Here is a 288,358-nt window from a genome sequence, read left to right on the forward strand (position 1 = left end):
ATCACTGGGGTTACAAGCATGTGCTACTGTGCCCAGCCAGAGTTTCTTTTCTTCTTGTTTTTAATGAATTGCTGTAAAATATGTATAGCCATCTACTTGTTTTTTTTGAGAGAGAGAATTTTTTAATGTTTAGTTTTTTAGTTTTTGGCAGACACAACATCTTTGTCTGTATGTGGTGCTGAGGATCGAACCTGGGCCGCAAGTATGCCAGGCAAGTGCGATACCGCTTGAGCCACATCCCCAGCCCCAGCCAGAGTTTCTTTAAAACAAAACAAAACAAAAAAATGTTTTCTGATTTGCTGCTTCTATGGAGAGGGGCATCGATTTCTCAAAGGGGCTAGGAGATCATGCCAGGTGGACAAGCAGTACAGTTCATAGCAGAAAGAAAGAATTTTTATAGTACGGTGTGTGGGAGACAGGGGCCTTTCCATGCAGGTATTCAGATGGCTGTTATTGGGACCACAATTAAAGAAGGACATTAAAAAAATAAAAGGATAGAAAAGATTACTGTTAATAGATTAAATGCTTTTGTACCTGGTATTTGGCTCAGACTGTTTTATTGAATTCTCACAATACCCTTTTGAGGCAGGCTATCCTGCTTCCATTTTAGAGATGAGTCCATTAAGGCTCAGAGAGATTAGGAAGGCACTTAAGGTCACACAGCTTGTGAATGGTGGAGTTAGAATACCCCAATCCTATTCCATTCCAGATCTTTCTGGTTCCAAAACTTCCTACTCACAAATAAGTGCATCAGAAGTATGTGTTCATGGCCCCCGAGGAACTTTGGAGGAAACAGGCCAACAGACCTGCAAAAGAGAGTCAGGAGAGACCTTCATACAGGGAGCTCTGGGGCACTAGGAGACCCCTGCCCCACAGTCAGCAGTGCCTAGGAGAAGGCTCCTTCCTGGCTGAGAAGCTGGGTGAAGTAAATATTTTCATAACCTTGCATTTCCACCTCTGAGTTACCTAATTCTTGTGGGCACATCTGATAGATGGAGGGAAAGGAGTCGAGGGAGAAGGTAGAAGCAATGGTTGGAAAAAAATGAATTAATTAAGGCAGTTAATGAATTTAGCTGTGAGTGGACGGGCAGAGTTACTGACCTGACTCTTACTGGGCATGGGGACCTGGTGGGTTCCAGTCCCCAGTCTGCTGTATGTGGTCTCAGGGTGGTATTCGTCCGTGACCATGTCACCTGTGAAATGATGGGGTTCTGATCAGATCCCGGGTCCCTCCCTGCGCATCTTCAGTGCGACTGACAAATGAGCAGAGATCACTGCTACAGTCCCCTCATGGGACTGACTGTTCACCGTGGCTTTATTTCCAAGGGTCAAACATTGGGTGTGGGGGTGGGGAAGCTGGACTCTTCGTTTTTTTAAAAAATTGTTATTTATTTATTTATTTATTTTAGTAAAAATGATTATAAATTGCCTGTGGCTGGGACTTGGAACAGGGAGTGACTGCAAATGGGCAGGAGGGATCTTTTTGGGGGTGATGGAAATGTTCTAAAATTGGATGATGGTGATGATTGTATAAGTCTGTAAATTTATAAAAACCATCGGATGCTATGTAAATTATGCCTCAATAAGGCAGTTAGAAAGAATTATAAATACTGGGAAAAAAAAATATACACCCAATCATGGCAGTTGCCTCACAGATAACTCACTGTGTGGAAGGTATTCTCGGGAAGCGGTGATGAACGAGCTCCGCTCTGCCTTTTACGGAGCTAGTAAATGAGCCTGGGGAGGAGAGGGCTGTGAATACAAATGACTCCGGCACATGGAAGCAGGTGGTGAAGAAGGCAGAGCCAGAATCAGGAGGAGGGGATTTAGGAGAGTTTGATGAGATCCTAATGAGGATGGGAACCAAGGCTGAACCTGTGAGAGGTTGGGCCCCGCTGTCTGTGCAGTGGACTGAGAGCCAGGAAGGGAGGGGTGGGGCAGGTCCTGGGGAGGGGGGAGTGCCTATCTCTCTTTAAAAAAATTTTTTTTGGTACCTGGGATTAAACACAGGGGTGCTTAACCAGGGAGCCACATCTTCAGCCCTTTTTTATTTTTTGAGAGAGGGTCTCGCTAAGTTGCTCAGGGCCTCACTAAGTTGTTGAAGCTGGCTTTGACCTTGCAATTCTCCTGTCTCAGCCTCCTGAGCTGCTGGGATTACAGCTGGCAGGATCTATGTCTGGGTGCCTAGTGATCATCTGGTCCAGAACAGCCCCAAAGTGACCGTGGGGAGGGGAGGCTGATTGCTCTCATGGTGTTGAGAAGGCTGAAAATGGCCCTGGTTAGGCTCTCTCGTTGAGGCTCCCAGAGGGGTGTTATAGTTTTTAGTGTGTAGCCAAGACCTACTGCTGTTATAGTTAGTGTGTAGTCAGGGTCAGAAACACTCTGATTAAGATATGTACTCAAGGTCAAAAACATTTGTTTGTGAGCACGCACCCACCTATGTAACCTGTTGGCAATGTGCCTTCTTTGTTTGGCCTGCATGTAAACAAGGGACTATGGGAAAGACCTGGGGTGGGGGGGTTGGTAAATGGGGCTAAACAGAACTGACTGAGGCAAAAAATGAAACTGGCCGGGGGCTGCAGCTGAAGCTGGAGGCTGTTGCCACCTCTAAATAAAGCATGTCTCCTACCCTGTGTCTTGCATCTTCTTCCACCTGCTGGGATCCTGAATTTGTTTCCTGGGTCTGAGCCCCTACCCAACACACATGGCTCTTTGGCCACATGGTTATAGGGACCGTGTGCAAGACTGGGCTTCGTGACTGGGGAAGATGGCGTCACTGGTTAGTAAGTGGCCAAACCAGGATTTGGATTCCAGAGTTTGGCTCTCAAGCTCAGTCCCCTGTGACCTGATTTACTGAAAAGGCTTAGACTGAGTGAGGCACCCAAGGTCACACAGCAGAGAGTGGTGAGGCTGTGATTCAGATCCAGTTCTGCCAAGGCGGAGGCTAATACCTCAAGCCTCACCTTTCCCGTGAGGATGGGGTGAGATCAGCTGGTCCTGCTTTCTTTCACCCTCCAGGACTCTGAGTGCCCCAGTAAGAGCTGAGGGAGGGATGGAGGGCTGGCCATTCTTTCAGCGGAGGTCATGGGGTTTGGAATGGACAAGCAATCTCTTCTCAACCTGACTTTCTATAATGAGGAGAATTGAAGCTAAATTCTAAATTCCCCTTTTGGGGTGCTTGTCACTCATGCTGGCAGGAAATGGTCTGAAGAGACACCTGCTCAGCATCTAAAACGGCAGGCCAAGGAGAGAGCACTTTGCTGTGTTCACCCAAGGAAGGAGAGGGCAAAGCTTTTCACTCACCTCCTTCACCCTCTGCCTTTCTCTCTTATAATTGGAGAGTTCTCATTCGCTCACTTAGTGGGATAACAGGTACCGAATGTACCCTAGAACCAGTGTCCCCTCATGGCCCAGTGACCAAATTTATCCCCGTTGGTGTGGGTCCTGAGCCAGGTGTAGATTCCATGAGAGACTGACTCTCTCAAGGGATCTTGGGAGATAAGTCAGGGACAGAAAGGGGAGGAAGGAAGGCGACACTATATGTCCTGGGCATTCCTACTTCATCAGGAGGAAACTTGGGTGGAGAGAAGGGGATCTACTCCCTTAGTGAGGTGCTGGGATTTGGCTTACTTTCTTCTGCCTCCTTCTGTGCTCCTCTTCTGCCCTAATGCCTTCCAGTCCCAGGACAGCAGTGTCTGTGGGCTCCACCTGGTGTAGGTGTAATTCCCATGACTCTAACCTCTACCCTGGACTCTGCCTGTATTCCCACAGCTACTCTGCTTCCAGAGTCTTTTCTTGCAGTGCCTCATTCTCTGAACACAGCCTTTTCAATGTGCCCTTTAGCTGAACTCTGCGGGAGAAAAGGCACATGCTTGGAGATTGGCCACAGTCTAGCCTCAGGGGGGGGATTTGGTGCCATCCAGCAGCCATTTGAGCTGGTCCTCTGATTGATTCCCCTTCATGACTGTCCAGTTCTTTGTCACTTTCTTCAAGCCCTTTGCTCCATCAGTGTCTCCTCCATCACCTACTTTATTGAGCGAATTGCATTGGGTTGCCCCATGTACCCGTCACATAGGTTTATATTATAGTTACCCCTTATACACAGGGAATGCATTCCAAGAGCCCCAGTGGATGCCTGAAACTGCAGCAGTACTGAACCCTGGATATATGTTTTTTTTTTTCCTCCATGCATACATGTATACCTAAAACACTTATAACAGTATACTGTAATAATAGTTTGCCCTTTGTTATTGCCTATTATTAAGTAAAATAAAGGTTACTTGAACATGAGTAGTGCTATACTGAGACAGTCAATTCGATAACTGCTTAGTTACTAATGGGAAGGTAGCATATACAACATGGATACACTGGACAAGGGATGATTCACATCTCAGGTGGGACACAGCAGGATGGGACAAGATATTATTGTGCTACCCAGAAGGGTGCACAATTAAAAACTTATGAATAATTCCTGGAATTTTCCATTTAATATTTCCAGACTAGGCTGACTCCAGGGAACTGAAACCATGGAAGGTGAAGCCATGGGTAAGGGGTACTAGTATAATGATTTATTTACATATTTCCCCAACTCAACTCTTATAATTGGAGAGTTCTCTTGGGTCTGTCTCTTATTCCTCTTTTTCTTCCTAATGCCTGACCCAGCACCTATAACTGCCTAGTGCTTAACTGCCTAGTGTTTTGGGGTGAATAAGAACAGGTTAGAGTGGACAAAGCAAGGGACACAGGCCTGTTAAAGGCTAGTGGCAGAGGCCAGCTCAAAGAGACAACCTGACACTTGTTCCTGTGAGCTGGGAGGAGCTCCAGAAGGTCTCCTGGGATCCTCATGCTTCTCAGCTGCCATTAAAATAAGGAAGATCTGTAACTGCTCTCTGCATTCTAAAATCCTACATTGGAAAATGAAATGCAAAATCTGAGGCCTTTTGATCTTTTACAGTGGGGTTTCCATGGTGACAGTGGCCAAGGCCTGCATGGGGGCAGCTGTGCCTCACAGGGCCAGGCCCAAGTCCCACCTGTATGTGTTTAAGAACACCCCTTTTTCTTCATTCCCACTGGGCCGGTGGACACAGGTTTCCAAGTCTCTTCTCTCCCACTCATTAAACAGCAGAGGAAGCCATTAATTTCCCTGTAGAGAGCTTGGGAGAGGGGGATGAAGGACCGGGCTGCACCTACACACTCTAGGCTTCTTGGTTCACCCTCAAATGCCACCACCCAATGTCACCTGACCTGGTTGGAGTAGGGATTTTTTTTCAGCCTCTTTCTTCTGGGAGGGGGCTTCTCTGGAAGTGGCAGTTTTTGCTAGTTTCTTACCTCTATCCTACCCTTCTGGGATTCACCTGGGCTTGGCCAAGAACCAGCTCTTCTGGGTCTCAATTTTCTCACTTGAACAATCAGAGGGGCACACTTATTAAGAAGTTGTTCTTGGGCTGGGAACGTGGCTCAAGCGGTGGCGCGCTCGCCTGGCATGCGTGTGGCCTGGGTTCGATCCTCAGCACCACATACCAACAAAGATGTTGTTTCCGCCAAAAACTAAAAAATAAATATTAAAAAATTCTCTCTCTCTCCCTCCCTCTCTCTCTCTTTTAAAAAAAAAAAAGAAGTTGTTCTAAATATATTGTGTTTCTGGGTGTACCAGCTTCCATCCCTTCACCCCACACCCCCTCTCCCTCTCTCCACCCACGTCATATCCTCCATCACATCCCCTCTCCCCACTCCCTCCTGTCTCAACTCCCTTCCCACCCATTTCCTGTGCACACCTGACTCCTGGGCACAGACCCACCTTTACCCACTGGCCTTCTGGACTTTTCTGGAGAGGCTCCTGGGAGTCTCCTCACCTTTCTGTGGGGCCTCTGAGCTCTGCCCAGGCCATCCTTGAAGATGGAGGGAAAGGAAGTGAACAGATGAGGCTATTATGAAGCACAAGTCTCTGTGACTGTCCCCAAAGTGCCCCCGACCCCAAGTCAATCATGACTTTCTCTTGCCTAGGGGGACGTGCATAACAGGGCCTTTCTCCATAATTTCCTATCACAACCTGGCCTGCCTGAGGTCCCTTGTGTCCCTTGCCTTGGTCATTAACTGCACAGAGGCGGGTGCAGGGGGAGCTTTGTGGCCCGAGCCTTTCAGCTCCTGCCTAGTGTGAGAGCTATGAGGACCAAATGAGGTCATGTTAACAGTCGCCTGCTCAGGGCCAAGAAATGGAGCCCCGCCTCTGTAGATGAAAGCTCCTACTTTGTATTCCAAAGTTGAAAGCTCTGGTGGAACAGCAGGGGAAGAGCTACCTCCCCAAGTCCTGATGTCACCCTGCCCTCTCAGCTGGGCAAGCAAAGGGCCAGGAAGCTGTGAGGCCATTTTGGGTGGAGACTCATGGAGAGGTGACAGGCCATGGGGACGAGAGCAAAAGCAGGTGCCACCTAGGTCACCTTGAGCAGGTGGTTCTCTTTCTCTGTGTGACTTCTGACCATTTGACTTTCTTCATCTGTTCAAAAGAAGATAACACCCGGTTCATACAATTGTCTAGATGTCGACAGCAAGAGGACAATGAGAAAAACACCTAGAGTAACAGCTGTGTCTGAGGCCAAGCATTTAAGCTTATTCTCAGAGGAGGAAGATGTCAGAGGAGGACACTCCCATCATTCAGCGGTTCCTGCCTTCTCAGAAGACCCCCAGCCTGTGTGGAGACCCCCTTGGGACCTTGAGTGAGGGCCCAGGCAGCCACTGACTCAGCCATTCATGGTCTAGTCCTTCTGTTTATATCTTATCATATTCAGAAATCTTGGCTGCTCTTGTCTTTCCAACTGTTATCCCATTCTATAGCTGAGGAAACTGAGACACAGAGAAGTCAGTAGTTTCCCCAAAGTTGTACAGTTGGTAATTGGCAGAGCTGGGATTTGAATCAAAGCAGTCCAGTTCCAGAATTGACGCTCTTAACCACTAACAGTATTTTGCCTCTACAGGTTGAGTATCTCTTATCCAAATGTTTAGGATAAAAAGTGTTTCAAGTTTCAGATTTTTAAAAATAATTTTGGGATACTTCCATATGTGCAATGAGATATCTTGGGGAGGGGGCCCAAGTCCTAATAAGGAAATCCATTTATGTTTTGTCTGCACCTTAGAAGGTATGGCCTAAGGGGAAGGTGGAACCAGGCTGCTGAGAGAGAGACTCAGGAGAGAAAAGTAAGAAAGGGTAAGGTCGGGTGATTTTATATGATTCATTTATTACACTTGCATTTTCATCTGTCACCTGAGATCAGGGGTGGAGTTTTACTTTTGTGTCATGTTGGTGCTCAAAAAATTTGGGATTTGGGAACATTTCAGATTTTGGATTAGGGATACTCAACTTGTATTAAAAAAAACATCTAAGGGATGGTATCTCCTTTGTTTCTGTTTCCTCCTGTTTCTTTCTTTCTTTCTTTCTTTCTTTCTTTCTTTCTTTCTTTCTTTCTTTCTTTCTTTCTTTCTTTCTTTCTTTCTTTCTTCTTCTTCTTCTTCTTCTTCTTCTTCCTTCTTCTTCCTTCTTCTTCCTTCTTCTTCCTTCTTCTTCCTTCTTCTTCCTTCTTCTTCCTTCTTCTTCCTTCTTCTTCCTTCTTCTTCCTTCTTCTTCCTTCTTCTTCCTTCTTCTTCCTTCTTCTTCCTTCTTCTCCTTCTTCTCCTTCTTCTTCTTCTTCTTCTTCTTCTTCTTCTTCTTCTTCTCCTCCTCCTCCTTCTTTTTGGTGCTGGGGATGGAATGGGGGCCCCCATGAACCCTACCCCTGAGCGCCGCCCCTGCCCGAACAGGGATTTCCCTCTCTCACCTTTCTCTCCTGAGTCTGTCTCTCTCAGCAGTCTGGCTCCACCTTCCCCTCCTTAAGACTCTGTGGTTTGGTGGACGAGGCAAGGCTTTCCAGACTTAGCTCTCTGGAAGGATATTCAGGGTCCACTAACTGTGGCTTTACTCAGCTCTCATCCTCTCCATGCAGATGACATCTTGTTTTCATCTCCTACCTTTGTATAAAGTAGTATGTTGGGAAAATGCCCAAAGCCTTTCTGGAATATTCTGTTCTGCTTTCCCATCCCAAATGCATCTGGTTCTTTTCTGCTTGTAGTTTATAGCAGGAGGTTTTCTCTGGGGGACTATATCCTGGGAAACCCTGCCTGCTCCAGCCCACAGAGCCACCTCCTGCTGACCACCAAGCCTCGGGGCAGGCCCTTCTCAGCCCCAGTGTATCATTACTCAATTCTTTTTTCCTCTTTCCATACTTTAGAGTCATTATAGGCTAAACTCTTCTCATTCATATTCTTCTTCTTTTTTTTCCTTTGTTTTGTAAACACCATGGCACATATTTCCTCTGGACAGAGTGCTTCTTTCTTCTTTAACTCTTGCTTGATTTGTTTTTTATATGTTAGTTGTCAAAATAATGAATTTGTTCATTAGCATCCTCAGTTGATAGCCTGTTAGTTTCTTTTTCTTAAAAGTATCATGATCCAGAGTAATGGATTTAAATATATTTGGCCTGTTTCAATCTATTGCCATTACTGTACTTACTGATACATTGTCACACCTCTGGCCAGGGGAAGCCTCTTCCCCTGGACTCCTGAGTTCTTTTGATCTGACCTTGGTTTCTCCCATTGCTTCTTCAGTATCTGGGGTGACAAGTTGCTTCAGGCAAGTCACATGCCAAGGCATCATTCTCAGGGGTCTCTTATGCCAGGATGGTGGGAAAGTGTCTAACTGAGGTTTTAAAGAGTTCTTTACAACATCCACAACAGAGAGAAGGGTTAGGAAGGTAGGAGGTAAATCTCTTCTGAATTTCCAGGTTATTTAGGGACTCCTTTGGATTTGGGGAAGGGATATGGCTGTGCGGTGAAGGACCAACCCAGAATGGAGTGGGGAGGAGTTTCCCCAAGAAAGATGAAGTGTTAGGGTTTTGGAAGGTGGCAGAGAGCAAGCCACATTCCCCTTTGGAACCTGGGAGCTGGCAGACTCTGCTGGGTGGCCGTGGTTGCAGGAGGCCTCTCTTAGGTAGCCGTGGACTTGACTCCTTCAGGGAAAATCCCTGTTCCCAGGCTTAGCCAGGCAGAAACAAAGCTGCCATAGACCACACAGCCCAGACAATGGGCATCCTAGAAACCACCCCTTGATGGAAGCCTAGAGACTTCCTGGTTTCCTACAAGTTCTGCTTTTTAATCTTGTACAGGCTTTGGGGATGGGGCTGAACTTGACAGCAACTTGGAGAATGGCAGATTGCATTTAGTTTAAGAAAAGTCAGTTCTCACATCTGTGCGCAGTTGTCTGTGGCTAGGTCCTTACTTTTGAGGAACACTCTCTGACTTGGGACTTTTATTCCCTTGGCCTAACTCTCTAGGGAACAGGAGGCTGTCCTTTCTCCGGATGTGAACAATAAGAAGGGAGAACCTTTCCCTTTAAAGCCCTTATAAACTCCCCCCCACCACTGTAATCCCAGTGACTCTGGAGGTTGAGGCAGGAGGACCACAAATTCAAGGCCAGGCTGGGCAACTTGGTGAGACCCTGTCTCAAAATAAATATTAAAGCCCTTCTAAATGCCAGTGGTGATGATTTCCCTCTGTGCCTTCTTGTCCCCAGAACTCTAGTCTCATTCTGGTTTCTCTTTCTAGCCCTGCACACCAACCCTCCTCTGGGAAACACTTTATGGAGCTCTGTATACTTGGAACCACGTATAAATGGAGGAATATCTTACCTCTGGGTCTTGGTGCATGTAGGTACATCAGGTAAGATTAGGTTCAGCTGTCTTTTTTATTTAAAACAACAATAAAACAAATAAGTGGTTAAATATGACGTTTATCTTTTGGCAGGTAAAAGAAGCCAGAGGGGGCCTCTTCAGGGTCAGTATAGTAGCTCCACAGTTATCAAGACACAGGCTCCTTTTAAATACAGCTCCATCATTTTTAGTAGTGGCTTCCATCCTCAAGTTTGCTTTATGGTACAAAATGGCTACTAGCACTCCTGTTGAGAGCCACAGCCAAAGGGGCCCCAGCAAACTTCCAGCTGCTGGCTGATGATCCAGCTGCCAGCAAACTTCCAGTTGCCGGCTGATGATTGGCTCACAGTGGCCCCAGCAACATCTAGCTGATTGGCTCCTCTGCGGTGATGTTCATTGGGCTGTTTCCCTGCCCTTCAGACTGCCAGCTGATGATTGGCTCACAGCGGCCCCAGCAACATCTAGCTGATTGGCTCCTCCACGGAGCTGCTCATTGGGTGACTTCTTTGGCTCTGCCCACGCAACCCAGCCAATCGGCCTCAGGAGCAGGAGGATTGTGGGAGGTTGAGAGGCTGGTGTGGGGGAGAAAGGCTTGTGGAAGCTGGTGGTGGCAGTTGGGCTCTGAGGGTTTTTCCCTGGAGCTGTTTTGTTTGGCGTTTGTAGTTCTAAAAATAAAGTTAGTTTCTTTTTGACAAGTGGCTCCTGATTTGTGCCAAGCCAGACTTCGGCATTTGGTGGCTCGCACGGGGAGCAACTGAGGGTAAGTAAACTGCTCGCCCCTGAGGGCAGGGCGAGAGGATGGGTAGCCATTTTAAGTGTCCTCTTTTGTTTTGCTTTGTTTTTGTTTTAACTTTCCTGTCCCTGGAGATGAGTAAGAGGGAAGAAAAACCACTCACATCTGAGGAAAAACTATTTGCGTCTGAGGAACAGATAGGGAGAAAGGACGGATGCATATGTCAGGAGGATAGAAAGGCTGTTATAATGATTTTGTGTGGTTCCCTTTTTATTGGATTCTGTCTCGGTTTGGTTTGGTGTTATCTTGCTGGGTTGTATTATAGTAGAAATACGGGATCAGCAATTAGTAAAAAACAAACCGAAAGACTGTTAAGTAAATTGTTAGAGGAAGGAGGCTTCCCAGTAAAATCAAGAGTAGTCAGGGCATACGTTGATATAATACAAAAATATAGCCCATGGCTTTTTAAGGAGGAGCTGTTAGATATATCACAATGGAACCATCATGGTGAAGATTTAAAAAGAATAGAAAAGAACAACCCAGGGACTCTGCCAGTTGGCACATTGCCATTGTGGACGAACGTATCTGGTTTGCTTAGTCCAAAGCCTTCAGTTCAGACAGAGGTAGAGGAAGAAGAAGACATATTGATTCAAGTAGAAGAGGAAGTCTCTCAAGTTAGTCAGAAAGAGGAAAAGATTCAAGTAAAAGAGAAGGTCTTTCGAGATAGTGAGACAGAGGAAGGAAGTTTAGAGCAGAAAAATCTATCAGGGGAAAAGTTAAAACAGGAGACTGCTAATAAGACCTTTTTATTAGAGAGCGTAAGTGTCCAACCAACAGCACCACCTCTACAGGAGACTGCTACTAACAGCATTCTATCACCAGAGGGCGTAAGTGTTCAACCAACAGCGCCACCTCTACTGGAGACTGCTACTAACAGCACTCTATCACCAGAGGGCGTAAGTGTTCAACCAACAGCGCCACCTCTACTGGAGACTGCTACTAACAGCACTCTATCACCAGAGGGCGTAAGTGTCCAATCAACAGCACCACCTCCATATGCTAAGAGACTCCCAACCCCCGCAGTTGATAGTTGGGATCCTGAGACAGGATCTCAAGTATGCCCTGTATTTGAGGTAGGAGGGCAGCGAACTTACCAGGGTTTAAATTTCAAATCAGTGAAGGAGCTAAAAGAGGCTGTAACAACCTATGGTCCTCAAGCACCCTTCACTGTAAGCTTGGTCGAATCCATTACCAACTTAAGCATGACGCCAGCAGATTGGGCTAGTTTGTGTAAAGCTGTGCTAAATGGAGGACAATACCTGTTATGGAAGGTTGCCAATGAGGAATTTTGCAAGGAGACGGCTAGTCGAAATGCAGCAGCTGGTTATCCTCAGAGAAATCTAGATATGTTGTTAGGAAAGGGACCTTATGAGGATCGGCAGCAACAAAATGCATATGATCCTGGTGTATATTTACAAATTGCTGTAGATGCAGTTAGGGCATGGAAGACTTTACAAGAACCTGGAGGTTTACAAGGTCAATTATCTAAGATAATACAAGGAGCTAATGAACCTTACGCTGAATTTGTAGATAGGCTTATTCAAACAGCTACCAGAGTTTTTGGGAATACAGAAAAAGCAATGCCATTTATAAAACAACTGGCTTATGACCAAGCGAATCGTTGGTGTAGAGATATCATTAGACCATGGAAACAGGAAGATTTAAACACATATGTTAAATTATGTAGAGACATTAATGAACAAGGGCAAATTGTGGCAGATGCAGTAAAACAGGCTTTAGATGCCAGAGACATTAATGAACAAGGGCAAATTGTGGCAGCTGCAGTAAAACAGGTTTTAGATGCCAGAGACATTAATGAACAAGGGCAAATTGTGGCAGCTGCAGTAAAACAGGCTTTAGATGCCAGGCCAAGAACATGCTACAATTGTCAACAAACAGGACATTTTAAAAGGAATTGCCCCATAGGAGGAGGGTTTAACAAAACTGGGTATCAAACAAGTAGAATACCGGGTATTTGCCCACGATGCCGTAGAGGGAGACATTGGGCTAATGAATGCCATTCTCAAACCACCATAGAGGGTACTCCATTATATTGGGCTAATGAATACCGTCCTCAAACCACCATAGAGGGTACTCCATTATCAAAAAACGAACAAGGACAAGGTGTTTATCCACAATATCGTGGACAAAGGCATCGGGCTCCGTTGCCAAAAAATGGACAGGGGGCCCCAATGCTCCGGGGCCCCAAACCACAAATATACGGAGCACTGGAGGAACCCAGCAACCCCAGCAACCCCATCAGGGTAGTGCCCAGCACATCAGATCCCTCATCAGACAAACCAGAGGGAGCGCAGGGTTGGACATCTGCGCCTCCACCAAATCAGTACTAACTCCAGAGATGGGAGTTCAAATCATTCCCACAGGGGTAAAAGGACCTCTTCCCAAAGGAACAGTAGGCTTATTATTGGGACGCAGCTCTTCTACTCTAAAAGGACTTTTGATAAGTCCTGGGGTAATTGATTCCAATTATGAAGGTGAAATAAAAATTATAGCCAGTTCTCCAAAGGGTATATCAGTAATTTCACCAGGAGATAGAATAGCACAGTTACTAATAATACCAAGCCTACATGATAAATTTTCCAGTCATGTTGTAGAAAGAGGTTCCAAGGGATTAGGCTCCACAGGTGTAGATTGGGCTATGCTTTCTTTAAATTTAGATTCTCGCCCCATGCTAAAACTAAATATTCAAGGACATGAATTTAATGGGCTACTGGATACAGGTGCAGACCTTAGCATCATCTCTCGTCAAGAATGGCCAAAACATTGGCCATTACAACAAGCCACTCAATCGCTTCGAGGCCTAGGAGTGGCGACTAATCCCGATAGAAGTGCAATGCTATTAGATTGGAAGGATCCTGAAGGATGTGAAGGAACTATACAGCCATATGTATTGGATCATCTTCCCGTAAATTTATGGGGACGAGATGTCCTAGATCAATTAGGTTTGACATTAACAAATAATATCAATCAAAATGCACCCACTATTATGGCTAGACAAGGTTTTAGGAAAGGAAAAAGATTAGAAAAACAAGAACAAGGTATAGCAGCACCAGTACAAATAGATCAAGGAACAGACAGACATGGGTTGGATTTTCACAAAGGGCCACTGAGACAATAAAAATTACATGGAAATCAGAAAGACCAGTATGGGTTCCTCAGTGGCCCTTGACTAAAGAAAAGACACAAGTAGCCCATGATCTGGTCAAACAACAATTAGCGGAAGGACATATACAACCTTCTGTATCTCCCCATAATACTCCCATTTTTGTCATCAAAAAGAAATCTGGTAAATGGAGATTACTGCAAGATTTAAGAGCCATTAACAATGAAATGGTCATTATGGGACCTGCTCAATCGGGGATTCCTCAATTGTCTGCTTTGCCAAAAACTTGGTATGTTTTAGTTATAGATATTAAAGATTGTTTTTTTTCAATTCCAATTCATCCTGAGGATAGTCCACGTTTTGCATTTACTATCCCTGCACTAAATCATGAAGGTCCTGATCAGAGATATGAATGGAAAGTACTCCCTCAAGGGATGGCTAACAGCCCAACTATGTGTCAAATTTATGTTAACAAAGTTATCCAGCCACTTAGAAATCAAAATCCTGAACTACAAATATTTCATTATATGGATGATGTATTATTAGCACACAAAGCTAAAAACACATTGCTAGAATGTTATGCCACACTTACAAACTTATTAAAAAATTATAATCTAGAGATAGCAATAGATAAAGTACAATTAAATTTTCCAATTAATTATTTAGGAGTTCTATTATCCTCAACCATGGTCCGTCCACCAAAAATTCAAATACGAGTAGATCAACTCAAATCACTTAATGACTTTCAAAAGTTATTAGGAGACATAAATTGGATAAGGCCTTATCTAGGTATTCCAACAGGGACCTTTATTTGATATCCTAAAAGGTCCATCAGATCCAAATTCACCCCGAATGTTAACGCCTGAAGCAAGAAAGGCATTAAAAATCATTGAAACATATATGGAAAATATGCATTTGGATAGAATTGATATAAGTTTGCCTTTATTATTTATTGTACTACCAACAAAAAATATTCCTACAGGAGTATTTTGGCAAGAAGGTCCATTATTATGGATACATTTATCTTATTCTCCTAACACTATTCTTACTAGATATCCTGAGGCTGTAGGACAATTAATACTCAAAGGAATAAAAACAGCAAAGGCAGTGTTTGGAATTTCTCCCCATAAAATTATTACTCCATATACTATGAATCAAATTGATGAATTAGCTAGTGAGTTAAATACTTGGGCAATAATAATGTGCAAATCTAATGTTTCATTTGATAACCACTTACCATCTAATCCTTTATTGTCTTTTTGGTCATTGCATCCTGTAATTTTTCCAAAAATGACAAGAAAAACACCTATCATGAATGCTCCAAATATATTCACTGATGGGTCAAATAATGGTACAGCAGCAATAGTTACACCTGATCAAACTTTTACATTTTTAGTACCCAAACAATCAGCTCAAAAGGTAGAGCTTAATGCAGTATTACAAACTTTTGTGATGTTTAAAGATTCTGTATTTAATTTATTTTCTGATAGTCAGTATATAGTTAATGCTATAGTATCCCTTGAAGATGCTGGTAGGATTTCCCCTTCTTCTACTGTTTTCTCTTTGTTTTCCACTATACAAAGTTTAATCTGGGACAGAAAAGATCCATTCTTTATAGGACATATCAGGGCACATACAGGATTACCTGGAGCCCTTAGTTTGGGCAATGATTTAGCAGATAAAACTACACGTGACATACATATTTTCTCTACACTAGAAGAAGCTATAAATTCTCATGAAAGATTCCATGTCAATGCTAATACTTTACAAAAGCGTTTTAAAATAACTAAGGAACAAGCTAGACAAATAATAAAACAATGTCAAAATTGTGTGACCTTTTTACCACAAGTTAATCTTGGAGTCAATCCTAGAGGATTGATGCCTAACCATATTTGGCAGATGGACGTCACACACTTGCCAGAATTTGGAAAATTAAAATATTTGCATGTTACAGTTGATACTTCTTCTGGATTTTTGATGGGCTCCCTTCATGCCGGCGAAAAAACTAAAGATGTTATAGCTCATTGCTTACAAAATTTTGCCACTGTGGGCATTCCAAAACAGTTAAAAACAGATAATGCCCCTGGTTATACGTCTACTTCTTTTAAACAATTTTGCTCATCATTTGGCATTACTCATATAACAGGAATCCCATACAATCCACAGGGACAAGGCATAGTTGAAAGAGCTCATCAAACTATTAAAATGTACTTATTAAAGCAAAAAGATGGAATTGGGAAGGGGTATATATTCCCCAAAGATAAACTTAAAATAACCCTTTTTACTCTAAACTTTTTAAATTTGGATTCATCAGGACTTAGTGCTGCAGAAAGGCATATGTGTCCAAAAAATGTACATAAGCCCAAGGTACTTTGGAAAGATATTCTAACAGGTCAATGGAAAGGTCCTGACCCAGTAATTGTCTGGAATCGGGGGTCTGTTTGTGTGTTTCCACAGGAAGAACAGCAGCCGATTTGGATTCCAGAGAGATTAACCAAGGTTCTGACCCAGAACAGCAGCCGATTTGGATTTCAGAGAGATTAACCAAGGTTCTGACCCAGTGATTGTCTGGAGTCGGGGGCCTGTTTGTGTGTTTCCACAGGGAGAACAGCAGCTGATTTGGATTCCGGAGAGATTAACTAAAATCCTGACCCAGTGATTATCTGGAGTCGGGGGTCTGTTTTTGTGTTTCCACAGAGAGAACAGCAGCCGATTTGGATTCCAGAGAGATTAACTAAAGCGATTTCTACAGACCAAAAAGAAGATGATTTAGCTCAAATCCATAATAGCTGATATCCAAAACTCCAATTTGGCTATCCTTACATCTGCGACAGAACCAGGATGCTTTTTTCAATATCTATTTTATTATTGCCCTTTCCCATATCATGAAGTTCTATTTTATTTTTTTTGAGCTCATACAGACCTAGGTTAATGTTTTGCTGATCAGTTCTATTTTTTTTTTGACTATAGAGTTTTTAAACATTGCAATAGAGATTTTACCTGTAAAAAGTTATAAGGCCTTTACTATTATGTTATGTGTTGTATGTATTATATTATGTGTGCACACTTGTGTTTTGTGTTATATGTTTGAATGTACATATGTCCAATGTACGTATTTCCATATATCATATATGATGAGCGCTCATGAAAAGATGGATTCAAATATTTTTTTTTATTCACGTGATTTAAATGGTTTAATTTAAATTGGGTAAATAACTGTTAAGAATTGTCTTAATATGTAAACAAAAAAGGAGGTTAACAGATCTGTTTGTTTACTCTCACCTTTCGTTTTCATTATATTTAATAATTCTCTTCACTATAATGTAAATTGTTAAGAAAATTGTTTTCTTTTAGTGCCTTCTGGAATGTTACCTAATTTTTTCTTTAGCCATTATTGCCAGAATTTCTATCTTCATCCCAGTGCCGATGAAGATAATATAAATTGTTAAGAAAATTGTTTTCTTTTAGTGTCTTCTGGAATGTTACCTAATTTTTTCTTTAGTCATTATTGCCAGAATTCCTATCTTCATCCCTGTGCCGGTGAAGACAAAGATAAAACTAATCTACAGTTTCTGCAATAGCCATCACTGAACTGCTTACAGAACTTGCACTGAACTGCTTACAAAACTATGTGTCACTTGTATGCATTGTGAACTATCTGTTGGTGCAGCGACTTGTGGTAGTGTTGGGGTATTTTTGCTGATGATATCATCGGTGGTACAATTTTCCCAAAAGGAGCCGTCAATTGACTTGGTATATCTTCCTCCCTTCTGCTTGTCATGATCATTCAGCTAAAATTTGGGGGTCAACAGAGGTGAGGCAAAGAACCTCACCCCCCCCCCACTGAGACCTCTCCACAGGTGTGGCTGTATACTGGACCGGTAGTCAATTACGGGTAAGATCCAATTACAATGGTACCAACCTAAGACAGGAGGCTGACGCCCTGAGGTCAGCTCATCCGAAGACGGGTAAGGACCATATGTATTGGACAACCTAAGGCAGGCACGGTCCATAAGCCACATGCTTGTTGTTTAAACAGAGAGGGGGAGATGTTGAGAGCCACAGCCAAAGGGGCCCCAGCAAACTTCCAGCTGCCGGCTGATGATCCAGCTGCCAGCAAACTTCCAGTTGCCGGCTGATGATTGGCTCACAGTGGCCCCAGCAACATCTAGCTGATTGGCTCCTCTGCGGTGATGTTCATTGGGCTGTTTCCCTGCCCTTCAGACTGCCAGCTGATGATTGGCTCACAGCGGCCCCAGCAACATCTAGCTGATTGGCTCCTCCACGGAGCTGCTCATTGGGTGACTTCTTTGGCTCTGCCCACGCAACCCAGCCAATCGGCCTCAGGAGCAGGAGGATTGTGGGAGGTTGAGAGGCTGGTGTGGGGGAGAAAGGCTTGTGGAAGCCGGTGGTGGCAGTTGGGCTCTGAGGGTTTTTCCCTGGAGCTGTTTTGTTTGGCGTTTGTAGTTCTAAAAATAAAGTTAGTTTCTTTTTGACAAGTGGCTCCTGATTTGTGCCAAGCCAGACTTCGGCACACTCCAGCCACCAAGCCCATGTTCCAGGTGGGAAGATGGAAGAACTAGGCTATATCTTCTAGTTGAGTTAGAACTCCTTATAAGAAACCCTAAAAACTTATATTTATTTCCCATTATTCATTCTTAGCTCCAAGGAAGTCTGGGAAATATAGTCTTAGAAATATTCACCAGGTGACAAGTTGTTCTAATTATAAGGAAGAAGAGATGGAAGGATGGATACTGGGCAGGAGCTAGTAATCTGTGCAATCAATGCCCTTTCTGTTTGTTGAAGTTGCTCTCTATTGACCCTTTAACTGTTGGCTAAGGTGTGTCTTCTTTAAGCATACAGACCTCTTCTAGGTGTTTCCCCCTGATTTTCTCATTACCATGCCACATTGCACCTGCTGGTTCACTTGTCAGTCCCCCCCACGTGAACTGTGAGCTCCAGGAAGACAAGAATTGTAGGAGCTCAATAAATGCTTATGTTGCAGGGGGCTGGAGTGGCCTTCACTCCAGAGCATTTCACACAAATCTCCCTGTTCAGGATGCTGTTATAGCCTCCCAGTTGATCTTGCAGCTTCCCCCCTCGAGTACCACAAACATGTACTCACATCTGTTTTTTTGAAAGAGAAATGGCCTCCAACATCACTCTGATCCCAAAACCAGACAAAGACACTTCAAAGAAAGAAAACTACAGACCAATATCTCTAATGAACTGGGATGTAAAAATTCTCAATAAAATTCTGGCGAATCGAATACAAAAACATATCAGAAAACTTGTGCACCATGATCAAGTAGGATTCATCCCTGGGATGCAAGGCTGGTTCAATATACGGAAATCAATAAATGCTATTCACCACATCAATAGGCTTAAAGACAAGAACCATATGATCATCTCGATAGATGCAGAAAAAGCATTTGACAAAGTACAGCATCCCTTTATGTTCAAAACACTAGAAAAACTAGGGATAACAGGAACTTACCTCAACATTGTAAAAGCTATATATGCTAAACCTCAGGCTAGCATTATCCTAAACGGAGAAAAACTGAAGGCATTCCCTCTAAAATCTGGAACAAGACAGGGATGCCCTCTATCACCACTTCTATTCAATTTGGTTCTCAAAGTACTAGCCAGAGCAATTAGACAGACAAAAGAAATTAAAGGCATAAAAATAGGAAAAGAAGAAATTAAATTATCGCTATTTGCGGATGACATGATAATATACTTAACAGACCCAAAAGGATCTACAAAGAAGCTGCTAGAGTTAATAAATGAATTCAGCAAAGTGGTAGGATATAAAATCAACACGCATAAATCAAAGGCATTCCTGTATATAAGCAACAAAACCTCTGAAATGGAAATAATGAAAACCACTCCATTCACAATATCCTCAAAGAAAATAAGATACTTGGGAATCAACCTAATAAAAGAGTGAAAGATTTATACAATGAAAACTACAGAACCCTAAAGAGAGAGATAGAAGAAGATCTCAGAAGATGGAAAAATGTACTCTGTTAATGGATAGGCAGAACTAACATCATCAAAATGGCGATATTACCCAAAGTTCTCTACAGGTTTAATGCGATGCCAATCAGAATCCCAAAGGCATTTCTTGTAGAACTAGATAAAGCAATCATGAAATTCATATGGAAAAACAAAAGACCCAGAATAGCAAAAGCAATTCTAAGCAGGAAGTGTGAATCTGGAGGTATAGCGATACCAGAGCTCAAACTGTACTACAAAGCAATAGTAACAAAAACAGCATGGTACTGGTACCAAAACAGGCAGGTGGACCAATGGTACAGAATAGAGGACACAGAGACTAATCCACAAAGTTACAACTATCTTATATTTGATAAAGGGGCTAAAAACATGCAATGGAGGAAGGATAGCATCTTCAACAAATGGTGTTGGGAAAATTGGAAATCCATATGCAACAAAATGAAATTGAATCCCTTTCTTTCGCCAGCCACAAAAGTTAACTCAAAATGGATCAAGGAGCTAGATATCAAAACAGAGACACTGCGTCTGATAGAAGGAAAAGTTGGCTATGATCTACATATTGTGGGGTCGGGCTCCAAATTCCTTAATAGAACGCCCATAGCCCAAGAGTTAATAACAAGAATAAACAAATGGGACCTACTTAAACTAAAAAGTTTTTTCTCAGCAAGAGAAACAGTAAAAGAGGTAAATAGAGAGCCTACATCCTGGGAACAAATTTTTACCCCTCACACCTCAGATAGAGCCCTAATATCCAGAATGTACAAAGAACTCAAAAAATTAAACAATAAGATAACAAATAAGATAATCCAATCAACAAATGGGCCAAGGACCTGAACAGACACTTCTCAGAGGAGGACATACAATCAATCCACAAGCACATGAGAAAATGCTCACCATCTTTAGCAATCAGAGAAATGCAAGTCAAAACCACCCTAAGATACCATTTCACTCCAGTAAGATTGGCAGCCATTATGAAGTCAAACAACAATAAGTGTTGGCGAGGATGTGGGGAAAAGGGCACACTTGTACACTGCTGGTGGGACTGCAAAATTGTGAGGCCAATTTGGAAAGCAGTATGGAGATTCCTGGGAAAGCCGGGAATGGATCCACCATTTGATCCAGCTATTGCCCTTCTCGGATTATTCCCTGAAGACCTTAAAAGAGCGCACTATAGGGATACAGCCACATCAATGATTATAGCAGCACAATTCACAATAGCTAGACTGTGGAACCAACCTAGATGCCCTTCAATAGATGAGTGGATTAAAAAATTGTGGCAGCTATACACAATGGAGTATTATGCAGCACTAAGAAATGACAAAATCATAGAATTTGGAGGGAAATGGATGGCATTAGAGCAGATTATGCTAAGTGAAGCTAGCCAAGCCCTAAAAAACAAATGTCAAATGTCTTCTTTGATATAAAGAGAGCCACTAAGAATAGAACAGGAAGGAAGAGCATGAGGAAAAGACTAACAGTAAACTAAGACGAGTGAGGGGGAGAGAAAGGGAGAGAGAAGGGAAAGCATATGGAAATGGTAGGAGACCTTCAGTGATACACAAAATTATAAGAGGTTATGAGGGGCAAGGGGGAGGGGGAAAAAAGGAGAGAATTGAACAACAGCAGAGGAGGTAGAGAGGGAAGATGGGAGGGGAGGGAAGGGGAGGGGGGATAGTAGGGGATAGGAAAGGTAGCAGAATACAACAGTCACTAATATGCCATTATGTAAAAATGTGAGTGTGTAACAGAAGTGAGTCTGCAATATGTATTTGGGGAGTTCAAAACCCAATTGAGTCAAATGTATGAAAGATGATATATCATGAGCTCTGTAATGTTTTGAACAATCAATAAAAAAAAATGAAAAAAAAAAAAAAAGAAATGGCCTCTTCCCACAGCACCCAGGGCTGGCATGAGACTTGCACCTTCACTGTTTTGCAGAACAACTGGTGTATACAAAACAGCATTTGAGGCTGCCTGGGCAGTGGTTGGTAGGCTAATAAAATAAAAAGAAATTTATAAGTGGCAAGGAATTTGAACTGAAGCATGGTTCCATTTTGCGCAGGAAGCCAGGCTCTTCTGCGTAACTTGACATCCAGCCAAGGCTCTTGGAGTTGCTCAAGCCAAAGGCTCTTCCTCCTTCTCATCTCTATTGGCGCCTTTCAATTTAATTTCAAGTGGAGGGGCTCCCAGTGTCCCCAGTGCAGATGTTTACCATCTCTTGGCTGAGACAGCTGGTCTACATGTTTTTTTTTTTTTTTTTTTTTTTGCAAATGGCTGACCCAAGATGAAAATCTTGCCCTTACTGTCCCAGGAACTGGTTCCCAGTTTTCAGTTATCTATCACTATATATCATCCCATTCCAGTAGGGAGTGGCTTAAAATAACAGTTTGCCATCTCTCATTCTGAGGTTTGACTGGGCTTAGCAGGGGCAGCTCACCTGCTCCTTGGGTATTATTTGTTTCTCAAGCGTCCACTTTCAGCTGGGAGCCCACCTGTGGCCAAGACATTAAAACCTCTCCTCTCCAGATCCTCTCTCCACCTGGCCTCACATCATCCCATAGCTTCATTTGAGCTTCTTTCAGCATGGTAGCTAGCTTGCTGGGGGGAACCTTTCTAGAAGGGCAAGCCCTGATTTGCAAGTGCTTAATTTATCAGGCCTTATGCGTGATAATATCCCGTGGGACAAAGCAAGTGGACAATCTGACAGTCAATAACACAGGTCATGAATACTTGGGCCCCAGTGCAATAGTCTACACCAGTGTCCTCAGAGGAGACCCAAGTTGGGGAGAGGTAGACGGACCTGGAGAGTTTATATGACTTATTCTTTGACCCCCAGTGGCAGAGCCAGTCAGGGAAGGTGACAGGGAAACAGGCCAATAGTGAGACATCTGATTGTGAAAAACTAAGTTCCCCATCATGGAAAGTATTCAAAGACCACCTCTTGGTGGGGGATGTGTGTGGAGGGAATTCTTGCCTGCGCTGGGAGCTGGACTAAATAATGGATAAGCTTCCTTCCAACTCTCAGTCTATTTAAAGCTCTCCTTGGCAGCCTGAGAGCATTTGTCTCACAGATAGCACATTCACGTGTCAGGCTACTTGCGAGGGGTGGGGGACTTTGTCTTCTAGGTGGGAAATACCAGTGCTGAGTATTTAGGGATTTGGCTTCTAGGAGCTGGGAACATTCTTTGTGCTCTCATGGATTGACAGCGGCATTAGGAGTGAGAGGGTGGAGCTTCCTGTCCTGTCCAGTCCTGTGAAAGACCAACAGGAAGTCCCTAGTGGCCCTGGACAGGTATGTCAAGTGGCCTTGCAAGAAGCACTGGGGCTCCATGGAGGAGCCAGGGGATGAGGCAGAAGTGGGGGAAAGGGCAAGGAAGGCTCTGGAGGGCCGGGAGAGGCCACTCCCCTTCCTCATCTTATCAGAGCAGCTCAACTTTTGCGCCTTGCAGACAGTTTTCTTGTAGGATTTTTGGTTTGGAGAAAGGGGTCTAGGGTGGCATTAAGGGAGGGCTGCCCGGGTGAGAAGGAGCAGGCCAGGTTGGAGGCCACAGCCCAGTGTCAGCTCCAACACCAAGGCTCAATTCTGGAACCCACTGCTCTGAGGATGCAGGCCTGGGGTGCTTGGTGCTTCTTACCCAGTGGTGGTATCAAGTCCACCTAAAGGTGGTGAGAGGTCTGCAGATGATGGAGCCTGGGCCAGGGACACTAGGATGTCCATTCCCCAGGAGCCCTCAGGGAGAGTAAGGTACTGGTCCTGCACCAGATCTCGCTGGAAAATCTGTTGCTTCTCCCAAGTTCCCAGAAGACCCCCTCTGGGTAAGCCTGGAGCCCAAGTCCTTTGGCTCTAGAGTACCTGGGTCCCTTAAGGCTAAGGCACTTTGTGACTCAGGGAGTCCACCTCCCCACCTCAGCTCCAGGCAGGCATTCTTAGGGCAGCAGATCCAATGAACACCACACCCTTTCTACCTCAAGGCAGAAACAGATGGGGCCAGTCAGGTGGTCGGGGCTGAGTGTGTTGGCCTGAGCTAGTGCCTCTGTGAGAAACAGGCCACTGCGCTAAGCTCTGGGCCTGTCTTGAGGACCTTCCTGTCGCTGTTCCATGACACTCCCCTACTTAAATTCATCTTGTGTTGTCGTGAAACAGATGACCACAGATTTAGCGCCTTGAATTGACACAGATTATTCTATCGCGGTTTTCCTGGGCCAGGAACATACGCGCGGCCAGCTGGTTCCCTTGCGTGGGGTCTTCTAGGCTGCCATCCAGGTGCTAGCTGCCAGCTTGCTCCTGGGGAGTCTCCACTCAGAAGAACCCACTTCCAGGCTCACTCAGGGTGTTGACAGAGCTGATTTCCTTGCAGCTACCCTGCTGGAGGCTCTTACTTTTTGATGGCATTGAGTAGAGGCTGTCTTCAGGTCTGAGACCCCCAGCTCCTTGTCACATGAGATCCTCAACCTGGCCGCTGACTTCCCTGCTGGCTCCCCTTTCCCCTCTAGAGGGCGCAGTTTCCCCCCGACCTTTAAGTGCAGTGGCGTTGAGTCAGGACTACTCAGGACAATCTCCCTGTAGATGGACTCAAAATCAACTGCTTTGGGAACCTCAGGGACATCTACAACATCCCTTCACCTTTGCCATATGCTATTGGCCACAAGTAAGTCACAGCTGCCCTCAACCCTCAGACTTAAGGGGAGGAGGTTATATAGGGTGTGAAGGGCAGGGGGTGGGAAACTTGAATGCTAAGGGGGTCACCCCAGGCTCCAGGACCCTAATCCCTTCCCTCACTGGCTGATTGGGACCTCTCCCCTCTACTTTCCCTTCACAGCTCATCCTGACCTGCTTGACCCTGCTGGTAATCTAAGGTTCAATTTTCCATCTTACCTTAGAACAAGTTTTCTCCTAGCTGTTGAACAAGGTAGAAATCACTGGCTCAAAGAAGAAGTCCTCCAAAGTGGATGGTGCATTACTACAGTGTGGGGCCTCTGCCTTACCCCAAAGAAGTGACCAGTGATGGATAATTTAGAGATCTATGACTAGTCATTAGAAATGATGTATTCAAGGGGCTGGGGGTGTAGCTCAGTGGTGGGGTGCTTGCCTAACATACCTGTTGTCCTGGGTTCCATTTCCAACACTGCAAGGGAAAAAAAAAAAGAAAAGACAAAAGAAAGATGTATTTGAATGCTGGGAAGGCCACTCTTAATTATTCAGTTTAGATGACCACTCATGGGGCTATCTATTATAGAGTCTTACGGTTGTGCATCCCTCCTCCTGCCATTCCAGAGAATGGCCTGATACATCATCTGCATTTTGTGTGATTGGCAGGTTCCTGGTACCAAGGGAAATTGTCCCAGTCTCTTCTTCAAAGTGTTAATAATGATAATGGTAGTAGATCTCATTAATTAAGCACTTACTGTGTGCCAGGCATTGTGCTATGCATTCTATATAGCCCTTGATTAACTCTATGAGGTGGATATTTGTCCCCATTTTAGAAATGTGAATGTCTGAGAGTCTGAGCCTCAGGTCCAAGGTCCCAAAGTTGGTGAGTGGCAGAGGTAGGATCAACCCGTCTCAGGAATGTCAGACTGCAAACCTGTGTGATGTTGCCTCTTAGGCACTGAGTGTATCCTGCCCTCAGTGTTGGTATGCATGCACCCTGCACATCTCCAGTCCCAACCCCGGATGGGACTCTCTGAGGCAGCCCTCAACTGGCCTAAGGGAGTGTGAAGGCAGGGAGTATGGGGCAGAAATGGCTGCTCCTGGGCACAGGCCAGGGTGGGGGACCGTTCTGGGTCCCTTTGCAACACAGCAGCCCTGGGAGCCCCCTGAAACCTCAGAGGTACTGACATAAGTGCCGAGTAGTTAAGAGAGAAACAAATCAACCCACGCCCAGGAACTAAATGCCAAGAGAGACCAGTCTGTGGTGCCTGCCAGAATAACAGAGCTTCATGTCCCCATGTGTCATCACAGGAAATATGAGACCACGCAACTGGTGCAAAAGCAGCCCGGGCCTAGTGTGCCGCCTCGTGAGGTGGGAGAGAGGGGCTGGGCAGTCTAGGCTGCTGGACAGAGGCTGCAGGGCTAGGCCTCCTGTTTTAGGGCCAGAGGGCTTGTGGCTGATGGACTTGGAGACAGATCACTAAGGAGACAATGGGTCTCTGCTGTGACCCATCTTCAGTATTTGAGAATGCCCAGGACTGACTGCAACTGATTTCTTGGTTGGTTGGACTTTGTTAGTTTTCTTTGTTTTATTATTATTGTATTAATTTCATAGATAAATGCTGATTTCCTAGATAAGTGTGTATACTCCCACGTGATCTGCTAGAGTTTGGATTTTGAGTGTTCCCTAAAGATCCGTGTGATAAAAGCCTGGTCCCAGGGTGGTGCTACTGGGAAGAACCTTTAGGAGGTGGATCCTTTTGAGGGGGATCTTTAGAACATTGGGAACTGAACTTGAAGGGGATTGTGGGACTCCCAACTTCTCCTCTTTAGCTTCCTGGGCATGAGGTGAGCGGTTTTGCCTTACCATGTGATCCCACCTGGATATGCTGCTTCACCACAGACCCAAAGCAACGGGCCAACTGACCATGGACTGGAGTATCTAAAACTGAGTCAAAATAAAACTTTTTCTCTTTATAAGTTGATTATCTCAAGTTTTTTGTTACAGTGATGGAAAGCTGACTAACAACCCTTGGGACCGGGTAAAGATGACCTTCAAGATAATAGACATGTTTTCTCTCTTTCTCCTTCCCTCCCCCAAACCCACTTCTGCCTTTTCTTCTTTCTCTTCTTCCCTGTTTCTCTTTGAATTCCCCCTGGCTTCTTTCATCCAGGAGCGAGTCATCAGTTCTGGGACTCCCACTGCTTCCGAAAAGACATCAGCAAATTGGGGGATGTCTGGGACAGTTGAATAATAAAAATTGCATGTGGAGACACAGGAGTTGATTGGTTGCTTGGATGAGTAGGCGAATTCAATTCACATTGATGAACATCCAGGATGTGCCAGCCAGATGAACCATGTGCTTAGCCCTGGGTGTGGGAGTGTGTATTAGGGAAGAGAAGGTGGGTCTTGTGGGGAGATTTTAGAAGCCCAAGCCTGATATTAGGGATGCTCAGAGGATGGGGAGAGGAATGGTCAGAAAATCCCTGTCCTCCACAGACTCTCCTTCTTTCAATTCCACTTGAGTCTCTGGAGATGGGGAGAAGAGGGAGACCAACTTTCATATTCCAAGTCCTCTTCGTCATCTAGCCTTCTTAGCACCCCTCCCCCCCCACACACCATTTTTGGTCCCCTCTGTCATGCCCACGGCCACCTGCAGTCTCTTTTTGTTACTGCCAGAAATAGCCTCAATCAAAGGAAGTTTCCAGTTAGGCATCTGACCGTTCAGAAAGTGCTCCCTCCCTGGTTGTTTCCAAGTGGAGGGAAAGAAGCTTCAGGAAACGGAAGGAAGAAGTTTTGTTACCTGAGACCTGGGGGAGGTGGCATTAGAACTCTGAGGCTTCCTACCCATCTTGGAGGTGTCTTTCCCTGCGTTTGTCCAACTCTTGTCCTCTAGCCTGAGATTTGAGAGGTTCCCACCCCCTCAGCTCAGGGGCTGGAGAGAGAGACAGTAGGGAATCACACAGATGTGGTCAAGGCCTGGCCAGATGAACCATGAGAGAGAACAAGTAGGGTGCTTTAAGGTAACCCCATTTTTTTTTTTCTGCTCATGAGTTTGATTTATTGTTCAGGTCTTTGGTGGTAATTAGTAATTATAGGGAAACTCAAGACTTAATCACCACCAGGTTTAATCAAGACAACTGGTTCGTGTGTTAATTACGACTTAATAGATTTATCAGAAGCTGAGTGTGGTCTGAGTGAGGCTGGGCTGTTGCACTGGGAATTAGAAAAGAAGAATGAAAGCTAAAAGCTAGGAGGAAGGTGTGTGTGTGTGTGTGTGAGAGAGAGAGAGATAGGAGAGAAGAGAAGAGAGGAAACCAGGACATTTTGAAAGGAATAAGCAAGTGGAATGGAGTGAAAATTGAGAGAAAGCTTTTGGGATGAATCTTTCCAGAAATTCAAAGGAACCACGCAATGTTCATTATTTAACTTTTCTGAGCTGCTGTTTCTTCACTATTAAAATGGACATAATTAATACCTACCTCAGGGGGTGGTTGTGAAGGTCAAATGAGATTGTGTATATGAAAAAAACTGAACATGGTACTTGCTATAGTTTGGATCTTAAGCGTCCCCCAAAGGCCTGTATGTTGAGGGCTATGGTGCTGTCGGGAGGTGGTGGGACCTTTACAAGGTAGGGACCTTTACAGTGGGAGGAAGTGAGGTCATTGGGGGTGTGCCCTTGAAGAGAACAGTGAAACCCTAGCCCTTCTTTTTTCTTTCATTTTGCTTCCTGGCCACCAGGAGGTGAACGGTTTTCTACCCTGGGCCCCTGCCATAATGCATTGTGCTGCCACGGGCCCAAAGCAACAGGGCCAAGTGACATGAACTGAAACTTCTGAAGCCATTAGCCAAAAATAAACCTCTTCTTTCTTTTAAATTAGTTATGTCAGGTATTTAGTCACAACATTGGAAAGCTGACTATCACAGTGTCTGACACCTAGAAGAGGAGTGAGTGGATAAAGGAAGGAGGAGGAAACAGAATGATAGAAGTCTGTAGAACAGAGAGAAAGGTTACATGGAAGAGAATATTGGTAGAGACTGATTCAAGTGCTATATATAACTGTCATGGGAGAGATAGCTACAAGCCCCCCCAACGTCGATTCTTCCCTGCTTCTATACTAATCCAATTTTTATTTTACAACAGAATAAAGTTTCCCAGCCTCTTTTGTAGTTGGACGAGTCCATGCCATAAATTCCAGCCAATGGATGTAAATGGAGGAGATCTAGAAATGTCTAGGGGCTGCCTTTGACAGGAAGACACAAGCCCTCTCCTCTCTCCTGCTCACTGGTTGGTGTGCCATCCTGCACCATGCAGATCAAATAATACCTTAGGAATGTTTAGTGTGCTAGATGGAAGGAACCCGGATCCCTGGCTCTACAGGCACCATGGAAGCACAGTCAGTCCTGATGATTTTGGGGAAATGAGATGCTTTACTGACCTAGACTTTGATGCAAGAGAAAAATAAACTAGTATCTTGTTTAAGCCACTTTGATGTTGCACCTTTGTCATACACAGCCCGAATGACTACATTCTAACTCAGAACTGCCCAAACTTTCTGAAGAGATGAAAATGTTCTGTATGTACTCTGTCCAATATGGCAGCCACTAGCCACAAGGGGCCACTGAACCCTTGAAATGTGGTTAAGGTGGCTGAGGAACTGAATTTTAAGTCTTACTGAATTGTGATTATTTTAACTTTAAATTTAAGTAGTCACATGTGACTAATGGCCACCATATGCAGCAACATAATAACTCAAACAAGTGTCATGTGGACTGTAGGCTATCGGATCCTCTCTGGAGACAACCCTTTTGCCCTTTAAGCTACTTCTCCAAGTAGAGAAGAGACCTCTGGGGAAGGACTGGTCCTCTTTTGCTTGTGCTGCAGCAGTGCAGGGACCTAGGAGTCCTTGATTCTTCAGAGAATGCACATATGTCCAATTTCAACTGCTTTTATTTTTTATTTTTTTTTTAAAGAAAGAGTGAGAGAGAGAATTTTTTTTAATATTTATTTTTTAGTATTTGGCGGACACAACATCTTTGTCTGTATGTGGTGCTGAGGATGAAACCCGGGCCGCACACATGCCAGGTGAGCACGCTACCATTTGAGCCACATCCCCAGCCCCAATTTCAACTGCTTTTAGACCAGCAGGGCTTCTGTAGGCTCTCCTGTCCTCTCTCACAAGAGTGTTCTGCATTTTTCTTGATAACCTGTCAGCAGCTGCAGCCTTACCAACTTTAGAACAATGTAAAAAACTGTTTGCATAAGAAGCAGAACTTGCCAGGGCAATGCTTTTGCTCTGAGTGTCTGCTGTAGGACTCTTAAAGAGATAGTAGTTTCCTCCTTGGCCTGGAAGGAAGAAACAATCTGGAACAATCTCAACATATTTTTCTCATATCATCAGACCCTAAGTTTGGTGTTGCAAAGTTTCTTTCTTTGGTCCTTAGATACTGAACAAGGCAAGAATATGGTCTGACAGTGAGCCTGGGGCTTACTCTGGGAATATATTAGTCAGCTTTTATCACTATGAGAAATACCAGAGGTAATCAACTTATAAAGAAAAAAAGGTTTATTTTAGCTCATAAGAGTTTCCAGTCCTTGATCAGGTGGACCCAGTGCTTTTAGGCTTATAGTAGGTGTGAAGATTGGCAATGGTAGGAGCATGTGGCAGAGTGAACTGCTCACCTTATGTCAAGAAATGAAGAGAGAAGGAGGAGGGGGCCAGGATCCTATAATCACTTTCAAGGGCACACCCCCAATAACCTAAAGACCTCTTACTAAGCCCCACCTCTCAAAGACTCCATCACCTCCCAATAGTGCTAACCCTGAGTATCAAGCTTTTAACATATGGGCTTTTGGGGGACATTTGAGATCCAACCCATAGCAGTGTCCTAGGGGCCTTCTGTTCAGAGCTGCTGCGTCCAAGCTCAGCCTTCCAGGATGGATAGATTCTGTCACCCTTTCCCTCTGACTTCCTCGGAGCACTTAAGTTTCCAAAGAATTCCATAAACAAATCTAGACTGCCTTATCTGATTGTTCTTCTACAGACAAGATCCCTGACCCTATTGTAAAAATATAAGAGACCCACAGAAAAGAGGGCCTTTCCACTAGAACAGAGCCCCATGCTGAGAACAGCAGGGCACTTGATGGGAGGATGGGGCCCTCAAGCCTTCACTTGTTACCCTTGACTTCAGAAGCCTTTCTTCCCCCTTATCCTGCTCCTTTCAAATATTACACCATTATGGGCTTCAGGGGCTGAGGGCGGAGAGCAAGTGTCTCTTTAGAAAGGAGGAGGAGAAACCTCACCCACAGAGGAATCAGAGAAATGAACCAGTTGTCCCAAAGATCTGAAATAATAATACTCTACCAAATAATGATCTAATTCCACAGTCCTGGTCTTTGGGGATGGGAAGGCTATAGACATGTAAAGTCTATATATTAGGCAAATGGATAAGGGAGGCACAGAGAGATGATTTGGTCTGACCAATCGCAGCTGAGAAGAGTGCAAATGTGAACAGAAACCAAGCCGGCACTCTGTCTTTAAGATCACATCTCACATGAGTAGGCTGTGTCTTAGAAAAGCACTCAGAAGATGGGTCACTGGAAGTCAGCATGGAGAAGGAAGTCCAAACATGTGGCTCATGTAATTCAAGAGACTTAGAAGGTTAATTACTAAACAGTCCACTTACTGTTTTTGTAGTAGACTGTGATCACAATAATTATGTTTGTCGATGGCATGCATCCTAGTCCCTTATCTGGTACCATCTATCACAGTACCATCTATCTCTTTGGAAGCACGTCTGTGTACTTCTCAGGTTTGATGGAGACTGTGTCAATCATAGTATCCTGTCCATTACAGGACATGTCAAACTTGGTACTCTACCCCAGCACACTGGCAACAGAGACTAATTCTAGAGGTGGGCTCATTACCCAAGATGGAGTAATCAAATTGCTTTCCTGTGAGAAAGAAAGAAGTCTTTTTTTTCTTGGGCTTGCTGGGCAGGATGTAATTCTGGGTTTTCAGAGGTCATTTTCCTCTGTAGAAGAGCCAGATTGAAGCCACATACAAAAGGAAGCAGGAAAGAGGTGGTGGGTGGGGGTGGGAGAAATTTCAGACCTCCTTTGTACTTTGCAGTCATGTAAGGCCATTATATCACCTAGAGTTCTACCAGAGAGGCAGAAGCATCAGAATCGAATAGATGATACATAGATGAGTTTTAGTCTCTTTTCTGTTGCTATAGCAAAATGCCTGAGACTGGTTATCTTGTAAAGAATAGAAGTTTATTTGGCTCATAGTTTTGGAGGTTGGGAAGTCCCAGAGCATGGCACCACCATTTGTTCGGCTTCTGGTGAGGTCCTTAGGTCACATCATAACATGCTGGAAGGCGTCACTTGGTGAGGGAGCAAGCCAGAAAGAGCTTAGTTTTATAACAAACCCACTTCCACAACAACCCCTAACTCACAAATAAATTCATCCACTAGAGTCCACATGACTTGATCAGCTCCCAAAATTCCAGCTTCCAAATACCATTAACGTGTAACTTTGGGATTACATTTCCAACTCACAAAATTGGGGGGACGCATTCAAAGCATAGTAAATTGATAGGTAGACAGAGGGTGGATTTCTTACATGGAATTAGCTTACACAATTAGGGTCTTGCTTAGGGCAGGCAGTCAGTAAAGTGAAAGCCCTAAGTGGGCTGGACCCATGGCAAGGATGGAAGCTTGATGGTGTCCACAGGTTGCAGGCTGGAAGAAGGATCCAGGGGCACAGGACTGCAATTGTTGACCCAGCAGCTACTGGGAGTGTTTCTGTCAGGGAAGTCCTAAACCTGCTTTTAAAGAGCTTAAGTCAGGCTCACCCAGGATTATCTCCTGTTAATTAACTTGAAGTCAGCTGATTGGGGAGTTTAAATCACATCTGCATAATTCCTTCACCACAGCACCTGAAAGAGAATTTGACTCAAAGGTCTTTAGGGTGTATGTATACCTCAAAATGGCTGCTGACCACTTCAATTGAGAGAAAATGTTTCCTGTAGTGATTCCTAAATGAAAACAACTTAGAAAGGGAATTCTGGGGGCCTAGGCAAGTTGACACATCTCAAAGCGAGATGTGTCCCCTGTCCCTGTTCTTTTTTTTTTTTTTTCCCTCCCCATAAGCTAAATTGAGTTGGGTTTCTATCACTTGGGGTAAAAAAAGGTTCTGATTCAATTGCCATTGATTTATTGAGTGCTTCACACAGATTATCTCACTTCATTCCCTCATATACCCAAATGAGGCAGGTATGATTTACTGTTTTAGGGACTAAGATTCAGAGATGTTATGAAACTTGTCCAAAGACACAGAGCTTCAAAGTCTGTCTTTCCACTGCCCATGCCGCAGTACCAGTCCTTGCCCAAGGAAGTCATCCCAGTTGGAATGCAACTTCCTTATGCAGTTGGAAGCTGACTTAAGCAATTTTTTTTTTTCCAGGTAAAAAGAGAAGTCCAAAGCTGATGTGCTTTATTCAAGCCGATGACAGAACAAGGCCAAAAAATAGATTTTTATCATCCAGACCCAATGCTTGGCCTAGATGAATTATTTGGCTGATGGAAGCAATCGTTTGATCTGTTTCCCTTGTTGTGTTTGTGTCTAATTTTTTTGAAGATTATGATTTAAGGTTTTTAACTTTTATTTGGAGGTCTATTCTTACATGAAATAAACTCTCCTACAAATGTCAGCCATCGTCACGATGTCAAACAGATGCTTGAGACACCTCTTGCAAGACTTTGAGTGCTTCACACATATTCAAGAGAAAAAGAAAAGTACAGAGGAACAACATCAGGTATGAGAGAGGGGGCTGCACTGCAGATTTGACAGATATTAGAAAGATCCCAAGAGGTCTTAGGATGAACTGAATGTCACAAACCCAACAACTTGGATGAAATGGATGAATTCCTTGGAAATGGACACGGTGGGGGAGACCCCAGAGAGCTGAACCCCCTACCTGCCAAATCCAATGGGTATTTGAGATTATGTGACCTTTTTGTGGCATTTGCCACTGCTGACGGCATCCTCCTTGAAATCTTCCTATTTTGGCTTCTGGGAAACATGTTTCTCTATTTAAACTGCTTCCTTCCTCTTCCTTCTTTCTGCTTAATTGCAGAACCCTCTAGTGACTTTCTTTGCCCTTACCCCACATTTACATACGGGGCTTTAACTATCATTAGCATATGTCGATGCCTCCTAACTCTGTGACCCAAATTGCTTGGCTGAGCCTCCGTTTGATCAAATAGCCAGCAGCCATCTGGACAATTATCTATGCTAGTCATTTAATCAACGAGGACCTGCCCACCCCCACTTTGTATGTCTTCAGACCCCTCAAACTCAACATTTTCTCTTTGTCTGCTAATAATAACCAGTTATGATTTGGGGCGTCTTCTCCTATTCTGAATCCTTGAAGGTTGGGAACAATTCTCCCATCCAGACTCCACGTGGGCACCCCACAAACCTATCCTTCTCACTATAGGCCAAGTGCTCTTCCCAACCAATACATCTTATCATGCTGGTTTCAAAGCCTGGAGTCCTCTTTCTTTAACACACCTTCATTGAGAGGTGGGCTTATCTTTAAGCAGTCTTGTGACTTCTTTGATCAGAGCCTTTCGCCAGTGACAAGATGTGAGGGCAGCAAAGTCCATGCAGGTTCCACGGGCCCTGCAATGCTCATTCTCTGGAGACCTCCTCTCAAGAAGTTCTCTGTCAGAACCCAGCTGCCATATTGGAAAAAGCCAAGTCATATGCTTTGCAGCTGAGCCAGTTTTTAAGTTCTCCCAGTCCAGCTACCAGACCTGAAAATTCTTTTAGAAGTGAATTCTGTGACCCCAGCTGTTCAGGCCACCAGCCATTTGAGTGTTCCCAGCTGAGGCTCTGGATACCACAAAGCAAGGAAGAAATGTCTCAGCTGTGGGTTGGCCAATCTCCTGACCACAGACTGTGATCATAAATAAAATGGTTGTGTTAAGCTGCTAAATTTGAGGCTAATTTGTTACATAGCAATAGTAACTGGAACATTCATGTCATTCCCTTGCTTAAAATGTTTCAGTGATTTCCTCATCTCCATCAGGATGAAGTCCAAGTTCCTTTAACTCCTGCCCACCTCATCAGATACAGCTCCTGTTCCTGCCCATCCCAGCCCTAGTCCCAGCCGTACTGCATTCCTGGAATATTCGCTACTTTCCTAGGCTTTCAGATCTCCTATGAGCTGTTACTCTGGCTGGGTATCAGGAAGATGACCAGATATTCATGAGATCGTCTGGGTATTGTGGGATGCAAATTCATTTCTTTCTCTGAAATCCTTTTTTTTTTTTTCCAGGAATAAAAATCAAGTGGCTCTAAAACAGTCCAGGTATCCTGCAAAAGAATATCTAGATCTTTGAATAAAATAATGGTTATGCAAATGGATTCCAAAGCCCAGATTGCCCGCATTCAAACCCCAGCTCTGTCACTTCAAGTGGATGACTCTGTGCAGGCTACTTAATTTCTCCGAGCTTTATTTTCCCGATCTGTAAAATTGACTAATAAATAATACTTCATAGAGTTGAGGTAAGAATTAAATGAGTTAAAGGGTGTAAGATGTTTAGAATGGTGCCTGGCAGAGAATGCTTGGCTAAATAAGTGCTTGTTTAAAATAAAAGAAATCTGTTTACTCTTGTTCAGGGCCTGCTGAGTGTCACTTTTTTGGAGAGACCTCCTCTGATGTCTCCCGATACTGGCTGGTTTCACAGACAGGTCCATGTTGTTGCAGCACTTTCAGCATGTCACAGCTTGGCATTTGTCACTGCCTCTGTAATTCTAACACTGTGGTTGTCAGTGTCCCTCAGTTCATCTAACTGATTCTTGAAGGCAGGGGCTGAATTTTATTCATTTTTTTTTTATTTCCCTAGAACCTGAGTCATAGTAGGCTTTCCATAAATGTGTATTAAATAGAATCTTGCTTTAGTTTTACAAATGCAGTAACTCAAGCCCAGGAAAGGCTAAATGAGTTCTTCTAAGCTATACAGGTAATTAGTGGCTAAACAGAAACTAAAACATTTTTTACTGCCAGGCCTAAACTAGTTATGTGTGTGTTAATATCACCACTAACCCCTGGCCATTTGCTTTTAAAATGATTTATCAGATACTTATAAAATAATCCAAGTGCTTTTAGCATCTTCTGAGTTCCTGGACCGATTTAGCATAAATCACTATTATTCTTGGAAAAAAAAAAAGAGGATTACAGGGAAGGAAGTAGATTTGTCTCTTTCCAATTATTTAGACGATTTGCTGAATATCTGGATGATTCTGAAGCCTTGAATCTTCCTCATGTAAGAGGTTGCTTTCATCCATTTACTCTTTCCAGATGCAGAAGTGAAAGAGGTATTATTGAGAAAATTAAATTCCATAGGGGGTCTCCTGCTGCCGTCTGGGACACCGCCAAATCTTGCTTATCTCACTGCCAAATTGTCAACACCAGACGGCGCTGTGTCCTCACTCCGTCGAGTACACAAAAGACTGTGGTGGTGACCCCCCTCCCACCTCGCCCACCCCCGCCAGCACAGTCCAGGGGATGCTTCCCAACACCCGCACCTCTCCTCTGCAGCAGGCGCATTTCTTTTCGCTTTTTGAGTCAGTGCGTGGACGAGAGTGTGTGGTGGTGGCGGTGGAGATGGTGGTGGCAGTGGTCGGTGTGGGTGTGTAGATCAGTGTCTCCTGATCTACACACCTGGCTCTGTGTTTGAAAAGCTGTATCTTCTGCTGGCAGCTCTATCATGGAACCCTGGATTGCTTTTTCTTCGTGACTTGAAATACATTTAAGTCAGAACGAATCGGAGGGTTATTAGGTACCAGGAGCTTCGTATCCCGTGCTCCCTTCGCCCTAGCGTTAAATGCATCCCCTAGAGGACGGCACTCAACCTTGACCCTTTGCCAACGGTGTCAGCTTAGCATGGACGCCTAGTTCGTGCTGTTCCTTGGGCGAGATTTGGGGTTCACCTGTCCGGGGAGGGCGAGGTGTGTTCATCCCACGTGGACAGCCAGCTGTCTTTGCGTTCCTCTTCTACTTTCTTCCCTTCGCCCTGTTTTTTCATTCCTTTTGAGTGATGTGTTTGGGGGGGAGAGGGGTTAAAAGGGGGGCGGGGTTGGGACCCAGCAGGGAGGGGCGTCGGAGCGCTGTCACAGAGTGTCACGCTGCCCTCCCCGCCCTCCGCCGGGGGTGTGGAGCGCGGCGGAGCGAGCTGCAGAGGGCCAGGCGTGTGGGGACGCGGGAGGGCGGAATTCTCCGGGAGTCGAGCGGCACACGGAGCCCGAAGCCGGCGGTCGCCTGTTCCTGTGCGCTGGGCGGCATCCCGGGCATCGGTAGCCCGGCTCCCGGAAAGCGTGCCTGGCCATGGAGTCCTCGCATAAAGACGCCGAGACGGCAGCAGCGGCGGCGGCGGTGGCAGCGGCAGACCCCCGGGGGGCGTCCTCGTCGAGCGGGGTGGTGGTTCAGGTCCGCGAGAAGAAGGGCCCTCTGCGCGCCGCCATCCCCTACATGCCCTTCCCCGTGGCCGTCATCTGCCTGTTCCTCAACACTTTCGTGCCAGGACTGGGTAAGACTTGGTAGCTGTGACCCCTGAGACCCGGGGCCAGCCTCAGGAGGGCGGGTGGGAAAGGGGCTGGGCGCAGCTGGAGACACTCCGGCGGCGCCCACCGACTGCAACTGCTGCGCCCGCGCTCGCCAGTCGGTGCTCCCAGTGTCCGCTAGCAGGTGGCAAAAGAGTGTGGAATGGGCACTCCGCAGGAGAGGGGGCACTCCGCAGGAGAGGTGTCACTCCCAGGTCTCCAATCCACAGGCGAGGTGACTGGGCTTGGAAGAGCTAGAAACTTTGTGAGGAACGTTGGAGATCGCGGGCGGTGGCCCCGACGGCTCCCAGGGCTCCGGGCTAGGCTCCTGTCCAGGCGTCGGGAATTCTGTCCCTCCTTTCCGTTGTGCGCACCCATTTAGCAATCCGTCTGGCTGCCTGACAGGGCCCTGGTGTCATCGATATTCTAAATATTATGCAAGCCCATTCCTTCCAGGAGAGTGATGCCAGAGCAGGAGGGGCTCTGGAGCTTACTTGGTGGCTTTTGAGGAGTTGGCGGATCTAGGGGAAGTGGAGGCAAGCAGTGTATAGGGGTCACTCTGCAACCCCCTCTGCGTTCGTGGAGAGAGAGCTCTTTAACCAGTCTCTTCCACCTCCATCCCGAGTACCAGCACCCCCGCAGGGCGCCAAGAGGATGGTGGGCGATTTTATTAGTTTGGATGCATGTGGGTTTGGACTGTATCTGGCTGGCCAAAGGTGATCCACAGCAAGCGGAGAGCGTGCCCATGTAAGTTTGTGTTGGATTCAGGCTGCCTGGAGGGGCTCTGGTGACACTGATACTCTAAATATTAAAAACAGAGGTCCATCACAGAGGTAGTGATGCAGGATGAGTAGAGGTAGAGAATGAGCCTTTTCCCTGACCCTCCTTCCCTCAACCCCAAATCTCTGCCTATACCTCCTCCCCCACCTTCAACTTGACCACTAGCCACTGATCTTGTGTGCAGAGATGTGACCCCTCTCACTGGTGCTGGGGGTGGGGGAGAGAGGCTGACATCTATTGCTTTCACCTCTGGAGAAAGCCTACCCCTTTCCGGCTAGCCAGTTGCCAGCACAAGGGTCTGAGTTCCCAAGAGCTGAGGTCAGCTCCAAGAGGTTTTGTGTTTTACTTTGGCCTTTCTCACGGCCTTGCCCTTAGCCAGCTTGAAGGGACCTCAGGGCAGTGGTCACCAAGGACATGCCCACCCACAGAGGACCTGTTCATTTTCCCCTTGTCACATATTTGTATATGTGCCCCAGGGGGCTGTGTTGCCTGAGCAGAAAGTTGAGTAGTCTTTAGTTGGGCTTCCCTCTTCAGACATGCCTTCAGCAACCTGACTTCGTCCCCTTGACCCGATTCGGTGTCATCAGACCAGCCCCTCTTGTACTTTAGAGACTGTCAGGAGGCAAGCTGATGCTAATTTAGTTGTGTCAAAAATTTCTACCTGCTGGAGTAAAAAGAGACCTCCTGTCATCTCTCTGGAGAATGTAAAGATCATAAGCATCTGATTTCTACTTTTTTTTTTTTTAAGTGGTGAAGTAAATGCCACCCTATAGGCTTTTGAGGAAACAAATGCATTGGTGCCAGATGGGAGTGGTTGCAAAAGTTCCTGTTGCCCAGGGAACCACCCCTGTGGGAGACCTGCCACAGGAGATAGCAGCTGCCCATCCATGCACCTTGCATGCCCAGCTGGGTCTCACTGGCTAGGTACCTTTTCTACCCTTAGTCTAGCTTCAATGACAGGATCCATTCAACTCAACCCTGACACGTATTCCCAGCTTCCAGCTTCAGTTCCTTCACAGTTGGCTTTGTTAGATCAGAATCCCATGGGATTTTAATTAAACACACACATGTGTACACACACAACTTTCTAAGAAGCCAGGAGAAAATAAAGGGGAAATAAGCAAACTGCAAAAGTAATGAAACAGGTGAGACATGGGTGTAAAGACTTCTGAATTTCCAGTGACTTAACCCAGGCATTCTTCCCACCCCCATTTTGCTACAGTATAGTTTCTTGGGTGCACAGGTCCTGTCTCCTGTCCACAAAGAATGTGAGCTCCCTGACCCTTGGTAGTGTTTCTTATCTGTAAGTCAGGGACACCTGTCTCTCCAGATTGTTGGGAGGATGAAATGTGATTACCTAAAGCCCAGGGTCAGGTGCATAGGAACATGACCAGAGATGGTCGGTCTATCCTGCTATTTTTGCTCTTCTGCAGAGCTGAGCCCTGTTCCCATCTGCAGGTGGGGGTTGCTGTAGCAGTGGCTGCATTGCTTCTAATCACTTCTGTTCTTTCTGCTCAACTCTCCACCTGTAGTGGGGAGACCTCAACAGATCATGCAAATCTTGCAGGTAGTTGGTGTTTTGTTTTGTTTTGTCCCCCTCTCCTGGCCCCCTCACCCCGACTACCTCTGCCTAGGAATGGTTTGAATTGGCCCCAGCTCTTGGTATTCCTCTCCTTAGCCCAGATCTTCTCCAAGTCCTCTTGCCTTATTGGAATATCCAGTGACAACTGAACATCCATGCGGTTTCTGCTCTTTGATGAAATGCTGCTCCTTTCAATGGGTTCACTCATTCATTGGGTCAACACAGACATCCACCAAATGCCAGGCAATGGGGCATATGAGAATGAATGAATCAGTCAAGATGTCCGGGACTGTTAAGGAACATTGATAAAACTTTGCTGAGTGCTATGGGGGCAGGGAACAGAGTATTTTAGCAGCAATTAATTGCTCCTGAGGGTTGGAGAGAGCACCTTCCAGAAGTAGTGGTGGGTTAGAACCTTCTGAGGAAATCTATCTATCTGCCATCCTCACTACAGTCCCATTCCCTGGGAACTATGTAGACCACTGACCCAAAGATTCCTTCATTTTTCTAGAAACTTCCTTCCTTAAAAGTCCTCTCCTTGTTTGCCAACTGGATGAGAGAATAGGCTTTTTTTTTTTTTCTCTGATGTAGGTATCTCAGGTCTACCTAGTCTTCAGGACCTTGGAGAAGCCCCATCCTTAAAATTCCCCAGATTCTTCTCTATCCAAGCAACAGTGCTTATCAGGATAATGTTCATACCATAAGAGATGTTTCCTCTCCTGAGAAGTGCATGGGAAGGAGAGGTAATTTATGGTCATCTGACTCCTCATTAGAACATGACAAACAATTTCTTAAAATGGACTATTGTGAGAGAGTGATCCCCAGCCCTGTTTATTGAAATTCTGCTGATTAAGATTATTGCCAGTATCTTCATGTCCAATAGAAGGTGTAGATGTATATTTGCCATTTTTCATGCATGTAATGAAAATTAATTGCTATACCCCAAAATGGTCATAGAATTTGTCAGTGAAGGATTATAACTGTGCTTCCATATTTAAAAATTATATCTATTGTGATTTGGAAAGACAAAAATGTTGATGACTCAGATAGGGACAGGGAAAGTGGGAAGGAGGACTGACCATTAACCACTCCATCACACTGATGCTGGCCATTAATCTACTGTTCAATATTACACAAACATTTAATCTATCCCTAATACACTGCTTACTCGTTGACACCATTAAAGTCTTGTTTCTCCAGTAAGAGCACCATAGGCTGACTCAGCTTCTATGTCTGTTTCCTTTAGGCCTGAGACTCAAACAGATGATTAATCATGCCTACCTTGTGGCATCTTTTGTATTGATGACCTTGTGTTACTGTTCTGAGAGTTCATTCTTTGCCTAGCTACATAGATTGTAAATTCCTCGAGAGCAGCAACTATTTTAAATTTCTCCTTGAAACAGTTTGCTATAAATGAATACATGTTGACAGAATTATACTCCTGGAACAGGCGTTAGAGATCATCTGGTCCAATGCCTTTCTTTTATCTATAAGTGAAGTAGGCCTGAGGATGCATGGACCAAGCAGGTTTGCCTCCTCTCAACCCTACTTCTGGAAGCCATAAAAAAGCCACCCTATGATGAAATTAACCTAAAGGGCAGTGAGTTTTCATTACAGTGGAAGGATGGTAGGTTCCAGGAAAGAGGTTCTCTGAGGATGACATGAGATGGTAATAGTCCATATAATAGAGACTATTATTGGGACACTGCGAGAAATCAAGATTTCAATAAGAAACAGAAAGAAAGCAAAACCCATAAGGCAATAAAGATAAAAAAGCTATGCAAAATCATTAAGATTCCAAGGTGAAGCAAACTGCCCAAAGAGATCAGAAGGTTATAGGTTTCAAAAAATAATAGGAAGGTGCCAAACAATAATTAAAGTGAGGAAGGATTAGGAAAATATTAGGGCTATGATACACAAGGCATATGTTTCTTCTGACAAAGGGAAAAAGGAAAGGTAGTCATAAACTTCAGGAAAACAGAAAAAACATTTTTATGAAAGGCATAACTCAAACATGAAGCAGTCCAAAATGTGGCCTGATTTGCAATAAGTGGTAGAATTTAAGGTAGATTCTTAAATGAACAGGTCTGTGTCATTGGAACAGTGGTACAGGATATGGGCTCTTTTACTCTGCAGTCAAGAACATTTGCTTAGTCATAATGATATAAACACTGCTCAGTGCTTTTCAATTTCTAAAGCCAACAGCAAACCACTGAAGACTCCTTAAGAATAGCTACAAAGGAGCATATAAAGATTTCCCACCTTGACAATGTAAAATGAAAAACACAGCTTGCAGAAGTTGGAGAATGAAAGAGGAGAGAAGTGGAATTGTGAGAGAGTAAAATTATTGTTCCCAATCATTCACTGTTCTCCCTGAAAGGGGATGATTGTGCATTCCCACCTGATGCCATATGGCTTGGCTGCCTCTTGTAGGGAGAGAATACTTCCTTCCTTGCTCATTGATAGCAGGCTTCCCATGTGACTTGCTTTGGCCTATGAAGTAGGAATAGAAGTGGCACAGGACACACTGAACTGACACTGTAAGAGGCATTGTTAGATTCTGCCATTGTTCTTTCTCCTTTTGCAAGAATAATGGCAGATCTCATAGGGGTACTATATTTCCACCTGGTTCCCAACACATCAGAAACAGGGTATAACAGGCCATGTAAATGAGAAATCCGCTTGAGTTGCTGAGATTTTGTTGTTAGCATTGTTACTGTTCCAGAATTATGTGCCAAAGCTGACTAATATGTAGAGTTAGTGTAGAGACATAAATAACCACTTCATATAAAGTGGGGAATCAAGTGATGTTGGGTATAGTTGACAAATTAATAAATAAATAGTACCAAAGTGATTGGTGAATAAACTGCACTGGTAAAATTGGGGCCATGGAACAATAGTGATGTGCTGGAAACAAAGTTGGAATGAGAGTAACATGGAGATAAGTGTGGTGTAGGCAAGCTAACTCTTAAGTGTCATAGCATAAATTCAGTAAGTGATGCTTCAAGTTGATGAAATATGAAAGAGTAAGATAAGCACACTGGAGATTAGAGAGAAACTGCAGAATTACCACTGTATTGGCATAATTGATTTTCCTCTGTCTACTGGCTCATTCCTCGAAGCATATATACCTGCTGAAATTATCTCTCATCTTTTAAAAATAGTCTTTCTTGAGCTTGCACCCCTCTTTGGTCATTGCACATTTATTCGTCCCCCCCAAGAGCAAAATTCCCTGTCTTCTCTGTTGTCTCCCGTTTCCTCTCTGTTTCTTGTGAATCCTCTCTATTCATGTTCTACCCCTATCACTCAGCTGTACTGCATTTGTGAGGGTCACCAATCTCTTCCAAGTTGCTAAAGGCTGTGGCCAATTCTCTATCTTCCTCTTTTTGGCCCTCTAGGTAGGTGTGGAGTTCTTGCTCCTTAAAATGATTTCTTCACTTGGCTTCTGTTTCCTCATATCTTGTGGCTCCTTCTCTGTTTCTCTTGCTCTTCTTAACTTGGAAATTCCCCAGCACACCATCTTCTTGACTTTGATCTTCTCTCTTCTACCGATACTTATTCCCTTGATGACCTTGACCAATCTCTGGGCTTTAAATTGCCATCTCATGATGATGCCTCCTAAATTCAGATCCTCAGCTCAGCCTTCTGCCTTGAACTCCAACTGTCTTATATCCAACTGTCTTCTTCACATCTCCTCTTAGAAACCAAAGATATCCTAGACTTGGCCAAAGTCTTGGTCTTCTTCCCCAAATCTGCCTCTCCTTCAACTTTCTTCATCTCAGTAAAATGGCATCCTTCCATTGACTTGGGACAAAAACTGGGTCTTGTCCTTGAGTCTTCTTTTTCTCACACCCTATACCCAATCTGTGAGGAAACACTCTTGGCTCTGCTTTCAAATTCTATTAATTATCTGACCACTTCTTACCACTCTGGCTCAAGCCTCCATCTTCTGAATTATTTCAATAGCTTCTTAAATGGTCTGTTTGCATTTATTGATGTCCCTTACAGTCTGTCCTCACCATATCAACCAGAGTGATCTTCGTAAAACAAAAGTGAGTCATATCATGTCACTTTTGACCCCAAATCCTCACGATTCCCATGTCACTCAGAGTAAAACTCTACACTACCATAGACCAGAATCTTCCAATAGAAATATAATCTAAATCACACATGGAATTTAAAATTTTCTAGCACTTACATTATGAAAAGTAAAAAAGAACAGGCAAAATTAACCTTAGTAATATATTTGACTTAAGGTAATATATCCAAAGTGTTATCATTTCAATACACAGCACAAAATCATTGATGGGATATTTTGTGCTTCCATTTTTGTGTAATGAGTTCTCAAAATCCAGCATGTTTTATCTACTTGCAGCACATCTCAGTTTGGATCTGTGTAATTTCAAGTGGATGTGTAAACAAAATTTGCATTTCTTCTGAGATGTGAGGCGGAAGATAACCATTAGTGGGAATGGATATGGTCAGTAAGAGATGTATGTTTTATTTCAATGAAATGTAGACAGCCTGCTCAGCAAAGGAAAATGACTTCAGTAGCATTTCTCTCTCTCTAGACGTGCTTTGTGCTCCTACTATATGCCAGGTCTGTGGCTGGAGCTGGGGTGCAGTCAAAGAAGATGAATCCCTGACTTCCAGGAGCTGACAGGCTAATGGGAAAGCAGACTCATGAACACAGATGGGGGTTTGTGCTTTCAGGGAGCATGCAATTCAGTTTGCCTGGGGCCCATGCAATTCAATCTGCAGCAGTGAGGGGATGCTTTCCTAGCAAACTTGGAAACTTGGGAAATGAGCAACAGGCTGAACAGAGTGACCTAAAGGACACTAAACTAAATGATTGCAGTTCTGTGTCAGATTCATGATGCCACAAAGCCTCATGAAAAGGGAGGTGAGCCAGGAGGAGGAGGCTTCAGGCTCATTCTGATTTCTCAGTAGCATGACTGTGAGCAGGTCGCTTATTCTGTCTGACCCTCTGTTCCTCTGTTGTAAAAATGGAAATAATAATCTCTGCTTAGATGTCTCACAAGGTCATTATGCTCTGTTAACTGCAAAACACTCCATGGTTGTAAAGTGTTATCATTATAAATTAGCATTCACGTCAATTGACAGTTGCAAAATTGCCTTTATTCCCAAGATCATTCCTGGAGTCTTTCTCAGGGTGACACCAGCGGACGGATGTGCTGTGCAACAAGCACTTCCACCTTTTTCTGCTTCTTGGTCCCACATGTCTGACAGAGCTAAGACCTGGAGTTCCTTCTGGCATCTTTGTTAGTCAGTTTTCTATTTCTATAACAAAACAAGTGAGATAATTAACTTATAAAGAGAAGAGAGGAAAGGTTAATTTTTTCTCATGGTTTTGGAGATTTCAGGCTGTGATTGATCGGTCCCATTTCTTTGAGCCTGTGGCAAGCAGGAGCATATGGCAGAGCAAAACCATTCACTTCACTGCCAGGAATCAAAAGCGGGGAAGAAGAAGGTCCCACTGTGCTCTTTGAAGGCATGTCCCCAATCACCTATGGTTCTCCCACAGGCCCCATCTCCTAAAGGTCCACAGCACCTCCCAATAGTGCCATCCTGGAGATGAAGCCTTTAACTTTGGTTTTTGGGACTCATTCAAAATCCAAACTATAGCACCTGATCAACATCACACATCTGACACATTGGAGTGAAGGGCAAGAGCCCACATTCTCTAGGTTTGGTTTAACACACTAAGTGGAAGGTTTCTACATGATCCTCTTCAAACCCTGGACCTAAGCAAGGGATGTGTCTTTGAGGGTAACTTTATAAATTGTTAAAAGGTTGTAGGGACGTTGCTGTGGTGAATCAGTGTGTATGTTTAGTGGGGTACAGAAATGTCCCCATAGGCTTTAGCAATAGTTATTTTACTATAAACATTAGAGGACAGTTCTTGTTTTTTTCCCCATAGCCTCAAGACATGTACTCACCTAATCTTGAAACCCTGTCACTTGGGGCAGTGTGGGGTGGCGGGTTCATTGTCAGCAAGGGACTTTTTTCCTTGAGAATGGAGTGCTAACCCTCCCTGGCGTAGGCTGAGTACATTTTCTCAAAGCCATGCTAGGGGAAAGCTGATAAGGGGACAATATTTTCCGAATTGAAAGGCAGAACATGGGGATTAACTATGTCTTTATTTTATGAAAGGTCTTGAATTACTTTGGGAAAAAAAGTCACTTTTCTGAACCAACTAAAAAGGCACGATACTAGGGCTGTCCTTGAACCTAAATGAGTGGAAGTTCTCTCCAGGGTCCTCTGTTTAGCCAAGCTCTTGACCAGTTCTGTTGACTGAGAAGTTTGACCCTGAGGCCAAGAATAGTTTGACTTTGCTGGTGAAGAACATTCCAAAAACTTCAACAAAAAAGAAAATGATCCAACTTTCCTAAGGCCAAGGAACTTTAGGGCCTCTTGGACCCTCTTCAATGTACAGACAAGAAAAGGGATCTCCCATTTATTCCAGGGTCTTCCCCAGAATATCACCTGCAGTTATCCCCATACCCTGGCCTTCCTGCCTGGTTTGATGTAGAGGGTCAATTCATATTTGCTGAATTAATTGCATGTTCCAGAGTAAATAAAAATCTGGGGAGGATTGTGGACAGGTCAGAGCTGGCCACCAGGACCTTCTCCTTACTGCCCTAGCCTCTCCCCATCACAATAAATGCTATTGAGAAATATTTACTATACTAGATTTTAGATATTATATTTATTCTAGATAAATATTTATATGTAAATATTTACTATACCACACAAGTCTGTCTTTGTCTGTCTGCCTATTCTCTCTCTCTCTCTCTCTCTCTCTCTCTCTCTCTCTGTCTCTCTCAGTTTTGGGGATTGAAACAGGATGGGGGAGGTGCTCTACCACTGAGCTACATCCTCATTCCTTTTTTTATTTTATTTTGACACAGGGTCTCGCTAAGTTGCTTAGGTCCTCCCTAAGTTGATGAGGCTGTCCTGGGACTTGAGATCCTCCTGCCTCAGCCTCCCCAGCCTCTGGGATTGCAGGCATGGGTCACCATAGCTGAATCACAAGTCTCTCTTTCAAATTGTACAACTGGGTGGTCTTTAGTAAATTTGCAGCTTTTTGCTCATTCCACAGCCCTCATGGCAATCTCACTATTGGACCACTTCTCTTTCAGAACCTCATAAGCTTCCTGCAACAAGAACTCCTTAGAACAGGTGCTCTTGAGGAAGAGGGGTTGGTTGGAGACCCCTAGCCTTGCTCTTTCAGAGTTCTACAGGGGCAGGTTCCCCATCTCAGAAGATGAGGCCCACCTTGATGCTCCAGGTAGACCAAAAGAGTCCAGAGGCAAGGGAACACTTTAGGCATATCATGTTTTACAAAGAAGCATCTTTGTAAAACACTCCATTGGGACATTCTCTCAATGGAAATGGAATAGCCTGGTGCCAGTGGCATCAGCTGGATGGCAGGTGTGACCATGGGAAGGCAGCCACTTTCTCTGGGAAAAAATGGACTCTCTGGTTCTGGTCAGGGGTGTAGCGCTGGTCTGTGAAATGTCACTCTTGGGGCAAATTGCTGACAGATTCTCCAATAGCCATTAGATGGAAATGGAACTTCCCAGGTTGTACCGGGGGGTGGCTGTGGTATTACCTTACCATGCCAATAGAATTTCTATGTTAGCAGATTAAGCACATCTCTGTTCATATCTCAGCTCTGATCATTGCCTTCTATTCTGAGCACTTCAGTAGCTCCCCGCTGTCCACTGAACTAAGTTCCTATTCCACATTGGACCCCTCAGGGTCTAGTGAATGTCACCTGTATCTTCCCTCCCTTTATTTATTTATGCATATTGCTCCTGCTCTACTTCCTGCCTGGAACACCTTCCCCGCCATCACAGTCTAACTCCTATGTACCCCTCATGGTATATTTCAAATGCCCTCAAATGCCTTTCTTCACCACTCCAGTGAGGTGGGCTCCTCCTTCCTGGAAAGATCGAGTCACTTAGAATGGACATTTCTCTTGCTCTGTCTTAAATTCTGGTTCTTTTGTGGTTGCCTTAATCCTCTTGTGTGAAATCCTCTCCTTCAGGGTGAATGCTGTGGTTTACTTATCTTCTACCTCTCATAGCACCTGCTGCTCTTCCAGCGAGTATTTGTTAAACTGAAGACACATATACATTCTATTAGTTGGAACAATGGAGTCAAGAGCAGATCTGCTATTGTATCGAAGCATCCTCCAAAGGCCTAAGTGTTCAAGGTTTGGTGATGGAACCTTTCAGAGAAGGAGCCCAAGGGGAGGAAGTTAGGTTATTGGGGGCATGACCTAGAAGGGGATATTGGGACCCCGGTACCATCCTCCCTCTTGGCTTTCTGGCCACCATGAAGTGAGCAGCTTTTCCCCACACATGTTTCCCATCATGATGTGCTGCCTCAGCACAGGCTCCCAAACAACTGAGCCAACCAGCCATGGCCTGAAACCTCCGAAGCTGTGAACCAAAATTAACCTTTCCTACTTTTAAGTTAATTTTGTCAGGTATTTTGTCATACAACAGAAAGCTGACTCACATAAGGTCCTTGCTCCTTTAGCCCAGTGCTATCTTACTCAAGTGGCACAGCTTCCATGTCACTTCTTAGCTTGCCTATCTTAGAAGGAAGTAGAGTCAGGATCCTCAGGGCTCCACACAGGATAGGGGTAGCAGGGAGCATATTGTATGACAGCATGCATGTCTCTGAGGAGTCCTTGGTGCCCTAATCCCTCAGGGCAGGAACATGGACCAGAGCAGAGGTTTGAACTGTTATATCTCTGGGACAGGCAGCCTGCTCTGTTGGAGACTCACTGGAGCAGTTATGATGTAACTGAATAGGCCCACAAGCCATAATTACTTTAAATAATTACATAATTATTTAAGGTCCTGTCACTAATGATAGATAGGTGTCAGGGGAATGATGGAGGTGACCAATCTTAGCAATTCTTCTTAATAATTAAGGGCTCTAACCATCAAATGTAAATCTAGGGGAAGAGGTTTTTGAGGAACAGGATATTTATTTATATTATCTTAAAATATCTCTCATTGGAATACTTATAACTTGCAAAGGGGAAAATCAGAGCGGAGAGACCATTGGCACCTTGACTGGGTGAACAAAATTTAGATGCCCTAAGCCTTCAAAAAAAAATCATGCTACATGAAAGAAGCCATCACACAACCCACATACTATGTGATTTTATTGATATGAAATGTCCACAGTGGGCAAATCCAGAAAGACAGAAAGCAGTTGCTGGGGAATGGTCCTGGGGTGGGAGGATGAGGAGTGACTGCCACTGTCTTGGGTGATGAAAACATTCTAGATGTTCTAACGTCGATAACGGTGATGGTCGCAAAACTCTGAGTATACTAAAAGCCACTGAATTATTGAATGGAATGAATTTTAGGATATGTGAATGATATCTCAATAAAGTCATTAAAAATTAACATCATCGAAAATGGACAGACAGATGTCTTCTGCCTCCTGATGTGATATCCTGAGAGGGACACATCAATTTTTTAGTGTTCCCGCTAGTGGTAATAACTTGAACTTATTCATGTGAAAACATCAGGCAAACCCAAATTGAGGGACATTCTACAAAAAGCTTGTCCTGTAGTCTTCAAAAATATCATTGTCATGAAAGGTTGAAGGGGACAAGAACATGACAACTATATACAAAAACATGATTTTGAATTGGAACCTGTGGGAAGGGGAAGAGGATACCAAGAAGGGCATTCTTGCGACAATTGATAAGATTGGACTATGGACTCATTTTTACCTAATCTAAATAAAAAACACTTTGTGGAGGTGCCAGGGATTGAACTTAGGGCCACTCAATCACTGACCCACATCCCCAGCCCTATTTTGTACTTTATTTAGAGACAGGGTCTCACTGAGTTGCTTAGCACCTCACTTTTGCTGAGGTGCTTTGTACTTGGGATTCTCCTGCCTCAGCTTCCTGAATAGCTGGGATTACAAGTGTGCACCACGGCATGGAGCTTACATAAAGTATTTTATTAATATTAAGCTTCCTGAGTTTAATAACTATACTGTAAACATATAAAAGAATATCTTAGATAGGAATTCTGGCAATAATGGCTAAAGAAAAAATTATGTAACATTCCAGAAGGCACTAAAAGGAAACAATTTTCTTAACAGTTTACATTATCTTGAAGAGAATTATTAAATATGATGAAAAGGAAAGGTGAAAGTAAACAAACAGATCTGTTAATCTCCTTTTTTGTTCACATGTTAAAACAATCCTCAACAGGAAATACACACTGAAGTATTAAGGAATAAAGGGTCATCATGTCAGCAACTTATTCACAAATGGTTTGGGGAGGGGAGAGAATATAAATAGAGAGAATGTTGTGGAAAATGTAGTGAAATGTTAGAAACTGATAATCTGGGGCTGAGTTTGTGGCTCAGTAGTAGAGTACCTGCCTCACATGTGTGAGGCACTGGGTTCAATCCTCAGCACCACATAAAAATAAATAAATAAAATAAAGGTATTGTGTCCATCTACTATATATATATATAATAAAAAAGAAAAGAAACTGATAATCTGAAGAGTAGACATTTCTCTGCATGATTCTTGCAAATTTTTTGCCAAGCTTGAAATTATTTTAAAATAAAAAAATTTAAAAATATAGGTAACTAAAAGCCAAACTAAATACTCATGACATAGTAATTGCCCAGAAATCCAAATTACTGTACCCTAAGTCAGTCACATCTTCTTTCACTTAAGGTCTACCAGCTCTAACTAAATCATGAGCCATCTGGGAGGCTACAGGAAGAAAGATATGGCACAAGGAGGCATTAATTTGCAAGGCCAAGGTCTCCAAAGGAAATTTTGGACCCCTATCATTAAAACCCTAAGGGCGCAACAAGTTTACTGCAGCCATTTGGGAATCTGAGGTGTTCCTCGGCTCCATCAGCATATGCTTGATTATAACTGAAATTAGCTTCCCAGGAGGCCAAGGCCAGAGCACACAGCTGGATTCCCTTCAGTGGCCCATGGGGTCTAACAGGCTGTATTTGTAGCCTTCCTTTGGGGCCAGCCAGGAATCTGAGTGCTTCAGCCAGAGCTGGAGCATATCCCAATGCTACAAAGCTATTTTGGAGAAGTCTGTATTTTCTTAGTTATTCCTCTTTTTGACATCGCAGTTGGGGTCCAAGAACCATTCACAGAACTCAAAGAAACCACTTCAAACCATCAACCAATATCTGTGCCATGCATACCAAGACTGGGCATGGGAGAGCTGCCCCCTAGTCTTGGCTGCTCTGAGGGGTCATGTGGGTGAAACATGCAAGTGGAATCCTTCCAGGAATCATCCTGTGGCCTGACTCAGAAGGGAAAAAAGTAAACATAACCATCTTAGGACTAAACAGCTGGGGTTCTGAGGCCCAAGGCAGAAAGGGTAGCAACCCCAACTCACCCATGCTCCCAGGTTGGCCTTGGCCAAAAGGCTTGGGTAGCCTTAAGTCTGACTCCTAATGGCTGGACTCTAAGACCGACACATTTTGAGAAAAGGAGCCTTGGTGCTTGGGAATTGATGTGGGCTAAAGAAAAAGCAAACAGAAAATCTGTGGGGTCTGGCAAGATACTCAACTGCTTGGGCCCACTCTTGGGACTACTGTGTGGCTTATTTTTCTTTTAATTTCTCATCTGAGCCCAATACAGCTTATGTCTCAGGATGGTTGCAAACTCCATATGTGGGTTCCCCTGAGGACTTGAAAGCAGAGTCTACCCCGTGTCAGTATGCAGGTACTCAGGAAATGCTTGGACAATCACCAAAGCCCTCCTCGAACGTAGACACAGGGGAGAGAGTGAGTGAATGATTATGTTGCCACAGGGTTGTTTCTATCCCCCCATTTCATATTTTAGGGGGTCCCCACCAACCATCACAGACCTTGGGGCATTGGCACTACTACCATTCATGAGGGGAATTGCAAGTGATTCTTAACATATATCTGAAGGCAATTCACCTATGTTCTGAAGATAGTCAACGTTCTAAAGGGAGATAGGGTGATGGAGAGAATATGCATTAAAATCAAGCATCTGCTCCTCAGGATTATCTGGTCTGCCAACTATACACCTTTTTTGTCTTTCTCCAAAGTGTGGCCCAGTGCAGTGCACCCAGTAGTATCCCTGCCATACTTACTGACTGATCATGGACTGGGAAGTGTGCCTCTTCCTCAAGGAGACTGTGGCCTCCTTGGATTGAATTCTGGAATCCTGGCTTCCAGCTCCAGTACTGTCGTAACTGCACCTGAGAGTGTTCATTTGTCTGTACCTTGGCTCTACTTGGAGCTTATTTGAAACAGAGTGGTTATTATTCTTGCTTCTTTGTTTGTGCTGAGGAAATAAAATCAGAGCTAGATGCACCTTGACATAGGAAGTGTGTGAAGGTAGGCTCTAGCTTCTTTTCCTGCTGATGGGAAATGGAGATCCACATCCTGATCCATCCCATTGAACAGGTGACAAGTCTTGTCCTTGAAGAGGTGGGCAAGAAAAGAGAACTGGAGCTTGGGTTAGTTGGCTCCCACTTCCTTGTCAGTTATCTATCATTTCTGGTCTGCTCTGGACCCAAAGAGCTGACTTCTATGACTTGAATCACTGGCTCCCTGGACCTCCTCATTTCCTGTCTATAAGCATGGCTTCCATTCTGCAGCCCGGACCAATATCCCAGGGCCAGCACTCTCCAGACTCAGTCAACCACACCCTTCCCTCTGGATGCCCATGCTCAGGCCCAGGCAAGGCAATGGTCTCCTGATGCTGCTAATCACAAGCATTTCAAGGGTGAAAGCCTTTGGTTCCTGCTGGAAGCCCCTGGGGCACAGAGAAGATTGTTTCTGGCACCCCCCAGTGGACTGTGAGATCGTGAACCTCCAGCCTTTGCACCTCACTGACTACCCCGCACCCCTCCCTCTCGTTTTCCTGAAAAAGTCGGTTTCAAACATAGTCTTCCTGGAAGCTCTGGAACACCTGGTACATGAAGCCAGAGTGCGCTGTCATCTGAAAAGCATAGAAGTCCACAAATGGCTCTTGGAGCTGAGGAGATGTAGGTTGGGGGAGGGGACAAATCCAGAGGTGGGTGAAGTTTGAGAAGGGGCCAGGTGGGATTCCTCACCCCCAGCTCTTCCTCGGATAGCTCTGGACCCTGGAATGTGGCTCACAGATTTCTGGTCTGTCCCCTCTTGTCCTGAGGACTCCCCAGTGGCATAATCCAGGCTTCTGCCCCTTCTCATCTCAGATGGCTAGAAGCTTTGGTACCCCCCAGGAATTCTATTTCCTGCTCTTTCTTGAAGCCCTCATTCTGGAAGATGCAACATCAGCCTAGTTTGTTGCTTGTGTTTAGACCTAACCATCTACTCCTCCTTGCTCTTCATGCCACAGGGAAAAGCTGTTGAAAGTAAATCGTCTGTTAGTCCAGCGTAGTCTCCACTCCCTGTATTTATCATTTCTCCCCCTCCTCCCTTCTGTTCCCCCCCACCCCCGTAAAGCCTGAGACCAACTAACGAATGAAATCATCAGTTGCATGGTTTGATTTTTCTTCCTGCTCTCACAAAAAGAACCTCCACTGTTTGCATTGTTAAAGCCCCCAATGATTCCTTGTTATGAGAAGAGTCATCAAAATACGCCTATTACATTTTAAATTTTACAAAAGACACCAAAAATTAGCGCATCATCTGCTTAAAAGATCCCCTTTGATAGCCATAACAATTACATATTTTAAAAGCAAAAAAGGTTCTGGTTGGTACTTCTGATTCTGTGCCCCCCTCCTCCCTGTGTGATTTGTGTACAGACTTCTGAGAAGTAGGTTTGTAATAGAGATTCAGCCAGGCTAAATCACAGCAGCAGAAGCTTATGCAACTGCTAAAAACCTATGAGTTAAAAATGGAATAGTCTTGCAGAGTGGGGAAGGTAATAATATCAGTGATGTGAAAATAGAAAGTAAGAAATTAGTATTTCAGTGGTTCAGGTGTCTTACCCACATTTTTCTGCACCAGAAGATCTTGGAGTCATTTCCCAGCATAAATCCAAAGTTCAACCTCTTATTAGAAAAATCAAACTTTGCTTTCAAAGACTCAACCCTCTGCCCTCAATTAATCCACAGACAGGAGTCTTTTTTTTTTTTTTTTTTTTTTTTTTTACTGGCTTCTTTGCCATCGAACACATTTTGTGTTTGTTAGAATCTCTGTGTTCACTAATGCCCATAAAGGAACAGATTTTAGGTTTTTATAAGTGGGTTTTGTTAATTTGCTATTTTAAAAATACTTGTGAGACCTTTACAGTTGCCATGGCGATATAATTTCCATAAACATGATTTTTGTGGGGATTTTTGCACATTGAAGGATGAGGTTGATATGCAGTGTTGGGGGGAAAGTAGGTGGTGAATTTGGCAGCCACCTCATGGCTCCTTCCCTCAAATGCTGTAAATAAATTCCAAGAATTCATATTATGGCAGGGCCATGGGTCTCCAAGCACCGCTAGTGACACAAGAGACTTCTAGAAAGTGAACTGATCAACTCAGAAGGAGACGAGCCTGTTCTTGAAAAGAAGCCCGGTGAGGTACAGGGTTCTCTGTGAATCAATGGTCCTCTCCAGGTCAGATGGGCCTGCAGTCTCTCCCCAAATCTCTTGGTTTCAAGAAGCCTTTGCAGACTAGATATCTTGCAGCCATTCAAGGGGTGGTGAGGAGTCTGAGTGCCCTTTTTTTCTCTTTCAAGCAGATTCAGGCAAAAGTCTCACTGAATGTACAATACTGCTAAAATTCGGAACATTTGCAATGGAAAATAATGGGAAGTAAATACACAACATTCATTAGCTGTTAAGCAAAACAAGAAAACATTAAATAAGAAGTCTTTTTATATTCATCTTGAATATCAACGGGTGAGGAAAAGTAGATTTAATTAGAAGAAGAGGTAGATGGTCCCAATGGCACTAAATGACATTGTTTTTATCAATGTTGTGAGGCATTTGTTTTGGCTCACAAACAGGAGCTTACCATTAAACTTTATTTCCCAGGGAACAAACTATACTAAGAGTTGGTGGGAGAGGCAGAGCAAATAAGAGAGAATTTTCTAATCACTAAAAACCACTTTGGAAAAGAAATAACATATACAAAGAATCAAAAGTGGGAAGTGTGTCCACATGATCCCACCCAGGGCTCTCTAGGAAGTAGGTCAGGATTTGGTGACAGGCACTTCCTAATTGAGCACCTGGGTTTAGCCAAGGGTTTGAATCATACAGAATTATGAATCATAAGGAATTATGAATTACTAGAAAGCCATTGTGTTAACTGACATTATTTATGTACTTTTGGAAATGTGAACAGGGGGCCACCCAGAGGAGGTGGCAGACAGTGTCTGGCCAAGTGCTGATTACCATGGCTTGGAAGCCAAACGTGAGATAAGAGGAGAGGTCATGTGGGTGCCCCATGTATGCTCATGTGAACCTGCATGTGTATCTTCTGTGCCTAGATCAGTGCACGTTCAGAAGTTTGCACGAGGTAGAAAGATGCAGGGCACCAGCCCCAAGACGCATGGTTTCATCCTTCACACCAAGGGAAAGGCCCAAGGACTGTCCCATCTCCAGACTTTGCAGACTCTGCAACGACAGCTGGCAGCTGCTTCCACTTGAGATTTGTTAAGCACAGTTTTTGAAAAAGAGTGATGAACGAAGGCGCCAGGCAACATTCTGTGCTTCCAGAGCAGCGAGGGACAAATCTCAGTTGAGGGTGCTCCAGGCTGTGGGTTTCTCCAAGGGTTCAAGGTGACAAGGTGGGCATATTTGCAGGCAGTGGCTCCCCTGCCTGAGTTCTGGGGACCCGCTGACATGCCTTCCCCCAGCTAGCTCTGCTACCAACCCAGGGCGGGGCAACTTGTTCAGGGCCTGCCTGAGCTGCCCAGGGGACTTCCCAGGCAATTTTTGTTTGCTCAGAAATAGCCTGCAGGAATTTGGCAGCAACAGCCACAGGAACGTGGCTCCCCTCCCATCCAGGGTGGAAGTTGGAACCAGAGTGCTGCAGCAGCACAGCTCCAGCCTCTTTCCTCAACACACATTTAATTAAAAAAAAAATTTTTTTTAAAGCATCAGTTGCAGGCAGCTTGGCTGGGGCTGGTGGGTGGCCAGGAGAGGAAAGGAGCTTATTGAGGAAGGAACACACACTTGGGACTGGCTGATGCCACACTGCTTGCTGCCCACTCTGAGTGCCGCTGCCCAGCTGTGGGGAGGAGTAGCAAGTCCCCTGTGTTTGGATTTCCAAGGTGTGAAATGCAGTGGGGAGCTTCACCCAGGGGCATTGCCCTCTGAAGTGCACCTCTGCCCCTGCTGGGGTGTGTGTGTGTGTGTGTGTGTGTGTAGATGCATATGCTTCCCCAAAGCCTGAAGATCTTTTTTTGTTTGTTTTTTGGATACGTTTCTTTTTTAGCTGAAAGAATACTCCCTAGATCCCACTCTGCCAATGTTAGGCTGTATGACTTTGGGGAAGTGACTTACTGCTCTGTGCCAAGTTTCTTCATCTGAAAAATGGGCATACTGATAGTACCCATCTCATCAGACTTGGTCGAAGATGAAATGAGTTATTCCATATCCAGTCCAAGAACAGAGCTTTGCACATAGGATTAAATAGGATTTTTGTTATTATCCTTGGGATTTCACTGTGTTAAAGCCAGCCCTCTCTACCTGATGCCCCAGTCTAGCTCTCAGAGCCCTGATGCCATGTGGACCCACTAGACTGAGCCCATCAAGTGGAGGACAGGTCTTCACTCAGCTCTGTACCTCCAAGCCTGGTAGCAGGTGCTCAGTTATTTTAGAGAAAAGTAACAAGCCAGGGACATGGTTGATGTGGTCTTAAACTGTGGTTCTCAGGGTGCATCAGAATCCCCTGAGAAGCTTAGCAAAACTCCCACCCACAGAGAGGCTGATTTAGTATAAGTAGGTGTTATGGTTTGGGTATGAGCTCCTGTGTGAATGCAGGAGTATTCAGAGGTACAATGATTGCATTGTGAGAACTGTAATCTAATCAGGCCGTCCTGGCTTGAATGGACTAGCTAAGTGGTAACAGTAGCCAGATGCGGTGTGGTGGGAGGAGATGGATCACTGAGGATGTGTTCTGGAAAGGTTCCTCTTCCCCAAGGCCCCTCTCCCCTTATTTTCTCTCTCTCTCTCTGAGGCACCATGTCCTGATTCCCTTTGCCATACTCTGCCCCCATGATGTGCTGCCTCACCTTGGGCGAAGCGCAATGGAGTTGGCCCACCATGGACTACACCTTTGAAATTGTGAATCAAAATAACCTTTTCCTCCTCTAAATTATCATTGTCAGGAATTTTGGTCTCAGCAAGGAAAATGACCAACAAAGAGTGGGGTGGGGCTGGGGAACTTACATTGTCTGGCAAGCACCCCATTTGAAGAACACTCCTCAGCCTAAGAGGTTCTCAAAACCAGAGGCTGGCGGAAGAACCAGGGTGACCTCTTCAGGCAGAATCCTGGCTGCCTGGCCCTTGTTTGTCTTTGGGCAGGGTCCCCTACTGGAGCTCTGGCCTGAATGGTCTGGTAGAATCACCAGGAAGACTGGAGCCCTCCAGGGCTGAATTTGGTTTAAAGTGTGTTTAATTGGTCAATGGTTGCATTTGGTTTGAAGTGTGTTTAATTTGAAGCTCCTCTTCAGCGAATGGTGAGGTCAGTGTCCTTAGAGATACTAAAAGCAGCCTGCAGGATAGTGCAGCAACTCACCAGTCCCTCCAGGGGCCTGCTGCACATCAGGACCCTTCTGGTCCTCCAGGCTGGGCCTGTTCTACTCCCTCCCCACCCCACACACCCCTGCTTGATGTTTGCTGGTGGCTTTGACTACAACAGTGTCCTTTCTGCCCTAAGCCATCACCCCAGTGTGGAACGTGTTTCCTCTGTTCAGGTAATTGGAATGGGACTTGGATTTTCTTGAGGTTCAAAATGTGGCCTTTGGTGAGCAGTTGTTAGAATAACCCAAGTGGCCCAGGAAAAGACGACGGTGGAGTAGAGTGAGGAGGAATGTGCTTTTGTGGAGCTGTGTTTAAAGATACCTCTGGGATTTGTTTCTTAGCAACAGGACTTCATCCAAAGCACACTGGCAATGTCAGAACATCCAACAATGCCTGATGCCTGCAAGTGCCATGTAAAATAAAAGAAAAGCCTACCGAGCTGGAGAGGAGAGCCTGAGCAGATGGAGTTGCCATGGGTTTAGACTAGGGAACATCAGGGTCAGACTAGTTCCAACCCCGCGGAGGGCAGGCTGACCCCTAGGCATGACTCCTCAGCATTCTCACCAGGTCCAGCTTTCCTCCTTGGAGCATCACATTGGACTCTCCTCTCAGGCTTCCCACCTTCCCTACCCCCTAGGGGGCCCAGCATCCTAATAGCCTGGGTGAAGCTATTAGAGACCTAAATCCAGAGGTTCTTAACTTTGTTTTGGTGCCATTGGACCCTTTAGCAGTCTGGACCCCTTCTCAGATTTGTCTATTTTTTAAATGTATTTAAAAATATATTTAATACACAGACTTCCAAAAACATCCCAATGATGTTAAAAAAACAGTTATTAAAATATTAAATTTATACATAGAAGTACTGTAAGGGTGCATTAAATACCAAGATCCAGCATCAGGTCTAATGAATACTATAACTTTGAGATCGTGGTGTCAATGATAGTTTGAGAAATCAACTTCACACCTGCAGTGGGGTGTGGAAATGTCTGTGATTTCTGTCGGTGATGAAGACCAGGTTCTGCTCATGTGGCCGAGGTTGCTGCCTGCATTTGAAATGAAAGGGAATGCTAAAATTGAGTTCAGCATTAGTGAAGATTAAGATGTCGTTGTTTTTCAGTGTCAGGTCCTGGATGTGTGTGTGTGGGGGGGGTGGAATAGATGGGCCAGGGAAGCCTCCTGAGTTACCTAGTCTCTGTATCAGCCATGGGGCAGCATTCCTGGGACCCAAGCATAAATTCCCCAAGCTCTGGGCAAATGCTGAGCACCTTCCCAGTGCTTCTGTCTTGGCAGGAAAGTTGTGGGGTCCATGGCACTGGCACAACTTTCAATGACTTTTTTTCTGTCTTACAGATCAGGGCACAAAAAGAGCTGAAGAAACCTTGGGGAAACACTCAATCCAAGCTTCCCATTTTATAGATGTGGATACTGGGACTGAGGGAAAGAGCAACTCTCAAGGCCATAGGGCTGAACCAGGGCTGGAATCTAGGGCTCCTGAGCCCAATCCCTGAGCAGGATTAGGGGGAAGTCATGCCTTACGCTGTGGGGAGCCACGGGGATGAAGATGAGTTTACACCTATTGCAAGTTATGGGTTTGACTTGTTGCTGTCCTTGTTTTAATGCAGCTATCCAGAGAGTCAGCCCCATATTCCCGGTGCTGTTTCCTGAGTGGGTCTCATACTAGTGATCTGGATCCCTGCATAAGTTAATTGCAACTTCCAACAGGTTTTCCAAAGAAGTACATTAGTCCTGCCGTCCCTGACTCTGCCCTTTCTAACCTCAGCCAGGTCAGTTAAGCTTCTTCAGGCTTAATGAACCTGATGTTAAATGAAATCCGTTACACAGGCTTGTTGCCATAAAGGAGTTAATACACATAGAGCATTTGTGACAGATGGTGATGGGTTAGTCACAAATCTCTCCATTAAAAATGTCAGGAAACCAACTCAGCTGGTTTGAACAGAAGAGAGGATTTGTTGGTTCATAGAAGAGTGAAGTCTAGAGCATAATGGATTTCAGGCCTTGATGGATCTAGTTGCTCAAAGATATCCTCATGGCTCATTTCTTTTTTCAGCTCTTAGCCCTGCTTCCATTAATCTGTTTGTTCTTAGGTGGACTTTTTCTGCACAGTAACTCTCAGGTGCTCCATGGTGACAATGTCTTTGAAACTGGCAATTTCAGTGAAAAAAAAAAAAAAGAGGCTTCTTAAAAAAAAAAAAACTTTATTATTATTTTTGTAATTTAAAAAATTTTCAGTGCAAGGAATTGAACCCAGAGCATCTGGCATGATAGATAAGCAGCTGGACCACTGAGTCATTTAAGAAATATTTTTAAAATAAAAATTGTTTTATATGTAATATATAAATAAATGGGGTTACCAATCAGAGAGGAAAATGGAGGATGACAGTGAAGTCATATCCATGTAAGAGTGACCCTTTCATTAATGGCATGTCATGTTAATATGTTAATCTGCTTGACTGAAGTATTGGTTATCATTACATATCTGTGTATATGTGAAATGAGTCATCAGACAAATCCATACATGAGATGGCTACTACAGTAAAGTTACTTAGCTCATTCATCATCTCCTACGTTTTTGTGTCCACAGTGAAAATGCCTGAAATTTACCCTCAGCAAATTTCTAGGATACCACACAGCATTTCCAACTATAGTCCCATGCTCTAGAACTCATCATCCTACATAACTAAAGCTTTGTGCCCTTTGACTAGCTTCCCATTTCCCCTACCTCCCTGCCCCTTGATAACCATCTTTCTATTTTCTGTATTTGACTTTTTAGATTCTACATATAGGTGAGAACATGTATTTTGCAGTATTTTTCCTTCCGTCTGATTCATGTCACTTAGCATAATTTCCTCCAGATTCAGCCATGTTTGCAAAAATGGCAGGATTTCCTTCAACGGGGAGGGATGTTTCCCCCCTGGTTGCCTAGCAAAATTTCCTTGAATCAAATCTCATTGGTTAGGCTTGAATCATGTGACCATCTGTGAACCAATCATGTGCCCTGGGGGAATGAGATGCTTGGCTTAGCCAGATCTATGTCATGTGACTACCTTAGGAATTGAGGGTCAAGTTCAGTCCCACTCAAACCCCATGGCCTGAGCATAGGGAAGAGGATGCCGAGAGAAGTTTTGGGCACAGCTTTTTAGAAGGGGGAGTACTAGTGTGAGGTAGGCAAAAATAACAGGTGACCAGAGCTGACGAGGGATATGGCGACTTCACATAAACATTCGCATCTAAGGCTGAGAGTGGGAATCTTGTCAACTCCCAGAATGGAAAGGGCTTTGCAAGGTGGATTAAAAGGGACTGCAACTAGACTGAAGACTAAGAAAATAGACACCACGTTAGAGAGATTGCCTCTGCTATGAACCCAGAGGCTGGGTAGAGGAATTTCCTTGGGGAACTTTTCACTTTGGGAGGTATAATTTGGCCTACAGGTCTGCTTCCTGTCTATCTAATCATTTCGTCACATGAACAGGCTTTACAGGGAGATGGTGGTGGGGCCCTCCAAAATGTATTTTGTAGTTGGGATGTCTAAATGTCACCAAGGCTGTAGCCAAGCTGGGGATGTGATAGGAACCTTGAAACCCAGAAAAACTGGGAGACTGTCTCTTGCAGGAAACAAACTAGAGATATAGATCAAAGCATCAGGCTGAGGTACAGGGGACCCCAGGGCCACAAGTCTCACTGCCTCCCTCCCTCAAGGGAAGGCCTGCTCTGCACTTATGGGGGACAAGTGAATGGAGCAGGTGTGGATCCTTACCCCCATCTCATCATGAGTTTCAGGCAGTGCCAAGAGGGTGTCCAGCATCCAGGTGACCACACAGGTCTGGATCACATGCCTGAGCTCCTTGCTCTTGGTGCTGCCTGATTGTCCAGGAACTGTGTGTGTGTTAGGACCAGGCATCTGAAGTGGGTACAATGAACATCACCCTTTCTAGCAGGAGGAGGACCCCAGAGACCTCAAAGAGCCTAATGGCCTGCCCAACATTAAAGAGAGGCATAGCCAGCTGAACTCAGGCAGCCTGGCTCTGGGAGCAATGGCTTGACTTCTGCCCTTCACCTCCTCCCTCACAAATTCTGTCCATCTGAGAGGATTTTGAGAACCAAAGGAGGCCTGCATGGCACAGGACCTACGTAGAGTATGCACTTGATAAAATTGAGCATTGTTGTATGGCCCTGTAGCACAGGTACTATGGGGGTACCCAGTAAAGTGGGATCAGAAAAATTGGGGATCACCTCTCACTGGGGGATAAGTGTTCCCAGAAAGTCACTTTGGCCTGGACTGGGGCTCCAACAGGCCTCCCTCCAGTCCCCATGTCTGCAGAACTCTCAGGGCTGGGGAGGTAGAAGAAGAGGTGGTACAGGAGGTGGTGAGCCAGGTCCCTGCGCTGAGCAGCTCAGCCCAATTGGTTGTAGGGAGCTGAGTTGGGGGTGGTTGAGTGGCAGCTGGAAAGTTTGGGATCAAGTGGGTGAGAAAATGGACGGAAGGGCCAACCTCTCAAACCACACGGCCTGAGCATAGGGGAGAGGACATCATGGGAAGTTATAGGCACTGCTTTTTAGAAGAGGGAGTACTAGTGTGATGTAGGCAAAAATAACAGGTGACCAGAGCTGACCAGGGACAGTCCTTGTCAGGGAAAACCAGAAGGTGCTTCTTGGTGTCGGTATGAAGACAAGATTTTCCAAAGTGCCATTTCTAAGAGGGAAAACGAAGCAATCGTTTCTACAGAAACCACAAACTATACCCCACCATCCATCTTTCAGTTCCTTTTAGGCACACTGGAGCCTGCAGTGGCTGATTTGAACCATCAAAACATTAAAGGAAATACACCCTGAATGCATATTCTGCCTTTCACTTTTGCCATCTTCTTGCCCTAATAGGAAATGTCTGCTAGTGAGTTCTCCCCAGAGTCTGCTTTGGCATCTGGCCAGGGGCCGAGTCCTGCCTTCTCCTCCCAGGAGCTGCCTGCTTGGTCATTTTCCTGCTTGTTTAAAGTGCTGGAAAAGGAATGTGCTGCCGTGGGTTGCAGAGTCCCAGTTAAATCTCCCTCCACATAATGAGTTCTGCTCTGAGAAATCCATCGGTCCCACAGAAGCTACCCTGTCTGACCCTGTAATCCCCTCCTTGGCTCAGTAGTCAGACGGAGATCTCCAGAAAGGGACACAGCAGGTCCTCTTCCCAGCAGCAGCTTGGCAGGTGGACTGATGGGTTGTCCTTACTACACGTCTCAGCAGTGTCTCATTAAAGGGAGTGACACACAGTGACTCTCAGAGCTGCTGGCTGGGGTTGCTGCAGGAGCGGGAAGTGAGAGTTAGAGGGACAGAGCTGGTGCTGGGGGCCAGGGTAGGTAGGTGTTTTAAGGTTCCCAGCCAAAAAGTAGCCCTGGTTACTGGTAGCCCTGAATTTAGTGTTCACGTGCTACCTTCCTGTGCATTGGGCTTCATTTGTTATCTTGACAAAGAAAAAGGGATTCTCCCTATGCTCCAAAGCTGTGATGGAATTAAATTCAGCCTTGATCAAGGCTCCCTGGTAGCTGTTGTGACAGGTGTGGCTGTTCTAGGTAAAGACAGCCTCTTGGGCTAGGGATGTGGCTCAAGCGGTAGCGCTCGCCTGGCATGCATGTGGCCTGGGGTTCGATCCTCAGCACCACATACAAAGATGTTGTGTCCCTCCAAAAACTAAAAAATAAATATTAAAAAATTCTTTCTCTCTCTCTTTCTCACTCTCTCTTAAAAAAAAAAAAGATAACCTCTTGCTCAAGTTGCCAATGACTAGTAAGCATACAAACCAGTGGAAATCCAGTAGGGATTGGGTTTTCAGTTGACAGAGAAGCCCAGAAATGAAGCCTCTGATAGTGTCAAGGTCATCCAAAGGGATTGGGTTAGCCTGCTTTCCATTACTATAACAAATACCTGAGATAATCAATTTATAAAGAGAAAAGGTTTATTTTGGCTCACAGTTCTAAAGGTTCTGATCTATGTTTAGTTGGCCCTGTTGCTTTGGACCTGTGGCGGTACATCACGATGGGAACCTGTGGTGGAGCAAAGCTACTCACTTCATGGCCAGGAAATGAAAGAGAGAGGGAGGGCATCTAGGTTGGTTCCACAGTTTAGCTATTGTGAATTGTGCTGCTATAAACATTGATGTGGCTGTGTGCCTGTGGTATGCTGTTTTTAAGTCCTTTAGGTATAGACCGAGGAGAGGGATAGCGGGGTCAAATGGTGGTTCCATTCCAAGTTTTCCAAGGAATCTCCATACTGCTTTCCATATTGGTGCACCAATTTGCAATCCCACTAGCAATGTATGAGTGTGCCTTTTCCCCCACATCCGTGCCAACACTTATTGTTGTTTATCTTCATAATAGCTGCCATTCTCACTGGAGTGAGATGGTATCTTAGAGTAGTTTTGATTTGCATTTCTCTAATTGCTAGATATGATGAACATTTTTTTCATATATTTGTTGATTGATTGAATATCCTCTTCTGAGAAGTGTCGGTTCAGGATCTTGGCCTATTTATTGATTGGGTTATTTGTTTTTTTGGTGCTTAGCTTGTTGAGTTCTTTATATACCCTAGAGATTAGTGCTCTATCTGACATGTGAGAGGTAAAAATTTGCTCCCAAGATGTAGGCTCTCTATTCACCTCACAGATTGTTTCTTTTGCTGAGAAGAAACTTTTTAGTTTGAGTCTATCCCATTCATTGATTCTTGATTTTAATTCTTGCATTATAGTAGTCTTATTAAGGAAGTTGGGGCCTAATCCCACATGATGAATATTAGGGCCTACTTTTTCTTCTATTAGAGAGTCTCTGGTTTAATTCCTAGGTCCTTGATCCACTTTGAGTTGAGTTTTGTGCATGGATTAAAAAAATGTGTCATATATATATATATATATATATATATATATATATATACACACACACACACACACACACACACACAATGGAATATTATTCAGCAATAAAAGAGAATAAAATCATGGCATTTTCAGGTAAATGGATGCAGTTGGAGAAGATAATGCTAAGTGAAGTTAGCCAATCCCCAAAAAACAAATGGCAAATGTTTTCTCTGACATAAGGTGACTGACTCATAGTGGGGTAAGGAGGGGGAGTGTGGGAGGAATAGACGAACCCTAGATAGGGCAGAGGGGTGGGAGGGGAAGGCAGGGGGCAGAGGGTTAGCAATGATGGTGGAATGTGATGGACATCATTATCCAAAGTACATGTGTGAAGACATGAATTGGTGTGAACATACTTTATATACAGAGATATAAAAATTGTGTTCTATATGTGTAATAAGCATTGTGATGCATTCTGCTGTCGTTTATTTAAAAAATAAAAGCAATTAAAAATAAAGAAAGAGAGAGGGAGGGGCTATGGTCCTACTACCCCCTTTGAAGGCCCACCCCCAATGACGTGAAGACCTCCCCGTAAGCCCTACTTCCTAAAGGATCTACCACCTCCCAATAACACCACCCTGGGGACCATGTGGCTATCCTGCCCAGGCCAGTTCCACGCAGCCCAGCGAAGTATGCTGTCTGGATTGCTGAAAGATCACTGGCCCCTGTCTGGTGGATGGTCAAGTCATTGTTCTGTGTCACCTTCTTAGTGTATTTCCCTCTTTCTTTCATAAATATCTTCTCTTTTCAGCTCAGGGGATCAAACTCATGGCCTCATGCTTGCTAGGCAAGTGCTCTACTGCGGGGCTACTACATCCCAGTCCCCTTCTCAAATACCTTTTCAAGTAATAGTTGAAGGACTACAGGGCCCCAAACCCAACGTTAGGAAATCTAACCCCTGTGCCCTACAGGATGTTCCCATGTACAACCTCCATGTCAAAACCCCACCAGCTGCACGTAACACTCCCCAGCTGCACGTAACACTCCAAGCTCTATACAATGCCACCACCAGATGTTCCATGTAGATAACCCTGGGAAGGCCAAGCTTGAGCAAATAGGGTAAAAACAGGAACTAAAAGGACAGGATGCAATTCATAGGTTTCTTTTCTGAGAACAAAAAGTGGAAAAAAACAAGTTTACCCCCCAGGTGACCCCAGGGCTGAATTCAGAGGAACCAATAGAATGGCTGTTGCTGTGCTAAGCTAAAAACTAACCCCTTGCTCCCTATAAAAGACCTGTACCCCAGAGCCCGGGGTGCCAGTCGCCAAGGCTCCGGCCGAGGTTTTGCTGTGCACCCGCAGGCGCCTGTGTGAGAATAAACGCCTCCTGTTTTTGCAGCCAGTGTCTCGTGTGGTTCCTTCTGGGTTTGGGATCTGCGGATCTTTTCATAGTCTTAATCTTAAATGTTCTCACAGTGAGTTAGTTCCTTTGTAAAAAGACAGCTAGTTCCTGTGCTAGCATTGGGGTCCCTTGCTTCTGCCCTGAAGTGGAGGAGGTGATCCTTAATGGGTATGGGGAGGGGCTGATATTCAGCAGCTCAGGAAAATGTCCTTTAGATTTGAGGCAGGATTTATTCTCCCATCTTGCTTCCCACATTCCCAGTGCTGAACGCACGGGTCCCCAGACCAAACGTCTCTCCTACTCTCCAGAGCCTCCCTGAGGAGGGAGTCAGGATCAACTGGAAGGGTCAGGTATAAAGGGCCTACGGTCACTTTAGTGGTCGTGTCTCCAGGCAGAGGCTGCAGGCCAAGCTAGTCCTTGAAAGGCCCCCCTTCCCATATCTGAGTCTTGCTTAGCTATTCCCCCTACTCCAAGGTTTTTTTTCTTTTTTTTTTTCCGATTTCTTTCTCAAGTAATGAAATAAAGTGATGCTGAAGTCTTAGGGACTTTATTGAAAATAAATTTGCATCTTGCAAGAGAATCATAGGTAGCTAAAGGTACATAATGGCAAGAAGTAGGTGCTGGAGCTGGAATTTTCTGTTTCAAAGGGGCTCATATCTCTGCCTGAGGAGTCTTCTGGTCAATATTAATATGTTATCAGGTTTACTTGTCCACTGTGCCGGTGTGGATGGTGGGTTCTCACTTGGCCCATTCCAGTGTGTTTTGTGGGGCCTACAGCTGTGATGTATACAAGGCTTGCCAATTCTTTGAGAAAAGGGTAGTATCCTAATCTCACACTGTTCCTCTGGCAAATGACAGGGGTGAAATGACTTGTCTTAGCCACATGGTGGAGAGAAGCCCCTCTGAGGTGTTGGCTTAGTGAGAGAAGGATGAGGGATAGAGGGGGATGGGGGGCGCCAGGCCATCCTGGTAAGGGCTGTCAGTTCTGGGCCAGGTGCTGGGCGGGGTGCTGGGGATACAGTGGTATCAGCCAAAATTTAAATGACCTCTGTCCATGGGGCACTTGCTGTCTCTTGGAGGAGACTGACGTTACATCAGATAATCCCACCCATAAATGTGACATTGCCATAATGAGGAGCTTTGGGGAGGAGAGGCCTTGGGAACTGTGAGAATGAGGACCTATGCAGGGCATCCTGAGGAAGCCACACTTGAAAGGGAAAGGGAAAGGTAAGTTGGGGTGGGGCAGATCGGGGAGGTCATCTGTGGAACGCGTTTGTCTTTATCCCACGAGCCCTGGGAAGCCACTGAAGGATCTCCATGTCATCATATCCACACCTTGAAAATATCTCTGTGATTACTGTGGGCAGCACAGGGGTGGGTGGGGAGACTTGTTAGAAGCAGCAGTCCAGGAAGGAGAGGATAGGAACTTAGACTAGGAGGTAGTGCCAGTAGAGCTGGCACAAAGTGAATTTAGAAGTAAAATGGGATTTAGAAGTCAGGTGGCAGATTTATCCCAGATGGGCCATGGGACTCTTGGTTTCTGGCAGCTGATGGTGAGGTGTGGACCTCTGAGATGAGCAAGAGGCCAGGCTCTGTGCAGAGACAGGCTGATGAGTTTGTTCTCATACATGTTTTTTGAGAGGTTTTGAAATATCGGTGGGGAGGTGTCACCCAAAGCCATCGTCACTATGGGAAGATGAGTGCTGGGGAAAGGAGGTTTCAATCATGTGCCATGGATGGTGGGGAGGACCAACTCAAGAGAAGGTGTATCTTGAGTTGAAGAGAAGTCTAGGACTGAATCTGACCTCTCATTGTATGTTCCATGTTGGGAGTGGGGGAGGACAGAGGGGGACAGGCAGTCCCCTGAATGTGCCAGTCTTCATGGCATAAATGACATCCTTTCTACCTGACCAGGCTCCTTACTCATCCTGAGGTCTCCCCTTCATCTAGGAAGTTCCATCCCCACAGACCTGGGTCAAGTGCCAACCTTTGCCCCTCAGTTCCTTGTGCTGCTCACCTCAGCCCTTATCACACTAACTTGCAAATATCCATCTATGTGTCTGTATCCACCTCTAATCTAAGGGTTCTGAGTCTTGCTCACCATTGTTCCCCCACTGTCTAGTACAGCATTTGGTATATGGTAAGTGTGTGAGTTAAAGTGGAGTCTTAGCTGCCAAAAAAAGAGAAAGAAACCAGAATCACAGAGGATTAAATGCATTAGAAATCCTGTGAGTATTCTTCATACAGGTTCTACCAAGACCCAGGATATATCCTAGTCCCTGAGGTTGAAGTTGAGTGTGTTAGTCAGTTGTTCATCACCATGACAAAATACCTGAGTTAATCAACTCAAAAGGAGGAAAGGTTTTATTGAGGCTCATGGTTTCTGAGGTTTCAGTCCACGGTTGCCTGCATCTGTGGCAAGGCAGAACATCTTGGAGGAGAACATGTGATAGAGCAAAACAGCTCACTCATGGTGGCCAGGAAGTGGGATGGGGGAAGGATGGCAGGGTCCCAATAGTCTCTTCAAGAGCATCCTCCCAATGACCTAATTTCCTTCCACTAGGTCTCATATCCTAAAAGTTCTACTGCATGGACCATCAACTAACAACCAAGCCTTCAACACATGGCCTTGTGGGAAATTTAAAATCCAAACCATAACTTTGGGTCACTGCTTTCAGTCCATAGGAAAGGAAAAGAATAAAGGACAGAGAAGGCAGCCAGATCTAATCTGGAGATGACCCAGACATTTCTCGGGTACATTACTTTTGCTTACAGTTCATTGGCCCAGACTTAATCCAATCCCCTCTCTTGGTTGCAGAGGAGGCTGGGAAAGAAGTCTCCAAATAGGCCTAGATAAGTGTTCAGGAGTAAAGAGAATGGGATGGGGTGCAGGCGTACAGTGACAACTAGCAGCTTTCCCAGGCAGTGGGCAGTAAATACTCATTGAATGGATGGATCGTTGGTTGGTGACCTGCATGACAAGACCTGGGTCACAAAGACAAATGAGATCTAGCCCCTGCCCTCTGGGACCTTAATTGGGTTATCAGTAGATTTTTTTGTTATTTCAAGATTAAGCTTAAATTTTTCCCAAATTTTTATCTCCTTTATTTGAATATAAATAATTTCCTGAATTCAGGCTACAGAGTATAGTGGAGAAAAAATATGTATTTGATATTATGGTCTTGCCTCTTATGCAATTGTGGGTATAGTATTTAGTCTCTGAACCTCAATTTTTTCTCAACTATAAGATAAAGATTATTGTATCATTGGCATGTGATTATTGTGAAGATTAAATGAGACCATATCTGGCAACTTTAAAAAAATTGTTTTTGAATATGATGTTCCTAGTAAATACTCTGTAGTGGATGCTCAGAGGGTGCCTGAAAGTGAACACATAAGAAATGCTTCTTCAGGTTGCCAGATGGTCTGCAAATAAAATTTCAGGATGCCCATTTAAATGTGAGTTTCGGATAAACAAATGCAAATATTGCTGGAAATTTGAACTTCAATTTCAGATACACTAGGAATACTTTTGTAGTATAAGTATGTCCCACATATTGTGTGGGTTATACATATACTAAAAAAAATGTACCTTGTTTATTTGAATTCAAATTCAACTAGGTATGCTGTATTGTATGTGATGATCCCACTCATTCTGTGCATAGCATTTAGTAGGTGCTCAGTAAACCTCAGTTTTCCTTTTCTCCCAAGGAGGGCATCTCTCTGGATACAGAGAGCTAGGTATACTCATGTATCTATTCATGGACTTCATGCTTAGAGCTAAGCATCGAAGCTTGGGTTCAGCTTTATCTTCATTCTTTGTGAGGATTTCTATGTGTTACTGGAAAAAATACATACTTCTTTCCCATACATTGGTCAGCAGTGAAAATAATATCACATCTAGAAATATAATGTCCTATGAAAGGCTGTGTTGGGGACCAGTGGCCTGACTTTGATTGCCAGTGTGACCCATCTGGGATCCTGTCAAATTCCACAGACCACGTTAGATCAACCACTTTTTGTATCCTGAATATATTTATTCTTTACCAGGTAATGAGCAGGCTTGATTAAGAACCAGGAGATGCATTTGCTTATTTCATATTCATTAAGACTTGCTATTCAGTTGCATTAGATACTCCAAGAGTATATACTGCATGCCGATTATTTTTCTATATTCTGTAGGGGCCTCAAAGATGAACCAGACAAGGTGGGGACCCTCAAAGCCCTTATATGATGGTGAGAGAGCAGATCTAGGCTTTTAATACAAAGGGGCCATCTGAAAGTGTGTGTGGGGGGGGGTTTGGGGGAAAGTGTGGGTGGTGTGTGGAACAGCCTGGGCTCCAAGCTGGAGTGCTCAGTGGGAAGGAGTACTTGCAGAGATGATGGTGGGGGAGGACAGAACGCCAGTTAGTAGGTGGGGAGAATTGGAAACCAGCAAAATGGGCTGAGAAGAGGCTGTGGGAAGAAAGCTGGGCAGGCTGGGAGGAACTGGTGCAGAGGGACTTGTCACTCTCTTAGCAGGTTACATCCTGATCTGGAACTGGCCTAGCTCCACTTGTGTCTCAGGTAGGTGCATTTTCATGGGATGTGCTGCAACCAGTCCTCTCTGAAGGATTGTGAGCAAATCCCTTTTGCAGCTGACAAGTTTTCTCTGGAATTCCAATAAAATCTTCTTTTTTTTTTTCTGTTTGTAATTGTAGCCCCCCCCCCCCGCCCCCCAGCCTCTGCCTCTCCATCTCCCCACTCATATGTCTTCCTCAGGCATCACAAGCTTCTGAGTCCCCTCCTCTTCAGTTCCTCCTAGGCTTAGTCACCCTGCCGCCATATTGGCTTCAAAGCTGTCCAGCCTCCTTTTGGAAGCTCTGGTTCCTGAGATTCTACCCACAGCTCCACCACTACAGACTCAGGCTCTGTGTTTTAGTCAGATTTTTTGCTACTATGACCAAAAGACCTGACAAGAACAATTAGGGGAGGAAAACTTCATTTGGGGGCTCACGATTTCAGAGATCTCAGTCCATAGACAGCCAGCTCCATCCCTGAGGGCTCCCGTGAGGCTGAACATTGTGGTGGAAGAGCGTAGTGGAGGGAAGTGGCTCAAGACATGACAATCAGGAAACAAAGAGAGACTAAGCTCAGTTCACCAAATATATACCCCCAAAGGCATGCCTCCAAGGACTCATTCCTTCTAGTGACACAGTTACCACCCCTTCTACCAGCCTACAGTTACCACTCAGTTAATCTATATCAAGGGATTAATGCACTGGTTAGGTTAAGGCTTTCATAACCCAATCATTTCCCCTCTAAACTTTCTTGCATTGTCTCACATGTGAGTTTTTGGGGCACACTTAATATCTAAACCATAATACTCTGGAACTGCTCTCCCAGCCCTGCCCTGGTGAAGGTCAACTCCAGATCTCCTGGACCTGCCTGAGGGGAAGGACTCCTTTTGAACAGCTGATTTTCATTCTTAGTTCTTTTCTGAAATCAGTTCCTGTTAAAAAGTAAGTTTTTTCAAATTCTTTCGGCTCTTTACCCTTTTAAGAAATCAGCAGTGGATCCTGAAGATATCCCCAGATAGTTGGTCTCTTCTGGCAGCAAAGTGTGAGAACGCTTTTATTTGTCAGTCATGTCTCATAGTCTCAGGGCAGGCTTCTCATGAAGTCTAGTCCATCTCTTCCCTCTTGCCTTCTAATGGATCTCAGAGGCCATGGGCCTTGGGGCTCTCACTTCCCCTTCCTGGTTGCCAATAGGTTTGTGAAAATAGGCACAAGGGTGTCTCAGTTAGCTTTTGCTGTGTAACAAAACTTCCCCCCAAATTCAGTGGCTGAAAGCAACAGCTATTTATTTAGTTCTCAATTTTGTGAGCTGGACTCAGGAGGGTAATTCTTTGACCTAATTATTCTCAGCTGGGCTGACTGGATGGCTGGGACCATCCCCACCTGTTCTCTCATATCTCCAACAGGTTACCTTGGGCTTGTTCTTGTGGTGGCTGCACAGAGCTTCATGGGAGCAGGCAAAAGCATGCGTGACTTTTGTGGCCTTGGCTCAGAACTGGCACAGAGCCACTTCTACTATGTTGTGTTGACCACTGAAAGTCAAAATGCTAGCCCAGCCAGGCACCATGGTGCATTCCTATAATCTCAGCAGCCTGGGAGGCTGAGGCAGAAGGATTGCAAGTTCAAAGCCAGCCTCAGCAACTTAGTGAGGCCCTAAGCAACTTAGCGAGGCCCTAAGCAACTTAGCAAGACTTTGACTCAAAATAAAAAACAAAATAGCATGGGGATGTGGCTCAGTGGTTAAGTACCTCTGGGTTCAATTCCTAGTATCCACACTCAAATAACAAAAATCAAACAAACAAACAAAAACCAGCCTAGATTAAAGGGGGTGGGAAGGACAAAAATCTACTTCTTAATGAGAGGGTCTGTAAAATGACATTTCAAAGGGCATGGATACAGGTGTTACTAGAAAAGCTCTGGCTCCAGGAGTCCCAACTGACCAACCTTGACCACCAGTCAGAATCACCAGTTGATCAAAATGATGAGTGATGGTGAAGGTGGCCAAGAACCTTATTGTCAGTGAGACCATGCGAGGAAGAACAGAGAAGTCTAGTGACTTAGGATCTGTCTTTGAGGGGCTGACAAGAGCTTTGAGGTTTTATAGAAAAGGGGGACAAAGACAAGGATCTGAGGTTTGCAGAACTGGCACAGTATATCATCTTAGTCTGGCCATGGTCAGGTTGATCATTATCCCAGACAATTGTCTCAGGTTGGGCCATGTATAGCTTTGTTAGCACCAAGAGGGTCACTGTTACATGAGGGGAGTTTCAGCCTTCTGTCAAGATGTGTATCGATCGTCCTTGTGTTTCTGGACTCCAAGGTGACTGCAGGAGATAATGATTCAGGGGAACTTAGGATGAAAGAAAACAAAAAGTCAAAAAAGCAAGATGGAGAGTCAGAGTCAGAGAAGCAAACCAGTTGGTTAGGTCAGTGACTGGGGCCCCTTTCAAAACCCTCCTGTCAGCCATCATTCCATTTCTACAGGGAAAAGGCTCAAGGCCTTGAGAGTGGTTTTTTTTTGTTTGTTTGTTTTTTTTTTTTTTTTAATTCTATAACTACTTCCTCTTGTTTGGGGGTGGGTATGTAGGGATTTTGAAATGGAAAACCTTGACAGGTAAGAAAACTTTTTTTTTTCCTTGTTCCTTTTATGGGGACCGTGACAGAAGCATTTCCGTGCTGGAACAAATAGTACAAGCACCATTCTTACAAATTCACTAAGCTAAACTTCACCCAAAGAGCAGAAGGGAAAGGAAAACCACAAGTGCTAAACATTCAGTATCTCCATTTAGAAAGAATTGTCTTTATCAGTTACTGAAAGGATCTTGCGAAGGTATCAACAGTGACAATGCTTGTCTGAGTCTTCATTGCTTTGGTTATACATTTTTTGAGTAACTGGGGATAGTAACACAAATTCCTTCATCCTCTTAGTGAGATCACAAGTTCCTCCTTGGGCAGCAATCAAAATATCTAAGGCCATCCAATTTTGGAGGAGCACTTTTGGGATATGTGTGGCTTTGACACTTACGAGGGTGCCGGTCTGTCAGGGTGGGATTAAGAGTGGCAGCTGTGTGTTTAGTTAGGCCTCCTACCTGCAATTCCCCATCAATAGAGGCGGCTGCTAGGGAAAACGCAGCCAGAAGGTAGAACCAACCACCAAGAGGCTGTCTTTATGTGGAGTCTGGCTTTCACAACATCCTGGTTGTGTGGGACTGCCCATAAATGGGAGACAACTTGTTCTGGAAGGTATGGACAACCCCAGGTGTAGTGACCAAGTATGGGGGCAAGTAAGGCCATCCATGGCTTCCTCAAGTCCCCTAGGGACAGAATTGCCCCTGTCTTTATGGGGTGCTTCTGTCAGCGAAGCATATGGATTCAGTTAAAGTGACAGACATATCACACATTTGTCAGGGGGTCCAATCTGTTGCTTGGGGAGTCCTTGAGAGTCATTTGGTTTTTCCGTGCACAGAGTGCTATTTCTCCTAATTGAGCAGGTAGCCATTCAGCTCTGTTGTGTACTCCTAGCCTACCCCAGGAGTGGCATTAAGTTGTTCTCACACCACAGCAGACACGTGCTGCTTTGTTTCAGCTGTTGTTAGAAACACCTTAGGGTCCTCTTGTTCAGGGGAAGGGAGAAGATGTTTTTTATTGGATGAGAGGAAAATGCACTCTTCTTGATTTTCATATTGTTTTCTGTCCGCTTTTTCACTGCGGCAACTTAAAGACCCAACCAGAACAATTGTAGAGGAGGAAAAGTTTATTTAGGGGCTCACAGCTTCAGAGACAGTCCATAGACAGCTGGCTGCATTCCTCAGGGCTCGAGGTGAGGCGGGACATCATGAGGGAAGAGTATGGCAAAGGGAAGCAGTTCACATGATGATCAGAAAGCAGGAATAGAGATTCCACCCTCCAGACACAAAATATATACTCCATAGACGTTCCCTCAATGAACCACTTCCTCCTGTGCCACATCTCACCTGTCTCCAGTTACCTCTCAGTTAATCCCATCAGGGATGAATTCATTCATTGGGTTAAGGCTGTGACGCAATCATTCCTCCTCCAAACCTTTTTGCGTTGTCTCATATGTGGGCTTTTGAGGGATACCACATCTAAACCATGACACATACCGAGTAGAGAACCTTTGTCAAACAGTCAGATCAGCTGCCTAAATGTTCTAAAGCAGTTCATTAGTGCCAGAAAGAGGGAGCCCTCCACATACCCAATAGTCAGCCTGATTATGGACTCAGAAATGGTCAGAGTTCAATCTGCAATCTGGTGGGGACTGATCTGGAGGAAGAAAAAGGCAGAGAAAGCAAAGAGTGACCGTACTAAAATCCATGGTTACCTAGTGTATCTCATCTGACTTTTATCTTTTGAAGAGATATTTGAGGTCTTCGAGGAGATTCATGGCCCAGCTGGACAGCTATCCATCCCAAAGAGGGTCAGAAGGGTCTCTTTCTGGTACCGACCTGTTCCCTAAAGTGTGTGGCAGACCCATGTCTTGACACCTGCAAGTTTTAAAGAAATATGAATGGTGAGGAGTGTGTCACAAGGGCATGTCCACGCTTCTGTCAGCTGGTCTTGCAGGTTCCATAGTTTTAACAAGATTCAGTTTTCTGGTTGAAAAGAGAGCCCTCAGTTAAGATCTTATCCTAGAGGAAGCAAACTCATGCCTTGAAGTTAGAACTTGATTAAGCTGCTGTACACAACGCTTAATTTTATTTTCATGTTTGAAGAGTATCCCCTTTATGGAAGGATACTCTATATCCTTCCATAAAAAAGGTCCACCATATATAATTTCATAAAGATTCAATTGTAGCTCACTTCTAGGAGCCACCCCTCATGCAGAGCAGGACAATAGACAATCCTCCCCGCTCCCGCATTAAACTAATCTCTTGATGTATTTTTACTAAAGTCTTATTTCAAGGATGGTTTATTTTCTCTAACCTGTCTGTCGAGGTCTCCAGGCAGAATGAATTCTCTCCAGCATATTCCCAGGGCTTTCTTCACCTGGTTTGTTACCATAAGGACAAAGTCAGGACCATCATTGTTCTGTATGGAGTCAGGAATGCCACACCTGGGGGTAGTAGCACCCATGTCATTTTCTGAGGCTTTCTCCATCTTAATGAGATAGGTTTCAACCCAATAGGAAAAACTAGTACATTTGGAAATGCAAATCAAAAGTACACTAAGATTTTGTCTCATTCTTGTGAGACAGACAGTTATCAAAAATACAAATAATAATAATAAACGCTGGTAAGAATATGCAGGGAAAGGTACTCATACATTATTGGTGGGACTGCAAATTTGTACAACCACTCTGGAAAGCAGTATGGAAATTCCTCAAAAAACTAGGAATGGAACCAACCACCATATCACCCAACTCTCCCACTCCTTGGTATTTATCCCAAAGAACTAAAATCAGCTTACTGCAGTGACATAGCAGCACAATTCACAATGGCCAGCCCAGTTGCCTGTCAATAGATTAATAGATTGAGAAAATGTGCACAATAGAGTTTTCTCAGCCATGAAAAATGTAATTATGGTATTTGCCTGTAGATGGATAGAAATGGAGAACATTATGCTAAGTGAAATAAGCCAGCCTCAGAAAATCAAGGATTGAATGTTTTATCTGTGGAAATTAGAGCAAAATAAGGGAAAGGAGGGGGAGGTTTGAATATCACAAAGTGATAGGGAAGATCAGCAGAGGAGAAGAAAGAGATCAAAAGGGAAGGAGGAAGGATGAGAAAGAGGAGGAAATGTAGAATGGATTTAACAAAGTCACACTACGTGCATATATGAATATGCCACCGGGAATTTTACCTATATTTATATGTAGAAAGCACCAATCATAAATAAATAAATAAGGGAATGAGTGAAAGGAATATCAGTGGAGTAGAGGAATGGCTGGGATCATTTCCACCTCAGGAAGAGGATGAAGATGGGGTGGAGGGGAACAGGGACTAGGAATGGAACCAACCACCATATCAACCAACCACTCCTAGGAATTTCCCTAGGAGTAAATTCCTAGGATTTACTCCTAGGGAAAATGGAGTAAATCAAATTGAACCCAACTACTATGTGTAACTATAATGCTCTAATATAGATGAATTTGCTTCTGTTTCTGTGAAAAACAAAACAAAACAACAACAACAAACTAGTACATAGTGGAAGTTTCCAGCAGCCTTCGGCATCTGGGTGAGATCCACCTGCCAATCTTCAGAGGGTTATGGCCTACAGTATGGAACCCCCTGAATGTTTTTTTTTTTTTTGGCAGATTTTCCATTTTGGGGTTGTTCTTAGCATAAAGTTGGCATCTCTGAGTTACCTCTACTGCCCGATATCATCCTGCCCCTCCAAGGTATGGTCTAACAAATTCCATTAACACAAAATACCCGTGACAGCCTTGCTGAACACAGGTAGCAAATAAGAGATTCTCTGGTACCAAAAAGGCTGTGAGAGTTTACCTTCTAGTAAGAGGAAGAGTGCCAATCTTAAAAAACCCTTAAGAATGGAGGCCCCAACCAGTCTCTCTCCTTGTCTGCTTCTGAATATTCAGGACAGAAGGAAGTCAGGTAGATTTCAGGTATCTGCTGGGCCAAAAACACAGTTGTTTTATGCAGCTGACTTGGTAGCCGGATTGGCTAGGTAATTTCCATGGGATATTATCTAGTCTCCTTTTGGATACCCAGAACAGTGGATGATATAATAGCCACCTCTTTTGGCATGAAGATAGACAGCCTCCAAGAGCATGCACATCTCCTGATTATGGTTCTTATTATTAGAGGACATCTTTTCCTATGGTCTCATGGGCATGGAGAATCAAGAAGGCATATTTGGGGTCAGGATAAATGTTAGCCTTTTTTCCTTTTTGAAAGCTGAAAGGCCTGGGTAAGGACTATTAATCTAGCCTTTTGAGTGGATATGCCTGCCAGAGGGGAATTGACTCGATGACCTCTTGTAAAGTCACTATTGCCTATCCAGCATGGTGTTTCCACAATCCATGAAACTGCTTCCATCTGTGAACTGGTTATGGTGTAAGATTGGAGGCTTGGGACCTGTGGGCAGCAGGGCAGCTGGGTTTAAAACTGATGTAGCTTGAAGAGTCACATTAGGGTCATCTAACAAGGTAGCTTAAATTTAACTAACCTCCCAGCGGTTAGCCAATATCTGCCCTTTCATTTTATCAAGGTGAAGACCTGATGTGGCACATATACAGTAATTGGCTATTGCAGTGTAAATTTTTCAGCTTAATTTAGCACATGGCATGTAGCTGCTATTGCCTGGAGACAAGGAGGCCCTCCCTTGACTGAGTGATCTAATTACTTTGAGAAATCAGCTACAGGCCGGGGAACTTCCTCCAGCAACTGAACAAGAACCCCTAGCCCAATGTCTTGTCATTTATTCACATAGAGTTTAAAGTTGGTCAGTCGCAAAGCAGAGGTCAATGTCAATCAGTTCGTGAGAGTTTTAAAAGCAATTTGACACTCCTTTGTGCAAATTAAGAACTCAAGATATGACCCAATTAGAACTTTATGGGCTCATAGGGGCTTTGTTCTCTGCCCAAAGTTTAGGTAGCCATATCCTCCAATAATCTGCCAGCCCCAGATATCCTCTTGATTGCAGGTCTTGGGGACCTGCATGCTGGCAAAGGACATTTTTCTGGACAGTTGCTAGTCTTCATTGACCTTCCTGATATTGGAACCCCAGATAAACAAGTTGTTCTTTGTAAGTCTGTGCCGTAGTGGTTAAGAGTCTCTATGGAGTTTTCTAGGCAAATTTCCTAGGTCCAACTTGCAATCAACATGTCGTCATCCACATATTGTAGCAGGGTTCCATGGTTTAATCATGACATTCTCATTCTTTAGCTAATATTTCTCCAAAGATTGTGGGTGAGTTCTTGAGTCCCTGAGAAAGTGCAGCCCAACAGTATTGGAAACTTATATTTGAGTGGGGGATTTGCCCATTCAAAAGCAAAAGGTAGCTAGGTGTGGTGGTGTAATTCTAGCGGCTCAGGAGGCTGAGGCAGGAGGATTGCAAGTTCAAAGCCAGCCTCAGCAAAAGCAAGGTACTAAGCAACTCAGTGAGACCCTGTCTCTAAATAAAGTATAATATAGGACTGGGGATGAGGCTCAGTGTTTGAGTGGCCCTGAGTTCAATCCCTGGTACCCCCCCCTAAAAAAAAAAAGTAAAAGGATATTATGATTCACTTTTCAGTGGAAAACAAAAGAAGACATCTTTTAGATCAAGGACAATAAGCCATCTACATTCTACCATCAAAGCATTATTACTAGTAGCATTAGTATTAGTAGTAATAGAATTTTGTGGAATTGGGGATTGAATTCAAGGACACTCTACCACTGAGCTACAATCCCAGCCCTTTTTTTATTTTTTATTTTGAGACAAGGTCTCACTAAGTTAGTGCCCAGGCTGGCCTCAAATTTGCAATCCCCCTGCCTCAGCCTCCTGAGTTGCTGGAATTATAGGCGTATTCCACTGCACCTGGCCCAGCAAAGCATTTAGAAGAGTATAAGGATTAGGCACAGCAGGGTGAATGTCCTGGACAATTTCATTAATTCTCATAAGCCTTGAACACAATGATATTCCTCCAACCTGGGCTTTTTTGGGGCAGAATAGGATATTATAAGGTGATTGGCAGAACTGGATAAAATTGCATTTTAAGAATTTTTGAAGCATGAGTTGGATTCCTTCAAGGGCCTCCTGCTGCAGAATATTAAGCAGGAAGTTGGTTTGGCCTTCCCTTAAAAAAAAAAAACTTCAATAGACAAGGTGGTTTTTGCTTTGCCTGGGGTCCTGTTAGCTTTTGCTGCCCGGTTGATAAGTCGGTGGACCTCAAGGGGCATTGACTCACCCTCTCATGGCTTCTCCTGGCATAACCGATGGCAGAAACTTACAGAAAGCTGTGTGTTGGGTGCAGGTCACCCACACTGCACTCCAGGGGCATGGAAAAGCCTGCTCTGGGGCTTTCCTGATACTCTTGTGATAGGCACAGTTTGATTAGACCTTTTTGTTCAAGGAGTTGTTAAAACCAAACACGTGGCCCCATGTTGACCATGAAGTTTAAGGTTTGTTTTTCACTACCAGTTATAGCTGGGGTTTCTGAGGGGAAGGAATGATCAGAACCAAAAGTGTTGAGGGGAGCCCTTGGATTTTAGGTCCTCAGTAAAGTTCTGCCATCTGATGCTTTGGCTCTTTGGTACCAGGAATCGAACCCAGGGTGCTTAACCATTGAGTCACTTTTTTATTTTTTTATTTTGAGATAGGGTCTTGCTAAGTTGCTTAGGGCTTTGCTAAGTTGCTGAGGCTGGCTTTGAACTTGTGATCCTCCCGCCTTAGTCTCCTGAGCTGCTGGGATTATAGGTGTGCACCACTGCCCCCTGCTGAACTGGTCCCCCCCCTTTTTTTTAAGAGTTTGGGGCAGTTTTTCTTCCAATGCTTGTTCTTATTACAGGATGTGCATTGATCCTTCCCTAAGGATCAATTTTCCAGGAGGGCCTCCGGTTCCAACCCTGAATATTTTGCATGAAGATGGTGGCTTGTTAGGCCTTTCTTATTTCCCAGTCTTTATAGACCTTGTAGGCTGTGTTTGCCATCTGAGAAGGGTCCATACCCACAGTCCCCTCCCTCAACTTTCTGTAATTTCTGCCTATTGTTAGGGCCCTCTGCCCAGTGAGGGCTTTATTGACCATCTGTACATTTTAGGGGACTTCTGGGTCTACGTCAGTAAATTGCTTGTAAGTTTGATTGTAAGTTTGATATATTCTTTCTAATCAGGCTGAGGGATCTTCAGTTGCTCCCTGTTGGAAATGTTGTGTCTTTTTTTTTTCCTTTTTTTAGAAATATTTTTTTAGTTATGCATGGACACAATATCTTTATTTTGTTTACTTATTTTTATATGGTGCTGAGGATGGAACCCAGGGTCTCACACGTGCGAGGCGAGTGCTCTACCACTGAGCCACAACCCCAGCCCGGGAAATGTTGTATCTTATTTAAGCTTTCTGACTTATGCACCTCTGTCAGAATCCTCCCAGATCCAGTTGAAGTCTGTCATCGTCACCATTTGGCTTTCAGTTTGGCTCTGCTGGTGTTATTGCTACTGTTAGTTAGACCTGGGGTGTTTTGGAGGTCAAGCAACCTGCCCAAATTGGTTACTTTGACAGGTCTTAAAGGGACCATTCTGGAGCATATTGAGGAAGTGGTGTCTTCCCTTATGCCCTGGTGGCTCTGTTACCCAGACGTCTTCTTGGTGCAGCCAGAGAGGGTAGAGGACCTTTTAGGAGTGAGGGAGATGTGGGATTTAAAGCAGTGACATGCTTTCTTCCCCTTGATATCTTTGTTGTCATCTGGGAGGGGTTTTGGCTATGGCATCTGGGGGTCTTTGCACCAGGAGTTTGATCCTTTCTTCAGAAAAAAACTTGAATGTGTAAAACAATAAAGGATTAAATATATGGCACCTCATCCCATTTTCCTGATCTTTCACAACTTTAGTTGTGAGATAGTATAATAATTTAAAGATGCATTTACACCCATCTCTCTTTTGAATATAGTGTACACATAGGCCATACCATGTTATAGTAATAAATTACCTTTTTTTACTTAGTCATAGGTTCATAGCTATACGTAGACCAGTCACCTAAAATTCTCCGTAGGGGCCTTCCTGTAGACTTAGTATTGCTATACAAATTATAATAGAGATCTCCCAAGCACCCTGATTCCTCTTATGTCTCCTCTCGCTATGTCATACCAGGTTCCTACAGAACTTCACATTTCCTTGTCAAAACAAATGATCTAAACCCAGAATGGAACAACAAAGTTCAAATGACAAAGAAAGAGCAAGGGTTTGGCATGCGCTGTCAGAGAGGATGCACCAGGGTCTTCAACTAAAACCTGCAAATCTCAAGGCCTATTTATTTGCTTTACCAAATAGCAGTAGAAAGTAGCCAAGGCTGGCCTGAAGTGGAAAAAAAACGTGAGGACCCTGAAATACAAATAATTTTGGCTTCTGTGTGGAACCATTGCATCCTTCCTGCTTGTCAGAGGTTGGCTAGCTGCAAGTGGCTATTGCCCCAGGGAGTCTGGCCTCCTGGCTGCTTGACAAAGTTTGTTAGTAGAGGTAGGGGAAAGTCTAGGGGGTCCAACTGACCAGGCTCAGCCATCAGTTCCAGAAAGCCAATCAAGAGAAGAGTGGTGGTGAAGGCAGGAGAGGAAGAAAGTCATATTGGGAAGAACAGAAAGGTCTAGTGATCTAAGATCTGCCTTGGAGGGGCTGATAAGAGCTCTGTAGTTTTATAGTCAAGGAGAACAAGGTCAAGGTTCAGGGGTTTGCAGAGTTGGCACAGCATATCATCTTGGTCTGGCCATGATACGGCTGATCATTATCCCAGCTAATTGTCAGGATTGGCCATGGGTAGCTTTGTGGGCACCAAGGAGGTCCATGGGGGTGGAGGGGGCAGGTAATTTCAGTCTTCTGTTTTAAGATGTCTATTGATTAGATCTGTGTTCCTGGAGTCCAAGGTGACTACATGAGAGAATGACTCAGGGAACTTAGAAGAAAAACGAAACAAACAAAAAAATCCAAACAAGTCCAAACAGCGAAATGGAGTCAGAGAGATAAAATGGAGTTAGATGTAAAATGGAATGGGCCCTCCTTCACAGCAAGTAGAGAATTGGGGCCATTTCTGAAATCCACTAGAGTCCGTTAGCACACCATTCACTCTAGGCCTGTCTTTATTAAGACAGGATGATGATGTGGCATTGTTGTGATAATTAGGTGAGGTGATATAGTCCAATGCTAATCTCTAGTGAGTACTCTGTGTATCACAGATTAGTAATAATGATGACGATGGCTATACCTTTGACAGCTGGAAGGTTATAGATAATCAGACTCATGTCTAGCCCAAAGGACAGCCTAAAGCAATCCTCTGATATTTCTTCTCAGTGATTCATTTGTCTGTCCCTGTCCACCTTGAAAGTCCCTGAGGGAGTCTTCCTCACTGGCCCTTCCTTTTTCTCTTTTCCCTCAGCCCTGTGTCCACTGTAGTCCTCCTTTCTGCCTCTGACTCAGCCTCTCATCTCTAGATGGAATGGGAGTTGGAAGAGGAGGCAAGAAAATACAATGTTCCATGATGAGCAGGTGCAGAAGTCAGAGCCACCTGGCTACAGGACAGATAAACCTCTCTTCTCAGGCCTGCAGCCTCTGTCTGCATCCCTGCCAGCCTTGTCATTTGATAATATTGAGTATTTTCCAATAGCATTGATTGCTCCAGTGTGGTGTTATCCTAACAGAATCTCTGACTCACTTCAGTTTTTTTTTTTTTTTTTTTTTTTGCTTGATTTGGCAGGGCTCTGAGAAGGAAGATGGCAGTAAGTGCATCTGTGCCCAAGAGGAAGCCCTCTAGGATTTTAGTCAGTTGTTAAATGATTGCAGTGAGAATCAAAGAGCCTGCCTACTTCCCATTCCCTTCCCTACCGTCATCTTGTTGCCCAGTGAAACGCTTGTACCAGTTCTCTATTGTTGCCCAGAAAACTATCCTAAAGTTTCGTGGTGTAAAACACAATTGAGCATGCACATCAGTTCTGTGGGTCAGGCATTTGGATGGGAGGACACAGTGTGATATTTTATCTCTGTTCCAGAATGTCTGGTGTCTCAGCTATGAAGACTCAAAGAGCAGGATGACTTATTGTTTGGGGGCTAGAATCATCTGGAGGCATCTTCACTCACATATCTGGTGGCTGGTGCCGGCCATCTGCTGGACCTTACCTGGGCTATTGGTTGGACACTGTCATGAGGCCTCTCAGAATATTTCATGTGGGCTAGTTTGGGCTTCCTTCCAGCATGGCAGCTGGGTTCAAGCGTGGAAGCTGAAGATGCAGGAAGTGAAAACCATTAGTCTATTGAGGCTTGATGAAGGGAGCTAGCACAGTACTTCTGCTGCCTCTGGCTGTGTGGATTGAAGGTCAGATAATACATAGCCTGGAAGCCATATTTTGTTGGTGTCCAGTCAGAGAACACAGTTTTAATAGGAAAAGATATGAACCAACTTCTTGATGGAAGAGTGTCAAGGAATAGGGGGAAATGTTTTAAAACTACCATCTTCTCACTTGGTGGTCCAATTTACCTTTTTGCTGCTTGACTCTATTTCACATTTCTCCTATTAGTGAACACTGCTGATCACTCACCTAGCATCATTTTACCCTATTCCCTTTTACCAATAAAACCCAGATATTTTCACTCAGGAACTCATTCCTCCTTCACACAGGCTGGGCGTTGTAGAAAGATGACCCCACTTCTAGCTGCAGATATGGACCCCATTGCTTAAGCCAATCAGCACATTCCATTTCCATTGCCAATCATTGATTCAAGGGTGGGCATATGACCTAAGCAGTCCGATGTAGGTATATCCAGGACTCCTGCTTGGAATGCTAAGGCAGAAATATTCTTTCTTTTTTGGACATTTGGTATGTAGATGTGAAACCTGGAACCTCCATGATCATTTTGTCACCATGAGGGATGCTAGACTTGTGATAAAGCTCACAGTATGGAAGACACAGCAGAGAGATGGAAAACAGTGGCTCCTTGTTGAATCATTGAGCCAAGGAATCAAACCAACCCTGAATTCCTAATAATAATAATAACAAAACAGCAATCAGTCATTCAGCAGTTGAGCATAATCGTTATCAAACCTCTTGAATACCCCTGCCTAGATATGGTAATTATCATGATCTATACCTTACAGATAAGGCAACTGGTCCTAAAAGGTTTAATGAGGACTTAATCTTCCCCAGAGGTAGAGTAACTTGCTTAAGTTCATACAGCCAGTAAGTAGTCAAGTCAGCAATGACACCCAGCAGTCTGAACTTAGAGTTGGTGCTTCTAACCACTACTCCACATTTCCTTTCTGGGCTTTTCCAATTATGTGAGTCAGTAAATCCTTTTATTTAACGTCTATTCACGTTGGTCATTTCTAAAATAAAGATCACAAGGGAGAACCTTCCCTGCAAGTGTGGTATGCCCCTGAGGTATGAGCAGCAACGTCAGCTCCAGCTCCACCGCATGGAGGAAGTCCTTCTGAGCCTGATCCCATGAGTCCAAGCAGGAAGTTGTCCCTGTTATGGGAGTTTACATGTGGGCCTCCCTGCAGGGCACAGCTCCAGGAAGAAGCAAGTGTGTCTTCCAGGGCTGTGGGGAACCACAAGTCAGACAGGGAATACCTGAGCCTGGGCCAAGGTTCCTTCCACTTTCCCCCACTCTTCCCTGGTCCTTTGGGAGGTTGGGGCACCCGCTCAGCTGAGTCACCTCCTTTCTCCCTGTTGTTACCCTGTGGCCATTTAAATGAATCTACAGTGGTTCTTTAAGGTCTCTTAGAGCTGGGGTTTTTTCCTGGCTTCCAAACCAGAAGCCTCAGTGTCTTCCATCTCTTTCTCACCTCCACACCTGCCATCCACCTAAGAGGCCGGTTTTGCCAAGTTACCTGGGAATAATGCCCTAGGGTTGGGGGGGGGCATGCTTAGAAGCATGCTTAGAAGTTCAGGGGCTTTTGTCACAGCCCTGGCATGGCTCCATGGCATCATCTATTTTCTGTGTCAGGTGTCTGTGTGCCATCTGTCCCCTAGTTTGCTTAAACACTATATCACCTTCTGTGCAGCCAGTAGGATGCTATTTGGTAGTATTAGATCCCAACAGGTACTTAAAACTCTTTTTTTTACTGAAAAGAGAATTTGTCTTTGAAAAAAAGGAAAAATTCACCATTAATTGGTATGATAAAAAATTTTCATTTTGCTTAGTACACACCAGTCCTTGTCCACATGCATAAATATTTTTAAATAGTCCCCCCAGCATAATATAGGTACTATTTTTGTAACTTCACTTAAAGCACTTTCCCATCTCACTGTGTGGTCATCATGAATATAATTTTTACTGACTGTATAATACTGTGGCATAGGGATGAGTCCTGAGCCTCAGGCTTTATGAGGCTGGTGTGGTGAACTTAGCAGTTTTAATAATTTTTTTTTAACAAAAGGTACAGTGGAGAATAGGGCCACTGGCTACAACCTGCTACAAGAACAGCCTTTATTGAAATCTTCAATTTCATATTCATATTTTCATATTCACACATAACAGCCAAGATTCTTCTCCAGTCCTGCCTCCTGGGAGGGACCATTCTGTCAATCACCCTCCTAGTCTGGTAAGGGACCTCCCCAGGTTCCCAAAGGGTCTTTGTAGCTCTTGTTGTGTTCTGAGGACTTTACAGCATCCCTTAGCCCTCCCACCCACCCTTGAGGTAGGAAGGGGAAACTGAGGCCTGGAGAAGCCACGTCCCTCGTCAAGCTTATCTTTCATAGCTTATCTGTGAGACTGAAATCTTGGCAGTCTGGTGCTAGACCCCATTGGTGGCCCTGGTGTCCTGCATCTCTGCCTCAGCCCCTTCACAGGGTGAACCATACAGCACTGTATTCCATGGACTGTTTCTCTCTCATGCTACCCTATGGGAGTCTTAATGGCCAGGACACTGTCTTTTTGTGATGATACACGTGGGTTTGGCCTGGTCCTTGACCCCAAGCATGTGCTCCATAAATATTAACTGAAAAACATGGAAAAATGAAGGGATGAATGAATTGGGCATCATTTTTAGGAAGAAGCATGGCTTAGTTGGGGCTGCTATAACTGGGTAGTGTATAAGGAACAGACATATTTTCTCTCAGTTCTGGAGCTTCGAAGTCTGAGAAACCTCTTCCTGGTTTCCTTTCATGGCAGGGCAAGAGGGGAAAACTGGGAGACTGCTTGGGTGTCTTCATCCCTTTATTTATTTTGTGGTGCTGGGGATTGAACCCAGGGCCTTGTACATGTACCTCCTGTTTTAGTCAGCTTTTTTGCTGCTGTGAATAAATGACATAAACGGCACAATTGTAGAGGAGAAAAGGCTTATTGGAGGGCTCACAGTTTCAAAGGTCTTAGTCCATAGAAGGCCGGCTCCCTTCCTCAGGGCTCAAGATGAGGCTGAACATCATGGCGGGAGAGGGTGGCAGAGGGAAGCAGCTCACATCATGGTGATCAGAAAGCAGAGAGAGACTGCACTCTCCAGATACAAAATACATATATCCCAAAGCCATGCCATGCCCCAGCAGTACCCTACCACTTTAATTACCACTCAGTTAATCCCATAAGGACTCTCACAACCCAATCAATCTCCTCTGAACCTTCTTGCATTGTCCTTCACACATGAGCTTTTGGGGGACACCTCACATCCAAACCACAATACCTCCCAAAGGCTCTGCCTCCAAATACCATCAGAGTGAAGATCAAGGCTTCAACGTGTGAATTGGAGGAAAGGACGCAAATATGAATCTGTAATATGGCCACCTTGCATCTGGGAATGCAGGTGTCCAGGCCCACCTGGCATAATTGGGATTGTTCCAATATCCCATGTGATACATGTCAGAGGCCCACTGAGGCTTCCCCTTGCACATGGCCCAAGGGCAGGATGCAGAGCACATTGTTCCTTCACATACTCAGTATGTACAAGTACAGTCTTGAGCGCCTGAAGACAGCTCTCCCCAGAAGCCCCAGTGACTGCCACACCTGGCCATGAACATCCATTGGTGCCTGGCACACTTGGACTCAACACACTCAGGCGCTGGAGTCCCAGGTAAATCTTACTCCCCTGGTTTGGGTTGATAAGCAGTAGGTGATTGACTTCAACAAGCTCTATGCTGAAACATAGTAAGTGTTTCATAAATGTTATCTGTGAATTGGGCAAACAAATGGGGTTTAGCTATGAACTCTGATGTCTCAGCTTAGGCCCAGTGAATTAAAAACACATCAAGGCAAGAGGTCAACTAGGGGACTCAGGTACTGCAGTGTCCCCAGAAGAGCTGCCTCTGGTCTCATCGTGCCTGTCTCTTGCTGCCTTTGATCTCAGACAGCCTCCCTGGCAGCCACAACTTTGGGCAGAGATCCTCTGTGTTTTTAATCTCAGTGTCTACCCACCCATAGAAATGTCATCTTGTCGGGTTATAAATTTTAAGATGACAGAAGCCATGCCATGCTCTCCAACAAACGGCACCCCAGTTACCCTTTGCCCATCTTTCTACCTGACCGATTGCCCTCAAAACCATACCTGCTGGACTGTGGGAGGACAAAGCCAAGTCATCAAGAGTCTCATCACCATTATCTATTCTGCTCATTACACAACCACCCTCCCCTGTCTTCCCAGCCCATCCTCTAGCATATAAGCCCAAAATCTGTTGTGACAAGACTCAGATCCAGGAAACAAAGACGTTCCAGGTGGTTAAATTTCTGCTCAGGTTTAACAACTTGGGGAGACCCCGAGAGAGACCTAAGGTGTCCATCTCTCTTCTGCATCTCCTAGTCCCTCCACGCTGGAGGATCGAGGAGAGGAAGGCTGAGGACAGAGGAGATTTGCTAACAAGCACGGGGAGGCTGACGCAATGCCCAGCACCATTAAAATTAATGATCAGTTCCAGTCGACTTAGCCTCCAGAGGGACAATCAACCTCCAATCAAGGTGGGGGCACTGAGAAGGATGGAGGAAGGAACTTGTCTCATTTTCTCTGTCCTTGGAAGGAAGGACAACTAGGAGCTGCTTGTTACAGGAAAGATCCCCCAGTTACTGCACTGAGATGATAGATGTCAACCAAACTCTGGGCATCCCAGTGGGCAGTTCTAAGATAGCTCCTCTTTTTGCAATGGTGAAAACCATTCACAGACCCTTTCTACCATTGCCCCAAGATACAGAGATACAGGCACTGGAAGGTTCATTCTGAAGAACTTTGAGGGTGGACAGGATGATGCCAATACCAGAATTGCCAGAGTTTTGCCTTGCTCATTCTCAATTGGTCTTGGATTCCATGGTCTCTGTGCTGGCTAGGATGGGAAGCTGCAGACCTGTGCTTCTATGAAAGGCTTTCTTGATGAGCTACTTGGTGCAGTTTGAGAGAAGGACGCAGCTGGGAGGTGGGTTTCTGTGAATGTGTTCTGTGTGTGTGTGCCAGGAATTGAACTCAAGGTCTCAGCATGCTAGGCAAGAACTCTCCCCCTGAGCTACACCACCCAGCCTCTGATGCCTCTTTCAGTTCCTACCTTCCTGCCCCCCAGCATAGCTTTCTTTGCAATCTCTGTTCCAGGGTATCTGAGCTAAAAAGGATGATAGTGCCTTCCCACAACACAAAGAAACACACGGTTCGCCAGATCTACCCCATTCTGTGAGAAAACAGACATCAACAGGGTCATCTCCTGCATCCCAAATGGGGTAGGGAAGTGGGGCAGGATTCTGTCCCTATTTTCTGCAGACTCCCCCAGCTGACTTAGGCCATGGCCACACAGACCCTGTTTATAGGCCCTATTTGCTCTCAAAGCTATACTGATCCTGTGTCCAGGATTTTTATCCCAAAACAATTGTGAACTTGAAGTTTTCTTTTCCTTTTCTGGTTTAAATAATTGCACAATGAAGAAAAGATGATGACTGAATCTGCCAATTAGAATCTTGAGGTGTCAGGGCCCAGGAAGGTGTATTTTTAGCACAATATCCATTGCTTATATTCCCAGAGGTTTGAGTATTGAATCTTCATAGGGTTGAGTTTGACCCTGAACTCAGTGTGAATGAACGAACTCCATTTATTCACAATGTGACCCTGAACGAGGCAACCTTTACTTGTGGGACCTATTTCTTGGGGTGGGGCTTTTCCTTCCAAATTAGCTATAGAGTTGGGCCCAGGACTTTCTTTGTATTTCCTTCCTGCCTCCAAATCTCATATTCAGGGAAATTCCCCAAAGAAGACTCAACCAGTTTTCCCGGAGGAGCAGTGGAGGGCATCCAGGTGTAATTTATGGCCACTGACAAGCACCACATCTTAATGACTGCAGAGCTGGCTGCAGGTGACATCTGGGATTGAACTTGTCTTACTGGCGTAAGTCCCAGAGGCACTTTTTATTGGAGTAGTTGCTTCAGAAGACAGTTCTTTCAGGCTGGCGTTGTGGCTCAGTGGCAGAGCGTTTGCCTGGTACCTATGAGGCACTGGGTTCGATCCTCAGCACCAAATAAAAAAATAAAATAAGATAAAGGTATTGTGTCCATCTACAACTAAAAAATACTTTAAAAACCCCCCCAAACACAGCAGCTCTTACCTTCTCCCCCTGAGTTCCAAGAGGTCTAGAGATCCCCTCTCTGAACCCAGCCCCTTCCACTGCTCCCACATGAGTCGTGCAAGAAGCCGAGCTCCCACAAGATTGCAAAGGACGGTTCCAGGCCCCAGGCTCTGTCCCGTGGGAGCAGAGCCGCCCCCTCTCCTGACAGGAGGCTGCACCAGTCCTCTGCTGGCTGCTTCTGTTTTTTTGTGCCTGACAGAAGCAGAGTAGGGAGGTGAGAGCTGCGCTCCGGAAACTCTGCCCAGAGTTCAAGCCCAGAGAAGCCCTTTGGGCATTTCCAGGATGGAAGAGGAAGGACCCTTTCTCCTCCCACCAACTTGGCTGGGGCCTGAGCCCCTTGAGCAATGGCGGCCAGAGAGACTGTGTTTGCAAAGTCCAGCTTAGCTGCTTCTTTGTCGTGACTCTCCACCAGAAGACCTTCCTCAGGCTTCTCCTGCCTGCCTTTCTTTCTCAGGGTCACGGAAGGATGTGCAAAGAATGAGTGTGTGCCTATAGTCCAGGTGTCTTGATTTGGGGGCTTGATAGTACAGTTTATTACAATCATTTTTCCCTGTGCCAATTGGTGTTGACCAAGTCGTGACACTTCCAGGAGGGATATGCCCGGAGCCCAGTTTCCCTGGCTGTGCTGCAGAGGAATGATCTGGAGTCATCACTGAGTCACAGGGTTGGGGGAAGCTGTTGGACCCAGTGAAATGTCAGAATCGTGGTCTAGCTACTGGTAAAGTTGTATGTGTTTCTGATTCTGGACCTGCAGAGTCTCAGTCCTACCTGTCCATTAGTACATTAGGACCTTTGCTTATTTATTTATATATTTTTGGTGCTAGGGATGGAACCCAAGGTCTCAAACATGGTAACTAAGCACATGTTCTATCCCCCCCAACCCATTTTGTCTTTTTGGACATGCAGTTCTAGATCCATCCCTGTGTCTTCAGTGGTCTTGAAGTGGGACCCTAGAATCTGCATTTTTATGAACGTCAGTTTGAGAATTCTGATGCACAACCTGGTTTGGATTCTGTCTCCTCACCACCTTCTCATTTTACCAAGAACCTTGACGTCCACTTGTTCCCTATCTGGTTATATATCTTCATCCTCCTCCTTCCCTGAGCTTTTCCTTAGCTTATAAACAAACTTGTGCTTTCCCCCCTTAAGGAGGAGTGGCCCCTCCCACGTCCTGGAATCCTCAATTCATTCTCTCCTCAGACCTCAACGCTGTGCGCCAAACCTCCTCTTTCTCCCATCCTCCCACCTGGGGCGGCTCATGCCTCCTCAGATCTGATTCCACCTGTGTTCTGGCGCCCTATTCCCCACATCCTCCTCCTGTAGACCCTCCTTTCCTGTTTCTAGGACACCCTCCCCTGTCCTCTGATGGGTCCTCGGGCGTCCCCTTTGGGGTCCTCCTAACTTGCTCACCTCTAAGATCTTCATGTTCTGAGGATGACCGCAGTCACTTCTAGGTAACTTCCATGACCTGAAATTGTCCCCTCCCAAATTCCAGTCTCCCCACGGACATGGCCCCTCTGGGTTCCCCACCTGGTCAGTGACTTCACCCTCACCTCAATGTGGACCACTAGAAACCCAGAACCATCCTGGGCTCCTCCCCTACTCCAACAGCCAGCAGGACATCCAACCCAAGGACACCATTGCCCTAGCCCCCTGGGTCCCCCCTCGGTCCCTGCTCTCTGCCGCTTCCCTGTGTCATCTATCCTGGGGCTTTCAGCACACCTCCCCATCTAGCTTTCGGCCTCACCCTGCTTGACCCATTCTCCCCTTGGGGGTCACAGTGTTTGTTCTAAAACTCAAACCCAAACTCAGAGCTCTTTGTTCAAATCCTTCCCAGGGCCTGTCCACCACAGGACTCCAGATCAAGCCTCTCGGGCTCCTCCCTGGCCTAACCCCTATCCATTCCATTCTTGTTTTTCTTAATTTATGTAGTTTTGACTGAAGTATGAGCCAGCCACATCGGAGTCCTCCTAACCTGCACGCATCCTGTGGCCAGCTCCAGCACCAATCAGTCTCCGGACAGATCTGCGCCTTGGGTTACTCTTCCCTCCGTCCTTCTTTCAAAGAGCTCCTCAATATGGTATCCTCTATAGTGTCAGCTTCTGGGATCCCTGCCTGCATTCCTGTAAAGCCTTTCTTGCTACAAACAGAATTATCAGTGTTCCTTGTGTGACCCCGTGTCCCGACCACAGTGGAGTCCCCAGGCAGGGGTGGGCCAAGCCCCCTAACCTGTTGGGTCTCTGTATTCAGAACTGGCATATGGCTGGTGCTCAGTGGAATGAATTGGAACTGACACATTGTAGTTGGGTGGAGATCTTTATTTAGCAAGTAAGACTCATTTAAAATAATTAACACCTCTTTGTGTAAAAATGTGCCAAAATCATTTTTTTAAAAATTTACTCCTGGAGAGATTAAAACCATGTGTTTATAATATCAATCCATTTACTTACTTAATCCTTACCTTTTATGGATTTTTTAAACCTTCTATGGCAAAAGGGACCTATTATCACTATTCCCTTTAAATTAATGCCACTTCAGATAATAGGTGTACATGTTGTACAAGTAGATTATGTATAATGTGCTTATCTTTTGATACAGTAAGAATTATCAGGAGTATGTCAAGATGGGTAAAAGGGAGAGAAATTACCAAAGACCCCTCCCATGCCACACACATGTTAACGAGGTCTCTTTTTTGACATAGAGTCCAGCCAGCACATTTTTTCCTAACATATAAGCCAGAGCCTTTGCTGATGTCATTCATTTCTCAGGCCCTGTGTATCTGCAGAGCACTGGGCTCACCAAGCCTTTCTGTCTCTGAGGCTAGCAGGCAGGTAATGAAAAGATCCGTTGGCCCCTAATTGGTTTGGTAATTCTGATGAGATTCGATCTTTTTTTTTTTTTCTTTTTTTTTTTTAAGAGAGTGAGAGAGGAGAGAGAGAGAGAGAGAGAGAAAGAATTTTTAATATTTATTTAGTTCTCGGCAGACATAACATCTCCGTTGGTATGTGGTGCTGAGGATCGAACCCGGGCTGCACGCATGCCAGGCGAGCGCGCTACCATTTGAGCCACATCCCCAGCCCGAGATTCGATCTTTTGACAGGGGATTGAAGGGTGAGTATCCAACATGAAGAATCTCTGAGTTCAGGGACAGTTTCTTCATGCTGAAAACTTTCACAAACAAATGAAGCTGAACCAGGTGAAATTGCTTTATGCAGCTGCTCTTGACTTACAAAAGTACTAACTGGATATCATTCATAAAAACATGAAAGAGCATTGACCACTGTTCCCTTTCCTTGGCAGGAAGATTGAGGCAAGGCTACAGGCTACAAAGAGCAGAGGATCACAGGATCTCAGCCAGATCCTGCAGAGTCAGGATACTGCAAGCCAGAGACGAGGGCAGCATCTACTTTAGGGCCTCCTGTGGGACACTGGCTGGGGTAGGGTGGGGTAGAGTAGCATATTTTAGGAATATTCGAAAGTCATTAAGGATGAAGGATTTTTTTTCTTATTTTTTTTTCAATGTAAGAATGTAACATCCCAGACTGAAAACAACTTAGACTTCTAAACTAGATTGGGGTTCAGAGTGGGTTCTGCCATGTGGATAAGTCATTTTGTCTCTCTGCACCTCAATTTCCCCATCTGTAAAACAGGGATAATAACCACTACCTCTGGTGGTTTTAAGAATGAAGAGTAATGTAGGTAGAGAGAGGGGAGCTTGTGCTTAGCACTCCATAGGTGTGCAGTAATTGGCATCCTTGTTATTTTAACCTAATGGTTTCATTTTCTTCCATCTGCAGAGGTCTGTTTTGAAACAGTGTCAACTCATGCTCACCTCCTCTGACCCAGACATGTTAGTCCACCAGAACAAAGGACAGTAGCACGTACTTCCTGATGGTCCCTGTGCCCTTCCGTGTTCACTAGTAAATCTGAGTCCATATCCATGCCATTTCTCAGCAGCTGCCTTCGCCTCCCGTCTGTCTGGCCCATCTCAGACAATTTGAATCCATCAGCACCCTGCTGACAGATTTTCTTAGGTCACTTCTCTTGCATCCCTGTCCGGCTCAGAAGTCTGTGAGACCCCCAATTCCTGCAGGTTAGGAACAAACACTTATTCAGGCATCCAGAGCCTTCCACAAACAGTCCCAGTCAGTCCTACCCCAGCATCCCCATTACTTCCCCATGTCCCCACTCCTGCCCCCTGCAGCATCTCCACTATCCTCATCCCAATGGGAAGAGGCTGGAGCTCAAGCCCCAGCTCCATAACCTTCACCTCTGCAAACCTATACAAGCCCTCAGCCCCCCTTCTCCTCTGCCAAGTGGGGATGATGAATTCGCCCAGGACTGTGAGCTCCTAAGGGTAGGGACTGAGCTCCCTAGTGTCAGTCCTGAATTTAGTCCTGAGTGAGCCTCCACAGAGGCTTTTGAGTGGCAACCCAGCCTCCACACACAAAAAGAGGGTCCAGCAAATGCTGTGCCCCTGGCTAGACTGTCATGGGATGGACAGCTTTGCCTCTCCACAACTCCCATAGGCCCCTCTCCCCGGGGTTTGGTGCCAGGAACACTGGATAGGCTGGTTAGCAGCTTGATAGATTTTGAATCTGTAGTTCTCACACTTTAGTGAACTTCATCATTCCTTGGGGTAGGGATGGAGCTTGTTTAGGAATGCAAATTCCTGAGCCACCTCTTAGACATTCAGGTGGGGCCCCGGGCACCAGCATTTGTAGCAAATACCACAGGTGGTGATATGGGTGGTCTGAGTCTGAGGACACCCTTGGTGTTGGTTAGTCTTTCAGATGTCCACCGGCCACCTGCTGTTTTCAAGGCACTGTGCCATGTTGGAGGCATGAAGGTGCAGGCTGGACCTCAGGTCAGAGTTGATGACGGTTGTTAAGAGGGGGGGGAATGGGTGTGGCCAGTATGAGAAATCAGCCTATGGCATTTGCTGGAAAATGGATGGAAATGGAGAACATCAGGCCCAGTGAAATAAGCCAGTCTTGGAAAACCAAAGGTCGAATGTTTTGTCTCATATGTGGAAGCCAGAGCAGAGCAGCGGTCAGAAGGAGGGGAGGGTCAGCTTTCACAAAGATATAAGGAAGATGAGTGGAGGAGAAGAAGGAGATTGAGGGGGAGAGAGGAGAGATGGGAATGGGGAGGAAATGTGGAATGATTTTTTTAAAACCATACTATGTGCATATATAAATATACCACAGGGAATTTCACCTTTATGTATAGTAGAAAGAACCAATTTTTAAAAAAACGATGAATGAAAGGAAGATTAGGAGAGGAGGAAGAATCGGGGGAGGGAAGAGGAGAGGGGAAAAGTGTTTTTTTGTTGGAGGGACATGAACTGAAATTGAATTCCATGCATGTGTGATTTTGTCAGGATGAACCCAACTACTATGCATAAGGATAATACTCTAATCAAAAGAAAAGAAAGAAAATTATACCATGGACCCAGGCTTTATTCAGTCTTGGGTCTCAGGTGTAAGGATGTGGGTGGGAGCAAAGGCCACCTCTGAAAGCCACTAGGAGCCAGCAAGTTGGTCAGGGAAGGACCAGAAACCAGAGTTCAGAGAAAACTGACCACCAGGCAGCTTCCTCCAGGGACAGCAACCAGGAACGTGAGAATGACCAACCAAGTACTGGCGGATTCCTCATATTTCCTGCTCCCTGGTCCAGCCCTGCTTTTAACAGGTCGTCTACACCTGGAGGCCGCAGCTTGGGCAACAGAGGAACACACCATTGACATGACACAGCAGTGTGCTCAGTGCCCACCTGCGATGATGACCTTGAACAAGATGCTTAATTCCTGAGTCTGTCTGTCTCTCTCTTTCTGCAAAGTAATGGCCCCCAAAATATCCACTTCCCAATCCCCAAACCTGTGACGATGTTATCGTAAGTGGTTGCACAAGTGATTAAGGGACTCTGATCTGAGATTATCCCAGTGCGCCCTCATTAGAGACAGGCAGGAAGATGAGGGTAGGTAGAAAGAATATCACTTCTCTGTGATGATGATGGGGTCACAAGCCAAAGAAATGGAGGGACCTCAAGAAGCTGGAGAGGGCCAGGCAATGGACTTTTCCTTGGGGCAACCAACCTTGAAGTCCCACTTCAGACTCTTCTGACCACCAGAACTGTATAAGAATAATTCATGTCGCTTTAAGCCACTAAGTTCATGTCGCTTTAAGCCACTAAGTTTGTGGCAACTTGTTATAGCACCCACAGGAGATTAGAATAGAGATGCAAAGAATGCAGCATTGGTGCCAAACTCAGAGCCCAAGTACAGAAAGAGCTTGGTTCAAGTGCAACTCAGTAAAGGTAGCAATATTACCCACATTAGGTAAGTCTTAGACAAGGCAAAGGATGTGAGTACACCCCCATGTTTCTTGGTACCTTGTAGATGCCTGGTAGGTCCCTATCTTTCCCCTGAAGGTCTGGGTGGCTGGGAGAACCCCACCAAGGAGAAGTGTAGGAGACCTGCAGTGGCTTGTGTCCTCCCCACCCTTCAGGTCTCTGGGTCTGAGCTTCTGTCCTTTGGTAATCAGTGTGTGTGCTGGGGGGCCATTCCCTGGCCCTCCGACTCTCCTGAATTTGCCGCTGTTGTTGGTTTCTGTCTCCCCAATGGTACCTACTCTTACATATGACTCTAAAGCCCTTGGAATCTTTCCTGCATGAAGTTGGTGCTTTTCCAATTGCTATCTCTTGTCCTTGCAGGTGGCTGCTCTGTTGCTTCTTCATGGCACTGACTGCTTGTCATGTGACTTCTTTGTTTCCCCAAAGGCTCCACGACTGTGCTGGGCCCTTGGCAGCCCCATGCCACACCTTCCCCAAGGAGTCCACTGTCCTTTCTAGTCTGGAGACAACAAGATGTGGTCCAGGGTCTGAGCCGGGCATCGGCTGCTTCTGCCTGAGCTCTCAGAGGGTGGGCTGCCACTGGGCCCCAGCCTGTGAGGAGCATGTGTGCCCCTTTATCTCCTAGCACCTTCTCAAGGCTGTCCCCTCTGGCCTCTCACAGGGACCTTCGTCTCAGCCTTCACTGTGCTGTGTGGGGCCCGCACTGACCTCCCAGACAGGCACGTGTGCTGCGTCTTCTGGCTGAACATCGCAGCGGCCCTCATCCAGATCCTCACAGCCATCGTCATGGTGGGCTGGATCATGAGCATCTTCTGGGGCATGGACATGGTCATCCTCGCCAGTGAGTAGCTGCTAGTGCCACACCTTCTTGTGGGTCTGGAGCCTGGAGGGATGTGAGGGCTGAAGGAGCGGCTCAGGAACAGGAGGGACTTGGGAGGCCTTCTTGGCTGATCACAGTCCTGCTCACCTCCTAAGGACAGGTGCTCTGCAGCACTCACCCCTGTCCTCCTCACGACTGCCCATGGCCACTTGGCACAGGGGGCATTCCCCACCACACCTGGCCAGGACACCTGTAGGGAGCTGAGTAGGCAGAGTCTCCTCTCAGATGGCGGAGACCTGAATGTTGCTTGGTACCTTGTGGATGCCTGGTAGGCATCCTGCAGGCATTTGTCAAGAAACAACCCACACTCAAGTCTGTGTAGCCCTAGAAGTGGCCTGAGTGAGCTCAGCCCCTTCACTGACTCCATCCTACAGTTTCCAGAAAGAAGGACAAGGCCACTTGCCCACAGGAAACCCTACACTGTGTTTCTTACTGCTAAGGCTGTGTGATTCCTTCTCGGGTTAAACTGAGCTCTTTGTTCATTGATGGTAAAGCTTTTCTAGTCTCATTTGGACAGGGCTGACCTTCACCAATCTGATGCAAACATGATCCAGACACAAAACTATTTTGCCAAAGGGTATAAAGTTACAAATTTACCAAAGACGGCTTGATTACTATTTTTAAAATAACCAAGCAAAACCTAAATCAGACATCACTTGCCTTGAGCAGCTGCACACTTCTCCCTTTGCCACTGTCCAAATTCTCATGAAGCTGTAGCTCCTCAATAATCAGGACCCCATCTCCTCAGGCACTTTGCCCTACCCTACCCCAGCCTGACTCCATACTCCTCATCGGGTCCCACACCCAATGAAACCATTCATAAGTGGAATTGCCAGTGCCAAAGGCAAGCTACACTAGGGGAGGGCAGCAGAGGCAAACAGGGAAGCCCAGGGTTCAAGGAACCTAGAATGATCTAGAATAATCTAGAATGATCCAAGTCAACAACCTGAGTTTGGGACACACACACAATGCCAGGGACAAGGCCAGTGACTAAACATGTCACCAGGCCAGAGAAGATGCAAGTACCTGAGCCTGAGTAATACCTGCAGAGCCAGTGTCTGAGTCAGACAGGCTGCCCACAACGGGTCCTCCAGGAGCACCAGTAAGGGGAGGAAGTGGGTTGGCTGGACTTAGGGTATCTCAGAATTAGAGCAAACCAGGCACATTCTGGGCAACCAGGGGCAGCCAGAAATGGGAAGAGGCATAGCAGGCCTGGCCAGCAGCTGAGTGTGGGCTGCCCTGGTGAAGGATAAACTGATAAGCAGTAAGAGAACTACTCCTTCCTGCTGCAAAGGGCCTTTCTGGGGCAGTGGCTGCTCCTGCAGGTTGGGCTCTGGGAGATGGGCCTGGAAGAGTCAGTAGAGCACAAGGCAGGCCGGTTCAGCTCTCCAATAGAGACCTGCCCTGTGTCCAGGGGCCACTTACATTTTGTAGGAGAGGTCAGAACATTACTGATTCAAAAGAACAGCTACCCGCCTTCTGGTGAGTCCTGAAAGCTGCCTGACAATTTCTCAGAGGGAATTGGGGTACAGGCTCTTGACCTCGTTTCTAACTGGAACCTTGGAAGACCATGAAGCCTGCCCTGGCTTCACACCTATGAACTCCTCTTACTGGTTCATCTGCTCATCAAACCAAGGGTCTGGCCAGGTGCTGGGACTTTCATGTGTTAGTCAGCTTTGTGTTGCTATGACAAATACCTGACATAAATAAACTTATAAAGAGAAAAGCTTTATTTTGGCTCACAATTCTGGAATTTTAACGTTTTGGTCCATGGTCAGTTGACTCCATTGTTTTAGGGTCTGTAGTGAGGCAGCACCTCATGATGGAACAAAGCTGCTCAGCTCACAGCCAGGAGGCAAAGGAGAAAGAGGAAGTGACCACAGTCCCACAGTTCCCTTGAGACACACCCCCAGTAACCTAAGACCTCCCACCAGGTCCCACCTCATAAAATTTCTTCTACCTCCCAATAATGCTGCTGTGGGGACACATGGGCCTTTAGGGAACATTCCACACTTGCAGGATGAGCAGGTACATCTCTAACCCCAGTCTTTCCCTTTCCCTTCCCAGAACCCCAATCCCTTCCTGTGGATGAGAGTCAGCTCCTTAGACGTGTGGACGCTGGCTCTAAGGAGCTGTCTTTACATCAAACTCTGTAGGGAGCACATAAGAAAAATAGTCACACGGTAGCCTCATGCCCACCGACCCTGCCTGACCACCAGTGTCACTCCCCCATCTCAGCAGGGGATGGCTTTGCACTTTTTCCAAAAATTGCACCCACCCTCCAAGGACACGTCTTGCCACTTGTGCGATGGGCAGAGATTGCTCTGAGCAACAGTGGAGTGTGTGTGTATCTCAGAGTCGCTTCTAGAGAGGAAAGGCCACAATCCACTTGTCTGTCCTAGTGGACAGTTGGATAAGTGGCTGTTCTTTCTGGTGTCACTCCGGGCCCTTCCTGTGAAAATGAAGGAAACGTTGCAGTTGTGACGACACAGGTTGACTTTTCACATGGCACCCTCCAGGGTGTTATCGGCAAGAAAAACTCCTAATAATCCAAAATAAATGGGAAAACTGGGGGTGGGGGAGGGGGTTCTGAGGAATGATCAGTAGAGTAAATGAAGGGGATTCAGGAGGGTTGGGATAAGGGAAGAAAGGGGGACTGAATCCGACTGAACTTTCATATGATGTTTATGAGTACGCCACAGTGAATCTCAAAATCAAATATATCCACAAGACACTAAAAAAACCCTGTAAGTAAATTGCAGAGAGATCAGTAAAGTAGAGGGAGGAGATCGGGAGGGAGGAGGAGGGAACGGGAAGGTGCTGGGGACTGAATAAGAGCAGATTATAATCCGTGCTTTTGTGATTATGTCAAAATGAATCCGAATGTTATATATAACTAAAAAGAATCAAGGAAAAAAAAAAAAAAGAAAAGCTCCTAAGAGGGAAATCAGAGAAATAGAGACAAAAGTACAAGTGAGAGTCAAGAACTTACCAGCCTGCTGCCCTGTTTGTATTCATCATAACAAATAACAATCAGTAATGGCCTGTCTTGGGTCACGGGTTAGTAGGTACTTGGTAGCTGTCTGGAGGGTTCCTTCTACAGCTGTACCCATGACAGATGTTGCTACTCCATCATGACACTGTCAGCCCAGGGCTTCAGGCAGTTGATCCAAGATATCTGCATGGTCATTGGCCATCTCTGAGCCTGGGTATTTTCCCAAAGCATTAGGTCTTATATATGTGGCTCCTGTCCATACAGAGGGCAAAACCACATGGCCCAAAGAGCAGGGTGGACACCAGAACAGTGCCCTGTACCCATCACTCCTGAGATGCATCCAGAATTTATCTCAAGGCATGGGCTGGGGAGGAAAAGAGAATGAGGGCAGGAGGGGAGCAGAGGTGTGGCCTGGCTGGCATGTGGGGGCTGGGGAGGCACTGGACAGAGTGGCTTGGCAGAACTTCTGTGTCTCCCCTGCCATCCTAATGGGCCTACCGCTGGCCACAGTGACTAGTCACCATGACCAGTGAGCACCCCTTGTCAGAGGACTGGACTTCTAGGAAGTCACTGGCACAGTGCCTATTCCGCCTCCCGGGACCCTCCCTGGGTGCCCTCCCATTGTGTATTTCAGGCATCTCTGTGGCTTCTGTTTGTAGACTGTATTTTCTCTCTCTCTTCTTCCTCCTGCTGCCTCCCGTCTCTATGTTGCTGCAGTTTCTCAAGGTGAGTCTGCTGATGGGCACGTGGACCTGGGGCTGCCTGGGGGCCCTCTCCTCCCTGGGACCACCACTCTTGCCCACAGACACCCCACTCTCCCAGTTGGTCAGTGGTTTTGTATTTTTAACTTTATATTTTGGAAAATATAGATGAAGCTCACACCAGCTTCAAGCAGTCACTGCCACCCTGTTTCATCCATTACTCCCACCGTCTCCACACCCCCGCCAGCACTGGATCATCAGCACCTAAGGTTAATGAGTAATCTGCTAGATGAAGAGGGAAAAACCCAGTTATGTCCATGGACGCTCCTTCTCAGACTAAGATAATTAGTGGATGGGGATAATGGCTCAGCAAATCCACTCAGATAATTTCAGCCCTGTAATTTCACCCAAACATATTAGCAATGATTCCTTAACATCAACAGGGTTTGTATTTTCCCAAAGGTGGCTGAGGATGTAGCCCAGTGGTAGAGCGCTGACCTAGCACACACCACACAGATATACACACACATGGGTTGAACATCCTCATGATGATTGCTTCCTTCCGGGTACTGCCTTCCTCCTTTCTTCCTGCCTCCTCTCCACCTGTGCCACAGGACCAACACTTGCTCACTCACTTGCCTGGACTTTTCCCCAAGGCTTTGCATTTTGCCATCACACCAGGGCAATCTGGTGGAGCCATTTTTATGCAGCTGCTTCTGGACTGTGAATTCAGGAGCACATCAATAGCCTTCCAACCTGCACCCTAAACACCCCTTCTCATCTATTGCACAGTACTTGATTCATCCTTTCATTTTCTAATTAAAAGCCAATGCCCTTCGGAAGTCAAGTCCTGACATAGCAGTCATTTATACCACAGTATGAATTAACTCTCACGAGAATATTCTGGTTTACAGACATCTCCTAGAGAATTCTTAAAGGCAAAGGGAGCCTAACCATCTCTCTCTTCTGCTTCTTCCTCACAGGGTACAAGGAGCAGGGCATCCCACAGCAGCTGTGAGCCCACAGGACCCACCAAGGAAGTCCCCGGGCCCTGCAAGGGCTGCACCAGGCAGCTTGTGGCACAAGGACCTTTACATGTTCTTTTCTGCCGTTTCCTGGATTCGGGGTGGAAAAGGGGGTATTTTTAGAAATATTATTTATTTTGAAATCGCATCTGCTTTTCTCAGCAGGCTCTGAGGGCTGCCAACCCCTCCTCCTGCCCGGGAAAGCATGGTAGGCTCAGGCATGCGGAGCACTGGGGAGTGGGGCAGAGATGGGCATGTCGACAGAGAGGCTGGGATGCTTCTGCAGGCTCACCTTCACCTGGCAGTGCCCACCGCCCACTACAATGGTACTCCAGAGCTGCAGGGCTGGACTGCAGTGGTCCCTGTCCAGGTGATTGGGGCTTGCTAAGGGGGCGGGACTGTGGAGGACACTTCCTCTGGGTCCCCATTCCTGCCTCAAATATCTGGTGCCCCTAGTGTTTACTCTGTGGTCTCCTGGGGGCAGTACCAGGGTGCAATTGAGGATGGCCAGTTGCCAGTCCAGTGTGGAAAGGTCCACTGTGCTCACAGCTGGCATTGGGGAGAGCATGGGTCCCCATGGGTCTGACCACAAACTCCGTCTCCTTGCCGCTGATATGTAATGGCAGAGTGTGTTTGGTCCATGATTTCCCTGGGTGGGAGGGCAGTGGCTCTGTCCCTGGGGTGAAATTGCTGGAATTGCCAGGCTGAGGTGTGAGTGGGCACGAACTGGCTGCTTTCCTCATGATGCTTAATACCATTTCTGGTCCACAGTCCTTTTTTTTTCTGAAATCCTTGAAGCCAGATGTGTCTCTGAATTAGGAAATTTTGGATTTGAGAAAGATGGTATGATCTATTTTCTGCATATTTCCTAACACCCTGGCAGAGTCTGGAACAGCCCACCCACCATCCAGCACATGAGTATTTCTGCAGAGAAACATGTGAATAGATTAATTGGGATCAATAAAAAATGTAAATAGTGTTGCCTATTCGGGTCAGACTAGATGAGTCCTGGGAGAAAGACTACCACTAGATAGATGGCTTTTGGAGTTTCAGAATTTCAAAGCAATTTAAGGAGGTGGTGGACCTCCATCTGAAAAACCCGACTTGCACACAGATGCATTGGAGGTGAGATTGTTGGTGCTGCACAGGGACCACAAGGCTCCTTTAAGCCACTTCTCTGAAATTGATGGCTGCAGATTAGATTTTAGTGGAACCAGGAATCAAGAGAAGGCGTGCCGACTGCTGCCAATCAAGTACCAGTCTGAAATTAAGAGAAAGGAGATCCAGGGGCTGGGGTGGTGGCTCAGTGATGGAGAGCTTGCCCTAGCACGTGTGAGGCCCTGCGTTCGATCCTCAGCACCACATAAAGATAAAATAAATAAAGGTATTGTGTCCATCTACAACTAAAAAGATGCTTAAAAAAAAAAGAGAAAGGAGATCCAAAATGGATATTCACATGTCCGTTTTCACTCTCTAACACAGGAAGTGATAACACATGGGAACTGGCCCCAACGCTCAGGTTCCCGACCCCTCTGGGCTTTGAACTGTTGGATGTGTCCCTGTTTAAGGGACTTTTCTTATCTATCAGAGGCTCTGTCAAAACCCTGTCAGGGCTGGAGCAGGAACCTGGCTACAATGCGGGATGCGGGCTCTAGGGAAGTGGCGCCCACTGCTCTGGGGGTGCCATCCCACCTACCCCCACTAGTGGGCTATCTAATGACAGTTCTGCTGGGGAGCAGACTTTGAGATTCCCCACAAACTGAACTGTCCCCTGACCTCTGTGAGGCATGGGGTCCTGCCCTGCCACTTACTCCTGGCCCCTACTCTAAGGCAAGCTCTCTGCTCCTACTCTGTCCTTCCCACGGGTCTGCCCCTTAGTTTCCATGAGCCTCTTTCCTTTCATTGACGCCTGGGGCTGGGCTGCACTTTCTGAGCACCAGGCAGTGTCTCCACGTCTTCCTGGGCCCCCTTCTTCCTGACCTCAAGCCCAACTTTTATTGCTTTTTCCTCCTATTTGGAACCCGCTAGACTTCAGTCATGGGATCAGATTTGGTTCCACCCAAATAACCAGAGGCCTGCAGCCCGCCGCTCTCCAGGAAGGTGCATCAGAGAACGGGGACACCCCTCAAATGAGAGGAAACAGCATCAGCAGAGGTCCCAGCCACCCGCTCCCACAACCCACCAACCCACAGCCCTTCATCCCCAACAGTCCCCCCAAATTGCCTGACGCTCCCTGAGTGCTGACAAGTCTTGGGACGGGGCTGCCCCCACAAGTGAGAGAGCAGGAGCTTATTTTCCTGGCTGGGGCTGGGGGTGGCTGCTGAAGGAGGAGAGGAGAGGTAGCAATTTGTGTTGGGTGTTTAGTGACACGATCCAGACGCGGGTGGGATATTCTTGAGTGGCAGGTGTCACCGTGTGTGGGATGGCTTAATACAGGGGTTTGTGAGCTTGGCAGGCCACCTCCTCCCCACCCCGCACCGTCCTCTCATCTGAGGGCTGTGTCTCTGCATTTGGGAACACATCAGGCCAGAAGGAAGCAGCCACTCTCCAGGTAAAGGATGTGTGGGAGAAGGCAGGGGCCCCCATCTCCTGAACAGCGAATCTGTGAGGGTGGCCATGTGGGTGGGAACAGCTCAGAATAGAGGTCTTCTGAATTAGACCATGGTCATAGCATTATCAGGAGATAAGGACAGCGGCCAGTTTACTCCAAGTCATCCGAAATGGCCATTTGGATGGTCAGAGTTCATTGATGAAGCAAAATGGAAAGAAGGGTCCTTGTGCCAATGAGTGCTTGACTGACACACAGCCCTTTGGTGACACAAACTGGAGCTTTGCCTGGATGCTATGGCACAAGGCTGATGGCAAGAGTTCAGGAGTGGCAAGACACGTTTCAGAGTTCAGCAGGATGCTCCCTGGCCGGAGGGTGTGGGGCAAGAGTCACAGGCTTGTAAATGAGACCCTCCAAGGACCTAGTTGTGACACTGTGATCAGGGTGGCCATTTCCCTTTGGCCAGAGTGGGACCCTGGAGCAAGAGTGAGGCACCTGGCACCCTGGGTATGTCCCAAGGATAGTAGCAACTGTCAGGACAGGACAGCCAGGACCCCATGGGTACAGCAGAAGCAGTACAGTACCCCTGTACTGGTCCTGGAACCCCTGGGGCCTGCTGTGCTGCTGGGCCCCAGCCCCAGCCCCAGCCCCAGCCTGACAAGCCGCTGGCCTTTCCTTGGCCAAGTCTCTTTGAAGGAACAGAAGGAAGGCACCTGCAGCATGGTTTCCCTCCCAGACCCCCGTGCCCAGCTCCAGTGAACAGCCTCCACATGAGGGACCCTCACCCAGCATTTTTATCTCCTGTCACCCTTCTCAGCAGCCTGGGAGGGGAGATCCTTGGGCTGAGTTTTCAAATGTCAAAGTGAGGCCTCAAGAGAGTAAGTTCCGTGTCCCCAGATGTATGGCTCATGTGGCAGAGACAGGGAGTGGCCAGGTCTGGCTCCTCCTACAACCAGAGCCAAAGAACTCCTGGCAGCCCAACCCGGAGGAGGAAGGGATTGCAGGGGGCCTGGGAAGGGCCCCCTCAGAAGTATAAGGCGTCAACAAATAGAAAGTCACCTTCTGGGAAGAAACCCCGGGGCCTCCACCCTGTCCCACGTGCTGCCTGTTCTCACCATTTTGAGTAGCCTCCGAGCCCACGCTCCCTTGCTGGGGTCAGGTCCAGAGGGATGCCCCTTATGGAAAGATAAGATGACGGTGGCCAGGGAGAGAGCGAGAGCTGGTATTGGGAGTTATCTGACCCTAACTCAAAAGACCACTCCTTTCCCATCTGGGGGGTTCCAGCCTTTCAGACACATGATGGAGAGTCGAGGTAAATTCAGCCTCGTGCAGGATGCTGTGGGCTGAGGAGCCCTGGGGAGAACTCCCAGGGAATCTACAGAACTACAGTCTCCCCGGGAAGGAAAAGGGGCCTAGATGTCCAAATCAACCACACCCCAAACACGGAGCCCAAGGCCAGCACACAGCAGGGCCGAAACCCCAGGACCAGGGCCAGGGCCCCCCAGAGCCCTGATGTTCCTGATGGGGAAGGTACCGCTGAATGACAATGAGCCGCCTGCACCAGCTTGGACTTTGAAAACACCAACCTAAAACCCCACTCTCAAACTTTTCCTTTAGCTAACCCCTTCCCTGGGGTGAGTTTGCGGGGGTTCGCTTCAGTTTGGTCTGGACACAGAGTCCGGCCTCCTCAGGGCCCTATCCTGGCTCCCAGGCCCCCGCTCAGGTTTTCATACTCTGAGTCTGTTTTTTTACTGTGTTTCGTGATATTGGCAGAGAAAGCTTGGAACGTTGTGTAAACGGCTTGGAGACGGATGATTGAGACGTACATTCTGCACTTAGTGGCTGGAGACATTATTTACAGTTATTATTTAGTCCCTCTTTCTGGCACTGTGTGGAGGGCTCCCCTCAGAGGGACTGGAGCTGGGGAGCCTTTGAAAGCCCCCCTCCCCCACCAGCCCAGTTCTCCGTGGCTTTGCATGTGGTTGGGGGCCTCAGGCTTGGGAACAGTTAGAAGTTGTGGCTGCCAGCCTGCTGCCCACCTCCCCACCCCTGGACAGCAACATGCCACCTGCTCCCTAGGGCTCAGTAGAAGCCATTTGCTGGCCTCAGGGAGTCCACCATGGGCCACCTTGGCTCTCAGTCAGCAAGCACCCTGGGAGATCCTGCTGGGACAAAAGATACCCTCACCTCCACATGCCTGTGACCCCAGCCCCCACAGGGGACAGCAGGGTGTAGGGGACATCTTGTTCAAGGAACAGACTGCCTCTTCTCCCTCCAGAGCACTCTTAAGCGCAGGCTGTAGGGGATGAGGAGGTCATCTTGGCCAAGGAAAACTGACAGTGGTCCTTTTGGATCGGCGAGGTTCTGAAATAATAATTTAATAAAAAGGTCAACCTGAGTAGGTGCGTGAGAGGCTCAGGGCTGTGTTTTTCCTGAGCTTTCTCCCCAATGAATTCTTGGAGCTCCTGAATGTTCATGGGGTCACAGAGGTGGGGAGTGCTCATGCTCAGAGCATAAGCCACCCCAATTCTCAGGACATGCAGAGACTGGATGAATCCCAACCAGAGTGAAGCCAAATGCCCCTCCCCCCGGGGGGGGGAGGAGCTCTGGCCCCAGCACGGTTAGGGCTGCCCACCTCACTCCATGGGCTTCATGCCACAATTGAACCATCCATAGGCTGGGAACCAAGTGGGTCCTGGGAAGCCATCATTTTTCCTATTTCTGTCAAAGTAAAGGGCTCTGAGGGCCCAGCCTCAGAGGGGCTCTCGCAACGCCTCGCCTTCTGACTCAAAGTACTGGCAGTCCCAGAGTGGAGAGAGCCACAGCTCATTGGCAGAACAGAAACACTGTTGTGAAATTCCACAGTCCCCTCCCAATGCTGTCAGAGGGCAGAGAGACCCAACTTGTATGTGTGTCCTGAGTTTCTGGTACAAGTCAAAGTCCCTTGATTCAGATTTAGCTGGGAAACCTGGGTCCCCAAATCTCTCCATGTTCTTCTGCCTGGATTTGCCAAAATGCCAACTAGTTGGGCTGGTCTGGACTCCACATCCCACCACCTGCCCTGTTCTGTATTTTCACCTCAAAAGGGCAGAGGTATGGACACACGCGCACACACCCACACTCCAGCCCCTAGACTATGGGTGAAGCAGGGCAGGGTCTGCCTGGGCACCTAGAATAAGACTTATCTCCACTGGCCCCCTACCCTGTTCCAGGGTGATCTCTGGCTGACGGTTCCATACACCCTCACCACGCACAACCTTTACACACAGGCATACATTGTTTTCTTTCTCTCCAGGGCCTCTGACCTGTGGATCTCTTCTTCTTGGGGCCCAGGGGCTCAGCACCAACCCCCACTCCACCAATCCTGCCTGTGTTTGTCCTCCACATCCCTTGCTTGGCCTTCTGAGGGAGGGATGGTGTGTGGGGGGGCTGGCCAGAGAAGAGTGTCCTCTCTCTGGGGTTCCCCTGAGGACGCAGATAATTTTCTCTTCTGAGACCCCTCTCTGTTCCTACAACACACCCACCTGCCCCAGCCTAGGATCCAGAGAGGAAAGAAGGAAGATGCATATTCCAAGCAGGGAGAAGGGGTGATGGGCGCTCTGTGGGCACCTGTGTGACTGGCCCTTGTCATGGGCTCTTAAGCCATGCTGTTGAACATGGCGCCATTTTTAAAAACAACACATGTAAAAATAAGACCAATGCTTCTGTGTGTATCTGCTGAACATATGTATGGATGAGTGTTGTGTTGTGAACTGCAGTATTTTAATACCGTGACTCTGTGTGGGTCTCTCTTCTTTTTGTTCATGTAATTGCTGTACATTTTTGTCACCCTTAGACAAATTCACTCTGATCTCCTGGAGCTTTCTTATCCCACTTCTACCCAGACTCCCAGGGAGCCCCCCACCCCAATCCAGCCGAGGGAGCATTCCCAGCCCATTCCAAAGACAAGAAAGATTCTAATGTTGGGGACCTGGGGAAGCTTCCAGCCTGGGGCCCAGCCTGCCTGCGGTTTAGCTTGCCCAGCACCCTTGGGCCTGAGACCTGCGGCCGTCTATCAGGGGTCTCCACAGCGCCCTCTAGACGCCAAAGAGGGTTCCAGTTTCTCCAGCCTTCCGCCTCCTTTGAACTCCCTTACTCAAACAGCATTGCTGTCGGTGTAACAAAAAAAATCCCATGTAGACAATAAAACCCGTGTACATATCTCCATGTACATATTTATACATACACATGTGTTCCTAATTATAAATATATAAAGCATGGCATCTCCTTGGCATTCCATTTTTGTGTTGTTGTTTTTTTTAATCCTTGGAAATACGGCTTTGGGAATCTTTTCTCCCTTTCCCTCTTTTTCTATGTAATAAACATTCACGTGACCTTTTTGGAGCTTCCTCAATTCTCTGTGTCCTCCCATTCTCATCATCAGATGGGGCTCTGATACCTGCAAAGCGTGTCTCTCTCTCTCTCTCTCTCTCTCTCTCTCTCTCTCTCTCTCTCTCTCTCTCCAACCTTTCCATTTGGACTCCTTTCCATTATGAAGGCTGTGCTGCCCTCTTTCAGGTCATTTTCCCCACTTTCCCTTTCCTGGTACAAGTCACTCCTCAAACCACCACATCTTTGGGCATCTGATTCCTTTGCAACCAGGAACACAGACAATGGATTGAGCATCAGGACCTAGACTGGGTGTAGGACGGGCATCCATTCCCTTTCATGCTTGTTGGACTGGCCGAAGAGGGAAATGTGTTTGATCTACATACTTGATAATGTCTTTTCTGGATCGGGGTGAGTAAGAGTGTTTAGGAGAACTTACAGCGAGCTGTTCCACCCTAGCGAGGGCCTGGTAGAACCGTGGAGGGAACTGCAGGATGTCGTGCACAGCCTAGCCGATACCTTCATTAATAATTCAGAGAAGACCTAGAGGACTTATTAAATTTGTGGATGAGGGGAAATGAATATCCAAGATGAACAAATCAGAATCCTAAAAGCTCTTGACAGGCAGAGGCAATCTAACAAGATGAAATCTAATCCCATTAAATGAAAGAGTTCTGCTTGGAATCAGCCACACTCTACGCCTGCCTTCATACCCAGGGAGTAGCTGACAGGCAGCTTGGCGTTCATCAGCATCGTGATGGGGCTGAAAAACGGATCATCTGGATTTTGATGCATGAGGAGCAGCAGGCTGGGGCCCAGAATGAGACCACGTCTGTGGTGTTGCCCGCAGCACCAGTGCCATGGTGGAGGTGAGTGCTCGCACAGCAAGTGGCCCGCTGTCATCCCTGCTCCTCAGATCCCAAGGGAAAGGCCCTGGCCCTTGCCACCTCCTCAGAATTCCTCCAATCAGCCCAGAACCCTGGGGACCTGCTGTCCTGGTCCATTTTTTTTTCCCCAGGGAGATGCCACATGCTGCTGCTGCTGCCAAAAAAATGAATCAGTTTCAAAACAAAATCTTTGGTGAGACTTCAAGCTCAACAGCAATGGTCCCTTCAAGGCTCCAGAAATGGCATCTAGGCATCAGGTTGGCTTTAGTCACTGCAAAGACAAGACCCCAAATCCAAGGAGGCACAATGAGCCCAGGCACTCTCAGGGTACCCAGACACTCTGGGGAGCACTTCCTGACTGTGCACATCTTTCACATGCTGCGTGTATTCAGATCAGCCAAGGATGCTCCTGGCCGGAGAAGTCTGTCTGCACAGTCATTCAGCTGCAGAGGCACTGACCAGAAGGCATGATGGGAGATGAAGCAAGCAGCACCCTCTAGCCCAAACCCCTCAAGTCACTAAGGTCCCTTCTCCTCTCCCAGCCCCAGTCCTCATATCCTTAGGAAGGGTGACATGGGCTGAGCCATCAGGGACCTCTTTCTTGGGGTGTTAATAAAGGCTCCATAATGGGAGCTCTTCTCAGACCTAAGAGAAGAGACCATGACAAACACAAAGGTATCTGCTTCCCAGAGTTCTCTGCACCCCCTGACCCCAGGCTCTGGAGAGGTTTGGGCTGCATAGGTTGAATTATGTCCCTCTTCTCAAATCCATACGTTATAGTTCTAACCCTCAGCACCTCAGAATATGTCTGTATCTGAGACGAGATCTCCAAAGAGGGTAGGAGGTTATTAGCATGACCCTATTTCAGTCTCAGTGGCGTCCTTATGAGACAGGAAGGATCACAGATACACTGTAATGCCAGATTCGTGGGACTCCAATAGACCTCCAGGAGCCGAATCCGATGCAATCACACAAGAGTCTTTATTGCAAGCTCGAGCCTGGACTCACAACCGATTCCGACGCAGCGGTCCCAGGGAGTGAGTCCCGGTCCTTTGTTCAGTGAGATTTTATAGGGTTTTGGGGATACTCTATGCGTCACAACATCACACAACAAATCACTTCACACCGCGGGAAAATCAAACAACAACTCTTAACATTGATTAGCACATTCACTGGCGGGAACAAGTTGGGTAGGGGTGATTGGTGAGTACAAGAGGGGGATTCCTTTGAACTGATTGGTTTAGGCCACGAGGGGTGTACATGCTAAACTACATGGTTTCCCAACATGTTATCAACCACCATAAACTACTGGGGGCGGGGGGGTCATCTGGCATCCCAGGTATTTCCCTGTCTCATGCTGATTGGTGGTTGCTAGGGGGTTGCTATGGGTCCCCACCTAGCCTGACTGAGTCAGGGACACCTGGCGCCACAGATCTCTCCTGTTATTTACAGACAAACAACTCAGCAGGGTGGGTATGTGCCTAGGAGTGCTCTGTGGGTTTTTCCCAGGACAAGGGTCATGCCCCCTTCCTTAGGACAGGCCTTAGGTAGAAGCTGGTTTCTCAAAAATGGAGTCACATCAGTTTCTCAACACAGAGAGGGAAGACTGCATGAGGACAGAGTGAGAAGGTGGACATGAATACAGTGACACAAATCAGGAATTACTGAGATGGTCACTTGGCCGGAAATAGGAGGAGAAAGAGGGACCATCAAGGAAACAGGAGACAGAGCAATGGCAGGCCACCTGAGTGGGGCAGCACTCTCATGGCTCAGGGGCAAATCCTCGGGTCTGGGATGCCTCTGGTACTTCTGGTGTCCACCCAGCTCCCTGTGGCTGTGAGGCACAGCTATTCAGCTGCTCCTGGGGCCACAGTGTCCTTGGGATAAACCTGGAGACCTAATCAGCCAGGAGAGGCATCATATCTTGCCAGGGTGTGGCCGCCCTGTGAATAGCCTGTTGTGTTAGTGCCTCTTTTGCTCACTGGACACTGAGTTTTGAGTCCCCCAAAGAGTTGCTCAATCAGAAGGAGGAGGAGGAGGAGGAGGCTGTGCTCAGAGCAGAAGCCTGCAGCTGCCTCCCAGTCAGAGGGGTGGGTATTTATATTTTTCATCAAAAATAGCAATGCTAAAAAACAAAAAAACTCTATAAGGCAGAGAAACGTCTAAAACTAGGCATATCAGCCGCAGAGGAAATAAGCTTCCTCTAAGAGCTGATCCCCTCCTCTGAGGTTCCAGGCCAGGAGGAGAGCCTAGAAGTCAGGGGACAGAGAGTTTACCTCTGCGGTTGTGTATTTTAGTCAGCTTTGGCTGTTAAGAGGAAGAAAAGTTTATTTGGGGAAATCACAGTTTCAGAGGTCTCAGTCCATAGACAGCAGGCTCCATTTTCCAGGGCTCCAGGTGAGGCAAAACATCATGGCGGAAGAGTGTGGCAGAGGGAAGCAGCTCACATGATGACCAGGAAGCAGAGAGAGACCCCACTGGCCAGATACAAATATATACCCCAAGGCCACGCCCCCAATGGCCCGCCTCCTCCAGCCTGGCCTGCCTCCTCCAGCCACACCCCACCTGCCACCAGTTACCACTCAGTTAATCCCACTAGGGGTTAAGTCACTGATTAGTTTAAGGCTCTCACAACCTAATCTGAACCCTCTGAACTCTCTCGCATTGTCTCACTGTGAGTTTTGGGGACACCTCACGTACACACCATAACAAATTGCTTCTGATATTGCTTGAAACACATCCAGAGTCCTTGGGAAAAGTGGAGGTGGTGACGCATGGGTTGCATTACAAATAAATCAGTGTGGCGCTTTGAGCATGCTGTCCTCCAACACGTTAATGCCCCTGCAGTCCTCACCTGCTCTCTTCTGCCTGGAGACAGCCCTCCTCACCTTACTTCCGAGTCCTACCCTACTCCTCAGGCCTAGCTGGGGAACCGCCTCCAGCGGAGTGACACATGGCTTGTCTTGTTCCCTCTGCTCTCCACTCTCATTTCCCAGAGGCTAGTTCCTCCTCCACTCACACCGGAGAAAGAATGGGTCTGTGATCCCAGCCAGGACACGAGTGTGACCCGCTGGAATGCTCAGGGTCTTCCCTGAGGTCTCTTTAACTGGGGTCATGGGAAAGACTCCTTGGACCTGAAGATGGCGTTGGTGAATCTGAAGCTCCTTGTGGCCAAGGATCCCACCTCACAGAGAAAGATGCCAACAGGCAGAGAAGGACAGAAAGGAAAGATGGAGGGAGACTGTCTCACTCTGTTTTCCCCAAGGCCAGGGATAGCTCTACCCAACTACAGGAGCTGACACTACAGGAGCCCTTCCTTTTTGCCTTCCTCCCTTCCTCTTTCCTTCCCTCCCTCCCTCCCTCTCTTTCTTTCCATAAACTCATTGTTTCTCTCATTAATAACAGTAAGAAAACATTCTAGTTAAGTACTTGCTCCCCAAAGCCTCCCCTGTCTAATTGTCTTAACTGTTTCTCTTCCCACCTAAAGACAATAGCCTCCATCTATTGAGCTTCTATAATGGGCCAGACCTGAACCAAGGATGTTAGTCAGTTTTCCCATTACTATAACAAAAACTTGAGATAAATCAACTTAAAAAGAGGAAAAGTTTATTTTAGCTCACAGTTTTTCCAAGGTTTCAGTCTCTGGTCAGTTGGCCTCATTGCTTTGGGGCCTATGGAAAGTCAGCATACCATGGTTGAAGCATGTGGTAGAGGAAGCTACTTACCTCATGGCAGGAATGAAAGAGGAAGAAAAAGGGTCTGGGGTCCCAATCTCCTTTAAGGTCATGCCCCCCAGTAAACTAATTTCCTCTAATTAGGCCCCACTTCCTAAAGGTTCTACCACCATTTGGGCTGGGGACCAAAACCTCAACACATGAGCCTTTGGAGACATTCCAGATTCAGATGATGGCACCATGTCTTTACAACACACACACACACACACACACACACACACACACACACACACACACACCTGGGCACGTGTATATTTGTTTTCTACACTTGGCAAGTGATGAATAGGGCATTTCTATATTACCAGTTTTCATCTTCTCCAACACCTCCCCCAACTTCCCACTTTACCCATCCCCTCCTGCCTCAAATGACAATAGTGGAGAACATTATTTAGAAGAAAAAGGTATGGATGTATTTATGCACAAAATTCCAATTAAACTCTTTTTTTTTTTTTGGTGCAGGGGGAGGTACTAGGGATTGAACTCAGGGGCACTTGACCACTGAGCCATATCCCCAGCCATATTTTGCATCTGATTTAGAGACAGGGTCTCACTGAATTACTTAGTGCCTCACTTTTGCTGAGGCTGGCTTTGAGCTCATGATCCTCCTGCCTCAGCCTCCTGAGGCGCTGGGATTATAGGTGCGCACCACCACGCCCAGCTTAAACTCTTTTTAATATAAACAAGTTCTCATAAGTATTAACATTCATGTGCAGACCCTCTTCCTGCCAACCTGGGGTGTAGACATGTCCCCTACTGTGGGTACGGTTGCTCCCTCAAAGTGGCACCCTCTTAGAGTATACTGGGAATCACTAGCTGGTTAATGAGGAGCCAGTGAAGGATTAGAAACTGATGGAGTCTTAGTACCTAGGTCTAAGCATCTCCTGTCTGAGCCCTCCTGAAAGCTGAGTCCAGAGATGAGAGTTCAAAAATCTTTGGGAATTCTCTGAGAGCATCCTGCCAGTCATTCCTGCTAAATTCTCCACAAAGCAGGGGCTATGGCCCAAGTGGCTTTACAGAAAGGGTTGGGTTTCTCAAATATGAAATTCCTCCATATATCCCCAGTTTCTGTGATGTTTTTATTTTCCTCTTGCCATGCAAGGCCCTGTGCCAGGTAATTTAATTTCATGGAAAATGTAGAATTAAAAGTAGCAAATTGTGGGCTGTGGCTGTGGCTTAGTGGTAGAGCGCTTGCCTACCACGTATGAGGCACTGGATTCGATTCTCAGCAGTGCATATAAATAAATAAAATAAAGGTCCATTGACAACTAAAAAATTTTAAAAAGTAGCAAACTGCTAATTGATATGAAGCACACCTGCATATTCGCCCCTTCCCCCACCTCCCACCTTCCACCTAAAATGGAAAATGTTTTATGCAAAGAATCCTCTGTACCTAATGTTAAAGCAGCATTTGTTTTCCTTGGCTTCCTGCCCATTTTGAGTGTTGGTTATTTAGCCATGCAAATAAGCACTACCTAGGGGCTCTGAGAATTTCATTTGGACCTGAAAGAAGTTCGACAGAAAGAGAGCAAACATTTGCAAGAATATGAAAAGCCAAGACTTAGGAAAGGGTGGTGACATCTTGGTAGTTTGACAAAGATTTCCAAAGTGTCTTGCAATTTTAGTAAAGTATCTAACTTAACAGGCTTTGCTCTCTCTTCACTGTGAGACAAAGAGGCATGATCTAATGTGGCCATAAATTTTACACAAATTGGCATGAGTTGGGCTTATGTGAATTAATTTCTACATATGATACAAAGTTTGAGGTAAGATCTATTCTATATATGGAAATTTGTTGTTCCAGCATCATTTGTTGTAAAGATGTTCCTCCCTCCCCTGAATTACTCTTTATCTTTGTTGAAAACCAATTTAATTATATGTATGAACCAGAACTCTTTTTTTAAAAATTCTTTCCCTCTTATGTTTCACTGATTTATGTGTCTATCCTTGTATCAGTGCCACACAGTTTCCATTACTGTCACTTTATATAGTAAGTCATGAAATCAGGTAGTATGATTTCTTCAACTTTGTTCTTTTCCAAAATTGTTTTGGCTGTTCTTTCAAATGACACTCAATTAGATAGATTTTGAAAATTGACATTTTATATTAGTCAGTTTTAGATAACTATAACAAAATACCTAAGACACTCAACTTATTAAAGGGAAAAGGTTTATTTTGGCTTACAGTTTTGGAAGTTTCAGTCCATGGTCAATTGGCCCTATGCTTGGAGCTGGAGATGAATCAATACATCATGGTGGGAATGCATGGAGGGCCAAATCCACTCACTTCATGGCCAAGAAGCAAAAAAAGTGAGAAAGGGGCCAGGGTCCCACAATCCCCTCCAAGGGCACAGCCCCAAAGACCTAAGGATCTCCCAATAGGCCTCACCTCAAAAGAACCCCTTTCTCCCAATAGCGCCACTCTGGAGACCAAGAATTTAACACATGAGACATTGAACATCCAAGTCATAGCAACATTGAGTCTTCTCCTTCACAAGCATAGTTTCCACCCCATGTATTTAGTCACTCAACTTCTTTCATCAACATATTGTAATTTTCAGCAGGCAGATCCTGCCTGCATTTTGTTAGATTTATACCTAAGTATTTTATGTTTTTTAATGCAATTGTACTATGAGTGATATTGTTTTAAAAATATGATATACATTTGTTCATTGCTATTATATAGACATGTAATTGATTTTTTATATTTACCATGTGTCCTGCAACTTTGTTAAATTATTTGTTAGTTTTAGTTGCTTTTTTGTAAGTTTTTAAAATTTTCTAAATAAACCATAATATCATCTGCAAATAGATGACATTTAGTATTTACCTTTACAATATATATGTTTTTAACTTTTTTCTTGCCTTATTGTAATGGATAGCACTTCCAGTACAATGCCGAATAAGAGTAGCAAGAGATAACATTTTGTCTTGTCCCCATTCTTAGCAGGAAAGCCTTTAGTATTTTACCATTAAGAATGTTAGCTTCAACCTAGATGAGCTGATAAAAAAATATGGCACATACACATATTGGAATATTACTCAGCAATAAAAGAGAAAAAAATCATGGCATTTGCAGGTAAATGGATGGAGCTGGAGAAGATAATGCTAAGTGAAGTTAGCTAAACCCAAAAAGCCAAATGCCAAATATTTTCTCTGATATAAGGAGACTGATTCATAGTGGGATAGGGAGAGGGAGCATGGGGGGAATAGACAACTCTAGATAGGGCAGAGGGGTTGGAGGGGAAGGGAGGGGGCATGGGGTAATTAATGATGGTGGAATGTGATGATCATTATTATCCAAAGTACATGTATGAAGATATGAATTGCTGTGAATATACTTTGTACACAACCAGAAATATAAAAAATTGTGCTCTATATGTGTAATAAGAATTGTAATGCATTCTGCTGTCATATATAAATTAAAAAAGAAAGAAAAAAAGAATAGCTGCAGGTTTATTATTATTTGCAAAAATTCTTATGTTAGGGAACTTCCTTCTAGTTCTGGTTTATGGCATTGTTATGAATAAACTGATGTTGAAATTCTTAAGTGTTTTTTTCATTTTTTACTTATTTATTTTTAAATTTTTTAAATTGATTTTTTAAAAATATGTTTTTTATTTATTAATGTGATCATGTCTTTTCTTTATTGTCTATTGATATTCTTTATTAAATTAGATAGACTCGGTCATCATATCTTCCTCTACTGCTTTACGAGTAGTTTCTTTTATTCCTTAGGACATATTTATATAAATTTTTAAAATAAAATATATATAATGATTATTTTAAAGTTTTGCCTCTTAAATTCAACATCTGACCCTCTCACAGTACTTTCTACGTATCGGTTGACTTTCCTTTTTCTTTCTACTTCTAATAACATTTTGTTGAAAAATTTACACTTTAGGTAATATGCAATAGGTTATTTTTAATGTTGGTTTCTTCCAGACATTTGGTTAGGTTTTGCTTCTTTAAAGTTAACCTTCTCTCTTTTAATTGATGGTTAGAAAGCTGACCTTTCTCTCATAAATTTTTAATGAAAATTACAGTCATAAGACTATATATTAACAGTGTAAAAATAATGGTGATGTGTTATGAGCACAGCTTGAAATCCAATTGTCCACATAGGATCCAACGTCCTTTTGTAGTGGTGATATTAGTTCAAATGGCTGGGGACCTGGGCACTGCAGCAGGGAGCTTGGGGCCTCTGTGGCCTGTTTCCAGCCTGGCCCTCCCCAGTGGCAATGGTAGCAATGGTACCCAATGCCCCCATCTTCCTGCAGATGTCTTCAGGCAGGAAGTAGATAGACCTGGAGCCCACAGCTCTTGGTTTTGGGCAAGCTCCAGCCTTTGTGGAAGAAAGAAGTGAATGTCAATCTCCTCCCGAGAGGCTCCAGCTGCACTTAGAACTTGACTGAGTTGGAGAGTAGATGGGTGTGAAGAGGACTGTGGAGGTCTGCCGCTGGGGTGTCCAGGATGTGTGTCAGGGTTTACAAAAAGCGGGTGGCAGGAAGGACCCAGTTACCACCTGTTCTCTCCCTCCCTCCACATCTGGGAGAAGGACCCCTGGGGCAAAGCCACTTGGAGAATACAAGATCCCCTGGGACCAAGCAGGGAGCACCATGGGACCCATGGAATGATGGAGGGCATGTGTCGGGGGTATGGATTTTAAATCCCAAAGTCAAATGTGAAAAAAAAATCTCATTTAACTCTTATCCGATGAAGGGATTTATTTTTTAATCCATGTTCCCCACTCTGTCTAATGCAGAAAAGTTAATCCAGTCATTTCCAGATGAACTCAATCAACTTCAGTGATTTTTTTTTTAATTGTCACAACAGGTTGAAAACCCTGTCACATTCAGGATCGTTTTTTTCCTTTACCTTCGTCCCCCTCAGTTGAGACTAAGGGCAGGGTGTCTTTCTAGGTGGGAGGGGGTGTCTCTTTCTCAGACTCCATCAGTCTCACTAACCTCCTGCGAGAAGTAACTGGTCTCTGTGGTCCTGGGGCCCCCCCACCCTCTGAGCTGGCAAGCCTCTGAGATGCTCCTGCTCTTCATCTGTGCTCAGTCAGTGGTCCCCCGGCATCCTCATCCGGGACTCTCCTGTTCACTCTCACCTTTGCTCTTGTTCTCCATCCAATGTCTGGAGGTTTCTTATAGGACTGGGTGGGGCTGGCTGCTCTCCAGGTGGCCCCGATAGCCCTCCAGGCCTGTTCTGCCGCTGTCCCCCAGAGGCACAAGGACATCTATGAGTTCCCTGGTAAGCCGCCTTCCAGTTGGCAACAGCCAAGGTGCTCCTCCATTCTCTGGGTTACCACATCTCTCAGGTCAGGGCTTCTTGTTTTTTCTCATCCCACTCCTGCCCCCAGCTGTAGCAGGTAGGGCACGAAGACAGGCAACATCTACGGTCCTCAGGCTACCCATCCCTCACCCGGCTCCTGGGCCACTTATCTGGGGTAGAGGCAGATTTGGACACAAAAAGCACAAAGAGAGGTTGCACAGGAGCATCTACAAGTCTCTAAGGAGGCACGGAGGACCATCCCAGCAACAAGGAGGAGACACAGGAACCCTAACCCTAACCCTAACCCTAACCCTAACTCTCCTGCCCCTGGTCCTTGAGCATCTGTGATGGTGTGCTTCATTTTCAGTGACCTTCTAAGCTTATGTCAACCCCAGGAGTGAGGCTGAGTGTACTCCTCTACTGCCGTCCAGGCTGACCCAGACCTGAGTCCCAGCCTCCTGCAGACATACACGCCTCAAAAGTGAGAGCTTGTACAGACCCCGAAATCATAATTCACAAAGGTTTTTCCCTAGGGATGCTGGTGTTTGGTGGTCCAAGCCCACGGGAGCCAGGCCTGTGAATCGTAATGTCTATCTCCTGCAGCCTGGGATCCAGAGACCCCCATGTCTCAGCAGCTTAGAAGACCTGGGAGAAAATTCCAGGCAGCTTCTGGGAGAATAGTGGAAAAGAACCCTCTTTCTGTTTTATGGGGTCCAACAAAGTTCCCACGGTGAGCTCTTCACCTGTGACAACCTGTCCAGTTCTCGAGCCAGCAGCTGTCCCCACCTCCTGCCTCCTGAACTCCTCTACTTCTTGACCCTGCACTGTTTAATCCTGATCTCCCTTTGGTCAGTTTCCTAGAAAACACCCTCACTTCCCTGGGGACTCAGGTCACCCTTTGGTCACACCCTGTGTGACATCTGGCCAGCCTCTAACACAGGCCCTCAGAGTGGTTCCTGTGGTGACCCAGACTCCAGAAACCAAATGCTTCACCCAGGTTCCCTAGGCCTGCGATCTGGCCCCGACCACTGCGCCAGTCCCACACAGACCCTCTGCTCCAACACCAGGGGAGCAGCTCCAGATGTAGTGTCCTTCCATATGTCACTAAGGTTTTTCGTATATGTTCCCTCCTCCCCTCAATCCTCTGGATAATTCACAGCCAACCATTAATCCAATCTTGATGGCATCTCATCTACAAAGTTTTCTCTTGGTGACCTTCTTGTCCCTGTCCTAGGTTCTCTGCCCTGCAGAGCCTTAGGCTTTTCCCACCATGATACCCTTCACGTACATTGTGCATGCCGACTTACCTGGCCACTCCTGTGCTAAACCTTATTCCTGGATTCAAATTCTGGCTCTGGTAGTTACCTGGCTCTGTGTGACCTTGGTCCATCAGTTTCTTATGAAATTACTTATAATTATATTATAACAACAGTAATAGGCCGTCTGTCAACTGGTTGTTTTCAGGATGAAATTAGAAATGTAAGTGCAATGCTTACCACCTGCCCTTTGGTTACTGGTGATTCTTTTTTTGCCAAGATCACTGCACCTGTGTCAGGCCATAGATGTGGCCAGGTTACAAGAAACCATGAAATACTGGAAACTATCTTGCCCGAGGTACTCCCGGGGCACAGAAGAGGAGGCTCTCTGAACAATGCGGCTTCCAGACTTTTTGTAAATTAAAGGCACTCCCGCGCCCACCTTCCTCTTCCCTGGGTACCTTGTAGTGCGCGCGACCTTCCACAAGGGGGCAGCCTCGCTGGGTGGGGTCGCGCTATTGCCGCAGCCGCTGTAGGCGGCGGTCTTGAAGTCACTCCAGCACGCTGTTCTCTGTCACTGTGACTAAAACTGGGCATTTCCCCCCTCCATTTAAATAAAGCAGGGCTGCTGTCGACAGTACACGGTCGCAGTCAGATACTGTCTGTCCATAATTTGCAGAAACTATTTTTAAATTAGATCAAACACGTGTTGCCACATTGAAAAACCACAGAAATTAACAGGGCACGTCTCTGCCCCCACTTCCCTCCCAAAATGCTGTTACTCATTCACAAGTTTGGAAAGGTACAGGATGGAAGGTGGGAACATCAGTGATGTTAGTTAACAACAGGGCACCCAACGAATGTTTGTGGTCCCTCCAAATTCATAGTGAAGCCCTTAACTCCCCCTCCCCCCACCCATGTGACTCTATGGGGGATCATGAGGACAGAGCCCTATTCCCAGAAGGCTGGCCCCTTTTCAGTAGAGGAAGAGATGTCAGAGCCCTCTCTCCTATGTGAGGACAGTGAAAAGCTAGCTGTCTGTGGGCTGGAAGAGGGTCCTTGCCCAAACTGGACCCAGCTGGACCCTCAGGTTGGACTTGCCAACCTTTAGAACTGAGAGAAAGCAAATTTCAGTTAAGACACAAAGTGTGTGGTGTTTTGTTAATGCCCAAGCGGACTGAGAAAGGCGCCTCTTCAGGGAAGGTGCTTTGGCTCTCTTTTATATTGTCATTATCATATAAACTAGTTATTTCCTTTCGTGTGTGTATGTGTGTGTGTGTGTGTGTGTGTGTGTGTGGTGCTGGAGATGGAATCCAGGCCTTCTGCTAGGCACATTCTCTACCACTGGGCTACACCCCAGCCCTGTTTTCTTGTTTTAAAAAAATCTAACTGCAAACCCTCAGATCTTGCTAAAGCATGAAATGCGTCTTCTCTTTCCTGGTTTTCCATTCCCTTTCTCACTTCTCTGTTGAATGTGTCATCTCAGGCCTGTGCATGGTGCACTAAATGCCAGGAGTGAGGCCACAGCTGTCATCGTGAAAAAAAAAATTAGAAAAATGACACACACATTGTTTCTTGGCACTCGCAGGAACTAGGATGTGTCTTCTCTCTTTCTGTGGGAGGGCATGTGAGCTAGCCTGCGAACTGGCAAGTAAACTTTGTTCTGCATAATCAGTTTGTTGGGGGAACAGAGGGTTGGGGTGTCATAGGCACCAAGGCTGTGCTTCCCTGAAGGGTCGCTCAGGGCCCAGAACAAACAGTGCCTTATTAGAGAGATCCAGAGTCCCCACCTCACTTCCCCAGACCTGCTCAAGAGCACGTCCCACTCACTGGTTAACCTTGGGGGTTAGGGCCAAGTTTTGGTGCAGCTCAGCCTCCTATCCCAAGGGCTGGTTATGTGTATCATGCCCCATAGCAGGATTTATGGCTTACCAATGGGCTGTCCCAGCAATCCCATGACACAGCCAGATGCTAGGACAAACCTTGCTGCTCAGGAAGACTCCCTGGACTGTTCAGGAACAGAGCATGCAGTCACGGAAAGATCTTGACTGGCTCATGTGATCCTAGATGAGTCTTACCCTCTCTGAGCCTCTGTTTTCTTATGTACAAAATGTGGCTGACAAAGTTCATCTCAAGTTTTTAAGAGCATTAAACTACTTTGCCTTAAATCAGCTGTTATGTTGCCTGACCCATGATTCTTAATTGCTGGTTTCCATTATTCTCAGGCAGCAGTTGGCAAACATTTTCTTGAAGGGGCCAAACAGTAAATATCTTAGGCTTTTCAGCCATCTAGTCTCTGGCAACTGCTCAGCTGGACTCTGGCTGTAGTGCAGAAACAGCTGTAGGCAATGCAGAAAGTAGTGACATGGTTGTTTCCAATAAAACTTTATTTATAAAATCAGGTTGGCCATATTTCCAGGTGACATATGTTCAGAAGGTTGGATGGTTGAAGGAGTGGGAAGGAGGGGCCAGGGGCCAGGTAGGTCTCCGATGCACAGAGATGCCCATGCAGGGCAGGGAGCAGGCAAAAGGGACACTTGTCCATATATATTCTTAGAAACATTGTTATAGGCCAAGGATTCTTAAGCTGGGACCCAGACGCCATCTGGGAGTTTACCAATGGGCCTTGGGGATGTTGATGCACCCCTCAAGTTGTATATGATATTGTTTGTGTATATGCATACAGGTATTTTTCTAGAGAAAAGGCTCACAGCTTCCTCTCAATTATTTAAGTGGTCTTGATCATAAGAGGTGAAGAACCACTGAGATAAATCAAACAACTCCCCAGACTTCAGTGAGGACCCCCAGTGATGGTGGGGTCCTTACAGATGTGGGGAGGTCACAGGACTGAGAGGGCCCACAGCTACTTAGAAATACCCTGGTCTCTTGGGGTCTTTCCTTGATCGCTAGTTCAAAGAGTGTTTTCAGTGGCTCCTGGCAGGACACAGAATCCTGCCACCCAGTTAACCTATGGTTCAGCCCCCACAGAGTGCTTATTTTCAACTTCTGTCTCATTTTCATTCCTGCAGAATTGTGGGGCAGTCCCATGTGATCCCAGCTGCCTGTCCAATGGGGAAAGGGGATAAGGCCTTTATTCATGTGACATCAAGGGACTGATGGGATAAGGCCTTTATTCACGTGACATCAAGGATAGACTGGTCTGCTCGAGTTTGCCAGGAAAGGTACTCACCAAACTTAGTTTACAAGACATGGGAAGCTGGAGCAACTCAGTGGGTCTCAGCCAGATCATCAGTGTGGCTGCCACCTCCGCCCTGACCATTCATCCGCTTCTGTGCCAATGGTCCCATGGCTACTGGAGAGGCGGTGCTCCACCCCAGAATCCATCTCATAAGCAGACTCACCAATGGCCTCTCAGAGGATATCCCATGAGACTGAGGAATTGATGGCACTTACTGCTAAGCAGTGCCCACAGTGACCCGTTTCTAGGGAACCCAGGCTAAGGCAGTTGATGCCACAAGTGGTCCAGATAAGGAACAGGTAACTGACCTTGGAAGTTTCCTAAGATGCATGTAGTCCTGTCCTGGAATAGTCAGTGGCCCTCAGGGTGGGATTTTCAGCTGGACTGTCCCTGTGTGCAGACTAGAAGGGCTGAATTGCTAGTGGAAGCTAGGAGGTGGGCCAGTGATCATGGCATCTGTGGGTAGCTGACTGAGGCGCAGGTGGAAAGTGAGGCATTGGGGCATGTAGTGGCCAAGGCCTGGCTCTATGTGATAGGGATGAGGATCAGAGTGTGGTCTGGCTGCTCCGATAGTACTGGGGGCACCGATGGCCACTCATGGCCAACATAGGCCTGCTGCAAAGGGGCTCCCATTGCCCAGGGCCTGGGTGCTTGGGCAATGTCATAGATACTTGCAACGGTGTTTCAGGGTCGTTCCTCAAGGGACCCTGGCCTAGCCTTTAATTAATGGTCTCCAGTCTGTGAGCTTAGTTCAGCAAGAGTTTGCAGGTTCCCATTCCAGCAGCCCATGTCAGTGGGCTGGAGTCTGAATGACAAGGCTCCCAGCGACCTGAAGGCCTCTGGTTAGAGGGGAGCTCACAGAACCCATGGAGTACAGGGGTTTTGGCTGCAATTCATTTTGTGGGGAGTCCAGTGGGTCCATGGAGCCAACTGTGGCTCCTCGGTTTCCAGATGCGTTAGGTCCACCTGCAGCCAGCAGCATTCTGCTCGCACATCCCTCCTCACCTAAGGACTGGAGGCATGCTGTCTTCGGAGCGCATGCACCAAGGCTTTGACTCTGAAGACACCAGTGCTGACTGATGAAGGAGAGAATGGGGTCCAAGGTCAGACTCTTCTGACACAGGCTCCACCTGGATCCACCCTTGAATGTGGAGGGTGCCTGTGTACCGCTGGGATCAACTGATGACTCCCCTCGTCCAGGAGCAGGTAGAGCTTTTCTGTGGACAGCCTTGGGCATTGATTCGTAACCAGAAAGCCCCAAGGTTCTATCAACTCTGCCCCATGCCAGGCCATGTGTCCTTGTGGGTAGCTGGGTCATCTAGGTCCCTCCCCCAAGATGGGGACTGGTCCTTTCTCCATGGTCAGAACCTCTGGGGTACACGTGGATCCAGATGCCCCAGGCTACAGGTTGAGAGGATATGGAAGGGGAGATGTCCTGGATGCTCCTTAGCCCCTAATTACAGCACCAGTTAGGAAATTCCATGCAGCGGGCAGCTGGCATTCTGGGAAGAAAAGGTGGAGTGGGCTGAGGCTCTGGGAGAATGAGGGTTGGAGAGGAGTCCCTGTCACCCAGTGGCCTGGCACTAGGAGGCTAAGCAGGGAGCCATAGGCAGACACAGGTGGGTGGTGTCTATTGACTTCAGGGGCTTCATATGGGTTGGGGCTGATCATAAAACCCTGGGGTGCTCCAGGGGAAAGGGTCTATGAGTAGGGGAGTGACGTTCATGCAGACCAGAAAGTGTTTGCTGAACGACAATCCAGAGATGGGTTTTTGGTGAGGACGAGGTCTAGAGTGGGACCCTGAGAGCAGATGGCCAAAGAGGGTGCTGGAAGAGCTCACTGGAGGAGAGGAAGTGAGAGGCCAGGGAATGTCTACTCCCACTGCGAGATGTTCTTCTTCTCTGGTGACCTGACTGCTGTGGTCACAGGGACAGTCAGAGGCACTTTAGTCAACTAACATTTACTGGCAGACACTGAAGAAACAGCAGCTACCAGCTCCAGTCTGTGCCCTCAGGCAGCATGATATACAGGGGACAGACCAGAGTCGTGGGCTACATGGAAGGCAGGGCAACGCAATAGAGGGCTGGGGTGGTCTTGCTGGGGCTGGGGGTAGGAGCCTGGGGGCTGAGAGACCTTCACAAGAAGGCAGCCTTGGAGCCAACCCCTGAAAGATCCTGACTCTGATTCACCTGTTAGCTACACCTGAGATGGAATCTTTCCTACAGTGCCCTAGGGACAGGGATGGGGACAGAGGGGCCCCAATACAGGGATAATGATCTAGGGGCCACTACTTGGTCCAGCTGGTTGCTTGATCTGTGGGATTGTTCTCTGAGAAGCAGTCAGACTGCAGCCATCAGTTGGGCCTGAAGTGAAGGAAGGAAAAAAAAAATCTCTCCTGTTCTTGTCTCTTATTGGCGAAAGGTTTGTACCATGGAGGACAAGCTCCCCTAAATTTTAAGGTTATGTAGGCTCAGGCCTGACCACACAACAGGGAAACCTTATGGCAGGAAGCAACTCAGGTACAGGGTGGGTAGCATTCAAGGTGCTGTCAAGTTATACCTGTGTGAAGATGGGTTGGAACCCACAGAGCTGGTTGCTATGGATCCAGGAACATGGTCCACAGGAAGGCACCCACATTTGAAGTGAGCAGTTTCCATGGGCTAACCTGGGGCACACACCCCAGGCAAAGGGCAGAACCTGCAAAGGCTCTGAGGCTTTTACTTTCTGTAATTCCATCTTAAACTTCTCACAGCAATGAAGAAAGAATATACCCCGGTCCCCAAATAAAGAATTCTGAGTTCTGCAAATGAAGCCCCAACAATCCAGTGCTGCAGAGAAGCTGAAAGGAGGTGAGCGTAGATGATGCTGAATCCTTGATGTGTGGCAGAGGCTTTTACTGGAGGGTACCCCCCAGTGGACACAGCCATTATTTCGCCACCAGGTTCTACAATGTACAGTCAGGTGCTTGGTGCCTGGGACCCAGGACACAGAGAAGTCAAGGTCTGTCTCTGCCCTCCAGACATTCCCTGAGAGAGGACGACAGCAGGAATGTTTTTTAGTAGTCAGTATTCTTATTTATTTTTTCCTGGTGGTGTTGGGGATTGAAGCCAGGGCCTTGTGCATGCAAGGCAGGCACTCTACCAACTGATCTATATCCCAGCCCCAGGAATGTTTTTTAATCCAGGCACACGGTGGGTTCAAATCCCCACTTATTTCCCAGGTCAAGTTGATCTGCCTAGGCCTCAGTGTCCCCCACTGTACAATGGAAACGTGTTCACGGAGGTGATCTGGGTAAAATGGAAGCACAAACATAGCATTCAGCCCGGGCCCAGAACAGAGTAAAACTCCACAAGCTTCAGCCATGCGGGAGACCCTCCAGCTAGGGGCAGGGGGACTCTGCTGATTGACATACCGGGGCGACTACTTAAAGGTGTTGTGGACAAGGTAGAAAAGTGTTTTAAACTCTTTGCAGATTAAAATATTAATCTAATGCCTCTTTCTGGGGATGGTCATAACCCCCATGTGGCTCCTCCAAGTTCCAAAGACACCCTGAGCCCATCCTCAGCCATGGTGACTCAAGGGCGTCTCCAGGGTGGCTCGAGTGCTGAAGGATGAAACCCAGGCGGCACTGGTCTCCAAGGTCTTTATTCAGGAAGGTAGAGAGCATCTGCAGTCTGTTGGACAGGCACTGTGCAGGGAGTGTAACAGTTCCATTTCCCCAAGATCCATGGGGACAGGGGTGCAGAGGAGGGGCACCTGTCTGGACAGGACAGAGGGGTCCTCTCCTCCAGAAGAAAGGCACTGACGGGATGAACATCCTAGAGCAAAGGGGCCGGGCTCTATACACATGGGTTGACCAGATGCAACTCAAAGCTAAATACAGCCAAAGGGGAAACTGTCCATCTTGGAGCAGGGGGCAGGGGCGGAGCTGCTTCCGGACTCTTCCCACCAAGTTGGAAAGGAAGTTCAGAAAGAAGGCCAAGCTTGAAAGATAAAACAGAGTTCATTCAGCCTTTCAATCTTAGTGTTTTGTGCAATTTTAAAAATAAAACCAACAAAATAAATATAACTTAAAAACTTCTTACAGGACACTAGAGGTGAGTCTGGGGAGGACAGTCAAGGAAACCTTCCAAGTGTTCCAAGCAGTGCTCGCTGCCAAGAACCCCTAGGGCCTACAAGGACAGAGCAGGAGGGCCTAGCACCCTCTCACCCATGCACTACCTCCTGGCACCTGCATGACCAGGATCTAAGGAGTCCCTGCCAGGACCAGGGATGGGTCTTTTGGACCTCCAGGAAATAGGTTCTGGGAAATTCTATTTCAGGACCTATCTATTCCACCAAGAGGAGAGGGAAGGGCCAGATAGCAAGAGAGTGGGAGAATGGCTTGAGAGACAGAGCAGGTGTGGGAGCTAGTCTGGTAAATATAAAACCTAACAAAGACAAAACACCCTAGGTAATAGGATAAGCCTAGAAAGATGCCTTTTATACCTCTCTCTCTCTCTCTCTCTCTCTCTCTCTCTCTCTCTCTCTCTCACACACACACACACACACACACACACACTAAACCCAATGCAAAATATTGCCATAGAGGTTCCACGGGTGAATAAATGGTCGTCTGCATATTATCACATTGTTTGCAAACAATTGGTGCCTTCTTAAAGTGCTTGGGAAGTTTTGTTCACTTACATAGGTTAAACTGGTCCCTGCAATTTTTGTTCATATCATTAATTTGCTTTAGCAAATGTTTTTCATACATAGAATGGGGGTAACTTTTGGCCAGTTCATAGCTGTAGAATCTTTTGTGTCTGAATTAACATGTCTTGTTCCCCACAGATCTGAAGCCCGGACCACCAGGGTCCCTTCTATCCTGTGACTGCAGCTTGGGCATTCCAGAGCTTAATGTGGCACTCAATGCCACCCCCATGCTGCCTGCCTTCCAGATCACGTGCTGTCACAAGGGCTCAGGCTCAGCCGGGGCGGGGGTGTGACCTTTAGCAAGTCAGCCCACGCAGGAGCTCACCACCGTTTTGAACAAGAGCCAGGAAGTTTAAGTGATTTCCTTTTTTAAAATCTGTACTTATACATTCTCATGTGTCCCGCCCTCCACCCCCAGCCAACTGTCACTCACCCACCCAGCATGGAAGAGGAAACATATGTGTCATGTGGGCAGGTCAACAGCACCCCCCCCCCAGATCCTGAGGTGCCAGGGTGGGCAGCCTAACCCTGAAGCAGTTCTTGGTCCACATGATTTCCCTCAGTGTCCCCCAAGTGGCCTGGTATCCAGTAGGGCTCCTCTGACTGCACTCTGCAAAGCAGGGGGTGGTAAGCCCCAGGGACCTGATGTAGAGCTCCACATGGCAACAGAGCTAGGAGTTTTGTTCTTAAAAAGTCATACAAATTGTATATTCTTCTCAGTAATACAGACTTCCTTGCTTTACAGTTAAAATGAAGCTTTAGAATGGCTCTCCATGAATCTTCACACAGCACAGGGACTCCAGGAAGAGGGGCCTGGGACACCCCCAGGTACCCAATATGTTCCTGGAAGCCATCCACACTCCATGGGGAAACAGGTCTAAGCCCTCAGTCAGGCTTATTGCAGGGAAAATTTAGAAATGATGCCAGTAACCCCGAATCCTGCTTCTTTCTGGCCTGGTGCTGCCCTGAATCCCACCCCCAGACCTTGTAACTGTTAGGACAAAGGACCCTTTATATGCTGATAGGGTTGACCAACTAGCACCAGGGACATGAAGGAACAAGAGATCAACTTCTTCCCCTCGATGGGGCCAGGGTCCCAGAGATCCTGAAGGATTCATGCCCAACTTCAAGGGGGCTGTCTGCACCTTGACTTCTCCTACCCAGCCACCTAGATCTTGTCACAGCAGGGCAGTGAGGCCATTGAGCAGTGGCTCTGGGGTGATCAGAGTGGCATCCCTGGAAGCTCAACTTGGCAGAATGTCACCTCTGCATTCTTGGGTAGCAACTTCAGATAGAAGAACGAAGCTCCTGCCTGCCCCCTTCTGGGAAAGTCTAGGTCAGAGAACACAGCCAATTGACTTCAGCCTTCTCCTGGTTCCCAGCTGGGTTTGGCCCAAAGTTGGAGGGTTTCAATATCAGAAGAGTGGGGGTTGTGATTTAGTAGCCCTAGAAGGGGCACCACAGCAACTCTGGAAGCCTCTGGAGCTGCTCATAGGAAGGAACTGTGCTCACAAACAATATGCGATTTCCCAGAGATTTTTGTGTCCCAACTACCAGGAAGCCAGGAACCTGGCTGGGCTGCTGGGCTCTGGGTGTGAGGCAGAGATAAATGTGCTTGGCAGCAGCGCTGATGGCACTGGCCACCAGGGGGCAGCAGACTCCCACAGGTAGCCCTTCTAGGCCTGCACTTTCTGGGGGCCACCCATAGGCAGGTACATCTCCTAAGGTTCTCTTGGCAGCCAGGGATTTCAGGGCCCCCCAAACTCTAAACCCAACTGACTTGCACAGGAAACTGAGCCTAGGTTTGGGAGGTTTTCTTCCAGAAGGTGATTCTATTTACAAAGAGAAGTGGGAACACCACCTCCAAGCCCTTAAGTTAGGAAAAGAACTGGAAACTCTCATCTTAGCTCCTCTTCTACAAAGTGTCTTGTAGTGCAGTTCAAGAGGGTCAGTTCTGGGGCTTGAACTCAGGAAGGATTGGAGGAACAATTAGGAAGGAGAAGGGAGGTGAGGAAGAAGAGAAGAGGAAGAGGTGGCAGGGATGAAGTGGGCGCCTCAGGCGAGTGGGGAACCCTGGGACATTTCTGTCAGGATGTCGATGAGATTGTTCAGCCCCGAGAGGTAGCCATCCTCCCGGTTCCCTTCCTGCCAGGGGACGTCATGCTTCAGGGTTTGGCCTTCGGGCAGAGGCGTGGTTTTCCCAAAGTCAATCATCCACACCTTGGCCTGTTCTTTCTTGTCGTGGATGAAGAGGAGTGAGCTGCCAATGACCTGGAGGAGAACAGGCAGTGAGGAGGGGGACCAGCTGGCACACCCTGGCACCTGAGGGGGCCTAGGAAAGGCCTGTAGCCTGCATGAAGCTAAGAGGGGTGTGGGCCAGAAATTCTGTCCCCTTTTCTCAGTAGGGCAGTGGAGCTGGCCCAAGAGTGGGCCATGCTGTGGGCAGGAGACATCAGATTCTGAGAATGGTGACCAGCCTTCTGTGTGGGCAGGGGCATGGGGAAGTCTGGGATGGCAGACAACACTTCTCCACCCCCAATTTTGGCCTGCACTCTTCCCACTATTTCTAGATCATAACTAAACCTGGGGGCCAAGTCCCCAACCCCCAACCTTGAGACCCCCATGTGATGAGTGATGGGTGACTGCTCTAGTGAAAGGGAAGGTGCCAAGGAGATTCCACACTCTAACCATGGGGGCCAAGGAAGGACCCTGTGCCATATGCACACCCTCCTGCCCCAGCAGCATGGCCCCCCGCAGGTTCTGGCCAGACATGCCCAGCAAGGCCTCCTCAGTCTGCCCCAGCCATGGAGTGTCTTCAGGGACAAGAGGACCCTTTCCCTTCTGTGAAAGGTCAAAGCATTAGTGTGAGAATATGGAGATCCTTTCACCCAGTGCAGGGAGGCCAGGGTGGCTCAGTGCCTGAATTCCTGCTAGGCTCAGCTCTCTGGGGACCCCCCAGTACCCCACCCCATGTCTAGGTACCCCGTCAAGGCTGTCACATAGGGGGATAGGTGTACCCAGTGGAGAGGTGAGTGGGAAATGCAATCCAAGTGCAAGGCCTATGGTCTCTTCCTGGGAAGAGCCTAGTGGTAAGGTTTGCATGAAGGTACAGGAAAGTGCTCTCCCCTCTGGGGATGGTCCCCCAGGTAGGTACCCCAAGACCCCCGTCTGCAATTTCCCACTGTGGATCCCTAACCTTTTCCATAGGTGGGGCTCAGGCTGAGAATCCCTCCATGCAAGACCCCTTAAGGGACTGTGTCCTAAAAGAGCTACAAGCCTGCAGGGAGCCTTGGGGTTCTGCTTTGCAGCGCCTCCCCCACCCCGCCAGCTACCACATTAACCACTTCAGGGAGTGCTGGGAGCTGAGAAGGCTGTAGCTCTGTATGTACGTGCACACGCTATGTGCCAGTGTGAGTGCATGTATGGGGCTAGGGGTCCTGGACTCCCATGTCAGGATCATATAAACCCCTTCAGGGAACCTCCGATGACTTGCAAAGCCTCTCCCAGGTGACTCAGTTCCCAGCCTGCTGTCGAGCAACATCTGTAAAGGTGGGAGCAGGTGAAAAGCTCCAGACCAGCTCTGAGTGGCATCTTAAGACCCGCCCACTTTTGTCGGGGTCTCCTCTGAAGATCCTAGGTTAGTGGGGAGGAAGCATCTGGGAATGCTTCTGCCCTGAGACTCCTGCGGTGGTGGAACAGGCATCCTGCCACAGCTGCCCAGAATTGAACATACTTCAGAGCAGGGTCAGAAAGAAGAAAGGGACAATGACAACTAATCTTTGGCAGGACAACTTATGTGGTCATCATGGAGCCCAGCACAGTCACACAGATGTGCTACCTTCTTGTAGTGAGGGGGTTGACCCTCAGTGGCCTGCTTATGGCTACAGCTATCCTAAATGTCTCTCAGGCTTCTGCAACCATGGGGTCTGTTAGCATGCATGCTCTCTGCCCAAGAGCACAAAGCCAAACGTCTACCTCATGGCACTTGAAGAAGGGGGAAACTTCAAGGGTAGCTCGAATGGCCTTCAGTCGGTCCCGGTAGGCGATCTGGGAACAGAAAGATGGTCAGGCTTTACACACTGAAGGCAAGGGGGTGGGCTTTCAGACCCCATTCAGAATCCCTGAATTAGAAGTGGGAGTGATCTTAACCCTGATCACTTACTCCAACATTTTTATCTACCAACAAGGAAACTGAGCCAAGAAGGAGACCCCGAGTGGGCCTTGGTTGCCACCTTTTCCCACCCCACACTGTCTCACAAGCAGGAGGCACAGAAGAGAGATAGTCCAGAGAAACCCCTGAGGAGCTCCTACGTGAGAGGCCAGCTGGTCCTGGAACACTAGCAGTGTGGAAGTGGAATCTAACAACAAGAGACCATAATGTCTTCCTGAACACAAACTGCCATGCTGATTTTTAAAGACAGAGTACATGGGGGAGCCACAAACATGTCTGCCAGTGGCCTCTCTCCAGAGCTCTACAACTCCAGTTGTGCTATGTTGACTCTGGGGTGCCCTGTTATCCCCAAGTGTCGCTCTGTGGGTCTCACCACCAGGGCTGCAGGGCCAATTAGGAAACTTGTAGCACACAAGCAAACAGCGTTCCTCCACAGCCACAGGGATAGCAGTGACACAGCTTGGCAGGGCTGCTCACAGTTCTGGAGTCCCCTTGCTATGAAGTACATGGTCACAGCATTGCTAAGGGGCTGAGATCCTCCAACAGGTGGCCCAGGAACCAGTGAGCCTGAAGTTCAGTGCATTCCCCACGCCTGTAACCAGGGGGCTTGCAAGGGGACAAGGGGAGCCTCCCTGGCTGGAAAGGGAGGGAAGGAGACTTCCCAGCCCCAACTGACACTGTCTTATTGGAGAAGAAGCTCTCTGGAGACCCTCCCTCTGTAGCTCCTAGGTTCTGGTCAGAAGGTACATCTTAGAGGGGCTCAAGGCTCACATCCCAGCCATGCCTGGATCTCCAACTGTCATAGGGCACTTATGCTTGGGGTGCAGTGGCCCAGCACATCCCAACTCAGCTGGGAGGGTCAGCACATCCTGGTGGGCAAAGTATCTGTCCCAGCCTGCTGGCTGTTACAGCAGCCATCATAAATGGAATAAGTTTATCATAAGCTTGTATATCCACCTCCCAGGCTGACAGCTGGCCAGGTCTTGCTGGGGAGGGCAGTATGACCTACAGGCATACCTTTCTCGTTCAGCCTCAGTCAACAGAAGCCTATCTAGGCCTGAAGGCATTGGGGGTGCAGGGACCAGCAGGCTGCTGGCTGTGCTGGGCAGGGGTCCCAGAGGCTGCCTGGCTTCTGTGTCAGGCAGACTTGGGTATGACTCTATGAAGTTTATGCTTTCCTAGCTGTATGTCCTTGATCTCTCAAGTTTTCCTTCTATAAAATAGGGACAAGAATGTCCATGGCACCAGAGAGTTGACAAGAGGATGTAATGAACACTTAGTACAATACCCGGATGGCAAGTGCTCAAGACATCCAGCAATGATCTCTCTCTCTACAGGGGATGGAAAATGTTTTAGGAAGCTCTGAGATGGGAGGCCAAGGCAAGTGAGTGATTATTCACAGAGCTTCCCAGTGCACCCATGAATGTTGGGAACAGCCATATCACTTTTTCCTCACCTTACAAGCAGAAGTTGGGGCCTGGTTTTTCTGCGTGGGCACTGTGGCCATGGCCTGACTTAGGCAAAGCCTGGACAAGGATGTCATGGTTATCCCAAGACCCAGACTCACCAGGATGTTACGGTTTCCTTTAGTGAATTCTCTGAAGGCCTCAGTAACTTGCTCCCTCGTTTTGGTCTTCTTAAAGTCCCTGTTCACCGAGCCATCTTCTTTCTGAGAAGGAGAATGACATCCCACCAGGATGTAGTCAGCAGAGAGCCCAAAGGTAGGTGGACACTGTACTCATCCACTCAACAACTACAAAGCAGGTGAGACCCATCTTGACTCTCAAGATGCTCTAGGGACAATAGAGGCAGCCAAATACTCAGGTATGGTACAAGGAGGCAGGTGCAACCAGGAGCATGGTGATTATCACACAGCAGTAGGGGTTGAGGGAGGGAAACAGCATTGTTTTCTATTCAGAGACCTGGACTTGTCCATCAAAGGTCCCTGCTATATATGCTACCCTCCTGTTAGTCACATGGCAGGTAGCTGGGTATCCGAGTGACTACTGCTATATCCCAGGGCTTATGATCAAGTAACCCTTCTTTTACTTAATAATTACCCCCAAAGCACAAGAGTAGTGATGCCATAAATTTGGATATGCCAAAGAGAAACTATAAGACCTTCCTATAAGTGAAAGGTAAAAGTTCTTAACATAATAAAGACAGAAAAAAAAATGTAACTTCTTTGCTGAGGTTGCAAAGATTTCCAATAAAAACAAATCTACCTGTGAGGTTGTGAAGAAGGAAAAAGAAATTTGTACTAGGTTTTACTGTTACAACTAAAACTGCAAATTTTATAAACTTTATCAGACATATATGTAAAGGCAACAACATAGTACAAGGGACTTGGTATAGTATGCAGTTTCAGGTATTTGTTTTAGGCCTTGGAATACCCCCAGAGATTGGGAGGACTGCTGAATAGTTTCCCTGAAAGCCAAGATCTAATTTTATCTCTCTGCCTCTGTTCCCTGGTCCACCCCAAGAAAAGATGGCTCTGGCAAGAGCCCCGATCTTGGGCCTGTCCATCCTCAGGTTGGAGATAGCTATAACTTCACAATGGCAGTCTCTAAAAGAATAGATGGGTGGCTGGGGCTCAGGGAGTTCCCAAGATGCATGGGAGGGAGTACTAGGTGGAGGCACCTGAAAAAGAGTCTTCCCCATGGGGCTCCTCTGCTGGCCATGAGCAGGCGGGTGCAGGTGATAGTATGCACAGTCAGCCAGTCTCTGAGCCAGCTGATGGGCTTTGCCTGTACCTGTAGCTGCACAGAGACCAGGAGCACATCCTGCTGGGTGCAGGGGAGGCACACTGTTTCAACAGATATAGGGGTAGGGAGCAGACTGAAAGGGAGGAAGAAAAGGAGGGAGATGAAGAGAATGTAACTTGCATCCACTCTGAGGGTCAGAGGCTGCAAACATGAGGGAAGGCTGGTTTCAGAAGATGAGGAAGGGGCAAAGGGTTTCTCAGCCCTGAGCACACAAAGCAGCTGTCCTGGGGGAAGGTGAAAACAGCTCCCACAGGCCACCGTGGGCAGCAAGTGAGACACTGGCAACTGCAGAAACTCACATTTAATGCCATCTGAAGAGGCTGACAGGAGGCTCCGCTCCCTTCAGCTGGAGAGTGAGGACTCAAAGACACCCAACCCTGACTCCACAGCTGGACTCTGGAGGCAAGTGGGCTGAGACTGGACAGAGAAGGGGAGAGCCAAAGCCCCTGTGGGGACTGCTACCTGCTCAGGTCTGCCTGAGACCCCCAAGGAGTGCCTCTCAGCCCTGCCTCTCTTGCCCTGAATCTTTCTAGCAAATATAACAGCAAGGGGCCTGGGCAGCAGCTCAGGGACAGGAGAGTCTTCTTAGACACTTCTCAGGACACTGAAGAGGAAAGAAGGAAGGATGAGGTTTCCAAGGGCCCCTTCCTTGCTGCCTATGAACCAGCCAGGTTCCCTAACTGCCACCTCACTAGCTGGTTCCTGTCTGGGCTTCTCTGTGTTGGGCAGGGCTGAGTTAAGTGGCCATTTCTCACAGGACTGACTGCTGGACAGGGCTAGAAGCCACCCCAACTCCAAGGCCTAAACTCCTTACATGGCCACCCCACCTGTACCTCAGGCTGAGAAATAGGCCAATGGTTCCAAATGTCTGTCCCTGGGGCTGAAGGTAGAATCTTGGGCCTGAGCCAGGCAAAGCTTGCAACCCCTAAGGGGTTCTGAGAACAGTCAGGAGCCCTGAACCTGTCCTAGAACACCCTGTCCTGAGTGCAAGCAGCAGGAGTTGAGGGAGGGAAACAGCATCGTTTTCTACTCAGGGGCCTGGACTTGTCCATCAAAGGTCCCTGCTATATATGCTACCCTTCTGTTAGTCACTTGGCAGGTAGCTGGGTATCCGAGTGACTACTGCTATATCCCAGGGCTTGTGTTCAAGTAACCCTTCTTTTACTTAATAATGTTAAGCCGGATGCTGGTGGGGCCCCCATCACCCCACTGTGAACTGAGCACCCCAGGCAGCCTTGGGTCATGTCTTGCTGGTCTCACCTTGATGCCCTCTATCCTGAAGCCGAGGGTGGCAGTGGAGCTGATGGTCTCCCTCCATTGCATGTACCGCGGCTTGGTCACAGCCCGCTGGGCTTTCTCCTCCTCGGTTGGAGCCTCAGGGTCCACCTCGATCATCTTTTGGTACATGTCCTTTCGCAGGCTGGGCTTCTTCCGGGCCTTGGTGAGCTCCTCTTCCAGGTATGTCCTGCATGGAAGGTGAGACTGCGTGAAGGCTAGGCCTGGACCACAGCTCACCTGCCACTCCTCTGGCTGCCTATGTAAAGACTCTGAGCAGCCCATACCTTGTCCAAGGGCCACAGTCAGTCTGGCAGCCCCTGAAATGAGGCACATTCATCATCCAGGATGAGCTAAGTACAGCTTGGGCTGATCCGAGGGGAAAGGGGTGGGCTTGCTGGATCAGAGCACCTCCATGCCAGGACCACCCTGAAGACCTGGCAAGCTGTAGGAGCTCCATGTGAGACCCCCACAGGGCCCAGCAGAAGGAGGAAGAAGGAAGCAGAGCAGCTGGGTGGACTGTCCAGCTCCTCTAGCTAGGATGCTGGTGGGAAAGGCGACTGATGGCAGGGTCCACTCAGGACCCCTGGGGTGCCCCCCTGGCTGCCTGGAACCCTCCCATAAAGTGAAAGCTTCAGAAGCCAGGACCTGTGTTGGTTGGAGAACTCATTCTGTCCTCCACATCCCCATTCCCAGGCAGCCTGCAAGGCTGAGTCTGCCTTTAAGTCTCTGGCTCTTTCCAAAAGGGGGAAATATTTCTAGGCACAAAGGACAGACCAGAGGTGGCCTATGAAGGGGCCAAAATGCTGGTTGGAGAAACCCATATTCCACAGGAAAGATCTGGATTTCTTAGCTTCTGCTCTGTCCTAGAAACCTGCTTGGTGACCCCTCCGCATCCCTGAGCCCAGAAAGCCTGAGAAAATGTATCCCACTAAATTGCTTCATGCTAGATCAACTAGCAAAGGTCACTGATGGAGGTGACAGGGGCAGATAGCACAGGTCTTAAGTGGCCCAAGGCTGAATCACTGGTCTTGGGCTGTGGGGACATGCTCCATGCTCCAGAACATATTGCCAAACTTCCATCACCACTCCAAACTGGAGTGGGGGGTCACTCACTCTTCCCCATATCCTCCTTTAAAGTTCCCTTGTCCCCCCACAACAGGTTCAGATTCTGCCCAAGATCCTTAAAGAGGCTGAAATCAGCAGTGTTCGTTGCAGGCTGGGGAAGTGGTCTCCCCTTCCCCCCTGCGTGGGTGAGAGCTGCCCTCAGAGGTGCCCCTCCTTCCCAGTCCCCTACTCTTCTCTTCTTATCTGTCCCCCAGGCCTTGTTCCAACACTTCCCAACTCAGGGTCTCTAGGCTGCTGGTAAGGAACTCATAACAGAATGAATGAAAATCTACATCTTACAGATGATAGGTTTCTGAAACCACCTTATCAATTGATATCGCACTGAAAATAAAGAAAACTAAATCTCCAAGTCTTTGGAGGAACCATCCATGGGTACCACACATGGAAGCCTCATAGACAGAGACATCTGGTGTTTGGGAATGTCCAGTGGACATTTCCTCTGGTCAATTGCTCAGGGACAATGCAATTGCTGTGGCCCACACAGCACCTGAGATGGATGTGACCTGCCAAGATATCAATCAACTGCAAGACATCAAGAAGCAAGACTCCACCCTTGAAACCTTAACCCTGTCTTTGATGTGCCCCCTTAAATAAACCACCGGAGCCATCTTTCCTTTGTCCAGTTTCAGAACCCATGTGGACTAGATCTATCAAGGGCTTTGCCTTTTGTAAATATATTTCTGAGTATTTGTGTTCTGTTATTCACTAATTATTTAAGATTTTAAGTTTTAGGGTAGCTTACACCCTCCTGGGCAGGAAGAAGCCCTAATAATATGCTGGCCTCTGATATATGAACTTGGACCTACTTATTCAGAGAGATGATGAAACCTGTAAGGGGGAAGTCATTAGCTTTGGGTTGGGCACTTCCATGCATGTGCAAGCATGTACATACATATATGTGTCCTTGTACATCACATGCAAAGCCAAGTCAATGACAACAGGCTGTCCTTGAATTTGTAGGTACTGTTTGGCTGGGACAGGGGGCAGCCAGGTTGGGTCAAGGGTTCCAAATGCTCCTTAGGGCCTTGTACAGGCCTGCAGGATGGGTGGGTAGGTGGCTGCACTTCTGCAAAGGGCTCTCAGTAGCTCTTTAAACAGGAAGTAGCATTTAGTAGTGTTGAATCCCTGGTCACATGGACCTTTCTCCTAAAAGGGACCCTGCAGCTCCATCTGTACAGAGTTGCACATCCCAGAAGAGGAAGGAGCCTAGGAGGAGATGCTCCCAAGAGTAGCCAGTTGGATAGTGGGACTGTGGGTCCACTGAAAGGTGAGCCTCCCTGCACCCACTCACCTCCACCCCAGAGGGAAGATCAGAGCTCGATCTCATACAGAGGAGCAGAAACCTGCTCACCCAATGGCTGGACTCTGGGAGAAGAAGTGACCCAAGACTAGGTAAAAGAAGGAAGGCAGCTCCCATGGGGAGCCAACAGGTGGCAGACCAAAGTCACCCACAGCTTTTCAAGGGCAGAGTGCTGGAAACCCAACTCCAGTCTCCCCCTCTGTCCCTTGTTGCAAATGACAGGAAGATACTACCAACTCTCCACAAAGAACAGGCCCCAGAGCATTTTGAACATATGCCATGTGAAACTGAGGACCAAAGAAGCTCCAAGTATAAGACACTTTCAGTACCTGCATGGCCTCTTCCTGAGCAACATCCACCTCCTGCCCTCCAGCCCCGCCATGGTGTAGCTGGGCTTGCTGATGGGCCTTCCTACCACTTTAGTAGCATGTCCCTAGTATTCTGAAGCCCAGTGTTTAAGATGGCCCCAGGCTCCAGCTTCTCTCTGGGAAGGATGAGCCATACTCTAGGGATGACCAATGGGTGTTGGTCTTAGGACAGACTCTGAGGCCAAGGTTTTTGGATCAAAGTATTTGGGAGGCCACATTCTACTTTCCAAATGTAGCTAGACTAGCACACTAAAAAGACCCCATGGAACCTGGATCCGTGGCAGGCACCAGGCTGCAGATAAGGTCTGTCATGGCATGACGGATGGCCCTGGTGATACCCAGGGTGCAATGGGAGAGATGCGGTCGAGTCAGGGGATGGGGGCAGCCTGGGCTGGGAGATGGGTCTCCTGTCTCCTGCAGTCTCTCAGGGAGCAGAGAGGCACACAGAGAAGCCTGGCCTTGGAATTAGCTGCAGCAGGAAGCTCTGGGGCTTCTGTCTTCCAGGAATAACTAGCCCCAAATTCATCACTTGGGGTACACTTATTTGGGCATCCAAATGAACACTAAATAGAATATTTTCCATGTGTTCATGCAGCAACTTGAAAAGCCCCTTCCCTGCAAGTAGGCTGAGCCCTCTGCTGTTTGGGTTAGAAGGAATGATTGTACCTCCCTTGAGAAAGCACATCCTGGTGTGCCAGGGAAGGGTCTTCCAGAGACAAAATAAGACTCTGGAAAAGAGAAGCAGCCATGTGGTAGCTAGAGGGATATTTTGCCCGCCCCCCATGCCTAGCTCCCTGTGGGCTGGAGATATTGAGGGCCTTGGATAGTGGTAGGGGGTGACCAGGCACAGAGTAGAAAAAAACAAAGAGGCCTGTACTTCTCCATGTCCCTGTCCCTGCCCTGGGGGCAAGGGCAAGGGAGCACCAGGCAGCCAGCTGGCAGGGTCTGATTTTAGGACACAACTCCCAAGAGAAGCAAGGAGAAAGAACAAGAAACCTGTCTGGCTTGGCCTACTTCTCTCCTGGCCTCTGTCTCTCTCTCACACACACCCCTCTTTCTCAATCTTCTCATAGAAGAAGTAGACCATTCAAAGCAGACACAGGCTTCAGCTCTGAACTTGGCCTCTCTTGGGAGTGGCATGGAGGAGCCCATGTCTGGCATCCAGTCTGGGCATCAGCAGCCAAGGCCAGGCTCTCCAGGGTAAGCACATGGTGCTGAACACCTCCTGCGCTGATAGACTCAGGGGGTTACACCAGTCTCCCAGGAGAAGAAGGAGACATGAGGGGGGTTCTTGGGTTGGAATGGCCAAAGTTTGAGAGGAAATAAGAAAACCCTGCAGCCAAACCAGTGGCTCAGGACTGCCCTGGTCTCAGACCTCCTGCTCTGTTCTCCGCCCTGCCTCCTCCTGCCCCTTTTCCTGTCTCCTCTTCCTGCCTGGGTTCTCTCCCAGCTTATCTCCTTGGATAGAAGGCAGGCTGAGCCTGGGCCCTGTAGTTGGGAATCTGGAGGACAGGGTGTGCCAATATGCCCACAAGTCCAATGACCCTTCGAGTCTAGGGAAGGTCAGACCCCTGAAGCACCCTACTCAGGGCTGAGGCCATCTGTAGGCTGATCCACAATGGGGACCTACCTCTCAAGCTCCTGGGCTCCCTCCCTAGTCATACTCACAGTGGGCACACGATTTTTGTTGTTTTGTTTTTTGGCAGACCAACATGTTTGCCAGCCAGTTCTCTCTACTCCTCTCTATTCCTGAGCCCCCTGCAGCTTGCATAACAGGAGGTCACCATCTTCCTACCTCCCTACTTGATATTTCCTCACTCCCCCCACCCAGGAGCCATCCCACCTGTCAGAGGGCAGCTTTATCTGCCATTCCCTGGGGGGCTTGGCATCCAGCCAGGGCCTCTTTCTGGCTCCTGCTACTGGTGCGTGCTTCAGGTCAGCTCACCAGAGTGGGGAAGGAGGTGTCATGACAAAACCAGGGTCCCTATGCCTTCTACACATAAAGGGAGTGGACTTTGGGGTGGGAGAGGTTATAGTTGGTCAAGCAGCCCCCATGGCCTTTCCTAGCACACATGAGATCTCTGAGACACCCTAAATGCTGCCAGGTATCTGCTGTGTGGCCAGTTGTAGTGTTGGGGTAAATACTCCTGCAGCAAGGAGTCTGGCCCACCTGATGCCCATCTTGCAGTCCATCACGCAAGGAGAGTCAAAGTCAGCCAACAGGTCGTCCATCTGGTTGTAGCGCTCCCCATCCTTCACCACGTCCCCATGGTAGGCAGGCACAAAGGGCCTCAGCACATCAGCCATCAGTCGATCCAGGCAGCGTTGCTCTGACTCACAGTGCTTCTTTAGGATCCGGCCATTGGCAGCCTCCTTGAAACTCCCTGCAGAGCAAATGGGAGGAGGCCCTTGGTCCCCAGATATAGCCCACAGAGGTACTCTCCACTCAGAGGACAGCTCCTCCATCATCAACCTGGGTCTCCCTGGGATGCTGCAGTACTGGTTAAGCCTGGGGTTAAAGACAAGTGCTTTAAGGGGAATGGGATGAGACCCAGTTCCCCCACTCACCAAATGCAACCCTGGACTGGCTCTCCAGCTTCCCTGACCTCAACCTCCTCATCTGAGATGGAGACTACCAGTGCTCACAACTGGAGGGTTAGCAGGGCTACAGGAGAGATCTCTTCACTTCATGGTATTATTATTAGCGTCCCCATCCTCATGGTCAACCTGCTTCTCCAACATGAAGGTGTCTCCCAGTCTCAGTAGAGGAAAATCCCTGAGAAGACAGGATCTATTGCCAGGACAAGGGAGAGACAGTGAGCTGAGAAGTAGAGGTCTAAGGTCTGGGTTACCTGGGCAGAGTTCCTGCCAAGCCACTCCTCTGGGTAAGTATTTACAAAGCATGTCCATTTCTGTGCCCGACTTTGGTTGGGCCAATGTGGCTGAGGAACTTAAAAAAAGTCAGCCCATGTGCTGGCCCAAAAGAATCTGCAGGCCAACGAAGCCTAAATCCACTAAAATGACCCCAGAGGACAGTGCATGCCAAAGGGTCCCCAGAGGACTAGATGATCCTGGGGACTTTGGTGTCAGATGTTCCCTTCTTCTGTCACTGACGGGTGGAATAAAGATCACACTCTAGCCAGGCTCCCTAGCCACTTCCACCTGATGTTGGCAAGCTGTGGTTGTGGGGTGATCTGTCCATATCTTCCACAGCTTCCAGCTCCTTTAGGGCAGAGACTACATGTCCATGAAAGTCGTAACCCCTAGCACCACAGTGATGCAAACAAACAACAGGAGCTCAGTGAATTGGTTAGCTCCGTCTCTTTATCCAGTGGTGTCCCAGCTATAAAGACTGGCGACTTCATCTGTTTTACTGAGTAAAATTGGAAGAGAGACTGAGAGAGAAAGAGAGAGACTGGAAGATGTTAGAGACAGAGAGAGGGACAGAGAAAGGGAGGAGGCAAGGGACAGAGTGGCATGGATTCTACAGAGGTCAGTTGTCCATGCTCATTTGCAAGGCAGTGTCAAAGTCACATCTGTCACTGTTGTGGCTGTACTTGCAGACGAGAAAGTCTCTTGGAGAGGAAGCTGTTCTGATGCTTCCATCTCCAGGAGCCTCAGGGCCAGGCCCTCCCCTCCCACGGCCGATGGGTGGCTTCCCACACACAGAGCAAGTCCAAGAGAGTCGCGTCTACCTGCATGTCCCGCCAGCTGGATCCAGGGATACTTCTTCTTGAAGGACATGACAAAGGGAGACCAGTGCACCATGTTTTTTATTTTTCTCCATGATTTGCTCTAGAAACAAGCAAACAAAAAGTTCTACATTAGAAAGAAGCCACAACTTTCTGGTTAGGATGTAAATCACTGGGGCCACAAGGCAGGAGTGCCACGACCACAGCATAGGTGCCCTTGGGACACTTCAAAGACCTTCCTGGTGTCATCCAAATGGTACAGTCACATGTGGCATTGTCCCATTTTATAAATAGGCTTAGCAAGAGGCTCAGAGGGTCTCCAGGGACGAGGATCAGGGATAGGTGACGGAGGAAGGCAAAGTGCTCCCAATCCAATGCTCCCCTTTTCGGATCCTTCCCCAGGACGTGCCCTTCTTTGTGGTCCCTCTCAGGACCTCAGTTTCCTCCACTGTCTAGTGAGAGACAGACAGCTGGTCCACCAGGCTTCTGGGATGAATGGGCACCAGAACTCTGGAAAATGACCTCCCTCATGCCAAGGCGATGCTCCTCTGAGGATGATTCAGCAGGCCACTGTCATCTAGCTGCAGTGTTGCACTGCACACTCAATTTGCAGATATGGTAGCAACAGAGGTAGCTCCTGCCTACAAGTGGTTTGAAGAAAGACTTTAAAAGGAATTTAAAGGGACAGCACTTCCCACCCATGACCTCAGTGTCCAAGGAGGTGAAAAGTCCACAGCTCTCTCCTTTACTCTACTTTCTTCTTAGGACGTTTCTTAAGTCAAAATGGCCAGAAACATCAGTGGAGGAGGGGGTGTCCTTTGGACAGAAAGGAGAACTAAGGTTTATTGAGCACCTTATTTTATTTTTACCACAAGCATATAGGAAGTTATTAATATTTCTATTTGTCCCTGAGCTTCCAAGTCATAAGAGAGAAAATTGGGATTTAAATTAGCCTCATCTTGGAACCAATCTAGGTGCCCTTCAACAGATAATGGATAAAGAAAATGTGGCATATATACATAATGAAATATTATTCAGGCATACAAAAGAATGACTTTATAACTTTTGCTGGTAAATAAATGGATCTGGAGACTATCATGCTAAGTGACATAAACCAATACCCCCCCAAAAAAGGTTGAATGTTCTCTCTAATATGCAGATGCTGACTCACAACAAGGGGCAGGCATAGAAGTTCAGTGGATTAGACAAAGGGGAATAAAGGGAAGGAAGAAGGGATGGAAACAGGAAAGACAGTAGAATGAATTGGATATAACTTTCTTCTGCTCATATATGAATACATGACTGTAACTCCATATCACGTACAACCACAAGAATGAGATCCTAATTAGAATAAGTTATACTCCAAGTATGTATGTATACTTTCATGTATATTTAAAAAGAACAAATAAATAAATTAACCTCATCTATATAGCTCCTTACAAAAAAAAAAAATCCCTTTTGCTCCAGAAAGAAATATGTCCACAGCAGGGGAAACAATGCTTATGTTAACTTTAAAAAGAATGGATCAAATGTCCCCCCAAACACTCCAGCTCAAAAGGGAGGGAAAGAACCTGTAATAGGAAGCATTTCAAGGTCCTGAGAAAGTGGGTCCCTGACCAGCCAAATCAGAGAGCAAAAGTCACAACAAACAAGGCTCTGAGCTGGGAAAAACAAGGAACTGTGCAGAAGAGGGAGATGATGGGTCGGGGGGACCTCTCCTTTCCCAGTCCCCAAAAGCCCCCGTGGAGGAAGTGGAAGCTGAGGGATCTCAAGGTGAAATCAGCCTCCTTTGCGTTTCTCTTTGGTGAGACTGCTCGGTCATCGCTGCTCTGTCATCGCTGCTCTGTCATCAAGTTTTCAAGTGAAAATCTGTTGAAGGAGAGGAAGTCTTCCCCACTGAACCTGGTAACTTCCGTCCCCTTCCCAGAAACTTCCACCCTGCCACCAAGACTGACTGGGTTCTTAAGTGAGGGCAGCACAGTGCAAGGCCATGTGACAAAGGGCCGGCCTCTGCTGACAAGGATGTTTTTCCTAGATGGTTCTGATGGAGATGGCCAAAGAAGGCTGGGAAGGCTGCTGCACTTCTTATCTAAGCTCCCAGAAGGCTGCGTAAACAATCAGGCAGACAATGGGTGAGGGCAACAATGGAGGGGCAGAATTACACAAGGAGAACCAAGCAGGAGCTCAGTCAGCGCTCTCAGAGGCCATTAAGGTAGGTCCAAAGGAAAAATGCACAGGCCCTCACCACCTGCTGGGCACATCCCTGTAGCAGACAAGGGTCTGACAGGCTGTGGGCTGCAAGGAGGAAGAGGAAGATGTGGTCCCCCGGGTGCTCCCTATCCCAGGCCCTTCCCCAGCAAGGAATAGCTAAACTCCACAACCTTCCTTCACGGCCCTTCTCAGGGCCTCTGTTTCCTCTAGAAAACTGGTCCACCAGGCTCCTGGGATTGATGGACATGCTAAGGACCCTGGAAAATGATCTCCCTCATGCAACAAGGCAAAACCAGAAAAGAAGGATCTTGTGTGGGGAGTCCTCATGGGGATCACAGGTAATTTGGGGACAGACTCAAGAAATAGAAGGAGACAACTCCAGCAGGACAGACCTGAAGCAGTTGGCTCCAGATCAAGCAGGCACAGAGGCTGGGAAGTGGAGGGAGCACAAGCAGGGGAGGAAGTTGTAGATGCCCCATGGAGAAACTGGGACTCGAGAGTGAGGGATGGGTATGGGAAGGCAGCCAGGACCCCACAGTTAGGACCCTGGCCTTCCTCACTGATGGCCCTTGAACAAGTCCCTGACCCTTTTCTTGTCTGTTAAATGAGAGTAATGCATAGACCCTTTTCTCCCAGGAGATGGAGCTACTAGAAGACTGCATGGGCTCAGGGGTATTTGTGGAGAAGCCTTTAGGTCTCTGTGTTCAAGGAAGGGACACAGAGGTCTCTGAAGATACCCTGGAAACAATCATTCTGGGCTAAACAGAGGTATTGTCTTAGGAACTGGAGAATAAAGACAACAGAGCCTCCGACTGGTTTAGACCCATGCTGTTGGTAAGAAGCTTCCTGCAGTCCTATAAGGACACCAGGCATAGTGAGCCTATGACCCCAGGAGGCTAGAGGGAACCATGCTGGACAAGAGAGCAGGACATGGGCTCAGCAGAGGCACTGGAAGCTATGAAACCTCTCCTTCCCCAATATTTCTTCCAAGGCTAAAGACCAATGGTCCAAAGCAGAAAGAGGGGTACTCCAGGGTGGGGAGCCCCTGTCAAGGTCAGCGTGTTCAAGGGTCTCCCAATACCCCTGAGCTCTGAGGAGGTGGGGCAGCCTTCCAATTGATTTCCCTTTCCCCATACCTCCTCCCTCCATTTGGAAGTATTTCTTCACCATGAGAATGGGCAGAAATTCTCAAGAGTCTGGCCATCCCAAGGCTGCTCTGCCTGGACAAAGGCTGTGGAATATTCCACTGGCAAGGAATACCATGCCTCTGCCCTCGAGACTCCTGCCCTCTTCCTGGAAGCAGCATGCAGGGGTTTTCCCGGGGTGTGGGGCGTGGGGGGCAACTGTTAAATAGCAGCACCCAGGCAGTGGCCAAGTTGCTGCCAAGCATTAAGCAGAAAAAGTTCTTTCCAGATCCAGGGCCAGGATAGGGAGAGGAAGGCTGCAGGGTGAAACATACCCTCCTGCCCTAGCTCTGAGGGACGGAGAAAAATAAAAGGATGAGAGGACATGACAGGATCATTCCCTTCTGATGGTCCTGAGACCATAGCATCCAGCTCAGAAGTCAGGCCTACTTCTGGTAGAAGCTGCTTTCCAGGTAGTGGGTGAGGGCAGGTTAGGCAGATGGTCTTGCCTCCAAGCCCTATGCTGCTGAAGGAAGCCACAGTCCTCAGAAATGGATTTCGGGCCTCTTCCCCTGGCTAAGACAGGTGGCAAGGCAAGAAGGAAGGCAGCCAGACAACCTGGAAGAATCTCATCCAGGAGAACGTAGTGCTGTCAGTCCTGGCCCTCCTCCAGGGTAGATTCTCAACAGCAGACTCCATGGTTTTCTAGTCCGAAACCAGATTATAGACCCAGGCTTCTGGTTTCTGAAGCTGAGCAACCAGCAACATCAAAGCGACCTTCAAATGCCTCCAACATGGTGGTCTGGCAAAGAGTACCTGGGTACCTACTGATTTCACTGGCTTGGCTCCTCCATCACCTCCCAGCCTTCGGGGGCATCCTCCGAGGACCCTTCCCAGAGTGCCCCAACAGCTCCGTTGGCATGCCTAGTCCCCACTGGCATACTGGGCTGCAGGGTCCTCCTAATGTGAATCTGAGGCCATTAACTAGCTGACTGACCAGATCTACTGGGTCATGTTGCTGGCTGGCATGCAGTTCTGGGATCTACCTATCCAATGAGTAAATGCGTGGTCTTCCTAAGTCTGCTGAACATTGCAGTGCAGGGGGACTCACTGCTGGCTGGCATAGCTCTGTCATCTCACTGGGAGATAAAAGAGCTCATTTCCATAGATTCATAGACGAATCCTCCAACCCCACAGCCAGCACAGGGACTGGTGTGTGCATCTGTAACTACTGTCATTTGCCATGGTCTGGCTACGTGAAAGGCACTGGGCCAGGGGCACATGACCTCATTCTGACCTTCACAACAACCTGATAATTGATAGGGGAGCATTTTCTCCATTTTACCTCTGGCCCTAGGCTCAGAATTGCCCAGAGCCCTTAAGAACCCAGGGTAGAAATGATCTTTCCTCCAGTGGGACTTCCCTAGCCCAAGCCGAGCCCAAGGGAGGAAGTCTAGACAGGGTCTCCAATTCCACGTGGCTATGCAGACCAAATTCCAAACCTCCCAATGAGGTTGGTGGTCCCTGGGGATATGCCATCCTCTAGCTGATTCTCCCAGTCAGGCATCCTCAGTTGTGCTACAGGGAAACACTGTCTTAAACAAATAAGAAGGCCACCTGGCATAACCTCCACATCTGGCCTTTGTCTTCCATAACACAGGTAAAAGAAAAATGGTGGGGAGCAGGAAATGAGGGAAGGGAAGCAAGGACCCAAAACCACGGGCTGTGGGGAAGAAAGGACCTCGGGCCATCCACTTATGTGTGCTTTAGCCATTATCAGGATCAGCCACGTGATATTCAGGTCCAGCCCAAAATTAGTATGAAGAGCCCCTTGTCCAAAATGTAACAAGAATGTCCAGATGGGAAGGGCAGGGTGTTAACCATGTGTGGGGCCTTTGACAGGCCTTCTGCACTGCATGGCTCTCAAGCATGCCCAGGATGCTGTCCTGCCTCCCAAGGGGGTGTGGGAGGAGCTTTGAAAAAAAAAGGTCCCATTGTTTGGTGGTGGCAGGTGACCCTGGGTCTTCATGTCTCAGTGTCCTGACTTATGTACTTTGACAGTGATCAGAAGCTCCTCAATGCTGGGGGAAGGGGGAGAGCTCAAGGCTAGGTGCCTTCTGATCTCCTTGTGGGGCTCAGAGCAGCCTCCTGAAAAAACCTAGCAGGGGAGATGAGGAGGGTGGCAAGTCCTCAGCTTTCTGACTCATTCATCTCCTGCATGTTCTTATTCCTGGGCTGCTGGGGTATGTCTGAGCCACTCAGTGGACACCCCTCCAGTGCCCCTTCAGGAGGACTAACCACTCAGGGCCAGCACTCTCTTATCCTCAGTTGGACCCACATGCCCTCGGGTTCTGCTTCTATCTCCTAGCTACTTCCTGCCCCTCCAAACAACATGGCAATTCTCAATGCAATGTGTGTGTGTGGGGGGCGCGGGCAGGAAGGTTAGGGGTGCACACTCCTCTGTTGTGAGGACTAAAAGATGCTTAGCAGCCCCAGCAGGTCCCATCTCCTATCCATACTTGGAAATATCTGCATTCCACTAAACTTGAACTCTTTCAGGCCTGTGAGGTTTTGCAGGCAACTAACTTCTGGTTCCATACACCCCTTCCCACCCTAGCCTCAGACTCCTAAAGGTGTTGCCATTAAGGATTTTTACAAGAGTGGCTGCAGATTGTACAGGATTTAGCTAACCCTGTGAGTACTTATAAGCTATTGCACGTGTGTGCACACGCGTGTGTTACTGGGGAATTAAATCTAGGACATGTTAGCAAGCACATGCTAGCAAGCACTCTATCTCTGACCTACATCCCCAGCCCTCCCTGTGTGTATTTAAAAACTCAGCTCAGAAAACTTTGTCTCTGATTAACTTTACTTTCTGGGTTTTTCCAACTCGCCCTCGATACAGCTCCATCTCAGTTCTGGGTTTTGTTTTTTGTACCAAGGATTGAACCCAGGACTGCTCAACCACTCAGCCACATCCCCAGCCACTTTTCATTTTTTTACAGTCTCACTAAATTGCTGCTGCTGGCCTTGAACTTGTGATCATCCTGCCTCAGACTCCTGAGCTGCTGGGATTATAGGCATGCGCCACTATGCCTGGTCCAATTCTGGGTTTCTGAGTGACACCATTACCCAGCCAGGCCTAGAGGTTGAGACAAATCTTAACCAGCTAGGAGGAGGGAGACCAAACCCAACCCTCTGGGAACCTGATCAGAGACACCTGGAGAGCATTACATTTCCAGGCAGGTGTGGGCTTTGCTCTATTTCTTACCAGAGTCCCTGTCATTCTTCTCCCAACAGCTGCAGCAGGCCTCCTGAAGACAGTGACTTACAGTTCCAAGTCTACCCTGAGGCAGGCTGCCCCTCCTCCAGTTACCCTTCTGACCAGCTTTGATGGGCCCATGGCTGGTTCACCACCCTGTAAACTAGGACCCCTCTCTCCCTCCAACAGATTCTGTCCAAAATCCTCTGCCTCTGAGCTAAAAAGGCAGCCCACAGCCCTAGAACTCATTTCTAGAAGGCAGCATGATAAAGCAGAGCACAATTCCAGTTTGGGGGTTAGAATGAATCTCTGCTCTACCAACTCCCTCTGCAGCTGGGCCCAGACTCGAGCATCCTCATCTTTAAACTGGGCATCCATACAGAGAGAACTCAAGGAGGCAGTAACCATACACAGGTGCTCTGCATGTGGTAGTGGATGGGCAGACCAATGCATTAGGCATTTAAATGTGACTTCTTTGCATGTGCAGACTCAAATCCTCGTGCATACACACACAGCAAAGAGTTACCCTAGCTATATTGTTTTTGGAGTCACAAAATACAGAGATTATTTCCCTTTTCAATATTTGACAGATTTCCCCATCATCTCTTTTACTGTAAGTATATGGAAATTCTTCCTTTATAATTTTCTGTTCACTTTTTGACTTCTGTGTATTTTATTATTTTTAATGCAATACTTTTTCCTCCAAGGCACAGTGATCTGGCAAGAGTCCAGTGGGGCCCTTCCAGGAGACCACATTGCCAGATGGCAATCAGATAAGCTAACTGTGTGATTAATTGATTAAAAGCTTCTCCTCCAATGAGAAGCAGCTCCAGAACTCTCACAGGGTGGCTTTAGCCCTCTGAGTCTATGACTCCAGGAGAATCTGAGCTGGTGTGAGCCCAGCTATGTCGATATCAGTTTCTGGTTCAGAAGGTCAAAGAAGTTGCAAAAAGGAGAGAGAATGAATTCCCAAACCACTCATTTCAGGTGTACAGAACACTGCTAAGCACCACTAAAGAGCAGTGTTCTTAGGGTCAATAGTCAGAGTTTTCAAATTTCATTTTATAAGGGGGGATTATGACCATTTTTAGCCCCTGTCCCAACTGACTCATTCCTCCAATTTGCTACTTTTTCCTCCAGCACTTCCCTTTTTATTTAAATAATTTGATAACTCTGCTAACTTCTATTTTTAGATAATTATAAAGAAAGAATTTCCATCTACTTATAGTAAAAGAGATGATGGGGAAATCTGTCAAATATCAGAAAAGGGAAATAATCTCTGTATTCTGTGACTCCAAAAACAACACAGCTAGGGTAACTCTTTGCTGTGTGTGTATGCACGAGGATCTGAGTCTGCACATGCAAAGAAGTCACATTTAAATGCCTAATGCATTTCTGGGTACTGTGGTAGCATCTTATGGACACCTTACAGCACTGATAGCATTATTTTCATTTTGTTAATTATGAAACACATTCAGAGATATTAAGTAACTTGCCTCAGGTCACACAGCTTCCAAGTTTTATGCCATTTAATTCTGAGGATTTTTGCTTCAGCAAACAGAAGACTGGGCCTCTGATGTTTCTCCTGTTTCTCCGTCTACCTGTCTCTACTCCATTATAAAATAGTGTCACACAACACACCTATAATCCCAGGATTTAGGAGGCTGAGGCAGGAAGATTGAAAGTTCGAGGTCAGCCTCCAACACTTATTGAGACTCTGTCTCCAAATAAAAATAAAAAGGACTGGAGATGCAGCTCAGGGGTAGAGCACCCCTTGGCTCAATCTGTAATACCAATCAATCAATCAATCAATAAATAAATAAATAAATAAGTAAATAAAACAAAATCACACATAAACAGCAAGTGCTTTGTCACAAGAGTGACCTTTCAGATGGGGAAGGCCTGAATAAAGATCTGCCTTCCCCTCTTCCAAGTCTGTTCCCAGAAGGTTGTGGCGGACACAGGCTTTAGGGAAGGCACATTTGACAAAGCGCTAAAAGCAGAGGAGGGAGGGTCCGTTCCGTGTCAAAGCTCCTGTTCTGCTCTTGCAAAAGTCTAAGTGAAAGTCATTTGAGTTTTCCATGTTTGGAAAAAAAATGCTTTTTTCTTCTTCCTTCTTCTTTTGGTCTTTCTAAAAAAGCAGTTAGGGTTTCCCTAGTGATCAGTGAGGCCTTCACAAGGGAAAGGCCTGCTGCTTCTCCCAGGCTGCAGCAGCCAACTTTGTTCTTTGTGCTCTCCCCTGGCAGAGCCTGCAGTGACGCAGGGTGCGAGCCCAGGCAGGTAGGGCCCTGGGCTCAACAGCTCCCTCCTGGGCCCTGGGCAGAAACCTGGAGGCGGCCCAATGCAAAACTTGCTCTGCCAAAAAGGAGCCCTGAGCTGAGAGGAGGAAGGCCAGGCCTTTCAAACCAAGACACTGAAGATTGGAAAAATAAAGCCCAGGGACTTGGCAGGGCAGGTAGCTCCAGCTAAAAATAAAATCTAGATTTAAGACTAACTGCCTTCCTCCATTAGCAAACAAGAATCCCCTGAAAACCAACTGCAAAAATGCTGTGTGAAGAAGACTTTAGTCTATGTTTTATTTTATTCCCTCCCTGACCCAGCCCTCTCACCATGTTCCCACATCCGGGTGGCCCAGAGCTTCTCCAGAGCTGCCTACCCAGCTGGAACCTCTTCTCACCTCTCCTTTTCAGCCACACCAGTGTAGGGGGAATTATGCCACAAGCTGCAGCTGGGCTTGTACAGGTTGAGGATAGTTTTCTAAAATGCTTGGGACCAGGAGTGTTTCAGATTTTGGAAAATATGCAAACATATAATGAGATCTCTTGGGGATGGGATCCAAGTCTAAACATGAAATTCACTTCTGTTTCATATATACCTTGTACATACAGCCTGAAGGTAATTTTATACAAATTTTTAGTGCACCTGTGTTTTGACTGCAAATGCCATGTGAAGTCAGGTGCGGAGTTTCCATTTGTGGCATCATCTAGGTGTTCAAAAGTTTTTCCATTTTAGAGCATTTCGGATTTGAGATTTTTGGATTAGGGATGTTCATTCTATACCTCCTTTAAAAATCAGTGCTGATCTGGGGCAGGAAAACAAGGATGATGGGTATTAGATCAACCCTTGCAGGCCAGGATGCCCTGGTTACCACAGGCATGAGAGGCATGAACTGGCTTTGTGTCCTCTTGGGGTGAGTGTTCTGTCTTCTCCACTCCTAGCAAACCATTAGGGCCACCGTACTTGGGTGTGCGGTATGTGGAACTGGTCAAGCAGGAGGTGGAAGCTCTGGATGCAATGTTCAAGCCCCTGCTAACTCTTATTGAGGGTCACCTCCTGGCTCAGTTCACTCCTAGCAGCATATTCTGGTAACATCCAGGAAAATCCTAAGTGTCTGCCCAGCTATTCTCTCCTGATTAGTTATTTTCTTCCTGTTACAACTCACAGTTCAGTTTCTAGACCATGGGTAGCACCCAAACTGGCACCTTGAGGGTCCTTCCACCTGGTCACTCTCCCTCCTCCATCATCGTCCCAGGAGGCTATCTTAGACCCAGGAGGCAAGGACAGGGCTGCCCGTGTAAAGTCTCATCTGAGTTCCCTGAATACTTAGGAGCAGGAAGAAGCAGGATTCCACCAGGGCCACAGAACCAACCTCAGATACCTCCCTGCACTCAGTAGGCACCCTCAGCTCTCAGGTACCTCTGAGATCCAGCAGAGGAGGCCATCTTTTTGTCCCACATCTGTCTACCTCCAGGTCCCTGCTCTGCAGTGTGCTCTGCCCTGCCTGCCCACTCTCCCTTCTCCTTTCTGTGCATCCACATCCTACCTCTTCTTCCACAGATCCCTCTGGAATTTGCAAACTTGCCCTGCCTTCTTGGTGAAGCCTCTTTTGGGGTGTTCCAGCCCCACAGCATTCCTGGGATCCTCCCCACAGCTCTACCCTTGAGTGCAAATGATTCTTACGTACCACACGTCATGCCTGTCAGTGGTGGGAGTGCTCCTAGAGGACTGGGAATCTGTACTAATCCTTTGGTATATCCCCAAGCTGGATTCCCAGTAAATCTGCAATACTCCTAAGAAAATTCTTCAGGGTCCAACAGACAGTAAGGGCTCAAGCCTAGAAGAGAAAACATACCCAAACCAATGTTCACCCTGCTGTACCCTCATCTGTTCACACCTGGATTTTTCCAGAGACACCTCCAGATATCAGGAAGGGCTTGCATATGCAAACTTCCTGTTCTGTCTGCCTGGGGTTGTCTCCATGTGCCCCACAGTTTGGCAACCTGGCTGGCCCCACACACAAGAGGATCTGGAGAATCACCTTTCACTCAGTTTAGTTCACCTTGCTTTCCCCCTTGCTCCGGGATGTCCTTGCTGGTGGGTAACATCCAGAGCCAGGACACAGGGGACACCAGCAAAGAAGGCTCTTCCACTAGAGACTCTTTCAGATTCACCCTCCATCCCTTGTCCTCATTTTCCAGGAGCTGGCATCAAAGGGGGCTGTAGTCTTGCCAAACCAGTCTTTTTTTGGTTATCCAAGAATCGAGGTGTCCTTCACCCAAAATGGAAATGTTCCTAACCCTCCCCACCAGACAGGGCCCAGAAAATGCTCCATCTCTGGTGAGAAGGTCACTAGCTTGGCTCTTCCCTCCTCCTCCCTCTTGAGTCCATCCTCTTAAGAACTAAAAATAATGGAGGGCAAGAGGACAGAAGGGAATCTGAGAATGATGTGGAGCCCTAGGAAATGCCTTGGTCCACACAGAGCCCAGTATGGCTCCCACACCAGGAGGCCATCCGGGTGGGAACCAACAATAGGCGGAAATAGGGAGCAGCAGAGGAGGGGGCCCGGAAGGGAGCCCGAGGGTGGGCAGACTCTCACACCACACTTCCTAATGGATAAAGCCCAGAGGACACAGAGTCTCAGCCTTTCCTCTGGGAAAGGGCCCCTGGGGCTCTGCCCAGCTGCTGAGGGCCATCCCTGCAACATGCACCAGCTCCCCCTTCCCCTCCCCCACCATCACCCTTAACCTCTTCCACTCCTCCCCAGAGATTTTATTTTTATTTTGGTAAATGCAAAAAACAAGCCTGAGCTACATAGGGTGGAAATCTACTGATGGCTTTCACTGGTAACAGACAATCAAGGCTAAAGTTATGGAATGCTAAGCACCCCAGAGTTTCTTCTGGGCCAATCCCTCAAAAGGACCAGTCAGGATGTGAGACCTCAACCCCACCCCAACACCTTGGGAGGGCTTTGCTGGCCTGGGGAGCTAGAGCCACTTAATCCTTCCTTCTCAGCCCCTGCAGGAGTGAAGCAGAGCCAGAGTACATGGGCTGTTCTGGTAACAGTGGTGACAGCTGATAAGCATTATAAGCCAACCACAACCAGACACAGTGTTAAGTATTTGATATGCATTATGTATGTACAATAATAAAAGTGCCTCAACCTACCATAGAACTGTTCTCATTATCCCATTTTACAGAAGGGGACACTGTGGCACAAAGAGATTAGAAAATTCATCCAAGGTTCTATGGATAGTACATCTAAACTGTGATCTGAATCTAGGCAGACTGGTTCCAGGGTCCAAGCTCTGTGTCACCTGCTTGACTACCTCATTTCTTGCCATTTGTAATAAGTAAGTTTATAGCCAGATTAAACTCAAGTTTAGATCCTGTTATTCCTGGCCAGTGGTATTAGGCAGGTTACCAAACTTCTCTAAGCTTCGGTTCCTCCTTATCTGCCAAGTGGGAATACCACCTATCCTGCAGAGATGCTTTCAGGATTAAATAAAACCAAGTGTTGTGCCAGCTACAGGAGCGCTCAACCTCTCACCTGAACAATCTGGTCTCTGAGCTCTCAAGGGCAACAGCGCAGGTAGGATGAGACCTAGGGGATGCAGCTCCAGACTTTCAGTGGATATTAGCAGTGAGGCCAGACTACCTCCTCCTCTATCTCATCCCCAGCCTTTGAATCCCACCTTTCTGGGAATAAAGTTGAGGGCAAAGGCCACAGCTGACAGGAAGTGGGTCCTTCCTAACAGTCTATTCCCTAACAAAAGCAGACTCCTCCTTTAATTAAGCAAGGTCTTTCTGAAACTTCAAAACACCCAGGAGCCACTGTTTGTTTAATACCTGGGACTGAACCCAAGGGCACTTAACCATGAACCCCATCCCCAGCCCTTTTTTAATTTTTTTTAAAAAAATTTTGAAACAGGGTCTTGCTAGGTTGCTTACAGCCTCGTTAAACTGCCGAGGCTGGCTTCAAACCTGCAATCCTCCTGACTCAGCCTCTCTAGTTGCTGGGATTACAGGTTTGTGCCTCCACACCCAGCTCAGGAGCCACTAAGCCAAGTGTGAGAGAGCATGAAGACAATGAGGTAGCCTGGCACAAAGGTCACCACCAATAATACTGAGTCTTGTAGACCCCACTCCCCATCCAGGGATCTGTGTGGCCTGCAGTAAGTAACTCAGCTAGTTCCCCCAGGGAGATTTGGCTTGGCAACAGGACCCAAACTCTATGGGGGTAGTCACCTGTAGAAACACTGCTTTATTGTTTGCTGAAGATAACATTTAAAAATTCAGGAATCTGAAAGGGAATTTTATGCAGAATGCTAAAGGATCTGAAATGTCACCTTTGCTCCACTGACTCTCATAAGCACAGCATAGCTGAGGGAAACCAGTTTCTGAGCTAACAGCTCTTTGCCAGGTGTGGTGGCTCTGGAGGCTCTGGAGGCTGAGGCAGGAAGATAACAAGTTCAAGGCCAGCTTCAGCATCTTAGCAAGGCCCTAGCAATTTAATGAGAACTTGTCTCAAAATAAAAAATAAAAAGGACTGGGGATGTGGCTCAGGAGTTAAGCACCCTTGGGTTCAATCCCCAGTACCCCCCCACACCCCCCCAAAAATAGAAACTCCCTTATCCCCTCTATGCTACGGACACTCATGGACAAAATACTATCTTTTAAGTTGCTTCTGGGAATGCAGAAAGTGCTTGTAAGAGATTGGTTAAGAGGGTTACCCTGAAGTAACTCCAAAGCTGGAATTTTGGAAACTCCCACCTAAGGAATTTCTAACAAGGAAACTCTTCAGGAAGGACTTGAGAGCTTACAAGTGGTATCAAATATTTAGCTATATTTAGAAAATTATTTCCAAGCAAGATACATTGGTGCAATTCATATTTCAGAAAGATAATACTGATTTGCCTGTGGCTAACTGGCGCTCAGCATATGGCAATACAGATTTGCAGAGAACCAGAAACCCCAAGCTACTTTCTGAAGAAGGCTGTACAGCCTGGCCAGTAGAGGCTGATGCACAGCTCAGAATTGTGCTATGAGTCACCCAGCTTCCCTCTCCCGGCTGGCTGGAGCTGTACAGGCCAGAGTCTCCTTCTCACTTCATCAGCCATGCATCTGTTCACGTGTAGACTGCTGGAGGCACAGGAAACGGGTTGCCAAAAAGGCACACCAGTGAACCCCCGAGTATGAACAAGCGCCATCAGCCCTGGGAACGAGGCTGTCCCCCGGGTGGTGGTGACGTCTTTGTGGGAATGTGTGATTTTCATAAACAGATTGACTCATCACCCTTTCTCGTGCATCTGTCAACTGGGGCCTGGTAGTAGCAGCAGGGTGCTTACTTAGCACTATTACCTGCAGCATAAGGATCCCAGGGCCCCCCTAAGAAGCAGGAAGCACAATGGCCTCCCTTTCTCAGAGAAGCAGACAGGGGCAGAGGGCTCTCCCAGGCAAGTGTTCCCATCTGGGGCAGACCTGGGGGTCCTGCTCAAACTCCTAATCCTGAAAGCCCACATGCTCAACTGCTGCCAGGTTCTCTCACCCAGTGGGAACAGGGACAGTTCACCATAGTTTCCCTCATTTTTTGCATTAGGCTATATTTTATATTGCAATTTTATACAGTAGTTCCTGGGATTATTACAGACAGAATATGTTTTCACCAAACTGAGGTTGGGCTCTCCAGTGTAAAAGAAAGGGGCAAAGAGCTTCATTTCAGGCCCTCTCTGCCCTCCCCTCAGATTGACAGGGAGGAAAAATCAACAAACCTTCAGCAACATTCATATATGCCATTCATTTTTCTATCTAAAGGATCTTCAAGCTTGGACCTCTTGCCTACATGGCTTACAGAAGACTCTTGTTAAAATGGAGGAACTTGAGAGCATTTTGTTAAACAAAATAGGTCAGACTTGGAAAGTCAAGGGTCATGTATCTTTTCTCATATGTAGAAGCTACTGAGAAAAAGAGGGGGGTGGCACAGGGAGTGGGGAAATCTCATAAAATTAGAAGGGAGAGCAGCTGAGTAGAGGAAGGGGATTCCAGTAACAGAGGGAGGAAAGAGGAGACACCAGGGCATAAAATTGACAAATTATGTTATGTGCATGTATACCACATAGAATTCTTTGCATGTCACAAAAAATTCCACTATTATGTATAATTATAATGCAACATTAAAAATTACTTAAAAAAAGAAGACCATTCCATGTCCTTCCTACTGAGAAGGGGAAAGGAAACATTATTAAGGGACACACATATTTCTCTGAAGAATGCATTCTGGAATGGCAGAGGATGAAAGAAAGGTGACCCCTGAGGTCCTTGCAGCCAGGGATCCTGAGCTGAAATCACCACGGAGTAACTTGGAAGAATGGTCTGCTCTCACAGACAGGGTTTTTCATCCTCAACTGGCTCCAAGCCTCCAGGTTCAGGAAGCAGGATCTGAATGTGTGCCTTTGACAATCTATGAAGCCAGCGAACATCCTTAGCAAGTCTACCTGCCATCTGCTAAGCACTGTATATATATATCCCAGTGGAAGTCACAGAGCAACTTCTGAGCTGGGAGTCTGGCTAGGATCTGAGAGCTACGCTAGGTGAGCAATGCAATTCACTCAAGGACTCCATCCTAGAGGGAGGGACTCTGGACTTTCACAGTGACTCCAGCCGTCTTGCAGCTCAGCCCCTCCGAGGTCTCTGGGGGATAGCCAGCATGTAAGAACTGTAACATCATTTCTAGGGAACAGAACCAGCTGGATGACTTCTTCCCCTTAACTTTTGATGCTATTAATAGGGCACATCTGTCTCTGAGTGAAGTCACCAAGGAAAAACCCACATGGAGAAAAATAGTTTTAAACAGTCGTCACTTCAATTTTCGGAAAAGGAAGCAAGTCAATAAACTGCCAAAGAATTCCAGAATTCAGGGTGACCAAGGAGGAAAATGGAAAGTATGTGCCCTGGGAATGCAGGCAGCTGAGCTATGTACACACCACTTGGCCAGCAGGATGTGAAGAGACCAGAAACCCCTCAAACTATTTCCTCTTCCCTTTTCCTAAACTTACTTCTTTCCTTTCCTTTAACAGGAAAACCAGCCAGCAAAGCTTCCCCTAAGCCTGGATTGAAAAATCTGTCAGCAACAAGTGACCAGATGATAGAGGGAAAAGGTTCATGCCAAAGAACAGCAGACATTCTTTTTTCAGTTTTAATTTTTTTCTAAATTCATTGCCAACATTTAAAAAATCCAGATTTCCAATGCCTTTTTGAAGGGCTGCAGCTGAGCAGCAGCACCTTGGGATGCTCTTTCTCTGTCAGCTGGCCTCTGACAGCATCTGGAGTTAGCCACTGGATTTAGAGACAAAGGAAAGTGCTGAGGAAAGCCATAAGACTTCCACTGTGGTCTTCTTACAGGCCACATAAATGTAGTCAAGTCACCTGATTTTCTGGGACGCAAACAGAGATGAAAACGCACAGCCATGCAACATCTGTTAAACCGTACGTAGGATTGGGCAGGGAGGCACGGAAGTGCTTGGGAAACTGAATGTTATACCACATGCAAAGTCAGACGTGACCATTCAAGGTCTACAGGATAAAGCACACAGACCACCAAATCCACCTGACCCAGTCTTTCCTGCTCTACTGGCTGCTCAGTAGGGGAAGGGGAATATCCTCACATAGCAGCTGCATAGTGCACGACTCTGACTGACCTGCCTCCAAGGTGGGAATTTATAAATGGGGGCCGTGGCATTTGGGATTGCCAGCTATGGTCCAGCCTGGGCAAGGAGATTCTCAGGGGAACCTTTAGGGCAGGCCTAGGAAGAAGTCAAACATGTTGGCCATGAAACTCAACATTCAAAATGCCAGAGGAAAGTCTTGGTATTTCACAGTGCAGCAGCCAACTGTATTTTGAGTGTTGACCCAAAGGTGTGGCCATCTTCTCTTTTCCCTACCAGCCTGCCAAAAGAGAAAGAAATGACAGAAATGACCATAGAGGGCCAGCTATCAATGGCTTCTCAGTAGAGAGATAAGGAGAGGGTTAAATGATAGAAAGTAGAGGAAAAGAAGAATTCAAACTATCATTATTTGCTGACAACATGATTCTATACTTACTTAGAAGATCCAAAAAAAAAAAAACTCCACCAGAAAGCTTCCAGAATTAATAAACAAATTCAGCAAAGTAGCAGGATATAAAATCAATACCCATTAATCAAATATATTTCTATATATATCAGTGATGAATCCTCTGAAAGAGAAATTAGGAAAATTACTCCATTCACAATAGCCTCAAAAAAATAAAATATTTGGGAGTCAACTTAACAAAAGAGGTGAAAGATCTCTATAATGAAAACTACAGAACACTAAATAAAGAAATTAAAGACCTTAGAAGATGAAAAGATCTCCCAGGCTCTTGGATAGGCAAAATAAATATTGTTAAAATGGCCACACTACCCAAAGTGCTACACAGATTCAATGCGATTCCAACATCATTCCTTATAGAAATAGAAAAAGCAATAATGAAATTCAATTGGAAAAATAAGAGACCCAGATTAGCCTTAGCAATCCTTAGCAAGAAGAGTGAATCAGGAGGCATCACAATACCAGATCTTAAACTATACTACAAAGCTATGGTAACAAAAATGGCATAGTATTGGCACCAAAACAGACTTGTAGACCAATGGTACAGAACAGAAGACACAGAGGTAAACTCACATATACAGTTATCTCATACTAGATATGAGATAAATAAATACAGTTATCTCATACTAGACAAAAATATACATTGGAGAAAAGATAGCCTCTTCAACAAATGGTGCTGGTAGAACTGGAAATCCATACACAGCAAAATGAAAATAAATCCCTAGCTCTCACCATGCACAAAACTCAATTCAAAATGTATCAAAAACCTAGGAATTAATCCAGAGATCCTGAGCCTAATAGAGGAAAAAGTAGGCCCAAATCTTCATCACGTCTGATCAGGCCCTGACTTCCTTAACAAGACTCCTATAGTGCAAGAAATAAAACCAAAAGTTAATAAGTGGGATGGACTCAAACTAAAGCTTCTTCTCAGCGAAAGAAACAATCAGTGAGGTGAAGGGAGACACTACATTTTGGGAGCACTCCAGGATATATAAAGAACTCAAAAAACTTAACACCAAAAAACCCCACAAATAACCCAATCAATAAATGGGCTAAGGAGCTGAACAGACACTTCTCAGAAGAAGATATACAAACGATCAACAAATATATGAAAAAATGTTCAACATCTCTAATAATTTGAGAAATGTAAATCAAAACTACTCTAAGATTTCATCTCATGCCAGTAAGAATAGCAGTTATCAAGAACACAGACAATAATAAATGTTGGCGAGGATGTGAGGGAAAAGGCATACTCATACACTGCTGGTGGGGCTGCAAATTGAGGCAACCAATCTGGAAAGCAGTATGGAGATTCCTTAGAAAACCTGGAATGGAACCACCGTCTGACCCAGCTATCCCATTCCTCGGTCTATACCCAAAGGATTTAAAATCAGCAGACTACAATAACACAGCCACATTAATGTTCAAACAGCTCAATTCACAATAGCTAAACTGTGGAAGCAAACTAGATGCCCTTCAACGGATGAATGAATAAAGAAACTGTAGTACATATACACAATAAAATATTACTCAGCATTAAAAGAGAATAAAATTATAGCATTTGCAGGTAAATGAATGGAGGTGGAGAATATCATGCTAAGAGAAGTAAACCAATCCCAAGAAACCAAAGGCCAAATGTTTTCTCTGATAAGTGGATGCTGATCCATAATGGGGGGCTGGGGCATGGGGAAAATGGAGGAACCTGGGGCAAAACGGAGGGAAGGGTGGGGAGGGTGCATGGGAGCAGGAAAAATGGTGGAATAAAATGGGCATCATTACCCTAGGTATGTGTATGATTGCACGAACGGTGTGACCCTACTTTGGGTACAACCAGAGAAGTGAAAAATTCTGCTCCATTTGTGTACAATTAATCGAAGAACATTCTGCTATCATGTATAACTGACTAGAACAAATAAACAAATATATATGTAGGTATAAATAAATATATATAAATAGGTATATATGACAACAGAATGCATTTTGGTTCATTGTACACAACTGCAGCACAACTTTTCATTTCTCTGGTTGTACACAATGTAGTGTCCCACCATCTGTGCAGTCATACATATACCTAGGGTAATGACATCCATCAACACCCAGAGAATGGAAGGGACTTACCCAGGACCACAGCTCAGCAGAGGAGGAGCTAGGGAAGAACTTCAGTGCTGCCTGAACAGCAGGCCACCTGCTCTTCCCTATCCTTTCCCTCCACAGGTGTCTACACCTAGGTAGAGCAAACCCATCCTGCTAGGCTCTCCCCAGGCTCCCAACCCCTTTCTGACTATGACAGCCTTCACTCATTCCTCCTGTCCAGGAACTCCAGTGCCCTTGCTGCCCATTTTCCCTTCCTTTTGCACATTACCATGTTGCATAATTTATCCATTCAAATCTAGACTGTGTTCTAGCTCAGGCCTAAATCCTGGGAGGCCCACCATTCACTAAAAGGATGAACATGGGCCTCAAGAACTGAAATGGAGGGTAGAAAAATAAGTAATGATTTTTGTAAAGAAAAGTGCAGATATTATGCTACAGGAAATCAGAAGGGGGTAATACTTCAGAAGAAGGGGGATAAATTAAGGAAGTTTCATGGAAAATGTGATATTTAAACTGAATCTTGAAAGCTAAGATGGATAGCATGTATGTGTAAGCGTAGAGACTGAGGGTAGGAATTTAGGCCTGGGAAAAGCAAGAGACAAAGCAGAAAAATAGAAAGGCACACAGAGAATAGCAAGCAGCACAGCTCGGCAGGGATGGACAACAAAGCAGCTGGCTGCAGAGGCAGGAGATAAGAGGGTACATTGCCTACAGGGAATTTAAAACAATACTAAAACTGATAGACTTTTATCATCATGACTAGCAGACAATTCAAATTAACATATTCCAGCTCACCCAACATTTTGACTAATCCTTAACAACTGCGCTACTTTCTACTTTAAACTTTTCTCTTTTGAGTGCCTCACCATGCTAAGCAAGTGCTCTATCACTAAGTTACATTCCCAACCATGGACTTTTTAGTACGCCTCACACATGCTAGGCAAGTGCTCTACCACTGAGCCGTAACCCCAGCCCTTAGCCATAGACTTTTAATAATATATGTGAGCTCTGAATTCACATGGACTTATTATCTGTCCTTGAACAAATATTAAGTTCTATACTGAAGTTCTTTCAGAGAACTTGCAGTTATAGTCAGCCACTGACACACACTGACACACACTGAGAGGTTCACAGGATTCTATATCAACAGAGCTCACTCTGGTGGCTTGTCACCCAGATCCTGTGTTATTACATGTTCCTGAACTAGATGCCCAGATCAGACATAAAAGTGGAAGCACAGGCATTATATATAAGGACAAAACATTGAGCCTGACCTACTTGCACCCATCCTGTCACCTGAGGAGACCACTGGGAGTTTCAATTTGTGTTTTAAACTTTTCAACAGCAGAGACCGTTAAAATCCTGATGAACTGAAGTCAGGGACAGTATTGTGTCATGGCATTTTTGTGAATTTTTGCCAGATCTCCTTTATGTTTAAGATGTTTTTAATCTACTTGTATATCTATCTGTTGCTTTTTAGTGAAAAACTTTTCAAAATGAGTGTGAATAAAAAAATGCTTTACAACCAACTATGGGAGGAGATTGACAAATCTGGTTCTGTCTACTAAATGTGTTGAAAACACAAAGAAGACAGACTTTCATGAAGTCTGACAAGTTTACAGAAGATTCAGAAACTGAAACTGTAGGGTTCTTATTAATCATTGCCATAGACTAATATATGTAAGTATAATTTTCTAAAATAAACATAATGTGATTATCAAGTATTAAATCCATTACTAACCCTTCCCCCTTTTTTACTGGCACAATCTTATACACAAAATTCAATAACAGAAAAATTTCACTGCCTGCATTTCTTTTCTAACCATTATTATTTGTTTTATTTCTCAATTATTTACTGAAAATAAATTTGTCACTACAGAAGAGGGGAATATTTTTAAAAAATCATCTACTAGATATTCCACTGGTTCAGATTTCTGATGAGGTGTTAATAGAACAGAAGGAGAAGTTTCTGGAATAACTAAGTGAAGATCAGCAAAGGCCTTGACTTTGGGCTAACGAACTTGGAATCAACTATACAGTCTCTTGATAAATGACAAAATTACCATGAACTCTGACTCTCCAAAATGTAATACTTCTAAGAATTAAAAGAAAAAAAAATCTGCAAACCAATGCAAAATTCAAATAAACTGGAGAAATTTTCTTATAAAACATTATGGTTGAAGGTTTAAAGAGATTTTTGAATATAAAGAATCAAGCAAATTCATAAGAAAAACTGTAAGATGCCAATAGATAACCTCATAACATCCATATGATTCAACATACATATAATAAAAACAATAAACTGCGTACTAAATTCACAAAAACAGAAAAATAATAAAGACCATTGATGGTAAGGAGATTACAGCAGGATATATACAAATACACTGTTGGGACACATCCCAAATGCCATGATCTTTTGGGAAAACAGCCCAGGAATATGTTTCAAGGCCCATAATAATGTCTCAACCTTTCATTTACTTGTTTTACTTCTGGAAATCTACTTAAGGAAATACTTTAAAATATGGAAAAAGTTACAAGCACAAAAATGTTAATTACGCCATTGTTTCTAATAACAATAGTATTGAAAATAGCCCAACATTCAACAATAGAGGAATGACTAAATAAATTATGGGTACATCCTTGGGATTGATCATTCAGTCCTTAATGATAAAGATTAAAAAGAAACATGGAAATTTTTGCTACAATGGGGGAAGAGAGGGATGGTCTATGAAAAATGGGCATACTTTATATTTTAGTTTTTGCACTGCTGGAAATCAAACCCAGAGTCTCACACATACTAGGGCAAACACTCTTCCACAGTGTTCAACCCCCAACCCCCAAATGGACATACTTCAAAGATTGAGTAGAAATAAACCAATTTATTTTTGCAGTAGTAGGTATTCCTGCACATTAATTTTAAACTGACTTTAATAAACCATTTGACCTTTTGATTCCTATTGATTTATATTCCATTGTACTGCATGCAAGTAAATTTGTAAGCATCCTCAAATCCTTTTTGAGTCAACTAAAATATAAATTGACCAATTAATTAATAAGCAACAGAATCACATGCTTAGTTATGACGGTAAGTTTATACTAATAGATGTTCTTTCTCTTTATTTTCAAATTTTATGTACTGTGGTTAGCTTACTTTTACAATTTAAAAATTATACAGATCACCAAATAAACAGATGACATGAAGAAACCGCAGCCATATCTCACTCAGCTCCTTTGGTGCCTCTTCCTATATCTGCTCTGAGAACACAGCCCCCTCCAAAAGCTCCCTTCTTCTGAGGGAGCAATAGAGCTTCCTTCCCTCCCGTCTATGAAGGTTCCACAAAGTTAAGACTGAAAAGTTCCCTGAATGGGCTGACTGCTCTAGACACCCAGGAACACCAGTGAAGGGCCATTTTGATGACAGACATCTAGAACCATAAGGTGAAGGAGACTTTTCCAACATTCAAAAGCATGACAAGAATAGGAATGGGGAAGATACTTACATAGGAAATCCTTCCACAAAGAAAAAAAAAAGGAACCCTGCAGCTTGGGAGCAGGGTTCATGATATCTTTGTACCCTTTACTAGAAACTCAGCACTCAATAGAGACTTAACAAATGCCATTGCTCATGGATTCGTTTGTTCGTTCGTTCATTCATTCATTCATTCACCGTTAGACAAATTTTTATTTGCAGATGTGCCACCATTCTAGGTGTGGAGGATTTAGCAGTGAGCACAACACAGTCCCTACCATTGAAGGAGCTTCCCTTGTAAATGGAGGGAGGAGATGATAAATAAGCATATATTGCATCAGGTGGCAATAAATATTTTGAAGACAAATAAAGTCAGGTAGAAGAAAAGGGAGCAGCCAGAGGGTATGATGAGAAGAGTATGATGTCTTTGATGGGCCTTTTCTGCAGGAAATGTGGGACTGGACCACACACTGGAGAAGGGAAAGGCAGTAGAGGGAACAGCCAAAATCCTGGGCCTTGAGACTGGGTGTGCTGGCAAGTTTAAAAGCTGGCAGGAACAGCAAATGGAGTATGAATGGAGTGTGCAAAAGGGGTGGTGGAATAAAAAGAGATCAGTACCTGCACAGTTTTCCAGGCTGTTAATAGGATTTAGGATGTTATGTGAGGTGGAAGGCCACGGAAGTGTTTTAAGGGAGGTGTGTCATAATCCAGCTTACGTTCTAAACGATCATTCTGCCTGTGTGTAGAGTGAACCTGGGCCATAGAAAGCAGATGGGAAAGGGTGAAAACAACAAAGATCAGATGTGAGGCCACTATAACTGTCCAAAGGAGAAAAGAAGGTGGATATTTTTTAACCCTTTACTTTAGACCAGGTCTCTTTCATGAGGAGCATGTTCTGTTTCAGTAATCCTTCAAACTGGAGGTGTGATCTGTTGAAAGAAAATGCCTTCAAAGGCCAATAAAGAAGTGGGAAGAGCATTTTTGTGCCACAGATAAAGAACTGATCCACAGATAAAGAACTGATCCACAGGCAGGGGTGGGGAGCATTATGCCAGGTATGCTATAAAGAAGTATATGTCCTTCCTCGGTGGGAGGCAGTATCACTGAATGGATCTCAGATTTACTTAGGTTGGGCAGCAACCTCACTGTCTTCACACTGCAGCTCCTAAGACAGATGTGAACTTGGGAAGGGAAATAGGCCCAAGTAGAGATCTTGCCCTTGGCTTCTGTGCCTCAATTCCAGTAATTAAAAATCAAAACTTGCCATACCCAGAATGATGACCCTTCCTAACTGGAATTCTGCTTGCGAAAGTGATAAGCATGCATTAGATAGTACCAAGTGTAAGGCAAGGACATTCTTCTAGAAAGTCCCATTTAAAACAGATGAATTGGACAAACCATGCAAACATAGGCTCTGTCTTGCTTAGAGGGGGAGATGATTTAAGGAAAGCTAACACAAGGCCATTGGTTGGTCTAAAGACAATCACAGTAACCAGGTGGGCAACAAGCGCTGCCCAATTCCAACCTGTAGTGAAAGTGATAATGACGTTTCCAGTCCTGAGATATTTCTGGGAAAAAGTGGGCCTGTGTATCTCTGTTTGGATCTTGCTTGTATCTTGTATCTTATATCTGTGTATCTTGCTTTCACCTATAAAACTCTCACTTATAAAGGGATCCTCTGAAATTCCCTAGCATCTTAGGTAGGTCTTTCTGAAGCTTCTAGATATAGAGCAGATATAGGAGGTAAGGATGGCATAGTATAAATACAAACTACAGACACTGTGTAGATAAAGACTGACCCATCCATATACATTAGATACATGTTACATGTTGACATTTCCTGGCTTTTCAGTTTTATCATCTGTCTTCACAAAGCAAGAAACACGACAAGCCTGTTTGCAATGTTAAGTTTCTATATCTGGACAGTCTAGTAAATCCGTCAGAGCTGCAGGAAGCTCCTGCTTATGCTGCTGAGAGATCCCTGCTAGATAGGCTCAGGGACCCACTCTTTCATTGTTCTGTGAAATAATGCATAAAGGTTAAGCACAAACACACAAAGGGTGGCTTGACTATTTCCCCCTTTTTTTGGCTGAGAGACAGTGGTGAAAGGTTTTTTATGGCCCATATATGCTCCAAACTCCTCCATTCCCCAACTTGATCTCAATTGCCACCCTATAAATTCAGAAGTAACAAATTCCACACCACAATGATTTTCTGGTGATAGCATTCCATGGACTTCAAGGCTCTAAGAAAAACTGGGGTGGATTTAGAAGAATTTTGTTGTTGTTTGTTTGTTTGTTTGTTTTAGATCCCAAATGAGCAATGACAAGTATTTTAAAAGATCTAAAATTAACAGTGCTCTTCAAATCCTTTAATCATCTTTTCTCAATATCCCTCATGCCCTTCCAATTTCTTCACAATCCTTATTTGTTTCCTTTTCTCAGTACCTGCCCACCAGGCCTGCTCTGTTCCCTGTCCCCACTTTCAGAACCACTATTCTAGTGTTCTGACCATTCTTAATGATCTGCCAAATCTGTCACCTTCCTGTTTACCCACAAGCCTTTGGCTGATCCAGTACTCTCCATAATGGTTAATGACTCCACATTCCTACCAGGGTGACCCCAGCCCAGTTCCCTCCCAAACAGAGCAGAATGACAAAACAATGGGGGAACTGCATTTGACCTCTGTGTGGGTTTTCTGTTTCCAAGGCCACTGTAGAGGACTCTGAAAACTCTAAACCAGAGGGGAAGCAGACTTGTCCTGCAGAACCCACTATGTTTAAAGACTTTTAAAAAGAGAAAAAAAAAAAAAAGGAACCTAGTGAGGTTCTCAGAAGGGAATACTCTGCTGTAATGGGTGTTTACCCATGTCCCACTGGGTGCTGAGGAGGAAGTGGTTGCTATAACCCAAGGGGGAAATGCTTGCTTGAAACAGGAAAATGGAACTCTTACTACTTTCCATTAGCAGCCTTCTAGAAGCTGGCCACACTGGAAACACTTACATAAGCACTCTCAGGAGGTCCTGAGCTAAGTATCAAGGTTCAGTCAGATCATCCCCCAAATCCTAAGCACAGATGGGGATATAGATATGGGTTCACTTGTTTCCAGAAACATATCCGAAGTGGAAAAGTTTTCTTTATCACTTCCCTTACCACTAGCCAGCTGGATGGCTAGGAGCCACTGGGGAGCTGTGGGGAAAGGAAGGAAGGGGAAGAAGCCTGGATGGCATCCTGCAAAGAACAGTTAAGGGCCAACAGACCTGGGTTTTGGTGCCAGCTCTGCCATTACTAGCTGAAGAACTGTGGGCAAATTGCTCAACCTTCCTGCTTCTTAGTATCTACTTCCTCTGTATGATAGGATGGTATTCGCTGCTCTGCTCACATCCTTGAGCACTGTGAGGATCACATGGAATGAGTACAGATAAAGCTCTCATGGGCTGTACAAATGCTGGTTCATCCAATAACTAAGAGCAAAGAATGTACATAGTTTTCTTGAGTCTCTACCTTGCTCCTCAATATCATCCCCTCAAGCTACAGTTCCACTCAAGTACTCTTCCAGTTACCCTTCTGAGCCCCATCTGAAATTTGGCACATTTTCAGTAGAATATCCTCTAGTGTCTGGTCAGAGCAAAAGCAAGTCCAAATAACAGAAGTAGGGAGGACTCAACCAAACCACTGGAACTTGGGATCCCTGCTCCTACATTCTCTATAATCCAAAAGCAAAGACTTCATCCTCAATGGCTAATTTGCCTGCTTAAAGGGTCAGACTAACTTCAGGTCTGAGTCATATTTTCCATTTAGTAAAATGAACATCTGGCTGCTGTATGATGACTTTTGAATACAGTCTTCTAACTCAGTTACCTGAAGATAATTTTGATGTTCAAAGCAATGTAGAAAGAATAATCAGGTTCACTCCCAGTCTACTTCATACTACTCTGGCACTTTGCAATAAAAGGGTAAGTCTGATGGGTAAAAGCCAGCCATCTTGGTTTCAATATTAACACAGCAATTCTAAGGAAGCAGAGAATGGCAATTCAGAAAAGCCACTCCAAGCATGTGCACACAACTCACTAAGAACCCTGAGGAGTTCTTTAATATAAGAGTTAAAAGGGACTGTAGGTCCCAGAGGCTCCCTGCTATTTCATCACAGCTTGGGGCAAGATGATTTAGGGAAGACAGCTGGATGGCCCTCTCTGCCACTCCATCCCTCACTCTGATGTGACCTTGAGCAGTGGCTCAACCTCCTAAAAACCCTGGCTTCCTCATCTGCAAACTAGGGATAACAAGAAAATATGCCCTGCCTGTATCCCAAGGTTATCATGACACCAAGTGAGAAAACAGATGTGAAAGTACCTTGCAACCACAGAACAGGGCCTAAGTGCAAGTTATTGTTATTTAGCAAAATTGCCTTGAGAACAGCCCAGAAGTCTGGAAGTATTTTATTCTAATTCATGAGAAGACTAAAATCACATCTTGATTTGGAAATAACTGAGGTAGCTGCTTCAGTATTCTTAAATAATTTCCCCAAGCAAGCTGCATAAGCAACCTACTGAATTGAATAGTAAGCTTGGGGGATAAGAGGAAAGTTGCAGAGCTTTTACTATTCTTCTTTTGGTTTTTGAGCCCTGAAAAAGAATCAACATAACTGTGCCATGTTGCCTTTCAGGTACAAATTAAACATACTCTCCTAGAACCCTTCCAGTTCCCACAGCTTTCTCTCCAAACCTGCAAACCCTCTCTTCCCTGCCCTGGGGATGGTTTGGAAGCCTAGAGGTATATGAAACGTTGTTCAGCTAAGATCTTGAAGCCAAAGACATTCCCATCAGCCCTCCCAGTTCCAGGACACACAAAGACTTATTCTGCTCAAAAGGATATTTACCAATCCAGCCCACAGAAGTCTGCCAGGATCAGTGCGAAAGAGCAGAGCTGGGATGGCCTTCTGCTTCATTGCCTGGCAGATGTACCCTACTCTATTATTAGCAACCCAGGCAAGATGCCACCAGGGCTGGGGACAGCCCTTTGTGTCAAACGGGAGGAAGCAGAAAGAAGTGCAGAAGAAAAGCAGGTGAACTGTGAGGTTTCCTCCAGAGAAGGAGAGCAACCAACTGAGTACACAGGGGTTTCAAGCAACCTCTCCTTCCTCCTCAGCTCTTGGACCCCATCTGAACCTCAGACATGCCTAGCACCAAGATTAGAAGCCCTGGAACTCAGACCCACCCTGGATGTACCTCCACCTCCTGCCCCTTCTGGGTCCAACTCAGAGTCAAGCAGTACCATCCCTGCCAATACCTTTGGGCTTTGGATTGCACCACAGGTTGCAAGCTAGAGAAACCTAGAAAAGCAAAGTAAGGGAAAAGTTGGAGAACCTCTTTCATGCTGAAGATTCAACTTACTGCAGCTATAATACACTTATGCTCCTTCCACCTGATCACAACCATTAACATATGCATGTACATATACCACCTTCAGTCCTGTACAGAAGTGGGCACCACCCTTCTGTTGCAGATAAGAAACAATCTTGGAGAAATTAAGTAAATTTTCCAGGAGAAGAATGTAGCTAACACTGATTAAGAAGGTCAGGATTGAGGGGGAGATGAGTGGCAACACCTTTATATTCTTTAAAATGTATTATTTCATTTGTTCAGGTATTTTCACTTGTACTATTTCACTTGCTATAATACATCTATGCAGGCAATACTTGAATACTTTGAATGCAAAATGAAGGAATGAAAAAGAAAAAAAAGACATGTTACCAGTCAATAGCAGAGTCTAGATTTAGATAGTTTTGTGCAACACCAGAATATACTCTCTGGTCACATTTGTCCAAATGCCAAACCAAGATATGGAAGCTAAGACTATTTTTAGAACTTTATTCTTACAAAAAAAAAAAGTTTCGTTTTTTTTTCTTTTTACAAAAGATGGATACCTAAATGACAGTTATTAAACTGGACAAAATAGCCTATCAAATAAAATGACAGAAAAAACTAGTGGTCATGCACATTTAGGGGAGACCCCAGACTCGTACTCAAAAAAGAAAAAAATAAAATCTCCTGCAGATGGCTACAAGTCTCTTAAGAGTATGCTGCCACAAAGGGCCTGGGGTCCTGGAGGAAGCCAACTAATCTAATCCAGTCTAAAGGTTAGAAACACAGTCTCTGGAGACTTAAGTATTCTACCCCTGTCATTTCCTAACTGTGTAACTTCAGGTGAACTTGTCCCTGTCCCCATCAGTTTCTATATAAGTAAAATGAGTCCAGGACACCTGAGTATTAATAGGTAAAGTGTCTAGTACTAAACACTACTGGTTCATTATTATCACCAGCATCAGTCCCTGTTGCGGGGGTGGGGGTGGGGGTGATTTATCTGTTCCTAAAAGAGCCAGCAGTGGGCAAAGTCTTGATGAGGTTTTTACATGATTTCAACAATTACATTCACAGGGGACTTATTCTAGGTCAAGCTCTGCTCTCAGGAAGGAGGTTTCCTGTGTGAAGAGTGAGGCCTCCCCCAAACGACAGAGTTGTCAATCAAGTAGAGCAAATGCCAAGAAGTGAAACCCAGGGAGCAAGTGTCTGCTAGGTGCTGTTGACAAAGGAGAAAAGTTGGTTGTGCAGAGGGCAGGCTTGTAAGGGAAGGCATACAGGTGTCAGCACTTGGCCCTAGTCACAGAGCCAACATCTTCAGGGGACTGGTGCATCTGTCCCAAAGATATGGGTCCCTCTCTAAGGTAGAATTCTTTGCCTCTCAACATATCTCCTTGCTGGTGTTTGCTTCCAATGGTGGCAGCATCTATCTGTTCAGTATTTTAGAAAACATCACTCTGCTTCATTTGTAAAAAAGGAATTGAAAATGTACCAAAATTCCAAGAAAAACTGCCCCTTTTCTAATGTGACTGCCTTGTCTCCTCTCTTCTCTGCCTTTGATCTTATTTTAAATATGACCTAAAAAGTGAGCTGTGATAATCCGGGTTCCTACAGTTTGGGGAGGAGTCTGACTTTGGAGGCAGAAATATGGGTTCTTCTGCAGCTAATCTGGCAACCCCAAGCTAGTCATTTCACTTGAGCAGAGGTACAGAAAATGGAAGGATTAGCCACATAAACTCAAAAATATAACTGAACTCTGAAATCCCGTGGTCCTGGGATGGTTTCCAAAAAATATTAAATTGTGAGGACTAACTTAAGTCAATATTCTATTTCCCTTTTCAACTGGTGGTTGAAGGTGAATGAGAATGAACATGTTCTTCATTATCCAGGATTCTTATGAAAAAGGAAAGCAACTAAAAACAATATACTTAAAATTTAACTTTGACAATATAAAATCAGTTTTTTGTTGTTCTTGTTTTGTTTTCAATGGTAGGGAAAAATCTAAGAGGGTAAATATAGGTGATTTTCACTGTTTAGTCTTCTGGACTTATCCTATTATCACAATGAACATACAACATTTTTTAAATAAAGGTTATTTGTTTTAAATTTTGTTTTTCCAGAGACAGGATTAAGAAAGCGTGTGACTTCTGGAAAATCCCATTTATTAGTGTAAAAGCTCTCATTTCCCAAGCAGGAAGAAAACCTAAGGAGGGTTAAAGTGATGGCCACGCAGGAGTGTGTGTGTGTGTGGGGGGGGAGTCCGAAGATACTGTAGTCTTCCTATTGATGCGGACACCTCACGAAGACCCACCACCTCCGACTTTAACACGGATTACTGACAGCTTGGGGTCAACCCTACCGCGGTCCTGGTCCCGGACAGGGATCAGGATGGAGCTTCCCACTCTGCAAGCGGAGGGGCCACAGCACGCCTCCCGGCTCCCGCGACCACAGGAGCGCGGCCCCGCCCCGCCTTTCCATGACGCAGGACGTGGAGGGCGGGGCGGAGCATGGGGAGAAGCAAGTGGGAGAGGGCCGGAGCGCTAGGAGGATGAGGCGGAGCACGCGAAGCGGGGCGACCCAGAGTCCCGAATCAGCGAGACTCTGAAAGTAGCCGCATTCCTGAAATTTAATTCGCCTTCCTTGAGATCTGAAAGGCAGTATAATTTTAAATCTATTTAAAATTGGGAGTTGAGCACCCGCGAATAAACAAGAGCAGCAGAATATATCACCTTTTCCCCTAGAAGAGGAAATGCTAAATGGTTTAGGGCTTTCCCCCACACACCCCCACCCCGGGAACAGCTGGGGGAACGAGGCACCTTTACCAGGTTTCGTATGAAGTTATCCACGATTCTTATGAAAATGGAAAGCAACAACCCCACAGTAGGGAGAGGAAGGAAAAAAAAAAAAAAAGATGATCAGGTTTTTCTGCACGGACAAAAGTCCGACATCTGTGATAGGAACTTCTCAGAGACCCAGCCTAGTTTGAGATGCAGCTCAAGCCAAAGTCAAAGGCACTGCTGTCAAAGAGACATTTTAGGTGCCTTTGCTCACCTGGAGGATTCATCCTGCCCATTGTGTTGAAGACATCTGGGCACAGAAGAGCTAGCCTGTCCCTAGGGTAAACAAGGGAAAAAGTTCTATCCTATCTTGGTTAAGGCCAAGACCTCTCCCACCCTCAACATGAACACAACTTGCGAATAATCTAAGTGGCTGTGTTATCTCATTTTGCCAAGAAAAAGGCCCCAAATGCTAAGTGGTCAGTCTAGCCCTCTGAAAATTCCATTTAGCAAAAATTATTCATTGCCACTGGTGGTGGTCTTTCAAGCTGAGTGCCTTGCCCAGAAAAATTAACCATCAGCTTCCCCTCACGCCATCAAGCCCAGTGGCCTAAAGATACCTAAGAGTGTACTTTGCAGCCCATAGTTCCTGCTGCTGGTTCCCAGGGAGAAGCTAGGTGGCTCCTTTCTTGCCAACCAGGAAATAACAGCCCCATCTAAAACCAGCCTTTTTTCTCTTAATAGACTGTATTTTATTATCTTTAGGTTAGACTATTGCTGACATCTCCATCTTTAAATTAGTTCACAGGAAGAAGGGAATGGAATTAGTATGTGTTGGGTACATGCCCTGTGCCTGACATTATGCAAGAGAGCTTGTATCTTAAGTTATGCTTCACAGACATCCTGGCTAGAGGACAGAGTCAGAAAGTGTAGAGCATTTGATAAATCCAGAGCCCAGATCCAACAGAGACCTGAAGGATGTCAGACTGCTTTCCTGCAATTACCTGGGGCATATGGAAAAACATGCACATCAAGGTAAAAGATTGATTCCAAAATTAAACATAATCTTTTATTTTAAACCCAATTTACATAGTTTTGCATTGTGCAGATTTACAGTTGTGCTTTATTCTCTCCCACCTTCAACAATATTTTAAAAGAGCAAATACAGGTCTACTAACTGGCCATCATTTTTAGCAACACACAGAACACAATTTCCAACTTTCCAAGCAATAACTCATCCTCATCCTTCAAAAAAAAAAATGCCTATATTCCAGCATCTGTGTCTCAGAAGTCCAAGCTGGGAGGTCAATGCTGCTTGTAATTTATAAGACCAACAATGTCATTAAATGAAAAGTCAGTCACAAAACTATCTGGAAGTAGGGGGGCTGGGGTTGTGGCTCAAGTGGTAGAGTGCTTTCCTAGTACGCCTGAGGCATTGTATTCAATCCTCAGCTCCACATAAAAATCAAATAAAGATATTGTATCCACTTAAAAAAAACTAAAAAATAAATATTAAAAAAAACTATCTGGAAATGGTATACCAGCAATGTAAGTAGGCCACCTAAAGGGCTGGCTGAAAAAAAATGAATCAAACCTCCCCCACACAATGAATTCCAGACAGCTCACATGTCCATTAGCCAAAGGAGCATCATCAGCCGAAGGCTAGGTGAGCAGTACTGTGGTCCTTAGCCTTAGTTGCTCATCATCATTTCCTAGGAGCTTTACACTCACTGTGCCTGTGTCCCAATTCCAGAGATTCTGATTTAATCAGCATGGAGTACAGATTGGCACAGGGATTTGTTAAAGCTCCTGCATGTCTCAGTGCAGCCTAGGTGAGAACCACTGGTTTAGTGTTTGGTCAAAGTGCCCTAAGAGAGCTAGAAAAACATAAATAACATTCAGCAAGACATTCTGGTTCTTGAGAACAGGCAACACCCAAAGAGACTTGTATGTATTGGCAATGAAGGTGAAGTGGCAAGGTAGAGCAAAGCCTTGGGAGCAAAGCAGGCAGAAATTTGAATCCTAATTCCAGCACTTTGCCCACTTTGTGACCTAGAACAAGTTACTTAAACATCCTCATCTGTAAATGGGAATGATAATTATACTTGCCTGGCAAGGCTGAGGTTAAGAATTACCTATACTAGGACATTGTCTGACACCATACTAGGTCTCAAGTAAATGATTCTATGATTCTGAATAAACAAATTGCCTCTGGGATTAACTTGTGTTTGAAATAGATGGAGATGCTCTCGGCTGATAGCACCCTTTCGAGGGGACCCCTTCAGTAAGGGAGATTCCTTCTTCTTTGACAGGAGCTACGGGAGCTAAAAGAAACTAAAAGTGGTGTGGGAGGAGGCCAGGCAACTGCTCAAGCATCCAGGACACCTCCAGCCTTTGTTCCCCACCTCCAGGTCACTTGTGAGTTCTGCCTCAGGAGGAGGTGTATATTTAGAGGGAGAGTCCAACAGTTCTATCTCCCAAAGTAGGTGGCAATCACACTGTATTGTGCCATCCTATGCCATTCTGCCTAAGACAGGTCTGTCTGCCCAAGTACTCACGCCTACCTTCTTCTTCCTCCTTTACCAAGATGTACTGAGGGAAGCCAGACCCAGAAGGGGCAGCCAGCACTGCTCCCTGTTACCTGTTTTTTTACAAATTTGTGTGAACCTGGATGAAAGAGACATACTTTGGGGATCTGTAATAGGTTTCCCAAGGCAGAGAGGATGAGGAAAAAGCCTCATCAAAGCCTGCAACAATGGCTCCCCATTCATGCTTTAAATAGCCCAGCACAAAATAACTTGCTGCCACCATGACTATTTCTCCTTTTCCTCTTCCTTTTCTCCTTTTACATCTACAGAGCTTATAGAGCCCTTTTGCATACATTATTTCTTGTGGTGCTCAAAATAGCCTTGTGAGGCAGGGGATGGCAAGGACTAAGATTACCCTGAAAGAAACAGAATCTCAGTTTCCTTGACTTAGTCAAAGTCCTAGAATTCATCACAGAACTAGGACTTGAATCCATGTCTTAGTACTGAAAATCCATTCTATCATGCTCTGCCTCCTTGCCCTCTACCCATTTCAAAGACCTTACTGAAAGCTGTACAGTATAAGCCATCTGTGAAATGGGGAGGATGGTGGAAGCAAGGAAGCATAGATTTGGAATTAATCTAAGTTGTAGCCAAGCTCAAATTTCCCTTGGTTAGATATTTAGTCCTGAAATTGTGATTTTTGGGCAACACATCACTCTCCCTTTTCTGTGCCTCTCTCCTTTCCTCATCTGAGAAAATGGCAAAGCCACCTGCCCAAGGAAGGTGAAGGAAGACCAAAACTCAACCACCAAGCATCTTACAACACCTGTGCCCCAGAACGTAGCTTTTATCTTACCAAACTTCTTTTTAAACAAGTAAAGAAATGAGGGTATCATAAAATATTTTACAAAGATAGATTATTCATTGGTGGACCATAGCATGCAATGTTAAATTTCCTTCAAAGAAAGTACAGATAGCCTGATAATTCCCCACAGCATATCTCATAATGAAAAACCTGTTTTTTTGAGTAGCAGGGAAATTTCTAGTCAAAAGAGTAAAAGAACTTGGAAAAGGAGAAAAATGGCCCCCAATTCTCACTAACTTGGATTTATCTTCCCACCCTTGGGATGATGTACTGATGCCAGACACACTAGGAACAAAACCAAGAAGGCAGCAATGGAAGCAGCACAAATATGACCAGAAGGGAGCATGAGAGCAAGGAAGAAGGACCCCAAAGAACTCAGAGCAGGGGAAGCACTTGTTTATCTGTTACCAGAGCCTCTCCAACCACCCTGCCTGGCATGATTCTCCAGAAGGAAGAGCGGTCAGCCTACAGGTCCCACTGGCCTCTCTCAAGGGCCTTTATGGAGTGCCTACATTTGGGTTCACAGAGCATCCTTTCTTCAGTGAGCGGGGAGAGGAAGATAGAATCAGCACTATATATATATCAAGAGAGGGGCACTCACAGTTGCAGTATATACAAACCTGACCCTGGATCCTAAAGAGTTCCTCTTCTCGGGTGGAATACTTTCCACAACAGAGGACACTAGTAAACAACTCCTCGGAGCAATCAGCCACATGATGCAGATGAATGCATGCAAGGGTCTCAGGCCTGATGCTTTTAAAATGATATTCTCATCTATGATTTCATTTGTAAGCCTAAACACTGAGTCCAGGCGACTTGCCTGGAGATACACAGGTGGAACCAGAATCCAACTCTGCCAAGGCCACTGGGCTGCCTCGCTGATCATGGCAACCAGCCTCCAGATCTCCACCATTCACACCCATGGGCCAGCATCCCCCAAGGCAGCAGAATACTGAACCCAGAATCAGCTAATCTGAAAGTTCCCCACAGAGAAGGAGAAACTATTTGTTTCTTTCCCCCTCCTCCTTTTAAAAAAATATTTTTATTAAAACACAGGGTCTTCCTATATTGCCCAGGCTGGCCTCCAACTCCCGGGTTCAAGTAATTCTCACGTCTCAACCTTCTGAGTAGCTAGCTGGGCCTACAGGTGCCCATCACTGCACCAGAATTATTTTTCCCTTTTAAGTCTGCAAGGACATTGAACAGTGGAGAAGGTAGAGAAGGAAGGAGGTAACTTTCCTCCCTGTGTTTGGAGGGAAAAGGTCCTTCAACAGGGACAACACAATGTGGTATTCATCTAGAAGTCAGTGACAACAGAGTTACCTATTAATGTCCCTTTCAAAACTTGACATGTCCTCTTATCATCCAAAAGACATTTAACTGCCTTAAATGTAGCACTTCAAAATTTAGTTCATGACAAGTTTAATGTTCAGTATCCTTCTTTATACCACACATGCCAGCTCAGCCCCACCCCTGCTCCTAGGTCTTGGTAGCATTGGCCCACTCACCATTTCCCGGTCCTGTCGAATTCTCTCTGGTCTCTTGGCCATTCTCACAGATCTTTCAGTTTGGAATTGTATTTACCCTGCGTGTCCAGCCACTGAAGTGTAACTCAGCAGTACACCTGCTCCTGTCCCCTTTTCCACAGAGCCTTCACAGATGAGCTTTGGCACGGGACGCCTCCCAGCAAGCCCTGGGGCAGAAGTCACCACTCCCTGTCTGTGCCCACACCACTCTGGCCCTGCCCTCCTAGGCCTCCTTACCACTTCTACCACTCAGTAGTCTATGACCAATAACACCTCCAGCTCCCCAAGGGCAGGTTCTAGGACTCACTCAGCCTGGAATGTTTAGCATGTAACCGGTGTTTAGTTCAATGTTTATAAAACGAACATACAAGTTAACTAATTAAAAGCCTGAAGACACTATAGTTGAGGATCCCTTATCCAAAATAGGTAAGGTCAGTAGTGTTTGGGATTTTGGATTTTTTTGATCTGATTATGGAATATTGCATATACATAAAAATATATCTTGGGAATGGAACCTAAGTCTAAACATGAAACTCATTTATTTCATATGCATCTTATGCACATAGCCTGAAGGTAATTTATACAACATTTTAGTGTGCCTATTTTGACTGCCACCCATTACAGGAGGTCAGGTGTGGAATTTTCCACTTTTGGCATCATGTCAGTGCTCAAAATGTGTTGGGTTTTGGATTTTTGGTTTAGGGATGCTCAGCCTATATATATTTTTAAAAATTCCACTTTGTTGGTTACTCTAGAGCTGGAGATGTGAAGCAGCTTGCTGCTAAGAGCTTCAGGGAGCTATAGGACAACAGTAAGGTTTTCCTCTGGGTAGAGAAATGTAGAACAATACAAGGAGCTGATAATGGAGGAGCATGGGGAAGAAGAGGAGAAGAATTCGGCAAGATAAAGATACCAATGGGAGACATTAGTGCTGAAACCAACCCCAGATTAACAAGGCAAGTTGCTACAGGAACAAGAACAGCCCGTCCACATGCACACAGAGCACTTAGCAGAGAACCTGAGGAGAACCCAGGGGAAAGCCATGTGGGCTAGCAGGCTTCCAAACTGGTTTTGTCTGCTCTAATGAAGTGCTGGAGGTGGGTGGGCAGGGGGAGGGTCACAGAAGCATCTATCCTTGAATTCACAGAGGGGATCTCCTGGCCAAAAATCTCTCTCAATTCCTTAACTATCCAGTGGGCCTAATTTCATTTCTGGGCATGTCTGGTAATTGATTGGAAAGGAGGAAATGATTAGTTTTAAAAGAAAGTAAAGTGGGTGTGGTGGCACACGCCTGCAATCCCAGTTGCTTGGGAGGCTGAGGCAGGAGGATTTCAAGTTCAAAGTCAGCCTCAGCAGCAACAGCAAGGCACTAAGCAACTCAGTGAGACCCTGTCTCTGAATAAAGTTCACAATAGGGTTGGGGATGTGGTTAAGGGATTGAGTACCCCTGAGTATAATCCCCAGCAGCCCCCACCCCCGCAAAAAAGTGGGAAAATTCCTTGGGGTTCACAGAGTTACTATTACTAGATTCAGGTCCTCTCAAGCATTTTGCAGTGGTAAGTGATAAGTTCCAAACCGGGAATCCAACTTGGCCTTGGAGAAAATGGGGGAAATTCAAAAGGATCAAATTACTCAAGTACCCTTAAGCTTAGTATAAAAACCCCAAGTATCTTGTACTACCTCTCTTTATCCTCTGAGGTCCTGATCCTCCTCCACCCCTGCACAGACCTAACACATTATAAGCCTTATTAAAGATGACCAGCCAGAAACCTCAGTACCTACTCAGAGGTAAAAGGATAACTTCTGGCCATATGCCTCCTATCTAACTGGGATTCTTTGATAAAACAATATGTAGCTATGCACCATGTTGAAAAAGTATATCCCAAAGGGTTTGAGTGTGTGTCCATTTTTTCTAAGGGTTGTCCTGGGGTGGTGAGTGAGTGCTTGTCACGGTACCATAGGGACTATATGTGGCTAGCTTATATGGTGATGGGAAGGGAAGAGAGGAAGCAGACAGAGCTCAACATGCCCAAAGACTTGCAAAGAAAGTAAGAGTAATTGCCCAGGAAGATTGACAAGCAAGCCCCCTGGAGCAACTGCCTCAGTCTGAAACCTCCAGAAAGTGACATAACCTTAGACCAATTCGCTGCCTCACTGATGTGGCACAACTCATTTGTTTCCATGGGCCTCTAGTATATTTGTAGACAGTGAGCAAAAAGGAATACCTAAAAAAGGAAACTTTCTATAGCGTCATTTACACTTGAGCTGAAATAAGTTCAGTGTGGAGCAAAATAAACTCTGGTCAAGAAGAGAAGGCAGAAATAGTGAGTGCAGAATACTGCCAAATATTTAGACCATGAGATCCAGAACCATAAATTACTCATGAACAGAACACTTTCAGAGTCAGGATCTACGACTTCTAATCTTGGATGAAAACAAAAGTCTCATCCACTGTCCACATGGAGTTACCAAAAGTGAGCCTAAAAAGAGGGTACAAGGGCCTGGAGTCTCCCCTGATTCTATGTCACACAGATCCCTTGTTTCTGGTCTCCCAGTTCAGGTACCAGCCTGGGAGTTACACTCTGCCTTCTATCCCCAAGAACAGCTCTGTCAACAAAGACACACTAGAAAGGAACACAAGCAAGCACTGCAACAGAATCTGCCTCTGAATTTTCCAACTTGGAGCTAGAAGACTGAAAAATTCCTTAAAATCCCAGTTCCAGCAGCTTCCACACCATGTTGGGCACCTACTCAGAGACACCTCCACTCCCTTGGACCTTCCTGGTACACACAGGACCACACAGATGCCAATGGCAAGGAGGGGGCAAATCCTCCAGCCTGGGCAACACCATAATTGCTCCTAATTTTCAAGGGGTCACCTACATATGGCCCTCTTCCCTAACCAACAGAGATGGAAGTAAAAAGACACCCACCAAGCTCATGAGTCCCACAGACTTTGGGAGGGACATAGGGCTGCTCATTAGACCTCAGGGCTCTTTGCCAAGTCTAGCCAAGGCATACTTTACAACAACTTCCCTGCCCCCTATTTTTGTACACATTACATGTTTACTCTCTGTTTTACTGTATGTTTTATGTGAATGTCATACAAATAACATTCACAGAGAATGAGTTCTGTGTTTTAAAATCAAGTTTATTTTTAATTGGTACATAAAAATTGTACATTTTAATGGGCTACCTACCATGAGATGTTTCAATACATAGGTGCATTGTGTAATGTTTAAATCATATTAAACATATCTGTCTCCTCAAACATGTATTATTTCTTCTTGGTAAAAACTTTCAAAATTCTTTCCTCCAGCTTTTTGAAATGTACATTTCTATAAGTTTCTCCTATTTTAAACAAGAAAGTGGTCCTAAGTTTTCCTTAGGAAAAATACTAAGTCTCAGGCTTAAGCTGAAAATAAAGGGGGAAAAAAAGGATATAGTATTTATTTCTGAAAGCATTAACACCCTGAGAGTGTTCTGAGTCCCTCTGAAATGACAAACCAGGCTGGTGGTGTTATTGTAATAAAAGATCTCTATAGCCCTTGATAGTTCCAGAAAAGTAAAGAATGTTCTTAATTGCATTTCCCTGTATGTGACAGGTGACATGCTGGCACTGGTAATGCAAAGACGAAATCAGACAACATCCCTTGGGGAGCTGCTTTAATAGAGCTGTTTCTAGAGACCCAGGATGTAAACCTCCAAGTCAGCCAGGACTGCCCATTTGTTTAGGGTCCCATGTAAGCCAAGAGAAGAGTCACCCTAACTCTGCTATGTGGCAATGCACAATAATGTGAGCCAAGAGAGGCAAGAAAGTCTCCATCACCAAGGCAACTGCAAGCAGGCAGAGGCTGCCCAATGCTAATAATGATGCCCATCAAAATTAGTAGGCGCCTCAGCGGCAGCCCAGACCACAGGGTTGGTGTGACATTCAGATGTGCTGGAGCAGAGTTTTGATGCTAGAGCTTTCTCTTCAGCCTTCCTATTTGGAACCACATCAACAATCTTCGTTCCCTTTTCTCTACCTGAGCCACAAACTACCCAAGGAGGCTGGTCCTCTCATTGGCCAAACCACAGACAGATGCATGAGGATAGGGAAGGGGGTCAGGGGGCCATAAAAAATTATTTAAACATCTCCTTGCTTCCATTAATAACCATTCAGTTTCCCCCAACATACAAATTTCCCCCCACTTTACTGACATCTAGAGTCTATACCCCTCACTTGGGACTGAGTTTGTTCTGTGACCTCCTCAGGGTATTCAACAACTAGTGTTCAAAACAGTTCTCTCTAAGGAGATATGTTTAGCTTTACAAAAATTCCTAAAGCCACTGGGATATGTTCTCTTGCCAAAACTGACAACTGGCCTATTTTTAAAGTCCTAACCAATGATCTCTTAAAAGCACTCTACACACAAAGAGGCAATGAATGACCAAAAATTAATGGGCCAGTATTAGGTTTTTGTTTCTCATACAAGCCAGAATTTATCCATCCAAAAAATAAGGTTTTCTTCAAAGTAGTCTCCCCTAATGAGAATGTACTTATTCCCCTGGGACTGTAGTTACCTAGAATGTTTTTGGAAAGTCCTGTTATGGAACAATATTTGCTTCCCATAGCATTGTGTAGGATACAGTTAACAAGCATTCAACTGGCAGGAGCTTCTGCGTACCAGGCACTGTAGTAGGCCTGGGGTGGAGGGCTCCCACAAGGAAATGAAACAAGACTTCTCCTACAAGGCAATGGCTGTCTAATAGTGGATGGAGGAAAAAGAAAACAAGGGCTTTTGGAACATATACCATAAGCCAGGTCCTGGGCAACATATTTTGATAAGTTATATTTAATATGCATCCCAAAATCTTAAAAGCAAAGACTGAGATCTGGAGAGGCTAAAATGACTTAGCCAAAGTTTCACAACCAGAAAATTACAGGACTGGTCCTGGACCTGGCTGTCATAGGAATGCTGGTGCTGTCACCACACCAGGGCAGCACCCAGCAATAAACAGATCTTCCAAGCAGGAGGCTGACTCAGGAGAGGCCTCAGAGCAGAGCAACCCGATCTGGGTCGCTTGCCACGTGTCTCGTCCTGCGTCAAGCACTCGCCTCCTGTTTACCTTTCATCAAGAGTCTTTGACAAGCCTAGTGGGAAGGGAGAGTTTCTTCAGATAAAAAACAGAGCTTTTTATACTCCTACTATTTACGTCAGCTGAGAAAGAGCTGGACACACAGACACATTTACAAACACACCTCACTCATACAGAGGACGGTTTATCTATTCAGCTTGCCCACCATACAAGGAGGCAGGGACATCAGGCCTTTGTTTCTACACGTCAAAACTAGTTCCTTACAATAGCCCAAAGGTGGAAGCAACCCAAGTGTCATCTGACAGGCAAATGGATAAACAAAATGTGGTACATACATACAAGGGAATATGATTCTGCCTTCTCACAAGGAACAAAATTCTGACACATACTACAACATGGATGGACCTTGAGGACATGCTAAGCGAAATAAGCCAGACAGAAAAGGACAAATACTGCATGATTCCACTTGTGCAGGTACCTAGAGTAATCAAATTCATAGAGACAGAAAGTAGAATGGGGAATGGGAGTTATTAACTAAAGGTACAGGTTTTTGTTTGTTTGAAGTGCTGGGGATTAAACCCAGGGCCATGCATGCTAGGAAATACTTTACCACTAAAATATGCCCTCAGCCCCCAGGGTTTCAGTTTTGTACCATTAAATTAGTTATGAATAGTAGGATCGATAGTTATATATGAATGGACTTAATGTTACTGAACTATACTCGTAAAATGGTGAATTTTATTTTTTATTTTACCATAGCTTAAAAAAATTGTTTCTTTTCTTCAAAAGAACTTCAGACACATTCAACCAGCTTCTTCTATTCTCTTTTCAACCTGAGGCTTTAAATGAAAGAGAAAAGAACCAGGCTGGGCAGAGGCAGTCCTAGGTGATCTCTGCACACACATAGTAAGCAGGTTTTCTAAAATCACCCCAGAAAATCCCGCAAATATATATGGACTCCTTAGCCTGAGCCTGAATCAGTAGCAGGAAAGAGGGGAACTAGAATTAGCAAACATCCCCCTCTACCCCCAAATTTGCAAAACAGTAGTCTGGCTAATGCAGTTGGTCCAATATAGAGCGGAGCAAAAAAAAAATATATATATATATATATATGAAGAAACAATGAAAAGAAACTGGTAGTCCTAAAATTCTCTCTTTTTGAAGAACTTGGTTCTCTGGCCAATTTCAACTTTTCCTAATAAAAACACAATACTATAATAATGCTAAGTAGTCGGTCATGACATCTCAACAATTTGACTTTGCCTCCAGAGATTGTTTATATTGCCATTTACCCCTTCTCACCTCATAATCATACTTATGGGTTCAATTATAAACTACCCCAGACCAAAAATAAGCCAATAAGAGCTCAGGAAGCAGCATTGTATTGCATGGCCCTAATCACGAACACACAGGGTCACCAGGCTCAGGCCCAGAGCTCCCCAGGAGTCTGCAGATTCCCAGGTACCTGCTGAACCCTAAACAAGTGACCTATAAGCCAGGATGAAAAATAATAGCCCTGGGGAAACAAGGATAAAACATCTGCAAGTCACTCAGTATTTACTGACAGTCTATTATGTGTATGAAACTATATTTTCATTGGACCTTCAAAATCCTATAATGTTTGAGTACTATAAATGAGAAAATGGAAGAATTCAGCAATGTGCCCAAGAAGCAGAGCTAAGATTCAACCTTAAATCATCTGACTCTTTCCATTACATGAGGCTACTTCTCAGAATGAATTTTTCTTTTTAATCCTGTTTGCCTGGCTTCTCGGCTTCTCCAAGTTTTCCATAGGCCCCAGCCCAGCCCAATTTTCCATCTGGGTAAAAAGAGAATCATCCCAGCTGCTGCCTCTCAAGTCACATGAAATAGTAAGAAGAGATTCCAAAAATACAAGTCCCAAAGCCTCCTTAAACAGATAGTAAAGTGGAAATCCTCTGTAATGGAATAAGCATCTAAAGAAAGCCCTCTCCCGTCTATAGCTCTGGGTTCCTCACCATAACACACTTCCAGTTCTCACCCTCCATTACCACAGAGCAGCTGAGGCTGCACTTGTGTCCCAGTGTTTATGTCCTACCCGCACAGCCTTGTGGTCTGGGTGATAATTGTGCTGGCTATTTTTGTAAGGAAAAGTCACAGCAAACCACCAGCCTGTTTGCTCCCAAGAGTGATAGCTAAGGGCAGCATACTGTTCAAAGGATTTAGTCTTCAAATGTAGAATCATTAATGTCCTAAATATACTATCTAAGGAAAGCCAAAAGGAAGGTAAGGGAGGGAGCAGAGACCTTTTTGAGTTAAAGGTCTGTGCTGACATCATGGGCCAGACAGAAGGTTGATTTGTATCTTTTCCTGTCCTGGATAATTCAACTTTATCCTAAAGTCCCCCACCAATGCTTTTAAGAGAATTCATCTTATCCAGTGGTCCCAGCCACAAAGAGACCTTACCAAGGGCAGCCCTAAAAGAATTTATGTTCACAAAACCATTGCTAACAATCTTATTTCCTCCCCCCACCCCCAGTACTAGGGATTGAATCCAGGGGTGTTCTACCACTGAGCTACACCCTTAGCCCTTAACACTCATTAGGTTGCCCAGACTGGCCTTGAATTCTGCCTATCCTCTCAGGATGCTGGGATTATAGGCATGTGCCACTGCACCCTGCTGTTGCTAATAAATTTTAAGATACCATAGAGAATATGAGAAGGGTCAAAATGTTAAAGATGGGTAAATATTTGCCTAATGTTTTGTCAAACTGGATTCTGGCAGATTGGCAAACATAGGACATGATTATACAACAAGTGATTTGTGAGCATTTACAGGGAAAGGTAGAAATCACTAACAGTCTTCATGGTTTCACTGAGAAAATCTCAATAAAACAATCTCATTTCTTCTTCTGTTGCAGGCTTCAGGATGTGTTCATATTTCATCAAACTGCATAAAAGACTGAAAAAATAAAATCTGTATCAAAATGTAGTTGAGTAATTTTAAAATTGTTTGAACAACTATACTCCCAAGGCCTTAAGAACCTTGAAGACTTTTCTAATGGGACCTAGAAGGTTCCTTCCTGAGTCTAATCCTAGTCAACCTGTTTATCAATGACTTTAATTTGTGAAGAGTAACAGTATTAATTGGCATAGAATGCTCTCAACAAAAAGTAATGAGTGGGTGACACCGTACAGTTGCATCAAGTATTTCTACATCTTATCTCGTGTGGGCCTGTTTAGTCACAGTGCCAGGAATCATTATGCGCACGTTACAACTGAAGACACTCAAGTTCAGCCACAAGAATTTCTCAGCTTCCACAATACTGACATTCTGGATAATTCTCTGCTGTCCTGTGCACTGTATGATGGGTAGCAGCATCCCTGGCCTCCACCTGTTATTGACCAGTAGCACTACCTTTATAGTTGTGACAACCAAAAATGTCACCAAATATTGCTGAACATGCTCTAGGGGCCCACATCACTCCCAGTTGAAAACCACCGGATTAATCAAGTGATTTAATCAAGTGAAAGCCACTGGGTTAATCAAGCCTTAATCAAGGTCCAGGATTAAAACGTTGCCAGGGCAGTATTTGACCATAGGCTCCTTATGTTTCCTTCCCTTGCAAGAAGCTGGGAGGGACAGTGAATACAATAAATCACAGAAGCAAGAGTCAAAATTGTCTTGATGGAAATGCAAGGCCAAAATCAGCCACAGAAGAGTGCAAAGGCTCATATTCTGGTTTTAAGAAAATCAAGTGGGCAAAGGGAGGCTGGTACTGGTTTCACAGCAATTATGTATGGGGTGGGGGATCCTCTGAACCTCAGCTCCATAAGCAGCAGCCCCATATGACTCTGCAGATGCCAACATTACCTTGGGCTATCCTGATGAAGAAAGCACCCTGGCATCTCCCATACTCCAACCCAGGCCAGTCACAGGCATTTCTTACCACCTCTTATCTCTTCTCACCCATAGCAGCAGACCCCGACACCTCCCATGAAGTCTTCCACCTCTCCTACAGAATGGGGCATTGACCATCCTAACCTGGCCCTTCTGGTGGCAGCAGCACATGGCCTATGGCAGGATTAGAAGACAGAAGGCAAGAAGGAAGAGAAGGAAAGGAAGGAGATGAGAGAAATGAGGGAGGAGAAGAGAAGGAAAATGCAGTAACTACGGCAGAGCCTACAACACCATAGTAAACCCCCAATACACAGTAGGACAAGGGTAAAGAGAAAGAAGAAGGGAGGGCAAGAGAAAGGAAGGGGACTTAGGACCATGAGAGGGAAAAGGAGGAGAGAAAGGCAGAGCAGAAGGAAAAGACTGATACCGCTCTGCCCTCCAACATCAATTCCCACATTATTTTTCTCCTATCCAGTTTCTTCTTGCCTCTCATCCAGGGCACCCAGCTTAGCCTACAACACAGCATTAACCCCCTAACCTGGGAATCTCTGTAACTCAGTATACTCAGTAAAAAATCCTGGCTCAATCCCTAAAAAACAAATGCCGAATGTCTTCTTTGATTTAAGGGGGGCAACTCAAAACAGAGCAGGGAGGAAGAGCATGAGAAGAAGATTACCATTAAACAGGGATGAGAGGTGGGAGGGAATGGGAGAGAGAAGGGGAATTGCACAGAAGATGGAAGGAGACCCTCATTGTTATACAAAATTACATATAAGAAGGTGTGAGGGGGGAGAAAAAAAAGAGAAAGAAATGTGTTATAGTAGATGGGGTAGAGAGAGGTGATGGGAGGGGAGGGGAGGGGAGGGGAGGGGGGATAGGAAGGGCAGCAGAATACAACAGACACTAGTATGGCTGTATGACCAATGTGATCCTGCAATCTGTACATGTGGAAAAATAAGAATTCATACCCCATTTGAATCAAATGTATGATATGTCAAGATCATTGTAATGTTTCGAGTAACTAATAAAAAAAAATCCTGGCTCCACAAATTACTAGCTGTGTAAATTTGGGTCAATTATTTAATCTCTCTAGTTGTAGTTTCCGCATCTGTGAGGCTAGGATAATAATATCTACCTCATGGTTTAGGCATGGGATTAAACAAAAATTAAATTATCTATACATATACAATTGTTCAGCTCCATGTATGTGTGTGTACACAGAGTGCTTGGCACACAGAAAGTACTCTCTGGTAGCTTGAATTAGTTATAACATACAATACTGGCAGGTAGATAATAACCGTATATTTTACTATCTCAAACACAAGTTTCCACCTCTGATAAGGCCCAGTCTTAGAGAGGAAACAGCATAGGCCTGGCCCCTGAGGACAGTTTCCTGAGGGAACCATTTCCTAGGTGGAGCATTGCTAGCTTACAGCAATATCAGCTGCTATTTTTTCTTAGGGTTGGTTTGGAGACAAAAACTAAGATGGCTGACTTCCCCCAAAGAATCACAACGGGCATTAGCAAACAGAAAAAACAATGACACCACAATACCTTTATATCCAATTGGAGCTCTGGATATTTTCTAAGCTTCATGACTCTTGCTAAAATCCCAGCATCTCAGAATTGAGATACTGCAGAGGTGATTTGGCTGGAGCCTTCCCCTGAGGCCTGACCTGGGACCTGAGTCTTCCCTGCACTGCTTTACTAGGGGGAAAAAGAAAAATCACATAGGCCCAGAATCAATCAAAACATCCACTTCCTACACATAGAATAGGTAATTAAGAAGAAGGCACATCCAGGAAGTTCATCACTCCAGGATTTTAGGGAACAAATCACACCAGCAACCACCAAACAAACTAGTTCATTCTACTCTGGAGGTATTATGATCTGAGTGCAACATAGTATTGTCCACCAAACCAGAATCCTCCATGGGCAAGCATCCAATAAAGTTGGTAGGGCCAGAAATAAATTCACTGAATCAGGCTACAGTGCCTGTTGCCACTTGGTTAATCTTCCTCAAATAGTTTCCTTGTCTGAAAAGTGAAGGTAATAATAGTTGTTGTAAGGAATAATTAAGACATGATGTATTTAAGGGCATGGTACAGTGTTTGGCAAATATTCCAGAAATGTTTAGGTTTTTCCCCTTTCTCAATCAACAAGCACATGTGAAAAGATCAAAAATACACACTGCCAAAAAACATGAGAAATAACATTTTCCCCTTTTTGACAAGCAAGTATTCAAGGCAGACATAGCTCCACACCAGCCATGAAGGGGCCTAGCTCCTGCTCTCCTCACTCTTGGAATGCTAGGATGGATACCTAGAAGTTAAGTGGGGGAATCTGTGCCTAATTCTCCAACTCTGCAAACAATGGCTGCATATTTCTACTGAAGGATAAGCTGAAGCTGAACACAACTTTCACGTAAAAACTGGACTTTGGTAAAAACATTTGGTAAAAACTAAACACTTTGATGGGCATTTAAGTTAATTTTCCTGTGACTACAGCAGCTAGAGGGAAGGTGATTCCAGGTGAAGGCACTGGCAACCTGCTGCAAGTGGCATTAGTACAAGAAAGAATTCTCTGGTTTCCTAGGCACAGAATCCAGAACTGATCATACAAGCTGCCTCAGGAATGCCACAGTTCTCTTGCCTTGACTGGCAGATGTGTTAAGGGGTCCCCTAGAGAAGCCAAATCCTCCTGGGGAAATCTTGGTCACCACCACAGAGGGCTGCCTGCAGGTTGGGAGCTTCCAGACCCAGAGATAGGGTCTCATGCACCATGTTGTCCAGACAAAGAAACATTGCCCCAAGCACAAAACAGTACTGTGGGTTGAAAAACAGCTCTGGTAGTGTCTGCCTTACCAGTTTAAGTCTTGTTTTCTGTCCTCTAAGTGTCATGGGTATAACTGTCAAGGGGCCAAAGAGAATCACCCAAATTGGACAGTTCCTTAAGGGCAGAAGTTCTGTTTGATTTACCTTTGTTTCCACAGCACCTAGCATGGTGCCTGGCATAAGGCAGATGTTCAGGAAATTTCTGTTGATGTGAAAGATGAGAAAGGTCACTGACTCCTTAAGATCCCCAAAGCAGCAGCTCATTTCTGGAATGAACAGGGCTGACCTCAGAGGCCAGAAGAGCAGGGCAAGGGAGCCAGCAACACAGGTGTTAAGAAACCTCCCATACAGTACAGGTGCTCTGGGCCAGTTAGAGGAGGATCCACCACTCAGAATCATAAGATTGGGAAGTGTAGGCCTCAATATTTCATTTTGACTCTCCTCAGGCTCAGAACAGACTGAACTAAATAAACCATCCTTGGAAAAGACAGAGCCCCAGGTGACAGGTATTATTTGCTTATATATAAATGGGTCCTTACTAAATCACCAAAGGCTGGAGAAGAATGGAAGACTTTCAGGGAGCCAAGGGGCAATCCCTAAATTTTGTAGCTGCTAAATGAAGCCAGAGCAGAAAAAGGACAAGCAAGGTGTGCAGGAGGTGGTAGAAAGTGGAATTCCAGATGGGAAAACCCCCTCCCACTGGCTGCTCGCCTGCCCAGCACCCTGCTAACTGCATACTTACAGGTCCACTGGGTCTCCAGGAAGAGTCCTGGGCAGGGCCACCTCTGCTACTCTGCTCATCTCTCAAGCTGGTACCCACTCCAACCTGTCGTACCTAGTTGCTTAAAATTAAGAGGACTGAGCTACTGCAGCCCAAGAAAAAGCTAGGAAACCAGCACTGAACCGGTCTCATCTGGACACTAACAGCTACAGGGAAGGACAGGGAAGAGCTGCTGGGTAAGGAACAAAGCCTTAAGTTTTCCCTGGGTTCCTTGAACTCTTCATGGCCCTCTGGCCTCCTCTCGCCCCCACCACCTCCCATGAGGAAACAGCCCTGGCTTTCTAACAAGCTGATAATAAGGGCATATCGGGCCAAGAGGGAGGGAAAGATCTCAGCCAAAAGGAAAGTAAAACGGGCTGTTGGTAGGATGGCAAAGGCAGCAGCCTCCTGGTCAAGCAGCACTAAGACAGAAAGGAAGGATGAATGCTCAGGCTGTGGATCTGGAGGATCATCTCTAAGGGCCTCAGCACTACCAGACATCCCCTCAGGCTGCTGAAAACACTGTTTCCCTAACCCAATCACTTATGCTAAAGACAATGTAGAGGAAAGCCATTAAGAACCCAGACTATGCAGCCAGACAGCCTATGTTCACATTCTAGAATTTTCTCTGACACTTAAGAAATTATTTAACCTGTCTCAGTTTCCTCATCTGTAAAATAGACATATGAACAGCACTTACCTTTCAGGGCCATTTTAAGGATTGAATAAGTCAAAGTACTGAAAGTATACAATTAAGCTCAGAATAGTACCTGGCATACATTAAGCACTCAAGAAACATTGGGTAGTATCATCGTTACTAGCAGCTTTAATTTTTTTGTTTGTTGGTTGTTGTTTTTTTAAATATTCTTTTTTGTAGTTGTAAATGGACAGAATACCTTTATTTTGTTTATTTTTATATGGTGCTAAGGATCAAACACATTGCCTCATACATGCTAGGCAAGCGCTCTGTCACTGAACTTCAGCTCCAACCCAAAGCTCCACTTTTTTTTTGGGGGGGGGGGGGGCGGAAGTGTTACTGGGGATTGAACCCAGGGCCTTCCACATGCTAAGCAAGTACTCCATTGAACTATATCCCCAGCCTTTTTAAATTTTGAGACAAGGTCTCACTAAGTTGCCCAGGCTGGCCTCAAGCTTGCCATTCTCTTGTCTCAATCTGCCAAATTGCTGGGATTATAGGCAAGTGTCACTGTACCCAGCTACAGGCAATTTTTTTTATAATAGTCCTTACTGGATATTCTCCAGGGCACCCAGGGTAGCACAGCCTCATTAATCAAAACAATAATAGTAATAATAATAAAATAAACTAGAAGAATTCACTATATATGCAACACACTTAACTTATATCACTCAGTACCTACAAAAAACCAATGTGAGAAGTGTTTTTAGAGAAGGTAAGTATCTTACCTAAATAAAGCTGGTGATTGGCCAGGCTGTGAGTGAAACTTGGCCTCTAACCCTAAAGTTTACTTCTTCCTGAAGGCTGCACTGCCTGACTGCTGAACCACACCTTTGGAGTCCCACACCTGAATAGAGCAAGATAGAAGCAATTTCCCCAAGAGAATTCAAGCAAGAGAAGAGATTGCAAAAGAGACACAGGGATCTTCTGAAAACATTCACTACCTTGTCAAAGCCTGTGGCCTTCTCATCATCTGCACCTTTCCTTTTACTCGGATTTTAGGTTACACAGGGCACAATAGGCAACTCTGCAATGAGAATTCAGCAAGTTTGAAACTTTTTATGAACATGGGCTTGAATAAGACTTCTCCCCATGTCCCAGTTTCCCAATGATATTGTTCTTGTTAACATACTCCTCAGAGCTACAAATGCTTTTGACACTGATCAGACAGCCATGTGGGGTCTGTGTGAGTTGCACTGTGACTCTCTGCTGGAAAGGCCCAGAATTTCTGTTTCTGGAAGGAGTGTCATTTCTACAGTATGACAAATACAATCCTTAGAGCATTCCTCTAAGGATCCCTGTGCTCTACATCTTGCTAACAATAGCTCCACTTCAAAAATTTTATCTATCCCATTTGCTCCAAGGACCTTAACACTAATGCTTCAAAGATCCAAAGAGTAAACTGTCAGACAACAGAGAGGTGTGGGAAGACCTATTCCTAAGCCTGCTACTGACAAGGCCTGAAAGAGAATGCATAAGGGACACTCACTTAAATTGGGAACACCAGCACTGGCACTCCTAATTTCTTCCAAACAATCAGTACCAAATAGACATTTCCTGCTCACCAGTAGCTCTTTTATCAAGACCCTTCCTCCTCCTTCTTCCCCTAACACCCAAGTACACACAAGGAGGGGACCAAAAAGGGCAGAAAATTCTTGCCTAAGAGCAGAGAAAATGCCAAAGAACAGAAAACAGCAAGAAGATTGGATCAGGCCTGTGTTGAGTAGGATTACTATGTTCCAAGAGAAAGATCAATTTGATGGCTCCCCCTATCTCACTGTGTGAAAAAAAAGTTTCTGTTTTCCTGAGCTGCCTATACTCTTTTTAGGGAGTTATTATGTCTATTACAAAACAACTGGCATTATGCCTACAGAGAGATGATTGGAGTGGGCTAAACTTGGCATTCAAAGGGTTTAGATTTTTTTTTTGTCTTTGCTTATCTCTATTTCAATCAATCAATTAAGTGACTAAGCATTTGACCCCAGAAACCCATGAAACACATCTCCTAGCAGTCTCTTTACTAAGCCGGTGGTAAGGAAGACCCATTCTCAGGATGCCTTAACCATTTTGTCAATCTAGAACCCTCCAAGACTAGTCTGAATTGGGAAACATGAGGAAGTATGCCAAGATCAAAAAAGTAAGCTTAAGGAAAGTCCATTCATGTTCCCCAGCAGATTTTGCAGTAGTGGTTCATCTGGCCAGGGTTTGTTGGTTTGTTTTTTTTTGTCTTTGCTTATCTCTATTTCTTGACCCAGCTTCCCCCAACCTCAAGAACTAGGAGTTACACTTTTATTCCTTTCTAATTAAGCGTTTCTCCTACACACATACCACCCAATAGATAATCTACACTGACCTATCGAGGAAAAATCTGAGCTGGTGTAACTGCAAGAGGTGGTTTATTTTCATAACAGTAAAATATCTAAACCAAATATGCCCTGTGTTTTCAGCAGCTTAAACATTGAGGTCTAACAAGGACCCGAGATTCCACTTTGCTTGCCAAGGGCTAAGTGTGTATGTTTAAGTGAGAGAAAGTGATTATGAGGGAAAACGGGGAATGTCTGAGTGGGTGAAGGGGAAAAAAATGTGCAGATACTGTTAGAAAATCTGACTGCACTCATACTCCTGGCCTCTAAGCATGAGAAAGACCGCATGTCGGCACCCCATGAGTGAAGCACTGCACCTCTCTGAAATGAAACGCATCCGGCACCAGGAGACCCCGGGCACAGGGGACAGGCCTGGACTTCATCTCTCATTACTCTTATTTACAATTAGCCAACTTACAACTAACCGACAGACCCGCAGGCCTTCCGCCCTCAACTCAGGCGCGATTCGCACCGCCCAGGCTCTGCCTTTCTGCCGCTTTCCCCCCACCACAGCCGGGCCGGGCCCCCACCGCCTCCTGCGCTGGCCCAGCCCGCCGCGCCGCCCACGCGCGGAAGCCCGCGACCCGAGAGGAGGCACCGCCTCCCGTCATGCTCCGCGGCTGCGGCGGTCACGTGGCCGGGAGGGGACCCAGCCCGGTAACCTAGGCAACGGGGGGGGGGCTGAAATGGTCTATCCGCGCCCTCTTGGTGAGAAGAGTCCAGCCCTGCGCTGCACCTTAGGGAAACCACCCCAGCGAGGCTAATGCCAGCTCCCTGGTCTTGGAAGAATAAATAAGTTTAAGTAAATTTGTAAAATGGGTATAAATACGTTTGGAGAAAGGAACACTGTAGGTCAGCGGGCTCTTGAATCTTAAGTCTTCTCTACAATCCCTTCACCCCAGGAGCAACAGCTCTTGGTCCCATTATTAGGTAATTTTGGGCAAGGGTTGATTTTTTGAAAATTTATTTCATCTCCTCGAATGCCACAATGTCCAATGCCACCGACAACTCAGCCCAGTTTCTGTTTCCCTAGATTTATGTGAGTCGGTTTCTAAACAGTATTTGTTATAATGCAGAGAACTTGTGATAATTTAATCTTAAGATGTATTAAACTTACCTTTGCATTATTAAAAAAAAAAAGCCGCTAAACTAATTAGTACAAACATTAGGAATAAACGCGCTTCAGAATGTTGGGCATGCCATTAAGTACCAATTATAAGTTATTTACCCTTATTAATAATTTATATTAGATTCCCAATGTAATTATACATGACCAAGAAACCAACTTATCTTTTAAAAACATTATATAACCTTAGGCCAGCCACACCCCAACAGCCAACCTAACTGGTCAATGTTGTGAACATTTCCTGTATGAAATGTGTGTGTCCGGATGAAGATGTATGAGGATGGAGAAGAGCCCTGCTAGTTCCTTTCCTGGATCATTATGATAAGCTGAATGTAGCAGATGAAAATTGCCTTTTCTGGAGAGTGTAATATTTTCTCTCTAGGGAAACAATCAAAGCTATGTGACAACAGCACTGGAGGTAAAAATGACAGAGGAAAGTCTTTGCAGCAGCTTGAAACAAAGCAGTGCATAATTCTGGCAACCTGACAGCCAAGCTTTATTCAGAGTTCATTGGCTACTTAAACAGTAAGTGATGGACGGTTCAACAATGCTGTTCCCTGTCTAGTAGTAAGAAACTTTCACCTTCACAGGCCATAGGAGAAAACCAGTAACTTTGTCCAGTTTCAAATTCCTTTAAATCTTGAGCTGGAATGAACTTTTGTAAAGTCATAGACTCTTGCACTGTGGAACAAACTCCTCATAAAACACAGAGTTTGAAAGAATTACTGGCAAAAAAGTATGTGCTTTAAAAAAGAATCACAGCATTACTCTTGCTTGGCCAAAAGTGTTAAATGTTCAGAGGTGAATTCCAGAATAGGTAGCAAATAAGCTCAAAGTCAATGACCCAAAGGCTCCCCATATTTGAGGCCACTCTCACACCTAGCAAAATCATCCTAAAATTTTATAAAATATTAAAAGCTAATTCCTTTATTTTCACTACACATTTTCCAGAAATAGTCTAGGGACCAGAGGGAGGGAAGAAATTCCAGAAAAATAAAACTGCAGTTAAAGGTTCTTATTCTGTCCTTCTCACCCCACACCCTATCAATTTCTGGCTCAAACCTAAACATGCAAATGCCTGTTTGCACCCACAGGAACATATACCTTCAATCTCCCATTAGAAAGACTTCATATCTAGAGCTGCCTCCATTCATGCCAGGAGGTTAGGCTGGTCTTCACAGCAGGAGGCTGCAAGCATCTTTCCCTCCAACAATATCAACTTACACTGGGAGTTTCCTCCTGCCCTCTGTGAACACATCTTTGAGACGGAAGTCATTCCTTAGGATCCCTGTCAGGTCATTTGAGGAATTCACAACTCTAAGTCTCTGGGAACTGAAGCAAAGCCTCTTAAGCAAGCAGGCCCAGAGTGCTAGGAAAGTAGTCATGGAGCAATTGGAAGGAATTTTTCTCCCATCTTCCAATTCCTAAGCACTCATCTGCTCATATAAACATCAACCTGACCAGCCTGTTCTCTCTTGCTCCAAGCTGCTAAAGGGCTTTGAGAGGAGGCTAAGTAAGAGTCAGCAGGCAGAGGCTTCTGGGAGTTGTCAGGAACACCTGAGCAGATGTTTCCCCTTTCTGTGAAGTGAAAGGCAAAGGGCACATCAAGCCCATCCCTACCCCCTACCCCCACTCACCCCCCAAAAAAAACTGGAAAATATCAATAGCTTCAGCCAGAAGCAGTACCAAATTTAAAAAGAATAAATTGAAGGAAAAGAGCATGGTATCAAAAAGTTGAACTCAACACTGAAAAATAACAAATGATAAAACAATACATAACATATCTGATAGTGGGTTGTGTTTGTAGCTCAGTGGTAGAGCACTTGCCTAGCATATGTGAGACACTAGGTTTGATTCTCAGCACTGCATATAAATAAATAAATAAATAAAAGGTCCAGCAACAAACTAAAAAAATATATTTTAAAAAAATATCTGATAGTAAAACCCTTTGACCTGAACAGTGGTTTTCTCCAAGTTAATTACAAAAGACTCCCATTTTTCCACTTCCATCCCTAGGTTCCTTGATGGGAAACCTAGAATGTGGGTTTTGGGAACTGAGAGAGACGTCAGAAATCAGTAAGTCTTTGGGTTCTAAACCCGCAGACTGTGGTCTGGGATGGAAACAGGCTTCTAATTATAAATGTCCTGAAAGGGCAGAATGACCTGTGAAGTGCTCATCTCTCCAGGAAGAGGGTGTCTGGCTTTCAAGCATTTTCCAAGATGGCACCAGACCCCAAAGGAGTTGAAACCACTAATCTGGTTCAATTCTTGAATTTCACAGATAGTGCCCAAAAAACTCAATTGAGTGCTCCAGGTGACAGAGCAAATTATATGTCACCTTCTAACGCTGGTTGGGGCTCCGTGGGAGGAGGAGGAGGACACCACATGAGCCAACAGGCCTTTTCCATTTCTAATTACAAGATTCCGTGAAGTCTCCAGCCGCCACTCTGTCTGGCTTTCTGGGCTTGGGTGTGTCAGTTGTCATTCTGTTTGCAAAGCATAGAGATGGCCAGAGGCCTGGGGTGGTTGGATCTAGTCAAAAGCCAATCAGCTAGCACCTAGGGACTAGCTCTTAGCCAAATTACTTTTGGGGGCTCATCGGGGGGTTTCAAAAAGCCCAGTCTTTACAGAGTGAGGCACAGTTGAATGCTCCAAGAACACTTTACAAAGGCTGATTGCATAAAGAAAAAATATCAGTAAAAACCATCGCCCCCTAGTACCATATGGTCTGTATTTCCAGGCCAAGCCAGGCCAATTAGAACCAATTTTATGACAGAAAAAAAAGGGGCCCTATTATAGTAATCCAGAATAAAAAAAATTTTGTTGCAAAATGAAGTACAATTTCCAGAGATTATCATTGAATGAGAAAAAACTGTAAATAATGTAACTGATAATTTACTATACAAAAATACTGTCAATGTGCAGCCAGTGGTTGCTCCATGGGAAAAAAACAGTTAGTTAACACGTGAGTAATTAAAGGCTATTGGCACAAGGAAACATGTAAGTCCTCCTTGAAAACGGAAGAATTACAAATTAAAACTTTAAGGGATAATTAGACAATTGCAAACTACAAAGAAGATCCAATGGTGGCAGAGAAAGAGCAGCACTTGGACTTTGCAGATGCCGCTGTAATGAACTGGGTCAGCCTTTCCAGACAGCAGTGTGGAAGATGCAACAAACAAAGCTATAGGATCCTGGGCTTTGATTCAGTACTACTCCTAAGGGAACATTTCTCAAGAAAGGAGCCAAATGGAGAGCAGAAGAGGTAATTTTTATGAATAAGCTCTTTGCTGCTTATGGCAACCACTGCCACCCAAAGTGGAAGGTGCCCACACAATAAAAGGACAATGTAAATGATGTAGAGATTCAAAACTCAGACTCAGGAATCAGATCGCAGTTCATTACTGGACACCCTGCGCTTTATTACTATATGAGGAATGTGCAGTTCCTGTCCTGAAAATGGGTTGCTATGAGGATTAAATGAGATAATCCATGAAAGGCATTTAGAACAGGGCCTGACACATAAGTATTTGACCAAGGTTAGCTGAATTTATTATTATATGTTCATTTAAAATTGCAAGCAGATTTCCCAGTACTGCAAAAACAATGCAAACAGATGACCTATGTCAATACTTGAAAATGAAAATGTGAAATCATGTTAAACTGATAACATCAACAGATAAAACTAGTACAATCTGATTACAATTATGTAAAATAAAATTAGTTTATCAAAGACCAAAGTGTACTTAGAATGAGTTAAATCATTCATTTAGTCATGGTTCTCATTAGCTTCTTTCTATGCAATCTTGTTTTGTTTTGTTAAGTGCTAGGGATAGAATAGAGGGCCTCACATATGTGAAGCAGTTGTTCTATCACTGAGCTGTATCCTCAGCCCCTGCAATGTTTAAATTTTATGATAAACAAAAAATAATAAAGAAAAAGACCCAAAAGATTTTCCAGAATGCGACAGGGAACAGTACCAGGGACCTGATTTTGTTTGGGTGTCTACATCTCTCTCCTGGGACTCAGCAAAAATGTGTGTGCATGGAATCACTCCAGGCGTAAATACCGATTATTATAAGTCACTCCTACACCACAGGCTGACTGTGGCACAAACCTGTGACACCCTCTGGTCATTGAGACATAGGCCTGCTGGGAGCCTTCTGAGAAAGATGCCCTAGCCTTAGATATCAGGAAGAGCCATCCCCTCTTTTTCCTCCATGGTATGCTATCATATTATATCCCCAGAGGACAGCAGGACCTGCAACAGCCACCCTGTGACCACGAGAAGAGTCAACATGCTCTGGGGACAGGGCAGAGAGATGCAAAGGATACAGGTCTTTGAGTAACTTTTCTATGCCCAAGAATTAGCCAATGTTGGAGCTTCCTATGCTGAGACTTATTAATTAAGATGAAAGAATATGTTTGCTTTATTGTTAAGTTTATCAGTAGAGTTGCAGATTTCTGTTCCCTACAGCTGAAAGCATCTTAACTAATGAGGCAGGAACCCAAGCAGTCCGATGAAGGCCTGGCTGGCCAGTCCAACCCAGGAGGGGACCAGGATTTTGCCAGGACACTTCATTGTATCCCATCTTGGGAGAGAGCCTAAGAGAGATGGGAGAAGAAAAGACACTGGAATGTCCACCCTTAGTGTACAAAAGAGCTATGCCCAAGCCTGAGGACAACACCAGAGGGTATAGCAAGCAGACAGCAACACTGGGCTGCAGAGCTCCAGATGTCTGGCCCCTCTTGACCACTAATACTCTCATTTCTGGATTTACCCATTTCACAAAGTTGCAACTAAAACTATCATCTAAGGTAGGGAAGTCAGAAAAATGCAAGATGCACAGTTACACTTAAACTTCAGATAAACAATGAATAACCTCCAAGTGCAGGCATGTCTCATGTGTGATGCTTTCTCCAGGCATCAGGCTAGAGACAAAGGCCTGAGCCCACACACCAGACCTCACTTGAGGTCTCCAGTGAGTCTGGGAATGTCTGAAGTGCATTTTATAGCAACAGACAAGAAGTAGCTGACACTTGGAATGTAAGGGTGGGGCAGACATTACTGTGGTCCTGGGAGGTTTGGAAACTATGCTGCAGGCTATAAGACAAGACGGGTCTGGGAGCAGCAGGGAGGGACACAGTGGCTCCTGACATCCATCCCTCTTTCAAAAGAATTTCTCAGATGAAGCAGAAGAGATGAGCATCCCCTGATATCCATGACTTTGGACCAGGGATGAGAAGTGGCAGTGGGCAGGGCTCTGGTGCTCTCTTGGCCACCGGCTATAGACTTACCTTATCTGTGGTCATGTTCTCACAGTCTTTCTGCATCAGGCCTTGTCTTACAGCATGACCCCCTGGGGCCAAGGACAATGTTTAACTTGCTTGGTGTGACACTGGCTCCCTGTTCAAAAACACTCCCTTAATAAAGCTTGGGGATGAGAGCAGAGCTTCATTTCCTGGAACTCTGCTTTATGGTTCCAGTTTCATGTCCCCACAGCATACTGCTCAGGATTAGCACTACCCCAGAACTGAGGACATAGTAAGTACCTGTGAAGACATATCTCTCTCACAGAAAGCTTCACCACCAAGAGATCCCGAAATTGAGCCAGTGACAGATAAATTTGTTTTCACTGCCTCTGTCTCCTTCCCCGGTTCACTTCTTCTGGAAGTTGCTATGCTAACCGGAAGCTCTGGAAATGAAATTTGGGGCTGGATGATTAGAAGCAAAAAAACAAAACAAAACAAAAAAAGAAAATGGAAGTACTTATGTTCACAGCAATCCCTTTTAATAGTTTGTCTTTTTTTCTTTCTAGAAATGGGAGAGGAAAACCAAACAGAAACTGCAGGCAAGAAGGAAAGAAGCAAGGCTGGCTATATAATTTGCAGTATCTCTCATTCAATAATCAGGAAAACTTTTATAAAAGGAACCAAAATATCAAACTGAATCCTTTCTGCCACATCCATAGCCCCCACCCCAAACCTGATGCCTGTTTCTTACTTGCTATTTGATGCCTTTCTCCCTGGAGCACCAGGATGCTCTCTGGGTGAGTGCAGTCCCTCACTGGACCCAGGGGCTGATCCTTTGTCTCTGGCCACTACAGGGTTCAGGATGTCTATAGAGCTTTCCTCCCAAAAGGTGCCAGGCCAGGAACAGAGATCTCTCCCCACCAATACATCAGAAGATGGGCAGCACCCAAGCGATTGCAACCATCATACTGGGACGTACTTGGGATCTGGATCTGGAGTGAAGTGGAGGTTTGGCCCCACCAAATTACCCATTTTGTGACCCTGCCAGCCTGGAATAAGGATGGCCACTAGGGCTTACCTTGGGACACCAACAAAACTGTGTTCCTCCCTGAATCCTTACCCAGGCTCTCCTGATGGGGTCAGAGGTTCAGCAGTTGCTAGACTGGAAGAGGGAGGCCAGCTGGGCCCCCAACCCAGGGAGTTCATATTACATTGTCACACTGGCCACCACTTATGAAACATAGACTCAAAGACAGAATTACTGGGAATTTCCAGTCAGCTACTGCAGAGCATGTGGCCCCAGAAGTGAGGCTCTTCTTCTGAGTACAGGATCTGCATGACTGCACTGGTCACATACCCGAGAAGGCAGCTCCAGAAGTCACAGTGCTTATTAAGGTGACAAAAGGATGAAAACAAAGTTAAAAAACAAAAGATTCTCCAATTCACTGCAGGTGCCTTGTGCTCATAATTGGGTGAAAAATAAATCTTTATCACTTAAAAAATTAGCCCAATACCCTAAGATAACAGGACATATCTGGGCCTATCTTTTACCTCCTTTCCACCCCCCAAATCCTTGCAATCTGTTGGGTATCTTGAGATTTTGCCAAAATAATTCCTTGCAGTGGTTGCTAATCAGAGGCAGTACCTGGCCCAAGTCCTAGAGGGTATTCAGAAGAGAGAGAAAGAAGGGTTGGGGGAGATGTAGTTGCACAATGGCTGAGATGGTTACTCAAGGAGCAAAGACCTTAAGCAACCTGCAGTGACTAGACAATCCCCCACAACCAGATCTGTCCTACCCAAAATGCCAATCAAGCCAATTTGGTAAAACTACCCCAGGGAAATTTTAAGTAAACGAAGTTTAAATGGAAACCTACCCATCTGGACCTCCCACCATTTGTCATGAAGATGACATATGCAGCACAGAATTCCTCAGGAGTACTGCCCATCACCTCCTCTGAGGGGTTCCCGGCAGGCTGGCACCACGTTGGTCCCCAGCTCATTCAGGGGAAGGAAGTTCACTGGAGAAAGGTAGGGCATTTGTTTTCCTGGACACCTTTATTTTCCCTCTTCTGAAGCCACTTCAGCATCAGGCTTCCCCTAGCCCCACCCAAGGAAAGGTTTTCTTCTCACAGAAAGCATCCTTCAGCCTGGTCCCCAAGCTCTGGGACAAGAGCTTCAAGAAATCTCCCCAGCAGTGTACAGTAAGCCTCGAGGGTGGAAACTTAGCAAGGGTGAGATAACAGTCGTGGTTTTATATATAGCACCTGTGCTTTCCGGAGACCTCAGAGCATGGGGTAAGCAGGGTTTTAACCACCCTCCTGCCATGGGGAGGCTGGCTTGGAAGGCAACCCCCTTTTTGAGTCCTGCTGCCAGCCTGGCCCACCACCCCAGAGACTTCTCCTGGGAATGTCAGGTGCCAGTACGGTCCCCAGCCATTTGGCTCCTTGGCCTTCCTGGTCACTATAGACACACCTCAATCTGAGAATAGGTCAAAGGTAAGCAAGTGTTCACAGCACTGCCACTGGATGGCCACCTGAGGAAGAAGCTGAGGTTGCACGTGTCACCCCTCCCAGGCCTCTTATACTCAAATTCCCAGAGCCTGGACATTTGCAAACACTGCCTGCTCACTGCATGCAGCATGCCCTTTTCCAGCAGAAAACAAAGGTGCTGAAGGCACCAGAACATAGTGTGGGGAGCACTAGCCTGGAGGAGGGAGAGTTGGTGCTTGTCCTGGCCCTGCACTCCCCAGCTGTGACCTTACACAGGCCCTTCTGTTTCAGGCCCCCAGCTCTCAGATTCATCTAATTCTTGTGTTATATGGTCCTATATAGCCTGTTTAAGCTACCAAAAGGGCAATGTCAGCCTTGCTGCCCTCAATGAGAAAAGAACAGTACAGGCTGAGGGTGTGAAGATAGCAGGAGCCTAAGTGCATCACAACATGCCCTAGAGTGTCTGGCAGAGGAGGGAGGAAACACATGCAACACAGTTCAGGCAGCTATCAGCAAACCACAGGACCTTCAGTAACGCTCACCAACTGCACACAGCTTCCCTCGCACTCCTCTCAAGGGTGCATGCACAAACACAGCCACACACCTACACATACATACACACAGTCACATGCACACACATATTACATACTTCAACACACATGCATACACATATACTCACCCCACATGCATACACCCATATACATAACCACATGTGCATGTGTACAGGTATATACTACATGTACATGTACACACCCACATGCACATACACACAAGCACACACGCACGCACACACACACACACACACACACACACACACACACACACACTCTGATAAGACCCCAGAGTGAGGAGACTTTGGACCCAGCTGACTTTTTCGGGTTCTTCTCATCTCTGAATCAGTCCTGACCCCCCCACCACCACCACGGAGTTCTCAAATGCCTACTTCTGTCTCCCTTTGTCCCCTCTGTCCCACACCCTCACTTCATGTCCACCTCACATTATGGTGAGAAACAGTTCAGAAATAAAGTGGAAACCAGGTTTGGAGAGAACAGTTCATTGGGGAGGGAAGTAGAAACAACTGCTATTTTTATCTGTTTTTCTAAGACCTCCTCTGTGCCCCCTCTGTCAGGAGTGACAAGAACTGTGCCCTCCCCACAGGTTTCCGGTCTCGTCCCATTTTAGATCCACTGTAGCCAGGCTCCTTCTCTATCTCCTCAGCCAGGGCCTGGGGCAGAGTTGTCCTTCGAAGGAGTTTCTAGCAAAAAGAACGCGCCTTGGTTTATGAGGAATTTGTTTAGGCTTCTAAAACGATCTCAGTCGCTACTGTTGGCATGTCTTCTATCTAAGACACGGCCCCATAAATTTATAGTTCACAAAGAATTGCATTCTGCTACTTAACACTTGGCTTGGGCTTTAAAGCTGTCCTTTCTACCACATTCCCAGCCAAAGAATGCATCCTGGGTGTTCAGATAACTACCAGTGTCCTGAACAACAACCCTACCTCATTAAAACAATCTACTGCATGTAGCCTGTATTCACGTTAAAAAAAAAAAAAAATCTACCAATCCTGCCTCCAATGTCCTAACTCCAAAAAATAAAAATGAGGCCTGTGAACTGGTCTTAACCCACAAGGACCTTCTCTGACTTATTTAGAAAATCAAAGTTTTTTTGTATCTTGACAGTCTCATTTTCTCTTTTTGTTTGGCAATTTCTCACCAAGTTTGGCAAAAGACCATCTATGAAAGCCAAGCTAGAAGGCTCTGAGAGAAGACAATGAGTTGTGCATACTTGCACATTCCAGGTATAGGCTTTAACATCTTGGTAGACATTAATGCTATCCCCCAAATATTTTCAATTCTTCTCCTGGGCATATGGTAGGGCTCTACTCTACTGCTCACTTAAAATTGACAACATGAGTCTTGTTAGGTCAACTAAATGTGAGCAGAAGTGACATTTGTCAATTCTCTGGGCTGCAGCTTTACCAGCCAGGATGTGATCTGCCATGTTCATTCCCTCTGCTTGGTGACTAACACCATCAACCTGGGTCATGGAATGAGGATAACAGGTAGAAAAATAAAAGTTGACTAAGATCAGGTATGCAGTATTATGAACAAGAAATAACCCTGGGTTGTTTATAGCCACTGATTATGGAGTTTGCTGGTTATCACTGAAATATAACCTAACCCATCCTGACACAGAATATGAGGTAATAATTATATACCTGCTGAGAACCTGGCTTGCTGCTTGCAAGGAGGAAACGAGAGAGGCAATAAAGAGGAAAAAGAAGAGTTCAGAGTAAACTCCCTGCCATTCCCTGAACCTGCTTTGTTTTCTCAAGCTTTCATTTTTTTGAGCATTTGAGTCCTTCTATTCCAAAATTCTCCCCCTTACAGCAGGAATCTGTACTTACTTATCTCTGTATACACATACACACACACACACACACACACACACACACACACACATATACACATTCATATATATGTATGTATATACATTCATATATGTATGTAAATGTGTATATACATTTATATACATATATGTATGTGTGTACATATAATATATATCTGTATCTATCTATCTATATAGATAGATAGATATAATTTTATTTATTTATTTATTTTTAAGACAGGGCCTCACTATGTTGCCCAGGCTGCCTCTGAACTCCACAGCTCAAGTCACTCTCTTGCCTCAGCCTCCTGAGTTGCTTGGACTTCAAGTGAGCACCATGGCACTTGGACATGGGGAGTTTTTTGGTTTTCACAGTGGCGGGAGGTGCTACTGGCCAGAAATGCTGCTAAATAGCCTATAGGTCACAGAACAGCCTCCCACAACAACAACAACAAAATTTATCTGGCCCCAAATGTCAGTGGTACTAAGGTTGAGAAACTCTGTTCTAAAGTGAGACTATCTGAGGTCATACCCTGACTCTTGTTTTACCGTGATTTGAGGCATGTCACTTTTGCAACGCACAGCCACATAATAAATATGTAATAGATGTTCAGCATTATAATTTGCCTCCTCCATTGAAATGCAAATTCCTAGGAGGACTAAGCTTTACTTACGTTTGTATCCCTACCTGCCAGCACACAATGAATGTTCATAGGCTAAATAAGTAAAGCTTTCACTTCTTTCTGAAAGTAAAGCCAGTTGCAAGGAAGAGGTAAAACCTTCTGCCAGGTACCAAAAAGACAAAGTCTGTCATGGCAAAACCTCTGCTGGTTTTAGTAAATTTATTATTTGTAGTTCATTGCAAAGTACAAATTCAAGGGCAGAAATTCTCAGCAAGAATATTTAAGAAATCAGAAGATAAACACACACAACCATCCTGGAAAAAAAAGCAAGTTCATGACAAATAAAATTTTATACCAGTGGTGCTATCTGTAGTGATTCAAATCAAAATGAGCTACTTACCAACAGCCCTAATGCAATATGGCACAAACACCATATTTTAATTTGAATCAGAATATAACAAGAGAATTTAAAAAATCTATTGAGCAATATTAAACTGGCACCTCAAACTAGCTCCTCAAAATGTAATGAATCAGAACTGGGCATGGTGGTACATGCCTATAATCCCAGCAACTCAGAAAGCTGAGACAGGAGGATTGCAAGTTTGAGGCCAGCCTCAGCAAATTAGCTATACCCTAGGTAAGTTAGCAAGATAAAATCAAAATAAAAAATGAAAAGGCTGGGATGTGGCTCAGTCGTTAAAGTTCCCCTGCATTCAATCCCCAGGACCAAAAAAATAAAAGTAATGAACCAAAATTTCTGACCCAAATCGTTATTTGATTCAGTTGCACCTTTGGTCTTGGGCCTAATCAACAGACCGCTAAAATGGGATGGACAATTTTAAAGGGTCCTGAGGACTGTGTGGAAACTCTGTGATCATCTGTCTTCATGAGACTATTTCCACTCCCTGGGCTCAGGGGATACATGTGAAAATCCTCTGCTCATTTTCCAAAAATCCTTTAAGCCCACATAGAAAATAATACTTTCTCTGTGATAGACTGTTTATCCAAATTCACCAAAGGAGATCTTTCAAATATTATACTTCATTATACCAAGGAACAAACAACATACCTTTTCATTTCTTATGACTCATTGAAATAGGACTAAGGATGCTTTTCTTTATGAAGCCCCTCGTACAGGACTAGGCAGAAAAACAAATCCATTCTTAAACACAAGATATCTCCTCTGTTACCCAAGGGAAGCCAAGCCCTCCAGCTGGTTCTCAAATTAGCAGCCATTCCAAGACCACTTCTTGCAGCCCTTCTTGAGACAGGTGGACAGATGAGAGATGGACACCACTTCATAGGGGCTATGGTGAAACTGTGAAGTTCAATGCTGGTTTTAAAAGGAAGAATGATTTCAGTCCCCAGCTGCTGTTATTAGCAGTTCTAAATTATATGCATACTTTTTCTTTTCTATTTAATTACAGTGAAAGAGTGGAAGCATTTCTGGGGGCTTTTAGCACACATCCATGTGGCAAAACTAAACCTAAATCACAGACCCAAGCATAGAGACTTCCAAGGAAGCCTCAGGGGAAGGAATGGAGCCCCACGCACAGTGGGGCCTGCTCCTACACTTTTGAGTTGAATTTTGCAGGAATTCACCTAGTCAGAGAAAAGGGAAGAGAGTACATGGAATAGAAGGCTCCACAGACACCAAAGCAGGCAAGAATGAAGAGACACGGTGACTTCCTAAAGTGGCAGGAGTGTTGTCTTCCTCTCCAGGGCTGTTTTCTTCCAGTGGGAGGAGGAGGGAGAAAGCAGAAAGACGCTCTACATTTCTTTCTTTGTTTTTCTTTTTCTTTCCAGGCCTGACAATACATGGACAACTTTCCTGAAATACCTGTGAATCAGCCTGGGTGGATCCTGTGGAGGCTGGGAAGTGCCAGTACATGGGCTGGGGCCGCCACCCTGGCTCCCTACACACTGTACTCTGCCAAGGGTGCCCGCCAAGGAGCACTATTCTATTTTGGAGTCTGAAGACAGGGAGGGCACAAAGGTGCCTCATAAATGACCAAGCACCCTCACCTGAAGCCCTGAGAGGCAGAACTCTGGAGGCCCAAGGCTTTGGACACTCTGCTTCCATTTTCACAGCACCTTGATGGAATTGTTTTTGTCTGTTAGTTTTTGTTTTTGTTTTTAATAAAGCATCCCCTATTTTTTTAACTTACTTTATTTATTTATTTATTGTTATGTGGTGCTGAGGATCGAACCCAGTACCCATGCAAGCTCTCTATCACTGAGCCACAACCCCAGCCCTTTGTTTCTTTTAAAGCCAGATTATTTAATGAAAGGGAAACACATTAAAAAGGTGTTCACACCAAATTTTCTTTATCCATTCATCTGCAGATGGGCACCTAGGCTAGTCACATAGTTTGGCTGCTATGAACATGTATCACTCTAGTATGATGCCTTGAATTCTTCAGGGCAAATACTGAGGAGTGGTACAGCTGGGTCATATTTGGTTCCATGCCTAGTTTTTTGAGGAAACTCCTCACAGATTTTCCTAGTAGTTGTACTAATTTACAATCCTACAACAGTGTAAAAATGTTTCTTTTTCTCCATATCCTCTCCAGCATTTATTATTATTTTTATTCTTGGTGATTGCCTTTCTGATTGGAATACTACATATATATTCAAGTTGAAATTTCATTGTTATGTTTCCAGTTTTTATATAAAGCATAATTTTTTGGTCTTTTGGTAGTTATACATGACAGTAGAATGTATTTTGACATGTTACACGTACATAGAGTATAACTTCCCATACTTGTGGTTGTACATGATGTGGAGTTTCATTGGTTGTTAAAGAGTACTTTTTATGATCTCTGGTGATTCTCCATTGCTTTCATAATTATATACTTATACTAGTATCTAAATATTTACCAAAAGTTTAGTTCATTTCTTTAGTTTCAGTTTTTCTTTAAATCCTTCCTTAGTGATATTTTATAAATATATTGTGAAAATGTAAAAAAAAAAAAGGTATTCATTATCATTAGTCATTATAGAAAAACAAATTAAAACTACAATGAGAGGCTAGGGTTATAGCTATATAGCTCAGTGGCAAAGCTTGCCTAACATGGGTCCCGGGTTCAATCCCCAGCACAGCAAACAAACAAAAATACCACAATGAGATACCTATACATGCCTGTCAAATGGTTAAAATTTTTTAAAAAATGAATAATACCAAATGCTGGTGAGGATGTTGAGAACCTGGATCAAGAATATTTCATATTACTGGAGAATTATGAAATGGTACAGCCACTCTGGAAAATTGTCTGGCAGTTTCTTTTAAAAACTAAGTTAAAAATGCAACTATCCATCTGACCCAACATTTGCACTCCTGGGCATTTATCACAGAGAAATGAAAGTTTACCATTACACAAAACCAAGCACACAAATGTTCACAGCAGCTTCACTTAAAATAACCAAATACTGGAAATAACATAGGTGTCTCCTTCTAAAAGTGATGGTTTAATCAAAACCTCAGAGGAAGACAAGGCAGAGGCTGAGTAACCCAACTTCAAATTCAGGAATTCCTGATGTCCTCCACCTGAACTAACTGCATCTAGTGGCTGGTCATTCACGTGGCCTTTACAATGCCCCCAAGGAAGCCACCACTTCACCATGGTATTGGCTGAAATGCTCCTTTCTAAGGAGGGGCCAATGGTATGCCTGGAGTTCAGGCCCTCCAATCTTCTTGTAAGGAACCCCAAGGTGATCGGCTAATAAAGGCCTGGTCTCCTATCTACTGACCTCTTTGAATGAAACTTTCTCTCTTCCATCACCCAAGTCTCAAGGCTGATCAGCATTTTTAACAGCTGCATGATTAGATTAATTCAATAAAACTGTAATTCCAGGTGAGTTTCCCTAAGAAATATTTGATGAGACAGGTCTCCGACATCCTGTCCCTCCATGCAAATGATTTTTTTTTTTAAATCTGTATTTGGGATTCACATTTCCTTTGAAGGCATGCTGAATTATTTTCTGAAGTTCTTAAAATCTTTTCAAAGTCAGTGGCACATGTCCTCATTCTACAGTCAGAGGCCTACAGACTGTGGCACCCAGCAATCCACCACCTGAACCATTCAGGCAACTCCCTTTAGGATAACCTACATGGGTCCTCAGTGTTCCCTGCAACAACCCCTGGGAGATTCTCCTGCCTTCCCTGGGGATTGTGACATTTGAGGCCAATGGTGAGAGACCAGAAACTCTAGGCCAGGTCAGAGTAGCAAAGAAAAGTTGCCTGGAAAGACCTCAGGACCTGCAGGTCTTTTTTTTCAGTGATAGGAACCCAGGGCCTTACGCATACTAGGCAAGTCTTCTACTACTGAGTTACACCCACAGCTCTAGACTTGCAGGACTTTCGTGTAGCTTCTCAGTGTTAACCCATAGTCTGCAGGAGGCAGGAAGCCGCTCTGGGGAGAAATTTTTAATGTAGAGTATAATACCACAAGGTAAATAGCTTCACCACACTGTTCCATATGGCTTTTGCCTGAGATCGAAACTAATTGCCGTTTTGTGTACATTTCCAGGTTGGGGCAATAAGGCAACTACTGCCCAGTGCACTCGCCATCAGACCACCTCTGAGATCCACATGGCCACATGCTAACCAGCTCTTTCCATGGTCTCATTCCTCCCGGAAGACAACCCCTCCATCCTGCAAAGGGCAGGAGGAGCCTGGGGGTTTAGGAGATGTGCATGTGTAACCAGGCCTGAGTCATTCTCTCCAGAAGAGCCTCCAGCCCCAAACAGCATGTTGAGTGCCTGGAAGCCGCACTCAGATAAATGAGCCTAATGGGCTTTGGAGCAGGCTCTCTTGAGTGGACCACCTGTGCGCAGGAAAGAGGACAACCCCAAGGGTTAACACCCCAGGCTTTCTGCCTCATACTAGGGCCAAACTGAAGAGGGATTTCCACATCACACATCCATGTGTAGCCACAGCTGAGAAGATGCCTGTGTTTGGCAGGCAGGGGTACCCAGGGCTGCTGTCAGTCTGTGCTGCTCCGGTGGAATTTGTCACCACACAGTGCCAACCCTGCAGTGTCTACATGCATTCTCACAGGCCTTGAGGGGACTCAGAAGTGAGATGATGAGCTTGAGGTTCATGGGTTCACCCCAGTCGCCTGCATGGGTTTTGCCTCCACTCTACCATCTGAGGACAATGGCAAAGCACGGCCTTGGGACTTGGGGGAGTTCTGGGCAGGTTCTCTTGTGTAAAGTGAGCTTTGAAAACCCAAGAGCCGCCTGGTCCTGAGTCCCTGTGAAGGTACATGTGTTGGGGCCTTGTCTACAGAAAATAAAGCTTCTCCAACCTCAGAAGGGCACACGTCCCACCCAGCCACCAGACTGGACACAGGGAGGAGAGAAAGCCACTTAAAACACACACACACACACACACACACACACACACACAATCTCTAGCTCAGCCACCTGCTTTCTTATGGCTATAGTGACTCTAAAAGACACGTGAGGAAAACAGAGGAACTAAGGGAGGAGAGCAGAGATGGAGCCTTCCACATCCAAATGCTGGGCCTTTTATGGCTGGATGATCTGATCAGTCTCCACCTCTAACACAGATTAAAAAGAGTGGGTCCCAGGGTGTGTAACCTGACACCCCCCCTACCAGCAGCTGAATAGCAAGGATTGTTTTTAAACTTCAAGTTCTGAGCCTGGTAACAAAGTGAGCCTTTCCTGCTGGACCTCCTTGGAAAAATAATTCCTGATGCCTATTTTGTCAGCATCCTGGACTTGGGGTAACATGCAGTGACTCAGGGTACTTGGTGAAGGCAAGTTAGGGACCCACTTAGAAGCACTTTTCACAACTGAGAGAAGAGGCAGAAGAAGAAGACTCCCTCTATTCCCAGGTGGTACTTGAGCCATATTATCTCATTTTTATGTCCACACTAGAATATGAGATGGGGACATTATCCTCATGTTAGAGATGAAGAAACTGGAGTTCAGAGAAGTTAAGTCTCTGCAAGGTCTGAAACAGAGCAAGGATGTGAAGGATGTGAAGGTCTCTCTGGCTCCAGCTGCACATTCTCCTGCAAGATCATCTTGCTTCTCTGCTTGGCAGAGCAAGCCTACTCCAACACAGACCTTCTAAAACCTGCAACATCAGAGTTCTCAGACCCTGTTATTTCTTGGAGGGGAAGAGGCAAATAAGTCAGAATACTTCCTTAGTATCCTACTTCACTTTCAAATGGAAGAGAATAGTGGAGATTGCAAGCCCAGCCAAAAAGGCTGAGGGAAGACCTCACGACGGCCTGTCAGGTTCACACAGTTTATTGAGCATTTACTATGACCAGATAGTGTACTAGGCACTTCACACATTATCTTATTTAAGCCACAAAACCATAAGTCTGGTATTATCCATCCCATTTTACAGATGATGAAGTTGGGGGCAGAAAGGTACGACATTTCTCTAAGATCACACAATCAGGAATTGGCAGAGTTGAAGCTCAACTCCAGGACTGCAGACTGCAGAGTCTTCGTGACCAGGCTCTCTACCCAGCATTATGCTGCTCCCACCCTTTCTTCTCTCAGTGCTCTTCCATAGACTCAGTAACACTTACTGAGCAGAAGCCCCACTACTACCAGACCATGTCCCTCTGATCAGCTGCAATGGAGGTAAGGGCAATCTCAGGCCCATTTTAGCCTCACAAGGAACAGGGCAGCTGCCCACAGTCTACATCTTCCATCCACTGAACATCCATTTGTGTATCAAGGTCTGCTGGGGACACAGCCTTCTTCCATGCCAACTTCCCAGAACCACTGAATCCAGAATAATATCTTTGTTTGACCACTTCTAACAGAGGTAGCAAGGCCTTTTCCCCAGACTTCTTCCCCAATGGCTGTTGCCAAATGCAATTCTCTGCTTCTTGTGCCACAACACACACCAACATTTTCTGCATTTCATATTCCCACACCGATTCATTATTTATTAACTCATATTTAATGAATGTGCTTGTTAAATGGTGATACAACTTGTTCTTGAGTTTTGCAAATCTCAAGTATGCCTGCTGGCATCAGCTTTGCCTTCGAGGGCAGATCCCCAAGGGTAGGGATAGCATCAATTAAAACATTCTCTTCAGCACAGGTACCTGCAGACAGGGATGTTACATCAGTGCCTACTGTCTAGGCAGCTGCTAGGGTTCCCTGTGCAATGTGCACTTCTCAACATGGGCAGCTCCCAGAAGGAAGACCAGGCTCCATGAGAAAAAGAGACTGAAGTTTCTAGATCTAGTCCAGAGTCAGGCCATACATAAAAGGCACCCAGCATAGAGTTGCTGAATGTAGTATTTGCTTTAAAATACTCAAGACTTTGCTGAATTCCTCTTTCACATTCCAGGACACAGATGAGCAAACCACTACAAGATACTAGAAAAAAAATCAGTGTTCCATGAAGTATCCACAAACTTAGAGGGCACTCTGTGCACTCTCCCCTCAATTATTCAGGAGCTGACAGCCCTGTTGTAGGAAGATTGGACCTGCACTTTGTGGCTCCCACCCGCTTTGTGGCAGCCTTACCCTGTGTCCCTCCCCACTGACAGTGAGCAAACCACAGCTAGAGGGGGCTGCATGCAAGGTCCGCAATGGCTGGAATGGTCACTTAGGCAAGAGAAGACAATATCTCTGCTGAAGAGGAACCAGGGTATTATCTAGAATGTCTGTTCTTCCCTGTTCCCCTACCCCCCACCCCAAGTACCCTTCAAAACTGGCTCCCTGTGGGCAGAAAGGTTGTTTGGGATATAGTCCTTTGCAATTTCCTTTTAAGCACACAGAGGCAAGACTACCTCATGCTAGTGCGGTGCTTGCCCTGGTCCATCCTCTTTTCAGGAAAATTTAAAAGCAATATCATAATATTCATCATTAAAACTAAGAAGGCAAAATTACACTCTTCCAAAATATCTCTCTACACACTAATTCATTCCAGACTCTTAAAGACCACATGAGGTAAGAAGATAAAGTCCTAAAATATACCCATTTTACAGATGAGGATACCAAAGCCCAAAGAGGCCAAGCGCTGAATGTGAGTCACTAGTCCTTCCAGCACACTGCACACCTAGGGTATATCCAGAAAAGTTCTTAGAGGAAGGCCCTGAGTCTCCCAAATTACTTGGAATTAGCAAGATGCTCTGTTCTAGTAAGTGCTTAATGGTGTGATGACTACGATGATGAATGAGACAGGTTAAGAAAATGAGAGAAAGAAGAAAAGGCTTCCCCAGCCTCATACAGAATGAAAAAATCAATTGCAACACATTCAAAATGTCCCTGACCCTAGAACATTTTGAATCTGTAAGAATTTCTTATTCGTCCCTAACAAAATCTCCTAGCCATTTCTTAAGCTACTGGCAGGCGGTTGGATTTTCCACTTGACATTGTTAAGAGATTAAACTGTTTATCTCATTGTCATACACAGGCTTTTTCAGTTTCCTGCTAATACATGCAGGTTAGATAAGGATTACAGAAGTGATACTCCCAAGTTCCTCTGCATACCAGCTGGCATCCTTTCCCCCACATTTACAAGGCCTGTTTTCTTTCTTTCTTTTTTTTAATCTACTATTTAGATAGCCAACTTGTAAACAGAAAATAGTATACATCCATGCCTAAGCAGGGGATCAGACAAACACCAGCTCTATACAACTGCAGAAGCAGCACTCATGAGGAGATTCTGCCAAATTATACATTTTACCACCCAGTCACCAATTGCCATAGAGAAGAGAAAAACAAATTGAGCTGAGCCTGGAAAGAATGTCAGTGAAATTGGAAAAACACTTGCTGGGAACTGCCTGGGGGTGCAGTGACCTCCCTTGTAATTGCCCAGGTCCCACCAGCTCACAGCATACCAAGAGAGATTGCAGATCAGAGCTGGGTGCATGGCCAGTCACCAGGGAACCTCCCTCCCACAGTAGGCAGAACACTCCCTGCAGTGTATGAAACTATTAAGTGCTGGTAATATAAAATTTATTACAGCTTCTTCTTGGAAAACAGTACAATTGGTTTATTCATTCTGATTAAAAGGATGGGAGTAGGAGGGGTCCAAATGCGGAGAGGTAATGAAAGAAAATTTTGCCCATTCTCCAAAGCCAAGGGCAAAACACCTCATTCCTGCCCTCGTGGGATGAGCTCACAGAGAACAACTTGAAAAAGTAAGCAAATGGACCACCCTTTCGGGGAAGGTCTTGGCCAAGGTCTGGCCTTTACCCTGTGCCTCATGAACACATATCATCCTATCTGGGTTAATCTTGGTCACCAGGTCAACGGAAATAATCTCAATGCCTTTGTTTGTGATCCTCTATCATTTCATTTTCCCTTTCCACCCAGAATCTTACCACAAAAGTAAAATGCTAGATTAACAGGATAACTGAGCTTCACAAGGAAGGATCCTCTTTAGCTGAAAATTAACCATCTCCACCCCAAGTAGACTGAGCCATTTTTTTTACTTTTCAGAGATGGGGAAATAAAAACATGTCCTCCGCTGTTCTGAAAGAATCATACACAAGTATGACTTGCAGAGGTTCATTCTGTTTCCTTATCATCTATAGCACCTATTTTGGGGTTACTTTTAACACTTTTTTTTTTCTTTTGGCCATGCTAGGGACTGAGCCCAGAGCCTCATGCATGTTAGGCAAGACTCTACCACTGAGCAACACTCCAGCACTGGTTACTTATAAAATCTAATGGCTGGTCAAAAACAAGAGAAATAAAAATTGCAGGAAATTTTTTAAATGCAATATTGGCTAGTAGCCCAAAGAGATACCTTTTGTTGAATGGGTTTCCATAACAAGATAGCAAGTCAATAAAATGCCCAAGTAAAGCTCAATAAAAGGAGAGAAAATCAGATTTTTAACAGTAAACAGAAAATAGTATAATGGAATTATCGAGAAACACACCAGACAAGTTAATCACAAGCTGGAGTGTTGGCTTTCCAGTGAAATGATTATCCTAAGTCAATTGTCCTCGCCCATAGCCTGGAAGGCCCTTGTCTCTAAGTAAGAAATATCAGAGTGGTCCGCCCTGCACAAACACTCTGCAATAATGTAGCATGCTTGACCTTGACCTTGAGACTTATATACAGCAGTAGGCACTTCTGCTGACCAAGCCCTTCACCCCCATCTTTGAGTCCAAGCCTTAAAATAATCTGCAACTAAACAAAAGGAAAGGACACTAGTAAACAGAAATTTTAAGGTCAGACCAGCCTTATTCTAAACAATCAATGAAATTGCATTTCAGGAAAACAACTATGGTCCCACAACAGCTTGTGAATACAAGTCTTTGAGAAATGAAGTTCACCCCAGCCTTTCTGGCTGAGGTAGAATAATTTTCCAGGATTGTATTGAGATGAAAGTGGAACTAAAAACAAAATCCTACGGTTACTACAGGAATTCTTCCAAGGGGCCCAATGGGTTTTCCAGACAGACATTGCCTCACTGGTACTCACAATGTCTCCCAACTCCATGTACACTAACACGTATTGAGCCTCTACTATGTGCCAGATGCTATGCTAGGCACTTTCATAAACATTATGTCACTGAACTCTTGCCACCCCATGAGGTCATGCTCACTCATGCCACTTTTTCAGAGAGCTTCCAGGCCAGGTGTAGACTAGGTTTTCAATCTGGGTCTCCTAAACCCCAATCCAGCATACTTACTAAAGTAAGTATAGGAATTAGCAATGAATTTGCCTTGACTGGACTTTTTTTTATCGTCTTCTCTTTTTTCATCTTTTAGGTGGTTAGTAGGTAGGTAATGTGAGATACTTTCTTTCATTCATTCACTCATTCACTCATTCCTCTAACAAATGTTTCAAAAGTACACACTGTATTCAAAGCCAATGTGGATCTTCCAAGGTAAGTAAAGAACTTGTCTACTAAAGAAGTTTCTTGAGTGAAAAGAATGGAAACAGGTCCTGTGACTCTACTGAATGCTTTCTGGCTTTGCTTTCTTTATCTCTAAAATGTGAATGTTGGGGCTGGGGTTGTGGCTCAGAGGTACAGTGCTTGCCTAGCACATGTGAGGTCATGGGTTTGATCCTCAGGACCATATAAAAATAAATAAAATAAAGGTATTGTGTCCAACCTCAACTAAAAATAAGTATTTTTTTTAAAAAATGTGAATGTTGGAGAAAATGAGCTCTAAAGATTCTCCCAGAGCCAGATCTAGATAATGTTCACTATGGAAACTCTAGAAAAGTTGTTGTTTTTTCATAGCAAGCACAAAGGTCTAATCCCTATTGAGATCATATATAGTCTAATGTTTTTCAGCCGGAGACTTGAACTCTTTAAACTAAGAGTTTTCTCCTAGAAAAAGTGGATCAGGGCTGCTATCTCCATTAGGAAGATGTGGTGAAGGAAGGGGGACTAGTGAGCAGATAACAAGGAGTCTGAAAGGATCGTGGTGAGATTTGGGGTTGGTGACAGTATTACAACAAGTTAAGTTTGACTAGAGTCAGGAGACCAGGTTGGCAGATTCTTCCAGCCCTCCAATGTGGCCTTCCATAGTCTGGCCCCATGGTTCTGATGGAAATGCTGGGTGTTTCTGCTCTGTATACGGAAACCATCTGCAGCACCGTCATTACTTGGTTCAGTAAGTATACAGTCACAGTATGCCGTCACAGAACACTCAGAAGAACTGGTCGGTCATGTAAAATCTTAAACAGGCAGCTGGCACTCTAAAGGACTTTGCATATGACCAAAGAGGTCATAATTGGGCTTGGTGTGATTTTTTTTAAGGCAATGAACAATGACTCACAAAAAAATATGTCATTCCCAATGTCAATTTTACCTAGTGAGGGAAAAAAAAAATCACTGATAGGCACACTTCTCGTGGGATTGACAGCACAATGTACAAAACCTCTCATGCCAAGGTCTCCTCTCCTATCAAAATCTACAGACCTAGAGACACCAATAGTGTAACCCAACATAATTTAGAAGAGCTCCTTAGTTACTTCTGAAATCACCTGCTAAATATCTGAAGTCTACAGCATTGGTGTTTTTTTTTCCTACCAAGATATAAAATCCCTTCCATTAAATACTTTAAAAATCTAACTTTAGGTAAATAACTTGAAGCCTGACAAAATTAGAAAAGTGACTCGGCAGCAAACTAAAGTTCAAACTAGCATTTACAAACTGGAATCTATTTCTCTAAAAGCAGCAGCCAAATGATTTACTATGTTTTCTTATAAAACCTAAAGCCTAGATAAGTCTTGAGCCATATTTTTGCAAAAATCTAAGCATTTGCCTGAAAATGCTGAGAATCAACTCCTCTTTTTATTTGAAAGGATTTTAAGCTGTCTAAATACGTTCATCTTTGATGAGATTCGGTCTTTGAAGTGATGTTTTGACTCTGTTAGCAAAGCCTCAGTTTCCAAACTTAAACATTGGAGGGAATCAAAGATCCCTCCCTCCCTTTTTTTTTTTTTTTGTTTGGTAAACAGAGTATACATTTTAGTTTAACGGTTTGGGCATCCTACCAGCAGTCTCTAAGAGCTGTCGGATTACTAATGAAAGCCTTAGATATTATGATGATTTCTTTTGATGATGCTTTTTAAATGTGAAATTACAAAGAACCATTCTTCCAGTAAAGAAATAGAAGACAAGTAGATCAATAAATTGATCTCAAGTAAAAGCACAAAATTAAAGGTGCTCAGTTTCTGCCTTGGTGCCAAGGACCAGACCAATCTTGTCACACCTCTTATCGCCCTGAGGCATACTTCATGTACACTGGGTTTCAAATAGCATGTCTACAATTAAATAGAGAGTTATAACAACATGGACCCATGAGATCTTACTCCTGCAAAAGGAGAAAACTGAGCCAGAGAGGCAGAGCCCATGAGTGTCCTGGGGTGCTGCTGCCTCCCAGGTCTTGGTTTCGTCATCCCTAACCAGTAACACCTGGAAACTCACATAAATGACTTGAGTCCTCCCAGATCTAGAAGCTGCTGAGGATTTGCCAGAAGAATCCTTTCCAGAGAGAGGGCTACCCCACCTTCAGAAAACAGTCTTGTGCAGCCTGAACTCATAACCCCACAAATCTGGGCCTTCAACGTTTTCATCCATAAAAGAAGTTTCCACTTAAAAATACTCACTACCAGATGCATCCTTTTAAGTGCCCCTTAAAGTTTAGTTTGGTTTACCTAAAAATAAAATTTGTATATACTTTTCAAAACCACAGCCATTTTAAACTGCTTGAATATTTTTGCTATGTGTAAGAGTTAATTTTTCAGTATCAAAAAAAAAAACAGCAAAACTAGCCCCCCCCAAAAAAAAAATCCCAATAGCCCTTAAAAAGTGTTAAATGCCAAGAAGTCAGGAGGTTGGCAGTAGTATACTTCCTAATACTGACCCCCAGGTTTTATTGTTGTTGCTGTTTTTACACATAATTGATAAAGACTTTTGGAACAAATCAATAAAACCTATTTTTATATTAATGTCCATATATTAATATAGTACTTTCCATCTGGTGTCTTAATGGCCCAGATACTCTCACATGGAGTGATAAAGGAAAATAAAGAACTGATGATTAGGCTTAGTTGTTCTAAAGGAGAGAAACCATCCCTGCTCAATGCAATCAAGTTCTGCTCAAAACAGTGCGACTGTGCCTGAATTTAAGCCACTGCAGATCAGGTGTGTGATATGACTTCTGAGCAAACTTCAAGAGTCTGATCCTTTAGAAGCTGTCACGCCCAGCCTGCACACCACCTTGCACAGGATCATTCTTCAACAGGAACAAAAATGTGCTACAGGAGGTACGCAGGAGAGGGGTAACTTTGTAGGAAGGTAGAGCAGTATAAATGAATAATTCTCAGGGTCTAATATAGGTCTGAGGGCCAGGAATTGGGTATGTGCCTGGGACTCTGAACATGAATCTCAAACCTGCATGTAAAGTGTGCACAAGAATGAATTTGAATATGAGTGTGGGTATGTGTGAGTGCAAACACATGTGAGCATGTATTAGAGTGGGTGCAAGCACCATGAGAGTGAGGATGAGCATGCCTGAGCAGTGTGAGAGTGTGTCCAGCTGTCGTGTAGGCAGTAGGGTCGATAGAGACAGCCAAGTGCAAAAAAGAACTCCATGTAGATTATGGTACAGAAAGTGCAGTCTCAGTTTTATCTACCAAACACTGACAAGCCCAGCCAACAGGCCTGGTCAATAAAGATGTCTGGACTTCGGTAGACAAAATATCAATCTCAGGTAATCAGGTTAACTTTTTGACCCAATGAGCAGATGTTTTGGTGTCATAGATAAGGTTCCAGTGTCACAATCTGTACAAGAAAACTTTGCTGATCCTGCAAAACTCAGCTAAAGCTCAAAAGCCCCTAGGATCCCATAATTTCCACTTTGTTATCCATCCTCCCTGCAAAGCACACACATTCTCCCCTCTCCCTCCTCCCCTGCCCAGCCCCCATTAGCCTCAAATGATTCAGAGAGCAGAGATGGTAGGGAATTTTTCCCTGGTTCTACTCCATGGATGTCTGAAAACCTGTTTAAAAGTGGGAGGTAGTTTGGACAACAGGTCGCCCTCATTTCCCTCTGGACTTGTTAGCTAATTTGAAAACACCACTTATCCCTCTGGTTTCTCAGTTGGCATCCCTCTGGCAAAGGGGAAAAAAATTATCACCTGTCATTATTTGTCTCCTCTTTAACTTATTTCCAGACAAGACCTCTTTTCACACATCAGGACACATAAACTATTTCAATAACCAGCCAACAAGAGCTGCTAATCCACCACTAGAAAGGGCAAATGGAAACTTGGAGAACAAGTTAAAGCAATTTTGGGTGTGCCAGCAGTGCTTCAGGGTTTCAAAAGCAAATGGGAGGAGTGGATAGAGGACCACCTGTTATTCCCTAGGCCCTGACTGCTGGGCAAGAGGGCAGAGAAATCTGGGTCACACCTTCAAAAAGAAGTATTTTCTACCTGCAGTTTACCACCATTCCCTCCAGGTGGATCCCCACCCCCCGAAAAGTGACGTGCCCACACCTGACAACAGGTGCACAATGCCTGGGAACCTGTCCTGGCCACAAAATTCCAGGTTGATTGGGATCAGAGTTTGCATATATATTTGCCTCTGGATCATCAGCAGAAGGCAGAGTTTCAGGAAAAGAAATTCCTGGTCTTCAAAAATTCATACTGTGATTTCTGAGGTGGGAGTAAGAGAAAAACATGTTTTGGAGTCCAAAATCATAGTAAAGGCTGCTGAGTAGAAATATAAAGCACCCAGTTATGGTGAATAAAGTTATTGAGGTACAATGAATAGCATTTGGCATTCAAGATGAAATCAGAAGCTCGCCTATCATTCAGCCTTTCACCCAAAGTAGCACAATAACCCCTCACACCCTGAGCTAGGAAATTCCCCATGCTCTCTGGAAAAGCTAAGAGAAAGGCCAGACCTTTTCAGAAGTGCTAGCTTCAATGCATATGTCTTCTGAAAGATATTCTGATCCTCTGGAAAGTGAAAACAGCCTTCAGCTGAGATTAACCATGTAATAGAAATAAATTCTTGTCTACTGCCATTGCCAGAACAAGATGTCTGTATGAGACTCCAAAGAGATACACACGAAAATGTACCTGAAATGAACCTGTTCCAGCCCACCTGCCTTTGGAGATACCACCCAGGTGCCTATCTCAAGCAACTCAACCTAATACAAAATTGTTACAAAAGAAACTGTCTGGGGGGTGGAGTTGTGGCTCAGTGGTAGAGCGCTTGCCTAGCATGTGTGGCTCAGTGGTAGAGTGCTTGCCTAGCATTGGGCTCAATCCCCAGCACCACATAACCACTAAAAATATTAAAATGACAACTAAAAAAACAAAAATCTTAAAACAACTAAACAAAAAAACTTTTTAAAGAAACTGATTGCTTGGCCCAGAGCATGGTTTTCATTTTAATTCATACATCAAATTACACCTTAGTACACTGTCCACACTAATATTGCAATGTCCTGTCCTAACTAAGGCTCACAGGTTGCTCATACATAAATGGGCCACAACCACATCTACAGGTTTCAGAGCCCTGTCATAGAATCACATCACTCATTTTCCTGGCCTAGTGGTGGGTACTGAGTTAATTTGATGGCATCCTTAACAATCTGAATGAATCACAGAATTAAATGTTTTGCTTATTCAGACAAAAGCTACACTCAGCAGCTCTGTTCACTATCTTTGGGGATTAATCAGGAAGTTTTGGATGACATGAATATTATGTTCCCAAGAGGAGTGATGTTCTATGGGAAGTACCTCAAAAGCTTGTTTTTTAAGATGTCCATGGAAATAACTGTGGGAGTGACTCAGATTCACAGTCCAATCTATAAAATCCTTGCCTATATATTCCCCAGCAGAGACACTTGAAGAGAAATATTAGTTGTGACTGACACAGGACCTTGGTCAGAGTCATTACTCATTAGAAAGTAATAAAACTGGGGACACATAAGGATTCAAAGGTCTGCTGAAAGTAGCAAGAGTTCTAGAAAAATCTCAAGGCAAGACTTACCACTTTGGGCTTCTGCTGGTCCAGGGTATGCAGGAATGCCGAGTTAGGGTCCAAGGTGCGCTCAGGGTCACTGGAAATGTCCTCTTCTGAGTCTTCATAGGAAGAAGAGAAGCCCGTGGAGGAGGCAGAGGAAGAGGACAGTTTCCTCAGAGGCAGGTTGCCCCGAGGGCTTTCCTGCACCTCCTCCAAGCCCCTGTCTTCCTGGGCACCCACATCCGTAATGATGACTGCAGGTATAGCTGGTATGTTGCTGGCACTGCAGGTCTCTCCCAGAGAAGGTTTGTCCTCTTGATTCTGGGGCAGCCACTCCCTGTTGGGGTGAGCATCTCTGTCCTGCAGCTGACTTTCCCAAGTCCCCTCCGATTGTACCCCTGTTCCACGCGTCCAAGCCAGACCATCTTTCTCCATGGGGCCCAGCCAAGCCCTGGAGCTCCCAGGCTGCACATCCACCCTGTCCCCAGGAAGGCACTGCTGTTCTTTCAGATCTTTTGCCATTTCCCAACAGGGCAAAGGCTCCAGCATTTTGCCAGAAGAAATTCCCGCCTCCACTTCTCCAGTCCCTGGCTGCGCTGTACAGCTGACACCAAACAGGCCCAGTGTTGAAGACCCTTCCCCCACTCTGCCAGAGAGCTGCGGGCGTTCATGGATCACTGAGACCTCACTTTGGGTCTCTGCAGGACCTAGAGAGCCCAGGTCTCCAGAAGGCCTGGACGAGCTCAGGGCTTCAGATGGCTCTGAGCTTTGAGCATTCACAGTGGCATCCTCTGGCCTTTCACCGACTTCTGGCTCTCTGGAGCCTGGCAGGACACAGGGCAGATTTCCCTTCCCCAACTTCCCAGGGGGCTCTCCACCTAGGGACCCGCTCTGCTCTGGGGTTGGGCTTCTCTCACTGCCCAGGAACTGCCCCTGCCTCTCAACCAGGGCCTCCCAGGGGTGCAGGCTTCCAAGCTTGCAGGCTGGCTCAACCAGAGCAGGATCGTGTGGACGGTGTGGTCCAGTGGATGAGGCTGTTGCAGTCACTGCTGTGTTCATCATTAAACTCGTTCCCACCAGCTCCTCTGGGGGAGTTTGGCAGCTCTGAATTCCCGAAGAAGAAGCGACCCTCTTGTTAGTTTCCATAGCTAAAAATGAGTCACAAGGGGTACTAGCAGGGGTCCCTTTCTCCATCTTCACGGAATCCTTTGCACTCTGAGCCCCAGATCCTTTCGTGGTGGCCTGGCCAGGAAGAAGTGCCACTCCCTCCTTGTCCTTTGAGGGGCACAGACTGAGCCCTCCTCTTCTCACAGAGTGGGCATCTGAAGCCTCTGAATATTGCTCCCCCCAAGATTTTGTCCTTCGTTCCTCACTTGGGACACATTGAGCCAAGACCCTTCCAGGGGGCTGGCTGCTGCTGCGGAAAGGGCTCGGGGAGGGCGAGCGAGCCCTGCTCAAACGTGGGCTTCGGGGTGCCTGAATGGCACAGCTCTGCGCCTGAATGTGCGCCTCGAAAATGCCCACTTTCTGGTTCACCTGCACGTTCTGCAATTCGCGTTGCAGAATTCGCAGCTTCCTTTGGGCCTCCTCCGGTCCCGGCGGAGAAAGGGTACCGGCGGCCACCACCTGCTGCCCATCACCTCGCAGGCGGCCCGCCCAACTAGGGCTGCCCACGCTACTGCTGCTGCTGCTGCTACAGCTGCCGCCGCCGCTGCCGCTGCTACTATTCAGCCTGCGCCGGCCGCTCCGCCAGCTCCCGGGGCTCCGGGGCTCCTCTGGCGACAGCGACTCGGCGGGGGGGAAGAGGAAAGAAGCCCCTCTCCCGGGGCTGAAAACGCTGCCCGGGCTAAGCACAGCCCTCCCAGGGGGCAGGGGCGTCTCGCTGCCGCTGGGCCCCGGGCCGCCGCCGCTCTTCACCTCGTCGGCACTATTCATGATCACCAGGCTATTGAGTGCATAGCAGTACACAGCCATAGTACTGGGTCCGCCGCGCTGCCTGCCTCCGCGACTCGGGTTCCAGCTCCGCCGCTGGCGCCTCCTCCTCCCGCGGCTCCTGGATCAGCCCCGGAGGTCCGGCGGCAGCAGCTCCTCTCGCCGATGGGGCTGCATGGCCTCGGCGGCGGGCTGGGGGCACAACTGCGGGCTCGGCCCCCGCCCAAAGCTCCATAAACAACCGCGCTTCTGTGGAGACACAAGGAGAAAAGTCAGGACCCCAGAGGGCGCGGAGGAGAGGGTGGGGAGAGCCCGCCGGCAAAGCCCAGAGGGAGCCCTAGGACCCCAATCTGTTCGGGACCGGGTGCCATAGGACGTCTCACCTATAGGGACTACGAGGCTCCGGGGGAACCCATGCCCGGCTCCCTCAGAGTCAGCGCGGTTTGGGTACGCGTTTCCCCGGTGTGCTTAACCCGCCCCCCTACTCTCGGGTTTGGACCGGCTTTGAACTCCTTTCAAATTCCAAATTCTAAGATTAGTCTTGAAGCCATGAGGATGGGCGAGGGAGGATGTGCAACTACTTGGTCCCCAAGGGTGCTGTGCGCGGAGCGCCGCTGACCCGTCACACTCGGCCTGAGCAACCACTGGCTATCGAGGGTAACGGCGCAGCCCTGCTCCACCCTCTCGGGACATCAGAGACCGAGTCAGGGGAACCTGAGCAAGACCTGCCTTCCCCAAATAGCTGCCAGCGCCCGGATCTGGAGGGCGCCTGCGTACCCGCCGTTTACCTTCCTGACCCTGACCCTGGACTTGGGGCTGTGTCTCTCGGCCTACTAAGGCCTGAGAGAACTGCCCGGCTGCAGCCCAAGCATTTTCAGCACTGGCCTTGTCGCCTGTCCCCAAACAAGTGTTTTTTGAGTGTGGGGCGCGCCTGCGCACGCCCGGGATGGGGACTCTGCAGTATATTGTACCGGAACCAATACTCACCGCCCCTCTAGTTGCCGCCCCCCGCGGTGGTGTGTGTGTGTGTGTGTGTGTGTGTGTGTGTGTGTGTGTGTGTGTGTGTGTGTGTACGCGCGCGCACAGCTACTCAACCCTCCGCGCGCCCGGTTACCGAGGACGCGATGTGCCTGCGGGCTTCAGGACCCGCGCCCCTCCAAGGAACTCCGGGGTTTGCGTCGCTGCAGACGGGTGACTAGGTGCGCAAACCCCGAGGAAGGCAATCTAAGGGCGGCGATCTAAGCCCCGGGAGCCGTGCAGCGGAGGGCTGGGCCTCTGCTCATCCCGGGCAGCCTCGCCCGCCGCCAGCCGAGCCTCCCGGCGGCCCAAGCCCCGGTGCTCTGCAGCACGCCGGGGGAGGCGGCGCGGAGAGAGAGCCCGGAAGGCGGGCTGAAGAAACGCCGAAAATTCGTCTCTCCTTCTCCGGCCCCAGGTCCCACTACAACGCCTCCCTCCAAAAATCAAAACCTCGTCACCGTCTCCCTAACGCACCCCTTTTCGCAGTTTCAGAACCCGGAATGGCAGATCCGCTCCAGAGCGTAGTGAAGGGAGAGAGGGCTCAGAGGCCAGAGCCATTGAAGAGCCGCCAAGCTTACCTGCAATTTCTCAGATTCTCGGGTCCTGTGTGGACTACACGCCGACCCAAGTAGGGTCGAGATGCATTTAAAGCAGAAATGCTCAGAAATGATTTCCTCAACAATCTATGGAAGACAAAAAAAAAAAAAAAGAGTGCGAAAGAGCGAGGGGTTGGGGGAGGTCCGCCGCGCAGGGGCCAGGCTATCCCGGCGGTGGCGACGCCAGGCCGGCCCTGCACGCCCTTCTCCGCGGTGGAGATACTACCCCTGTCAGTGTCTGCTCCGGGCTACTTCAGTGTTTGTTCAATGTAAGATTAAAAAAAAAAAAAAAAAAGTTGGTGGCGGGGGTGGGGGGAGGAGGCAGAAGGCGGGGGCTAGGGGGAGGAAAGCAGGAAGGAAGTTGTGAGCCCGTCTGGGGTTGAACTCAGCGGAACAAGTTTTTCTTTTCTTTTTTTTTTTTTTTTCTATTGCTTGGCAAGACCGAGGGAGGGAAACACTTAAAAAAAAAAGTTTCCATTGTTAGCTAACCAAAAAAAAAAAAAAAAAAGCCTTTTGACTTCTGCTGGTTAAAGATATACGATTCATTTTCCACCCCTCTATCAAGGCTTGCTGATGGCTAGCTTTATGAAACTACTTTTGAAAAAATGTTTTTAATAAAGTATTGAGTGTGTGTTCTAAACAAAGCAGCTCCTGAGGATCTTTTTGGCATTTAAAATGGACTAAAAGCTTGTCTAAACGGTTTGTGTTCTTGTACACAAATATGCAAATGCAAAAGAAGGTACTTTGTGGGCACCTCCTTGCAAAGTTGCAGATTTTAAGTGCACCACAGTAGTATTTTGGAAGATTGGTTGGGCTGTGAACTGTAAAGGCTTTGCAGTGCAATTGTTAGATGTGTAAACTCGCCTTTATGTTGCACTTTTATCTATAGATGCACACAGTAAATGGGATATTTGCATACTTTTGCACTTTAATTCTCAAGGTTATTTTAAGAAAATGCATAGTCCTGGAATTAAGCAGGCCTAAGCAATGTCTGAAAACCCCTTGCATAGTCTCTTATAGGACTGAATTATTTTCAAGAGATCTCTGCCCCACCATCAGCCAAAGGAGGGGAAGGAACTGCCAGCCAACATTATTGGGAAAGGTATCCAACCCTGATTAGGCCCTGGCACTGCAAGTGTGTTTTGCATAATTCTCTAAATCTTAAACTACAGCATTTAGTGGAAACAGGGAAACACAGCTGCAAGGAAATTTAAAAATCCAAAGCCTGAATCGGTCCTTATATTCTGATTAACTAAAATTCAGATGGAAATTTTGACTTTGCTTGGAGCAAACAGATCTGCTACTTGTTTATGTAACAATGCTGTTTAAGTGAGCAAAGCAACCTGCTGCTCAATCAGGAAAAGATTCATGGCAATGCTGAAACCATGAAATCTTCTAGCCAAGGATTCTTAGGAAATCAGAGACTATTGAATCCCTCCTAATTTTTAAAAACATGCCATGAAAGGATTGAATCTAATTCCCCTCCCACCCTCGGTGGGGCTAAAGAAAGAGCCCTGAGTTTATTTAGGTGTTAACTTAAGATCTGGGAAGTTCCTAAGAGAAGCTTGCCCTATCATTTTTTTCCTAATTTTGCTCTCTAATGATAACAAAAAGGAGTTTTCAGATTCCAGGATACCCACTTATTGGAGTTCAGTCTGAGGGACTGTTATCCTATGAGAGGCTAACTTAATACCTATGTCAGGTGTCATGGTAGAAGCAACCGAAGGACCTAGCAACATATACAAGAGGCACAGAAACTTTGCTTCCCAACCCCTGGACAGTTAAATTTCCCAATCATTGTCACCTCACAGTCAGACATCTTCAGGCTTGTCTACTTGAAAAACTCAGGCTTCCTGAATGTACACTCAGCATGAAGAATTCTTAGTCAGAACAGCCAGCAGCTGTCAGGTGTGACAAGGGATTTCTGCCTTGTATGGAGGTAGGACTTGATGGTAATTCTACCAGTTTGAAATTCTAATTGTGCCACCAAGAGCAGCAAGGGATGAGAGAAAGATGGAGCAAAACCCATGTTTGGAAGCCAGCAGGTGGGCTTGCATCCTGCAGGATGCAAGTTGTCTTCCGTGATTTTAAATGAACACAAACATTTTTATATACTGCTTATTATTTGACAGACACTGTTCTAGGCACACTATCAATATTTGCACATTTTTATTCCCTTAACAACTATCAGGTAGGTATTACTACAAACCTCATTTTACAGAGGAATAAATAAAAGTACAAAGAGGTGAGCCATTTGTCTCCCACATCCTGCAGCTTTGGTAAGTGGCAAAACCAGGACTTGAGCCTGTGCAGCCTGGGTCCAGAATCCTTGCTTGTCACAACTTTTCCCTATACTAGTTATCTACAACTGTAGGAAAGTTTTCACTAATGTTTTAGGTTCTCTCCATGTGCCTACTTTGGGAATGGAATTTTATATATCAAAGCTATGAAATTGAGATTACATACTTAATTGTAAAAAGCATCTAGAAAAACCTACAGTCAACATCATACTTAAAAATGAAGGATTAAACACTCTCTAAGATCAGGAACAAGGTTAGAACATCTGCTCTTGCCTCTTTTATTCAACATTGTACTTGAAGTCCTAGCCAGTATAATCAGAAAAGAAAAAGAGATACAAGGATTCCAAACTGGAAAGGAAGACGTAAAATTGTGTTTAGATGATATAATTGTCTATATAGAAAATCCCATGAAATCTTTAAAAAAAACTACTAAAATTAGTAAGTTTAGCAATGATTTGTTTTTTGAGGGCTGCCATAAGAAAGTAACACACACTGGGTGACTTAAACAACAAAATTTATTTTCTCACAGTTCCAGAGACAGAAAATATGGAGTTAAGGTATTGCTGGGGTTCATATATTTTAAGGCCTCTCTCCCTGGATTTTTTTTTTTTTTTTTTTTTTTTTTTTGTGGTGCTGGGGATTGAACCCAGGGCCGTGTGCATGTTGAGACACGCAACCAATACTCTCCTTGGCTTTTCAATGACCATTTTTTCCCTGTATCTTCTTATGGCCTTCCTCTGTACATCTTTACTTTATAACCTCTTCTTTTAGGATACAATCATATTGGATTAGGGTCTACGCTGATCATCTCATTTAATCTTAATTGCCATTGTAAAGATGCTGTTTCCAAATACAGTCACATTCTGAGGTGCTGGGCATTAGAACTACAACAGCCCATAACAACAAGTTTTCAGGACACAAGATCAATATACCAAAATTAATTCTATGCCTATGTACCAACTATGAAGAGTTAAAAAAAATCAATATTTTAAAATCAATAATACCTTTACAATAACATAAAAACTTTGAAATCTATGTATATGTTCAACATAATCACAATATCCCAGTAGTTTTAATTTTCTTTATTTTATTTTGGTTTTATTTTATTTTTTATTTTTTGGTACAGGGTATTAAACTCAGAAGCACTTAACCACTGAGCCACATTCCAGCCCTCTTAAGTATTTACTTTAGAGAGAGGGTCTCACTGAGCTGCTTAATGCCTTGCTAAATTGCTGTGGCTGGCTTTGAGCTCCTCCTACCTCAGCCTCCCAAGCCTCTGGGATTACAAGTGTGTGCCACCTGCCTGGCTTGGTTTTATTTTATAAACTTCATAGGGAAATGCAAAGGATCTAGAGTAGTTAAAACAACTTTGAAAAAAAAAGTGGAAGGGCTAATACTATCTGATGTTAAGACTTACTATAAAGCTACAATAATAAAGACAATGTAATATTGGTGTAAAGTAGATCAATGGGATAGAATAGAGTCCAGAAATAGACATACATATGGAAAAATTGATTTTTTTACATAAGTGCAGAAAATGGAGAAAGAATTCTTTTAACAAATGGATTTCATATGCAAAAACAAAGGGAAAAAATAAATAAAAAATTTTTGGAGGAGGGATAGTAGAGGATAGGAAAGGCAGCAGAATACAACAAACACTAGTATGGCAGTATGTAAAAACATGGATGTGTAACTGATGTGATTCTGCAATCTGTATAAGGGGTAAAAATGGGAGTTCATAACCCACTTGAATCAAGTGTATGAAATATGATATGTCAAGAGCTATGTAATGTTTTGAACAACTAATAATAAAAAAAGAAAAAATTTTTCTTTTGCATATTTTGTATCAGTAAAAATTAACTCAAAGTCTCCTCAATCTAAGTATAAAACCATAAAACTTTTATACAAAATAAGAGAAAAATCTCTGGAAACTTGGTTAGACAAGTATTTCTTAGAAAACCAAAATTAATTGTACTACATGAAAAATTTTAAAATTTCCTCCTCAAAAGATACTAAAAAGAGGGGCTGGGATTGTGGCTCAGAGGTAGAGTGCTTGCCTAGAATGTGTGAGGCCTTGGGTTTGATTCTCAGCACCACATATAAGTAAATAAATGAAATAAAGGTACATTGACAACTAAAAAATATTTTAAAAAATACTGAAGAGAATGAAAATGGGCTGTGGGTTTATAGCTCAGTGATAGGTACTTGTCTAGCATGCATGAGGTTCTGGGTTCAACTTCCAGGACCAAAGAAAGAGAAAAAAGAATGAAAAGACAGACCACAGCCTGGAGAAAATTAATAGTCAAAAACTGTCCATCAAGAAGTGAATGGATAAAGGCTGGGGTTGTGCCTCAGTGGTAGAGCACTTGCCTAGCATGTGTGAGGCACTGGGTTTCATTCTCAGCACCTCATATAAATAAATGAAAAACATAAAGGTCCATCAACAACTAAAAAAATATTTTACAAAAAGAAGTGAATGGATAAAAACAATTTGTGATATAAAAAGAAAAGTACTACTGATGTACACACAACATGATGTTGAGTTTCAGAACTCAAAAATAATTAAGCTGAGTGAAAGAAATTAAGCTGGAAGAAACTATACCTAAGAGAAACTATCTTCTGTATGATTTCATTAATAAGAAATCCTAGAAAATACAAACTAATCTATAGTAACAGAAAGCAATCTGGTGGCTAGCTGGAAATGAGAGGGTTCCTTGGGGAGGGGCAGAAAATAGGGAAAACAAAGAGGCACAAAAATACTTTTGGAGGTACTGGATATGTTCACTATTCTGATCGTAAGAATGATTTCATGAGTATATAAATATGTGAAAACTTATCAAATTGTAAAATGTTAAATATGTGCAATTTACAATATATCAACTATAAATTAATTAAGATATTTTTAATTTTTTTTCTTTTTGTGGTGCTCTGCCACTGGACTATACTCCCAGTATATTTTTTAAAAACATAGCTATGGACAATTATAGCCTTTGATGAGGATATTATTGTGATCTGATGTCAAACACAGTGCTTGATATACAATATCATTCTGAATAAAATGTTGAATAATTCATTCATTTAATTCACTCATATATTTCATGGGATTACTCCTTATCCCCTTTGCGCTCCATATATAGCTCTTAAATTATATGCTGCTCTATATATTAATCTCTAATTTTCCTATATTTCTCTATTCTCTATTAGATAGTGAGGTTTTCAATAGCAAGAATCCTGGACTAAGTTCCACATGAATGGATCTATACATGTTTATTAAAGAAAGAGATGAATCAAGCAATCCAGCGAATCATTATGCAAAAGAACCAAGAAATCCGCACATTGGGAGAACTGCCACCTCTTACTTTCCAGAGATGAAGAAATACTTCTCACCGCCAGGTTTGACCAGGGCAAGCATCAGCCCTTCCCTTTCCCCTGTACCCCTTTCTGGAAATTTTAACTGCAGTTTCCCAAATAGCATTGGCCCAAGGCATGATTGAGGTCACCAGGCCGAGTCCACAAATAAGGAAGCAGCTTCACACTGCCCTTCAGCTCAGCCCTGCCCCCCTGGACCCTTCACCACTCATTTTCTTGGCCTTTCTCTTGACATACACAGTTCAATAAAGCATTCATTCATTCATGTGCTAGGAAATTCACTGTTGAGTATGAACTCGGTAGGTCAGTGAGGTGAGGGACACACAATCCCTGCCCTCCAGTCTAGAGGCGACTCACGAGTACATCCAGAACGTAGTATGCCAACCTTTCAGCTGCTTCTGGGGAGGATGAGAGGAAGGCATGGCCAAGACTGAGTCATGATTCTCATAGTCTCTTCCACTTACTCTAGCTCAGTGTCCTTGAGCAAGTAAACACTGATCCTCAGCTTTGAGATCTGTAAAGTGGCAAGCATTATAATGCCCACTTCCACAGCATTCTCATGAAGACCTTTTAAATAATGCACACATGAAGCACTCCAAAAGATATGCACTTCTTACCATTGAGCCACATCCCCAGCCCCTTTTATTTTTTTATTTGAGAAGAGTCTCACTAAGTTGCAGATATGCTCTTTTTAAAAGCTAGGTGTTCAACTCCCTAACAATTCATACAAAAAAAAAAATCCAAGTTGTATTGCTGCTAGCACAAAATCCACCTTACACATAGAAAGCACTCAATACATAGCTGCTTCTAGAAGGAGCTTCTTCAACATCAAGAGACCCCTGCTTCCTATGCTGTCCTGATCTCCTGGTAGACAGCAGCAGGAGTACTAGGTGGGGTTGGGGTAGGGGTGCAGCTTGTAGTCCTGCCAAGCTATTTTGCTCTGTTCTATCTTCTAATAACCTCTAAATAGCTATGCCCATATTCGGGCATATAAACCTACATCCCACAATGCCCTTCCAAGAGAATCTGCCTGCCCTACTCCCTGAATAGAAATGCTAGGTACCAAAGGACCATTCTGAACCCATAGCTAACCAGACCAGGGAAGGCTAGGGACTCAAAGACAACTAATCGGCAGTCTGGCTAGTGTATTGGCACGACTATGAGAGAGTCAGTTGAATTTCTCTAGAGGGACTTTGGAATCCTTGTTACAATTTAACAGAAGCCAGGTACAATGGTCCGCGCTCTAATCTCAGCAACTAGGCAGGAGGATCTTGAGTTCAAAGCCAGCCTCAGCAAAAGTGAGGTGCTAAGCAACTCAGTGAGACCCTGTCTCTAAATAAAATACAAATAGGGATGGGGATGTGGCCCAGTGGTCAAGTGTCCCTGAGTTCAATTCCCGGTACCCTCCCCCCGCAAAAAAAAGAACTGGGCAGAAAAATTACGAGGTAAACTTGGGGCCTGTGAGACATATCTAAGAGTTCTAAGGGATAAACCAGAAAGGAGCAAAGGAAGTCTGGGTGAGTAGAGAGAGGAATACAGAACAGATGTGTCAAGACAAAAGAAACCAGGCTGGGGATGTGGCTCAAGCGGTGGCGCGCTCTCCTGGCATGCATGCAGTCCAGGTTCGATCCTCAGCACCACATACAAACAAAGATGTTGTGTCTGCCGAAAACTAAAAAATAAATATTAAAAATCTCTCAAAGAAAAAAAAGACAAAAGAAACCACAGTGCTTGGCGTGAGCCATGGAGAGAGAGAGGCAGGGAGTCACCTCATTTTCTGGTGGCTTCCAGATCCCATCCCCATGAGGCCTGGCAGTGTCTGTCCTGCAGTACTTCCCAACAACAAACTTTGCATCCACTCAGGCTAGCTAAGGACAGCTCTGTTCCTTGAAACCCAAAGTGCCTTCACTATGAGGAAGATCCACATCAGGACTGACTGGCTAGGTCCTTAGCAATTTCCTGATTCAGGGAAGCAGTTGACTTATTATGTGGTCTGAGCTCACCTTTCAGTGGGAAGCCAACCAGATTCTTTAGAAAGGGTGAATTTTATATTTTGGGAGGTGAGACCAGGAAAGCTAGTTGCTGAAGAAATACAGACTGGTTTTCCAAAGTGCCTCAGTCTCGGCATGGATCTGGCTTCTGGGTTTCCCCCATTAACTTGGGTTCTGAGGGACCACCTCAGGCCAAGGAAATACCAGAGAGGGCCTAGAAGACAGAGTAGGTAGCCATTGGAATGGTCCAATCACCTGCCCTGGGAAGTCAATTTTTTTTGTTGTTGTTGTTTCCATGGGAAGCCACATTGTTGTTTTTTATTCATTCTGGCAGAATTCAGGTTTGAGATTTGGGACTAGTCCTCTCCTCTGTGTGGTATGAGAGACACACAAAATAGACGAATTCCTTGTATTCTAACTTTCCTTCTCTAAGAAACTTTGCCACCCTTTATTGCCTTTCCCATAGAATGTTTGGATTGGCATTCAAGGGCCAGCCTAAATCTCAGGCTTCCAAATTCTTCTCTCTAGCCACTATGCCTTCCCTGCATGTCCTGAATTCTTTCTTTGCTCCCTGTCTTCTCTTGAACTTCTTTTCCTGCCCACCATTATGTCAGCCCCTCCCCCCATCAGTTCTACAATGTCTTCCTCATAAGAACTCTTCTTTGAAGGCTTCTGTGAGACCTCCTGCTCCTGGTACATCAGCACCATTAGGTATCCCTCCTTCCATCTGCACTGCCAATGCGCCGTTCACTCTCCCCATAAGATTCTTGAAGGGAGAAATCAGCTGTGACATTTCCATGAACAAGTCCACCCTTGCCCCCATCACCTAATACCTTGCTTTACAAACATTTACTCATGATTAATTCCTTAATCTTTGAAAAACACATTTTTCTTAAACACGGGCTTAAACATACACATGTGTGCACATGCACAGTCTTGCTAATTACTCTGCCATTACTAACAGGTGACAGAATCTGGGAGAGCAAATGTGATGTATGAATTCTACATTGATAAGAAGAAGAGAAAGTTTGTTTTGACATTTCCCCCACCCTAGCCCCTGTGCTAGTTAGATACCTTTCTGAGCACACCCGATATTATGATAGCTTTTTCTTCATTCCTTCATTCAACATTCATTAAACACTCCTCTCACCACCACTCTAGTAATCTGCTACCTTTTGTCTCCTCATTCCATTCCCATTTGCAATGCCTGCTGCATAGAAAGTACTTGATGAATGTTTGTTGAAAGGTCAATGTTTCCAACTCAGGCAAGGATAATAGCAGAAATTTTTTAACCTCTTGGTCCAGAGGTATTTTGTGGTGGTGGGAAAAACCAGGCCAACTGAAAATATTTCTGCAGTGACGATGAAGGTACTTAAGATATAGTCCATTTATGTTTGGACGCTGAAGGACTAACTTCATTTCAAACTGACTTTTTCAACTATCCGAATTGCACCATTGGAATGGCTTGTTGCAAATCTGACTCAGGCATGGAGACCCAAAAGCTGGTGACAGTCATTATCTGAGCCAATGGTTTTATAAAAATGTAGTTTTTCATTGTCTGAAACAACCATGATAAGAACTGATAAGAGATGGATTGCAAAGATGTGACCCTGCTTTTCATCTCTGAATGTGAACTTAGTTGATTCAAACCTGCATGTTAAAATATGGCATCAAGACTTCATTTTAATTTAATGAGCCCATATCATCAATTTAAAGTGCTGGAGATTGAACCCAGGGCCTTGTGTATGCTAGGCAAGTATTCTACTTCTGAACTGCACATCCAGCCTGCCCTTGTTTTAAGTCTTAAATGGTAAAGGTGTAAGAAGCAGCCTCAGCATCCTTCTCTGGATAACTGGATTTGTGTAACATCCCTGGACCCCCAAGGACAAAACAAGGGGTGAGAACAAACAGGCAAGATATGTCAATTACACGAAATTTACATGTATCATCCTTTTTTGAGTTTTTACAGTGGCTCTTAATATTTGAAAGGTCCCAAGAAGGCCAGAGAGAAAGAGAGGGACTTGAGTCAATTCAGATCCATTTTTAAAGATTTTAAGAACCGGGGGCTGGGAATGGGGCTCAGTGGCAGAGCATTCACCTAGCATGTGCAAGGCCCTGGGTTCAATCCTCAGAATCACATAAAAATAAATAAATAAAATGAAGTTATTGTGTCCACATACAACTAAAAAAATAATTAAAAAAAAGATTTTAAGAACCGGAAGGGAGTATTAAGTTTACATCCTGGGTCTTAACAGACAGAGGCTCAGAAAATGTCACTGTGTTATATTTTAACAAAATAAACGGCTATCTCCAGCAGAAAGGGGAAGTTTCTCTTGCCTCCCGTTTCTCCTTTCCCTCACAAGGAAGGGACGGTGACCAGAGATCATATCTCTATTGCTTGCAAACTACCCTCAGTTGACATTTCAGGTATCTAAGGTTTATTCTGCACCTCCACAAATGTAGTCTATTCAGCTGTTGTTTAATTTATGGATGCCCTGTTTTAGCTGTGACTGTTATTATTAATGTTTTTCATTTTCTCATCAAACTATTACTGGGGTTTCCAGGCAAAGAGGTGGAGGAGGGACAGAGATGAAAAGGGATTGCACTTGTTTTTTGGAGAACTCACAGACTAGAAGGGGAGTTAAGCTTTAAAATTAAAAAAAAAAATTACCATTCAGTTTGATTTATGACATCATAGCTTTCAAAGTGTCAAGAGAGCACAGTGGCAGGTTGTCCTTGTGGGTCTCCACCTCTAGGGTCTTCCTTTAATGGATTAGCACCGTCAGGCACTGTGCTTGACTCGTCCACATTCTGTCTCCATTTGATGACAATGCTCCCATCCAAGATGTTCAAATCACAAGAAGGATGAGAATCCACAGTAAGGAGCTCTGAACTCACATGTGCCACATCAAGATCCAAAGATACTGTGAAAAGCACCACGATGAATGACTTCAAGTGGTGAGACGCAGAGAGTGCTCACGTCAAGGTAAGGCAGAGGGTGAGAGGTCACTGCTCTTTCAGTGGCCCCCTTATATCTCAGCAGCTGCTTCTTGCTTCTTGCCATCCCACTGTGGGTGCTGAGCGTGTTGCTGTGGAGGGTCAAGAGCAGAGGCCTGTTAGTGGTCAGGGTTCTTGCTGGCAGCAACAGAAACTGAGTCTTGCTTCTAGAAGAACAGGATAACTTTACATAAAGATATTGGGGAGCTCATAAAATCACCAAGAATGCCAGAAAATCAGACTCGGGGAATACAGCAGGAGGGAGGGAGGCTGCCCAGCCCAATCACACCCAAGAATCAATCCAATGCCACTTAAGGCTTTGTCAACAGAGCTCATGATTTGGGCCTTGATACTCCTGGAAGCTGGATGTGGCCAGATCACCATCACCATCACCACCAAGATGGCTTCTCCATGGCCCCTGCCTCTTGGTGTCAACATCAACTGGCTGTGTCTGATGGACTGAGCTAGGTGTGTGTCTCTGTGTGTGTGTGTGTGTGTGTGTGTGTGTGTGTGTGTGTGTGTGTGTGCGTGCGCGTGCATTCCAAAAGGAGGCTGGGGAAGCCAGCATCTGGGACGCAGAGGCCAGGCAGCTAATAAACCCTTAGAGTCCCCTGAATCCTCAGGGCTTATTGTTGGGTCCCATAGGACCTTCTCTTTTTAAATAATTAATAAGTGATAACATGTGAAAAGGGAAGAAAACAAACTTTCATTCAAAAAACATTGTTGAAGGACCATATGTCAATGTTCCAAATCATGAGGATAGATCAGGGAGCAAATCAGACAGACACTGACGTCAGGGAAATGGGGAGTAAAGAACAAGTGTGCATACAGGATATGTGTGTGTATGTGTGTGTGTGTACATGTTTGTGTGAGATATTAATAAGCATCATGGGAAAAAAACACAGGGAAGATTGAGGACTTTGTAGAAGTGGTCAGGGAAAACCTTCCTTCTAAAATAATGTCTGAGCAGAGGGAATCATGTGTCCACCTGGGGAGAGCATTAGCAACACTGGAACAGCAAGAGCAAAGGGCCTGGGGCAGGAGGATGTCTGAGCAGTCAAGAAGCCAATAGGCCATTGTGATGGGCAGAGAGAGTGCTGAGAGAGTTGGGAGAGGATAAAGTGGAGGTTTTACTCAGAGCATGAAGGAGAGTTGTTGGAAGGTTTTGAACAGAGAAAGTAATTCACACTTTAGAAGGAGCTCTCTGGTTGCTGGTAAAGAATGGACTGTGGAAGGGCAGAGTGCAGGCAGGGAATCCAGAGACCAGCAGGAGAGAGGAGCTTCTGAGCGGAGGCAGAGTCTGGATGCAGTTGAAGGTGGAATTACCAGGATTTGATGGATTGGACATTTCATGGTCTTCCTGTCACACATGCACATATATATATACATACATGTGTGTACATACACCAATATTTGTATAAACATGCACGTGTGTGTGCTTCTGTGCAAAACAAGAAAACCATAATTCTAACCAGAGTGCTGTTTAAAAATTAACACTAATTTGAAACACTAAGTAGAAAAGAAAGAAAAAAGAGATCGGCCTTGAACTGATTAATGCAAAGCCCCAAATCCTGACCACTAGGTAATGATAATCATAGTGATAATTGTTTCAGTGCTTATGAGGTGCCAGGCACTGTTCTAAACACTTTACATAGGTCACTTACATGCATTAATCACTTAATTATCCCAGCTAAATCAGGAGGAAGGTAATATTGTTATGTCCATTTTATAGGTAACAAAACTGCAGTATGGAAAGTTTGAATAAATTAGATAAGATCCAATGAAGTTTTGCCTGTAAGAGATGGAGTAATTACTAAGTAACCATTTAAGATATAGTAGGAGCTGGGGCTTAACTACCCACTATAAAATGAGGGCATCAGAAAGTACAATCGCATCATAAATGTCTAAATCCTTCAATGCCACCAAATAAAACATGTCGTTCCCTTTGCCTCCTTTGCATTATAACATTAAATCAAAACAATTTATGTTTTTAAAATGTCTATGATGAGCAATTAAAGATTAAAGAATAGCTTGATAGTCACAGGTACATATTGGAACTCATGAAATATTTTCGTTGGTACTTGTAGCACCCAAACCCATGCATTTGTCCTACCAGCTACTCACCCATCCGCCCATCTGTCTGCTTATCCACATGGAGAAGTATTTTTTTTTTTGGAGATTTATAAGCAGCTTTATTCACCATTGACAAAATTTAGAAGCAACTAACACCCATCAGTTGGTTAATGGATAAATAACCTGGTGTTGAGAGCCACAGCCAAAGGGGCCCCAGCAAACTTCCAGCTGCCAGCAAGCTTCAGACTGCCCCAGCAACATCTAGCTGATTGGCTCCTCTGCGGTGATAGGTCCAGACAATGTAATAGTTTACAGCACCAAAAGAAATCACTTATCAAGCCATTATCAAGACATGAAGAAACCTTAAAATATATCACTAAGTGAAAGAACAATCTGAAAAGGCTACATGCTATATGATTCCAATTATGTGATATTTTGGAAAAGAGAAAACTATGGATACAATAAAAAGATCAGTGGTTGCTAAGGACTGGGGAAGGCAGAAGGGATGAATAGTTGCAGCACTAAGGATTTTTTTAGGCCAATGAAAATAGTATTATGTATGATATTCTAATGATGGATAGATGATGGAGAAGTATTTGAATCCTACTGTGTACTGAGTTATTCATGGCAAATGAAGATGTTACAAGATAGCAATACCTTCAATGTTAGTGTAAGAGCATGGATTTTGGAGTCAGTTATGCCTCCTGGTTTCAAATCCTGGCTCAACTGTAACTTCAGCTTCTGTATAACATGGGGCAAATTCTTTTTTTTTAAAGAGAGAGAGAGAGAGAGAGAGAGAGAGAGAATTTTAATATTTATTTTTTAGTTTTCAGCAGACACAACATCTTTGTATGTGGTGCTGAGGATCGAACCCAGACCGCACACATGCCAGGCGAGTGCGCTACCACTTGAGCCACATCCCCAGCCCAGGGCAAAATCTTTAACTTCTCTTAACTCCTTCTTAATCTCTGGGTAGTTTTATAACTAGAACACAAAGTTCACTGATTTATTATCCCACCTTTAAAGGAAAAGTATTCTCAAGGGCATCCCAGTACTGACAAATCCATTTCTATTATAAAGTTGTTTAAAAGTATACAGAGAATTGTGTGTAAATGCAGTGGTGGTATGTTTGGGGGTCTTATGTAACCACAAGACCAAAGCAAATTTGGAAATAAAATACAACCTCCAACACTACCCTCCCCCCACTACCAGAGACAAATAGCTTTCCAACACTTTTTGATTGGCAGCCAGTCATAGATAATACATTTTACATCATTATTAAATATATCCCCAGGTTTACTAACAAGTATCCATAGAAATAAACATGAGCTAGATTCACTAGATAGATAGGATTATCTATTCAAATAAAGGCTTTAGACTAGAGCTATCGCTCAGTGATAGAGCACTTGCCTTAGCATGCATGAGGCCCTGGGTTCCATCTCAAGTACCATAAATAAATAAAAAAAGCCTCATGGAACTTACTTACTTTTATTGGTAGGATGCCTTCTGATAGTGTCTTTGTATTCCCTTCTACTCCATTTTCCGCCCAAATGCTTCTCTGATCCACTAAAGCTGGTTTCACTACCTTCCCACGACAGGTTACAATCTTCTCTTTGGGAAACAATGTGCTTCTTGGAAACAGAAATTGAGCCTTTGTTGTCTTTATAGCCCCAGCACAGAGGCCAGAGTCAACGTTTATTGAAAAGAAAGAATGAAATTTAGTGGGTAAATCGTTTCAGTTTTTTAAAACCTGAAGAGGAACATGGGATCCAGAGAGGCTGATCAACTTTCCCAAGACACACAGTCACAGGTACGCATTGATCTGCCTGGAACTAAAGCCTGTATTCATTCTACTTCCCCACTGTTGTGGATGGTTCCCAAGAAGCAGAACCTAAGACAGGATTTGGGGCACATCGTTTGTGAACACTCTGTCTTCTGAGAAAGGTGGCAAGGGAGGGAAGATAGGACAAAGGAAGAATGCTTGGGAGGGGAGGCGTGTGCTCTTAGCTGGAGACAGTTTCTTCACTCTGGTCCAGCAGGGACCCTGGAGCTTGGATAACACTGCAGAGTTCTTCCAGGCCTCGAGGCAGGAAAGAAATCAAATGACTGATATGTGACCATCAGTCATTGGCTGTGGAGCACTGGGGCAGAGGATGAGTAATTTCCCAGGTCAAACAGCTCCCATTTGGCCAAGGGGAATTCTTTGAAGAGAGGCAGCTGTGAGATATTCAAAGCCCAAAGTCAAAGCCACTGGGAGATGAGCTCACCACCTGGTAAAGGGAACTAGGTGAGACATCAGCAAAACCCATTGAAAACGTATTGCAACCTTAATGACTGTATGAATGAATCAATGAGTAGGTGTGTTTAATCAGTAATCAAGTGGAAATGATAATGTGTACTTCAGGGAGCCATTAGGAAGAGTAAATGAGATAATGTGTCTAACTCATTGAATTTAGTGCCCAGCACATTGTAAACACATAATAAAAAATGAGCTATAGTAAAAGTTAGCATTAATTTAGCAATAATCAACCATTCATGTTATTAATGGTTATAATTTTGCTTGGTAGTGAACCTTCCCCTGAAGTCTCCACTAATGAATGAAGAAGGATAATCATTCCTAAAACAAGAACTCCAGATTCTGCCCTGGGGGGCAATCCTTTCTGGCTCAGACCTGCTTGAGGCAATTCGGTAACTAAAGCCCCTTGGAGTACTGTTTCCCTGTGGCTCAATTCCTGTGTGACTATGAGGGGTAACGGTGGCCAGTGTGGCCTCTGACACTGATCTCAGAGACTCAGAATGAAATCATTCCTTGATTCCTAACATAAGTCCAAAGATGTGGGATAGAGGCAGTAGGAGCAGGAGAGAAGGGATACGCTGGGAGATCATGGGATGTTTCCCTAGCCCTGAATCTCCGTCCCAACCCAGAGAGCTGACTCAATCTCTAAGTCACTATTTGTGCTGAGGTCAATGTTTCCAGGCTCTGAGTCATCCCAGAAGGTAAAGCTTCCCAGACCCTTCCCTGGGCCCACTGCCTGACACTCAGCTTGTCCTGCCTGGCACCTGTCTACACCCTCTCTCTCTGCCCCAGTGATCACACCCTCAAATTACTCATACTATGCTCTTGAGTGAATATAAAGAGAAGCAAACCATTCCTGTGGCTAAAAGCAGTCCCTTTCATATTGTTTTTGAGAGGGCTGCATATAAATCTGCATTTTCTTTTCATACCTTGGAAACAATTGGGGTGGGGAGCGGGGGTTGAGGATTGGGGGGGGTGGGGGGTGGGGGGCAGGTAATGATGATGGGGCTGAGGAAGGAAGAAGGTGGCACATGGAGGAAGTCAAACTGGGCATAAATGTCTGCATATTTTTTTAAATTTTGTTTTCAAGAAGTATTTTTTGGAACCTGGAGTTTGATGGAATCAGATTTTTCGTGTCCAATCTTTCCCTGACTTTAAATGCAAATAAGCTGCTCACCCCTCTGCCCCATTGTTTTCTCCTTCTTCTTCTTCTTCTTCGCAGTGCATTGCGTCAGTCTCCACCCTTGCTGATGACTCCCCAAACTCCATCCAGCTCTCTTCTCTCCTGAACACCATCCCCAGTTTTAAGGCAGCCCAGCAAATCCACACTAAGCCCAGGATCTTCTGCCCCTTTGGAGTTGACTCTTCCCATTAAAAACTGAAAGATAAGCCAGGCCCAGTGGCCCAGTAAATCCCAGTGGCTCAGGAGGCTGAGGCAGGAGGATTGCAAGTTCAAAGCCAGCCTCAGCAACAGTGAGGTGCTAAGCAACTCAGTGAGACCCTGTCTCTAAATAAAAATACAAAATATGTGGCTCAGTGGTTGAGTGCCCCTGAGTTCATTCCCTGAACTTAAAAAAAAAAAAAAAAAACCAAACCCTAATGACAACACTAACTCATCAAGCTGGAAACTCGTCCTTAGTTCATAAGAGACTGACTTTCTTACTCATATCCTTCATCCCACCTTAGTCACCAAGCTCTCTCATTTCCCCTGCAACTCCTGATGTGTCTCAAACCCACCCCTTCCTCTCTAATTCTGCTCCCATCATCCCTGCCTGAACCATAGCAAATCCTCCTGCTTCATTTCCTCACCTGTCCATTTACCATCCATCCATCCTACAAATGTTTATTGAGCATGTACAATATACCAAGCACCATTTTAGGATCTGGGAATGCAGGATAAGGTAAACAAACACAATCCTTGTCCTTTTAGAATTTACATTCTAGTGGGATAACCAGATAACATATAATAAATAAAGGACTTCTGGACTAAGATGGCAGAGGGAAACTTTCTCAGAGCTTTGTTCTCCAATGCTTCAACAATACTACCCCTCCCCCCCTCTAAAAAAGGTAAAGAAATTGAAATAAGGAAAAGAAATTTGCGAACACCAATCAAACTAAGAGGCAGTAATCTTCAAAAGCTGGTATCCGAAAAAATGAACAAGGTTCTGGAGTGAAAAAGCCCAGCAGGGCACCTGGTCCCTACTCTTCTGCAAGCTGCCTTGGAGAATCAACAAGGTCCTGAGAATCCTCACTAACACCCAACATTGAGCACCAAAGTTGACTTACCCATTTCCTCCTCTGACTGACAAGTAGTACAAGCGGCTGTTATGGAGAAAGGAGCAACGTGGGACAAGTGAATAACTGGGCTGGTTCTGACCCAAGTGAAGGATCCAGGGCAACAAACTAAATTTGGGCAACAATGTGAAGCCTGAGTTTCTGCACCCCTCCCGCCAGGGGAACAGTGTGTACCACCCCCACCAGGAGGAATAAATCATGACATGTCTCCAAATGACAGCAGATAGAACAGAGCCTGAGCATTCTAACCACTAATACTGCCTCTGAGTTTTCCTGTCGCTCCTCTCCCAGTTCCCTCAACTGTCCCAATGAAACCAGAGAGGGAAAAACAAAACACAAGAGGCAGCAAGTCCAGAATCTATCAGAACAACTACAACGAGTGGATGAAGTTCCCCAAACATGAGCAAAATTAAAAGTGCAGCAACTATAAAACCACACTGCAGGGTGGAAAACCGGAGCGCCATGTGCAAAGGACCAGGTACCCAGATGAGAGGAAATCATAGCTCAGGCCACAAAAAGTCGTTCCTCCCCATTCTGCATATCACGCAACTTAATTAGAATGTGGTTCCATCCAGTGGAACAAGAGCTCAGAGATGAGATGGTGGAATAATAGAAATGAGGGGAAACGAGGGGAAAGTAGCCCAGAGCCTGGGAGTCAAAGCTGGTTCCTAGCCCACTCCCATCCCACAGTCGCCCACCTCCTCTTCTTCCAACATGAGAGATGCCACTGTGTCCTTTGCCAAGGACATCCTGGCTGGTGGAGTGCCACAGCCACCTCTAAGACCACAGTACTGCCCATTGAGCTGGTCAACTGTTACTGCAGGTACTGGATGTCAGGAAGCAAATCACTGCAGATAAGCAATACAAGGGCATTATAGACCAAGTGGTTCATCTCCCCAAGGAGCAGGGAGTCCTGTCCTTCTGGCATGGTAACCTGGCCAATGTCATCAGATACTTCCCCACTCAGGCTCTCAATTTTGCCTTCAAAGATAAATACAAGCAGATCTTCCCGAGTGGTGTGGACAAGAGGACCCAGTTTGGACACTATTTTGCAAGGAACCTGGTATCAGGTGGTGCCGCAGGGGCCACATCCTCTTTTGTGTGTCCTCTTGATTTTTACCCGAATTCATCTAGCAGCTGGTGTGGGGAGAGCGGGAACTGAAAGGGAATTCAACATCCTCAGTGACTGCCTGGTTAAGATCTACAGATCTGATGGGATTAAGGACCTGTACCCAGACTTTAATGTATCTGTGCAAGGTATTAGCATCTACCAAGCTGTCTACTTCAGTATCTATCACACTGCAAGGGGAATGCTTCCAGATCCCAAGAATACTCACATCTTCATCAGCTGGATGATTGCACAGTCTGCCACTGCCATTGCTGGGTTGATTTCCTATCCATTTGATACTGTTCACCACTGCAGGATGATGCAGTCAGGGTGCAAAGGAACTGACATCATATTCACAGCACAGCTGACTGCTGGAGGAAGATTGATCGTGATGAGGGAGACAAAGCTTTTTACGAGGGTGCATGGTCCAATGTTCTCAGAGGCATGGGTGGTGCCTTTGTACTTGCCTTGTATGATGAAATCAAAAAGTTCACATAAGGGCTGAGGTTGTGGCTCAGAGGTAGAGAGCTTGCCTAGCATGCGTGAGGCACTGGGTTCCATCCTCAGCACCACATTAAAAAAATAAAGGTATTGTGTCAACCTACAACTAAAAACTAAATGTAAAAAAAAGTTCACATAAGTTATTTCCTAGGTTTTTTCACCCACCTGTGAACAGGCATGTCGTGTTACATATCTTGAGCATTCTGCACAGTCTCTTGACTGTTTATCAATGGCAATGACTTACTGGTTCAAAATTGGAAGCAATAATATTTACCTGACCAGTTTTCTCTTAAAGTCATTTCCATAATGACAATAACAATAATGATGGGTCTCAATGATATTTTTTTATTTCAGTCACCCTGATAAATCATAAATTTGAAGAAATAAAAGTATCTAAAAAAGGAAATCAAATATAACATCACTGCAGAGTTAAAATGTAGGTTAGAAATCAGAAGAAACAGAACTGATACTGCTGAACTTTGAGCTACAATGTAGAGGAAGAGCTTAGGATGTAGATGAGAAAGAAATGGATATAGCAGAGAGAAAAATGGGATTAGATATAAGGGTATTTTGAGGGTATTAAAAAAGAACCCAACACACAGAACAAAAGATGCATTCAAAGATTGGGTTGAATGAACATGTAAATAAACAGAATAAACAGTATTCCAGGAAAATGTGATGCAGAATGCTAAGTGCTAAGGGTATTTTAATTAAAACAGCGAACTTTGGTGATAAAAAAATTCTTCAAGTATCTTAGCAGAAAAAAAACAAATCACACCAGTGGAGCAAAAACCAGGAGGATCCAGTCTTCCCAGCAACATGCAAGACTAGGACACAGGGGAGTCTGAGTTGAGTCCCGAGAACCCTCACAGGCAGTAGAAGTTGCATCTGTTGCTTGGCATCGGTTTACAAAGCTGAATGTGCACACGGCCTGAAACTCCACTGGCTTCACCCTTGGATATACATCCAAAAATTATTGCAACACATACCAGGAGACAAGTACGGGAATGCTCACGATGGCATTGCTCACTATAGAAAAACAGGAATTGACTTAACTTGTCAAGTGACAGGAGAATTAATAAATGCCTATTAGGATATTCATAAAATTCAATACTCAACTCTACTGATAATAAATGAATGACAGCTATACACATCAGTATGATGGAATCTTAGAAACGGGTTGTATTTATTGTGCTAAAAAAACAAGCAAAATTAAATAATGTACTATTTAAGAAAAAATTGTGCTAAATCGATAAAGGAAACTTGGGACAATGATTCTCCTGAGGACTGGGTTGGGAGGTAAGCTGAGGCAGGAGCATCTTCGACAGTGGCCACATTCTAGTTCTGAAGCCAGACGAGTAACTCATGAATATTCATTGTATCCTGATGAATTAAGACACATACTTCAACATGACCTGTTGTAGGTATCCAATACTTCATAAGAATAAAGGAACTCCAGATGAGAAGGCTCACACCTGTAATCCTGGTGGCTCAGGAGGCTAAAGCAAGGGGATCACAAGTTCAAGGCCAGCCTCAGCAATAAGCAACTTAGCAAGACCCTGTCTCAAAATAAATAAATAAAAATGGCTGGGGATGTGGCTCAGTGGTTAAGCACCTCTGTGTTCAGTTCCTAATACTGAAAAAAAAAAAGAATAAAAGAAACACAAATTCTAATCATTTTTTAAAAATAGAAAATGTTGATCACATTCCACCATCATTAATTACCCCGTGTCCTCCCCTCCAATCCCTCTGCCCTATCTAGAATTGTCTATTCCTTCCATGCTCCCGCTCCCTATCCCAGTATGAATCAGCCTCTTTATATCAAAGAAAACATTTGGCATTTGTTATTTTGGGATTGGCTAACTTCACTTTGCATTATCTTCTCTAACTCCATCCGTTTACCTGCAAATGCCATGATTTTATACTCTTTTATTGTGATAATCATTACAGGTATGAAAACACGAATTGGTATGAATATACTATGTATACAACCAGAGATATGAAAAATTGTGCTTGCTATATGTAATAAGAACTTTAATGCATTCTGCTGTCATATATAAATTTTTAAAAATTACATAAAAAAATAGAAAATGTGACCAAGAAAATGGTAATCAAGATGCCATTTCAGTATGATGCCATTTCAGTATGAAGGCAAAGGCACATTCTCAAATGGGAAATTGCTCAAGGAATGTGAGGCCCGTAGAGTCCTTCTTGGAAAAATAAATAAATGAACAACCTTCTTGTTTTGAAATCGTATCTTTTAGGGAAGTGAATCAAAGAACTCAAGAGTGGACAGCACATTGTAAAAACACTTATGGAGAATAGTGAATCATTTAAACGCAGAATTGTTGCCGAAAAGAAAACATAGAAGCCATGTGTTATAAACTTGTACAATATAACATTAATAATGATTTTCTAGTGAAATTCAGGAAGTGGCTTACACATGGGCTTGTGTTAGGGCAACTGAAAAGTAAATTTACCCTCCCGCCTTACATAACTTGAAATTGGGCAAAACAGACAAGACAATGACTCAAATAGAATAGCTGATAGTGTCTAACAGACAATAGATTAGACAATGTGGTCCCATTTAGCCAAGGGCTAGAAGGACAGTGAGACCAGGAAGGTCTAGTAGCCAGCAGCTACTGTGGGGCTGACGAGACCCTGGGATCTCTGCGGTGCTGCAAGACGATGTCCTTCAGAGAGCCAAGTGGACAAATGTCCTGCTGGACCCCAGAAAAAAGAAACCCATAAGATGATGTGGCTGTGGAACCCTCTGACAAGAAGTTGGATACAGTCTAAGACTGAACTAGCAGAAGCATTATCAATTCCAAAGGCACAGGCCAAATCAGGGCAAAGAGACAAAACAGTTCCATCATTAAATAGGAAATGAGCTTACAGGAAGCATCCCATAGCCTGACGCCCATCTGGAAGACACACAGTTCCGCACTCGTCAACACAGAACCACACGTTTGCTACTTCTGGAATATTTGCTTTGCAATAAAGATCAAGAAAGCTGTATAGGACAATTAATGCTTTCTGTGCTTAAACATTTCATTTCAAAAAAGGTAACACTATTTGTGATGGTATCTTTCCATTTTGAATGACTTTTATTTGATATTCACTTTGTATTAATCTTCCCTTCTTTTAATGTTTCCTATTATCAAATGTCTACATCATGTAGAGTTTTTCTTTTTTTATGTTATTGAAATACCTAATCTCCAATCTCTATATGGTTCTTTATAACAATAATAAATTATACATTTATGATTATACCTTATATGTTTTTTAACAGAAAACCTCTGAAATGTTTGTTATAACCCTGCCACAAAGAAAACAATTGACTGCTATTATAGTCACTCATTTTTTTCTTTTTCTTTTTCATATTTTAAGAAGTTTGATTTATGCTTTATTAGTGCATCTTATAACTAAACATCATAGTAGAATTCATTGTTACATAATTTGTACATGCACTCAATATAACAATATAACTCAGGCAATTTTGTTCCCCACTACCTCACCTTTCCCTTTCTCATTCTTATTTACAAGCATATAAATAAAGTTTTATAAAAACTAGAGGGCTGTGGCTGTGACTCAGTGGCAGAGTGCTTGCCTAGCACGCGTGAGGCACTGGGTTCGATCCTTAGCACCACAAACCAAAAAATAAGCAAATAAAATAAAGGCATGCTGTCCATCTATAACTACAAAATTTTTTTTTAAAAAAATTCAGGGCTGGGGTTATGGCTCAGTGGTAGAATGCTCGCCTAGCACATGTGAGGCCCTGGGTTCAATCCTCAGCACCACATAAAAATAAATAAGTAAAATAAAGGTATTGTGTCCAACTACAATTAAAAATAAATATATATTTTTAAAAAATTAATTAGAAAATTTGTGATTTTCAAGAAATCCCAAGGATTCCTGGGCATCATGATTTATTCCCAGTTTAGCAGGTCACATTTTCACCTCAAGAGCTCCTAGATCAGGAGTTTTCAAACACCAGTTCACAGGTGCCTTCTTTAAATGTTCTATATTAAAAAAAACAAAAAAAAAAAAAAACAAAAAAAAACTTTTTTTTGTTTTAGAAAGGACTGAAGTTTGCAAATGCCAGAAATCTGATACAATCTATCTTGGACAAAAGCGTACCTCACTAGTCCGTGTCATTGGACATGGTTACAGCTTCAGGCACAACTGAATCCAGAGGATCAGAGAATGCCCTCTCTCTTTCCAGCTCTTCCTCTGATTTTAGTTCGATTTCTCTCCATCCAAAGTTGAAGACAGTCACACCAGGAATTCCAGGTGGGCATTATCCTTAAAGCTCACCAAGAGAAGAAGTGCTCTCCTAATAGGCTTGGTAAAGGTCCCGAGGAGCTTTCTGATCCTCCCTGAGCCACTGATTGTCAACAAAAAGATTCTGACTGGCCCGACTTGGGCCTTCTGTCTTCTTCTGTTCTGCCTGACAACATACAATGAGTTCCCCACCACAAAGATGGGTTGTCCTAGCTGAAGAAGGGAGAGATGGGTGTTGGGTATGAGGAAGCCATAAGCATCCACCGCATCTTCCACTCTTCTTTCCCTCCCTGAAAAATGAAGAATCCTTCCCTCACTGTATTTCCCTCAAGCTGGATTCTTCCTGGGTTGTTCCACTTCTCATCTTATTATGTGCACATCCATCTCACTTCGAGAGCTCCATAAAAAGCTGCTCTTGCTCCTTTGACATTCCGGCAGCTTGCACATACAGTAGGTAGATGATGACTTGTCAGGCACTGTTCAAAGTTCTCTGTGAACTAGTTTACTCTTCACAGCAACACAATGAGAAAAGTATTGCCTTTGCTATGGTCTGGATCTGGAATGTGCTCCAAAAGCCCATGTTAAGGCTTAGTCCCCAGCCCATGGCACTATGGAAGATGGTGGAACCTTTAAGAGGTGGGACTTTGTTGGAGGTCTTAGATCACTGGGGACATGCCCTTGAATGTGGTTGCGGGCTCAGAGCCCCTTCCTCTTTCTCTCTTTAACTGCCTGGTCATGAGGTGAATGGTTTTGCTCCACCCCCACCTTGCCAATCAGAACCCCCACCAGCTGCTTAAAAACAATGGATACACCTGATCATGGACTGAAACCTCCCAAACTGTGAGCCATTATAAATCTTCTGTTTTTATAAGTTGATTGTATCAGTAATAGAAATAGTAATAGAAAGCTGACTAACGTAATCCCCCATTTAGACATATATTGACTAAGTTAAGGAAAATACGTCACGGTTTAAAAGAAATTACCAACAGAACTCCCGTACAGAGCACAGGGACTGTCTATCGCAGTTGAAAGGACTTCTCACTGTCAAAGAGAACTATTGTCTTCCGAGTACTTCCCTGAAGGGAGCATGTCTGACCACATAACAAGGGTGGGATGACCTCTGTGGAAAAGGCTGGGCCACTGCCAATGACGCTGGCCGGAGACAGAGGGCACAGGTTGCCAGGCACTCCCTCCTCCCAACCCCTCACCCCAACACCATAAAACGTCTGGGTTCTCCCCGCCCCAGGCCAGCAAACAAAAGAACAACTGCCTTTTGGAATAAGTAATCCTGATCCTGGATATTGTCCAAGACACACAGAAGGAATCCCTCTGGCAGATAAGTCACAGAGCTGCAGAGCAAGAGGAACCTTAAAACATCACCTAAGACTGTGCTTTTTGTTTTCCAGATGAGGAAACAGAGGTCTGTAGAGGTTAAAGAATTTGTCCAAGGTCGCACAGCTAGTTAGTATAGAAACTAGAAGCTGGAAGCAGGAGCAGGACCCAGATCGCTGCTGGAGGCTTCTCACATGCAGAATCTTCACTCACATGATTTACAGCTCCAACTGCAGTACTCTCAGGGCAAAGGCAATATCTTTAGCCCAGGCAGGTGGGCTTCATGTTTTGCCTTTAGCTTCTTAGTTCTTTAGCTTTGGCTCAAGGCCAATCAGATGCGGAAGCTTCAGGATAAATGTGTGTTCTGTGGCCTGGAACCCTCCACATCCTCCATGTTCAGGTTGGTAGAGCATCATACTCAGGACCTGGATGTAGTCCCATTAGAAAAATCCACTATATTTTCTTCAGAGTGGGATGGAGAAGCATACTGACTGCATGTTCTGTTCAGCAGAACAAAGACCATCTGGGTCCAGCAGATCGGCAAGGACCCTCTCACTGCTGTGTCTGTCATGGCCACCCTGCATTCTGAATCCCTTCCTGGACAATGTTTAGCACTATGATTGGAGAGTTTCCAACTGATTTAGTACTGTTAATGTCTGTTTTTCTGAGATTTGAACCTAGACCTGATCAGAGGATCAGAATATCTACTGATATTCTATGCTGGTGCTCTTCTGGGACACAAATTCCAAAACACCCTGATATTCTCCATCTTTGCAGCAAAAGGCCCACCATGATGCACATGCATTGCAGCACAAGATCAAGAATGCAGTTCCACATACTGTGTGTCTAAATATTAACAAGAAATACATCACCAAGTGTGGTGGCACATACCTGTAATCCCAGAAACTTGGGAGGCTGAAGGAGGATAGCAAGTTCAAGGTCAGCCTAGACAACTTATCAAGACCCTGTCTCAAAATAAAAAATAAAAAAGATTGGAGATATGGCTCCATGTTAGAACATCTCTGAGTTCAATCCACAGTACTGAAAAAAAAAAAGAGAGAAAGAAGTAATACGTCAAGCCAATAAACTGTTAAATAACACATGCTCTAGCCCTCTATCTTCCACCTTCATGAATTTATAAAAACAAAAATTTTAAATATGTATAAAGCCATGACTTCTTTATGACTGCAAGTCAGCAAAGTATCCATGACCTCTGTATTTTATCACTACAGGACTTGTGCGGATTTATGTTGATGGGCTGACAATATCTAAGTGACAAAAAAGAGTTGAAAGGAAGTATTTTGAAAGTTTGTACCTTTAAGAAATGACATGTTTGAGGACATTGACATGTTTAACCTGATTTAAACATTACACAATGTATGCCCGTATTGAAACATCCATCACTCTAGTCCATAAAATGTGCAAACTTTATGTTATTATGTATCAGTTAACATAAATTTAATTCAAATGAAAATCTGAGTGTTAAAAAGGTATACATAATGTCTACATTATCGGGCTGGGGATGTGGCTCAAGCGGTAGCGCACTCGCCTGTCATGCATGCGGCCCAGGTTCCATCCTCAGCACCACGTACCAACAAAGATGTTATGTCCGCCGAGAACTAAAAAAATAAATATTAAAAAAATTCTCTCTCTCTCTCTCTCTCTCTCTCTAAAAAAAATGTCTACATTATCACATTATTTATTCCATAAAACTAATTTTTTCTGGTCTCCATTTTACCAACATGATTAATTATATTATTGGAATGAAGATCTTCATATAAATTGTTTTCCATTTACAACAATGATCTAAAAAATTAAATACTAAAAGCAACTATTAATACTAGAAATTTTAATATATTTTTATAAAAATATAAATAGGATGCTAAAGATTAAAATTATATGGTTTTTAGAAAGGTTTTTCTTCTAGCCAGGCATGGGAGTGCATACCTGTAATCCCAGTGACTCAGGAGGCTGAGCAGAAGGATCACAAGTTCAAAGCCAGCTTCTACAACTTAGTGAGGCCCTAAGTGGCTTAGTGAGATCCTATCATAAAGCAAAAAATAAAAAGGCTGGGGAAATGGCTCAGTGGTTAAATACCCCTGGGTTCAATCCTCAGTACCAAAAAAAAAAAAAAAAAGTTTTTTCTTCTAAAATATTTAATTTTTTTATGTGTAGTCTTGAGAATCAAAACCTAGGACCTCATTAATGGTAAGCACACATTCTACCATGCAGCCACTTCCCCAGCCCCTAAATTTATCTATTAAAATTAAAAGCCCTTTCTTCCATTTAATGCTGAACTTTTCCCCATTAATGTATTTTTTGATGGTGATTCTGCTGTTTAAAGTGGCCCCCAAGCAGAGTGCTAAAGTGACGCCTGGTGTTGTAGACAGCTGTGAGGTGCCTGATAGAGAAGACACAGGTGTTAAAGAAGCTTCATTCAGGCCTGAGTTACGGTGCTATTGGCCATGAGTTCACTGTCAATGAACGCATAATATGTATGTTAAGAGCTGACAACACAGAAGCACACATAAAGCAAAGTTGTGTTCTGGTTATCGGAATGTGACTAAAGAAAGCCCAGTGTTTTCCCTGGGAGCGATGGTTGGGTATTTGCTCATTCAGTGTTTTTGGTGATTTTATAGAACGTCACTAAAGCAAATATTGAGAACTGATTGTCCATACAAATTGAAGAGTGGTGTTTAATATTGTATAATATTTCAGGGCTGACATGTGTGACTCTGGTAAACACTGTACCAGTGAGGGCCTCTGGAACCAGAGGTGAGAATCCAAGAGAAGCAAGAAAATTGATGTTTGGCATAGTTGAGAAATGATACTTCACTGTGTGAGGGTCCAGCACATCCATGTTGAAAAGAACTTGGCAAGTTAATTAATTTATCTTTAGTCTAAAGTCTTCTGTTGCTCAAATGTTCTTGTATTTCAAAAAAGTGTCCACCTTTAAAGTTAGCAGTGATACGACCCACAAATTTCATGGCAATCAGCTGTAGTCACTTTCTGTTTTGAAAACGCAGGACAAGAGATAGACACTTCTCTGGGGCCTGAACAGTGTTGTCAACTGAAAGAATATTTAGGGTTGTGAACTGTACTGTGCCGACAAAACTGTACTGTGTGACAAAACCTTTGGTGAGTTATTTGACACATTTCTTTTGTGTGTGTGCCTGTGTTTTGACACGCAAGGCACCCTAAAGCACCATCCCAGGAAGAATAAAACATAGTCAGCTCTTCAGACCCTTTGTCCTGCACCCATGGTGCCAATCAACTGTAATCTAGGGATAACTTAAAGTATGTGGGATGGGCTGGGGTTGTGGCTCAATAGTAGAGCACTTGCCTAACACGCATGAGGCACGGGGTTCAATCCCCAGCACCACATTAAAAAAAAAAATTAATAAAGTATAAGGGAGGATGTGCTTGGTTATATGCAAATTATATAAGAGACCTGATCATCCATGGATCTCAGTATCCTTGGGGGTCTAGGAATCGATCCCCTATGGTACAGAGGGATGACTGTCCCAAGGACAGTTTTCCATCACAGCCTGAAGCTCAGCAAAGCCTCTACTGACTTGTCTCACCCTGATCTCTGAAGTTCCAAGGGTAGTGAAACATCATGTGTGTTTTTCCAGAATACTGTGTCTAATTGTTATTGCAGCCCTATTTTCATAAGAGGGAGTTTGTTTATTGTTTTGGAGAAAAGACAACATATGATTCTATCGGTCACCCAGTCAACGTATTAAACAAACAAACAAATAAAAAACCCCACAGTATTGGGCTGGGATGTAGCTCAGTGGTAGAGCACTTGCCTAGCACGTGGGAGGTGCTGGGTTCTATCTCCAGCACTACAACAAACAAAGACCAGTGTCTATGATTTTAGTATAAAATGTGCCTTGCTGGTGAGCAATCCTTTACACCTCCTTGCTCCTAAATATTTTTTCCACTCTGTAACTTTCCCTCTCCTCCTTCTTTTTCCCTTTTATTCCTTTCCTCAGGGGTTAACCTCTAGTACTGCCAGCTACAGGCTGTGTGAGCTTGGGAAGGTCCCTCTTGCTTCCATTTCTGTGTTTGTAAGAGGGGGTGACTTTGTATAGCACATGGAAGTGAAAGATGGTAAGTGAGATCGCCTCTGTGAGCTGAGGCTGAGCCTAGAGCAGGCTAAAGCTCTGTTCATACTCCCCCGTGTGATTACTGTTACAATGAAGAAGAGTTTGACTAATCCCTCCGGCTCCCCAGGATCAAAAGAATTCCATCAGATTTGGAGCCCTTCCCAGGGTCACAAGAAACAAGGAGACACAGAAGATTAGTGTTGGGGCTGTGGGTGTGGCTCAGTGGTGGAGAGCTTGCCCAGCATTCAGGAGAACCTGGGTTCCATTCCCAGCACCAGTAAAGCAAAGAAAAAAGATTAATGTCACTCTTTTATTTTCCTGGGCCGACCAAGAAGAAACCAAAGCTGTTTCTCCTAGAAATGTAGGTTCTTTGATAATGAGGGGATCCATTTGAATCAGGAAATTATTTCTCTTTTAATATGCTCTTGGATGATATTTAAAAATTAAACACATGAGCTGTGCAAAGGTGGCGTCCACCTGTAACCCCAGCCATTCTGGAGACTGAAGCAGGAGGATGGCGAGTTCTAGGACAGCCTCAGTAACTTAGGGAGGCTCTGTCTACAAATAAAAGATAAAAAGGACTGGGAGTGTGGCTCAGTGCTAGAGCACCCCTGGGTTTAATCTCTAATACCAGAAAGAAAGGAAGAAAGGAAGGAAGGGAAGGAGGGAGGGAAGGAAGGAAGGGCAGGTGGAAGAGAGAAATACACAAACAAATGGAACACCAAACTGAGCCAGTCCCACAACTTCTTTTGATGTCATTCTCCCTCACCATGTAGGCATACCAACTAGCAAATGCTGCTGGCATCCTCCTCTTCTGCCCCAGGGCTTGCCTCCTACCCTCCCGGAGAGGAAGTGGCATCACCTGAGCCAGTGGCTACAGAGCTCCAAGGGGAACCTTGATCCACGATCAGATCTGGGCATCACTCAGCTGAATGTTGGGGACAAGGCAGGAACCAGATGGATTCTACTCAGGAATTGTGGGCAGTGAGGAGGGAGGTCTGGTGGGAGAAACAAAAAGGAGAGAAGCTGCCAGGAAGGAGCAGGAACGAGAGGAGCAGAGTGAAGACCGGGATTCCCTGGAGAGGGACCAGGGAACCCATACCATCAACAAGGAGCTGGAGGACCAGGTTCCGAGACCAGGTTCCAATAACCCAGGGCTTCACTGAGGCTTCTCAGCAGCTGTCTGCGCAGGCAAGGCTGCCTTGATGAGCCTCGTGCATCCAAGACTGCTCAGTCCCCTGCAGCCCTGGGCACGCTGCCCCGCTGGACTCCAGGGTCCACCCCAGCTGCAAGCAAATTGCTAATCTCCTCCTAGGAGCCTTCACTGGTGTCCTTTGGGGCACCTCTGCTCTCCCAGCACATGGCTCCGATCAGAAGAATACAAGCTTAGCCAACAGGGAACCCAACGAGGGTCTACCACTTGGCAGTCTTCAAGCAGGGTGGAGCCCCGGCCCCTAAGCTGGTCTCCTTCCCAGGCTCACTAACACCTGGTTTCCCCAGGGAAGGCTGTCTCTATCTATGAGACAGGTAAATAAGACACAGATTTATTATGAGGAGCAGGCTTGCATGATTATGAAAGCTGAGAAGTCCCAAGTCAGCCAGCTGGAGACCCCAAAGAGCATTCCGTTCCGAGAAGTGGAAGAACCAACTGAGTCCAAGCCCAAAAGCAACAGAAGGCATCTGGAACAGATGTTCCAGAGTTACGGCTTGAAGACAGAATTCTCTCTAGCCCACCCATACTGGGGCACACCATCTCTTTACTCGGCCTACCCATTTAAATATCAGTCTCATTCAGAAACACCCTCACAGACTCACCTGGAATAATGTCTCACCAAATAAATGTGGGGCACCCCAGGGCCCAAATACATACACACATAAAATCAATCATCATGCTCTCCCCACTTCTTGAAGTCATCTCCCAAATACACTTATCTACAAACCTATATTGAAAGCTTTGCTTTCAGACAACCCAAAGTAAATCAACAGGATTTTCATCAATATTGATGTTGGGTAAGACATATCCAAGTGCTGCAGGACTGTAGACAGTTCTCTGCCACATGGGATAGCTCATATAATGCAGAAAGCCTAATGTTCTTAATACCTGTAAATGAAACAGTGATAGCTCCGATTGTTGTTATGATGAAAAGAGCCCTGTACATTTCAAAAATGTCCCAAGGGACAATACTATCCACCTAAACTTCCTCCCCACTAATTGAGAACCATTAATCTAGAAGAACTGGGCTTCAGGTATGGCTTGATCAGAACTCCAAATGACTTGTCTATGATTTTCTATGTTCTTCCTTCCTCTGTGTGTCAACTTCACCCTCAGCTTTCTCAGTGAGGCAAGTCAGCTACAGCAACAGCTACAGTCCACAATCTACAGGGGCTTGAAGAAGAGACAGCACTTCTCCTCCCATGTTATCCCCAGCAAGATTCCAAAGATCTGTCCTGACTCTGTCAAATGAAGTCATATATCTGCCTTGAGTGATAGCCTACCCCAGGTAATTTTTTTTTTTTTTTTTTTTTGGCCATCCGTGATCCAGATTAGGGCTGGAGCGGAAAATAGAATGGGTCTCCCTGACATCCATGGATATGTGTGTGCGAAAGAGAGAGAGAGAGATGCTTAGATACAAATTTCAGCATTGTTAGGAAGCATTGTCTGGGGGGCAAAGGATGGTGGGTAGGGACCTGACAAATATGTGCGATAGAGAATGTGGTACATGTGTGAAAAGGCAAGCTGCTCGCTGTGGCTGTGGCATGAAAACCAGGACACTTGTGGGAAATTAAAGGAGTAAGCAGATAATAGATCATTTCGTGGAAAACAATACCTCCAGTTTTCTGCTTGTTCCTCAACTGAGCCAACTATACCCCCACCAACTGAAAATGCTCTGACTATGCATAGGAGCAGATGGCCCTCCAAGTTACTGGTTTTGTCGCTTTGAATAAATAACTGGGTACTCTGGTTTATCCATCAGTCTCTGGGAATCAGGTTAATGTTAATTAGATACCCTCACTCTGAGTGACATCAGGTTCCTGAGCCTTTATAACTGACCCTAACCTGTGATCATTTTGCCAAGTTAACTGTGATCCTGAGAGGCCCCATGCTGACTCCCTGGCCTGCCATACCCTGGTTGTGTCCTGCTCCACACTGCCCTGTTCCATGGGCCATCTATCTCCTGTAGTGTTCTGAGTTTGATTTTGCAAGTGAGGAACCCAGGCTCAGAGAGGCAAAATGATTCCCCTGGGGCGCACAGCCAGTAGGTCAGAGAGTCAACAATTGAACCCATGGAGCTGACCATAAAGGTTTTCCATTATGACCAACCTGTTTCTCCTTATGTTAAGCAACCTCTACCAGGACAAACTGTCTCCAAAAGCCCCCCCTCTCCTCTAAGTGATGATAACTAGGTTCACATAATCTGTTGTGCTTAATCCAGACCAGAACAGAGTGTGTCCCACCTTTTTGTCTTTTTGCTGGGCTCTTTTGTCCCCTCATTCAGAGCCTCCCGGTGTCCTTGTCTCCTCCTTGTGCTCAATTCAACAGAAGTGCTATGAATCAGCAGGAAAGTGTCCTTTCCCCAAACCAAATAAGGGGCTGGGTCCTAAAAACAGCAATAAACCCCCGCAAGATTTTATTAATTCAAACAAAGTCTAATCCGTAGCAGGGATGGTTTCCAGGGTCACTGCAGCCCAAATGACTCCCAAAGGAAAGGAAAAGGAGAGCCAGGCTGCCCACCTCTGTTTATTGGGAACAATTGTTCCTCTAGCCCAAACCACATGACCATAATAGGAAAGAAGAGCACAGCCCTATCAGGGAGCTTTTATTCTTAGGGCCGGAAAAGAGCAGAAGATGTTTGGTTGGCCTGCAGTATTTCAGCCTTGGACTTCTCATTTCCCCCTCCTCTGCTGATCCCTCCAACTCCAGCTCCCAGCCCGGGAGTTTTGGGCCTTTTGCTTACATGAGAATTGATTGCCCATCTTGACACGGTTGAGATCATCCATAGCACCTTCGTAGGGATGAGATGAACAGGAAGCCAGGGAATACATCAGAATTCCCCTCCCCCCCCATCTAGCCAGCTGGGCTTCTGGAGAGCAAAATGGAGAAATCTAAATCCTGTTTTGTGGGGTCACAACGTCTGAAAGGGGTTCTGATATCCAAGGTCAAACCTTAAGAGTTGCTGGAATCCTAATGAGAGCCGGGAGGTGAAGCTGTGTAGCTGCTTGGTGTGGGGAGGGAAGGAAGGAGGAAGCCTGCTTCATCTGGGGCTCTGCTCTTCTTTGTCTCCTGGAGAAGGGGAAAAGCCTTGGACACTGAACAATCCATGGCCACTGTTCAATAGAGATTTTTTTTTTTTGAAGCAGGGGAGACCAGGGATTGAACTTGGGGACACTCACCCCCTGAGCCACATCCCCAGCCCTATTTGGCATTTTATTTAGAGACAGGGTCTCCCTGAATTGCTATGTACCTTGCTTTTGCTGAGGCTGGCTTTGAACTCACGATCCTCCTGTCTCAGCCTCCTGAGCCTGATTGCAGGTGGGTGCCACGGCACCCAGCCTTGATAGAGATTTTTGCCTTTGTTTTTAAGACAGAAAGAATAAGTCGTCTAGCAGAAAAAGTTGCAAAAGATTTTAAAGTGCGTTGTACCCTGTTCCTGTATACACTCACTCATTCTTTTCGCAATTCGTTGCCTAAGCATCTCTGTCAGAAGACTGTGCACTGCTTGCCTCCCATACAGAACATTTTGTGCCCACCCTACACCCACCATGTGCAGGACAACCACCTTCCCAGGTCCCCAGGAAGCAGGATCTGTAGAGATGAAATGTGAAGTGCTGGTCAAATGCTTTTCTGGGTGGGCAGCAAAGGAGAACAATGAGGATGGAGTGTTTGGGTTAAGAAAAGCATCCCCTGTCCCTGGGGACCAGTCTCATTCCTGCGTGAACAGACTTGCAATTGTTCGCCTCCATTGATTCGCAACAAGATTTATTCCTGACACACAAATCTCCCTCCTACTCAAGTCCACTTCTCTCACTGTGGGTCATTGTCAATGGCAACCCTCTGAGGAGGTGGGGATTTGGACAGAGGCTTGGGGGCACAACCTGACCTGACCAGCCAGATCATTTGACTTCTGATCTCTGGAATTCAGGCTCCTCATCTATAAGACAGAGGTCATCTTCTCTGTCCTGAACATCACGCAGAGGAAGGCTGGAAAACAAACGTGGAGTGTGATCATATTGAGTCTTCCTGAGTCCCACAATATATCAGCCCAGGGGCACTTGAAGGCCTAACCATGGTAACCCCAAATGGACATCTGTCCTCTATCCATGAGGCCCTGACTATAAATATCCACATCTGCAAATATTTCCTTTACAGAGACCATAAGGGAGCAGCTTAAATATCCGTCAATGGATGAATATGCTCCAGCCTTAAAAGGGACATGCTGTCTTGGGGATGAGTCCTGAGAATATTATGCTAAGTGAAACAAGCCAGGCACAAAAGGTCACATATCACTGGATTCCGTTTACATGAAAGAATCCATAGGGACAGAACACAGATTGGGGGTTGTCAGAGGAAGCTGGGGGGAGGGGAAATGAGGAAAAAAACTGCCAAATGAGTACAGAGTGTCACTGTGGTGCACTGGGAATATTTTGGAACTACATTCGAGGTGACAGAATTGTTTACTTTACAATGATTGATTTAGGGCTGGGGGATTAGCACAGGGTAGAGTGGTTGCCTAGCATGCACAAGGCCCTGGGTTCAACCCCAGTCTCATAACAGACAAATAAACCAACCAAATGGTTAATTTTGTTTCATGAAGGAAGCCAATTTAATGATAGTGTTTTGTGCACTAAACAGTATCAGGTGAAGCTGCCTGGGAACCCTGCAAGGCGATATTCTTAGGCTCTCTGAGAAAGTTCTCCTCTGTTTCCCCTGCTCAGGACACTCAGGTGCCTGTCAAGCACTGACTTCTCTTGTGATTGTCATCCCATCCATCAAGCAAGGTCTTGCCTTCTTTCACCCACTGACTGCCCACTTCAGCCTCTGGGTCCCTGCTTGGGCACCTCGCATCAGCACACTCTGAAGTGAATATGACTCACTACATCTTACAAACGTCAGGCCAGCCATTCCAGGGACATTAGATGCAGTTTTCTGGGCCAGACTCAACAAAAGGGAAGCCCGTCAGTGTGACCATGTGAGGGTACACACTGAAGTGTTCAGAGTGCATATGTCTTATCTTTGGATGCTTGGACTTGGGATATGGATTCAAGCTTCCTTTTTTTTATGTTTACCTAGGTATTTTAAAACCATTTAACAAAAAACATGGTTTGTTTTATTTTATTTGGGTGCTGGGTATTGAACCCGGAGCCTCATGCATGAAAAGCATGTGCTCTACCACTGAGCTACATCCCTCTCCCTCCTCCTTGATGTAATTTTAGAGAAAATGCCAGGAGGGGATGGTGTGTTTAAAGATGCAGGGAAAAAAACTCATCAGAAACGAAACTTATTTATCAAAACTTTAGAAGTCAAACTAACAAATGTTTCTGCAGACCTGGTAGGTGCAAAGCTCATAAAAAAGCAAGAATGTCCCTGTCCTGAGAGGATTCCTAACGACTGTCATCCTCCTGTGGTATGTGTGGTATGAGAAGCATTCACAGAGCTGTATGGAAGCTGGGTGGAAAGACACATCAATTCCACCTGGAGGGATCAGGAAGCATCTATAGCAAGGAAACCATTTGAGCTAGACTTCTGCTCCAACCAGCTGGTCAACCTATGTCTTCATTCTCTAGTCTTTCCTCCTGTGCTTTTATCAAAACCATATTCTTTCTCCAAGGACCTTAGTTGGTCCTTTTTCTGAATTACATATCACTTTTTTAAAAATATTTATTTATTTATTTTTAGTTTTCGGCGGACACAACATCTTTGTTTGTATGTGGTGCTGAGGATCGAACCCGGGCCGCACGCATGCCAGGCGAGCGCGCTACCGCTTGAGCCACATCCCCAGCCCCACATATCACTTTTTGATTGTATCTTTTGTATGGTATATATTGTATGCTATTATCTTTTCATATATATAACTTATGGTCTATTTTGAAGACAGGAGCTATTATTCTATAGCTCTCTATTACAAATAGTTATTCTATAATTACAGCATCCTTAAAAAGTATTATTGATAATTATGATGTTTTATATATATATATATATATATACACACACACAGAAGTATACACATAGATATATACGCAGATATATATATACAGATACGTGTGTGTGTGTGTGTGTGTATACATATGGAGTCCATCAATAATATAATGGCATGTCAGAAAAATCTTTACTACTACTTGGCTTTTTAAATTCTTAAGATGCATTCTTAAAGTCACTTTCATAAATTAAGAGTTAGTGGTAGGGGGAGAGTTAATGGGCACAAAGCCAGGCTGTTCGTGCATGCTATCTTTGAGGGAGACCAAAGTAGACTAAAGTAGCTGAAAAAATGAAAGATTCAAAAAATTACTAAGTTCATTCATTCTATCAAAAATATAAACACTGAATAAAATATGTTCTAGCATAATTCACTTTTGTTTAGATATAGGGTGAGGCACTAAGAGAGTCATGGTCTAGATTGGAAATGATTCTTTCCCTAGGAGGAGGGACGATTTTGGTCTTTTAAATAAATAGCACCATTTTCTCCTTAGCTCCAGAAAGGCTTGTTGCATTAATTCAGTTAAGGCCCAATAGCAAGTAACTGAGAAGCCCAGAGTAACAGTAGCTTAATTAACCAGAAGTTGATTTCCCTCTCATACTTAAGAAGTCTGGAGGTTGTCCGACCAGGCCTGGTGCAGCCCTCCATGCTGGTAAGAAACCAAGTCTTCTCTCCTGTTGCACTGCTACCTGCAGCTTCCATTCCCAAGGCCCAAAATAGCCACAGGGGCTCCAGCAATTATGTCTTCAGTTCAGGAAGAAGAAAGGATGAGGAGAGAGAAAAGAAAATACTCTCTCTGTCCAAGGGCTTTCTGATGAAATTACTGTTTATATGAGACCATATTTGTCAGAGAAGGCTGGGAAATATGATGCCTATTCTTGGCAGCAACATGCCCGACTAGGTATTAGGTTACAGGGATTTTTTTTTAGCCCCCTTTTTTGTTTTGGTGGCATGTACCCCTTTTAGTACCCTAGTGAAATCTATGGCTCCCTTATCAGAATGATGGTTTTAAGTGAATAAAATAAAATGCATTTGATTACAGGGGAATCAATTTATATTGAAATATGGTTCTACAGACACCATATTTCTACAGTTCTGTAGACCCAGAGTTCTGTAGTTCTTGAGTTCTGTAGACCCAGAGTTAAAAAATCATTTTTTATATAAAAAGAGAATAGTCAATCATTTTTCTATGATTCTTGATATAGAAAAACCCTTAAGAATGATTTTATTCACTCATCAACAATTGTTGAGTTCTTATTTTAAGCCTAACCTTGTGCCAAAGAGTAGGATGAATGCAAGAGAAGATGTGGCCTCTCTTATTATTCTCTAATTTACTTAAATTCTCAATAAAACAGGGGGTACCCTTTGTATAAAGGTGTATAGTAGTTATAGTTTGGAGCTGAAATGTCCCCAGAGGCTCATGTGTTAACAGCTTGGTTGCTAGTTTGTGGCACTATTGGGAGGTTCTGTACCTTTAAGAGGCAGGGCCTAGAGGAAGGAAGTTAGGTTATTGGGGGCTATGCCCTTGAAAGGGCTGTTAGGGTCTTGCCCTGACCCTTTTCTCTCCCTTTACTTCTGGTTGCTGCGAGGTCAGAAGCTTCTTTTACCACATATTTTTGCCATTATGTGCTGCCTCAACATAGACCCAAAAGCAATAGGGCCAATCAATCATAGACCTAAACTTCAAAAACTGTGAGCAGAAATAAACTTTTCTTATTTTTAAGTTGGTTATCTCAGGTATTTTGTTACAGTAATGAAAATTGACTACTGCATTTGTCATGTAGGCCAGGTCCAACATACCAGAATTTAAGGAGTTCAAAGAAAAGGGAAAACTCATATGGAGAGAACTTGAAGAAAGAAAAGTATAAGATTTATCCTGAGAGAAAAAAGAAGGAGCATATTTAAGGGGGAAGGAGCAGGGGAATGTGAGGGAGAAGTGGAGAAGATGGTGCAGAAAGTTCCTAAGAGGTTCTAAAGAAAATGCTTTATGAGACGTGGTTGGCAAGTAGAGGGTGTTGGCTTGACTTCTTGACAATAAAGGAATGAAAAAGAGTTGAGAAATGTCTGTGTGTACACAGGTCGGTATGTAAGAATATTTCAAATGAACTTGAAGAATAAACTTCAGATTTCTTGTGGTGGTTGTTCCTGGGGAGATCGACAGGCTGATAGAGGGACTGAAGTTTTATCTGCAATATTTTATTTCTTTAAAAACAAAAAGAGTCTGGAGGCAAATATGACAAAAATCTTCACTCTCCGCAGGTTTTTGTTATGTTATTCTTTTTTCTTTTTAAACATTGCACAAGCTTAAAAGTGGTAGTTGTCCCTTTAAATTTTCAAATGCATTTTTATTCTGTTCTAAATATAATTTAACTTATCTTATAAGTTCTGCTTATATATATTCTAAAATTTTGTACTTACCCTGAGGAGGATGATCTCACCATAGTGTAAAGTGGATAGTAGTTATAGTTTGGAGCTATGTGAAATGTGACACAACAAAATTCATTCCTCAGTCTGCTCTGTCTTCTTGTCTCCTCCCCACCCAGCCTTTGTCTAGATTTTGTCTCAGGACCAGCCCCCGCCCACCTCTTCCAAAAATCTTCCAGCCCATTTTGATTTTTTTCCCATGAGAGAAATCTTACACTATAACTCACTTTAGCATGTATGGTTTGCCTTTGATTTTAACTTGTTTTTCTAATAGAAATCAAATTAAGCTCCTTGAAGGCCTGGACCTTATGTTCAGGGATGACAGGAAAAGCTTCCATCCCATACCCCCATTTCATTTCCCCAGCAGACATCACTAATCAACCACCAACCACTTCATTTTTTTCCCATGGAGTGTGGACATGGTCTCAGAATCCTCAGCAGAACTCCTGGGGGTGCAATCGCCATTGTACAGGTTTATCTGGGCAATGTTCCCATCCTTACCTATATTTCTTCCATAGCTTCTAAAGTACCCATGTAATTCTCAAGAATTACAAAGTACCATGTAATTCCAAAGGAACCATTATCATCTTAGAAATCCAGAATTTATAAAAACTGTAAGCCAGTCATTTTGAAGAAGTCTCATCATTCATTTTAGTGATACGCTGATTCAACTGCTAGGAAGTGTGTTAGGGTTTGGATATGAGGTGTCCCTGAAGCTCACACGTGAGACAATGCAAGAAAGTTCAGGGAGAAAATGATTGGGATGTGAGAGTCTTAACCCAATCAGTGAATTAATTTCTGATGGGATTAACTGAGTGGTATCTAGAGGCAGGTGGGGTATGGCTGGAGGAGGTGGTTGATTGGGGGTATGGCTATGGTTATATATTTTATATCTGGAGCTGTAGTCTCTCTGCTTCTTGGCCACCCAGATGTGAGCTGCTTCCCTGTGCCACACTCTCCCACCTTAATGTTCAGCCTCACCTCAAGCCCTGAGGAATGGAGCCAGACTTCTGTGGACTGAGACCTCTGAAACCTGAGCTCTCAAGTAAATTTTTCCTCCCCTACAAACATTACAGTTTTGCTGGCCAGATCCTTTAGTCACAGCAGCGAAAAGGCTGACTCAAACAGCATCAAGGAAATCAGTTTAGAAGGCAACTTAGAAAAATTGGAAGAGGATAGCAGTGCAGGAGATTACCATAATCCTAAATACTGCTCACCTGACTCCTGCTTGCAGGAAAGCTTGGCTCCAGGTTGCAGGTGAGAAGTTCAAGTCCAAAGGCATTTCATCATTTCCATTGCTAAGTGGAAAGACAAGCTCTTCCAAAGCTCCCCCAGAACATTGGAGATGGTAAGGGAATGGCCCCTTGGTGTACTTGGGAAATGACCACAAGTGGGAGCAGCTGGGAGGGAGGCCTCAAGAGTATGCCTTCAACTTCACTTACTGTGCTGCCCCTTCAGAGTCCTGCAGCCAACAAGCTGACCACCAAGCCTCCTCACAGTGGGGGTCAGGAGTGGGTTTTTCCACCCCCAGCATTTTCATGCTTTCCCCTCCCCCAACTTTGAAGAATTCCTATAATGATTATATTTCATTTCCACAATCAGAAACTCAATGAAGAAAGCAAAAGATGAGAGAAAAGAAAGACTATTGGAGAGGAACAGCAATCTGGAGATCAAACCCAGGGCTTCACGCACACTAGGCAAGTGCTCTACCACTGAGCTACGCCCCAGCCCTCCAATCTTTTATTCTTAAGGGGTGCTATTCCTCTACCTCTGGAACTGGGGAAACAGGGAAAAACAAAACATATTACTTTTTGCCAGTGGGAATTGGAAACTGAAAGCAAACATAAAACTTCTTAATCATATTGCCTCCTATGGTGACTGATCCACTCATTCCTTCATTCATTTGCTCAACAATCATTTATACCGTGGCTACAAAGGGATATAAGAGAACAAATACTTCTGCCTCCAGAAGTGTCCAGTCCTCGAGGGAGGGACAGACATTGTCAAATAAGCACACAGGGATGTTAAATCCCAACCAGGCTGTTTTATAGGGGACAGGCTGCAAGGGCACCATAATGCTCTGTGACAGCCTGGGGTTGGGGGAGAGAGAACCTCATTGCCAGTCCTAGCTCTGGCTGTCCCCATCATTGATGCATTGGCTTTGGGCTGTGACGGGGCCTCTTTCCAGCCTTCCCAGACATCCTGCATCTCCTCCCCCTGCTCCTTCCAGGGCCCTGCTTTCTGTCCTCAGAAGCATGACAAATGATTGGTCCCTGTTGCTATCCTCTCAACATTAAAGAACTCTGCCTTGCTCGCCCATCTCAGGGGACCTCACTGCCTAGGGTCCTCCCTATCCCACAGAGCCCCTTTGGTGCAAATTTTCAAAAAGTTTCTCGTCCAACTCCTGCCAAGGCATAATGGTTGGAGAGCCCAGCTTGGGTTGAAGTTCAGCCCCAATCTGCTCTCTTCTTTGACCTCTAAGAGAACCACGTGCCTCTTGAGTAGGAATTGGCCTTTTTGTGTGTCTTAGTTCCTAAAGTGATTAATTCCATGCTGGAGGGTCTGTTTGCACCCCTAACACTGTCTTCTTGGGGATCAATAACCAACTGGTTCTGAGAAGCCTTCAGGCTGATCTCACACAGCCTCTGCATTTGCTCCATGATCCTCCCAACAGCCTCCATTTTTTCCTAATGCAAATGAGAGGACTGGCTGGACACTTGGTCCTTCTGGAAAGCTGGGGAGGGAGGACAAATCTGAGCCTATTCAGACCTTCAGGGGCTGAGGAGACACGTGATGGAGACAAGTGCTGGAGGAAAAGAAGAAGGTAACGGGTCCTGTTTCCCTTGATCTTACAAATGAAGCAGAGTTCACCACCGGAAGTGAGAAGCAGTTGGGGCCCCCTGCTCTGTGGAGAGCACCTCTCCCAAGTGTGGCCCTTATCTTTTTGCAAGAGCCGCCTCCTTCCTGGGCCCCCAGCCACCTGTGGTTGACTGAGCTCTCAGATGAAGTTGGAGCCAACCACACACCACTCACCCCGCATACCACAATAAGTCTTGGATTTTCCAGGGCAGACCTGATTTTGAATCTTTTGTCTCATTCTCTAAACATGATATATTTGCCCATGTGTTCCAGTTTGGGTCCCAAAACCTGATCAACTGCAGACTGAGGGTCCTAAGTGGAAGATTCAAGTACAGGCCTTGCATATGCTGGTCCCTCACGGGCACCTGGGCTGCCCTCTCTGACCAGCAGCTGACCACTTACCTCTCTGCTGGATCTTGGTTCCCATAGCTCTTAGCACAGGGCTATAAACCTGGGCCAGACCCTTCTAGTCTCTCAGGACTCTGACCCTCATGGTAGGAGCCAGTTCCCTAGGGCCTTAGGGAGACCAGGACCCTCTTTGTCTAATTCATCAGGGGTTGGCTGGGGGCTTAAGATGGGGGAAGGTTTCAAGTTGAAGGGTCTGTGGTCGGGGGCACTCAGGTGAGATCAGGGCAGGAGCTGAGAGCAGGCTGAGTCAGGAGAAGCCCCTCCTATCTGGGTACCCTGTGTGGGTGTAGAGAAGCAGGAAGCAGAGCACCTCAGCAGGGTTTGGAGACACCCGAGCTGAGTGTGATGCCTGCTGTCACTCACCAATCCTCCGAGGAGTCCATTTCCTCATCGGCAAAAAGGTCAATAAGCAGCCACCCAGCCCTGGCTCTTCACTAAGACCAACCACCCTGATAGGTTCTTGAGCGCAGTGACCCCACTGTGTACCTGTGACCCCCCCCTCCCCACTACTGGGCCTGGGAGCCCTTCTGTCCCAAGGCCACCATCTGGCAGGAGGGGAGACACATGCAGGAGCCTCAGGGGCTGAGTGACAGCCAGGGAAAGAACAGAGCCACGAGGCAGAAAGAAGGTGAGAGGAGAGGAGGTAGCGGCATGAGGAGCAGCTGCAGACGCTGCAGGGACCCTGGTAAATGGAGTCACCTGCTGGGTAGAGTCACTTGGGTGGGATGCAGCGCAGCACCCAGGCTCAATGGGATCCTGAACGTCACTCAGGTTCTCCTGGAGGTCTGATCACCTTGTCCTGGGTGTCTACTCCCCGCGTGTCTTTACACCAGCCCTCCCTCTCTAACCAGGGGACACAGCATCGGTCTCCACCCCTGGGAAGTTAACAACTGGCCTCAGGGATTCATCCCAACCCACTTTACAGAGGAGAAAACAGGATCAGAGAAGGGAAGCCAGCTGCCCGAGGTTGTGGCTGGTGGAAGTGCTGGAAACCGGGTTCACTCTCAGATCTGCTCCATTCCAAAGCTTCCTTCCCATGGTGCCCAGGTTTTCCTGCCGAGGTCAACAAAACCTAGAATGTTCCAGCACACAGGGCGGGGCGAGTTCCAGCCACAGCCTGGTTCTCATCAGGCAGACTCCTTTGAACCCGAGGTGCTGAGTGGAAAGATGCCAAACTGTCTCGGGAAGGGGTGGAGAGAGGCGAGATGCTGTCAAGATGAAAATGTCCCCTGCTGCGTCACCAGAAGAAAAGAAAACATGCTCCTCTCATTTGTCTTCACAAAGGCTACACAGGAAGAGAGCAGTTTATGAAGGCACTGCATACTTTATAGCAAGGAAGCCGTGACAGAGACACTTAGCTCAGCTCTTGAGAAGAACCTTTGCAAAAGAAGAGGGGGGAGATGGTCGGTAGGTTTATTTTTATTTATTTATTTATTTTTAAGAACCGTGTCCTGGTTTGAATCTGGAATGTCCCCCAAAGGCTCTTGTGTTAAAGGCTTGGTCCTCTATGCAGCAATGTTCAGATGTGGGGCTTTTAGGAAATGACTGGATCATAGGTTCTGACCTATAATCACCTTAATCCACGGGTGGACTTATCATTTGAATGGATTATTGAGAGGTCCTGGGAACTGTAAGAGGTGGGACTTGGATAAGGGAGTGAGTCCTTGGAGTTGTGGCTTTGGGGACTTTATTTTGTCCAGGTCTCTTCCTCTCTTTCTTTGCTTCCCAGTTCATCATGAGGTGAGAAGCTCTCTTCTACCATGACCTCTTGGCCATGAGGTTTCTGCCCCATCACAGGTGGATAATAATGGAGCCAGCTGAATATGAACTGAAATCTAGGAAACCATGGACCACAATAAATCTTTCCTTCTTTAAGCTGTTTATCTCAGGTATTTTGTCACAGCAATAGAAGACTGACTAACATAAAATGTGAAATGGGCTCAGGTGAGTGAGGGTGTTATTTGGTGGACTTTGTTTTACTTGCAATCATACAGATTGCATATCCAAAGTGGTCAGTTCTGAGGACTAAGGAACTTGTGTAAACAGTGGGTACACAATAATTGCTTAGTGATCAAACATGCTGCCTGATTACTTACCAGGCTGCCACAGCTTGCAGGTATACTAGAGTCACAAATAGTCAAACCCAAGGACTGCTGGCCCAACAGCCCCCTTGAAGGTTACCAGTCCTGGAAAAGACTAGGCTCAGAATCAACTTCAAAATAGGTCCCAACGGTGGCCAGTGAGGAAAAAGATGAGCATTGTGGATCTTCAGAGGGTTCCAGCAACCCTATCTGTTTCTCCACATCTCCATTGTCTCCATTCTTGCCCATCCCTCCTGAACAGACTCAGTGGTTAGATGTCAAAGTGAGAAGCATGTCCATTCCCACTCAATCTGTCAAAATTGAGCTCCACTGACACCTCCTCCAGGGAGACTTCCTTGATTCTCTGTCATTTTCCCCTGGGCAGTCGTGAATCTCTTGGTGCTGGTATACGTCATGCTGGCTTGTGACAATCTGTGCACAGGTGTGCTGGGGGTCACAAATAGTCAAATCCTTACAGATCCTCAAAGGGAAGAAGTAAGTCTTTACCTGCATATTCTCAGTACTTAAATCAAGGGCCTGGCACATAATAGGGGCTCAATAAATGGTATTAAACAAATAAATAGAATAAAAAAAAGAGGAAGAGCATTCTGGGAAATAAAAAAATTTTCTTTTTCAGATTTGCCTCAGAAATATCTGTCCAGTCCTCATCCACAGATGGCAATTGAAGTCAGGGTTCTATTTTCTATCAATGACTAAATTTCTCCACTTCCTACTGGGTGGTGGGCCCTATGGCTGGAGGAAATTGGGGTGGATTTAGAAGTTGGAATACCATGTTGGAGGAGCGCGTGTGTGTGTGTCCTAACACATTTCCTAACTAAACATATGTCTCTGAAACTCCCACAGAAAGCTAACATGCCACAATCTGTCTCCCTGGAACTTGGTCACTTAGCAATTTCACCTTTCGGACCACAGCTAACCACTCAGGCGCACACCCTACTCGGGGGAGCAGAGAGCTTGCTGTCTGGTCTGATATTGGAGCTCCGAGCCCAGGAACAGCCCTGGCAATTGGCAAGTACTCAATAAATATTTGTCAAGTGAGTAAATGAGGAAAAGACCTGAGGGCAGATTGTGTCACAAAATATCTACTGTCAATATCCTGAACTGTACTCACAGGAGACCCCCTCCTGTTCTCACTCAAGCCATATTGACACTTAGTTTACAAACAGTTCTACCAGCCTTCCTTACCATGTTCAATATCCACTGCAGATGAAAAACTAGATGAAAGGAAAAGAGTTTTTACTCTACCCATGAAAAACAGGACCCCTTAAGATTGAGGGATAAAACCTGTCAGGGGAGATAAGAGAGCGGAGCTAGCTCTCAGTCTTATGGGGTTAACAGTCACACCAGAGAATTAGGAATGAAGAAGTGAACCAGTCTTCAAGTCTCTAGGAGTAAGACAACAAGCCAGGAGATGGAGGCTGAGAGGTCAGCCTAGCTTCTGAGATTAGGTGGTCAGTAGAAATGCCAAGAAGCTGGAGCCAGACAAAGCAAAATCACTGAAAAATCCATGACACAGAATAATTGTCTGCCCCATTTTGAAAATAATATCAGAGACCTCTCAGTTGATGAGGGACAAATTCCAGTCGGTGAGGGCCAAAACCTGGGTAGAACAGTCCCAGAAGTAACCTGCAATTGTCTTGACCTTAAAAGCAGAGTAAATGCACATGGATAGTGGAGATTTAAGATGGGAATGATGTGTGATGAAGAGGAGTCAAGGCGGAGCTAAAACCTTACCTGTCCAAGCCGGGCAGGGTGGCGCATGCCTGAAATCCCAGAGGCTCCAGAGGCTGAGGCAGGAGGATCATGAGTTCAAAGCCAGCCTCAGCAACTTAGTGAGGCCCTAAATAACTCAGTGAGATCCTGTCTCTAAAAAAAATACAAAATAGGGCTGGGGATGTGGCCCAGTGGTTAAGCACCCCTGGATTTACTTCCCAGTACCAAACACAACAACAACCACTACAAACCTCCCCCACCCCCCCCAAAAAAAACCCACCTGTCCACGTGATGGCATCAAGATTGAAGTTCCTGTCCACCCAGAGATGCCATTTAGGCCGACACCTGTGTGCTTGTTTAGGCCCGACGCTGTCAGTCAGTGCTGTCTTCCTTCTGATTCCAGAAGAAGCTCATAATAAAGCTTTGCCTGTGCTGCTTAAATCCTTCCTGGGTTTGGTTTTTGTTTCTACTGACTCTGGACCTGAGCTCCCAATCTCCATAACAGAGAGGCCCTGTAGAACCTTTGACCTGAGAGTCCAGATGGGTGAGTCTGTGGGATGGGAAGGTGCTTGTGGTGCAGAGCAGAAGGGAATAGCACTGCTCAGCTCAAGGGACTACAAAATGCCAACACCTGCCATCTTGGGAGGTCCCCTACACTCCGACACTTCATGCTCTCCACTGATTCCCTCCTTCAGCACTTCTGATCCCACCTGGGCAGTTGCTGTGGAGGGCTCCCCCAGGGGAAGGAGGGCATCGGTGTCCTTGGAACACCCACCCACCCACTGATAACCATATGAAATCCAGCTGGTTGTCTCATGCCGTAGGCAGACTCCATCCTTTGGTGGAGAAGGTCACATCTCTTGGAGCTTTCTTCCTAAAGATAAATACAGGGCTGGTTCTGATGGTCTGCTGTGCCCTTTTTGACTTTAGAATCAATTACTCTGTTCTCTACCCAGCAGGGACCGAGGGAAACCCACCTCAACAACTGAGCTCTTGCCTACCTCTCTTGTCTTAGATCTTCCTCCAGAATGATCCTGAGCCTTCCTGCCCTCCTGGTCTCAGCCTGCCTCCCCTCGAATGGGGCAGGGGATGGGGAGACCCTGACAGTCTGGAAGGCCTTCATCCTCTGCTGGTGTGGTTGTAGGATGCTGCCATAAAAGGAACCTCAGGCCTTGGGAGGTACAGATGGCATGCCAGTGGTCCCAAAACCAGGAGTGCAGACCTTGACAACCAGTGATTGGTGGGAAAAGCCAGCTCATACAGCGCTCCTAAAAATAAAATTAAAAAAAAAAGTTCAGATTAGAACCTGGATTTCTGGCTCCTCTTGGAAACCAGAAGATCCTGGCAATAACGAGCTGAAGCAGCTCCTGCCAGTTCCAGACAGTGAACCCCTCACCCACCACGGTCCTGACCCTTGACACTGGCTCACACCCAGCACCCACTGCTCACTGTGCCCATCCGACCTCACAGGCATGCAGCGTGTGAGCCAGGACTGTGCAGCCCACCCGGAGGCCAGCCTCTGGCCTTCCACGCAGGCATTCTTCCAGCACCCTGGGCTCAGACAGCCTTCTCCCCCACCTCCTCCCCTCGTCTCTGAAACTGCACTGCCAAGTCCAAAATGACCTGCCCTCCAAATAGGAGTGGATAGAAAAGCCTTGTCCCACCTGGACACCAGAGCCTCATGGTCATTGAGTTGTAGGGCATCCATAGCTGCATTGAAAAGATGATGAGGCCCAGAATTCCTGGGGAGAATGTCCAGGTGTCAGAGGATATCATGACGAAGGGAGTCCAAGACTGGAGAGGAAGGAAGAGGAGGAAACAGAGAAGAAAGGAGGAGAAACACTGGAGGTACACAGAGTGAAAAAAGAGAATCATCAGGTCGTTTGGCAAAGCTTAAAGAAGGGGTGGAGGAGCCCAGAGGTCGAATCACAGGGCCAGCTGCCAGGGGAGCTACTTGGGTAGCCACTTGGGCCTCAAGCTCTTCTTAAGGCTCTGCTGTTTCCATCTTGACATTCTTAATACATGTGGAACAAGGGCCTCGAGGAGGTTTCCTTTTGCATTGGGCCCACAGACTAGGTGGTAGAGATTCTGCTCAGTGGAGATTGTTGTATGGATGCAGACACCCAAGAAAGAGAGCCGGAGGGGTGGGAGGGGGGGATACGTCTCCAGTGTTACCAAAGTCAGAGGACTGCGATAGGGGCACCAGGTTTAGATGCTTTGAAAACTATGAAGCACCTAAGTGTCAGGGATTTTATGTATTGTTGGTTACTATGCCATGTATTGGAAAATTCATTCAAATATTTGTTGAACATCTAAATCTGCTGACCTGATTTAGGCACTGAGGATGCAGCAATGAACAAAGTCTCTATCCTCATGGAGCTTGAGTTCTAGTGGAAAAAACATAAAGCCACTAAGAGAAAGCAAATATATGTATAAGCAAAAACTAACAAGAGTTTCCTGGCCACCCCACCTAGAGCAGGCTTCTGTCTCTCCTTATCTTTCTGGGGGGGATTAGCCTCTGCTCAAAAGGCAAGATAAGGAAACAGAGACAGGAGCCTACTCCAGGGGGGTGATCAGGGCCTCTCTACAGAGGTTACTTTTGAACAAAAGCCACTTTTTATTTAATTATGAATGAACTACCATTTACTAAGTGTCTAGCAGATTCCAGGCAGTATGCTAATCACTTTTTGTAGCATATCCCATTTATTGTTTCAGTAACTTGCCCAGGTAGATATTGATTTGCACCAGCTAGAGATATGAAGGTTAAGCTGGTCTGGGGTTTGGGAACCAGGTCTCTCTCCCTGCTGACAGCAGCACAGGCTTCTCACCTGAGTCTATAACATGGGCTCAGGCCCTCAGACTACAGAAAGGAACTCAGCTGCTCTTCTCAAGATCCAAAGAGAGGGCCTTGACCCTGGTGACTCGGGGGTGGGGGGATACCAGACTGAGAATGACTGACAGTCCCATGTCTGTCAAAGGTGAGCTGATGGGCCCCAGCCCTTCCATCTGGCACTTCTTGTTGAAAGGAGCAGCTGTTGGCCACCTGCTCTGCCTGGGGTTGCTGGGCCCTACCCCAAGACATCCCTGTAAGAATCCAAGGGGGCTCCAAGATCATGAGCTGGGGTCTCTTGCTCATCCCCAACTGCTTAAGTGTCTCCTTCAGCCAGATAAGGCCTTGACCACTCACCAGAGCCACCGTTGGAGTATTCTGGGAAAATATGATTTATGGCAAAATCTTGTTTCCTTCTGTTTTATGTATGACATTTCCCCTAAGAGGAGGGGAGTTGGAATAACTAGTGTCATTATTCTTTTCTTGCTTTTATTTTCCACCCCAGAACTATCTGTCATCAGAAAACAGTTTACTTTACAACACTCAGGCTGAGTTCCACCTCCAGAGGATGCTGGACAGGGGACAGCGGTGACCTCTGGATGCCCCCATGAGGGGACTGGGAGATGGAAGAGGGGAGTGAACTGTCAGCCCTGAGGCTGCTCAGGAGGGACCTGAGACCATCTGCCCTGCCAGTGAGAGCAGTCCGGCTGCTGGATGCACCAGGCCTGGGAGGGACAGAAGGGAATCTGGGTCCCTCTGGCTCCCTCACTGTGTTGGACTAAGGACATCCAGCTGGGTGGAAATACAGCTGAAGTTCTGTCATCATGGGCTGCAAATCTCATCTGCGACACTGTGGGTGGGGAGCACATATAGTGAGAACTGGCACCAAAAAAATGTTCTAAATTCAGAGGTTTCCTCCTAAAGGGTAGAGGAGGGTCCCTTATGGGACCAGAAAGAAGAGGGCCTGAGCTGATGACTACTCATTGCCAGATTTCAACCTGTTCATTGCTCTGTAGGAGAAGGGACTATATTAGGGACGCTACACTGAGCTTGGTGCTGTAGACCCCAAAGGTACAGATGGGAATGAGAGAATGCATTGATTGTTGAATTACATTGCTAATGCCATGTCAGATATCCAGCCATTGGAAGGGGTTTCTGGGCTGATGTTAAGCTAAGGAATCGAAACTTCAATTTAAGCTTAGATGAACATTATCACAATTTTGTGGGGAGGGTACCAAGGATTGAACCCAGGATTATTTAACCACTGAGCCACATCCATAGCCCTTATTTATTTATTTATTTATTTTTAAAATTTTGAGACAGGTTCTTGCTAAGTTGCTAAGGGCCTTGTTAAGTTGCTGAGGGTGGCTTTGAACTTGCAGTCCTCCTGCCTCGGCCTCCCAAGCTACTGGAATTATAGGCAGGCATGCACACAATTTTCTAAGATATGTTTTTCAGGCAACCCAGACAGGAAATTTTAGTCTTAGCAACTGGAACTACACTGTCCTCTCACTATTGTTTCTACCAGAAGGCCTGGGCTCCTGGCCTGGCTGGGAGCATGCCCATCAGAGCTTGATTTTATAACCAGTGGGGAGCCCACTGAGGGATTCAGGGGCAGAATCACATGGTCAGATTTATGTTTTTAGAAAGATGTGGGAAGTGGGTTCCAAGGGGGAAACTGGCCGTAGGGACATAAGTGAGGAGCCCATTGGAGTAACCCAAAGTAGGAGGAATGCTACTTACCCACATAGCTCCTAAGGAAATATGCAAAGAATACAGGCAGAGCAAGGGAGAGAAAATGCCTCTTTTGTACAGTTGCCATGTTGATTCATATCTCCTTATGTTTCCTTCCAAGTACAGGGCTTTGAATTAGAGCAATAACCTGGTCTCTCTCCACCCCACTGACTCCTCAGGGGGCACAGCAAACAGTCTGCTGGGCCTTGCTTCAAGTTTTATGGGATCTGGCGTCTCCCAGTCTCCCCGTCCAGAGTTGACTGTTGGAGGAAGCCAACCTGCTCCCAGCATAAGCCCCATTCTCCAATATGAGCTTTACCTACACAAAGATGATAATCCATGTCCACGTACCTTAGTGCTCTCCCTTTTTAAATCTCTTAACCAGGTCAGAAGTTGGATGAGGAAAATAAGTTTGTCACTTATTATATCCCCTAAGAACATAATTGGGGGGAGGGAAGGGAGGATCCCAGGGGAGACCTTTCCCACTAAACTATATCCCAGGTCCTTTTTACTATATTTTTATTTTGAGACAGGTTCTCATTAAGTCGCTGAGGCTGGTCTTGAGCTTGTGATCCTCCTGCCTCAGTCTCCAAAGTCACTGAGATTATAGGCATGCACTACAGCACCCCACCTAAGTACCTAAATTTAATATTAGTGTTTTGGCCCCAAATCCCAATCTCTATTAAAACTGGGTCAAATCATGTGCAGTATGTGTTTGGGCTGCTCTCAAGATCAATGCCTTATTAGACTCTAACTCCAACTTCCAAATTAAAAGGAGAACTTTTTTTAAAAAAAATACTTATTTTTTAATTGTAGGTGGGCACAATATATTCATTTCAATTTGTTTTTTATGTGGTGCTGAGGTTTGAACCCAGGACCTCACCTGTGCTAGGCGAGTACTCTATCCCTGAGCCACAACCCCAGCTAAAGGGATAACTTTAATGTGAATAAAAACTTCCGAGCAGCCTCATGCAAATACGTTGGTCTCATTAAATATCATGAATATGCTCAAGATGGTGCTCACAAAGAATCATGGCCCAGTCAGCGTCCAGGAAACTGACCCCTAAGACTGGGCCATCAGAACAACATGCTTTCTGTTTAGCAAGACATAAGGGGAGGGAGAATCATTTGGGGGAGGAACATAGAGGGACTTGGGCCCACTGATGGGAAAGAGAACATGAGAAAGACATTATTTAAGAGGTAGAACCAGTTGGGTACAGTGGGCAGGTTTCACATCTGGGAGGAGTCCTGAGCTCTCTGGTCTGGGAACCTGAGTGAATGGAGATGCCATTCACGAAAATGAAGCAGTTCCAAAGAAGGAGAGATTTGTCATGGCCAGGTGAAGGGTAAAGCTATTCAGCAAAGTTCTGGAGGCAGATATTGCTCAAGCCTTCCAGGATGCTCTTTTTTCCCAATGACCAGGAGCATCCTGAAGCTAACCAAATAGAAGTGATCAATAAAGTTGGGTTTATAGAAGCTATAAACAACTCAAAGCTTGATTTATTTGACAAATATTTAGTGAGCACCACTGTATGTCAGATATCGTGCTCAGGCCTGAGAGTACACACAGTGATTAACAAAGCAGATTTAGCTCTGTCCTCGGGAGTTCACTGGGGTTTCTTCCATTTTGCTTTGTTTTTTGGTCCCTTCAGGGGCTGGGAGTAGAATAAATCATTATCTCTTTCTAGGGACACTAGTCACTGCTAAGGGTTTGTGTCTGTTGACTTTCTACTGCGACAGGCCTAAGGGAGGTGGGTAAGAATGTTCTGAAAGTCCAGCTGTAAAGATTTGCTCGATTAACCAGAAAGAGAAATTCTAAGCAATGTCCTTTCTTTCTTCCTTTTGCTCAATTAAAAGTTTTTAAATACACACATATAAAGGAGTTGAAGATATAGCTCAGAGGTGGAGTGCTTGCCTAGCACGAGTAAGGCCCTGGGTTTGATCCCCAGAACCACAAAAAAATTAAAATAAATAAAACATACACATCCATTTATGTCTCCATAGAGCAATGGCAATGAGGCTCGGCTCCTAGCAAGTGCTAAATAAATGTCACATTATCCATTTCCTTATCCCACCCAGGCTCAAGAATCAGACAGGCCCCTACGACTGCATGGAAGGATCTCATTTAGGAATTCTTTTTGTTTGGGGGGGGGAGCCCCTCACCACACTTACCAATAAAAGCTTGAATGGCTGCAGCAGGACTCCTTCCCTGCCTGGTCCTGGAATACATGGGGTTGGCCTAGTTCAGTGGTTCCCAGCCCAGCTGTGCATCAAAATTCACCTGGGGAGCTTTGAAAAATACAGGTGCTGGGCCCCACATCTGGAGATGCTGATTTACCAACTCTGGTGCATGTGAAACCCAGATGAACCAGGGCAATACCCCAGGCAACCCCCCTGGGTGATGTGGGCTTGTGACAGTCAAGATGCAGCAGTGGCTTTCAGCAGGGGCATCAGGATGGCTGTGGGGCTTTCCATCTTGGAGAGGGCCCAGTGGGCAGTCAAGCGCCTGAGAGAGAACAAGAGTACATAACAGGAAGCACCCGCTTCCTCCTTCTGGGGTCTGAGGAAACAAGTCAGACCCGCCCACAGGGATGCTCCTGAGACCTGTGCTCCTCAAGAGGCTCCCTGTGTCAGATCCACCTGTCTGGGTGAAAGGCTCTAGAGCTAGAAATTCCTTTGGTTTGGAGCCTTTGAAGAAAGGTCATTGCTAAGTTTTAGGACAGTAGTCACTCCAAAGGTGTGACTTCTAAGGTTTTCTCCTCCCTGCTGGCTGACCACAGGGAAGCCAGGTGCTTCCTTCAGCTTCCCAGGAGTCTTTTATACAGACTCTTTCTGGCGCTCTGGATTCACTGTCCCCACACAGCCTGGCTCCAAGAGTCAGATCCTTTACATGATTCCAGGAAGCCCTAGTCATCCAAGTCCCTCTACTGGCCCTATGCCACCTTAGGGCTCTGAGCTACCTCTGGGGAGGGAAAGAGAGATTCTGGGGGGTGTGGAGTGTGTGCTGTCTGAGCAACAGGCTAATGGGGCGCCTGTCAACTTCCTTGCATAGTCAAAGGCTGACACCCTCCTTGAACAAGGCAGTGGCAGGCTGTCAAAGCCAACAGCAAGCAGGAGACTCACCCTGACTTTTCAGATAATGAAAGCAAGGAAGCTCCCAGGTAAGGGCTGAGATGCATTCCGAGGCCCTTGGTGGTTGCTGGGAACTATCCTACTCAAGCCTGGGTGGTTCCAGAAAATAAAGAACCACAATAGAGATATTTCATGAGAATCCAAACACAGGAAGAACTGTAAAGCCCAGCTTCAAAGGAACAGTAATCCATTCAAAACCTCTCTCTCTCCCACTCTGCAGAAGCCTCAGCTCTGTTGTCTTTCTGACTAGCTTGCTTTATACATACTGTCCACCACCTCTTAACTCTGGTATTGCCTTGAAACAGGTATCTTTTGATACCTGTTTCCCTATTCTGAATTAACCAAAAAAATCCCATCAGCATTTGTCAGGTTGCAGCTCCATCAACACCAAAGGTCAGGTAACCTCAGGTTAGACACCTACCTGGTCCGACCTCTGGATCCATCTAGGAGGAATTATGGGGACTCATATCCTTAGCAGGCATGATGGCAATGATTGACATCTGTCAAAACCTCTCTGCCACCTGCCCCGTGTTGGGTGTTTGTGCGAAGTGGGGACCAAGGAAGGGAATACACTAAGTACTCAAAATTCTTATCAGAACATTCTCACCAGGTGACCTCAGACTTTTTAAGGTAGATTCCCAGTGCTAGCAACATGACTGGCATGACGATCTAGTTGTAGGGTCGCCAGGAGCTGCCAGGGCATGTGAGTGACTGCTGAAAGGGAGTACAGAATGCAGAGGATCGTTGCCCCGTTACTGTTTTCTTGCCCTTGAACTTCTCCTCAGTGCTGCCAGCTGGGACTTCTACTGGGTGCAGTTGGTCCAGTAGCAGCAGCTTTGTCTGCAGGGTCTCATGCTTGGCAGGGGTGCTGCCGTCCCTGGAATGCAACCTAGGTCCAGTCTGCATGCAGGGAGGCCCCCAAGTGCTATTGGACTTGGATGCAATACTGTCTCGGAGGGAGACATGAGAAGGAGTGTGAAATGATTCTGAAATTCCTGATTTTCTGTGGTATGATGGGAGTGTTCCTCTGAGCCTCCTCTGATTGCCTTGGCCGCACTCTCTGGTCAATTTTACTTCTTCAGGTCATTTTTGAAGGGCCCTTGGCCAAAGGAGCTCAGAGGGATCATGAGGCTGAACTAACAAAGGCTGTCCAGGAGGCAGGGGCTGAGCTCTCTCTTGCTTACACAAATGGAAAAACTGGGAGGTCATTTGACTCTGACAAAATATCCCTCTGAGAAGCCTGCTGATCTCCAGCTAACCACTAAAGACCAGGAGAATGCATTCCAAGCCGGCTTTAGCAGTCGCCACAGAAATTGCCTAGTAACCGGGGAGCAGCCCAATTGTGCCGTTCTGCTGAACACCACACATTTGAATAGTTCCCTGAGGAGCTGAACAGGAGATGACCTTGAGCCACTTTGCTTGTGATTTCAGGTGCCTTTAAGATAAAACCCATGCAAAGTAGAGGATGCTAAAAATGCAGAATGCAGTGAGGCCAACTGCAAGATTTGTTCCTATCAACTAACCTGGTCCCTCCCCAGGTGGCACAGGATCACTGGGCCCCCTGGGAAAGGCCAGCACAGCCATGCAGGTGGTCATTGAAATGCTGTAACTTAAGGGAGAAAGAGGGCACAGGCCTCAGGATGTGGGTTTTTCTCTTTTTACCTTCTGGGCATCTCAGAGACTCCGGCCAGTGGCAGGAGCCACAGTGCTCCATCCCTCCAAGTATCAGGCCTGAACTGTCCCCACAAGCAACCTGAGACAGGCTGCTCCCCAGCCTCCACAGCTTCCACTGGAATCAACTTAAGCCACTAGAAGACTGAAACTTTCCTGAACCTCATTGAGATAAATATACTAGTCATAAATGATGACTGCAGGACATTTGAATGGGACAGATTCACCACAATTTATGTCACCATTTCCTTAGTTTGCTCCTGTTTCTTGAATTTTCACTATAAGTGTCCCCTTAATAAATAGTAGAGGCACACAATGTCTTTGCCTCAAAAAGGAATTTACAAAGTCAAAAGAACTAGGTCAAAGAAGTTAAGTATTTTTATGACTTATGCCAAGTTACTTTCCAAAACATCTGTACCATTTTACAATGTCACCATCAAGCTAGGAGGAGTAACCAGTTTCACCCTGGCTCCAATGGACATTATTATTTTTCAGATATTTTTTTAATTCCACTGAGATGGGGTACATCCAGGGTGGAATGACCGGCCATAGACTATTTTTCTAATTCAGCAGTTAAAAACATACCACCTTATCCAAGTTTCAAGTTTTATTACTTGGATTACTTGTCAAATCAAATATATTCCCATGTTTATTGATTATATTTTCCCTTTTCTAAATTATCATTTCCTAACTTCTACGGTTGGAGGGTGTCCCCAGAGGGCTCCTGAGTTGGGAGGGTTGGTTCAGTGTGGAGTTTCTGAGAAGCAGAGGGACTTTAAGGTGTGGGGCCTAGTGAGAGATCGTTAGGTCTTTGGAGTTATGCCCTTGGAAAGGTTTAAGATAACTCTCATGGGACCCCTGAACTCTCATAAGATGAGTTACTATAAAAGTTAAGTCTAACCCCTGAATCCCTATATGGCTTCCTGCTTTGAGGCACAATCTCTTCCTCCCACTCATACGTCCACCATGGGGACCTCACCTGAGGCCAAACCAATGGGGATGTCTGACCTTGAACTTTGCTTCTCCAAAATTTCGACCTAAATAAAGCTCTTTTCATTAAAAAGTTAACTTTCCTCCGATATTCCATTCTAGTAATGAAAACCAGACTAATACACTATCCTTTGCCCAGAATGTTTTTGGTGTAAATATATCTAATATCATGCTTTGTGATACTTGCTCTGCATATTCTATAAGTTACAAATCTGCTGTTTGCCTTACAACTTCACTTGAATGAATGGGTCATTCAAATGTAACAGGTCAAGATGGAACCCCTATACTTCTTGCACTTTCCCTGGTCTTCCCAATCTTATTTCATCACAATACAGTACACCCTAGACCCAAACCCATTGGCCCTTCTTGATTCCTCTTTTCCCCAGGACCACATATCTCATCAACAGTCTTCCTCCTCTACTTTTCCCCAGCCCAATCTGTGTCTAGTCACTGTCTATCATACAGCCTTGTTTTCTTCTTCTTGGCCCTTGCTACAAACAGGACTTTTCTTGTTTATGTATTCATTTACTTCTTTATGGTTTGTATCCTGTCTAGACTCTGGAGTCTAGTATGCAAGCTCATGAGGGCAGGGCCCAGCCCAATGTCTGTAGTAGCAGGATTCATCCTTTAATGGAGGCTCAATAATTACATTGGATGAATGATTGCATGAACTTTGCCCTTTTAACCTATCTAAATTTGTATGAAGGAGACCAGAGGGCACCAAGGGCAAGTACTAGATTTGGGAAATAGGTGGTTTTAGGTTGTGCTGGGGCTCCACCACTTCCTCCAGACTCCAGACAAGTTACTTAACATCCCTATGCCCCAGTTTACTCATATTTTAAAAAATGAGAATAGGGTCATGGATGTAGCTCAGTGGTGCAGACAAGCATATGTGAGGCCTCAATCCCCAGCACTGGAAGAGAATCATGAAACCATCTTCATAGGTTTGGAAGATGCATTAGGTAACTTGGGCAAAGTGCTTAAAAATAGAGACCAATTATGATAATACTCAATAAATGTCAGACCCATTCTGTTGGGAACTTACTTTGGTGTCATAAATAAAGTGAACTTCTAAATGGTTTAGGTACCCTTTGTTGACTAATCTTTCCTATTTGTTATGCTTTTTTATCACAAATATGATTTTTAATATAAAAGGATTTTTCTGGCTTTCTAGTCCCTCTTGGGTTGGGACTACACTTTACACTGAGTGGGTCAGACACTCACCCTTGCCTGGCTCATAGAAGATTCTCTTATTCTCCACTTGCAGATTCAGAAGTGTGATGTCCGTTTGCCAAGTGCATTTGCTCTGGGCCCAGTCCCTCAAAAGAGTATGCACCCTTTTGCCCTTGGGTTCCTTGAGATGCCAGTAATACATCCTGATACAAATGTCCCCTTTCATTTGCGCCAACTTAAACAGGTTTCTTTATCTTGTGACTAAAAGAATCCAAAGGTAAACTTCACCTTTATAATAATCCAAAGAATATCCCCCACCGACAAGGCCACGTTCTTACATGCCATAGAGAGTAGTGTGCTGTCCCCAACACATTATCCAAAAATATCCACCAACAAGGTCAGCAGAAGCCAGGAAGTCCTTCTAGAACATCTACGTGGTGTCTACCATTGCCCCCCCCCCATGACTGTGCTTACAGATTCAGACAGATCCCAGAAGCCAGGCTGTCCCTGACTCATTCAAGATTCTACCACCTCAGCAGACTGTGATAAGACCAAAGAAATAATAATGTTCATGGAAGTCCTTGAAAAATAAACACGAACATTTGTTATTATTTATCTTTCCATTCCAAAAAGGATGTGGAGAACCATACAAGTTAGATAGGAGGGATAAAATTTGAAACAGTTTTGTATCTGAGACTCTGTGTCTTGCAGTTATCAGGAATATCATTTCTCAGACAACAAAAATACCAAGTGTAGAGACAGCTTTGCAACTGCCCTGACTGTGGGTTATACCCCACCGCTTGTTTGTCTTAAGAATCCTTCATGGTGGCTTGGTTTTGCAGAGTGAGGTTGGTGTTGGCTTGGTGGGGAGGGGGTGTCTTCCATTTGGCCCTCTCTTTCAGTTCAGAGGTCTAGAAGGGGAAGCCTATTAAAGCAAGTGTGTTCTGGGTTCTAGTTTAGATTAGGTAAGAAGGCAAGAGGGCTGACTGAAGGGAAAAGAAGAGCTGACAGGACAGAAGGAGAAGAGAACTTGTGACTTCCCTCCCCCTGGCAGAGGGAAAAGTGACTCAGCCGGGTGGATGGAGGGAGGTTCCATCAAAGCAGGAAAACCCGAGGAGCTTGCGCATTTCCCATCAGCCCCGCGCCTGCTGGGATCTCCTGGCTGGCAAGGACTCAGTACACTCACCTGGTGTCCCCAGCACAGGACACCCTGGGGCCTTTTTCCTACCCAGTCAGATGCCAGGGGGTGTGGCTGTCTCCCAGAGCTAAGAACAAAAGTCACTTCACCTTTCATTGGTGCAGCGATGAAAGCATTCCAGGACGTTAGCACACTGCTAAGAGATCTTGCATAAGCCCCTGGCCGAGCCCTCTGGGTTGATTCAGTAAGACTCAAACCAATTTAGAAAGTGAAAACTCTGACAACCTGATTTGTGCTGCTCCACATGTACTCCTGGTCTGTCCTCACCCCTTCCTTGTTTCTCTCACATATCCAGAGTCCTCCTTATAAAAAGATTCATGGGGTTGTCACATTCCCGACCCCTTCTCCCTTTCTCTGTTTTCTGGGGGTGACTCCAGGGAAATCTACCTCAATTTGCATGCAGAGGGAAAAATGAAGACCCTGCACATATGCTAGGACCACTGCAAATGTTAAAAAAAAAAAAATTAAGCTAGGGGCGCAGAACTTCTGGTCCAGATCTAAGACATTCCTCATGTCCCCATCCTCCTTCCTCTTGGGGTCTCACCAATTTCAGGAGAAACGGAGGTCAAGTCGTTTTGTTCTTGTTACCATATCCAATTCAAAACAGCCTCTGCTAGCAGCAAAAGTGCCTGTATTTATCAGGAAATGCTGGTGCCCTTTTTTTTTCCCCACTTGGTTATTCAAACATTTAGAGCAACGATTTACATATACCCATTAAGAGTCCTCCTCAATGCAAATGAGTTGCTCTCAGAGGGGATCATTTTTCCATGACCTGGAGATTTGATTGAAAATGACCAAGTCTTCCAGGAAAGAAAGGCAAGCCATTAGTTTATGTGGATGTCCCTGGCTCACCCTACCTTATAGTTAAATGTTAGGTGGAGGTCAAGTCTACCATGGGCCAAATAATTCATTTCCAAGTTAAATTTCTATGGCTTTCCCTGGTCAGAAGAGCATGCACGGATGATTCAGGAATTGTTAAAGTATGTTGACCTTGCCTGGAAGGCACCTCACCACCAATTTTGGATTCCCTACATCTAGTGGGCCTGTGGGATACCCAGATGACTCAGGCAGAAATTGATTGATTTAACAAACACTTTTATGAGTAGCTATTGCATGCCATGGACCATGGCAGGCTTTGATGGTGGAAATTCCTAAATCATTTCTCATCTGGATCTTTCTAAGGAGATTTGACTCTAAGAAACTCTTAACCTCCTAAGGCATCCCAGGTCTCATTAGAGTCTCAGATTCTTGAGCTATGACTCCTCCCATCTGTGTGACTCACCCTTTGAAAGACAAAAAGAGAAAGAAAGAGAATCTGGGACTCCTTTCCTCCTTGTCCCATCCCCCACATTGAGTTAGCCCCTGAAGAAAGCTTTCCTGGCTGTGACTACACGCAGGTTCTGGTTCCTTTGTCATGAATAGACTTAGCAACCTGCATCTGGGAATTCACAAGGAGGCAGACAGCGCTTCACAGTGTTATGGAGGCCTGCGTGTCTTTCCGTTTACCGATGCTCTTTCAAGTGTTTCTATGTGGATATCACTCTGTGATATGTCAATGTTTGCTATCTATCGTTACATAATTAATTATCCCAAAACTTAGGAGCCTAGAACAAGGATTTATTATTTCTCACAATTCTGTGGATTGCCTGGGCCTGGCTGGGCAATTGTTCTGCTCTTTGTTGAATTGGCTGAGGTCACACACGTGGCTACACTTGAAGTCCCTGAGAGTATGGCCAGGGCTGGAATACCCAAGATGTCTTCCCTTAGATCTGACACCTTCGCTGGAGTGGCTAGAAAGGCAGGAAACAAACCCATTCTTCTCTTCATTCCATACTCTGGCTTGAGCTCATTGACATGGTGGCTGAATTCCAGGAGGCCCAAAGACATTACCAAGTCTTGCAAGGCAGACTCCTGGGACCAGTGGACCCACACTGGCTACAAATTGTTTTGGTTAAACCAAGCCACAAGGTCATTGCTGGATCAAGGGAAGAAAGAAGAGATAGACTTCATCTCTTGAAGCAGGGAGTGACATGTGGTCATAGGGAAGGGAACAATTGTTGGCATCATCTCTAAAAACAACTGACCACGCCAATGAAAGAAAGTCAGGAAAGGAATAGATTCTGTGTGGCTCAGGTAACACACATGTTGCTACTTTTTTTTTTCTTTTAGTCGTAGATGGACACAATATTTTATTTATTTTATTTATTTATTTTTTAATGGTGCTGAGGATCAAACCCAGTGCCTCACACATGCCAGGCAAGTGCTCTACTAATGAGCCACAACCCCAACCCAAGTTGCTACTTTTTGATGTTAAAATTGTCCCATGTGGCTGAGTGTGGAGGAATATGCCTGAAATCCCAGCTACTACTACTTGGGAAGCTGAGGCAGGAGGATTACAAGTTGAAGGCCAGCCTCAGCAACTTTGTGAGATCATTTCTCAAAATAAAATAAAAAGAGCTGAAGATGTAATTCAGGGATAGAGTGCTTGCCTAGCTTGCCTAGCACGCACTTGGTCTGGTTTTGATCCCCAATACTACATACAAATATACACAAAAATTATTCCCATGTAGACCTCTTAATCATATAATTGATTGCACTATATTCTTATTAAAACTTAAACCCATCAAAACAAATCTATAATGATTAAAAGCAAATCAGTATTGCTTGGAGCTGAGGAGCGAGGAGGGGAATTGATAGCTAAGAAACATGAGGAAAATTTTGGGTGTGATGGAAACATTCTGTCTTAAAATATGGTGGTGGGCGGGTCACAGTGGTGCATACCAATAATCCCAGCAATTTATGAGATTAAGGCAGGAGGATCACGATTCAAAGTCAGCCTCAGCAGCTTAGCAAGGCCCTCAGCAACTTTGTGAGATCCTGTCTTAAACTAAAACATAAAAAGGGCTGGGGATGTGGCTAAGTGGTTAAGCACCTTGGTTCAATATCCAGTACCCAAAACAGAAAAATAAGACAAGAAATAAGGTGGTGGTTATGCAGGTGTATACACTTGTTAAAAATCACTGAACCATATACTTAAAACAGTGCATTTTATGGTACGCAAATGCTACCTCAGTGGAGTTTGATTTTAAAATATTAAAACCTTCATACTATAAATGTTCAGAAAGGCTAATTTGAAACATGGTTAAATAAAACCAGTGTCAGGGTATGCTATATTTACAAACAATAGCAAATTCCTTCGGGGAGGGAAAGGAAACAAAGAACTAAAGGGGATGTTTTGTTAGTTCCAAAGCAGGATGTGAGTGAACGTGACCATGTCCTCCTACTGCGATTGCATTTAGAACCATTTGTATCATTTTCAGAGTGTCCAGGAGGTGACTCTTGGTATTTTATGGACCATTGAAAGAGTGCCTGATTTCTTGGGTACAGGAAAGGCTGGAATTGCCTCAGCAGACACGAACAACAAACTGTGTTTGCCTGGAGCTGAGGTTGGGGAGGGGTATTAATAGCTAATCGTGTTAGGCCATCTTGAAATTACACTGATACCAGCATTGGAAAAAAACTAATGTTCAGTGACCTTTACAGATCATTGCAGGAATTTCCTAGCTTCAAGAGTCAAGATCCTGCAAAACAGCGTTTGATATTTTTGTCAAGCTCGAGTAGTTGCATTCCCATGGGTTAAATGCATGTGTAATGTTATCCTACTGTGATTATCAAGGTGAGAACTTCTTTGCAAAGTTTGTGCTTTTCTGTAGCCAAAGGGACTCTAGGTATAGCAACACCGACAGGACAATAGATAGAGTATTTCCTGATGCCACCAGGAAATACTCCATTCCATATTAAATATAAATAAATTAGTGTATACACACACACACACACACACATACACATACTACTTCTGGAGAAGCAAACTATTTTAAGAGAGTAGACAAAGGGAACAATGTTTACATTTTCTTAAGTCACACAGAGGCAGGTAAAGGATACCCATGCTGGAAAAGCAATGCATCTGCCCCGGGAATGGGACGGGATAGGGATGCTCCCCCATGAGGAAACTAGTAGCCGTGGGGATGAGGGGGCTTCACCTGGGGAGCCCTTGGTTGTGATGGACAGGCCTCTGTGTCCTGTGTTCACTATGTATACCAAGCAATTAGACCTGAAGCTGGAGATCTTTTCTTTTTAGTTATTTTATTTTATTTATTCTGATTTGTTATATATGACAGCAAAATGCAATTCCATTCATACTACACAAATAGAGCACAACTTTTCATGTTTCTGGTTGTACACAGTAGAGTCACACCATTTGTGTTTTCATACATGTCCTTAGGGTAATGATGTCTGTCTCATTCCACTCTCTTTCTTACCCCCATGCCCCCTCCTTTCCCCTCCTTCCTCTTGGCCCTATCTAAAGTTCATCCTCCCATGCTCCCCCCATCCCCATTATGAACCAGGAGGTCTTTATTAAGGATTCTTCCTTAAATAATGCACTTAAGAACATAGAGTTAAGCAGAAATTACTGCATGGATAAAACTCACTGCATGTGCAACAACCATGATTTTGATTTATTGCAGCCGTATCATCAAAGCACCATTAATACGAACCACTGGATTTGTATTGCCCCGGATAGTAATCTTAATTTCTATCAGAATTCTAGTTGAGCTTTAAATTAATAAGGTCAGGCCCGGGGCAAGCCCTCTCTGAGGCTAATCTTCCTAGAGTAACAGATAAAGGACACATACCCTCAAGGAAGGAAAAATGGGCCTATGACATGACAATCTTCCAGATTTCTTCCTGATGGGCTCCTTGCAAGCAGTTTTTCCCTGACTGTAATTACCTCCTAAGTTGGTGCTGATATTCCTCCCTCCATAAATATGACTACTGAAACTCATTTTGGGAAATTATTCTACTGAAGAAATGTTTAAAAAGGATCTGATTAAATACTATGAAGATTATCATTAAATTGTGAACTATTGACAAAGTCTTAACTTTACCTTATTGAGGACTTTTTTTTTAGAATTTTTTTAGTGTCCATGGACCTTTATTTTATTTTTTTATATTTACTTTTTAGTTGTAGTTGGACACAATACCTTTATTTCATTTATTTATTTTTATGTGGTGCCAAGGATCAAACCCAGGGCCTCGCACGTGCTAGGTGAGCGCTCTGCTGCTGAACTACAACCTCAGCCCTGGGATCTTTATTTTTATCTATTTATTTATTTATTTGTTTATACGCAGTGCTGAAAATTGAATCCAGTGCCTCACACGTGCTAGACAAGTGTTCTACCACTGAGCCACACCCTCAACCCCTTCTTTTCTTTTTATTTATTTACTTTTAAATATTTATTTTTAGTTGTAGTTGGACACAATACCTTTATTTTATTTATTTATTATTATGTGGTGCTGAGGATCGAACCCAGGACTCTACTGCTGAGCTACAACCCCAGCCCCTCAACCCCTTCTTAAAGACTTTTGAGCTGTAATATTTTAGCCTTACGTCAAAGAAATAAAAGTGGCTAAGTAGAGCTGGGCACTTGCC

The 288,358-nt window shown here is 45.2% G+C and overlaps 2 protein-coding genes and 1 pseudogene across 7 annotated transcripts; 2 read left to right on the plus strand and 1 right to left on the minus strand.

Moving 5' to 3' along the window:
* Positions 1 to 36,514: 36,514 nt before the first annotated feature.
* Positions 36,515 to 107,828, plus strand: Stum (stum, mechanosensory transduction mediator homolog). Its single transcript, XM_040277342.2, has 3 exons — positions 36,515 to 36,925; positions 96,063 to 96,242; positions 100,961 to 107,828. The coding sequence occupies exons 1-3, from the start codon at positions 36,724 to 36,726 to the stop codon at positions 100,993 to 100,995; spliced, it is 417 nt and encodes a 138-aa protein (XP_040133276.1). The 5' UTR covers positions 36,515 to 36,723; the 3' UTR covers positions 100,996 to 107,828.
* Positions 107,829 to 125,896: 18,068 nt separating this feature from the next.
* On the minus strand, positions 125,897 to 225,077 carry Itpkb (inositol-trisphosphate 3-kinase B). Of its 6 annotated transcripts, none has more exons than XM_005326546.5 (8): positions 224,765 to 225,077; positions 221,265 to 223,418; positions 141,665 to 141,764; positions 140,140 to 140,353; positions 135,159 to 135,363; positions 132,701 to 132,802; positions 130,938 to 131,009; positions 125,897 to 129,233 (listed from the first exon to the last, which is right to left on the minus strand). In XM_005326546.5, the coding sequence occupies exons 2-8, from the start codon at positions 223,209 to 223,211 to the stop codon at positions 129,018 to 129,020; spliced, it is 2,856 nt and encodes a 951-aa protein (XP_005326603.1). In that variant the 5' UTR covers positions 223,212 to 223,418; positions 224,765 to 225,077; the 3' UTR covers positions 125,897 to 129,017. The 6 variants fall into 6 exon arrangements, with proteins under 6 accessions (XP_005326603.1, XP_077879047.1, XP_077879045.1 ...); XM_078022921.1 differs by lacking the exon at positions 224,765 to 225,077 and adding an exon at positions 224,284 to 224,438; XM_078022919.1 differs by lacking the exon at positions 224,765 to 225,077 and adding an exon at positions 223,958 to 224,082.
* Positions 225,078 to 242,735: 17,658 nt separating this feature from the next.
* LOC101965439 (ADP/ATP translocase 2 pseudogene) lies at positions 242,736 to 243,737 on the plus strand (annotated as a pseudogene).
* The last annotated feature ends 44,621 nt before the right edge of the window (positions 243,738 to 288,358 follow it).

This window comes from Ictidomys tridecemlineatus, chromosome 10, assembly GCF_052094955.1.
Source record: "Ictidomys tridecemlineatus isolate mIctTri1 chromosome 10, mIctTri1.hap1, whole genome shotgun sequence".
NCBI classification, from domain to species: Eukaryota; Metazoa; Chordata; class Mammalia; order Rodentia; family Sciuridae; genus Ictidomys; species Ictidomys tridecemlineatus.

What these genes read in the sequence shown, in the direction of transcription:
- Stum (XM_040277342.2), top strand. Translation starts at nt 36,724, where the DNA reads ATGGAGTCCTCGCATAAAGACGCCGAGACGGCAGCAGCGGCGGCGGCG. An exon ending in CACTTTCGTGCCAGGACTGG is followed by an intron (nt 36,926 to 96,062) that starts GTAAGACTTGGT and finishes GGCCTCTCACAG; the next exon opens with GGACCTTCGTCTCAGCCTTC. An exon ending in GGACATGGTCATCCTCGCCA is followed by an intron (nt 96,243 to 100,960) that starts GTGAGTAGCTGC and finishes TCTTCCTCACAG; the next exon opens with GGTACAAGGAGCAGGGCATC.
- Itpkb (XM_005326546.5), bottom strand. Translation starts at nt 223,211, where the DNA reads ATGGCTGTGTACTGCTATGCACTCAATAGCCTGGTGATCATGAATAGT. An exon ending in TCAGGATAGAGGGCATCAAG is followed by an intron (nt 132,803 to 135,158) that starts GTGAGACCAGCA and finishes TCTCCTTCTCAG; the next exon opens with AAAGAAGATGGCTCGGTGAA. An exon ending in CCTTCTTCAAGTGCCATGAG is followed by an intron (nt 129,234 to 130,937) that starts GTAGACGTTTGG and finishes GTTCTCCTCCAG; the next exon opens with GTCATTGGCAGCTCACTCCT.